Source organism: Myxocyprinus asiaticus, chromosome 2 (genome assembly GCF_019703515.2).
Source record: "Myxocyprinus asiaticus isolate MX2 ecotype Aquarium Trade chromosome 2, UBuf_Myxa_2, whole genome shotgun sequence".
Taxonomy (NCBI): domain Eukaryota; kingdom Metazoa; phylum Chordata; class Actinopteri; order Cypriniformes; family Catostomidae; genus Myxocyprinus; species Myxocyprinus asiaticus.
The window spans coordinates 63,904,856-64,118,047 of NC_059345.1; the positions used below are offsets into that span (position 1 = coordinate 63,904,856).

At 39.3% G+C, this 213,192-nt stretch overlaps 2 protein-coding genes across 6 annotated transcripts; one reads left to right on the forward strand and one right to left on the reverse strand.

The window, feature by feature from the left end:
* The first annotated feature begins 532 nt into the window (after positions 1-532).
* Positions 533-48,554, forward strand: LOC127456114 (equilibrative nucleoside transporter 2-like). Of its 2 annotated transcripts, XM_051724452.1 has the most exons (13): positions 533-680; positions 10,158-10,212; positions 11,694-11,775; positions 20,272-20,417; positions 20,767-20,906; positions 27,800-27,934; positions 28,098-28,195; positions 28,633-28,711; positions 35,598-35,776; positions 36,838-36,940; positions 42,201-42,286; positions 44,441-44,640; positions 45,822-48,554. In XM_051724452.1, exons 1-13 carry the CDS (start codon positions 671-673, stop codon positions 45,931-45,933), a joined length of 1,425 nt encoding a protein of 474 aa, XP_051580412.1. In that variant the 5' UTR covers positions 533-670; the 3' UTR covers positions 45,934-48,554. The 2 variants fall into 2 exon arrangements, with proteins under 2 accessions (XP_051580412.1, XP_051580421.1); XM_051724461.1 differs by lacking the exons at positions 35,598-35,776; positions 36,838-36,940.
* A 4,156-nt stretch (positions 48,555-52,710) lies between these two features.
* On the reverse strand, positions 52,711-191,766 carry LOC127455972 (multiple PDZ domain protein-like). 4 transcript variants are annotated; one of them, XM_051724205.1, is made up of 47 exons: positions 191,635-191,766; positions 175,462-175,533; positions 170,016-170,185; positions 156,064-156,174; positions 155,743-155,882; positions 152,383-152,596; positions 149,110-149,238; positions 146,614-146,802; positions 142,231-142,333; positions 138,640-138,728; positions 137,534-137,741; positions 135,539-135,625; positions 135,346-135,425; positions 133,843-133,989; positions 126,590-126,757; positions 124,511-124,684; positions 123,637-123,846; positions 113,772-113,927; positions 108,551-108,892; positions 108,061-108,172; positions 102,375-102,573; positions 99,990-100,031; positions 94,100-94,195; positions 93,118-93,213; positions 92,814-92,991; positions 91,603-91,713; positions 84,691-84,753; positions 78,068-78,236; positions 74,715-74,911; positions 74,541-74,632; positions 73,046-73,121; positions 72,636-72,689; positions 71,468-71,560; positions 70,737-70,811; positions 69,131-69,305; positions 68,881-69,026; positions 67,257-67,340; positions 66,957-67,150; positions 65,365-65,512; positions 61,284-61,370; positions 61,112-61,193; positions 60,987-61,024; positions 59,509-59,631; positions 59,283-59,384; positions 57,725-57,813; positions 53,897-54,020; positions 52,711-53,817 (listed from the first exon to the last, which is right to left on the reverse strand). In XM_051724205.1, exons 2-47 carry the CDS (start codon positions 175,475-175,477, stop codon positions 53,671-53,673), a joined length of 5,925 nt encoding a protein of 1,974 aa, XP_051580165.1. In that variant the 5' UTR covers positions 175,478-175,533; positions 191,635-191,766; the 3' UTR covers positions 52,711-53,670. The 4 variants fall into 4 exon arrangements, 3 of the variants coding, with proteins under 3 accessions (XP_051580165.1, XP_051580173.1, XP_051580181.1); XM_051724213.1 differs by lacking the exon at positions 99,990-100,031; XM_051724221.1 differs by lacking the exon at positions 84,691-84,753.
* Positions 191,767-213,192: the final 21,426 nt, after the last annotated feature.

Here is a 213,192-nt window from a genome sequence, read left to right on the forward strand (position 1 = left end):
AAAACTATGGCTTCTGCCAAAAAACATGGTTACTACAATATTACTATAGTAAAACCATGGTTAATTTTACCCAGATCAAACCATTATCTCAACCCTCTGACCTTCATTTTGACCAAATCTCAGTGAGGGAATCTTTAGTTTTATTTATTTATAATTATAAGTAGTATTCTAGAAAAATATTAAGAGTGGAGACAGGAAACAGGATGGGGAAAACTATTCAAAAGGTGGATTAGAACCCACGTCGTCCGCATGAAAAAAAGTACATCCACTCTCTCCTAATGCACTTGCTATGACACTTAATGAGCAGTTTATCTTTAATTTATTGGTTTCCACCAGACTATTTCAGTGTGTGGCAGATATTTACACCTAGTGCAAAAAGTCACTCTGTGATAGTAATAATAATGTAATATTATTTATATTATTGACGTTGTTAATGCTTTCCATCATTAATAGTTTGAGATACGAGCATCATGACAGAATGCGCATGCGCAAGAACCTGACAACAGGACCGTACTGGATACACTTTGAAATGCAGGAAGTGTGTGTACGCAGCATGGAAGGCACACATGCTAAGGTTTGCATGACATTAGGTGTGTTCGACTTGAACTTGCGTTTACAGAAAGGATGTGTTTAAATGGGGAGATGAAATGAGAAATTAACCACAAACTTCATGAAAACTGGTGAGTAAAAAGCTGAATTTCTGAATCTCCCTGTCTGTTTGCAATTTAATTAGCGTGTGTTTATTCTAGTGATTTAGACCAATTCTCTGACATTACCGCAATGAACAGAGCAGTTGTTGTCTGCGACGCGCCGCAGATGTATCCGTTACAGCAGCGCTCTAGTACATTTCACATTAGCATTATTTTTGTCTTCATTTTTCTTTTCTTTTTTTCTTTTTTATTTATTTATTTATTTATTTATTTATTTTTTTTTTTTTTTTACTGACATGACAAGTTTAGCAAGTTGTGGACATTTTGTTGTAACATGTTTTATTTAGATTCAATTCCAATGCATCCTCTGAAGCAATCGTTTTGGTATCCAAGGTCAGAAAATATTATTTCCTAGCAACATGTTCAGGTTCATTTTGTTCAGTTTAACCCTTGTGCGACCTTTTAGTTTTTTTCGATCATTTTGGCTATTAATGACAACGGCATACATTTTGCCAAAAGTGTGAATTTTGGGGGGAATGTTTATATTTCAACCTCAGTTCCTATAATACATCTATAATACACTGTGTTCACACAATAGTTACACTCAGGACCTTCAGGACAAAATGTCCCCATTTAAACCCATTAAAATATTTGATCCTAGTGCAATTAAAGCATAAAATCATGAATTCAATGATATTATACCTTCATTCCAGAGCCCTGGCTTCAAAATTTACATTTTAATATTTTCCACCAGATGGCGCCATTTTTCTCATGTTTAGCCTATGGAGCAAATACATGCTTTTTTCCTATTTTCTGTTTGCTGTATTATAGAGCACTGCAGGCTAATTGAATAAATGATGCAGCTAAAATTGTGTGGGTGTGTTGGTATGGATGTCTGAGTGTGTTTTGTATGTGTGTATTGAGAAATTTGTGTGTGTGTGTGTGTGTAAAAAGCAACATTATGGCATTATGTGGCATTATGTAAACAAACTGGCATTAAAGGGTTAAAATCCTGAACATGAATGAATATTTGGTAGTTATGATCAGGACTGATGTTGGTTAAAAAAATCTAAGTCAGTGAAAGTGGAAAATAATATTAATATATAATATTTTTATGGCAGTTTTTTTGACGCGGACATTTTTGTCCTCTAAGGACAGACTTTATGTATTGACGCACAAGGGTTAAACAAAGTATAGCTGAGAAATGTTTGTTCCAGTGACTTTTTAAAATTTATTGCAAAGACTTCTTGTAAATTGGATTATTTTTTTACACTGCATCTAATTTTCACAGCTCGTGTTTTCTGGAGTTTTTTGGTCTGATTTTTTTTTTTTCTTCTTTTTTTTTTTTTTTTTTTTTCAAAAGCCATTTACACAACAGCACAACCCATTGAAGATACTATCCCTTAGTCTTTACCTCAGAGCCGTGTTTTCATTCCTTTCAAAAGTAAAACATGAAAAATGTTTACTCCGAGTATCCTCATATAGTCCTTGAAGGTTTGAATGTTTTACTATGCAAATAGGTTATTCCCTACAGAGGCCTCTGAATGACTTGTGTTTAGGCACAGACTAATAAAGCTCAGCATTTATTCATCAGCTCTTTCTGAAGAAGGGGTGGACAGACCAGAGAGATGGACAGAGATGGTTGTTAAATCCAGTGAAAGAGTTTGCCATTCGTAGAGGGATTTATTTATGCTGGAACTGGATGGTGTGTGGGACAGAATATTAATATCTTCCATATGAAGTCTGGAGCACTCGTAGGGCTCATTTTTTAGGATGGCCCAATGGTCGTGTTTTAGGTAGTCTCAGCCTCAAACGGCACGCCCACAGTTTGTGTACTAACCGTTTGACAGACCAAATCTGATTGGCTGACTTCTACAGGATTTCTGAGAGCTCCAGTAACCCCGTCCCTAAACATCACGTAATGACAAACCCGGCTGTGACTGGTCGCTTTACATGTCAGTTAGATGGCTTTTCCTGCCTAAGTGGGCGGTTCTTGGCCAATGTTAGCTGCGATAGACCCCAGACTGTTGCCGTTTTAGTCAAAGGTCTGGCTACGCGAGACTATTTTTCAAGCAACTTGCTGAGATTGTTAAATTTGAGAAAGTAGGAGATTTAAGCTAGATCTCACTGCTGTTTAGAGACTTCATTTGTGTTTTTCTTTTTTTATGGGAGGATTATGTCACATTTTTCTGGAAATACCTGTGTGTAAATAAATACATCTGTAGCTGGAGTTCTTTTCACAAACTCTCCACCCAGAAAACTGATGCTTTATCAAACAAATGAGTAAAACATTGTGTTGGTTTAAAGATCGCATGAAATCAAAATGAACCCCATTTATTTTCTTAATCCACATTCTTGGTCTTATTGTACATGATGGTGCACGTAATATAAAAGAACATAAATTTGTCTTCATAATCTTTCATTAATATGTAATAATTTGTCACTGAAATGAGTTTCCTTATCGGCAGTCGTCACCAAACTTATTTTTCAACCCCTCCCCTCCACCAAACTTTCATATAAAGACCATTTTTTTACGATTGATTATGAATAAAATCGTGTCCCGCACATATATCACCTTTGAGGGACTGAACGTTAAAGGACTGTAATGCATCATCAAATCCATTTGCATGATCTGTCTCATAGAGGAGAATATATGAGTCATGTTCCCGTCATTGAACTTGAGTGTCAGGTTGCTCTGTGTGTGTGTGTGTGTGTGTGTGTGTGTGTGTGTGTGTGTGTGTGTGTGTGTGTGTATGTGTACCTTGGTTACAGTTTGACTAAAGCACTCAACCAAAACATTTTAGGCTAGTCAGTGAGTGACTCACTTCATTCATGTTTACATAGAAGTGATTCTGAGTAATCTAGAAATAATTTAGGTTTTTGTCTTTGTAAGTTAGTTAAAGGGGATATAACTTCATATCAGGTGTGCCACATTTGGTTTTTTGACTACTGAAAATGGGTGAAATGTTATAATTTTTAGATGGAGCCACATCGAGAGCCCCATACAGTTTGCATACCCTGGCAGAAATTGTGAAATTTTGGCATTGATTTTGAAAATATGACTGATCATGCAAAAAAACTGTCTTTTATTTAAGGATAGTGATCATATGAAGCCATTTATTATCACATAGTTGTTTGGCTCCTTTTTAAATCATAATGATAACGGAAATCACCCAAATGGCCCTGATCAAAAGTTTACATACCCTTGAATGTTTGGCCTTGTTACAGACACACAAGGTGACACACACAGGTTTAAATGGCAATTAAAGGTTAATTTCCCACACCTGTGGCTTTTTAAATTGCAATTAGTATCTGTGTATAAATAGTCAATGAGTTTGTTAGCTCTCACGTGGATGCACTGAGCAGGCTAGATACTGAGCCATGGGGAGCAGAAAAGAACTGTCAAAAGACCTGCGTAACAAGGTAATGGAACTTTATAAAGATGGAAAAGGATATAAAAAGATATCCAAAGCCTTGAAAATGCCAGTCAGTACTGTTCAATAACTTATTAAGAAGTGGAAAATTCAGAGATCTCTTGATACCAAGCCAAGGTCAGGTAGACCAAGAAAGATTTCAGCCACAACTGCCAGAAGAATTGTTCAGGATACAAAGAAAAACCCACAGGTTACCTGAGGAGAAATACAGGCTGCTCTGGAAAAAGATGGTGTGGTTGTTTCAAGGAGCACAATACGACGATACTTGAACAAAAATGAGCTGCATGGTCGAGTTGCCAGAAAGAAGCCTTTATTGCACCAATGCCACAAAAAAGCCCGGTTACATTATGCCCGACAACACCTTGACACGCCTCACAGCTTCTGGCACACTGTAATTTGGAGTGACGAGACCAAAATAGAGCTTTATGGCCACAACCATAAGCGCTATGTTTGGAGAGGGGTCAACAAGGCCTATAGTGAAAAGAATACCATCACCACTGTGAAGCATGTTTGTGTCTCGCTGATGTTTTGGGAGTGTGTGAGCTCTAAAGGCATGGGTAATCTTGTGAAAATTGATGGCAAGATGAATGCAGCATTTTATCAGAAAATACTGGCAGACAATTTGCATTCTTCTGCACGAAAGCTGCGCATGGGACGCTCTTGGACTTTCCAGCATGACAATGACTCTAAGCACAAGGCCAAGTTGACCCTCCAGTGGTTACAGCAGAAAAAGGTGAAGGTTCTGGAGTGGCCATCACAGTCTCCTGACCTTAATATCATTGAGCCACTCTGGGGAGATCTCAAACGTGCGGTTCATGCAAGACGACCAAAGACTTTGCATGACCTGGAGGCATTTTGCCAAGACGAATGGGCAGCTATACCACCTGCAAGAATTTGGGGCCTCATAGACAACTATTACAAAAGACTGCATGCTGTCATTGATGCTAAAGGGGGCAATACACAGTATTAAGAACTAAGGGTATGCAGACTTTTGAACAGGGGTCATTTCATTTTTTTCTTTGTTGCCATGTTTTGTTTTATGATTGTGCCATTCTGTTATAACCTACAGTTGAATATGAATCCCATAAGAAATAAAAGAAATGTGTTTTGCCTGCTCACTCATGTTTTCTTTAAAAATGGTACATATATTACCAATTCTCCAAGGGTATGCAAAATTTTGAGCACAACTGTATCTGTGGAATTTAACCATGTTGGGCCTTGAAAATTAAGATACAAAAAGGATTTTCTTTCCCCGAACCAGAATCTAAAAGGATATTAATACATCTTTAATTCTTCTGTATAAGGATGGATTATAACCGGGCCAATGGGGCCAGTGCCTCAGGGCCTCTGGCTGCCTGGGGCCTTGGGGCGCCTCAGGCTGAGAGGCCCCTTGGTGGCACGACAAATGCAAAATTGTTATAAACAGACAAAAAGTACTTGAATGTGTGACTGCCACGTTATCTCTCCCTGGGCCCATAATCAGAGGCCCTGATAAAAAATTATATAATACTATCATATACAAAAAAAATTATGTATTTTAGCATAAATGCACTCGGCTTCCTTACATTTATGACACTTTTGAATTTAAGGAAGCCAAGAGCAGATGTGCTAAAATATATGCATGTGTGTCTGTGTTGTTTCATCATGTATGATGACTGTGCTGTGTGATTATTTTAAATAAAAGTCCCCAAAAAAGCCTCCCTTAAATGTTCTGCACAATTCAAATGAGTAGTGGCCATTTGCTAAAGTTTAAATGCCATTTATTAGCTATCAGCTATCCCTTGCACAGAGTAAAACATATAGTTAGTATCATAAATGTATCACAAATGTTGTGATCTATTTATTACAGTATATCAAAAGGGGCAAATTGTTTTTTATTTAATTAAAAAAAAAAATTTCACCCAATTTGGAGTTCCCAATTCCCAATGCGCTTTTAAGTCCTTGTGGTCGAGTAGTGACTCGCCTCAGTCAAGGTGGCGGAGGACTAATCCCAGCTGCCTCCGCATCTGAGACAGTCAACCCGCGCATCTTATCACGTGGCTTGTTGAGCGCGTTGCCACAGAGACATAGTGCATGTGGAGGCTTCGCGGCATCCACGCTTAACTCATCACGCGCCCCACTGAGAACGAACCACATTATAGCAACCACGAGGAGGTTACCCCATGTGACTCTACCCTCCCTAGCAACCAGGCCAATTTGGTTGCATAGGAGACCTGGCTGGAGTCACTCAGCACGCCCTGGGATTCGAACAAGCGAACTCCAGGGGTGGTAGCCAGCGTATTTTACCACTGAGCTACCAGGGGCACTTTTTAACAAAAAGTTTCAGAAATAATTTTTTTTTAAAGAGAAAGTTGGATGCTAAAATCTTTTTTTGACATTTTGTGCAGATTGTGCTGTAGTTCATGTACAGTGTATACTGTGTGTACTTTCAGTTAGGGATGCACCGATCCGATACCTGGATCGATATCGGCTCTGATACTGAAGCATTTAGACAGATCGGGTATCGGTACGTTGAGCCCGATCCAAATCCGATACTGTGTGTTAGTCATGCTCGTTACTGTCAAGCTCCAAAAATGACATAAAAGAACCATTAAAACACCATTAAAGTAGTTCATATGTCTCGTGCATTTTATTCAAAGCCACTTGAAGGTGTGTGCAATAGCTCTGTGAATCACAAAAGGCTGTGTTTAATAAGTAAATATATAGTATGCCCAGCTCCAGCGCGTTAGTGAATGGTGCTGCTCTGTTGACACAAACTCACGCACAGGCTGGTGATGAACTCGCGGCTATTATAGCGAACTCGCGGCTATTTTAGCCTTCACAGCGGCGTGCAATATTTGAGCGCTACTCAAGAACAGCATCTCAGATGTAGATGCTCAATAGTTCGGGTTCACTTATAATATGCATTTAGAATGGCACCGAAGGTGCATTTTACCAGAATTTGAATAAGAAGCTAATTACACTATTGTGAACATGCCTACAAACAGACACATACAGGACTTCCTGGAGAGTTCAGAATGTCAAAATAAAAGCGTGAGGGTTTTAAAAGTGCACGATTTAAATATATTACTGTTGTATTTAAAATTAAAAATCAGTAATATTAATAACAATTTATTATTATTGTCATCATTATTATTTGTTTACAATTTATAACAATATTTAAGAAACAACAAAAAATAACTGAATGAAAAGTGGACTGATGTCTTACAACTAAATTGAACAAAAAAGAGATCTGAATCCTTTAAAGTCTAGATGCAAGTTGAAACATTTAAAAAAAAAAAAAAAGAAGAAAAAAAAAAGGCAAAAATAAAACACTGGGTTCTTTTCTACTGAATTACTGTTAATTTTGCTGCTACATTATCCAGTATACTAGTTAATAATAAAGTGTTTCTTAATAAGCTATACATTTATATTAAAATAATGTGTAGTTAGAGGTTTGTGTTTCTTTACATATTAAAGAGTACTCCCAATTAGTTCCACACAATAATGTAAAGATATTCTAAACTGATTATGCAAAAAAACAACACTGGTATCGGCTTGGGATCGGTATCGGCCGATACTGAGATTTCCGATATCGGATCGGAAGAGAAAAAGTGGTATCGGTGCATCCCTATTTTCAGTGTTGTTGGTTTTTCTAGTAGGGATGTCACGAGTATTTTGGCTGACGATTAATTAATTTTCACACAAATAATGAACGATTTGTCTGTATTAGGGCTTGTGAAATGTAGGAAAATATTGCACAGGGGTGGAATGACATGAAAAATTTGTGTTTTTTAATATTACAATATTCCAAATACTTAACGTTTCTTTTTTTTGATCAACTTTAGCCTTGGTCAGCTATAGGCCTACATTTACACTGTTGTTTTTGGAAACCAGCCAACTAAATATTATATTATGCAATAGAAATATCTGTCTGTCCTAAATTCTTCACTTTCGCTTATTATTTAGAAGCTCTCCGATTAGAACCACCAGTCCTTATTTTTCATGAAGGAAGACCTTTGAGATTCTCCTCATCATCAGGAGTGTCCTCATCTGTGTCATTGCATGCCTTTAACATTATGAGCACTGTATAAACCCATGAACAAGAACATTTGCCATTACACAAACGTTAAATTAAAGTTAAACCAGTCACTATCAAAATCCTCGCTCATATTTCTGCGTGAGTTTGGTGCGAACTTCCGCAGGCGGCACGCACATTGGAGCAGTTCAGACGCGGTCAATCTTCACGCGTTCTTCAGGAGCTGCTCTGAGTGTGGTCCACGGTGCGGCTCAGTGAGACAGTCGGAGTGTCACGTGATGCAATAACTCTGATAAATGCTACACAAAAACAAAGCAGTCATGGACTTTCTAGATTCGCTTAAAATTCCGTCCCATGTCAGTGCTTATGTTGAGGCAGTGGAGGAAGGGGGACCTCCAGGAAGCTGGTGCCCCAGGGTCTCGCATGATTATAATCCATCCCTGCTTCTGTTGTTATAGGCACTCCCAACTTTGGAAAAACAACACAAAAAAAGGTTCTTTCCATTTTTGGACTTGCACACAATGCAACAAAGGGTGCTAAAGTCAACTGATTTTAGTAATAGACCTAACAATCTCTGTGCCCAAATAAAATAATGATGCTGCCATCGAAATATTCATGAATTAAAACTGTTTACTTACTGTTTTGCATCGAGTCGTGACAATCAGACGTTGTGTTGAGCGATAGAGACTGTTTGAGGGATCCCGAACACTTTCAGCTCCACTCCCTTCAATATGCTCACTCGCGGTGTCAATCAAACATGCACGCTCTCCAGGTGCGCTCTATCTCATCAGTCAATAATCTCAGCGCTATTCCCAATTTAATTGAGGATCCCAATTTAAATTAGACTGATGTTGGTCGCAATGCCACTAATAACAGATATAACTGTTTAACCTTAAATAACGTCACCGCGTCTTCACGCATTTGCTTAATAATTGGTGATTTGTATTGCAACAAAACGCCAAAGGCGGTAAACAAATCATAAATACTACTGATTCCTCACAGGAGCTGTTTTGGAGCTAGTAATAGACAACTTTATTATTTTTGAAGGTATCTCTGCTGTGTGTGATGCTCTCATGGTTTTTACTGGTTGCCAGTATGTCACAATGACCTTTTGATTTTGACAACAGAACTATTTATAACTGTTTCAATACAAATAAATGTTAGCAATTCACAATTAATGTCATTTTACTGTGTTTGGCATAAACATAAATGCAGAATATAACTTGCAAAAGTGTGGCTAAGGGCACTTTTTAAAACAATTACCGGTATCAGCCGATCCTAGTGTTAAAAAAAGCGGTGATCGTTTTGACCTCAAATTTCCTGATCGGTGCACCACTCATTTTAACCCCTAGTGATGTAGGAAAGTTGCAGAAGTAGAGAACGAGGCGTTTTTGCGAATATTGAGAATATTGTCAGTAGGTTGACAGCAAAGAGATATAATTGTTTGGGCCATATTGTTCAACCCTATTGTATTTGTACTCATGGCATGTACGCATACAATTAGAACCGTCTCTGGCAGGAACGCCTCTCCTTTTTCTCTTCTCCAGTTCTCACACAGAAACGCCATGTTTGTCCACGTTATGTCACATGCTTTCATCATGAATGTGTTACTTGACCAAACTGTTTACTTTAGGTAATCCGTAGCTAATCCAGTCATGTCCAGAATGTCTATCTTTTGACTTTTCTGACCAGAGGGTTTGCAGTTTTATTGATCCGTTCAGGTTTTGGATGTGGAATAAATGAAGGTAAATGATTACACTAATTTATCTAGCACATTTATCTCTACTGAGCACAGTAGTGTTCAGATGGTCAAATGCTGTTTTTTTAGACCAATGTGTGGATCGTTTTGGAGAGAAGGACATTTGGTGTTGGAGGGGAATGTGGCTATTTAAAGAGCACTCAGCTCACCAACTTCGATAAACGTGTCAATGCAGGGCAGGAAATACTCAAAGCACTATGTGGTGAAACCATCGATGCAGTTCAGGGACAGGCAGTTTGTGATGGATTTAATTTAAAGCTTGAATTGTGTTTTTCATGATTTATGTTTTGTTACAGCTGCCTTCCGAACATCTAGAAACATGAGCACAAAAGAGGACGCCACTGCAGACCGGTATGTTTCTGTGAATTTCATTTTTTGCTTCTAACACATACAGTTCTTTGTCGAACTAAAGGATGTGAGAAATTATTTTGAACAAGCACAGTGAGAACAGCCTTATCGCTCTAAGAGCACTCAAGTGTGTCAACACAACGAATAGATACAGACACTAATCAGGCTTTTGCTCTCACAACTGACTGGAACCTACACATCTACACATTTGTTTAGTTTATTTTCCTCCTAAGTTAACATGTTAATCAAGAGAGTTTTTTGGTTCATAATTTAGAGCTTTGAATTGTTGGGCCAAAGACATTGCTTACGTTTTCACTGTAATCATTTCTACAAAGTTTTCCAAATTTTCTTCACTTTGACAGCACATAAAGGACATAGTCAGGCGACTGTTGTAAGCAAGTTGTAGCAGTAGTAGTTATAATAAAAATAATAATAAAAAATATATAACCGCAAGCGCAATTATCGGGGTCCAAGCACTTATGGAGAGATGACCAAAACAATCAGATTTGACAGAAAAGATCACGTGGATGCCGTCGACATAGTTGTTTTGGTGCTGGTTAGGGTTAGGTAACCCTTTTTTAACCCTAAAGGCCAAAGCATACTTCTCGCGTCTGTGTTGCGGATCGCTCCGCGCACAGTATGCGTGATGCAAATGTTGTCATAATCCAGTCCGCACAGCCTGATTTTTCTTGACTCGCAGACGCGGTCATCGTCTGTGCGCATTGTCGGCACATGCGCCGGCCATTGACACTACTAAAAGAGTATCACAAAGTAGTTGTAGTGGGCATGCGTCAAATGCGTTCGTATTCGCTCGCGGCTAGAAGAGCATATTCAAAAAGGCAACGTAGTCGACCAGGTGCAAGCCGATCCGGGACACACAAAAAGTATACCTGGGCCTTAATGCTAACTCTAACTCTAACCCTAACCCTAAACCCTGAGTATACTACGGTTGTCCGCATTGCTGATGGCTCTGTGCACAGTTTGCGTGTCTCAGCCATCATCTGTGCGCATCTTCGGTGCATACGCTGGGCATTAACTGTACGAGGATCACAAAGTAGTTGAAGTGGGCATGCATCGAACGCGTTCGTATTCGCTCACGTCAGAAAAGTATACTTTGAAAGGCAATGCAGTCCACTGGCCACGATCCAATCTGGAACGCAGAAAAACAAAGTATACCGGGGCCTTAATTTAAACTGTAACTGCCTTAACAGTGGCACAAAAAGGATTTTAAGTGTTAAAGTCTGTTGACATTCATGGGTGTATGACAAATAGTGCGGGATGATAGTTAGATAGAATTGGGTTAGGGGTTTTGGAAAGTCCCTAAACGAAGGTCAGACCGTCAGATTAATGGTGGGAATAATACATTTAACACACTCACACACATTTTGTTTAACTTGGGGAAATGTTTAATAATGAATGTTTATTTTGCAGTCATTTTTGGACTTCCTGTTGACTTTTCTTTGCTCTTTTTCTGCTCTGTCTAGCGGCTTTCTTGTTGGAATCATATTCTTCATCCTTGGCCTGGGAACGTTGTTACCATGGAACTTCTTTATGACTGCGTCTATGGTAATGTACTATGGAAAATATAAAAATGTGGAAAATAAATACAGCACCAATCACACAGAAAAAACACAAGTTTCTCAGAAAGCCAAGTTTGCTGGAGGCACAGTTATTTATTTCCATTCGAAAAGGCACTTAATTAGTCTGAGAGAAATTCCTGCATACGTAGCCCACCAACCATTGATCCTTTTCGATCTGAATTCTCTGACAGGTTAATTATATTTGGTTTATGGCCAGGGTTGAACAGATTAGCCAGATCACTGGTCTCTAGAGGGGCAGGAATGTTTTAGACCGTGTTTTTATCCCACGTTCCTGTGATCACCATAATCTGTGATTCTTTAGAAAAAGCCTGAATTTTTTACTGCGTGATTTAATAATGTTTTGTATTTTCAACTTGTGTGTGCATTTTTAAAGACTGTGTTTTATACATGCAACCGATGGGTTTGGAATTGATTTATTTGCTTAATCTTAATCTACTTCAATTCTAAATATCTACTTTAGTGTTCCACAGTTCTAACTGTGTGTTTTTGTTTTCTCCTGTAATTTTAGTTAAGTGAGTCTTAAAGGGATAATTTATCCCAAAATAAAAATATGTCGTCATTTACTGACCTTAATGTCATTCCAAACCTGTATGACTTACTTTCTTCTGCAGAACATAAAATGAGACAGTTTAATGATGATTTAATCCAGTCTTTTTGTTTGAATTCAATACAATAGCAGTACACAGTGAGCCATTTTAACACTTGAAGGAATATTCAGAGTTCAATACAAGTTAAGCTCAGTTGACATTATTTATGGCATAATGTTGATTACATCAAAAACTAATTTTGACTCTTTTCTCCTTTTCTTTCAAAAATCGAGGTTACAGTAAGACACTTGCAATGGAAGTGAATGGGGCCAATTATTGGAGAGTTTAAACACAGAAATGTGACGCTTATTGCATAAAAGCACTTACATTAATTCTTCTGTTAAAACATGTATTATTTGAGCTGTAAAGTTGTTTTTACGGTCGTTTTAGGATTTTCGTTTTTACGGCGTTACATCGTCATGGAAAATTGGATATAACTTTACACAGAAAAGGTTAGCATGCAATTTTATCACACTAAAACAATGTTAACACTTATACTTTTGAAGCAGTGAAATATTTTTAATTTAACCCAGATATATTTTTTATTTTTTTAAAGAAAAGGAGGGGCAAGTCAAAATTATTTTTAGTGGAAATCAACATTATGCCACAAATGCTGTTGATTGAGCTTATCTTGTATTGAACCCAGAATATTCCTTTAACAAAGTACCCAAAAACACCATAAAAGTAGTCTGTGCGTCATATTCCAAGTCTTCTGAAGAGCACTTTGTGTGATGAACAGACCATAATTTAAGTTGTTTTCCACTCTATAATCACATGAATTCATTGATAAACAATGTAAACCGTGCTGAATCCAACATGGTGGCGACATTGAAAACATCAATCCTTATTGGTACTTGTGCATCTTGTGGCCAAACATGATGTCGTCACGTTGTATGACGTTGTGACGTTTGGTCACGAGTAGGGATGAGACGATATATTGAATTCTTAATCGCGAACCAAAAAAATGATGACCCATATCGTGGCATAACTCGATATTTCAAAATTTGTAACATTGTTTCTGTCAGTGTGATCAAAAATTAAATGACCCATCAAACATCATAATCTCTCTGTCGCTTGATTTTACCCCTACTGCGCTTTTTTCTACACTGTTTACAGTCCTTGAAGTGCTTAAAGTGCCTGAATTTAGCTTTTAGAAATTTAAGAACTGGAATACCTGGAAAATTGCCTTGTTTTGATAAAAAGTGCTTGAGATTAAAGCAGATCGTTTTCTCTGTGTAATGTGTGTCTATCAAAGAAGAGGCATTTCATTGAATAATGTCTTAATATCCTTTCTGTTCTTTACAGTCAGATAAAAGAGTTAAAGGAAATAGTAATTTTAATCTCATGCAGCATGGATGCGCTAAAGAAACCGAGAGATTCTCGTTAATGTTCGCTGAACCAGAACACTATGAACCGCTTGTTGAAATCTTAAAGTGACGATAACCTTTTTAGCGATTCTTATACAAATGAATGTAAAATCAATGTTATTACTTTTACATTGTCCTAGGGTTGCTCCGATACCAAAATTTTGGTTTTGGTACGAAACCAGCCCTGGTACCTTTACTATCGATACTTAGGCAACAAATAAAAATGAAAAAACCTCAGAGTTTTGATGAAATTACTTTGCTAAAAGAACTGCATAACGCCTTATAGATATAAATTATGCATTTCCTTTTTTATTTTTTCTGGAGTCCATGTTAAATGTTTTAATTAAATGTTATGATCAAATTGTGTTTTATCAAATACATACTGTACAGCTTTAATCAAATTAAAATATAATAATTTTCTTCAAATATATATACTGTATATATATACAGGTGCATCTCAATAAATTAGAATATTGTGGAAAAGTTCATTTATTTCAGTAATTCAACTCAAATTGTGAAACTCGTATTAAATAAATTCAATGCACACAGACTGAAGTAGTTTAAGTCTTTGGTTCTTTTAATTGTGATGATTTTGGCTCACATTTAACAAAAACCCACCAATTCACTATCTCAAAAAATTAGAATACATCATAAGACCAATAAAAAAAACATTTTTAGTGAATTGTTGGCCTTCTGGAAAGTATGTTCATTTACTGTATATGTACTCAATACTATGGTAGGGGCTCCTTTTGCTTTAATTACTGCCTCAATTCAGCGTGGCATGGAGGTGATCAGTTTGTGGCACTGCTGAGGTGGTATGGAAGCCCAGGTTTCTTTGACAGTGGCCTTCAGCTCATCTGCATTTTTTGGTCTCTTGTTTCTCATTTTCCTCTTGACAATACCCCATAGATTCTCTATGGGGTTCAGGTCTGGTGAGTTTGCTGGCCAGTCAAGTACACCAACACCATGGTCATTTAACCAACTTTTGGTGCTTTTGGCAGTGTGGGCAAGTGCCAAATCCTGCTGGAAAATGAAATCAGCATCTTTAAAAAGCTGGTCAGCAGAAGGAAGCATGAAGTGCTCCAAAATGTCTTGGTAAACGGGTGCAGTGACTTTGGTTTTCAAAAAACACAATGGACCAACACTAGCAGATGACATTGCACCCCAAATCATCACAGACTGTGGAAACTTAACACTGGACTTCAAGCAACTTGGGCTATGAGCTTCTCCACCCTTCCTCCAGACTCTAGGACCTTGGTTTCCAAATGAAATACAAAACTTGCTCTCATCTGAAAAGAGGACTTTGGACCACTGGGCAACAGTCCAGTTCTTCTTCTCATTAGCCCAGGTAAGACGCCTCTGACGTTGTCTGTGGTTAAGGTGTGGCTTAACAAGAGGAATACGACAACTGTAGCCAAATTCCTTGACATGTCTGTGTGTGGTGGCTCTTGATGCCTTGACCCCAGCCTCAGTCCATTCCTTGTGAAGTTCACCCAAATTCTTGAATCGATTTTGCATGACAATCCTCATAATGCTGCGGTTCTCTCGGTTGGTTGTGCATCTTTTTCTTCCACACTTTTTCCTTCCACTCAACTTTCTGTTAACATGCTTGGATACAGCACTCTGTGAACAGCCAGCTTCTTTGGCAATGAATGTTTGTGGCTTACCCTCCTTGTGAAGGGTGTCAATGATTGTCTTCTGGACAACTGTCAGATCAGCAGTCTTCCCCATGATTGTGTAGCCTAGTGAACCAAACTGAGAGACCATTTTGAAGGCTCAGGAAACCTTTGCAGGTGTTTTGAGTTGATTAGCTGATTGGCACGTCACCATATTCTAATTTTTTGAGATAGTGAATTGGTGGGTTTTTGTTAAATGTGAGCCAAAATCATCACAATTAAAAGAACCAAAGACTTAAACTACTTCAGTCTGTGTGCATTGAATTTATTTAATACACGAGTTTCACAATTTGAGTTGAATTACTGAAATAAATGAACTTTTCCACGACATTCTAATTTATTGAGATGCACCTGTATATATATAATATACACTGGTGGCCAAAAGTTTGGAATAATGTACAGATTTTGCTGTTTCAGAAGGAAATTGGTACTTTAATTCACCAAAGTGGCATTCAGCTGATCACAAAGTATAGTCAGGACATTACTGATGTAAAAAACAGCACCATCACTATTTGAAAAAAGTCATTTTTGATCAAATCTAGACAGACCCCATTTCCAGCAGCCATCACTCCAACACCTTATCCTTGAGTAATCATGCTAAATTGCTAATTTGATACTAGAAAATCACTTGCCTTTATATCAAACACAGTTGAAAGCTATTTGGTTCATTAAATGAAGCTTAATATTGTCTTTGTGTTTGTTTTTGAGTTGCCACAGTATGCAACAGACTGGCATGTCTTAAGGTCAATATTAGGTCAAAAATGGCAAAAATGGCAAAAAAGAAACAGCTTTCTCTAGAAACTCATCAGTCAATCATTGTTTTGAAGAATGAAGACTATACAATGCTTGAAATTGCCAAAAAACTGAAGATTTCATACAAAGGTGTACACTACAGTCTTCAAAGACAAAGGACAACTGGCTCTAACAAGGACAGAAAGAGATGTGGAAGGCCAGATGTACAACTAAACAAGAGGATAAGTACATCAGAGTCTCTAGTTTGAGAAATAGACGCCTCACATGTCCTCAGCTGACAGCTTCATTGAATTCTACCCGCTCAACACCAGTTTCATGTACAACAGTAAAGAGAAGACTCAGGGGTGCAGGCCTTATGGGAAGAATTGCAAAGAAAAAGCCACTTTTGAAACAGAAAAACAAATGAAAAGGTTAGAGTGGGCAAAGAAACACACATTGGCAGGGTTGGGAGGGTTACTTCTGAAAAGTATTCCACTACAGATTACAGGAATACATGCTGTAAAATGTAATTTGTAATGTATTTCGTTAGATTACTCAAGGTCAGTAACGTATTCTAAATACTTTTGGATTACTTCTTCAGCACTGGTAGATTTTTTCACTTGACTATAAAAACTCTGCCAGTACAGTAAGACAAAATACACATGTTAAAAATACATTCTCTGAAAAACATAAATATCTTATGCAGTGTTGTTTCTAAAACAAGATCAATCAAACTGATCTTGTTTTAAGGATTTTTAGATATTTTTACAGAAAAATTATCAAGAATATGATTTTTGCCCTAATATCAAAGGTCTTACTAGAAAAATAGAAATTATAGAATAATGTGAATTTTCTTGATACATTTTTTTGCATGTAAAATGGCTAGCAATAGCATTTTAGCTTAGCATAAAGCTGACAATTTACACAAGGTTCATTTCTATTTCTTCTGCTCCAAACTTACTTCAAACTTACTTCTCTGTCTGCTCGTATGAATGTAACACATCATAAGAAAGTGTTTCACCGCTGTTCAAATGCACTTTGGATCACGTCATTTATATGTATAAATGTTTTCCATCTGAAAGGACTAAATATTAAATTAAACAAATGACAATAAAATGCAAAGTAATCTCTTCATTAATCAAAATACTTTTTTAATGTAACTGTATTCTAATTACCAATGATTTACATTGTAACTGTAGTGGAATACAGTTACTTATACTTTGTATTTTAAATACATATTCCCGTTACATGTATTCTGTTACTCCCCAACACTGGACATTGGACAACAGATGATTGGAAAAGAGTGTTATGGATCTTAACCCCTTTGAGTATCAATGAGTATCTGGACAGCTAGAATGTCAAGGATCTGCAAAGCTGTCATTGCTGCATGTGGAGGATTTTTTTGATGAGCACTTTGAAGTAGTTTAAGAAGTTCTGAACATTTCTTTCAAATTGTAATAGTAATTCTTCGCGTTATTAATGTCCTGACTATACATTGTGATCAGTTGAATGCCACTTTGGTGAATAAAAGTACCAATTTCTTTCCATAAGAGCAAAATCTGTACATTATTCCAAACTTTTGGCCACCAGTGTGTATGTATGTATATATATATATATATATGTGTGTGTGTGTGTGTGTGTGTGTGTGTGTGTGTGTGTGTGTGTAAAAAAAAAAAAAAAGATGAACAGCAGAGCTTTACAGTATTAATAACATTAAATGAAAACTATCTGATTTACCTGAGGCAAAAGGCTGCCATGGCTGAATCACAACATGCTGATATTCAGTACACTTGCTTTTGTGATATTGCTTGCAAATAATAATATAACCATTAATATTATATTATTGTTATTATGAGTATTATTGTGACTACTTTGAATATTACACTTTTTATACAGTAGTAATATTTTTCTGTCGTAATGTCTTCAATTTCACGCATCCGGTTGAATAGAGCTCTTATTTCGGCGGGACTTTTATTTTGAAAGACCTTTTGAATTTCTTCATGTTTTTGAAGGTTTCGTTATATCAGGCTACTTGCGAGCTGAAATCTCCGAGCTGCAATGGAGAAAGAGTTCATTTGAGAGTTCACAACTGATTATACACTAAACACACTGCTCTGCAGCTCTGCAGATGGATACTATTGGACACACTGCATGAAAATCAAGCATTAGTAGTATGTGTTGCATGTGTGTGTGTGTGTGTGTGTGTGTGTGTGAAGGAGATGACAGAGCAGGACGGCGCCTCTCATTCATTCCGCGACACGCATGTGACTGTAAATATTTCATTAAATGACATCCTTCTGCTTTTTAATGATCACACTTGGCCATATCGATAAATGTTTTATCATTATTTTCAAATGGTCTTTGATTTCATCTCAAAACTCTCACATTACATTACATTTTGCTAATAGCAGCATACTTTAATATGGTACAGAAATGGACAACAAGATGATATTGTACCATTTTAAATTTTTTGGTATCGCGATATTTCGTTAGTACCGGTATACCGCGCAACCCTAGATCACTGTGCCACTACTGATTCTACAACGCTGGTACTTTAAAAAAATTATTATTATTATTAATTTTTTTTAATAGGTCAGAGCAGATACTGATTCAAATTAGACTAACTTACTAAAGTGAATAATTGTAATTATCAATTCCGAAAGAAATTAACCAAAATAGTTGTGTTATGTAAAATGTTGTACTTGAGACTTACTTGTGACCCATGAGACTTAAATCAGTGTAGTTACTGACTGGTTGTTCATATGACAACGTTTAGCTAAAGATATTAGCTAAACATTGTTTTGTTGTTATAAGTGGCATTTTATGAAAATAAATGAAATATTTGTAACATTGTTTTCTGTACAAATGAATTATTTTTTTGGTTTATAAAATATGAGCCAATGTGTTTTTGGGTGTGAGTGGCCTATAAGGACTAACTGGCATGTTTCCTGTGAGTGCAAAATCCAAACTTAAAGGGATAGTTCACCCAAAAATTTTAATTCTCTCATCATTTACTCGCCCTCATACCATCCTAGATTTCTTCTGCTGAACACAAAGATTTTTAGAAGAATATCTCAGCTCTATAGGTCCATACAATGCAAGTGAATGGTGATCAGAACTCCAGAAGCTCCAAAAAGGAGATAAAGTCAGCATAAAAGTAATCAATTTGACTCAATGTCTTCTGAAGCGATCCATTTGGCTTTGAGTGAGAACAGGCCAAAATATAACTCCTTTTTCACTGAACATCTTGAAAGCAGTCTCCTTGTCGATCATGATTTCAAGCTCGATTACACTTCCTATAGCACCATCTAGCACTCTATGCATGTGTCAAGTGGAAGTGTAATCAAGCTTGAAATCATGATCGTGCCTAGAGAATGCAGTGGCAAGATGTACAGTGAAAAAGAAGTTACATTTTGGTCTGTTATCACCCAAAACCAACTGGATAACTTCAGAAGAAGTTGATTAAACCGCTGGAGTCGTATGGATTACTTTTATGTTGATTCTATCACCTTTTTGGAGTTTTTGGGGTTCTGGTCACCTTTCACTTGCATTGTATGGACCTACAGAGCTGAGATATTCTTCTAAAATTATTTGTGTTCAGCAGAAGAAAGAAAGTAAAACACATCTGGGATGGCATGAGGGTGAGTAAATGATCAGAGAATTTTCATATTTGGGTGAACTATCCCTTTAAAGCTTGGTACATATAGACAGCAGGACATCCTGCGGGCACTTGCTAAATGTCATTAAAATCTGATGCTACAGGGTGCTATAACTTAAGAAAATCCTAATTGTACAACTGTAATCAAAGAAGTTAAAATTTGACACCAAAACAACTGTGTTCGCAGCATCCACAAGATCTATTCTTTCTAATTTGGCTATTTTGGTTATTTCTGTTCTTGGACCCCGATAATCGCTACTTGTGGCTATATTTTACTTTTGTTTATCTTCATTTAGCTAATATAGCTAGTGTAGACGAGTACAGCTCGGTGTGATCAAAGATATAAAGATTTCAGTCAGACCATAATCCTTTTTTGTTTACATTAATGCAATGTTGTGTTGTTTAGTGTCTCTAAAATCTTATTTGATTTGGTTTTCACAGTATTTCAACAACAAATTGAACGCTTCGGAATGGAAGAACGGAACGCTAACAGTCAGGAAGGAATATTATTTCAATAACTGGATGACCCTGTTATCCCAGCTGCCTTTGCTTCTGTTCACTTTGCTCAACTCTATCCTCTATCAGCGGTGAGTTGTCATATATCTAAACTTGACAAAACTTGTGCACATGAACAGCAGGACATTCTGAGGGCACATGCAAGTGCAAGTACATTGCATAAATAATGGCACAGCTAATTATAGCTATGGCAAAGTAGAAATATTCAAAGAATTTACTTAAGTACTGTAATGAAGTATTTGTACTTTGCTAATAGTATACAGCTCTGATGACTTTCTATCTTCTGTGGAACACAAAAGGAGATGTTATGCAGATTTAATTGTATTTTATTGTTTTTATTTTGTTTTACAAATACCAAAAAACAAACAACAAAAAAAAAAAAACATACCATCATAATCAGATGGATCATTTTTCTTCCAGAATCTCGGAGAAGATGAGGATAGCAGGGAGTTTACTCTTCATCCTCCTTCTTTTCATCCTCACTGCTGTCCTGGTGAAGGTTCCTATGGAGGAGGACAGGTTCTTCTCTGTCACCATGGCAACCATCTGGTTTATCAACTGTGTGTGACGTTGAAACCTTAACACCTGATTGAATCTGTTTACCATGACTTATACTCAGTATAGCAGGGCTATAGATGGAATATTTACAATATTTAAATTTTTTTTTGTTGACAATAATAAATTTAAACGATATTGCAATTATTTTGACACATTTTTAAGTTAAAGACAGTGCCAGTTTAAGCCAGTTTCATGCCCGCTCCTTGAAGATTGGGCATGTGTGAGAGCGTTAAAAGAGGGATGCTTTAATAGCATCTCTAATTTAAATCATAGTAAAAAGTAAAATACAAACAGGGTTGGGAAGTTTGATTCATTTCCGCAAATCAGGTCTTTTTAATGGGTCATGAAATGCTCTTTTTTTTTTTTTTTTTAAATATAGTTTTATTATCTACCCTGAGGTCCACTGATAATGTTATTAAGGTTTTTTTTTTTTGCACCATGTAACAGAGTTCATAAAAGGAGAAAGCAGGAGCTGGTTGAACAGTCCACGTACCTCGTTGCTTTCCAGCGGCAACTTAAATCATGCTTTCCAGCCACCCACACACTATGTCTGCTTTTCAGCTTAACACTCTCAGATGTGTGCACACGCACACACGCATACATACATACATACATACATGCATACATACATACATAGTACAGGCGTGTCAGTCTCTCTCCCTCTTGTCCAGCGTTTGGCTTCCTTTTAAACTCTCCCACACCCTCACTAGAACAAGAAACAGGTATTAGACTCATCATAAACAGGTGACAATCCTTACTGTTCTCATCTCCCAATCTTGCTCTCCATTCACACACCAACACTCGACCACACCCCCTGCCACCACATACCCCATCACCCGACTCAGGCTGGTGCATCATTGCCATTTAGTTAGTAATTTTGAGCTCGATGTGGGTAGCAATACAAGGACTTATCTCTCAGTGCAAATTCCCATAGCCGAGCTTCCCTGTTATACAGCCGGGACTGACGTTCTTGCGCCTGTACCAAATTCTCCTGTTATAGTCGACCCAATGTGAGTTTTGCTCTCAGGTCAAGAACGTATTGAATTTCATTTTTGCTATGTGAAGGTCCCTCCTCCCAATTTTCCTTCATGATGTCTAACATTCCATGGGGCTTACGCCCATACAACAATTCAAACGGGGAAAACCCCGTGGAGGGTTGCAGGACCTCATATACTGCAAATAACAGGGTATGCGTTCGAGCCACTTATCCCAATTTCGAGCATCTTCATGCACAAACTTGCAAATCATATTTTTCAGGGTCTGATTAAACCGTTCGACCAAGTTGTCCGTTTGTGGGTGGTAGACGCTTGTCTGAATCGGTTTTCCCCCCAGTGATTCATACAGTTCATGTAGTGTACGGGACATAAAAGCGGTGCCTTGATCATTGAGGATTTCTTTCGGTATCCCCACTCGGGAGATGATTTTGAAGAGTGCCTCTGCAACACTATGTGCTGAGATGCTGCACAGAGGCACTGTTTTGGGATATTGTGTTGCGTTATCCACCAGGACCAACACAAAATTATGTCCATGTGACGTTCATTCTAATGGCCCGATGAGGTCCATACCAATTCAGGTAACCGGTAACAGGCGCAATGGCGCTTTTGGGGTGGCCGGCGGATTCACCAGCTGACAATTGCGGCATGTCGCACACCACCTGCGAACATCCCCGTGAATGCCTGGCCAACAGAAGCGGGCCATGAGACGACTTAGTGTTTTTCCCTGCCCCAAGTGTCCTGCCATTGGATTATGATGAGCCACCTGGAATAACATTTCCTGTCGGCTCTTCGGTACTAACAACTGGGTTGTATTTTCCTTTGTTTGAGTGTCATGCATCATTTGATACAACTGATCATTTATCACTGAAAAGTATGGATATGTGAGTGTGATGTCCGGCTGGAGTTGTTGACAACTACTTTCAAAAGCGTGCTTAAGGGGCTCATCTTGCGTCTTTTCCAGAGGGAAACCTTCTAAGGGTGAGAGAAGTCGGGACTTCCCCCTCCCTTGTGTCACTCCGACGCAGAGCTGACGTAGATGTCCACGGCATCACCTCCCCTGCCAGTGTATCACAAACAGGTTTTACAGATTAATCGGTGCCGATAGTTGCATTTTGGAACTACCTTTTATCAGCAAAAATCTATGCCGGTAGTTGCCAATATTTTTTTTCATAATTTCAAAATAAGAGTCCCCGGTGTGTTTCTGGCTTGTTTATACTTAAAAGTCCTGCTTTATGCACCAAATCTTAATTTGTTTCTGGTTATTAATGGGATTTTGGTTGAACAAAAAACTGCATCTGGGATTTTGGTCTCTTTGCCTTTTACCATGGTTAAAAAAAAAAAAAAGTTATGTTTTTGACATTATATAAATCGATTTTAAAAACTATTGGCCGATTAATCGGTTATTGGTCTTTCCCAACAACTTAGTTATCGGTATTGGCAAAATCCACTATCGGTCGACCTCTACTGATAAGGTTAGCAAGCGATTTAACCACACTAAAATCATGCTAACATGCATAATGTTTATCTTGTAGCTATACTTTTGAAACCATGTGCATTTTAACATTTATGGACTTAAGATCTGTGAAGATGATGTGTGCCGTGCCTTTCGGAAACAAAAGATAAGGAAAGCTTCAGGCCCAGATGGCATTTCACCTGCATGTCTTAGATCCTGTGCTAACCAGCTGGCCCCCATCTTCACACTGATTTTCAATAGATCACTGGAGCAGTGTGAAGTCCCATGCCACTTAAAATGCTCAATCATCATTCCTGTCCCAAAGAAACCTAAAATCACAGGACTTAATGACTACAGACCTGTCGCCCTGACATCTGTGGTCATGAAGTCATTTGAGAGACTGGTGTTGGCCCACCTGAAGGACATCACTGGACCCTTTCTAGATCCCCTTCAATTTGCTTATCGAGCAAACAGGTCTGTGGATTATGCAGTCAACTTGGGATTGCATCATATCCTGCAACATCTGGACAGACCAGGGACATATGCAAGGATCCTTTTTGTGGACTTCAGTTCGGCTTTCGACACCATCATCCCAGCTATTCTCTGGACTAAATTACACCAACTCTCTGTTCCCATGTCTATCTGTCAGTGGATTACTAGCTTTCTGACGGACAGGCAGCAGGTTGTGAGACAGGGGAAATTCACTTCCAGCACCTGTACAGTCAGCACTGGTGCCCCCCAGGGATGTGTGCTCTCCCCACTACCCTTCTCTCTCTACACCAACGACTGCATCGCCAAGGACCCCTCTGTCAAGCTCCTGAAGTTTGCAGATGACACCACTGTCATCGGCCTCATCCGAGATGACGATGAGTCTGCATACAGAAGGGAGGTTAAACAGCTGGCTGTCTGGTGCAGTCAAAACAACCTTGAGCTGAACACGTTCAAAACAGTGGAAATGATTGGACTTTAGGAGGAACACCCCAACGCTGTTCCCCCTCACCATTCTAAACAGCACTGTGGCAGCAGTGAAGTCATTCAGGTTCCTGGGCACTACCATCTCACAGGACCTGAAGTGGGAGACCCACATTGACTCCACTGTGAAAAAGGCCCAGCAGAGGTTGTACTTCCTTCGCCAGTTTAGGAAGTTCAACCTGCCACAGGCGCTGCTGATACAGTTCTACTCAGCAGTCATTGAGTCTGTCCTCTGCACTTCAATATCTGTCTGGTTTGGTTCAGCTACAAAATCGGATATCAGAAGACTTCAAAGGACAGTTCGGACTGCTGAGAGGATTACTGGTTGCCCCCTGCCCTCCCTTCAAGAACTATACACTTCCAGGATGAGGAAAAAGGCTGGAAAAATCACTCTGGACCCCACTCACCCAGCCCACTACCTTTTTGAATTGTTGCCTTCTAGCTGAGGCTTCAGAGCTCTGAGCACCAGAAACGTCAGGCACAGGAACAGTTTTTCCCTCGGGCTATCCTTCTCATGAACAGTTAAAACTGCCCCATTGAGCAGTAATTAATGTGCAATACACAGCTTAGTCTTTTTATATTATCCAACCTCTTCTGCCATTACATTCCCTTGCACTGTATATAACCGATTTGTATTTAGACTTGCACTACGTGTGTGTGTGTGTGTGTGTGTGTGTGTGTGTGTGTGTGTGTGTGTATATATATATATATATATATATATATATATATATATATATATATATATATATATATATACACACACACACACATGTATATACACAGACAGACTACCGGTCAAAAGTTTTGAAACACTCATTCTTTATTATAATTTTATTTCTTCACATTTTAGAATAATAGTAAATTCATCAAAACTATGGAATAACATAAATGGAACTATGGGAATCATGTTGTGACTAAACAAAATTAAAAATTACACAGTTTTGATTTATGTTTTAGCATCTTCAAAGTAGTCACCCTTTGCCTAGAAGTTGCAGACATGTAGTTTTGACATTTTCTCAACCAACTTCTTGACGTATCACCCTGGGATGATTTTTAAACAGTATTGAAGGAGTTTCCATCTATGTTGGGCACTTATTGACTGCTTTTCTTTATTATTAAGTCATCAATTTCAATTTTTTCTTTTAATTTTTTATTAAATTTTAGTTTTATAATGAAATAATTTATTATGTTGGCACAATTATATTTTTGTCTACAAAACTAATTTCAAACATTTAAGCATACGCCTTCAGATCAAAAGATTTTTAAGATCATGAGAAACATTTCAGTCAAGTGTTTCAAAACTTTTGACCAGTAGTGTGTGTGTGTGTGTGTGTATATGTGTATATATATATATATATATATATATATATATATATATATATATATATTCACACACAGTGCATCCGGAAAGTATTCACAGCACTTCACTTTTTCCACATTGTGTTATGTTACAGCCTTATTCCAAAATGGATTAAATTCATTATTTTCCTCAAAATTCTACAAACAATACCCCATAATGACAATGTGAAAGAAGTTTGTTTGAAATCTTTGCAAATTTATAAAAAATAAAAAAAAAGAAAAAAAAAAAATCACATGTACATAAGTATTCACAGCCTTTGCTCAATACTTTGTTGAAGCACCTTTGGCACCAGTTACAGCCTCAAGTCTTGTTGAGTATGATGCTACAAGCTTGGCACAGCTATTTTTGGGCAGTTTCTCCCATTCTTCTTTGCAGGACCTCTCAAGCTCCATCAGGTTGGATGGGGAGCGTTGGTGCACAGCCATTTTCAGATCTCTCCAGAGATGTTCAATCGGGTTCAAGTCTGGGCTCTGGCTGGGCCACTCAAGGACATTCACAGAGTTGTCCCGGAGCCACTCCTTTGTTATCTTGGCTGTGTGCTTAGGGTCGTTGTGCTGTTGGAAGATGAACCTTCACCCCAGTCTGAGGTCCAGAGCACTCTGGAGCAGGTTTTTATCAAGGATGTCTCTGTACATTGCTGCATTCATCTTTCCCTCGATCCTGACTAGTCTCCCAGTTCCTGCCGCTGAAAAACATCCCCACAGCATGATGCTGCCACCACCATGCTTCACTGTAGGGATGGTATTGGCCAGGTGATGAGCGGTGCCTGGTTTCCTCCAGACATGACGCTTGCCATTCAGGCCAAAGAGTTCAATCTTTGTTTCTCATGGTCTGGGAGTCCTTCAGGTGCCTTTTGGCAAACTCCAGGCGGGCTGTCATGTGCCTTTTACTGAGGAGTGGCTTCTGACTGGCCACTCCACCATACAGGCCTGATTGGTGGAGTGCTGCAGAGATGGTTGTTCTTCTGGAAGGTTCTCCTCTCTCCACAGAGAAATGCTGGAGCTCTGTCAGAGTGACCATCGGGTTCTTGGTCACCTCCCTGACTAAGGCCCTTCTCCCCCGATCACTCAGTTTGGCCAGGTGGCCAGCTCAAGGAAGATTCCTGGTGGTTCCAAACTTCTTCCATTTACGGATGATGGAGGCCACTGTGCTCATTGGGACCTTCAGTGCTGCAGACATTTTTCTGTACCCTTCCCCAGATCTGTGCCTCGATACAATCCTGTCTCGGAGGTCTACAGACAATTCCTTGGACTTCATGGCTTGGTTTGTGCTCTGACATGCACTGTTAACTGTGGGACCTTATATAGACAGGTGTGTGCCTTTCCAAATCATGTCCAATCAACTAAATTTACCACAGGTGGACTCCAATCAAGTTGTAGAAACTTCTCAAGGATGATCAGTGGAAACAGGATGCACCTGAGCTCAATTTTGAGTGTCATGGCAAAGGCTGTGAAAACTTATGTACATGTGATTTTTTTCGTTTTTTATTTTTAATAAATTTGCAAAGATTTCAAACAAACTTCTTTCAGATTGTCATTATGGGGTATTGTTTGTAGTAAATAATAAATTTAATCCATTTTGGAATAAGGCTGTAACATAACAAAATGTGGAAAAAGTGAAGCGCTGTGAATACTTTCTGGATGCACTGTATATCTATTGTTTATTCTATATATACTTCATTTTCTTTTCAATATTTATTTTTTTATTCAATTTTTAATTATTTTTTATTATTATCTATGTCTTGTTGTTGTTTTGTATTGTTGTGTACTGGAAGCTCCTGTCACTAAGACAAATTCCTTGTATGTGTAAGCATACTTGGCAATAAAGCTCATTCTGATTCTGACTGGCCCCATTCATTAACATTGTAAGTTCCCCACTGTAACACAGATTTTTCACACTTTTTTTTTTCTTTTTTTTTTATAAAAAAGGGATGAATCAAATAATTTTTTGATTTAGTGTAATTAACATTGTCACATGATGTAGATTGTGCATAAATTGTATTGAACACTTTAAAGCTTTGTGGCACAGTCCCTTATATGTTGTGCGCTTAAGTGTTTTTTGTTGGCTTTTGATAATTGTAACACTCTCTCTCTCTCTTTCTCTCTCTCTTGGCAGCATTCGTGGCTGTGTTACAGGGAAGTCTGTTTGGTTTGGTGGGTTTGTTGCCACAGAAGTACAGCGCTGTGTTTATGAGTGGACAGGGACTCGCAGGGACATTTGCTGCTTTTGCCATGATTTCCGCCTTAGCAAGTGAGCCACTAACATATTGCTAGTTGTGGTTATTTTGCAGGGATTTTGATCATTTTATATTGAACAAAGATTTACTGTTGCTAAATAAACTTACTGATCTGAGGAACATTTGCCACTTTTCTGTACTGATTTGCTCTGACTGGTGCGTGTGTGTGTGTAACAGGTGAAGCTGATAGTGAAACGGCAGCTCTCGGTTATTTCATCACTCCATGTGTCGTGACCCTTTTCACAATCATGTGTTACATGCTGCTACCCAAACTGGTGAGTTTGTGAGTGTTTGTGTATTTCCCTATAGAGGCTTTCCCCCTTTTTCATACAAAGTAAATTAATTAAAAAAGTTAGATACAGTACAATAATATTCACCTTCAAATTATGGAAGACTACCTCTAATGTTTTGGCATTGTCACTCCTATTTGACAGAGTATACAAGTTGTCAAAATTGCCCCCAGAAGTGAGTTAAGGGGCGTCCTCAAAACAATTCATATTTTTTTTTTTTTCAAAGTCTGAAAATACAAATAGTTTGAGTTAATATGGTCTTTAGTCTGTATAATTAGTTTTTTATAAAAACAATAGAAGTCTTTAGTATTTCATCATTTAGATTGCATAGTAAATGTGTGTGTGTGTTCAAATAATCTAGTCAGATCTGTGCAGTTCCACAGTAAGCTAATAATATGACTTTTCTTTGTGTGCGTGTGCAGGAGTTTGCTCGCTTTTACCTGGACAAGTGTAAAAGCAAGAGCTACGAGCTTGAGACATTCAGCCAGCTGCTGCCTACAGGTAAAACTCATTGACCCTTTCGTTCCTGTATACCTCCATCCATGTATATTTTTGCATGCTGTATATACGTATGTACAGTATATACATAAAAATGCAGTATTTAAAAGGCATAATGTGTACTGAGCCAGTCGTTACCACAAAATAAACTACAACAGCACAAGTTGATGCAGTTTTGCATTTTGTTTTTTTCATGAATTTTTAAGAAACGTCTGATGATACTAGCCCTAATGGTCTTATTATTTGGCAGTTGGAAATGATTGACCAATGGCATTCAGAACAGATGCATAAAAAATGACCGTTGTACCTTATTGAGGTCTTCTGCCAATTATCCAGTCTTTAAGAACCGTCATAGCCCATAATGGGCTCCTTTTTGTGTTACTTTTGTAGCTGACAACCTCTGTTTTAAGTATAGTCTCATTAAGCTCTTCATGTCGAAGTTGTTGGTTCTTCAGAGTTAGTTTTCATTTTTGAGTTCTACCTGGAGAGTTGTACGCTTCTATCCAATGCTGAAAAGTTTTCTGTTCCACATAAAGTCCTCCATTTTTAGTCGTGGTTAACCATTGCCAATTGGCTATTTTTGTGTGTTGTTGTGAGAAAGAAACAGCGGAGTGACACAGTGGCAAGAAAAAGTATGTGAACCCTTTGAAATTAGTTTTCTGCATTAATTGGTCTTAAAATCTCCTCTTCATCAAAGTCACAAGTATAAACAAACACAATGTACTTGGACTAACAACACACAAACAATTGTAATCTTTCATGTCTTTATTAGACATCCCATTAAATATTCACAGTGCTGTGGAAAAAGTAAACAAACCCTTTGATTTAATAACTGGTCAGTCCTCCTTTGGCAGCAGTAACCTCAGCCAAGTATTTCCGGTAGCTTTGGAAATTAGACCTGCACAACGTTCAGAAGGAATTTTGGACCATTCTTCCTTACAGGACTGCTTCAGCTCAGCCATATTCTTAGGATATTTGGTGTGAATGGCTCTCTTCAGGTCATTCCACAGCATCTCTACTGGGCTCAGGGCTCTGACTGGGCCACTCCAAAAGGTGGATTTTCTTTTTTGAAGCCATTCTGAAGTGGATTTACTTCAATGTTTAGGGTCATTGTCCTGCTGCGTCTCTCAACGTCTACTGAGCTTCAGCTGGCCACCCTGACATTATCCTGTTGGATATCTTGATTAATTTGGGAATTAATTTTTCCATCGATGATGGCAAGTGGTCCGGGCCCTAAGGTAGCAAAGCAGCCCTAAATCATTATGTTCCCTCCACCGTACTTCTCCGTTGGGATGATGTTTTCCTGTTGGTATGCAGTGCGCTTTTTATGCCATTCATAGTGCTGCATGTTCTTCCCAAACAATTCAACCTTAGTTTTATCAGTCCACAAAACATTTTCCCAGTAGTGTTGTGGAGTGTCAGGGTGGTCTTTGACAAACTTAAGGTGTGCAGCAACGTTTTGGTTGAAAAGCAGCGGCTTCCTTCGTGGTATCCTGCCATGGAAACCACGCCTGTTTAATGTTTTCAGTATAGTAGACTCATGAACAGAGATGTTAACCAGTTCCAATGATTCCTTCACACCAAGTTTATACATCCTCCGTAAGTGGAGCATGAGCTGTGCGTTTTTGTTTCGGCACCCATATTAACAAATTACACCATTTACACTGCAAGCGTGAGTCACAAGGTGACGCGTCCCAGACGCGGCAGTGAGCGGATAGTTTTGGCATTGAGCCTATTTTTTGCTGTGCGGCTCACGCTGAGCTCAGCAGCTCTGGGTGCAGTACAACACTAAAATAATCAGGAGATTATTGAAGAGACACAAAAGCAAATCAAAATTATTCAAAACTAACCCATAGTACACTACAATTTATATGTCTGCATGCAATTAAACTTAATAAAATAACTTAATAATGGAAAGAATAAATAAACTGCTGGACCTTTTACCATTCTGAATATATATGTGTACACTATATTAACCAATCACAACCAAGTGTGCTGATAAAGATGAAATGCACATGACTGCCCACTGTTGTCATTGAAGCAGCAATAACATCAGCTTATTTCGACCTTATTAAAGAAAATCCTTGGCGTAGTAGCCCATAGATAACTTTTTCTGCGCAGAGGCGCTGTTGTTTCTCGCGGAAGAGACGCGGCCAATGTGAACGTCCAGCGTGACCGCCACGCTCACACCACGCTCATGCCATGCTCACGGAGGATGTGTGTACCCGGCGTCAAGCCTTTAGCTGTCACACTAGGTTTTTTTTTTTCCTCATTGAGCACATTGAGCTGGATGGCCACTTCTAGGGAGAGTAGCCACAGTACTAGATTGTCTCCATTTATAGATAGTTTGACTAACTGTGGACGGAAGAATATCTAAGCTCTTCGAGATAACTTTGTAATTCTTTCCAGCTTTATGCAAATCAACAATACTTGATTGTAGGTCTACTGAGATCTCTTTTTTTTTTTTTTTTTTTGTTTGTTTGGGTGGCATGGTCCACGTCAGCACGTCAGCAAACTCTAATTAGCTTTTGTTGATGTCATTAGAATAGGGGTTTACATGCTTTTTCCAACTTACACTGTAAATGTTTGAAAGATGTATTCAGTATGTACCAGAACAATACAACAATTTGTGTGTTAATAAAACAGATCGTGCTTGTTCAGTATTTTAACTTTGAAGAAAATCGAATTTATACATAAATGCAGGTAATTCCAAAGGGTTCACATACATTTTCTTGCCACTGTACATGAAACATATAAGTAGCTCCAGTAAAGTAGTCCAAATAACCGGTGAAATATCACTTTATACCTGGATGTGCGGTTGTTATAGGACAAAATGAGTCTGGTTCTGTAATTAAAAATCCCATAAATTTTTCCCATTGGGGAATTTATTTTTAATGATAACTTCTAAAACTTTAAAGACAGACCTACTGTGAGTTACGAGGTTGTTCATCGATTGTGTATGGTTCTGTTGAAGCTATCAGTTTACGTTATATTTCACCTTCATTTACAAATTCTGGTGTAGAAATGCACTGTTTGATCCTGAAGGGAAACAATCCACCAATCAGAGAATCGTGCCAAAAAGGTTCTGCCCACTACCGGCCACTACCATGATGCAACTAAGTCGGTCTCCATACACTCTCAAACTACTTGTGTAATAATAAAAACTTGTAGTTTTAGGATTTTGAAAAATGTGAGGGTGCTTAGGATTTTACATTATGATGTAAAATGAAGACATATTGAAGATTTTGCACTATTTCTAGGTGACTAATCAACTGTAAGCAAAATTGTGACCATGTTAACTTCTTTGTACATAAGGTCAGATTTCCTTGCTCCCTTTTTTTCCAAAGTCAACTTTTTTTGCTTGCTTGGATATATACACCATTTAAAAAGTTGTTACACTACACTGCGTCAGCAAGTTCGCCCAACTCTGGTTAACATATAACATGCTGAACATGTCCAATGAACTAACAAACATCACTAAACTTTGTCTTTAATTTGCTATGGGCCATATGAGCACATGAGTAAGTGAAATTGAGTCAAGCAAAATTGTAATTCTGCATAAAAAAATAAAAAGAAGTTGAGAGAAAAAAGACCAGATAATGACCAGAATATAAATAGAGACTAGAACATAAAAGTTAAGATGACAGAGATGAAAAAATAATATTAATAACACTAAAAAACATACAAATAACAACCATAAATAAATAAAAGAATAGATGTAATAGGATTTTCAGATAAATGCTAATAAATATTATATTTTCTCATTTTCAGAATACACAGATGAGCCAAAACATTATGTACACTCACAGGTGAAGCTAATAATGTTGATCATCTCCTAAAAAGGCCACATGTAAAGTTCTAGGTAGATTATATTGGGTATATATGGGTAAACGAATGCAGGAGAAATGGGCAGGAGTAAAGACCTGAGCGACTTTGACAAGTCAAATTGTTGTGGCCAGACGACTGATTCAGAGCATCTCTGAAATGGCAAGTGGTGAGTACCTATCGACAGTGGTCCGAGGAGGGACAAACCACAAACTGGCGACAGTATGTAGGGCACCCAAGGCTCATCAGTGCGTGAGGGCAACCCGTCTGAAGGCTATCCCGTCTGGTCCGAACCGACAAGGTCTACTGTGGCACAAGTCACAGAAACTTTTAATGATGGTATGACTCCACGTCAGGGTTTGTGTGTGGAAATGAAGAAACGGGGAGCAGTGACGGTCAGATTTTTATTCTCCACTTCCTTTGGTGTACAGCTTTGGTGGCTTTTCACTCAGTCAATGATTCACTCCCAAAAAAATACTCAATGGATCAAACACTCAATATACACAGATGCCAATGCTGCACACTCGTTCTCTCTCTCTCCCTTTCCTGGCGTGTTCAGCTGTTTTAAGGAGTCTCTCCGCTATCACTGTAATCAGAAACAGCTGTTAGAAATCATGTCAACCAGCATAATGAGCCACACCACTCTCTCCTGCAGACAGACACACGACCACACCCCCATCAGCACAGAGGAATGTGTCACAACACACAGTGGTTCGCACTCTGCTGCGTATGGGGCTGCGTAGCTGCAGACTGGTCAGAGTGCCCATGATGGGAACGGGACCTTGGAGCAGTGGAAGAAGGTCACCTGGTCCGATGAGTCCCGTTTTCTTTTCAGTCACGTGGATGGCCGTGTACGTGTGCGCCGTTTACCTGGGGAAATGATGGCACCAGGATGCACTGTGGGAAGATGACAAGCTGGTGGAGGGAGTGTGATGCTCTGGGCAATGTTCTGCTGGGATACCCTGGGTCCTGCCATTCATTAGGATGTCAATTTGACACATGCCACCTACCTAATCATCATTGCAGACCAGGTACACCCCTTCATTCCCTGATGGCAGTGGCCTCTTTCAGCAGGATAATGTGTCCCGCCACGCTGAACACATTGTTCGGGAATGGTTTGAGGAACATGATGAAGTGTTCAAGGTGTTGCCATGGCCTCCAAATACCCCAGATCTCAATCCGAATGAGCATCTGTGGGATGTGCTGGACCAAGTCCGATCCACGGCGGCTCCACCTCGCAACTTACAGGACTTGATGAATCTGCTGCTAATGTCTTGGTGCCAGATACCACAGGACACCTGGGGTTTTGTAGAGCCCATGCCTCAGCAGGTCAGCACTGTTTTGGTGGCACGCGTTGGACCAACAGCATATAAGGCAGATGGTCGTAATATTTTGGCTCATTAGTGTATAGCCTAGTTTATATAGCCCAGTGGTTCTCAGCTGGTTTTGCTTTGGGTCCCAGATTTTACATTGGACATCTTGTGGCGACCCAACACAGTAAAAAATCTTAACCTGGATGTAAAGTAGCCTGGGTGTCATTTTTCTTTTTCTAGTTTTATAGTTTAAGTATAAGGGCTTGCATCAAGTGGCATTTACTTTTGTTATTGATGTCAACAACAAAAGATACAGGAAGTTTTCTCGACCCCTTTTAAAAGTTGATGTGCCATTATATTTATATGAGCCTATTATATTTATTATCCAGTTTAACTAAATATATTTTGCATACGAGGAAAACCTTTCCATAATTTTCCACAAGTCATCTAGGTCCAGACTTCGTGTACTTGCCCTTATATTTACTATGCAATGTCATACTGTGTAAGCACAGGTAAGACCATGGATGGATCCTCGTTACTGTGGTAAGGTCAATGTAGTTGGTCTTTATAAAAAAAATAAAGGTTTTTATGAAAAAATTGTAGCCTAAACACATTTAGAAACTTTTACTACAGCTGCCACAGTTGTAATAAAAATTAGGCCCAATAGATTCCACCTAAATAGGTTAATAACTACAAAATTAACTGTTACTGCTACTATTGTAAAAGCAAGATAAATTTAGTGAGGGTGATGATGTGTATGTAATTTTAAAAACCTTTATTGTGGTACATGCACAGTGTTGTCTCTTTTCCTTGTCTGTGCTGTTTATAATGTCAAGGCTGTCTAGCTGTTCATAGCACTTTAAGCTAGAAAATTCAAATACAGTAGTCAAGAGCAGATCATTGGTGCGATTGGTTCTGTGATGGCGCGCACCACACACTCTCGCAAAAACCAGGCTTCAATCGCATAAAATTTTCTGATGCGTATAAAGCGCAAGAAGAATGTCATTAAATTTGCTTTAGTGGCCCAAAATTTCACTTGGGACACAGAAAACCATGCCATTGTTCTTACCCTGCTGTCCACGACCCAGTCCAAACAGACCTGCAACCCGTTTTTGGGTCAGGACCTACCAGTTGAGAAACACTGGTTCGTAGTTCAGGTTTAGATTTAGTGTTTAAGTTTATATTGAAATAATAATTGCTAATTTTAAAATACTAATGTTACCATTCAATTTATTTGTGTGTTTGCTGAAATCTGCCAATGGAATTGATATGGAATTAGCTCTTATGACTTTGTTTTGTATTATATTTTAGCATTATACTGTTATTGTGGAGAGCCTGAGGGCTGGCATGAATAAAATTAGATTGATTAAAATAGGTTTGATCTATAGATTCATCCTGAATATTAATTGACTATAAAAGGATTAAACTTGTATTTTAAAGGAATGTTTTGGTTCAATATAAGTTAAGCCTAATTGGCATTTGTGGCATAATGTTGATTACCACAAAAAAAAATGATTTCTGCTTATCCTCGTTTCTAAAAAAAAAAAAAAAACCCGAGGTACTTACAGTGGAAGTGAATGGGGCCAGTGCATAAACATTTAAATACACACCGTCTCAAAAATATAGCTTAACTTGTACTGAACCTGGAACATTCACTCTAAGGTGTCCAGGGCATGTGAAGTGAGAAGGCCCAGAATTCCCATGCTAAACAGTGATGAAGGCCTTGTGTAAAGATCAGTATGTTCCTGCAGATGCTGTGAAAGGCTCTGGGCAAGCAAGCGACGGTTCGAATGGCCCTGTGGTGAATGTAAATCCTAACGGAGACATTAACTGTGTGAGTGAAGAGGAGGGCAGCAAACAGGCCTTCATCCCGCTGCAGCCAGAGAATGTGTCTGCACAGAAGAGCTCAGTCCTGGAGGTCTTTAAAAAGGTGCACTTCCACTTCACCCTTTAATCAAAGAATTTAAATGAACAGACTGTGTTATTTTGATGTTGTAGACCTTGATTTTTCATAATTGAAAACAAGGCTGTAAGGGTAAAAGCCCAAACATACTCTGCGCATGTACGTGAACGCAGATGCACCTTGCTACGCCAAGCTCAATTTCACACGTCGTTGCATTGTGAAATGTGTCAGCGCTCAATTCATAACACAATGCAAGTTCGCGCTGCATTCTCAGCTTTGCCGCAAGGGCTGCTAAAGCGGATTTTCTTCTTTCAATCAGCAACTGTCATGGCGGACTTGGGCAGCAATTTGAGTTGAATCTTTTCTAAAAATAAATGTCTCCAGTCCATTTAAACAAACTTGTTTTTTCTCCGTGTCTCTCTCTCCCCACTCCTCAACTATTGACTCATCTACCACATCCGGGCTGCATCTGAAAACGTAGACAGCTGATATACTGCCTAATCAGTTATTGGCTTAACTGACAGCTGTTTTGAATGAATGGAACTCTTAAGGAAACTGGTCTCCGAACTATTTGAAAAGCACCTTATTTTCATCCTGCCTCAGTATACAGTCTCCAAAGGGAGCATTTTCCTGGTTTCGGACACAGCACCGGTTTCGTGGTCACGCCTAAAAAAATCTATTGCCCTCTTGTCCTCTGAGGTTTCTTAACCGCTAGAGCAATGCAAGATCGCACGTAATGTATGTACAACGGGACCACGGGTTGACCAAGCATTCGCGTTTGCGTACTTGCGTGAAGTATGTTTCAGCCATAAGACGTAAAGTCTGTTCAGAGGGTTGCACTGTTAAATAGTTCAAGCTGACAAAACATTAAAAATATGTACAAATCCAGTGAACAAAAAACTCTGTAAATCATGGATTGTACAGTCTATTTGGGCATCTTAATGTCCAAAATCTCTTTTGTCTTTCCCACACAGCCTTGTTTTCAGTTGAGAATAATGGCATGTGTGCAGTTCTATTTGTGGCTAATAGTCTTCAGTTCTCAACCATTCCTTCTCTCTCTCTCTGTCTTTCTCTGTCTCTCTGTGTAGATCTGGGTTATGGCGTTTTGTGTTACATTTGTATTCACAGTAACACTGTCAGTTTTTCCTGCTGTTACTGTGGATGTGAAGACTGTTTATGAAGGCAAATGGGGTATGAACCACATGAACACAGTCACACACATCTAAATACGGATATACAGTATGGTAAACTTCAGGCTTGCTTGACACTAGCAACAACACAAGATGAGAATGTGTTCTTGCGTTTAAACATGGCTAGATGGAGCGCAGTTCCAAATGCAAGGGTCTTGAGACATGTTTTTCTAGGTTTCAAACTATGTTTAACTTGACACAGCAACCTAAAACGCTGTTTTTTGACTATGCAACCAGGGGTGGTTCTTGGGGGGTTCAGTGGCCCTGTGTCAATAGACCTGGCCAGTGGCCCCCCTAAATTGGAATGGTAGAATGCAAAGAGTGGTATTCTCATTTTCCATCCCAATGAAAGTTCAGTGACCCCACATCATAATAAATAGACCAAACAAATTATATTTAAACAAAACATCAATGCATTATGACTACATAATAATATGTAGCGGGAGAAGTTTAATTAAAGTTCAATATTTATTAAATATTCGCTTATGGTTCATAAGAGATCGTCTGAAAAGTCCACACATTGTGCTAAAACGTCACTGGTGGCCAAGTGTTCAATGCAGCTGCCTTGCATGTTCTGCCTTAAACACTTCTTAAAAAAAATAAAAATAAAATGACAGTTTGTATCTAAAGATTGAAAATTGTCTGCATAATTTACACTTGAACACCTCCGATGTTTTAGTGCTGTGGGTGGAATTTTTAATGAAAGCCGATTGGACCATTTTTAGGCATAATTCAGCTACAACAAGCGTTGACCATTTGAGTTCAGTGTTTTATGCCTGTATGATATAGTCATATATTCTTTAACCTAATTGTGCTAATGATATCGTTGTAAAATTGTCTGCGCCAGAGAGCGCGAGTAGGAGAAACCGAATGTCAAACGAATAACGAGCCAACAACTTCTGGAGATAAGGTAGAAGCTCAGCGTTAGGACCTGCCGGCTCCAGTTTCAGTTCTACTTAATGAGGATTATATGTGCTGGTGTAAATGTAAGCGTAATTTAAGTTACTTTTATAGCGCAATTTCCCACGTTATTATCACGAAACCTGATCTGGATCTGATTTTCTGCCTTATTGAATGCACCTGAGCCCAACTCGTTATAGATCTCTTATTTGGCAAGCATTCATTACAAAATACTTTTTGTATGTGTACAGTATCTGTCGGGTTTTCATTTCTGGAACAACATACAGTACACACTTATTAAAAATAACGAGGTATTTTTTACCACTGTCTTTAATTTAAAGTTTTGCACTGTACAATGCAGAAACGAGACGCATTGTGCAACAAATTTGGCAAAACAAACAATGAAGCACTCTGAAGAAACAGCAGTTAGTGTTATACAGGGGCACACTGCACCTGCAATGGCAAATGTATTATGAATACCCTTAAAAACATAAAATTGGAACCCTTATAAATCACCCCACTAAAGCCCAAATATAAATGACTTGCCTTTAGTGAGAAAGGCTCTTACCATACACTAAGCTCACCACATCAATGCACTTCAACCTAACAATATTTACAGATTAATATTAGTAGGCTACTGTTGGGTGCAGGCGCAAGAATAAAAAGCAAACATACAACTAACCGGGAGAGAGAGAACAAATCTGAAGAGTTGATCCTGCTGCATCTTTTGCAAAAGAAATGCAAGAGAAGCACGAAATAGCTTACAGGCAAGATTACAAACACTACGTCCTCTATATGAACACCATTTATCAATCAAATACTTAACGTGCGATGCACCAATCACATGGAAGAGGCACATGTGTGCTCAGTAACAGAGAATTGAGCTTAATATTAGCAACAGCATTCTCTAAGAAGAGGCGCACAACAAGCGCACTCAATTAGGAATTTGCATAGAAACTGACAGACATAATGATAAGAAAAAAAAACACATTAAAGGCATCTTATTGGTCACTTATAATTATGATGTATGCAACTTTTTTAAACTCATAGTAATTGAGATAGATACATGCATTAAAAATTCACTTGTTTCACTGGACCATTTAAAATGAAATTTAAAAATTGTTAAAGAATCTTAAAAGAAATAGTGACCATTTACAATATCTGTACATGCTGATTATAGCCTACTGATTAAATTCTAACCTAAAATCTTGATGTAGCCTATCATTCATTTTACAGTCATTCTAAAGAACAGCATGGCAGCATGGCTTAAAGTTTGTGGGTAAAACCAGAATGTTAGGGTGTATTGACTAATTGAAACATTTGTCATGAGCCTGTTTGTTTTTATATTTAAAAATAAAAGTTTTACAGTTTTTACTCAAATTTAGTGAATCTTTGGTTGTCTTTAAAAAAATTACATGTATGCAAATATTAAAACAGCAAAACACATTTTTATATGTGTACAGGGGACATTTAAGGTATAATACAGTTGCCCCCCTGCAAGCACACCCGGCCCCACCCTAGCCCCCCAGTCGAAATGGTCTAGAACCACCCCTGGATGCAACCAAAGTGAGATGCTTCAATTACGTGTACATTGATGCATCCTTAGAAAAGCCCTTATAATAAATCTATCTCTGACAGATTGATGGTGAACTGTAGGCCAATGATAGGCTTTTGTTCAATAATATGGAAATGATGCATCACCTTCTAAAGCAACTTTTTGAAAGGTCAAATCAATGAAATGTAATGCATTTTAATTATCTGAATTATTATATTTATAATTGTTTGTATGTTTGTATGTATGTATGTGTGTGTGTGTGTGTATATATCATTATTTAAATTTAAGTATTTATAATTATTTAATTATTGTTATTTGAGGGCATTTCTCAGCAAATGTTTATGTGATTAATTCTATTAATTAATTAGCGTATCATGTAAAAAAACAATTATCGATTGACCGCCCTAGTTAGTAGAAAAGGGTTCATCTTAGAGGAGAAAAGGTCTCTTGGTGATCAGCACATGCTATGCTGGGGTGCATTTCCTGTACAACTACATAACTCACTTCTTAAACACCATAGTATGATGCATCGTTGGAGATATTAACTAGCTAGTGACGACTGTTTCCAGAAACTATAGAAACTATGTCACACATCCATCGTTCGAACCATGTTGGTTCAACAGTATAAAGCTGTCGTTAATGACCTTACGCAGGGGGTGGAGTAATAACTTATGCGGATATCAAATATATACATAATAGCTCATTTACACGTAGTCCAGAAAGCTGTTTAATGCGTGAATGCTGCTGAAGACACGAAAGCTGCTTGCACTATGTAAATGCGACAGATACATTGGGCTGCAATAGTGTTTCCCTTTGTAAGTTTCCCTTTGCATCAGACTTTGGGGTTCCCCCGACGCAGTTAAGTATATGCGCACTCTTCAAAAACATTCCGTACAAGAACGGCACTTATGCGTTAACATGGGCACATAAGCCGTGTGTTAAAGCGCTTTCTCTTAACAGCCTTTAATCCCTTAAACAGCTGCATCCACATCTTAAATGACGTTTTAGAACGGTGCTTTCTGCCAAAAACTGGAATAAGCCATTTTTGTAAGTGCCATGTAAACATGGTCAAAGTTTTGTTCGATATAAAAATATATATGGAATAAAGATTTTGTCCTACTAATTTGCCTTTGCAAAGTGAAATGATGTCCAGACAGCAAACTAACAGGGAACTATGCTTCTAACCACACAACTTTGCGATGCTTTTTGCGAATGTTCGTTGGAACTACAGTTCGGGGAAACACCAAAATTCTGAACTATGTTGGGAACGATGCAGCTTGCCTACATATGTTGACTACAGTGCATCCGGAAAGTATTCACAGCGCTTCACTTTTTCCACATTTTGTTATGTTACAGCCTTATTCCAAAATGGATTAAATTTATTATTTACTACAAACAATACCCCATAATGACAATCTGAAAGAAGTTTGTTTGAAATCTTTGCAAATTTATTAAAAATAAAAAACGAAAAAATCACATGTACATAAGTTTTCACAGCCTTTGCCATGACACTCAAAATTGAGCTCAGGTGCATCCTGTTTCCACTGATCATCCTTGAGATGTTTCTACAACTTGATTGGAGTCCACCTGTGGTAAATTCAGTTGATTGGACATGATTTGGAAAGGCACACACCTGTCTATATAAGGTCCCACAGTTAACAGTGCATGTCAGAGCACAAACCAAGCCATGAAGTCCAAGGAATTGTCTGTAGACCTCCAAGTCAGGATTGTATTGAGGCACAATCAGGGGAAGGGTGCAGAAATATTTCTGCAGCATTGAAGGTCCCAATGAGCACAGTGGCCTCCATCATCTGTAAATGGAAGAAGTTTGGAACCACCAGGACTCTTCCTTGAGCTGGCCGCCCGGCCAAACTGAGCGATCGGGGGAGAAGGGCCTTAGTCAGGGAGGTGACCAAGAACCCGATGGTCACTCTGACAAAGCTCCAGCATTTCTCTGTGGAGAGAGGAGAACCTTCCAGAAGAACAACCATCTCTGCAGCACTCCACCAATCAGGCCTGTATGGTAGAGTGGCCAGTCGGAAGCCACTCCTCAGTAAAAGGCACATGACAGCCCGCCTGGAGTTTGCCAAAAGGCACCTGAAGGACTCTCAGACCATGAGAAACAAAGATTGAACTCTTTGGCCTGAATGGCAAGCGTCATGTCTGGAGGAAACCAGGCACCGCTCATCACCTGGCCAATACCATCCCTACAGTGAAGCATGGTGGTGGCAGCATCACAATGTGGAAAAAGTGAAGCGCTGTGAATACTTTCCGGATGCACTGTACATAATAATAATTAATTAAAATAAGTGAGATTAATGTTGACATAGGATATACAAGTTATTTATTAATAATCACCTGGGGCCTCATATAAAACTTGACATATATTTCATCCTAAAGTGTTTGCATGCACAAAAGACAGATTTTGCACATGCACAAAGGTTTTCAGACTTCTAAATCTTTACATGTGCCAGAACCTGCACATAGTTCACTTTATAAATCCCACTTAACGGAAGATTGTGGGTACAAGCCCATACTTTATTCCCCACCTCATCTTGTGCCGGAAATAACATATATGGAGCACACAACACCTGTTTTTACAATGCATAACCTTATCTGCATATCATTTCCATATGCATATTGCCATCCAGACACTGTACTACTGATATGTTTAATGGTTTGAGAAACTATTAAAAATGGGAGATAATACAGACTCTTGCTTAAATCTTGCATGTGCTTGTATGATTGACACTGTTGGACGTATGAACATATATCACAATATTTTCCCCCTCTTTCTGTCTCTCAGAAAGGTACTTTATCCCTGTTTGCTGTTTTCTCATCTTTAATTTTATGGATTGGATTGGCAGAACTGTTACATCACTAGTTCAGTGGGTGAGTGAATTGTGTAACTTTCTCTATTTTATCAATTCATTATTTCTTTAATTCATCCCTAAATGAGCGCACTGACAATTCAAAACAAAACTATTCAGTGCAAATATTTGTTTCAATGAAGTTTGCCTTTAATTGTACATACAGTATATACAGTACTGTGCAAAAGTCTTAAGATGTTTCACATAGGCATTTGGTTAAGATGGTTATTTATATCTGCTACTTTAGTGTGTCAATAGGAAATACAGGTGCATCTCAATAAATTAGAATGTCATGGAAAAGTTCATTTATTTCAGTAATTCAACTCAAATTGTGAAACTCGTGTATTAAATAAATTCAATACACACAGACTGAAGTAGTTTAAGTCTTTGGTTCTTTTAATTGTGATGATTTTGGCTCACATTTAACAAAAACCCACCAATTCACTATCTCAAAAAATTAGAATATGGTGACATGCCAATCCGCTAATCAACTCAAAACACCTGCAAAGGTTTCCTGAGCCTTCAAAATGGTCTCTCAGTTTGGTTCACTAGGCTACACAATCATGGGGAAGACTGCTGATCTGACAGTTGTCCAGAAGACAATCATTGACACCCTTCACAAGGAGGGTAAGCCACAAACATTCATTGCCAAAGAAGCTGGCTGTTCACAGAGTGCTGTATCCAAGCATGTTAACAGAAAGTTGAGTGGAAGGAAAAAGTGTTGAAGAAAAAGATGCACAACCAACCGAGAGAACTGCAGCCTTATGATTGTCCAGCAAAATCGATCAAGAATTTGGGTGAACTTCACAAGGAATGGACTGAGGCTGGGGTCAAGGCATCAAGAGCCACCACACACAGACATGTCAAGGAATTTGGCTACAGTTGTCGTATTCCTCTTTTTAAGCCACTCCTGAACCACAGACAACGTCAGAGGCGTCTTACCTGGGCTAAGGAGAAGAAGAACTGGACTGTTGCCCAGTGGTCCAAAGTCCTCTTTTCAGATGAGAGCAAGTTTTGTATTTCATTTGGAAACCAAGGTCCTAGAGTCTGGAGGAAGGGTGGAGAAGCTCATAGCCCAAGTTGCTTGAAGTCCAGTGTTAAGTTTCCACAGTCTGTGATGATTTGGGGTGCAATGTCATCTGCTGGTGTTGGTCCATTGTGTTTTTTGAAAACCAAAGTCACTGCACCCGTTTACCAAGAAATTTTGGAGCACTTCATACTTCCTTCTGGTGACCAGCTTTTTAAAGATGCTGATTTCATTTTCCAGCAGGATTTGGCACCTGCCCACACTGCCAAAAGCACCAAAAGTTGGTTAAATGACCATGGTGTTGGTGTGCTTGACTGGCCAGCAAACTCACCAGACCTGAACCCCATAGAGAATCTATGGGGTATTGTCAAGAGGAAAATGAGAAACACAAGAGACCAAAAAATGCAGATGAGCTGAAGGCCACTGTCAAAGAAACCTGGGCTTCCATACCACCTCAGCAGTGCCACAAACTGATCACCTCCATGCCACGCCGAATTGAGGCAGTAATTAAAGCAAAAGGAGCCCCTACCAAGTATTGAGTACATATACAGTAAATGAACATACTTTCCAGAAGGCCAACAATTCACTAAAAATGTTTTTTTTATTGGTCTTATGATGTAATCTAATTTTTTGAGATAGTAAATTGGTGGGTTTTTGTTACATGTGAGCCAAAATCATCACAATTAAAAGAACCAAAGACTTAAACTACTTCAGTCTGTGTGCACTGAATTTATTTAATACACGAGTTTCACAATTTGAGTTGAATTACTGAAATAAATGAACTTTTCCACGACATTCTTATTTATTGAGATGCACCTGTATATATTTTAGACTCCCAAACATTACTTTTGCAAATAGAATAGAATAGAAGAACAGGGAGCCCTGCAACAGATGTCATGGCCCCCACAGAGCCCCCCACTGAATATTGAATCAGTCTGAGATTACATAAAGAGACAGAAGCAAAACCTAAAACTAGTTAAAATAAAACTATATTTTATTTCATCTGGTTGTTGAAAATTTATGCACTATGGGCCTATATAGACAGTTTATATATATATACAGTATATATAATATATATGTCATTATTTCTGAGCAAACAAGTCTGTCTTTCATAATAATTCTTCTCTCATGTTCTCTGTCCTCCTGCAGCCCCCTAAAGACAGTCGCTTGTTCCCAGTGCTGGTCGTTTCTCGGTTAATCTTTGTTCCTTTGCTCATGATGTGTAACGTTCAGGAGAGGCACTTACTACCAGTGCTCTTCTCAAATGATCTGAGTTTTGCTGCCATTATGGTGTTCTTCTCTGTGTCCAGTGGATACTGTGCGTGTCTGTCCATGACCTATGCACCACAGTGAGTACACACACACACGGAGGGCATACATTAGACTCCTATTGTTTTTATATAAGCTAATCATAATTTACCAGAAAACGACTTTTGGGTGGGCCACAATTAGACGTATATATACTGTACATATATGATGCTTCTAGAGGAGTTGATTGACAGCGATGCAGCCAATTATATCACATTGCTATTTATATTATTTATTTATTTAATTTTCACGAATGTATTACGATTTGTTTGAGAACAGACATTTTGAATTTCCTTTTCCTTTATTTTTTTTGATACATTTTTTATTTTATAAATATAATGTTTAGATTTAAAAGGGAATAGTCTTTAAAGCTGCACTATGTGATTCACTATGGTAAGCCTATAATAATGATTTCTATTTTAGAGCCATCTGGATGGATTTTCCGAGAAATTGCATACTTCCATCATTCGTCCGTACGTGTTTACGTCATGTCCGTAAATAAAGAAAAGAAGGTCCGGCTACTTTAGCGTGTGTATTGTGTGGTAGTAGCTTGAAGCTGAAAGCTTGTAGCCAAAACAAATGAGCAACACTGACCATGGAACCTTTAAAAAATGCAAACCTCTGGGGATTCACCCGTTGTGAAAATATTGAGCCTGCTACCCACTTTGATACCTTCACAATGCATTCCTTCAAAGGCGATGGGAAGTTTGCTCGGAATTGCTGTCCGTTGACGAAACTTGAGGACAATTGCGTTTCAGACCGTACTTAGAACGGTGATTTTTGGCATGCGCAGCGAGGGGATTTATGCGTTTTTATATGTCTTAGTGTGGATGAGAAATGTTTGGAAAACGCTTGAAACCTTGTGGACGGAGAGCGTTTCGAAAACGCCGTTTTCAAATGTACCTGGATTAACCCGGATGTAGCCTGAGGGTGTTCTTACACTAGCGCTTTTGGGCCCTGATTTACATCACGTAACGTGACATCATGCATATCGGCATTATATCAGATATTGGTATCGGCCATTAAAAACCCATATCGCTCGATCACTAATTTGATTTGTTAATTGTTTTGTTTTTTTATTATTGAGCAAATTCCTAAAGAGAGGTTTTGTCAGATTTACATTACTAAAAATGTATAGCTGAACATGCACACACAGTCACACATGTATACAACGAGAATACACTGACTCAAATATAATTGATTTTCTCTTTCTCTCTGTGAGGCTGGTGGAATCGAAAGACGGGGAGACGGCCGGCGCGTTAATGACGTTTTTTCTGGCTCTGGGTTTGTCGCTGGGAGCTGGTTTCTCATTCCCTCTACGCTTCATGGTCTGACACCACGAAAACACACACAAAGACACATTCTCAAATATTCAAGCAGCTTTCAGTGCTGTCTGCTGAAAATCCATTCTCATGATGTTTACACAAATGAGCTGAATTCATAAAATGACAGAGCAGCTTTATTTGGCAGCTTAAAACCAAGCTTACAAAATCAGCTCTATTAAAGTGAATGCAACACCTGCAGTTTTTGGACATTACAGGTAAAGGGACAGCTGGTGAAATACAGTTTCTGTGTTTCCAGTAAATGTAGTAACTATAGTACTTTGGCCAAAACTGTTTTGTTTTTTTTGTTTTTTTTTTGCCTTTCCTCGCAATACCTTTATCCATCCCTTATGAAAACAAACCATGGTTTTACTACAGTAACCATAGATGAACTATGGTATTTGTTGTAAAACCATAACCAGAACATTTTACCATGATTTTACCACAGTAACCATATTTTAACCATGATATGTGGTAAAACTATAGTAATAATACAGGAAATCAAAAAACATGGTATTTAACCAATTATTCTGCCAAACTGTTTGTTTTACTATAGTAAAACCATGGTTGTTTTTTGTACGGGCATGTTTTTATGGGGGGTGGAAACCATGGTTTTAAAAACTAGACTTGGTACCACAAATTTACCATGATGTTACCATAGTAAACCTTAATAAATTCCCTACCTGTCCTCTAAGGGCCTCCATAATCTTGTAACGATCAGCCAAATCGGCCGAGTTACACACAAACAAGATTGGGAACTGATCTTAACTGAGTGAGACAAACCAAGGGACTAAACTGAAACACAATGTATTTACAACATAAATTATTTACACATAGAACAATATATACACAATGAAATACTCCCAGTCCAAGCAAATGAATAGAGTCTTTTAGAATCTTCGGTGCTGTCCATAGAGAGTATCCAGTACCCAGTGTGCCTACCCATGTATGTACAGTCCTATGTGCTCTTTGTCCAGTCCTGTTGTGTACATCTGTGAAACAATAATCCACATGAAAGGTGTACTCCACAATCAAGACAGTCTCCAAAGTTCAATGAACAAACAACAGGCCTCTCTCCAGTGCCATGCTGGCTCCCAATACACCTGATGGTAACTACTTCCTACTTCCTGTTAGGTGACAGGAGTTCCAACATTTCTTAAAGACATAGCATACATTTTTTTAGGGAGATAAAGGGACAAAGAGACAGTACATGTATTTGTCAAATGTACAAGTGTTAATGTTATTACATGTCTCATACGTGGTATTGCTACAACCTCAAGAACTGACAGTTACTATTTAAAATGAGACAGTTCAAAGGGATTAAAATGAGTACAAATGTTTCTTACACATTGAGATCCTGATATTTTAGTTTGATTTGGTTTTAGGATTGAGGCTTTTTTTTTTTTTTTTTTTTTTTTGTAGGCAAACCCAAGACTTTTATTAACAGTGGCAAGACAAAGTCACAAGTATAGACAAAACACAGTGTGCTTAAGCTAACAACACACAGACAATTTGAATTGTTCATGTCTTTATTGAACACATCCCAATAAACATTCACAGTGCTGTGGAAAAAGTGACCTACATCAGCACTCATTGGTGTAAAGCAATTGTGTTTACAGCATTTCAACTGCAGTCAAATCAACTGGTTTGACCGCATCAAAGAAGCTTGAAACCGCATGTTAAGTGTGATGCAATCTCCATAGAAATAGTATATAAGCCAAACTGGCCTGTAAACTCTCCTCTTGCTTTTGGTCATGTGTCCCACAACTTTCATTTCTACACCACTGCCTTAGTTTATAGTAAATTCAGCCTCATGACAGCAGATGAAATATGAAGCCATTTGATGTATGGAAAAGATACACTATATTGCCAAAAGTATTCGCTCATCTGCCTTTAGACGCATATGAACTTAAGTGACATCCCATTCTTAATCCATAGGGTTTAATATGATGTCGGCCCCACCCTTTGCAGCTATAACAGCTTCAACTCTTCTGGGAAGGCTTTCCACAAGGTTTAGGAGTGTGTTTATGGGAATTTTTGACCATTCTTCCAGAAGCGCATTTGTGAGGTCAGACACTAATGTTGGACGAGAAGGCCTGGCTCGCAGTCTTCGCTCTAATTCATCCCAAAGGTGCTCTATCGGGTTGAGGTCAGGACTCTGTGCAGGCCAGTCAAGTTCTTCCACACCAAACTCACTCATCCATGTCTTTATGGACCTTGCTTCGTGCACTGGTGCGCAGTCATGTTGGAACAGGAAGGGGCCATCCCCAAACTGTTCCCACAAAGTTGGGAGCAAGGAATTGTCCAAAATCTCTTGGTATGCTGAAGCATTCAGAGTTTCTTTCACTGGAACTAAGGGGCCAAGCCCAGCTCCTGAAAAACAACCCCACACCATAATCCCCCCTCCACCAAACATCACAGTTGGCACAATGCAGTCAGACAAGTACCCTTCTCCTGGCAACCGCCAAACCCAGACTCGTCCATCAGATTGCCAGATGGAGAAGCGTGATTCGTCACTCCAGAGAACGCGTCTGCACTGCTCTAGAGTCCAGTGGCGGCGTGCTTTACACCACTGCATCCGACGCTTTGCATTGCACTTGGTGATGTATGGCTTGGATGCAGCTGCTCGGCCATGGAAATCTGATGTGAGAAACGTGTGGGGGTTTTGTATGTTCAAGAAATGTTTAAGACGGGTGCCGTTTTGTGTGTGTTTGTGCGTGAAAGATGAAAGGTCGTTAATTTTTCTGAAACATTTTGTTCACAGGAACTAATTGAGGTTTTTCCTCAATAGTGTTTTTGTGTTTTATTTGGGCTTACTATTTGTCATTAGAATAAACAGTGTATCAGTTACAGTTTTTATAGGTCAGAGGGTGAATTGTAGTGTTTGACTTGATTTAAAGTGCAGCTTTTGATTAAATAAACCTTCTGTGTACAACATATTTCACCACATTTTCATTCTCTTCACAACAACAATCCAGATTTGTCCTTATTAATTTGTTTAAAGTGCATTCAAGATCTACATTTCTATCACTGTGTGTTCCCTGGGAATCAAACTCACGACCTTGCCGTTATGATGTTGTAGAAGCAGTTGAGCTACCAGAAGATGACATCAAAGCTGATGCAGTTTTTTGAATGTTAAAATACTTTTTCCTACCCAGTATTATTATGCAGGACAACTAAAAGCCATTTGTAGGTTGATTTCCCCAAAAAGGTTTGAAAACCTTACAAAAATGAAACATGATATTACTGTAGTAATATTGTAGTAACCAATGTTTGAGGAAGCTAATTAAACTGTTGCTTAAGTTGTGAGTAGCTTTGAAGCTAGTCAAGTCGCTCTTTTAAAAAAAGTAGTTACTATAGCTACACTACAAGTTACTAACTAAAAAGTAGGTGACTACATTAAAGCTACTTAAATAAGAACATATTTAAAAATATATTATCAAATAAGAAGTTCTGATTGCAGAATTAAATGATATCACCTGAAAGATAAAGGTTTATATTAAGAAACTTAAGATGCGGTCATTCACCTTCACACGGCGAAAACAGTCATCTCAATGGGAATACGCGCAATGGACTTCCGGTAGCAAAGAATTTCCCCTCGCTAATTTCACATGGAGTTCAAGTTTGATGAATTTTGACAGGCGAATTCGCCGCATTGACCAATGGGAAGATGCTTAATTTTGACTTCTTTGTGGTTGGTGCTTTATACACAGCTACACTGAATATTCACAATGGACTTTTTTTTTTTTTTACTTTAGTCTAACAGTGCAGCATTAAAAAAGAGGCTGGTTGACTATTCTATTTTTGCTGGTTTTACACGCGCTCAACATCCATCCACGCCTTCATCACCAGCAGAATTTCGCAGTGCAAAGGTATGTAAGACCATGCCTTACTTCTGAATATAAACAGGAAAACACCCTATATTGTTTAACTAAACAGCAGCAATGAACTAAACATTTTGCTTCAAAAAACGAAGGCAAAGTCCCTTTAAGGCTGAGCAGGGGTTCAAGTGAATCATTTATGTGAACTAGTTCATTCACAAGAACCATTCGAATGAACCGATTCACTAAAATGGATAAGAGATCCCGACGTTAAATACAACCCCAATTCTGACAAAGTTGGGGGACAGTATGAAAAATACTAATAAAAACAAAAAGGAGTGATTTGTATATTATATTCACCCTTTGCTAAATTGAAATCACTACAACTAAACATTATATGATGTATTTTTTTTAATGTTCAGTGATTTCAAATCAAATGATTGCAACATGCTCCAAAAAAGTTGAGATGGGCAATTTAAGACTAATAATAATTTTATGAGTTGAAATAAGGCGATGTGAAACAGGAGATGTTAAACAGGTGAGGCAATCATGTCATAGTATATAAGGAACCTCCAAAAACAGCCTAGTCCTTCAAGAGCAAGGATCATTCGAGACTTGTCAATTTGCCAACAGATGCTTCAGCAAATAATCCAGCACTTTGAGAACAATGTTCCCCAAAGACAAATTGGAAGGATTTTGGGCATTTCACCCTCTACAGTGCACAATATAGTTCAAAGATTCAAGGAATCTGGTCAAATCTCGGTGTGTAAAGGGGCAAGACGAAAACCACGTCTGAATGCGCGTGATCTCTGATCCCTCAGACATCACTGTCTTAAAAAACATCATTCATCTGTAATGGATATCATGAACATGGGCTTGGGATTACTATAGTAAACCTTTGTTAGTCAACACCACTTACCGCTGCATCCACAGATGCAAGTTAAGACTTTACTATGCAAAGCAGAAGCCATACATCAGCACTGTCCAGAAGCGCTGACGACTTCTCTGGGCTCAGTCTCATCTTAGATGGAAAGTAGAAGAGTGGAACCGTGTTTTTTGGTCCGATGACTCCACATTTCAAATAGTTTTTGAAAAACACAGCCATCATGTTCTCCGGGCCAAAGAGGAAAAGGACCATCCAAGCTGTTATTAGCATCAGGTCCAAAAGCAAGTGTCTGTACGGACCAGGGGTGTGTCAGTTGGGTAACTCGCACATCTGTGAGGGCACCATTAATGCAGACGGAAATGTACAAATTTTGGAGCAGCGTATACTGCCATCCAGAACCGTCTTTTCCAGGGACGCCCCTGCATTTTCCAGCAGGACAACTTCAAACCACATACTGACTGCATTATGCGTGCATGGCTGTGTAAGCAGAGAGTGCGGGTGCTAGATTGGCCTGCCTTCAGTCCTGACCATCTCCAATAAGAATGTGTGGTGCATTATGAAGCACTCAATACAGCAACAAAGACCCCGTACAATTGTGCTGCTAAAGACCTACATAATGGATGAATGGGGGAAAATTCCACTTTCTAAACTTAAGAAACGTGTGTCTTCATTGCCCAAATGCTTAAGTGTTATTAGACGAAATGGTGATGTTTCACAGTGGTAAACACTCGACTGTTCCAACTTTTTTGGAGCATGTTGCAATCATCTGATTTGAAATTACAGTACATAATAAAATAAATACAAATAAAAAAAAACAATGAAATTCACAGGGTAAAACATCATATAATGTGTAGTCGCTGTGCTTTCAATATAGCAAAGGGTGATTATTATTTACAAAATCACAAATTTTTGTTTTTATTAGCATTTTTCATATTGTCCCAACTTTTTCGGAATTGGGGTTGTATAAGTGAATCGTTTATTGTAACCAGTTTATTTACATGAACTGTCCGAAAGAACCAATTCACTTAAATTATTCGGATTTCCCCAGCACTACAAGTGTTTGTGACAGATTGTAATGCTACAGTGCTATTTGTTGGAAAATGTAGCTTGTTACTAGTTAATAGCATCTCTGATTTTAGTTAGTTACTTCAACACTGATAATAACCATGTTTTTTTTTTTTTTAAGTTTCTAACCATGGTTAAAAAAACCCAGCCAGGTGAATGCAAGTGTCTGTCTGTGTCCAGCTAGATGGCAAGAAACACCTACGTCACGACACTCCACTCCAATTAATGCCCCCCTTGGTTTATAAAGCGATTCTCTTGGCTAAAAGACCTATTACAGTCCTATACAATCACTGTATTGCTCATGTCGTCTTGCTCTTCCGAAAATCGAGAGTTCATGGCAAATTTGCCGCAAATTCGGCACTGCTAATTTTCACATGCAAATGAGCTTTGTGGCAAACTTTTGTTGCCAAATGTTTGCTGCAGGTTCACCACTACCGGCGAAGAGCTGTTAACTTCCGGCTAACATTTGCTGTGAATCAGAAGCTCGTTTGCTGCAATTCTTTTAAGGGTAACTGTGTAAATATAACAAAGAATACGTTTAAAAGTATATATATGTCACATATCATATTATTAAACTAAATGGTGAAATGTAACTTTGTTCTGTTTTCTCCAGTTAGCTCACAAGCTAGCTGGTTAGCCTATTAGCTTAGCATATCACTGGCTTCTCCTCTTCATTTTCATCACATTTCTCCTCACTGTCGCCACTTAGTGATACAGGGGTATGATTGTATTTAAGAGGACTTTTAAGTTGCGGTATATTTAATAATTGTACAAACTTTTTTTTACTGTTTAATCTTTGGGGTTAGGTTTAGGTGTAGGGTTGCTGCGGGTAAATACACGGTCATTTTTTTTTTTTTTTTTTACATATTTTGTATGTAACAACGTTTTTACATTTACCATTAAAAAACATTTGCAATCACAGAAGATGTTAGGTGATTTTTGTTTTGATCTTTTTTTGTGTCTTGAGTGGTTTCCTAAATGTTGTGTAGGGAAAAGGCTGAAATGAAACACAAGCAACAGTCTCAAGGTAACTTTTATTCATGAATGTATTTGTAGTGAAACCCAATACTGTATCAGAACTGAACTTAAAAACAAAACTTAAAACTGGACAAACAGTAGCGTGAGTTCTACATCCAGCAACATGACAACTAAAACTTGGATTAAAAAGGTCTTCATTCTCACAAAGGCAAAACTCCAACGTTTATGGTTGGAAAATACACAAACATCGGCACTTCAGTTTCAATGCTAACTCATACTATTTCTAGACACGGTGTCCCCTTCAAACAGTCTTCATGAAAGTTTATTTTAGGAAAAATAGTTACTCAAATATCATCAGGAGAAATTCAGTCTTCATGATAAAAATCCCTTTTTAGAGAGAGTACATGCACTCCCTAATGACACACATTCATGATTATCCTCATCTTACTGCAAGCCATCAGATGTATTTTAGAAGGTTTTTTTTAAGTATAGGACTAGGAATATTGCTTACATTTTTACATTTTTAAAGTTCTTACAATTGAGGAGTAAAATCATAAACAGCAAAGAGTCATGTCGAAGTCCTTTGTCTAGAATCCGTGTCATTTTTAATTGTGACTTCACAGTATGTGTGAGACATTTCAGAGACTCGGTGTGTGTTTTTAATCCAATGTTTAACAAAATATCTTAAAGGAAGTGTTTACTCAGAAATGACAATTCTGTCTTTACTCATCCTTAATATGTATTGTGAACAGCAGTATATATATAACACTGACTTAAATCTTCTGAATAGTATCATACAAAGCTATTGTATGTCTTCAGAAGACTACAAAGTAGTAATGACTACATTTAAGGTGCTTTTTTTTGTCCTTTATGGAGTGTTCGTTGTACTGATATTCGAATATTTTGTGTTCCACGGAAGAAAGATTAAAGAGGTGAGTAAATGACGAGAATTTTCCTTTTTGAGTAAACTATTCTTTTAAGCCAGTGCTGTGTGTGTTTTTATGACAGCACAGTGAGTGTTACGTTTCCTTTGGTTTTCTTCAGAATACCAACGGCCTCCTCGTGAGTGACGCCCTCTAAACTCTGACCATTAACAGCAACGATTTGATCTCCACGCTTCAGACGACCGTCCTCTGAAGCCGCACCCTACATAAAAACACACAAATAATGCATCTATGTCTGTTTAATACATTTATGCGCACTGTATATCGGGCCAGATAGATACCTTGCTGAAGACAGTTTTGACATAGATGGGCAGATCACCATGAGGGCTGCCAAATCCACCCACAATACTAAAGCCCAGTCCATCAGAACCTCTCTCCAAACTGATGTTCTTACACTGCGGAGGACTGTAGAACACACACAGATAAACAGTAAAACATTATAGAGTTTTCATTGAACTTGATTTTATTTCCATGATTAAAAGAGTTAATTTTGAACCCTTATCTTTTTGCCAGCCAATTGCAGGTTAAGAAAATATACATAACATAAATATTTCTTATGGCGCGTTCAAGTCCTCCTGGGAAGTTTGTACTTATGAGGTCGGAAATCGTAAATATGGTGTGATGTGCATTCAAGTGATTTTAGTCGGAAAGAGCGGACCCATTTTGCGATTTACTATTTCTTTCTTTTTCACTTACTAGTAAAGGCGGGAAGCTTTTTTATGACCAATGCAACAAAATGAAGAGCAAAACCACGTATTAGGTGTGTAATTAATGCTTTTTTTTTTTTCATTCTAGTGCTACCACATATAATGATGGGAAATGTAGTTTGGTTGCAAACTCTTGTCGCTGCATAAACCAACAAAATGAGTCTTATTTTCTGGCAAGTTATTCTTCATTAACAATACAAACTCAAGTAAAACTGAATTATTACCAATAACAATTTGCTTCCGCCATGATTCTTAAATTGACACACCCCCCAACTTGTTTCCCAGTTGTAATTATGACTTTGTGGTGGCACTCATGTGCGCTTAACTCATAAATACAAGCATTCCGACATGTCTTGAATGCACCATGTCCTCCCATAAAACTGAATTTTGCACTTTTTTTTATAATGAAGCAATATCTTTCGAGCAAGAGTGCTGTATGGCCTTATATCAGCACGGCTGTGATTCGGCCACAGGTAATCACAGCCGTGCTGATTTAGGGCCATACAGCACGATTGCGAGTGTGATATTGCTTTTATACAACAAAAAGTAAATAAATAAAAAAAATTGAAAAACTAAGGACTGTCACAAAAAACAAAACAAAAAAACACACACGTGTGCATGGAACTACATTCTTATGCCATGGATCAGGATCTGCCATTGCTAGTTGTGCACAAGCCTCTGTTACTAATTCAAAAACGTCACTTTAGAACTAGTAATGACAACTTAGGCTGTTTCTAACAAGTTATTGAAGAAACAAGGATATGTGTTTAAGGGAGAGAGAGAGCGACTGAGCTTGTGCAATTACCTGTGTCTGTTGTGATTCCCAAGCAGTAGTGTAGTGACAGTCAGTTGCTTAAGATAATGGGAATTCTGGTCAAATACAGTGGTGTGAAAAAGTGTTTGCCCCTTCCTGATTTCTTATTTTTTTGCATGTTTGTCACACTTAAATGTTTCAGATCATCAAACAAGTTTAAATATTAGTCAAAGATAACACAAGTAAACACAAAATGCAGTTTTTAAATGAAGGTTGTTATTATTAAGGGAAAACAAAATCCAAACGTACATGGCCCTGTGTGAAAAAGTGTTTGCCCCACCTGTTAAAACATAACTGTGGTTTATCACACCTGAGTTCAATTTCTCTAGCCACACCCAGGCCTGATTACTGCCACACCTGTTCTCAATCAAGAAATCACTTAAATAGGACCTGCCTGACAAAGTGAAGTAGACCAAAAGATCTTCAAAAGCTAGACATCATGCCGAGATCCAAAGAAATTCAGGAACAAATGAGAAAGAAAGTAATTGAGATCTATCAGTCTGGAAAAGGTTATAAAGCCATTTCTAAAGCTTTGGGACTCCAGAGAACCACTATCCACAAATGGCGAAAACATGGAACAGTGGTGAACCTTCCCAGGAGTGGCCGGCCGACCAAAATTACCCCAAGTGCGCAGCGACGACTCATCCAAGAGGTCACAAAAGACCCCACAACAACATCCAAAGAACTGCAGGCCTCACTTGCCTCAGTTAAGGTCAGTGTTCATGACTCCACCATAAGAAAGAGACTGGGCAAAAATGGCCTGCATGGCAGAGTTCCAAGACGAAAACCACTGCTGAGCAAAAAGAACATTAAGGCTAGTCTCATTTTTGCCAGAAAACATCTTGATGATCCCCAAGACTTTTGGGAAAATACTCTGTGGACTGACGAGACAAAAGTTGAACTTTTTGGAAGGTGTGTGTCCCATTACATCTGGCGTAAAAGTAACACCACATTTCAGAAAAAGAACATCATACCAACAGTAAAATATGGTGGTGGTAGTGTGATGGTCTGGGGCTGTTTTGCTGCTTCAGGACCTGGAAGACTTGCTGTGATAAATGGAACCATGAATTCTGCTGTCTACCAAAAAATCCTGAAGGAGAATGTCCGGCCATCTGTTCGTGACCTCAAGCTGAAGCGAACTTGGGTTCTGCAGCAGGACAATGATCCAAAACACACCAGCAAGTCCACCTCTGAATGGCTGAAGAAAAACAAAATGAAGACTTTGGAGTGGCCTAGTCAAAGTCCTGACCTGAATCCTATTGAGATGCTGTGGCATGACCTTAAAAAGGCAGTTCATGCTCGAAAACCCTCCAATGTGGCTGAATTACAACAATTCCGCAAAGTTGAGTAGGCCAAAATTCCTCCACAGCGCTGTAAAAGACTCATTGCAAGTTATCGCAAACGCTTGATTGCAGTTGTTGCTGCTAAGGGTGGCCCAACCAGTTATTAGGTTTAGGGGGCAATCACTTTTTCACACAGGGCCATGTAGGTTTGGATTTTGTTTTCTCTTAATAATAACAACCTTCATTTAAAAACTGCATTTTGTGTTTACTTGTGTTATCTCTTGTTTGATGATCTGAAACATTTAAGTGTGACAAACATGCAAAATAATAAGAAATCAGGAAGGGGCAAACACTTTTTCACACCACTGTACATCCTATTTTCTCTGTGTAAAAATTGTAGTCCGAGCGGGGCTCCTCCCGGAGTACTTTGCAGTAGTCGGTGCGCAAGAGTCATTCACTATAGAAACTGTCCTCTCCTATGCCATGTTGATTACATCTCACAATGTGGAAACTCCGGTTTTAGGTAAACGCCATGAGTATGTTTCTGAAACTCCAATCTGTTGTGTCTCTCGGCTGCGATAAACCTTAATGCTGATGCTGTTAGTATAACTATATTTCCCAGCTGTACTGTAGCAGTAGTAATCCGAGCAATCATGGAGTGAGACAATGCCGATGACTTCAAAGAAACCACTCGCTGACTGACAGCGCTGACTCAATGAACGTCAACTCTCACAACACATAAAAACTAAAATGTTTAATGTCACAGGAATAAATGAAAAGACACACATCTATCTCTTGTACACATCTGCGCTGCTCTTACACTTTAGTTTAGAACACCATGAACACAAGCTGAGTTTTTTACAATTAAGCAATTAAGTTTTTACTAATTTACAATTAGTGTGAGACATCAGTACTCATGGAACATCTCTTCCAATCTGATTTGAGAAGTGGAATTAACTGATGTATATATTTTTGTTGCTATGACAGTGGAATTATTTAGCTGTTCCTTGCATATTTGTGAGAAAAGTGCACGTCGTGTCCCTTGCAGCATCGTATAAAACATTTTGATGCAAAATTCCACAAGTGTGTTTCCACAAAGAGTTCTGGAGAAATACAAACTTTAGGCATCCTTGATAAATTTTCCACTGAGGTAACAGTTGTTTTTTTGAGGTAGAATTCTATTTTCTTAATTTTTTAAAAATGTTTTACTTGAAAGAAATTAACTTGGATTTGATGCTTGGCGAGGGTTCATTTTGAACCCTGGAATAGTTGTTTCTGTATGTGTGTGTGTGCATGTGTACAAACCCCAGGTCGTCATGGAAAATGCAGCTGGCTGTGAGTCCTGCTGTCTGCTCTGATGAAGGACCAGTTACTGTTGTATCACCAGCAACTACCTACAAACACAACAATTCTCACATTATTTCATAACTGCACAAAACAAACCACCTAAATTACAATGAGAAATATTCAGTTATAGGTGCTGTGTCCTAAAGCTTGTTTTTATGGGGTGTTGTTGTGTGTTATTTACACTGGCGGGTTTTATACTTCAGGTTTTTTTTTTTTTTTTTGGCAGTTTCAAGCATTGTATAGCCTTCAATCCTCAAAACAATGATTGTCTAATGAGTTTCTAGAGAAAGCTGTTTCTTTTTTGCCATTTTTGACCTAATAATGACCTTAAGACATGCCAGTCTATTGCATACTGTGGCAACTCAAAAACAAACACAAAGACAATGTTAAGCTTCATTTAATGAACCAAATAGCTTTCAACTGTGTTTGACATAATGGCAAGTGATTTTCTAGTATCAAATGATCAATTTAGCATGATTACTCAAGGATAAGGTGTTGGAGTGATGGCTGCTGGAAATGGGGTCTGTCTAGATTTGATCAAAAATGACTTTTTTCAAATAGTGATGGTGCTGTTTTTTACATCAGTAATGTCCTGACTATACTTTGTGATCAGTTGAATGCCAGTTTGGTGAATTAAAGTACCAATTTCCTTCCGAAACAGCAAGATCTGTATATTATTCCAAACTTTTGGCTGCCAGTGTACATGTAGTTATTTAAACTGTCGGTTGGGCAGATTTTTAAGCATTTTAATCAATTTAAATCCATGATCAATATTTGCCGAGGAAAAACCCAAATGGAGATAACTTAAAAGCATTACATTATGGCATGAACACTGCATTGTTTTAAGATGGCATGTCAAGTTATCAGTCTTGAGAGTCCTGTGTTCACTTTCATTCTGTTGCGTTCCGTCTAGCTTTTTTTAACGCAATAATTCACTGGTGTGAGCGGCCCTGCCAGCTCTCTCCAGCATCATGCATATCTTTTTGAGGGGGCACCTCCCCCCCCAAAAAAATGGTTTTTATTGCTGCAACAGGCAGCATTAATCATGTGAAACAGTATAAATGCACAGAAGTTTATTGTAGTATAGAGTGCAACAGTGCCTGCCCATTTTTTCAGCCATCTTGGTTTTCCCATTAATTTTTCCAAAGGCATTTCATAAAATCCTTAAAAAAAAATTGGTTTAAGCCAAGAACCAAAACAATTAGCACTGAGGTGAATCACGCAATTGCAAACTTTGATTTGAAGCAAAAAGGTGTTTGAAAAATCATACAAAAGTACAAAGGAACAGGATTAAAGTATGTACTTCTTTCCTTAAAAATGTATAGAAAAAATAAATAGGATTTTTAATTCTGGAACCCAACTATTGCGCTCTATTTCCGTCTTCGGGGCCATTTTTTTTCCTTCAACATTCCCCATGAGCGTGAGCTCCTGATTACCAATGTGGCACTCCTTTATAGCAGAACATGTAACTCGACTGGACCGACCAAATTCAGACATGTGACATGTTATTTTATACCTTTAGTTGTATGGTGCCTGTGTTCTTCAGCAGTGAAACAGCTTGATGGTGAGTCATTCCCTCTGTAGAGTTTCCACAGATAGACACAATTCTGTCTCCCATCTTGCACATACAAACACAAACACACATGAGGAAGGACTCTCTGGTTTATAAATACACAAGCAACAGCTTCAGTGCATCAGCCCTTCTGTTACTGGAACCAAACGTATTTTATTAAAGCACTTACCCGGAGTCTCTGCGTCTGTGCTGCGAGGCCGCTGGGGTTCATCATGGCAATAAAGATGGGCACATCCCCTAGAGGACTGCCCACCCCTCCAGCTATACTGACCCCCAGAGAGTCTGATGGGCCCTGGGACAAACACACACACATATACACACACGTCATCATTCACTCTGTCCTCAAATAAAACAAACCTTAAATTCTAAAACACAAACGTTCAATATCTTCCAGTTGAGTTTCAAACATTCAAGTCTGTATTCGAGGGGTTTCACTGGTTACCATTCGGAATTAGATGCATATTTCCTATGCAAACATGCTAGCCAATCATAACAGTGGGCGTTAACACTGCCAGAAACCCAGACAGGGAGATCAAGACCACTGAAAAGTTAAAGCTGTTGATTTTTGCAGCGCTAACTTTTATTGTAAGAATAAAAATAATAATTAACTTTGTCTTTGGTTTGTTAGATCTGGAGTTCTGCCCATTCTGAATCAGACACAGAGATAAAGCAGTGCGATAATATTACATTTATTTGAATGAATTAAATAAAAAGCAAAAAAAGAGTTTTTTGGTGAACACACACTCTGGAAAAACTGAACTGAAATGCACAATCCAGAAATGCAGTGTGTAGAAAAGGTTGTTACTCATGTCATTTTTTACAATAATCTGTAATACCCATTTCCACCTGGTATTACGATGCGTCTCGGGTGATCCGATCACATGTGGTCAGGTGAGACACATGGCTGTTTAAACCTGGCCGCTTAAATGCGTCACCTGTGACCACTTGTGTTCGGATTTGGAGGGGAGGGTCTCTGTTTCATGTCAACGTACATCAGTCACTATGTCAGTGTGGTACTGCATGATAATGAAGTGCAACAAAGTAAGTGCAAAAAAATGGCGTGCTGTTTCTCCCAGATGCGGTTGAAACTTAATCTAAGCACAAATGCAACATTTGTAAGAGGCTAGGTGTTTGTAAGAGGAAAGTGCAGGTGCGCTTCTAATTTTCTCTAGGTTGGACTCGGTAGTAAGGGGTGATGAACACTGGTGTCTTTTCTGTTTCTCCAGTAACACAATTGATTTTAAGAAAGTACTGTATGACTTGAAGTGTGCAGGTGTGATATGACGGTTAATGCCGGCTCTGAGACTAATCGGATTTCTATATCCACGTCCGTAGGTAGTTTTAACAGAGACATTTAACTCTTGCAATGTCTCAATACGGAGGACAGCAGAGTAGGTGCAGTAATATAGAAAAGTCATTAAATCAGACTGGAACTACCAGTGCATTGAACTGTTTTAATGCACGCATTCCATCCAATCAGAATCAAGTATTTGATTTGATCGTGGTATAAAATTGAAATATATAAAGTGAAACTATTTTCACAAGTGGACTTAGGCTTTTGGGGTATGAGTAGAATTGAACAAAAAGGAAAACCTTGTTATGCCATTGAATAACATTTATTGGAAAAAAAAAACCAAAACAGCTGACCTTCATGAATTCAACTGTCCTGATGTCTTGATCCAGCACTGCCAGAAAAGAGCAGAAGGTTGAAAATAAAAGACTGAAACAGTGCATCTGTGAAACTATGTAGGTGAACATCACTATTTTCTTACATTCATTGTTTTTTTCTGTGTCTCCCTGCTGAGCTGAAGGGCTGGAATACAGAGTGACTTTACCACTGCCTGCCCCGCTTATCTACAGAAATAAAACACAGACATTTCACAGATCTACGAACAGCTCAAACACATGACTGAAGGGTTTATTAGAGCAGGAAAAGTCTCTGACCTGACTGCTCTGAGACAGACGTCGCTCGGAGTGGAACGGCCCTGCCTTAAAACGACCAACCTCCATTTTGATTGGACCAGCATGACTCTGAGGAAGGAAAACAAGTTTCCTAGACAGTAAATTATATTTTGAAGATCTCCGGGGTTTTTTTATACTTAAAATATAATTGATAATTTCTATCTTTAAGTATTTGTTGTTGCATAAACATCCGGACAGCAGAGGTGGGTAGAGTAGCCAAAATCTTTACTCAAGTAAGAGTAAGAAAGTATCCAATTAAAAGAATACTCAAGTAGCGAGTAACTAGTTACTTACACGTATAACATAATGGACGTTTACTCTCCAATATTCCATAACATAATACACATCATTCTTATTATTAATGGAAATTATCTTACACCCTCGTGATGTTGACTGAGACTGTCAGTCCCTAACATTCTGTCTAACATCTTTTGGGTTCCACAATATACAGAAAGTCACACGGGTTTGGAACAACATGTGGGTGGGGAAATGATGACAGAACATTAATTTACGCTGAACTATCACTTTAAGGACACTTGTCAGATTCGTCCCACAGGTGCAATAATATATAATGCTGAATACAAAGAAGCAAGATCATGCTTTATTAATGCGTACTGTCGCAATTTCTAAAGTCCTGTTGCTTTTTAAAGTCCTATTTGGATCTTAGTTCAGTGTAGTTACAGTATTTTCAGTGTCAAAAGAATTTAGATAATTAGTTCTGTACACTAAGGGAAAACTGCAACTTATCTCTGTTTTTGAAAGCGTATTAAGCTTATTTAAGTTAGAGCTTGTTTTCTGATGTCCAAAAGAAAAATGTGCCGCATCTGTCAAACGCAGAAATGCTGTGCATGTGCAGACATACAGTCAGCTCCCTCTCCAGAAGTCAAACATGCAATCGGCAGAATAAAATACATTTACATAGGGCTGTTAGATTCCAGAAATTTGGGAATCTACTCCGATTCCTGGTTTTGGAATCGATAGAATCGATTCTAAGAGTCAATTACAGACTAATTGTTTCGATTCTGAAAAAAACGGAAGGTAAAGTTACATCTCATAATAAACAGCTCACTAAAAAGTGTTCTTTGCACTATTTATAATAGCATGAACAACATTTACTATTAATAGGTCCATTCTAAAATTAAATCAGGCCCTACTGTATATGCACATACCAAAGCACGATGCTTCAATCCTATGAGATAAATTTGAGGGAAGTTTGAGTAGATGCACCTGTATTTCAAAGAACTACCGCAAATCATCTTAAAAGCACCATTTAACCTATATTGAAATTGTCTGTTACCACTCATGAGTTCTTGTTTAGAAAGAGGTTTAATTTATAATGTACAGTAATTGTCCACTGCCTTTTGTACACTGAATAAAATGTCCAAACAATACACTTCAGTTTTATACAACAATAAAGGTTGTTGTTCAATTCATACAATATTAAAAAAATATCTATTTTATAACATGTATTAACAATTTTTGACTTTGAATTTGATTTCATAAAATAATTTTAATGTAAAATGGTGTAAAATGTAGGCTAGTTAATATACAGTATATATATACACACACACACACACACACACACACAATTGAAGTCAGAAGTTTACATACACCTTAGCCAAATACATTTAAACTCAGTTTTTCACAATTCCTGAACATTTAATCGTAGAAAACATTGAGAGTATTTTTTATTTCAGCTTTTATTTCTTTCATCACATTCCCAGTGGGTCAGAAGTTTACATACACTTTGTTAGTATTTGGTAGCATTACCTTTAAATTGTTTAACTTGGGTCAAATGTTTTGGGTAGCCTTCCACAAACTTCTTACAATAAGTTGCTGGAATTTTGGCCCATTCCTCCAGACAGAACTGGTGTAACTGAGTCAGGTTTGTAGGCCTCCTTGCTCACACATGCTTTTTTCAGTTCTGCCCACAAATTTTCTATTGGATTGACATCAGGGCTTTGTGATGGCCACTCCAATACTTTGACTTTGTTGTCCTTAAGCCATTTTGCCACAACTTTAGAGGTATGCTTGGGGTCACTGTCCATTTGGAAGACCCATTTGCGAAGCTTTAACATCCTGGCTGATGTCTTTAGATGTTGCTTCAATATATCCACATAATTATAACAATTGTCATTATGGCCAAACAGTTAAATTTTTGTTTCATTAGACCAGGGGACATTTCTCCAAAAAGTAAGATCTTTGTCCCCATGTCCACTTGCAGACTGTAGTCTGGCTTTTTTATGGCAGTTTTGGAGCAGTGGTTTCTTCCTTGCTGAGCAGCCTTTCAGGTTATGTCGATATAGGACTCGTTTTACTGTGGATATAGATACTTGTCTACCTGTTTCCTCTAGCATCTTCACAAGGTCTTTACTGTTGTTCTGGGATTGATTTGCACTTTTCGCACCAAATTACGTTCATCTCTAGGAGACAGAATGCGTCTCCTTCCTGAGAGGTATGATGGCTGCGTGGTCCCATAGTGTTTATACTTGCTTACTATTGTTTGTACAGATGATCGTGGTACCTACAGGCATTTGGAAATTGCTGCCAAGGATGAACCAGACTTGTGTAGGTCCACAATTTTTTTTCTGAGGTCTTGGCTGATTACATTTGATTTTCCCATGATGTCAAGCAAAAAGGCATTGAGTTTGAAGGTAGGCCTTAAAATACATCCACAGGTACACCTCCAGTTCAATACACCACCTATCAGAAGCTAACTAGCTAATTGCCTAAAGGCTTGACATCATTTTCTGGAATTTTTGAAGCTGCTTAAAGGCACAGTTAACTTAGTGTATGTAAACTTCTGACCCACTGGAATTGTGACATAGTCAATTAAAAGTGAAACAATCTGTCTGTAAACAACTATTGGAAAAATTACTTGTGTCATGCACAAAGTAGGTGTCCTAAACAACATGCCAAACTATAGTTTGCTAATATGAAGTCTTTGGAGTGGTTAAAAAAATGAGTTTTAATAACTTCGACCTAAGTGTATGTAAACTTCTGACTTCAACTCTATATATATGCAAAAGGTTTTAAAACATTGTAAAACTGTTGAGAACGAGTAGAGAAGCGTTAGATTCTCACTTTTATAAGTGCAGCACACTGATCATTTAAACTATAACATACCAATTTATTGATGTGAACTAGAACGCTAATTGAACTCTGCCATCTCATTTTTGTAGACTTGTTGTAACATCGGGGAAGTTGTTATTGTATACCAATTTACTGATGAACAGAGCAGATTTACAGATGCTGACGGATAATAACTTCTGAAATGTGTAGTAGTTCAGAGGTCGAGGAAATAAACAGTCTGAAAATATCAGCTGGTTTCCCGAAAGCAGTCTACTCCAGCTTTGGAGTGAATTCCAAAGTTTCGAGTCGATTCTCAATTCCCAACACCTTGGAATCAAGGAGTCGATTCTTTGTGGAATCGATTCCCAGCCCTACATTTACACTAAATGCTGATGTTTACATGGATTTATACAGTTGGAACTGATATATTGCAGCACTGATATAAAAATGTATAATTATAAATTGAGGTCATAAGAGCTCATAATTACAGAATCACCCTAAAAATGACCATGACACAGACAAGCCCACGGTATCATTATCGCCAACACTTACCATGCTGCAATTTAAATCTTGAAATATCCGCTTTTCGTGGTGTTAAATGAAGGCATTGCGTGACAAAAGAAAGTGCTGGTTTTGAGCACTTGCTTGACTCAGTGACAGTGCACAGCTGTAAAGTTCCGCTGTCCTAAAAGTCCCATTCAAAAATCTCTCAATAAATTACGCATTTATTATTAACACTTAAAATTACAATTAAATGAAAACAAGTAATATAACGACAGGAATATCACTCACTGTAATGAAGTAAAAAAAAAAAAAACAATTGAAATGTAATTGAGTAAGAGTGAAAATTACCCACCATTAAATACAGTATAGTACACTCATAAAAGTAATTTTTTTCCATAAAGATACTTAAGTAAATGTAACGGAGTAAATGTAGTGTGTTACTACCCACCTCTGCCGGACAGTGAGTGATTCATTTGTGGACATTCACCTTGAGCAGTGCGGCCACATACTCCTGCGTGGAAGAGCGAATGTCTTCCCCATTAACAGAAAGGATCTGGTCTCCCTGCATGAGACGTCCGTCACTCTCCACGACTCCACCCTTAACGATGTCTGACACAAAGACTCCCGTATCATTCCTGACATAGAGACAACTGACAGTCAGTCATCGTTAGCATTTTATATATCTATAATAGTCAAAGACTCCATGACATGTACATCTTATTTACACATAAAAGCATTGACAAAATTCTAGGGCTGTTGAATTTAAAGCATTTAGTGCGATGATTATATAACAAATAACGCGTTAAAATTAACGCAATTAATCATGCCCGCTGACGAATGCATAAATTTAATAATAAAAGTCCAGATTTTCCTACTATACAAGCTATTCTCTTGAAGTACTGTACATCTGTTTTTATGAGCCACGCCAATAGGTGGCAGCACCCCTCAATAAACCTCACATGCAGCGCAGCCACATAAGAACCGCTCATGGTGGAAGTACAACAGGTGGGTGAAGCACAACAGAATACAGGAATCTTGAGATGTAATTTTCAAAGTGACCTAAAAATGCTTCGTTTATGATGCTGAATACCAGTGAAATGCTCCAAAATGTCCGTCTGAGGCACGCCCATGTACAATAGCGCAGACGGAATGCAAGAATGTCAATTGATTAAAATTGTTATTTTCACATGCATCAGATGGACGCTTTTGGCATGCTCACTGTGATAGCATCATCTTCCACTTGTTTTCAGCATCTCTAGCAATTAATGCCACATTTTACGATAGTTGTGTCAAGTTATTGAGTCTAAAAACCCCTGCACTCATTTCCATCTGGTCTTTTATCAGCTGTGCATTGCCTGTGCAGCTGGAGCTGGAGCTGCGCTTACTGCCCCCTGCAGATTGAGACTCGCAATAACATGGAGGCACTCAGCACGCCCTGGATTCGAACTTGCGACTCCAGGTGTGGTAGTCAGCATCTTTACTTGCTGTGCTACCCAGTGTTGTGACACATTCCTCCCATAACCAACATTAACATTTTCTGTGACTTGTGGCACAGTAGACCTTCTGACCAGACGGGATAGCCTTTGTTGCCCTCATGCATCGATGAGCCTTGGTCGCCCAACACCCTGTCGCCAGTTTGTGGTTTGTCCCTCCTTGGGCCACTGTCGGTAAGTACTCACCACTGCTGATCGGGAGCACACCACAAGCCTTGCTGTTTCAGAGATACTCTGACCCAGTCATTTGGCCATAACTATTTGGCCCTGGTTAAAGTGGCTCAGGTCTTTACTCCTGCCCATTTCTCCTGCATTCAACACGTTGACAACGAGAACTGATTGTTCGCTTACCATCTAATCTACCCAGACCTTGACATGTGGCCTTGTTAGGAGATGATCAACATTATTCAGGTCACATGTGAGTGGTCATAATGTTTTGGGTCATCTGTGTACTTAATTTCACCAATATAAAAACTGACATGAACATGTTCCCCAACGATCATCCCCTTATAAGTTGTATTCAGTAATTTCTCTAATGCCCGTTTTGAGTTTATTTTCCATTTTTAAGATGATTGTGTTCTTGTACCTTCTCCCGATGATGCTGAGTCCGAGACCGTGGCCTGGTTCCTTCTGAAGCTCAATGGTCAGAGAATCCCACAGATCCTCTTCCTTATACTGACCCTCATCTCTGAAGACTGTCAGTCGAACATGCTGCGGAGTCTGACGCAAAACATTGATCGCCTCATCGTGGGTCGCTACACGCAGGTCTATACCATTTACCTTATTAGAGAGAATAAGGGGGGACTTTTGAAAAGAAGTTTGAGACAAAATCAAGCTAGTCAGAAGTGTATTCAAAAGGTCATGGGTGATGTAACAATGACTTTACTTCCAGAATCTGATCTCCTGCCCACAGCCGACCATCTTTAGAGGCAGCTCCCTCCTCATACACCTCGTGAATGATTATGCCACCCTGGACAAAGAAAAGGAATTCAAATTCAGCGTGTGTGTGTGAGAGAGCATAACATGTATGCAGGTCTTTATAGACATACGTATCTACATCTGTTCCTATAAGGACCATTTTACTGAATTGGTTCAAACTTTAAAATGTACCTAAAACTTTGTTCATACACACACACACATACACTGTAATACAAAATATTATATTTATCTTTAAGAATTTGTTTCCATCACCCCCTTTAAAGATTATTTTTTATGATTTTGTCTAGAATATTATCACAACCAAAATCAATTAAAATGAAAATTTTAACAAAGTTCAATTTATATGATTAATCAAAATCTAAATGCAAATCGTCTTCATAAAATGCATAAATTTGATCATACTGATTTGAGAGTTACTTATTTATGAAATGGAACATATATTTAATTGATCGTTATCATACAATTTTAGTTAACTCAATTTTATTTTATAAAATAAATAAAAAAACGCAGTTTAAACTAATTTGCTAGAAAGGCCCATCAATTTCCTACACACACACACGCACACACACACACACGCGTGCACACGTATGTCAATGGTATATTCACCAGTAAAGTGTCTTTGAATATTACACAGTGTTCCAAAATTGCCAGCTCTAATCTGTTTCTAGGTAACTTCCGAGAGACATGGAATTTTTCACGCTACTGGGGGCGGTGTTCGGAGGAGCATTTAAATATGAGACGCACAAGACTACATGTAAAACATTAACTAATGTAATATTAAAATGTGTTACCAATGACTTCATGCCTCATTCTAGGAATACAATTTAACTGAGATCAGTAAAGGAGGCTGTTTTAACCACTAAAGTGATATATATATATATATATAATGCAGTAGATAATGTGTAATTTGTTATGTTTACATTCTGTATTTATGGCGCTAATGCACTAACACACTAGAAGCGGCCATAATGTGCTCCAGTTAACCCTCTGTTATCGTATATTTATGATGGCACTGATACCACTACAAAGATGGGTTTATAAAAGAGGGTTAATGTGCAGAATACAGACAAATTAATGATGATTAAAGGCATATCTCACTTTGTCCAGATGTGTGAAAAGCTTTTGGCTGTGAATGGATCAGCAGAGTGAATGGGCACTAAAGAGTTTAGTAGATGTGGTTGCTTTTGTAGACTAAATAAAAAAAAAAAATTACTTGACATGTTCTTGGAAAATCTCTCTATGTGAACGATTGTACAGATGCACAGATGTGGTTAAGTTTGCACCAGCTGGTAAACTCTGCACTCCATGTTCATGTTGACTGATTTTGACTGAGTGAAGATATCAACCAGGAAAAGATTTTAGCGTCAAGTAGTTGGAGCATCAGGTCACACCCACTGATGACATTGACCAATAGCAGTAAGAAGGTGTTAACAGCCAAAAGAAGTTTGCTGGCAAGCTGTTTCAAACCACCCCAATGAACTCAAGAACACATTTTTGGTCAGATTTAGTTTGAAATTACAACACATCTATTAGTTCTTCAATTTCACTAGAAGTATCAGGGGTATATTCACCAGTAAAGTGTCACAGCCACCCACAATGCTGAGCCCCAGTCCTGTTCTTCCCTTATTGATCTCTATGGTGGTCTCACAGCCGGGGATGATGGGACAGGTCACTGGATCAGAAGCTAACGTTGCCGGTGTGGAAGATCTGCTCGAACCTGTAAGCACAATCACCACGGCAACAAAGATCAGGTTCTGATTGATTCATGAATAAAACGCTTTTGGATTTCTGCAGTAACACCCAGATCTCCCTTTATCTTACTCCCGAATGGCTCCATTTCTGATGATGTCAAACAGACCAAAGCCAGGCTAGTCTGAAGGGCTGTTCCCTGGTCTGATCCTGGGCCAATCTTATTAGATGATGAGGACAGGGAGGTGGGGTCAGTGCAGATGGTGAGTTTCACTGAGTTCTGGGCTTTCTTGAGTAGTGACATCACCTACAACACATTTTCACAACATTTTGCAATATTTCACATTAGTCCAAAAAATTAGGGCTGTCAATCAATTAAATGTTTTAATAGAATTAATTACATGATATACCAAATAATGAATCTGAATAATCACAATTAATTGCAAATGTCAATATTTGCTGAGAAAGGCTCCCAAATTGAAACATAAATCATTAGAAATATAAAATAAAAATTCTGATAATTATAATACAGTTGTCTAAATTATTGTTTTTCCATTTTACTGAACATAAGTTTATCATTGGCCTACAGTCCACAGCAATCCATTTTGCAATTTAATTTGTCAATCTGTCCAGGAAAGATTTATTAAAAGGGTTTTTCTAAGGACTCGTCAATGTACACATGCGTCAGACGGAAGCTTTTAAAGTGTCACACTTTGGTTGTGTTGCATCATAAACACAGTGTTTTTAGGACGCTGTGCCAAGAAACTTAGAAAAACCCCTGCATTCAGAGTTGTGCTCCGTCCAGCTATGTTTGAACACAAGAATGCGTCCTCATCTCGTGCTGTCGATAAGTGTGGTTTGTTGTTAGTTGTACAGCTGGATTTCCCCTTACTGCCCCCTGCTGACTGAGACTATAAAAAAACGTGAAGGTGGTACTTAAAGCTTGAATTCTACTGATGGTAGGACTACTCCTTATTGCGATCCGAGGGCTTGATTAATTGTGCAACTTTTTGTTCACGTTTTTATATAATTAATCACATTAAATTAACAAGTTAAAATGAAAGCCCTATTAAAAATGTATTCTTCTTTAAAAAGAAATAGCTGTAAATAATAAATACATACAAAATTAAAATAAATAAATAAATAATAAAAAAGAATGGTCTTGACCATGTTTATGGTACTTATATGGTGCTTTTTGTCATTTTTGGGGCTCAGAAGTTTGGAAGGAAAGAAGTTCAGAAGTAAGGAAGCTTGGAAGAATGGAAGCAAGCTCAATCGAAAGGAAGGAGGTTTGGAAGGTTGTCTGGAAGGAATTTTGAAAGGAAGGAAGAAAGCTCAAAGGAAGGAGGTTTGAAAGGAAGGAAGAAAGGAAGTTTGGAAAGTATGATGGAAGAAAGGAAGGAAGCTCAATCGAAAGGAAGGATGTTTGGAATTTATTTTGAAAGGAAGAAAAAAGAAAGAAAGAAGGATGGAAGGAAGGATGGATGGATGGATGGATGGAAGGAAGCTCAATCTAAAGGAAGGATGTTTGGAATGTATTTTAAAAGGAAGAAAGGAAGTTTGGAAGGAAAGAAATTTGGAAGGAAGCTCAATCTAAAGGAAGGATGTTTGGAATTTATTTTGAATGGAAGGAAGAAAAGTAGTAAGAAAGGAAATTTGGAAGGAAGTTTGAAAGGAATTTTAGAATGATGGTAGTAAGGAACTGTCTTTATGTAGAGACAGAGGGAATGTGTGTTACCTTTTCCACAGAGTGTGCAAGCACCATTTCATCATCTACTGCCAGCAGTCTGTGTCCCGCCTTAATCACACCATCCTGAAACACACACGCACTCCTATCATTACGAGGACGCTCCATAGACATAATGATTTTTATACTGTACAAACTATATATTCTATCCCCTAACCCTACCCCTAAACCTAACCCTCACAAAAAAACATTCTACATTTTTACATTTTCAAAAAAAACATTGTTTAGTATGTTTTTTTAAGCCGTTGGAATTGCAGGTACACTATGGGGTGTCCTAAAAATCCACATTTATAACATAATACCATCATAATTACTAGTGTGTAACCTAAAAAAATGTCCTCATAAACCATAAAAACCAACTCACACACACACACAGATAGTAAAACAATCATTTAAGAAAACAAAAGAAAAAAAAAAGTGTTTATGACTACCTGAATATGAATGTGGTTTGAGTGATTAGATTGGATAATTTGCTTGTTCGCCCGAAATGCATCTTAATACCAGATGTATGCGGGGTCATACACATAAAAACACAGACACTACTACACTTTCAGGGTCAGGATCAGAGTCAAGGTCCAAAATTAACTTTTTGCCACACCTGTCAATCGCATGTGAATTGTAAAGTCTTTTGATAAAAAGAACATTTTTCCTCGCATTTGATACCTGCCATGTTTTGTAATTTTGGCCCCTGACCGTTCATATAACTCAGTCACTATTCATACCCTTCCAGCCTGTCTGCTCTTGTCCACACTCTGAATGATCAATCCGTTCCCACTGTCATCCTCCGTCAGGACTACACCCACCCCTCCATCCTCCTGACATCCAATTGAGAAAGACATAAAGAAAGAAACTTTACCATCACCAGTACAGAGAGACAGAGAGAGACAAACACAGTCAACATACAACATACAATAACAACAAAATAAACACATTAACGCTGATGAGTGGGGCTTCAATTGAACATTGCTGTATTAGTGCACTATACCGACTCATCTGAGCAATTGTAATGGGATAAACAACACCATTAACTTACTTGTTTTTTTAGTAGGGCAAACAGTCAAATTATTATAGTTCACAAAGTATTTTCATTTAGATTTTTAGGAAGTGGGTATAATTAACCAATACCTACAGTATAAAGCAATGTCAGACATTCTTTTTTTTTTAATCCCATTTTCTCCCGAATTTGGAATGCCCAATTCCCACTACTTAGTAGGTCCTCGTGGTGGTGCGTTACTCACCTCAGTCCGGGTGGCGGAGGACAAGTCTCAGTTGCCTCTGCTTCTAAGACTGTCAATCCGCGCATTTTATCACGTGACTCGTTGTGCATGACACCGCGGAGACTCACAGCATGTGGAGACTCATGCTACTCTCCACGATCCACACACAATTTACCACGCGCCCCATTGAGAGCGAGAACCACTTATCGCGACCACGAGGAGGTTACCCCATGTGACTCTACCCTCCCTAACAACCGGGCCAATTTGGTTGCTTAGGAGACCTGGCTGGAGTCACTCAGCACACCCTGGATTAGAACTCGCGACTCCAGGGGTGGTAGTCAGCGTCAATACTCGCTGAGCTACTCAGGCCCCAAAAAAGTAATTCTTGCACTTTTTCAATTATAAAATGCAAATGTGAAATTAATTAATTGCACTGTTTGATCTCCATTTAAACATCAAAATGTAAAAATATTAAATAATAATAACAACATTAACAATGTTAATAATAGTAACAACTCACACTTTTTTCACACTTAAAGGGTAAAAAAATGTCCCTATGCGCCACCTGCTGTCGATTTTGTGACTTGCGTCTCATGGGTGACTTGAATTTACAGTTTTACCATTTTGGTCTGGTACCTACTGTATACAGTATGTGTGTGTGGGTGTATCTCACCACAGGTAGAGTTACGTGTTGAATAATGTCTAGTGTTGAGCTGGACATCTCTGTCTGAGAGGGAAACAACAGAGAGAACATTAAACATGGATGAACATATGTTTGAATGAATAAATCAACAAATAAATGAACAAATGCATAAATGAGCAAACAAATAAATGAATGAGTGAATAAATGAACGAATAATCTTTTAGCAAAATCGGACAAAACTTCCCTTTGGGGAACGTCCTCAAAGTAAATGATTCCTAAATAAAGTGTTTTTAAGATTTCTTTTAGGGTTAGGGCAGGGTTAAGCTTTGGGTTCGTCTATATTTATTATAAATAGCTTTATAAAACTAATAGAAGTCAGTGGTGCATGCCTATTTAGACAGCTAGGAAAACGTGTGTGTGTATCAAGCATGTGTGTTTACCTCTGTGTGTGTGTCCAGTGAGTCTCCAAACTCCTTCATTGGCCCTACAGCCATCTGACTCAAAGCATCTCTGTTCCTGAAACACACACAGACACACACACAAACTTGTTTTTATATCATTGTGGGGACTCTCCATAGACTTCCATGCATTTTATGGATTTTATACATTTCTATCCCCTAACCCTACCTCTAAACCTAACCCTCATAGAAACCTTTTTTATGTTTAGTATGTTTAATAAGCCATTTCCCTCATGGGGACAGCTGGCTGGACCCCACAATGTAGGTGATCTCAGGTTCTACTTTCCTTGTGGGGACATTTGGTCCTCACAATGTAGTATAAACATAGTACACACACACACACACTGACACACACACACACACACACACACACACAGAGATCAAACATATCTGCTGAGGAGCGTGCATCCGGCTTCAAAAAGGCTTCGGATCAAAGCCAATATCCATTGCTCCTTCTCCTTTTGACAAATACATTTTCACATTTCCATTGGAAAATGTCTAGATTTCTTGATATACATTTTTTAACATGACTGCACTCTCAATTGAGCACAATATTGCCTGCTCAACTTTTTCAACTTTTCCATTCCCTTTTCCCATTGGAATTTCATAAAATCCATAATAAAATATTTCTAAGATATGAACTGACCCAACCAGCTCTGAGGTGAATCACAACATTACAAACGTTTGAAGCAAAAAGGTATTTGAAAATCAGACAAAAAGAACAAGACTGTGTCCTTAACGTCTTTAATGATGGTTGAACTACAATATCAAGAAGCATTGTGAATGACCCAATCTAATTCAAAATTTAAAAAAGTAAAAAAATAAAACAAAATTGTTGATTACGCGTATAGAAATAATACACTTTACGTTTGTTACAAAATATTTCGATACATACAATATATGTAGTTTGAGAGTGTAGGAAGACTTGACTGCATCATTCACAGTGTGTCATGGGAGTGGCCGGTAACTGCAGAGCACTTTTGACGCAGTTTGTTGGCTGCAATTCTCTGATTGGTGGATCTCTCTTCGGAATTATGGGTAGTGTAGTTCTTAACCAGAAATACCATTAATAAACATGATTTTTTAAAATGAAGTTGAAATAATGTGTATTGATGGCTTAAGTAGAAGCACATAACATCACTTAACAGTCTCGGAGCTCATGGTAGTAGGTCTGTCTTTAAAAGGTTTTTAAGTTATCATTAAAAAATCAATTCATCAATGGAGAAAATGAATGGGATTTTTACTTCTGAAACCAGACGGTAGCACTCTGTTACAGCTGATAAAATAGTTCCGAGATGAGCATACACAGAAACATTTCTATTCACTGTAGAACTTTCCATTTTGAGGAAATTTCCCATTTTAACAAAATTCCCAATTTCCATTTTAAGGCCTGAAAATCACAATATTAGAATTCTCTGATATTTTCAGGTATTCCATGACAGTAGGTAACCTGAATCATCCTGAACTTTTGACCTACCGGATGAAGATGATCTTGACATTTGACGGGGTGCTTTTAATGATGGCAGAAGCGTTCTGATGACTGCGGCCGTACAGAACCTGACCGTTTATCTGATAAACAGATGTTCACATCTGTTAGGTTTCAATCCGCTGATGATCCAATGTTAAAGTACAGACACACAAACACACTCACCTCTAGCAGTTCGTCTCCTACGATGATGCGTCCGTCTTGGCCGGCGGCACCGCTGGGATCGATGCCCACAACAAAGACACTCATGCGCGAACGGTCCCGGTTACCTGCCAGACTCAAACCCAAACCCGTGCGACCCTTCTCCAGCTCGATCATGAGCAGCTGACCCGGTAAACGACCATACCGCTCCGTTACCACCTCTTCTCACACACACACAAACACACAATTAAAAAAAATTTTTTTATTAAATATTTAACTGAAAAATGTACATGAATTTAATAATTTCTAGGTACACATTGACTAAACATAATGATCCATGTTAACCCAGCATGATATGTTTATGTTCAAAAAAAGCATCTGTGCTTTAATGCAAGCAAGGAAATCTGACATGCTCAATGTCACAAATGTTCTTACATTTGATGAGTAACCTAGAAATAGTCTTTACTCATAACTATTTTTTTTTAATATATATCTGTTTTATGTCTTCCAATGTCCTAAAATGTTTCTTTTTTTTTCTCTCCATTATTTAAACAACAAAATCTCAGATTGTCAATGTGACCCCACTGAACATTAACACGTTAGAGTATCAGCCCTTTCGACATTTAATCATGTGCAGGACATGAATTATTGACATCAACTAATTTTCACTACTTAAAATGCCAATTCTTGGTATCAGCAAAGGAATTACTACTGGTGAAAATGCTCATTTTTACTATTAGTAAGAATGTTAATTCTTGGTATGACATCACTCATGGACTCAAAATACTGATATCTCACTGCATTTTCACTAGCAGAATTTCACAATAATCTGTCATTCACTTTAATGATATCTGTAATTGTGTTTTGAAATAATTCATTCCTTACTAGTTGAAATTCCAATTTCAGATATCAGCATTGTACTCCTTACTAGTAAAAATTATAATTTTTTATATTTATAATTGCATAGTTGTACAAATATCCATTCCTGGTATGAACAATTAAATAACATCTAGTGAAAATGATCATTTTTTATATCTGTAAATTTAATATATAAATTTAGATAGATATCAAATAAAAATTTCACTAGTTAAATGCACATTTTTTAGATAATTGAAAGTGGTCATTTTTGATACTCGCTGCAATGTTAATTCCAAATATCTGTAATGTGATTGTTAGTAGTAAGAAAGTCTTTTTGATATCTTTAATTATATATATATATATATATATATATATCACACACACACACAATGAAAATCTGTCATCATTTACTAAACCGCACGTTTTTCCAAACCTGTATGACTTTGTGTTGTGTGTGTGTGTATGTGTGTGTGGAACACAAAAGACATTTAGCAGTATGTCTAAGGTGCTCTCTTTCATACAATCGGACAATTACTTCTAAACAAAAAACAGCAGGCAAAAATAAAGTCCATATAACTTGTGCAATATACACAAAAAAAAATAGCTCTTTAGCTGAACTTGATTCAATCATGGACAATGGTTGCATGTGTTTGAAATGAGTTTTCTTAACTTAAAATAACTATGTAATCTCAACACAAATACTTTGTGTAGAAAGAACCTAACTGAACTGAGTAAACCCAACACAATTAGATGTGTCAATGTAACTCAAATAAATCTTGTTTATTTCTTTACGTACTGAAACTTTACGTAGTGAAAATTAATATTTGCATGCTAAATACATGCTAGTTGGAAGCACTACAGAGTTTCTGCTAAGACATTTTGGTGCCAGCCAACATATCCGGGAATGGTAATGATAAAAATTGGAAAAAATCCAGTCATTTCATGTCGGTGTTTATTTTACGCTGTAACACAATGGACTGTGATATAATAATGACACAAAACAGAAAACGTTTGTTCTATATAGCTTCTTTTCTATTTAAAAAAAAAAAAACAACTGTCATGGAATAAGTGTCTAATAAAAAAATTAAAAAAATAAATTCAAATAAAAAAAAAATCACCAGGGAGCAAAAGTGGGCGAAGCAAAAAATAAATAAATAAATAAATTTGCCGCAAAAAAATAAATAAAATAAAAATAAATAAATAAATTTGCCACATATCCTTTAGTTTACAAAAAAATATTAAAATAACAAAAATCGTTAGGTCATGTCTAGGGCTGTGCGATATGAATAATATGCTTCTATCGGACACACGCATCCGTGTTTCATGTGAGTGTCGCGTGCACTTTCTTTGGTGCACGCAAGTGCGGGCGAGTCCAGCAGGCTTCCCAAAATTTACAGAGCAGGATCACTCGCGCTACTTAATCACTTTTGACCCAGTGAAAACCCTGAAGAGAAAAAACATCTCCACAGAAAGGGATGACACCCAAATAAGTCAAGAAAATAAAGAGGAGCTTGCTATTAAAACAGGTGCGACATCTGGTGTGGGATCAATCTATTTTTTCTCTTCAAAATGAAGAACGCAAAAGAATATTATAAAGGCAAAAGATGCGCTCCACATTATTTCAGCCATTTATGTTTTTGCAAGAAGGATTTATAATTATTTGTCATTTATTTTCCGCAAGAAGTGTTTATTTTTTTATATATAGGCCTATATATATATACAATATATATTATATTGTAGCCTATTATTTTCTTTGTTCCATTGCTTTGGGAAGATCTTGAGGAAAGTTTTTAATAATAATAAGGTCAACAACACATCAGACTGAAATGTGGCATTATGGTAATGATTTAAAACCAAGTTGTGTTTTTTTACATTTTTTACTTTGTTAATTGTCAAGTTCCAAATTAAGAGAAAATTATATAAGAGGCAATATTTAATTCTCTGACTGGATTACCCAAAAATAGGCATTACAAAATGGTTATTTAATATATAAACCAATTTACTATAAAAACAATTACTATACTCTGTGATATTGTTATTGTGATATAAAATTACTCATATCGCGATGTAAGATTTTGGTCATATCGCTCACCCCTAGTTATGTTATATAAGTTCTCACCTTGGCTAATTTTCTTGACTCTTTATTTGTATTACTATTTTCCTCAGATTTTTCATAGCATAAAAGTTCCTCCAGAAGATGGCAATGCAAGGCAGTTTTAATGTAATTTTTCTGACATGAGAAGCTTCTCACTGCGGGCACGTGAGACGGGAATAACGCAGGCTGCTTTTTCCAGTGTGAGGTATAAAACCCGCTGCAGTCACGGATTAGAACTCTGCAAGCTTCAGGAAAGTTTAAACCTCCATTTTAAACCTCAGGTTTAAAAGAACATGAGGTTGAGTAAATCACAGTATTTTTGATTTGGGGCAAACTATTACTTTAAATATAGTTCCAGATGTGTACAGAGGGATCAATGCCATCCTGTGGCCACTGTGTGTTATAGCATTCAGGTGAGACTCACTCCAGCTGTATCCGTATTCATCCATCTCTTCCTCATCAGGGCCACTGTTGTTAAGAGTGAGCTGGTCGGTCTCTGTCATAGTATCTGTGTCTGTTTCCCCAACATGAGGGACAACCGGCAACATCAGGATGGGTGTTGTGGGGGAGATTTTTCCAGTCTCTCCATTCAGCTGCCACAGTGATCAAAGAACACATTAATAGTGCACTTTAAAATAATATATATATATATACACACACACACATACATACATATACACAGTTGTGCTCAAAAGTTTGCATACCCTGGCAGGAATTGAGAAATTTTGCCATTGATTTTGAAAATATGACTGATCATGCAAAAAAAGTATTTTATTTAAGAATAGTGATCATATGAAGCCATTTATTATCACATAGTTGTTTGGCTCCATTTTAAATCATAATGATAACAGAAATCACCCAAATGGCCCAGATCAAAAGTTTACATACCCTTGAATGTTTGGCCTTGTTACAGACAAACAAGGTGACACACACAGGTTTAAATGGAAATTAAAGTTTAATTTCCCACACCTGTGTCTTTTTAAATTGCAATTAGTGTCTGTGTATAAATATTCAATGAGTTTGTTAGCTCTCACGTGGATGCACTGAGCAGGCTAAATACTGAGCCATGGGGAGCAGAAAAGAACTGTCAAAAGACCTGCGTAACAAGGTAATGGAACTTTATAAAGATGGAAAAGGATATAAAAAGATATCCAAAGCCTTGAAAATGCCAGTCAGTACTGTTCAATCACTTATTAAGAAGTGGAAAATTCGGGGATCTCTTGATACCAAGCCAAGGTCAGATAGACCAAGAAAGATTTCAGCCACAACTGCCAGAAGAATTGTTCAGGATACAAAGAAAAACCCACAGTTAACCTCAGGAGAAATACAGGCTGCTCTGGAAAAAGACGGTGTGGTTGTTTAAAGGATCACAATACTTGTTGACCCCTCTCCAAACATAGCGCTTATGGTTGTGACCATAAAGCTCTATTTTGGTCTTGTCACTCCAAATTACAGTGTACTAGAAGCTGTGAGGTGTGTCAAGGTGTTGTCAGGCATATTGCAACCGGGCTTTTTTGTGGCATTGGTGCAGTAAAGGCTTCTTTCTGGCAACTCGACCATGCAGCTCGTTTTTGTTCAAGTATCGTCATATTGTGCTCCAATTTCAAGGCTTTGAATATCTTTTTATATCCTTTTCCATCTTTATGAAGTTCCATTACCTTGTTACGCAGGTCTTTTGACAGTTCTTTTCTGCTCCCCATGGCTCAGTATCTAGCCTGCTCAGTGCATCCACGTGAGAGCTAACAAACTCATTGACTATTTATACACAGACACTAACTGCAATTTAAAAAGCCACAGGTGTGGGAAATTAACCTTTAAGTGCCATTTAAACAATTAATTGTGTGTGTCACCTTGTGTGTCTGTAACAAGGCCAAACATTCAAGGGTATGTAAACTTTTGTTCAGGGCCATTTGGGTGATTTCTGTTATCATTATGATTTAAAAAGGAGCCAAACAACTATGTGATAATAAATGGCTTCATATGACCACTATCCTTAAATAAAAGACATGCATGATCAGTCATATTTTCAAAATCAACGCCAAAATTTTTTAGCACAACTATATACTATATATATATATATATATATATATATATATATATATATATATATATATATATATATATATATATATATAATCTACAGTTTATTCAATTAGCACTGCATCTGTCTGCTCACCCTACAGTAATGAATGCTAACTAATCCTCACAAACAGCCATCAACACATTTTATATATGAACCTTAAAAATCTAATCAAATCAAACATTTTAATCTGTTCTTCATTTCTCAAAATGAAGAACCACCAGCAAATCAAGACATGCTACAGTTCTTTTAAAAATATTTTTAATAATTAGTTAGCTCAGCTAAATTTATGTTTAATGATTGAAAATTAAACGAAAAAAATCTGATTATTCACCACCCAATAAACAGTATGTTACAAAGTCCAAAAATAAGCAAAAAATATAACAGCTTTAGACATTAGAATACAACACCAAAAATACATAAAGTGAGTAGTTCACACAAAAAATGAATGTTTCGTCATCATTCGCTCACCCTCATGTCATTAAAACAACAAATCGGGCTTTCTTCCATTGAACACAAAATAAGTTTAGCAGAATATCCAAGCTGCCCTTTTCCATACAGTGATTCACACCTTCAAGCCAAAAATGGACATAAAAGCACCATAAAAGTACCTTAAAAGTAGTCCATGCGACTCGTCTTCTGAAGCAATACGCTTTGTGTGGCAATATTGACTGATAATCTTGCTTTCTGCCGGATATAGCTATTCCAACTTTGTATGTGAAGATGTGTCGCATCAGGTGTGATGCAAATGATGCGAAATGCCATTGGTCCTCATGTACTGAATCACACTTGTACCAATCACAATGCGCTTCTGCATATTCAAACTTTGCACAATGAAATTTGAAAGCTAGGGTGGAGGGCAAGATTTTCAGTAAATAATGACTTAAATTTTGGTCTGTTTATTACACAAAGTTATCATATGGCTAGAAGACTGGAATATAGCGCACAAATCATATGGACTACATTTATTATAATGCTTGTTCTTTTCGGAGCCTGACAGATTCTAGTCACTGTATGCATTCATTGTATAAAAGAAACCAGTGTGAATATCTGCTGAACATCTTTCGTGTTCCATGTTAGTCAAAGTCATTCCCGTTTGGAACAACATAAGAGTAATAAAATATGAATGAAATAGACGAATAAATTAAAAAAAAAGTTCCGTTCAGCCTCAGAAGTTTTTTCTCCATGATCAACCAACAAAATGGAGAAATAGGGTTTAAGGGCAACATTTTTCATACATATATGCAAATGTTATTAAATAAAAATCCATAACAGCATGTACATGCGAGAGGAAACACACACAAACACACAAGACACAAACCTTAAACGGTGTAGGTGTAAAAGGATTAGTTGGACACAGATGGAGGAAAAGTCTACTGTGAGTGTCAATGTCCTACAGAAAATAGAATAACCAACGCCAGTGAGAGAGAGAGAGAGAGAGAGAGAGAGAGGAAAAAGAGTAAAGTAACAAAGGAGAGCGAGTGTGTACTTGTTCAGACTACAGCAGAGAACATTTAGAGAAACATAATCTAAACTATAAATTCAAGTCTGTGGTCAATCAAGAACAAACCCCACAAACACTTACTGTCATTGTTAGTCTAGTCTCAGGCTATCAACGGAATGGAATACTAGCTTACTACGTACTGAATACTGAATAGTATACATTGAATTCTGCCTACTTTTTTTTTTTTTTTTAACAGCAAGTGAAACAGTAGACAAAAACATCAAGCAATGTTTCGATGAAAACAGCGCTGCACACCACCATGGTGGTTAAAGGACTTGGATAGGAATAAGCTGGATCCTGACACGGTTAAGGAGCTGTGGCTCTCGCTACTGACTTGCCACATTGTGCAACTAAATTCACAGCACAGGTGATTGGCAGAAATATGGCCAGTTTAGTGTCTTTTGAAAGACATATGGCTGAATCTGATATCATAGATAAGGACAAGTCCTTCCTGTTGGATGCCCCGGTGTCCTAGAATTGTCTCTGCTGTGCTGTCACTGAAAAGTTCCAATCAGTTAAACAACAAACCCGGGCTGTACCTTCTGCTTCGCCTGTTCCAGTGCATTTTCAGGCTGATGGCTGCTGCAGTAACCATCACCCCTCTGGGGCTACCCCACATGAGACCACTTCAATGCTGGTTGAATGCCAGAGTTTCCCACTTCATGTAGCGGAGCCATATACATCTCCGAGCCATGCTCTTGGTGTGACAGCAGACCCCTTTCTTCGCAGAGGGGGGTGATGGTGGGTCAGGTGGTCCGAAGCAAAATTGCCAGAACTTTGTGACAGACATCCAACATTTGGTACATAAATTGCCAAGAGCTTTTGGTGGTCTACTTGACCTTTAAAGCTTTTCAATTAGATGTGCAGGGGTTTCACATGCTGATATGGGCAGAGAGCATCTCAGCAATAGCTTATCAGCATTCAGGGGGAGTGTGTTCTCACCCAATTTTGAATCCTCCCTCCCTCACTTCTCTGGGTGCATTGTCCCTTTCTTTCTATCCAAGCAGTGCATATTCTGGGTCACCTGAACTTTGGAGTAGACATGCTCACACGTCAGGAGATTGTACCCAGATAGTAGTGAATGTATCCTCAAAAGGGATGAACCTGCTCTCTCAATGTTTGACTTTAGAACGGCGTTGCTTCTGCCGAAACAACACATTGCCAGCTCTGGTTCTCCCTGGCAGCTTAGACTCCTGTTTGGGATCAATGCTCTGGCTAACAAGTGGCCAGATCACAATTATGCGTTCCCTCCATAAGGTTTTTGCACCAAGTGTTGTGCAAGGTGAGGGAAGACAATGAGACCAATTCTCTTGGTAGTGCTTATGTAGCACAACCAGTTGTAGTTTCAGGATCTGATTGCATTGTTGGACTGTCCTTATTGGAATATCACGCTCAGGAGGAACCTGCTCTCCCAGTGTTTGACTTTTAAATGGCTCCTTTAACGGACACATGAGACAGCTCTGAGTTCAATTTGCATTTGTTTACAACAGCGTGCACTTATGAGAACCCAGTTGGATGCTCAGTGTTATCTTGCAGTTCCTTCAGGAGCATCTGGATGCAGGTCTTACCCCATCCATGCTCAAGGTACATGTTGCAGCAATAGCCACTGGTCACACTGTCGTGGACAGTCTGTCTGTGGGCAGGCATCTAATTATTATTAGTGTTTATATTTATGAAAGGGGCACATGTTGGTGAACTGCAGGCTATGTCTGTGAAAAGTCCCTGTCTTGTGTTTGTCCCTGGTTTCTCCAAGGTATTGCTTCATCTGCAGATTAGTTATGTGCCTAGAGAGCAAGCTACCCCTTTTCAGTAACAAGTGACTGCCCTCTTCGAATTGACACAGATGAGAATGAACTTCTGCATTAGTTCTGCCCTGTTAGAAGGCTGCATATTTGTCTTGATTGCACAGCTCAAGACTGGTCAATGTTTTGTCTCATTTTGTGACCGTGCAAACATTTTAGCCTTCGCCAGGAAGAGGCTGTCCCACTGGGTTTCACGCGATCACTTGGGATGAGGCACTTGGTGTGCTACACTCATTTGGGATAAAAGCCCATTCTACTAGAAGGATGGCTTCTTCAGCTTGGTCTAAGGGTGTTTCTTTCGAGGACATTTCTGTGCTAGCTTCCCAGGTATTGGATGTAAAGGGGGTTGAAACTCCATAATTTACTGAGGTGCATTCATTACCCTATTGGCTAGTGATGAGAACCCTGCCTCAAGTACAACTTTGAATTCCACTTTGTTTGCATAGTTATTTCTGTGAAATGATCAGGAATTCTTTAGATCAATTAATAATTGGCAGACCCCCTGCAGTACTGTCACAAACTGTCTAGGGGGTGCATAATATTTCGAGAATTGAACAGAACAATGAGTTGTTAATGCAGACGTAATTAGAAGTGCAATTGAGATGTGCCGCAAACAATTAACAGAGATACAAGTGTGTGTGTTAACTCAGTCACTAATTTTGACAACAGACTGTCTCTCTCCACCATTGTCTAGGGGTACCCTGTATATTATGATCCCGAGAGAGCGTGCTGTATAAAAGAAGATGCTTAACAACCATAAACAAAATTACAGTATCTCTGTTGATGGCAGTTTACTAACAACTTGTGACCTAAGAATTATAGGGCTCTATGTGCCCCAGACCTGTTTTGAGATACAGGGTTTTAAAGTTTTGCAACTCTGACTAGCAGACCTCTTAAGTGTTGTAAGCGATGATAGCCATTCTACAACTTCTGTCGGACTTAACCACCAACTTAGAAATGTCCCCTCTTTCCAAGACCCCAACCTTCAAAGATACGGTTGTACCATTGAGACAGTCCCGAGCAGAATTTACGGTTGTCAAAATCAACAGTAGTAAAATAGTGCCTGTCATGATTTTGAATATTCTGCTTCAACTACTACACCACGCTGTTTACACACTCTAGGGCTGGCAAAGAGACCTGTTAGACAGGACACTTATTTTAGTGATATCTTTCAGGGAGTAAAACATTTTCTGCATACCATTCCATAAAACAAATGTCAAAGTAGTTCAACAAAGCCTTCTCTTAAGGTATTTTAATTTGACATTTTAAAAAGTGTCCTTGACTGATTAGGTGTGTGGTTACCTAATTTTCCACCAAAATCCCAGATACAACCTTATAATTCTAAAGTAATATTGCTTTGGTCAAAAATTGCCAACAGCAAACAAGTTGAACTGTTGCAATCTATTTTCCTTGATTACAGCTACAAGATGGTTGTATTCAACAGCCAAAGCTATTGTAATCACTATGTGAACCACCATGGATTCAGGAGTGACTCCTGTACACACACACCGAATGAATATTTTGAGGATTCATTTTGATATGTAAATGCAGTTGGCACTCAAAACTTTGCATTATGTACATGGCCATTGTGTTTAACACTTGCAGTGCCCTCTACTGGCACTGTTTAATTAAACTACAGTAAAATCACTTTGTGTACTCACCTTCTCATTGCTGTTTTCTGAACTGGGCACTGAACTGTCCTCCACTGCATCCAACGCAGATGTCTGCCATTAAAAATGAATGAACAACCTTCATAAAACACAGCTAAAGTTGAAGTCCAACAAAACCTCTACACGACCTAGTATTGTAATTAAACCTCTAATGTCATTAACACAGTGCTCTGTTTGTCTATACGATCCAAACTACAGTCTTCTACAGTAATGAATGTCTTTCTTTATGGCCACAGGCTGGCTGTGGGACCCCCCTCATGGTTTATATTTGTTGTTCTGTGCCATTGACACAAAGCTACTTTTAAGAGCCATTTGCAGCAAGACATCTGTTGGGCGGAAATGAGGCACGGCTCGTTACCATACATCTGGATGGAGAGTTTATGAATGTCTGATGAAGAGAGGAGGACAGAACACAAGGAGACAAACTTTAAAAGATGCCCTGATAAGAGGCCAGCAGGACATATGCCAGAGCTTGGACAAGTTTTTAATGAGCAGACGAGTCCATTATGGATACATATTAAAGTCAACATGACAGTGTTCACAGTGCATCTCCATATGACAGATGGTTGGATAGAAGGGGCTGAAAAACAAGAGGGTCTGGTGATGCCAGCCAGAAAGGAAAGTAATTTCAGAGGTGAATCAAGTCCTTATGTTTTAATGCAAGACATTTTTTTCTTTAGAATAATGTGCACTTTTTTCACAATAAGACCAGGAACATTTATTACAAAAGTAAATATGGTATATGTTGTTTTTATGTGGACTTTATATCCTGTTTTGTATGATTAATTCTGCACTTTTTTTTAATTCTTGTAATTTTTGCAAGTTCTGTTGTTCAATGACCAAAGCAAAGTCTTAAAGATCCCCTGAAACGATTTGATGACCCCAATTTTTTTTCCAATGTTGACATATTTTTTTTTTTTTTGTCAATAGCCTTTATAGTTTATGTCACAGCTGTGAATTTGCTAACTTGCTTTTGCTAGTCATTGCAGGTAGTGTATCATGTTGTCAGCAATATGTTCCCAGAAGAGAAAGACTATCTATTTTAACCCTTGTGCACAATTTTGGTCATTTTTGATCAGAAATTAATTTATTTTCTTTAATAAAAATGGTATACTTCCTCTGAGTGGCTTGTTACTTTTCCTACATTTACCATCTGAACACACACACACACACACACACACACACACACACAGGATTTGATGAGTTAAGGCCACTTAAAAAAAAAAAAAAAAACACTTGTTGTTTACGGTCAGATTTGAACGCCCATAGGGAATGAATGGGTGAGACTATAACACAGAGCAGTTTGTTTTGGAATTTGTCAAATAAAATCAATAATTCAGCCACAATGCAGAACACACAGACACATACAAATCTGTTTATCTTATTTTTAGTGGATCTTTGCACCAGATGGCAGCAAAATCCGTGTATCATTCGTTCATTTCATATTCAATTAGGAATTCAAAATTGGAAAAACAAAAAAAAAACGACTTATTTATTTATTTATTTACAAAACCAACATTAAAAACAATAAAGTTGCAATAAATGTGGAGATTTTGAGAATAAATGGTAAAGAATTTAATAGTAACTGAGATGAATTCATCTGAACAATTAAACAGAGAACTTTTATTCTGTCTCACAACACTGAGGAAGACAACGGTGCAGGTTGACCGATCATAAGGGGTGTTTCAGGTCCACCCATAAGTGCAAATCAAATATTCAAGCCATATATTAGTGAAATCAAATAATCAAAACGCACAGCGTCCCATGGCTATTTTTCCAATTTCCTATTTTTAACTTGAGCATTAAATTAAAATGATGAAAAACAAGTCATTATTTGTTTTTAATGTTGGTTTTGTAAATGAATAAAGAAATAAGTCATTTTTTGTTTTTCCAATTTTGAATTCCTTATTGAATATGAAATGAACAAATGATTCAGATTCCCATATTTTCATATGTTTCATCTTATAGTAGTGTAGGTTTTTACTGTAGTTAATGAACATAATTTTGCTTATTTGCATATGTAAGTTAATGGTGTAAATGAAAAATGTAAAGGTATATTAGATCTAAATATCACCCCCTTCCCTCCCCTCCCCTTCCCCAAATGCACAACTTTAGCGATTTAACTTAATTGGCGTGTTATTGCATTTCTTTCATAAAAAAAAAAAAAAGACATGTTTCCGTTTGACTGCAAACAATACAAGTGTGAGTCTAAAATGAACAGTGCACAAGGGTTAAATTTGTATTATTTTATATGTGTAATTTTGACAACCTTTAATAGTACACTAACATATCTGTGGCCTAACAGTTAACAAAACATGCACTAAAATTTCCCCTCATTACATGGGGTCTTTAATGCAACAATCATGCCCATCACTATGGAAAACCAAGTGTCCTGACGAGAAAACATGAAGGAAAAGGAAGAGTTTAAAAGGAAAATGTAGCATTTGATGACCGTAACACAAGGTGAAAGCACATCACACAGACAAACACACAGGAAGATTGACTCTAACCTGCAAGGGCCCGAGTGTAAAGCAGGATTCGGGATAAGGAAGAAATGGGGGTTCTGAACAGTTCAGCTGTAGGAAGGGAACAAGCGGCTTCTACAAGCACAACACAGGAAGTTAGTGAGCCAGTATCTACCTGTGCCAGTATATCAGCTTAAACACATTTAATCCCAAGAAAGCAAAAAAAAAAAAAATAAACTCCAAACAAGTCATAGACAAAACTAATTTTATAAAATCGATGTGAGGTTTGTTGAGGCGTGCTGACTGTCCCTTGCTGACGCAGCTCATAAACCACAAAGCTTCATGTACTTCAAGCTTGAATTGCTCCGTCAGTAGGAAAAAATACATACTTTTATTACGGAGTTGACCTACAGGTGGGAGGTATGATTAACTGGGTTAATTTTTTAAACACGTTATTTTTTTATATAATTAACCACACTAAATTCATGTGCATAATCGACAGCCCTAGTTATTATTATTAATAAATGTAACTATTTATTGAACATTGATGTCTTATCAAATTGCTGTTGTTGCGGTTATAAAAAAGGAATAAGCCACTTGAGTTATGATGCATTATACGGGTAATGCATTATACTGATTTTACCACAGTTAAGGTGGTTTAATGCACTCCACTTCACATCATGCTTAAGAACACTCATTACCGCATGGCCTATCATGGCTTACTGCTTTAGTAGGAAAAGTAGCATTATTGAAAAGAGAGGCCTCTGGGTAAATCAAATTTTGCAGAGGAAGTGGCTTGGGATCTTAACAGAAAAACAGCTGAGCTCGTAAAAGGTGCATTTCTTATTTGATTGCGGCCCCATTTAAACATGCTGCAAGTTGATTAACTGGCACATTTTAAGGCTAAGCAGAGGTAAATGAAGGATGCAGGTGGAAAGGAATTCTGGGAGGAGAGATAACACTGACAGCTGAAGGTGGAACACAAATTACCTGACGCTTCAGCATAGGAAAGCATTTTAAAGCTGCCCCGTATTTCTCTATGACCGGAGGTGAATCAAGATTATAGAAAGAGTCAGGCTGAGAGGGAGACAGAGGGAGATTTTGTGATGACAACAGTGGGTGAGGATGAAGAGCAGATCGAAACAGACAAACAGGCAGTAGGCGGATAGACCGACGCAAAGCACACAATGAACAGTGACGAAAGCAGTTAGTATTGACGCTGGTTGATATATTGAATTCAAACATGATTCATGATTCACTTGCATCATCGCTCAAAAATGTTGACAGAAGTCCCTGTGTTAACTGGCTAATGGCTGTTTGGCTGTTATGGTTCCTCTGATTTAAATAAATTATTACTATAAATTGTATTTAATTTAAACCAATAAATAAATGTACCCATTTATTTTGTAATATTCCATGAAAAAAACATTTGTTTACAATATTTCATAATATCCACTTTCAAAAACAAAACTACTACTGAAATTATATATATATATATATAAAACCACTCCACAGATTTAATATTAGCAAACTACAGTTTTGGCAAGTTGTTTAGGACATCTACTTTGTGTATGACACAAGTAATTTTTCCAACAATTGTTTACAGTCAGATTGTTTCACTTTTAATTGACTATATCACAATCCCAGTGGGTAAGAAATTTACATACAGTGTTAACTGTGCCTTTAAGCAGCTTGGAAAATTCTAGAAAATTATGTCAAGCCTTTAGACAATTAGCTTCTGATAGGAGGTGTATTGAACTGGAGGTGTACCTGTGGATGTATTTTAAGGCCTACCTTCAAACTCAGTGCCTTTTTGCTTGACATCATGGGGAAATTAAAAGAAATCAGCCAAGACCTCAGAAAAAACATTGTGGACCTCCACAAGTCTGGTTCATCCTTGGGAGCAATTTCTACATGCCTGAAGGTACCACGTTCATCTGTACAAACAATAGCACGCAAGTATAAACACCATGGGACCACGCAGCCAGCATACTGCTCAGGAAGGAGACGCATTCTGTTTCCTAGAAATTAATGTAGTTTGGTGCAAAAAGTGCAAATCAATCCAAGAACAACAGCAAAGACTTTGTGAAGATGCTGGAGGAAACAGGTAGACAAGTATCTATATCTACAGTAAAATGAGTCCTATATTGACATAACCTGAAAGGCTGTTCACCAAGGAAGAGGCCAATGCTCCAAAACTGCCATAAAAAAGCCAGACTACAGTTTGCAAGTGCACATGGGGACAAAGATAGTACTTTTTGGAGACATTTCCTCTGGTTTGATCAAACAAAAATGAAACATTTTGGCCATAATGACCATCGTTATGTTTGGAGGAATAGGGTGAGGCTTGCAAGCCGAAGAACACCATCCCAACCGCGAAGCATGGGGGTGGCAGAATCATGTTGTGGGGGTGCTTTGCTGCAGGAGGGACTGGTGCACTTCACAAAATAGATGGCATCATGAGGAAGGAAAATTATGTGGATATATTGAAGTAGCATCTCAAGATATCAGCCAGGAAGTTAAAGCTTGTCACAAATGGGTCTTCCAAATGGACAATGACCCCAAGCATACCTCCAAAGTTGTGGCAAAATGGCTAAAGGACAACAAAGCCCTGACCTCAATCTAATTTGTGGGCAGAACTGAAAAAACGTGCTAGCAAGGAGGCCTACAAACCTGACTCAGTTACACCAGTTCAGTCTGGAGGAATGGGATAAAATTCCAGCAACTTATTGTGAGAAGCTTGTGGAAGGCTACCCAAAACATTTGACCCAAGTTAAACAATTTAAAGGCAATGCTACCAAATACTAACAAAGTGTATGTAAACTTCTGACCCACTGGGAATGTGATGAAAGTAATAAAAGCTGAAATAAATTATTCTCTCTACTATTATTCAGACATTTCACATTCTTAAAATCAAGTAGTGATCCTAACTGACCTAAAACAGAGAATGTTTTCTACGATAAAATGTCAGGAATTGTGAAAAACTGAGTTTAAATGCATTTGGTTAAGGTGTATGTAAACTTCTGGCTTCAACTGTACTAGCAACACCTAACTACATGCAGGCAATACTTAAGATAAACTAAGTGCTAAAACATGCTAGCAACATGCTAATAACATATTAGCAATGCCAAACTTGCAAAACTTCTGACTTCAACTGTGTGTGTGTGTGTGTGTGTGTGTGTGTGTGTGTGTGTGTATATATATTGTGTGCTGCCAAAACAGCGCCGACCTGCCAAGTCATGGAATCTACAAGACCCCTGAAGGTGTCCTGTGGTATCTGTCACCAAGACATTAGCAGCAGATCCTTCAAGTCCTGTAAGTTGTGAGGTGGTGCCGCCGTGGATCGGACTTGTTGGTCCAGCACATCCCACAGATGCTCAATCGGATTGAGATCTGGGGAATTTGGAGGCCAGGGCAACATCTTGAACTCTTCATTATGTTCCTCAGACCATTCCCTAACAATGTGTGCAGTGTTGCAGGGAGCATTATCCTGCTGAAAGAGGCCACTGCCATCAGGGAATACCATTGTCATGAAGGGGTGTACCTGGTCTGCAACGATATTTAGGTAGGTGGCATGTGTCAAACTGAGATCCACATGAATGGCAGGACCCAGGGTTTCCCAGCAGAACATTGCCCAATGCATTACACACCCTCCACCGGCTTATCGTCTTCACATAGTGCATCCTGGTGCCATCACTTCCCCAGGTAAACGGCACACACGTACACGGCCATCCACGTGATTAAAAAGAAAACGGGACTCATCGGACCAGGCGACCTTCTTCCACTGCTCCAAGGTCCAGTTCCGACGCTTGTGTGCCCATTGTAGGTGCTTTCGATGGTGGACAGGGGCCAGCATGGGCACTCTGACCGGTCTGCTGCTATGCAGCCCCATATGCAGCAGGCTGCGATGCACCGTGTGCTGTGACACATTCCTCCCGTAACCATCATTAAAATTTTCTGTGACTTGTGCCACAGTAGACCTTCTGTCGGTTTGGACCAGACAGGATAGCCTTCGTTGCCCTTGCGCATCGATGAGCCTTGGGCGCTTGACATGTGGCCTTGTTAGGAGATGATCAGCGTTATTCGCTTCACCTGTGAGTGGTCATAATGTTTTGGCTCATCGGGTTACAAAATACAAATAAATAAATAAATAGTTTGTGTTTTCCCACTCTTGAAAAGCACCAGCTGCCAATGATATATATGGAGTTTTGTCAAAAGTCTAAAAATGCAGAGGTATATATGTATATATTATTATATATATATTGTTTTTTTGCTATATCGCCCTAGTTAGTATGCAAGTGTTATTAACATGTTATAAACACTCAACTGATGTCTTCATAGCCTAATATTTTCTATGATCAGTAGATACATTATTGTGTGTGTGTGTGTGTGTGTGTGTGTGTGTGTGTATGAGTGTGAGTATGTGTTTAATACTGACTCTGGCTCTGTGAATGATGCTATGGACCAGGAACACAACAGGGTTTCCAGCGTTACGGATGGCCTCCACTGCCTGCTCATGACTGGCATCATGTAAATCCACTCCACCCACCTGTCACACACATATAAAGCCTGAGTTCATGAGGTCATTCTTGAATTGTTTGAACATGTATGTAGGTGGGTGCCATGTGTGTCCCAGTAAATCAAAGCATGTCCTCATTAATCTCCACTATTTTATAATGGATTATACGGAATTCAAAATTGAAATTGAATTTGAAATGTAACTTTTATTGCACTCAGTACGTTTTTGTTCATGTCATCTTAGACTTATACTGACACCTAGTGGCCTGGATGCTGCATGATTCAAACACGATTGTTTTCAGTTACAGATGCCATTGCAGAAAATTACTATTTACAGCCAGCCATTATAAATTTAATCCATGAGTGAAAGTGTCTAATAACAGGGCGGTTACTGACATTAAGCGAGTAGTATTCGGCTGGACATGTGATCATAACATGGCAGCCCCCACGAGGGGACCCTCTCCATGAAGATTAAAACAGCTTTTAAAAGGTTACTGAGACAACTAGAGTCTTCATCTCATGTGTCATCATGACTATATATGTATATTTCAAAATTGCAATTCATTTCTTTAGGAGTACAACGTTTTTAATGAGGAAAAAATAACTGAGTGCACCTTTAAAATGTCATCCTTTCACTATGTAGTTTTAGAAAATGCAGAATTTGTCAGCATCCCTGCACTTTCCGTTTAACCCTGTTATGCAGTGACATTACCCCCTTAAAAAGATTTGATCTTTCTAGTATCACATTTGAGGGAATGACATAAAAAATATGAGGCTCTGCAGTAACCTTTTCACAGATAGAGAAAAAATAAATCTCCTGACACAAATGACACCACTTCCTGAGAATGATCCAGGCGCATGAGGATTTTGCCATTTAAGTAGGACATGTTCCTGGATCAGCATTTTTTATTTGTACTAGAATGATTTTCCTGTCAAAGAAACATTCTTAACCCTTACCTACGTTCACCTACAATTAGAGATAAATAATAGTAATGGTGTGCAAGACCCTAAGCCTAACCCTGAAATCTGATTGTTGATACAAATGTTGTTCCAGGACAAGGATGCTGATCCAAGCGGAATCATGGTCACCCGTATTTAACAAGGAAACTGGCACAAAATGTGTGTGTGTACCTCTACAATCCTGTCTCCTGTCTTTAGCGTGCCATTGCGTCCTGCAGGACTGTCCTCCAAGATGTGTTTAATAAAGATGCCCCGCATCACTTCTCCGTTGCTAAGGCGACTGCCCATGCCCCGCCCACCAACAATGCTGATGCCTAGAGATTTCCCAGCTTCCCTGTACAACTCCACTCTGAAAATACACACACACACACACACACACACATACACACACAGAGAAATGTCAATTAAAGATGATTAAAACTTTAATCTCTATTGATGCACTCAACATTTAAAAGTGTTTGTGTAATTTATGCACCTCCGCGGGAGATTCCAATTGATGGAAGCTGCTGTCTGTAGTTCACTCTCCTCACCTTCTCCATCTTCTCTCTCTGGGAGCTCAGAGACTGTCCGACTAAACACACACACAAAAAAACAAAAATAATTTTTATATTTGTATAAATACTTCCCTTTAATTTTCAGCATGTGCTAAATAAAACAAAGTAGATCATGTGAAGTTCACTTAACACAGGTACTTGACTGAAATAACAATGATTCCACTTGAAATGTCATGTTTGTAGTTACAGAAAAATTATATTATATTTGAGATTAAAAAAGTGCCAAACTACCAACTTTTCTATGCTTTATCAATATACAATGACATGTAAATCACATATGAAGTCAAGAGATCAGATACCCTCCCCTTGACGAATATGGAGTCAAAATGGTCTCAAAATTCACAAAATACGTTTAAAAAATATTTCACTTACAGAAAATAAAATTTACTTACATTTTCATAAAATGATTCACAAATGTGCAACCTTATTCACATTCACAAATTACAATTCACAAATGCATAACCAAATTCAAACGCGTAACAAAATATGAATCACAAATGCAAAACATGACTCAAAAATACACAGGTGTGTTCACAATTTTTTTATGTTTTTACTTTTACGAATTGTTGAATCTGCATTTGCAAATCATCAAACATCTGTTGATCACCTTGGATTTGTGTGTGGATATTATTTTAACTTTTCTGCCGGGTTTTGATTCACAAATTGTTTTTGTTTGTTTTTTTCAAAGGAAAGCCCTACTTAGCCAATCAGATGAGACATTTTCTACCCAGCCAAACAGCTAAACTCTATGACTCAAATAGTACTATGTTGCATCTCATCTGCGCAAAGGTTTTTAATGGCAAAGTTGTCTTGTTGAAATTATCTGAAATTATAGAGGAATAGTGTATAAATGCAATACTGTGTGTGTGTGTGTGTGTGTGTGTGTGTGTGTGTGATACGTACTGTCGAGTGTTGTTTTTGCCATCGGAGAGGACGTCACCCTTGACCTGTTTGCTTGCCCTGTATTCCTCTAAATATTCTGCAGATACATATGTGATTCTGCACAAACACACATACACAAACAATCAAATTACTCAAAAGCTTATGATATTATTTCGCAGGTCTTTTGCTTATTAGACCGGTCATCAACACTTCATTGAACAAAACATGATTAAAAACAAGACCCAACTAGTCCAAACTAGTCAGTTTGGGGCAGGAACAGTGTTTGGAGAGAGATCGTTCCCTCAGAAAATGTTCTTGTGTCCAAAAATAATTATACAAAGTGCAACTGATGGAATAAAATGGAACAGAATGTAGGGTTCTTTTCAAAAGTAAAACTATCTTTAACTTGACAACGTGTCTTTAAAATGCCACACACATGGTGCTAGACACTGCAAGGAGATACAACGACCAAAGACACTTGTCTGAAACATATGTTCTGCATATCAGGGTGGTGTTTCAATTTGAATTGAGAACGCCTTCGAAATTCCAGTTATGTTCCTAAATTTGAATTCAATTTGAACAGACAAACAGGATGCACAACTGCAAAATGTATAATTAAATTCAAAGAAATTCATATAACTTTTTAATAATACTTCTAATTTTCAGTATGAATTATCCATAAACAGGGTTGGGGAGTAACGGAATACATGTAATGGTGTTACGTGTTTGAAATACAAAATATGAGTAACTGTATTCACCTACAGTTACAATTTGAATGGTTGGTAATCAGAATAAATGTACTTTCAAAAAGTATTTTGGTAACTGAAGAGATTACTTTGCATTTTATTGGCATTTGTTTAATTTTATTTAGTCTGTTCAGTTGGAAAACATTTATGCTTTTAAATTAAGCGATTTGAGGAGTGTTGAACAACGGCTAAAGTGAAATGCTTTCCTTGTGATGCGTTACATTCATATGAGCAGGGCGCTCTTATACGGTTATGAGTAAAAAGGTGGATCTGATGCCATTGAGGATCTATAGCAACATCAAAAAAACAAAAAAAAAGAGTTAGAAACACTGACAGAAATATAAATCCAATAGGTTAAGGTTAGGGTATTTTGTACAAGAATAAAGGACGCTTAAATGAGAAATACTAACCAATGTAGCCAGTAGCATCATATAGAATGCTACAAATAATAGATTTTCTGCCTTACTCTATGAACAGAATCCACAAACGATCGGAAGATGTTGTTGTGTACACTTTGTGGGGTTTTGAAGTAGCTAAGTTTGGAGCATCAGAAATAGCTCCTTGTGTCAATTTCCATGTGAACATTTAGTTTTATGTCAAGGTATAATAGCATCGCTAGCCATTAGAAGCACCTGTTACCAGTCACAATTATATTTTATAAAGAAAATCCATATTAGATCTTTTTTTTTTCTTTAATATTAGTGCAAAAATGTACCGCAAAAATATTACTCTTAATAAGAATTTTGCATTTTTTTCCTGTCAAAGAAATCAAATAAATCCATAAATTAATTTGAGAAGCTACACTGCACAACATATTTAGGATTTTCCAAAGAATGTATTTTTTTTATATATAAGTGTATTTTGATGTACTGTACTGGCAGATTGTTTCCCATTTTTCGTCAAAAGTATTTAGATTACATTAGTGACAATGAGTAATCTAACCGAATACAATACAAATGACATTTTACAGCATGTATTCTGTAATCTGTAGTAGAATACATTTTAAAAGTAACCCTCCCAACCCTGCCCATAAATATATGTTATCATAAAACATATGGCGTATGTCCAGAAACATTTAATTTATTATATTTTTATGGTAAATATTCATTGTATTATATGCTAATGTATTTGTTGCTAGTCAACAAAAAGCTGCAAGGTTCAATAGAGTTATTTGAACAGATCAAAGTTAAGTTAGGTTAACTCAATTGATTTACTGTAGGTTTTGTTACACAAAGTATTTGAGTAGAGCCTACATTTTATTTTAATATCAAAGAAACAAATTCATTGTGTGGAACTTACAGTGAATTCAGAAAGTATTCAGACCCCTTCATTTTTTTCACATTTTTTTATGTTGCAACCTTTGCTAAAAATGCTTTAAATAAAAAAAAATTCGCATCAATCTACACCCCATACCCCAAATTGACAAAGCAAAAAAAAAAAAAAAAAAAAAAAAAAAACTTTGCACATTTATTAAAAATAAAAAAAAACTGAAATATCACATTGACATAAGTATTCAGACCCTTTGCTATGACACTTTAGCTCAGGTGCATCCCATTTCTCTGGATCATCTTTGAGATGTTTCTACACTTTGATTGGAGTCCACCTGTGGCAAATTCAATTGATTGGACATGATTTGGAAATGCACACACCTGTCTATATAAGGTCTCACAGCTGAAAATGCATATCAGAGCAAAAACCAAGCCATGAGGTCAAAGGAACTGCCTGCAGAGCTCAGAGACAGGATTGTGTCAAGGCACAGATCTGGGGAAGGCTACAAAAAAAATTTAGTTGAAATGGAAGTTAGAACAACCAGGACTCTTCCTAGAGCTGGCCGCCCGGCCAAACTGAGCAATCGGGGGAGAAGGGCCTTGGTAAGAGAGATGACCAAGAACCTGATGGTCACTCTGGTTGAGCTCCAGAGGTCATGTGTGGAGATGGGAGAAACTTACAGGACTCTCAGACTGTGAGAAACAAGATTCCTTGGTCTGATGAAATGAAGATTGAACTGTTTGGCCAAAATTCCAAGCATCATGTCTGGAGGAAACCAGGCACCGCTCATCACCTGCGCAATACCATCCCAGCGGTGAAGCATGGTGGTGGTAGCATCATGCTCTGGGGGTGTTTTTCAGTGGCAGGGACTGGGGGACTGGTCAGGGTTGAAGGAAAGCTGAACGCAGCAAAATAGAAATATCCTTAATGAAAACCTGGTCCGGAGCGCTCAGGACCTCAGACTGGGCCGAAGGTTCACCTTCCAACAGGAAAATGACCCTAAGCACACAGCCAAGACAATGCAAGAGTGGCTCAGAGACAACTCTGTGAATGTCCTTCAGTGGCCCAGCCAGAGCCCGTACATGAACCCAATCGAACATCTCTGGAGAGACCTGAAAATGGCTGTCCACTGACAGTCCCCATCCAACCTGACAGAGCTTGAGAGGATCTGCAGAGAAGAAATGGCAGAAAATCTCCATATACAGGTGGGTAAAACTTGTCACATCATACACAAAAAGACATGAGGCTGTAATCGCTGCCAAAGGTGCTTCAACTAAAGTACTGAGTTAAGGGTCTGAATACTTATGTCAATGTGATATTTCAATTTTTTATTTTTAATAAATTTGTAAAGTTATCAAAAATCTGGTTTTTGCTTGTCATTATGGGTTATGGAGTGTAGATGTGAAAAAAAAAATGTAAGCATTTTAGCATAAGGCTGCAAATAACAAAATGTGAAAAAAAAAAAAAAAAATGAAGGGGTCTGAATACTTTATGAATGCACTGTATGTCCACAACTGAATTAAGTTAAACCAACAAAAAAGTAAACAAAAACGCTGTAGTGTTTTATTTATTTTATATTATCTTGTGCTTTAGGTGAAAATAACATCCAATAGGTATTTTACCATTGGGGGGGCTTTTAGCCTCATTGTACCCATCATCAAAAATAATGTTAAGAAACTTGTTTACTAATATTGTAGTAACATTGTAATATGTTGTAGCCATGTTACCTGTTCAAAACTTAATGTACAAAAAACTATTTAAAACTGCATAACATCCAGAAAGTCCAAACGTGAAAGGCCACAACTGGTTCTTCCCATACGGGTCAAAATTGACCGGTTAAGGCAAATGGAAGAAACTATTTGTTTTAAATTGTTATTTCTCTTAAATAATAATAATAATAATAATAATAATAATAATTATTATTATTTTTTATGCAGTATTTGTAACTTATTCTTTACCTGTCCTGATTCAAACCCTGGACAACCCTGATGTATACAACCCTGATGTAGACTCACTGAGCACTTTATTAGGACCACAGTGTTCCCGACGTGGTCTTCTGCTGTTGTAGCCCATCTGCCTCAAGGTTCGACGTGTTGTGCATTCTGAGATGCTACTCTACTCACTACGTTTGTACAGAGTGGTTATCTGAGTTACTGTAGACTTTGTCAGCTCAAACCAGTCTGGCCATTCTCCGTTGATCTCTCTCATCAACAAGGCATTTCCATCTGCAGAACTGCCACTCACTGGATGTTTTTGGCACCGTTCTGAGTAAACTCTAGAGACTGTGATTGCTATATGATTGGCTGATTAAATAATCGGTACAGGTGTACAGGTGTTCCTAATAAAGTTCTCAGTGAGTGTGTACAGACCAACGATATAAAATACTGTTGAAAAACCTCTCTTCATTGCCTCCCATCCCACCCAGAATACACAAGTACTCGGCTCATTAATCTGACTGCGGAGTACTTGAGCTGTCAAAATGACCAAAATGCACATCCCTGGTCCAAACACTCAAACTCGTTATTTCTTATTCAATAATCAAACTCAAGGGCATATAATCAAACTCTACTCATTTGAGATCAAAATCTGGCAAGCTGGAATCAAAGTTTAAGTGCACATTTGCAACCTAATCTGTATTCTGCATCTTGGCTGTTTTCTGAAGTGAGGCATTGTGGGTAATGAGTTGTGTGAGATGTTTTCTGCCTATCTCTGCCCAAGGTGAAATTGCCAATAAAATCTTGCTTTGTGACTGTCAACAACAGCTGCTTTTTTTCTGTGTTAGTTAATGAATTGGCCAAACAGAAATGCAAATTGCTTCTTAGAATATATCCAAAACTTCAAACCACGACTCAACCAGCAAGCCTGACAAGCATTTATTTTGTTAGGACTCGGTTCAGGAGTCAAAACAGAGATTGATACTTTGCTTCGTCAGTTCATTGTAAGTAAAGATGACAGATCTAATAGGGGTAAATCAAATTGTTCAATGATGCTGTCTGAAAAAGCTTTAATGTTTTGATCAAACCACTGATATGAAAAAGAGATGTTAGTAAAACACGAACACCACAACAGACAAAATGTTAGCGAGGAAGTGATGGCTTTCAATAATGTTAATGAAAAACAGCCCACTTAAGAACAGGAATGCATGTTACCAAGGAAACAACGGCCTCCTCAAGCATAAGTATGCTTGTTACCGAGGCGACCGCAGCATCCTCAATTTTAGGAATGTGCGTTAGAATGTTTAAACATTAGTAAGGTCATTCCTACTATGCATTACAATTTCATGTCCCCAACATTTGTCTTGATATATTTGCTAAAATATTAAACTTACAAAACAATTTTCCGCCATGTTAGTCGCTGTTAATGTTCTTGCTATTGTGTAAATAATCAAGTTATAATTAATCAAGTTTCAATGCCTGAGCTTCACCAGAACATATTTCCAAAAGTCTGTAGCGATGCTTTATTAAAAATGACAAAATAAGCATTCTCATTTTTAAAAAGTTGCAAAAAAGGTACTGCATAACAGGAATGCCCCAGTAATGAAGTATTTGGAGGATTATCCAAATATGATCCATTTAAGTTCCTACACAGCATGGAACAAAGAAGTTGAGGATTTAAAAAGATTTGGAATGCTATTTGAACACTCAAGAAATGTTTTTAATTAGTTTTTTGTGATGTAAAATGTGTCTTACTCCTAAGACCAAGTGTGCTTGTGTTCTGCCGGTCTTTATGCTCTTGTGTGATTAAGACAGAACTGAAGGAGGGCTGCAGGCGGCCCCAATAATCTGATTATTTGGATAACCCTCTGTAGCGACAATCCAAAATGCAGGCCAGAGCGAACGCAAGCAGAGAGTGAGGACAGACAGTGTAAATCAAGCCTAGATAAAGGGCGTACTCACACAGAGAAGGGGTTTTGCTCTTCCCCCGCAGCAGCTGTGGATCTAGAAACGTGAAGAGCAGTTTACGAATGGCAGCTGACACAGACAGCGCTGTCAGCAGAAGGCAAAACAAAGTAAACTACTGCAGCTAGCCTCTCTTCTTGCATTTCACGAGCTTTCAGTTGCAAGAGGAGTTCTGGGTCACCGCTGGGCAGTGATAAGCTAATGCTGTTTTCTGACTGTAAATTTGAACGCTGATGGTATTGATGGCTCATTTACATTTAATTAACCATGATACATGACAAAGAGCGAGAAAAAGAGAGAAGACATTTAAAGGAATACAGTGGCAAGAAAAAGTATGTAAACCCTTTGCAAAAACTTGCATTTATGTATAAATGTGTCTTAAAATCTGGTTTAATCTTCATCTAAGTAACAATAATGTTTTAACTAATAACACAAATTATTTTATTGTTCTTGTACATATTGAATACATCATTCAAACATTCACAGTGTAGGTTGTGAACCCCTAGGCTAATGACATCAACAAAAGCTAAACAGAGTCTGGAGTTGGCAAACCTGACATCCAATTAATGAAATGAGATTGGAGATATGGGTTAGAGCTACTTCGACTAATAAAAAGCACTAAAACATTTTGGAGTTTACTATTCACAAGAAGCATCTGCTGACATGGACCATGCCTTGCAAAAAAGAGATCTCAGAAGACCTATGATCAAGAATGGTTGCTTTGCATAAAGCTGGAAAGAGTTACAAAGTTATCGTGAAGAGTTTAGATTATCGTTTGTCCACAGTTATACAAATTTTCTATAAATGGAGACAATTTAGTTCTATGGCTACTCTCCCTAGAAGTGTCCATCCAGCCAAGATGACTTAAAGGGCACACCGCAGAATGCTCAATGAGGTAAAAAATAATCCTAGAGTGACAGCTAAAGACTTGAAGGAATCATTGGAACTGGTTAACATCTCTGTTCATGAGTCTACTATACTGAAAACATTTAACAGGCATGGTGTCCATGGTAGGACACCATGAAGCAAGCTGCTGCTTTCCAACAAAAACATTGCTGCATGCCTGAAGTTTGCCAAAGACCACTTTGACACTCCACAACGCTACTGGGAAAATGTTTTGTGGACTGATAAAACTAAGGTTGACTAGTTTGGGAAGAACAGGCAGCACTAAGTAAGGTGTAAAAAGGGCACCGCATACCAACATGAAAACATCATCCCAACGGTGAAGTACGGTGGCGGGAGCATCATGACTTGGGACTGCTTTGCTGCTTTGGGGCCTGGACCGCTTGCCATCATTGAGTGAAAAATAAATTCCCAAGTTTATCAAGATATCCTATAGGATAAATGTCAAGGTGGCTGTGCACCAGCTGAAGCTCAGTATAAGTTAGTAGATGTAGCAGGATGAAGACCCTAAACAATGAAGTAAATCCACTACAGAATGGCTTTAAAAAAAGAAAATCCACCTTTTGGAGTATCCCAGTCAGAGCCCAAACCTTAACCCAATAGAGATGCTGTGGAATGATCTCAAGAGAGCCGATCACACCAGACATCCTAAGAATGTGGCAAAAATTCCTTCTGAACGTTGTTAAGGTCTAATCCACAGCTACTGGAAATGCTAGGTTGTGGTTATTGCTGCCAAAGGAGGACGGACCAGTTATTAAATCAAAGGGTTGACTTTTTCCACAGCACTGTGAATGTTTAATAGGATGCGTTCAATAAAGACATTAAATATTATAATTTTTTGTGTGTTATTATCTTAAGCACATTGTGTTGGTCTATACTTTTGACTTTGAGAATACATTTAATGATACATTAATGCAGAAAACCAGCTAGTTCCAAAGGGTTCACATATTTTTTCTTGCCACTGTAGTTCATGGAACACTAAAAGAGAAATTTAGTGCATTGTTCCAAAAGCTTTTTTCCATGCAATGAAAGTGAATGGGATCTGGGACTGTCGAGCTCTAAAAACTACAAAAAAATTACAATACAATTACCATTCGCTTAGGGCCCCCATTTGCTCAGAAACGGCCCTGGCCAGTGGGGAAGACTTTTAACAAATAACAGCTTCTATTTTTGAGTTTCTCACAAAAAACTATTAGTTTGGCATCAGAAGACTTGATACAATATAGCGCATAAGTCGTACAGTCTACTTTTATGGTGCTTTTTGTTCATTTTTGGAGCACAACAGCCCCAGTTCCCATTCACTTACACTGTGTGAAAAAAAGCATTCGGGACACTCTGCAAATCATCTCCTTTTGTGTTTCGTAGAAGACTGAAAATCGACATGAGGTTCCATTAATGACTGAATTTTCATTTTTAGGTGAACTATACCTTTAATAGATGCTGCCCCTAAAAAGCTAAACTGAATTACAACCGTATTACCCCATATCTGGTCCAGTCAGAGAGTGCCTGCGGAGCATGGCTCGCGCCTGGGCGTTGGTCAGTTTTCCTGTTGGTTCTCCATTAATGGCCAGAATAAGGTCACCGACCCCGAGACGCCCATCTCTGCTGATGGAGCCACCATGAATGATAGTACGAATCAGCATACCTGCACCATCCTTCACTGCACAAACAGTCATACCTGTAACACATGTGATGTGAGAATGTAACCATTAAAATCATAGTGCAAAATGACAGCTATTACAGTCAATCTGTGCAGAACCAGTAACCAAAACCAACTGCATACCAGCATCCTCTCAGCCACTGCCAGTTCTATGACAGTATATATGGTAAATATGTCACTATATGACTATATATCACTCATTAAATACCAGGTATACATCTACATCTAAGTTTTTTGTTTGTATGCTTATTGTTGTTAATGCGATTTATCCACTTTACAATATTGCCATTTAGTTGCTAAGGTGTTTTGCTAAGGTGTTCGGATTGTTTTTTTGTATGTTTTAAAGTCTAGTTGTTCAAATCCCTTCCTGAAACCAGTCACTGGCCAGTCAGATGGAATTGGGAGATCGCATTAGTGTCTGCAAGCGGGAGGTCATTAATGACATGACTCACTAAACTCACTGCAGAGTTAATGACTGCAGCAACTGAAAAAGCACTTTTGATGTATTTGACAAAATCGTTCAGTTGCTGAGGTGGGCACTTAAGGTCCTGTCAAGTGACCAGTGAACTTCTTTTCACACTGACAAGATGTCATGCTGTTATCTGAATGCTTTTCATAGCAAAGTAGTGGGCAGATAAGTAAAATTACTTACATTTGGAGGGTGGGGGGTGTTCATTTTTTACCCTGGAAATGCACTATGGCCACAATTAAACACATTCATAGGATAACTATGAATCACATCCTAATTTAGTCTATTGCAATTGTTTATAAGGCCAGGTATTGATAGAGGTTTCCCAAATCGATTCAGATTCACAAGCTCTTGATTAGATTCACATTCGATTCTGATTCATTTGGGTATATTTAAGTTATATCCATTTTGCTTAAATAAGAAAGAAACTCTCTCTCAGCTAATGCTGTTAATTATAGAGGACCTTTTAACTTCGTACATTATGAAAATATTAATTTGGGGGGGGGGGATTTTTTCCCCTTTTTCTCCCAGTTTGGAATGCCTAATTCGCTCTAAGTCCTCGTGGTCGCATAGTGATTCGCATCAGTCCGGGTGACGGAGGACGAATCCCAGTTGCCTCCGCGTCTGAGACATTCAACCCACGCATCTTATCACGTGGCTTGTTGAGCACGTTGCCACGGAGATATAGCACGTGTGGAGGCTTTACGCCATCCACCGCGGCAACCACGCTCAATTCACCATGCGCCCCACCGAGAACAAACCACATTATAGCGACCACGAGGAGGTTACCCCATGTGACTCTACCCTCCCTTGAAACCGGGCCAATTTGGTTGCTTAGGAGACCTGGCTGGAGTCACTCAGCACGCCCTGGGATTCGTACTAGCGAACTAGCGAACTCCAGGGGTGGTAGCCAGTGTATTTTACCACTGAGCTACCTAGGCCCCTATGAAAATATTAATTTAACAAATTTTATTTGATCACTTTTTTAAAGTGTACAAATGTATGATGTATTCCATCAATAAATATGATGTCTTGAAAACGCATATGTTATATGCATAAATATATATATATATATATACACACACACACACACACACACACACACACACACACATATATATATATATGTATATAATACACAATATTAAGCAGGTGGTTTTAATGTTGTGGCTGATCACAACATTAAAACCACCTGCTTAATATTTTGTAGGTCCCCCTTGTGACCACCTTTGCCTTTAAAACAGCCCCAATTCTCCTAGGTACACCTGGACACAGTTTTTCTTGGTTGTTGGCAGATAGGATGTTCCAAGCTTCTTGGAGAATTCGCCACAGTTCTTCTATCTATTTAGGCTGTCTCAACTGCTTCTGTCTCTTTATGTAATCTATATATATATACTTTGTTAAATGTTTATTTTTTACATACATAATTTGTATTATTTACAAGTATATACATTAATTTGTAGAACACATGCTAAATATGTACAGTCTTTTTAAGAATAGTGGCAGTTCAGCCAGCATCTCAAACTTGTTTTGGTTGAGCGTAGGACTGGGCGGTTAAACAATATCGATGTTTATCAGAAAAAATTAATTTTCGATATCGATGAAAAACTTGAGTAATTCTCGATATTTAGCCCATGTTCTAGATCTAGACGATCGGATCAGGTACATCTTTCTAAAAACCCAAGCAGTTTGGTAAAATTCTACATACAACTAGCTAACTGAATCACATTCATGAAATCAGCCTGTTAGGAAGTATTAGCAGGCTAGCGGCTACATAGCCCTGTCATCTTGGAAAGCGGTAGTGAGGCTCGGAAGCCGCTAGCTAGTTATCCGACTAATATGACAGTGCAATACAGCTATTGACTGAGCACAACAACAACTCTGACATCAGCACCATTGCGGTTTACTTATGTAATATTAGTCAAACTTTTTAGTTTTTTTTCATGATCCAAAGCGCTGTTACAGGCAAGAAAGTTTCTTCTTTGTGCGATGTTTATTGGCAGTTGGCAATCCAGCTTATGGTGCATTACTGCCACCTACTGAGCTGGAGTGTGTAGCATCACAAAGTCTTTCAGTGAAGTCAAACGACCTCAGGTCTAAAAAACATGTAGAATGCATTTTCTCCCCTTTTAATAGTATGAAATGTATATTGTGATAAATATATTGAACAATATATTTAAAAAAATATATAGGTGATAATATTTTTGGCCTTATCGCCCAGCCCTAGTTGAGTGCATATTAATGAGAAAAGAGTCTAATGGCTTCTTTACTACCTCTGTGCTATGCTTGATTAGAATTAAATATTTCTATTTTTGTTGCTTTTGGCCAACAAATGACTGTAAAGAACAGAAAGTGTATTAAAAGAGACATTTTTAATGACAAATTAATTGCTTGGATCTCGTCTTTGGACACACATTACAAGGAATGATAAACCAAACATTTACTCTCAACACACTGTTAAAGGATCTCAGTGCTTCTTCGCCACTATACTACTGAATCACTGGTGAGTGAAATCTGAAAATGAAAAAATAAAAAACATAACATTTGGTTGCATACGCGAGTGATTTACTCACATTGTAGAGGGTTCCACATACACCAATCAGCCACAACATTAAAACCACCTGCCTAATATTGTGTAGGTCCCCCTCGTGCCACCAAAACAACTCTGACCCATCAAGGCATGGACTCCACAAGACCTTTGAAGGTGTCCTGTGGTATCTGGCACCAAGACGTTAGCAGCAGATCCTTTAAGTTGCGAGGTGGGGCCTCGATGGACCAGACTTGTTGGTCCAGCACATCCCATAGATGCTCAATTGGATTGTGATCTGGGGAATTTGGAGGCCAAGTCAACACCCTGAACTCTTTGTCGTGTTCCTCAAACCATTCCTGAACAATTTTTGTAGTGGCAGGGCGCATTATCCTGCTGAAAGAGGCCACTGCCATCAGGGAATACCGTTGCTATGAAGGGGTGTACGTGGTCTGCAACAATCTTTAGGTAGGTGGTACATGTCAAAGTAATATCCACATGAATGCCAGGACCCAAGGTTTCCCAGCAGAACATTGCCCAGAGCATCACACTGCCTCTGCCGTCTTGCCATCTTCCCATGGTGCATCCTGCTGCCATCTCTTCCCCAGATAAACGATGCACATGCACCCGGCCGTCCACATGATCTAAAAGAAAATGTGATTCTTCAGACCAGGCCACCTTCTTCCATTGCTCCATGGTCCAGTTCTGACGCTCACTTGTCTATTGTAGGCACTTTCAGCGGTGGACAGGGGTCAGCATGGGCACTCTGACTGGTCTGCGGCTTCGCAGCCCCATATGCAGCAAGCTGTGATGCACTGTGTGTTCTGACACCTTTCTATCATGGCCAGCATTAAGTTTTTCAACAATTTGTGCTACAGTAGCTCTTCTGTGGGATCGGACCAGATGGGCTAGTCTTCACTCCCCATGTGCATCAATGCGCCCATCACCCTGTCGCCGGTAGGTACTAACCACTGCATACCAGGAACACCCCACAAGACCTGCCGTTTTGTTGATGCTCTGACACAGTCGTCTAGCATCACAATCTGGTCAAATTCGCTCAGATCCTTACGCTTGCCCATTTTTCCTGCTTGCAACACATGAAATTCAAGAACTGGCTGTTCACTTGCTGCCTAATATATCCCACCCCTTGACAGGTGCCATTGTAATGAGATAATAAATGTTATTCACTTCACCTATTAGTGGTTTTAATGTTGTGTCTGATTAGTGTAGAGTAAAAGAATGATCTTGGGGTTTAAGAATCGATATCGAAGGGGGCCTGGGTAGCTCAGCAAGTATTGACGCTGACTACAACCCCTGGAGTCGCGAGTGAAATCCAGGGTGAGCTGAGTGACTCCAGCCAGGTCTCCTAAGCAACCAAATTGGCCCAGTTGCTAGGGAGGGTAGAGTCACATGGGGTAACCGCCTCGTGGTCGCAATTAGTGGTTCTCGCTCTCAGTGGGGCACATGGTAAGTTGTGCATGGATCGCGGTGGGTAGCATGAGCCTCCAAATGCTGGGAGTCTCCGCGGTATCATGCACAACGAGCCACGTGATAAGATGCACGGATTGACAGTCTCACAAGTGGAGGCAACTGGGACTTGTCCTCCGCCACCCAGATTGAGGTAAGTAACCGTGCCACCACGAGGACCTACTAAGTAGTGGGAACTGGGCATACCAAATTGGGGAGAAAAGGGGATAAATAAAAAATGTATATCGAAGATCGCGATTCATCGGAAAATCAATATTTTTACCCACCCCTATTGTTTATGTTCACACAGTAGTCCTGTTGTTATTTAGGTAAGGGTTGTTATGTCTGTCAACTCTCCTCCAGTCTCAATCATTGAATGTGACAGACAGTGTCCATTTTGTGTTTTATGGAAAAAAAAAGTCAAATGGGTTGGGCACGACATATTTATGGGTAAAGGATGAAATAATTTTATTCTGATTCTTTTAGCAAGCACCACTACTCTTACAAAAATCTAGAGTTCTGGGCAACTAGCCACAAACTTGCCACATATTTGTCACTCATTTACACATGCAAATCAGCTTGTGATTCGCCAGAAATGTTCGCCAGAAATTTGCAGCTCTTTACCAGTATTGGTGAACATGCAGCTAATCTTTGGTAACAATGGACAATTTGCCGCAAGTTTTCTGCAAAGCTCATTTGCATGTGAAAATGATCAGTGGCGAATTTGCCGCAAGTTTGCCATGAACTCTCGATTTTTGTAAGGGTAAATATAAATAAAACTACAACTTTAGTAGTGGACGTGGGGTAGCTCATGCAAAAAGTCAGCATGATAAGAAATTACCTGCCAGGAACAAGCTTGGACCAACTAGAATCTATCTACCATATTCCAAAACACCGGTATCAGCTTAAGTTGGATTTTCCATCAGGGAACCAAAATGTAATTAAAACAGAGTCTTCCTATAACAGAGGCCATTAATACCTTTGACTGTAAAACACACTAAACCCAAACACAATATATCAGTATACATCCCCATTTACATACCCAGACTGGAGTTGCCCTTGACGACAGTGATGGTCCTCTCGAAACTGCTCCCCGCGGTGGTGTTTACCTGCTGGGACTCATCTGCGGTTATAGGTGGAAGGAAATCCTTTTCCTGGGAGGTGAAAGGTTAACATCCTCAACATCAAAAATGTCATCACATACCGTAGTGAGAGACACAATGTGATAAAAGTTAGGAGAGTACTCTAAATTTGTAAAGATCTAGCAGGTGGGGATGAAGGAAGGGTGTAGACTAGCAATGCCAGGTGAAATCAGCAATAAACGTATAAACTAGATTAAATGGAAATTAAGTGACTGTGGCGATATTTAGCAAAATGACATTATGTAATGAACCACTTATAAATGTAATGAACCACCTCTAGTGTTTATTTTACAAGGATACTGCTTGTACAATTAGGTAAGTGAAAACTTTGCAAAAATGTAGGTACAGTAACGTGTCCTCTGTTAACAAGTATTACTATAAACACTTTACCTGCTGGAAGTCTTGGTCTCCATGGGGACCACTCTTAACAACACCCTCTCCAAGGGTGCCCACCATTGGGTCCACCTTGGTGTAAAATGACTGTTCAAGCCCATCCTCTTTATGTATATGGGCGGGGCTAGCTTTTGATAACCCCGCCTCTGATGCCAGTGGCTCCACTTCTAGGTCCAGTTCACAGAATAAGTCAGATTGGGTGGGCCCCAGCCTAAAAGCCCCTCCCTCACGCATCCAAGGCACCGCCCTCTGTTCAGGAGTGAAGGGTTCTGTGTCATCTGCAATTTTGGACGTGCCCATGAAGGGATAATCCACGAAAGATTCCTGGTGAAAACTCCTCTGGGTAAAACACATCGGCAGGTTCATTTCACAATTCACAAGCAGATTTATATTTCACAATAACAGTCAAATCACAGGCAGATAATCTTGTGATAAATAGTGGCGGGTAGAGACCTGCTGAAGTGGTGTCTCAAACCATTGGGGGAAAGCAAGCAATAATCGTGCGAGGCAGGGGAACGTGTTTCTGAATGTAGCTGTGATTCATACAGCTGTAATTTAGTTCATTCACGCAGCGTGATTCAGGAGGGGTAGGATCACTCAGCTATGAATCTAAGCAGAGACCTTCCCAAGCAGGGGGCATAAAAATGCAAATAATACCACAATTGATGGGACTTGTAACAATACAGTCACAAATAACATGCAGAGAGCTGTTCCCTGCATGGAATGCAGGTCTGGAGGAGTTTTTTCTTTGAACAGCAGGAGTGAATGGGGGCTGTTTAGTGTATGACATGCAGAGGAGGTCTACTGGAGAAGGGCTGTGGATTTGAGACGGATATAGCTGCAGGTAGTGCCCCAAAAAGGAGTGGTAGCTCCTAACCACGTTTAAAGATATAGGGAGCCCCTTGCCTACAAGTAGGTATAGCTGCAGGCAGGAGACCTCCAAATAGGGGCGAAATCTCCCAAAGAGGGTGTGGTTACTCCAGAAGGGGGCGTGGTTATTCCAAAAAGGGGTTGAGTGAACTCCAAAAGGGGGCGTCACTTCCACTTACAGTTAAGATTAGGGGAAGGGTTAGTTAAGGGGCTCCCTATATCTTTAATGGCGGTTTGGAGCTTCCATCCCTTTTTGGAGCAATGCCTGCAGCTATGTCCTTCTCCTTACCTAACCCTTTCCCTAACCTTAACTGTGCATGGAAGTGATGTCCCCTTTTTGAAGTAACCCGGCCACTTCTGGAGTAACCCCACACTCTTTTGAAGATTCTGCCCCCATTTGGAGATCTCCAGCCTGCAGCTATATCTACTTGGTGGATTTGGGTAATGCTAGAGGAGCATAATAAATCTACAGGGTGTAGGTGGGATGGTGGATCATGAGAATTGGGAGAAATGGATGTTCAATGAAATAATCAACAAACTTAACAGATGCTTGTATTTTACATAACAGTCTTTCTGCTAACAATACTTCACAAGATAAGAAACACACTGATGTAGTCCATTCTGTGATTGTAATAATGAAGTAATAGTACTTGTATAGTTTATGTACTATAACATACTGTACATTAATCCATACAGCCTAAACTCTGTTCCAAAACCTAGCTGCCTTACAGTCTGCTGTCTACATGGGCAGGAAATGGAACCTCATAAGTGACTGATATGGAATACTGTATATACAGTGCATCCGGAAAGTATTCACAGCGCTTCACTTTTTCCACATTTTGTTATGTTACAGCCTTATTCCAAAATTGATTAAATTCATTATTTTCCTCAAAATTCTACAAACAATACCCTATAATGACAACGTGAAAGTAGTTTGTTTGAAATCTTTGCAAATTTATTAAAAATAAAAAACAAAACAAAAATCACGTACATAAGTATTCACAGCCTTTGCTCAATACTTTGTTGAAGCACCTTTGGCACCAATTACAGCCTCAAATCTTTTTGAGTATGATGCTACAAGCTTGGCACACCTATTTTTGGGCAGTTTCTCCCATTCTTCTTTGCAGGACCTCTCAAGCTCCATCAGGTTTGATGAGGAGCATCGGTGCACAGCCATTTTCAGATCTCTCCAGAGACGTTCAATCGGGTTCAAGTCTGGGCTCTGGCTAGGCCACTCAAGGACATTCACAGAGTTGTCCCGTAGCCACTCCTTTGTTATCTTGGCTGTGTGCATAGGGTCGTTGTCCTGTTGGAAGATAAACCTTTGCCCCAGTCTGAGGTCCAGAGCGCTCTTGAGCAGGTTTTAATCAAGGATGTCTCTGTACATTGCTGCATTCATCTTTCCCTGGATCCTGACTATTCTCCCAGTTCCTGCCGCTGAAAAACATCCCCACAGCATGATGCTGCCACCACCATGCTTCACTGTAGGGATGGTATTGGCCAGGTGATGAGCGGTGCCTGGTTTCCTCCAGACATGACACTTGCCATTCAGGCCAAAGAGTTCAATCTTTGTTTCTCATGGTCTGAGAGTCCTTCAGTGCCTTTTACTGAGGAGTGGCTTCCGTCTGGTCACTCTACCATACAGGCCTGATTGGTGGAGTGCTGCAGAGAGGGTTGTTCTTCTGGAAGGTTCTCCTCTCTCCACAAGTGAAACGCTGGAGCTCTGTCAGAGTGACCATCGGGTTCTTAGTCACCTCCCTGACTAAGGCCCTTCTCCCCCCATCGCTCAGTTTGGCCGGGCAGCCAGCTCTAGGAAGAGTCCTGGTGGTTCTAAACTTCTTCCATTTACAGATGATGGAGGCCACTGTGCTCATTGGGACCTTCAATGCTGCAGAAATTTTTCTGTACCCTTCCCCTGATCTGTGCCTCGATACAATCCTGTCTCGGAGGTCTACAAACAATTCCTTGGACTTCATGGCTTGGTTTGTGCTCTGACATGCACTGTTAACTGTGGGACCTTATATAGACAGGTGTGTGCCTTTCCAAATCATGTCCAATCAACTGAATTTACCACACGTGGACTCCAATCAAGTTGTAGAAACATCTCAAGGATGATCAGTGGAAACAGGATGCACCTGAGCTCAATTTTGAGTGTCATGGTAAAGGCTGTGAATACTTATGTACATGTGATTTTTTCGTTTTTTATTTGTAATAAATTTGCAAAGATTTCAAACAAACTTCTTTCACGTTGTCATTATGGGGTATTGTTTGTAGAATTTTGAGTAAAATAATGAATTTAATCCATTTTGGAATAAGGCTGTAACATAACAAAATGTGGAAAAAATGAAGCGCTGTGAATACTTTCTGGATGCACTGTATGCAGCAAATTGTGCTACACAAATAGTGCTCCGCACGTGAAATGCACAGGAGACTCAACTCACACCAGTTTGATGTTAGCGTTTTGCTAAACTAGCAACATGATTAATAAGCATAAAAAAATGCACAGAACACACAAACATTGGTTAAAATGCTACATTTTTTTATTATTTGAAACTATTTTATCAATACTTTTCAGTATTCTGAGTCAAATTTCTTTTCAGTAGACTTTCAGTGACTCTTGAGACAGTCAACTTTACCTGCCATTAGTCTTGCAAAACTGCAACAATTCCACTTTTAAATTAACCAGAGATCACTAGAACTGAATTAAAACACATATTTATCATTTCATTTGATTATCTCTTAATTTGATAAATATTATGACCCAAATTAAAAAGACCTCCTGTTCTCATTGGCCCCAACCTTTACTTCAGATTAAAATATATTTTCAAGGTGCACTCAGTAACTGTTTGTGTGATCTTGGAATTATATACTGATATTTAGCGGTGTGGATGTAGCATCATTCAAACTCAATAGTTTTCAGTTACAAAGGGCATTGTAGAAATTCACTGTTCACACACATGATTAATTAAATCCATGAGTGAAAGTGTCCAATAACAAGGCTTCTGAGATTAAGCTAGTATTCGACTGGTCATGTGATCCTAACATGGCCGCCCCTGTGAGGGGACCCTCTCCATGTTGAATAAAACAGCTTTCCCAATTTGCAATTGAGTTTGTCTATCTGTCCGAGATATATTTGTTATAGGGGTTATTTCTAAGGACGTGTCAATGTTCATATGCGTCAGACAGACACTTTTGGAACATCTCACTTTGGTTGTATTGCATCATAAACACAGCGTTTTTAGGTTACTTTGTCAAGTTAAACGTAGTTTGAAACTTAGAAAAACACATCTCGAGTTTCAACGCAAGGACACATTCTCATCATGCGCTGTTGCTAGTGTCGAGCAAGCCCGAGTGTGGTTTGTTCTCTGTACAGCTGGGTGTTGCCTAAACAGCTGGAGTTTTGCTTACTGCCCCCTGCTGAAAACAGATGGAACTTCAAGCTTGAATTGCTCCGATGGTAGGATTATTCCTTACTACAGTCTGTGGACAAAATTGTGTTAATTTTTTTTTTTATGTGCTATTTTTTAAAATATTAAACCACAATGAATTAACGCATTGAATTGACAGAGCTAGTTTCAAAATCACAATTAATTTCTTTGAGTAAAACTTTAATGAGAAAAAAACACTGAGTGCACCTTTAAACTTAAGAAAATACTGTACGTAAATATGTACATTTTAAAGAAATATTCATATATCCTGACAGAAGGAAGAGGTTATTTTAAAAATATACTTCTTTTATAAGGTTTCAAAGCAGTGTCCCTACTTTTTGTCAGCACTCTCAGTTATGTATGAAAACATGAAAAAAAATCAGGCAAAGTCGACCTTCATTCTAAAGGTCTTCTTTCCATATTTCACCTGCTATGAGGTCAACAAGGTCACAAATGGTCTGGTGAGTTTTAAGTAATTAAGTGTTTTTTTTTATTTTCTGTATCGAGTTTTTCTAATATATTTTCGGATTCTCATGATATGTCTCCTCTGTCGCATTTAAAATAGGTTCTGTTATCAACTAGTAACACCAGAAAAACAAAATGGCTAATGCATTTCATACAAATATGACCAAAAATATGGTAATTTGGTCAAGACAGTCAGTGTCAACTCAATTCGTCTATTCACTGAAGTGACTGCCAACATCAGCTCACTATGTTTTGGAACAGAACTTCAGTATACAATCCTGATGAAGCTATTAAAAATAATATCAAAGTTGTGTATGGGCAGGATTATCCACAGCTTTCCGGCCTTGTATATGGTTAACCAGCTTAAAGCCAGTCCACCTTATCAAGCCAAAATCTGATTTTATTGGACATTAATTGTGCCTGAATGGATCTGATTGGTTGCATAATCTGTATACCTTGGGTGTGGAGGACTGTCTGGTCATCTGATGATCAGTGTTGCAAATGCTGCCGTGTTGAGCGATCATCGACGCCTGCAACACCTCATCCTCATCTTCGACAAATTGACGCTCAAACGCCTTTTCGTCAGACAGGTCTAAATCACTGGAGTTGATCTGGAAGGGGTTTGTCAAGCAGATGACAATGATAATTTCAACAGAGACAGATAACAGAATGATTGTTAACTCTGGTCAAAAAACAACAATAATCATAATAATAATCATAATAATAATAATAATAATAAACAGATGGTTTGCTGGACTAGATTTAAGATGGTTTAGCAGATCTCTCAGCCTGGCCCAGCTGGTTTTAAGCTGGTCAGCAGACTGGTCTCCCAAACTGACCAGCTTCCCAAAACTACGGTGGCCCATGGCTGCACAGCTCAATTAAATAAAAAAATAAAAAAGATGAAAACACAGCATTAAACCACAGCACAACAATTAAGCCAAAACAAAACAGAAAAGTTGCATCACAATTACATAAAACCACAGCACAACAAAATTATGCCACAACACAACAGAAAAGCCATAGTACAATGAAACTAAACCACAACACAATGACATTAAGTTACAACACAATATAAAAGCCACAACATAAAATTAAGCCACAACATTATAGAAAAGCCACAGTAAAATAAAACGCAACACAACAAAATTAAGCCACAACATGACAAATTTAAATAGCCAACACAACAGAAAAGCCACAACACAATTAAATTAAAACACACTACAACTAACTTAACCACATCACATAAAAAACAATTAAGCCAAAACAAAACAGAAAAGCCAAAACACAATGAAATTAAACCACAGTACAACAAAATTAAAGCCAAAACAAAACAAAATTAAAAACACAACAAAACAGAAAAGACACAACACAACACAATTAAATCACAACACAATAAAATTAAATCACAACACAGATAAATTAAGCCAAAACAAAACAGAAAAGCAACAGCACAATCAAATTAAGCCACAGCACAATAAAAAAGCCACAACATAACAAAATGAAGCCACAACATGGCACACATGTGGTTTAATGAAATTAAACCACAGCACAACAGAACATCCACAACACAACAAAATTAAGCCAAAACATTAAAGAAAAGCCACAGCACAATACAATTAAACTACAGCACAACTAAAAATAAAGCCACAACACAACAGAACATCCACAACACAACAAAATTAAGCCAAAACATTAAAGAAAAGCCACAGCACAATACAATTAAACTACAGCACAACTAAAAATAAAGCCACAACACAACAGAACAGCCACAACACAAGAAAATCAAGCCAAAACAGAAAAGCCACAGTACAATGAAATTAAACCACAACACAATGAAATTAAGTTACAACACAACAAAATAAGCCACAACATAAAAAGCCATAGTGCAATTAAATAAAACCACAATGAAAAAGCCACAGCACAATATTATTAATCCACAACACAATGAAATAAACCTTTTCGTTTCTGATCATTTCGTTGTGTTTTCAGCTTTTATTTGCTTTGTTACTTTTGTTGGGTTGTGCACCCCTGGGCCACCGTATAAACCCCTCTAAAACCATCAAAACAGACCAACCTAACCAGTTTGGCCATGCTGGGAGGCAGACTAACATTTCATTTCAAATGGCTTGTTTGTATGACCCTCAAATGTCATGCATAATCGTCTTCTGAATATTTCTTCTGAACTTTAGTGATTTTTCAATGATTTCTCTTGCTAACCTTGGGCTAAAATGTTATTCATCCAATAACAATAACACATGGTGTCTGCCCTTCGTAAATGCTGAGATGTTGTTCCTACAACAGAACCTTGCACTAATAACACGCATGTTTTTGTATGTTTTTTGAGCACTGACCACTGCAGGCTCAGCATGGAACATAATTTTCTCTTCCTCATCATCCCCAAAACCTTCCGTCAGCACCAGAGCCAAGAAGATGGAGGAAGAGACATGGAAGTGTCACCTTTCTGAAATACCCATGCTCTGGTAACGTTTAGATCAGACTGAGACTAAATGGCTGAATTTGATTGGGTTAGAAATCAACATCCGATTTTGCATGTTAGTAGTGCAAGGCTGGTTAGCGAGCTGATTTGTTTATTTATTTTAAACATATTCCTAATTGCTGTTACAGCATTAAAAGGGTCATATCATATTTTTTTATTGCTTATATTGCAAGTTTTTCTTTTTTTGCACCAAAACAGTTGTAAGTTAGTTTTTCACAACCAGTTTCCACCCTCTCTCTGACCTATAGAATTAAAGACTAAATTAATTCCATACATCAAGCTCTTAAATCTGAAAATATCTAGGAAAATTTGACGCCTTGTGATATGACCCCTTTAATATTTATGATCAGATCTTGAATTTGAATAATTTTGATATGCACTGTTTTTCCAAAGCTAAACAGGAAGAAATGCTTTGGTCTCAATCTGGCTTCTGGAAGTGAGTCATTTGAACCGTATTAGGAGGTGATGGTACCCTATCGCACTTGTGAGAGCAGAACTAAAGGTTTCGACACATACTTAAAGCTGCACTCGAGATTAAATCTTTGGGGGAAAAAAGCCTGATCAGATGACCCACAATGCACTTGACAACCCACTGTACACGCTTATGTTCCAAACCTCAAGGTCTTGGGAGAGAAAGAAGGAAAGATGCCAAAATGTGCACACAATAACAGAATAATGGAGCCGAGATAACAGCCTTGGAAGAGTGGAGAGGTTAAGATGAACTACAGCCTCTGAGAGCTCTTCTCAAAGATACAGACGCACTGCTCTAAGGAGATTTCATTTTCTGAGGCCTTAAAATAATACTGATCCACAGCATGAAATATTCAAAGAACCGGCAAAGGAATCCAGTTCTTGTAGCCGCTAGTTTCTATAACAAAGAGAAACCTGAATGCACAAAGAGAAAGAGAGAAACTTCTCCAGAAAGAGCAACAATGACAGCCCACTTTATCAGTGGTATTTATGTATTTTCCCATTAAACACTAAAGACAAATGTAAAAGACTTAAATTCTTTAATGAGTGAATGAGCTACAGTGTACTTTTCCCACAGAGCACTGCGAATGAAGCAAACAAAAAAACAACAACGCAATATAAAATTGGCCTACAGTTTCTGAATAAGAGTATAAAAATGATTTTTTAATATGTTTATTGAAAAACATTTGACACTCTGATGAGCCAAAACATTATGACCACCTGCCTTATATGCTGTGGGTCCGCCAAAACAGCGCCGACCAGGCAAGACATGGACTCTACAAGACCCCTGAAGGTGTCCTGTGGTATCTAGCACCAAGACATTAGCAGCAGATCCTTCAAGTCCTGTAAGTTGCGAGGTGGAGCAACCATGGATCGGACTTGTTGGTCCAGCACATCCCACAGATGCACAATCGGATTGAGATCTGGGGAATTTGGAGGCCAGGGCAACACCTTGAACTCTTCATTATGTTCCTCAAAACATTCCCGAACAATGTGTGCAGTGTGACAGGGAGCATTATCCTGCTGAAAGAGGCCACTGCCATCAGGGAATACCATTGCCATGAAGGGGTGTACCTGGTCTGCTACTATGTTTAGGAAGTTGACACATGTCAAACTGACATCCACATGAATGGCCAGACCCAGATTTTCCCAGTAGAACATTGCCCAGAGCATCACACTCCCTCCGACTCATCGGACCGCCAAAACAGCGCCGACCAGGCAAGACATGGACTCTACAAGACCCCTGAAGGTGTCCTGTGGTATCTAGCACCAAGACATTAGCAGCAGATCCTTCAAGTCCTGTAAGTTGCGAGGTGGAGCAACCATGGATCGGACTTGTTGGTCCAGCACATCCCACAGATGCACAATCGGATTGAGATCTGGGGAATTTGGAGGCCAGGGCAACACCTTGAACTCTTCATTATGTTCCTCAAAACATTCCCGAACAATGTGTGCAGTGTGACAGGGAGCATTATCCTGCTGAAAGAGGCCACTGCCATCAGGGAATACCATTGCCATGAAGGGGTGTACCTGGTCTGCTACTATGTTTAGGAAGTTGACACATGTCAAACTGACATCCACATGAATGGCCAGACCCAGATTTTCCCAGTAGAACATTGCCCAGAGCATCACACTCCCTCCGACTCATCGGACCAGGCGACCTTCTTCCACTGCACCAAGCTCCAGTTCCGATGCTCGTATGCCCATTGTAGGCCCTTTTGATGGTGGACAGGGGTCATCATGGGCACTCTGACCGGTCTGCGTCTACGCAGCCCCATACGCAGCAGGGTGCGATGTACTGTGTGATGTGACATATTCCACCCGTATCCATCATTACAATTTTCTGTAACTTGTGACACAGTAGACCTTCCGTCAGTTTTGACCAGATGGGATAGCCACCGTTGCCCTCGCACATCGATGACCCTGTTGCCGGTTTGTGGTTTGTCCCTCCTCGGACCATTGTCGGTACCATCTAACCTTGACATGTGGCCTTGTAAGGAGATGATCAACGTTATTTGCTTCACCTGTGAGTGGTCATAATGTTTTGGCTAATTGGCATATATACAAAGTAGTAGTTTGAGAGTGTAGGGAGACTGATTAAATTACATTATACTTAATGCAATTTATATTCTGGGAGTGGGTGGTCGCTGCTGAGCTCTTTTGCAGGGATTTGGTAACAGCGACTTCTCTGATTGGTAGATCTTGTGCCTTAAGCCCTAGGTATACTTCCATTTTGACATGAACACTCAGTGTCTGTGTACAGTCGAATGCGAGCCTGTCAAAATATACTCCATATAACTGTGCGCACATTTACAGGCAGTTGGCGCATGCGAGCTACCACTGCTGTGAGACATCGGACTTTCTCTTCGGGAGTTTAGACCCATAAAGATGTCTTTATATTCCTTCAGACTTAAATTATACAAATGCAGGTATCTCCTGACCTCCTCACACATGCGCTCTTAACTTGAACATCTACTGTTGTTGTTTTTACCTTCATCTCCTGATGTTTAGCAGCGATTACACCTTCTAGCACTTTGTGACAGCAATGGCTCAAATGTGAGTGTTGCCACCATGTGGACCCGCTAATTAGTGCAAATAACCCTTTCAAAAATCGAGAGATCATGGCAAATTTGCTGGAAACTTCTGTCAATTTAATTCAGTGCGATTAATTATATAAAAAATAAAGTGTTAAGATTTATGCAATTAATCATGTTCCCAGAACGTAATGAGGAAGATTCCTGAGCAATTCAAGATTGAAGTACCACCTGTTCTCTCCAGGGGGCAGTAAGTGAAACTTCAGCTGTATAGGCAACACGCAGTTGTATGGAGAACCAACCAACCCTTCAGCAGACAGCACAACATGAGGACGCATTCTTGCATTCAAAACACAGCTTGGAGCGCAAATCCTAACGCAGGGATCTCAAGACATGTTTTTCTAAATATTAAACTATGTTTAACTTGACAAAGCGACCTAAAAGCAGTACGTTCATGATGCGATGCAATCAAAGTGAGAGGCTCCAAAAGCATCCGTCTGATGTAGATATACATTGACGCGTCCTTAGAGAAGCCATTATTATAACTCTTGGACTGATTGACAAATTAAATTGCAAAATGGATTGCTGTGAACTGTAGGCCAATGTTTGGCTTATGTTCAATAATATGCAATTAAAAGAAACATTGGATTCTAAAGTCACTTTTTGTATTGTTTTATCAATGCTTTATTCCTCTGCCACAATAATGTAATGTGTATATATATATATATATATACAGTGGTGTGAAAAAGTGTTTGTTTGCATGTTTGTCACACTTAAATGTTTCAGATCTTCAAACAAGTTTAAATATTAGTCAAAGATAACACAAGTAAACACAAAATGCAGTTTTTAAATGAAGGTTGTTATTATTAAGGGAAAACAAAATCCAAACCTACATGGCCCTGTGTGAAAAAGTGATTGCCCCCTAAACCTAATAACTGGTTGGGCAACCCTTAGCAGCAACAACTGCAATCAAGCGTTTGCGATAACTTGCAATGAGTCTTTTACAGCGCTGTGGAGGAATTTTGGCCCACTCATCTTTGCAGAATTGTTGTAATTCAGCCACATTGGAGGGTTTTCGAGCATGAACTGCCTTTTTAAGGTCATGCCACAGCATCTCAATAGGATTCAGGTCAGGACTTTGACTAGGCCACTCCAAAGTCTTCATTTTGTTTTTCTTCAGCCATTCAGAGGTGGACTTGCTGGTGTGTTTTGGATCATTGTCCTGCTGCAGAACCCAAGTTCGCTTCAGCTTGAGGTCACGAACAGATGGCCGGACATTCTCCTTCAGGATTTTTTGGTAGACAGCAGAATTCATGGTTCCATTTATCACAGCAAGTCTTCCAGGTCCTGAAGCAGCAAAACAGCCCCAGACCATCACACTACCACCACCATATTTTACTGTTGGTATGATGTTCTTTTTCTGAAATGCAGTGTTACTTTTACGCCAGATGTAATGGGACATACACCTTCCAAAAAGTTCAACTTTTGTCTCGTCAGTCCACAGAGTATTTTCCCAAAAGTCTTTGGGATCATCAAGATGTTTTCTGGCAAAAATGAGATGAGCCTTAATGTTCTTTTTGTTCAGCAGTGGTTTTCGTCTTGGAACTCTGCCATGCAGGCCATTTTTGCCCAGTCTCTTTCTTATGGTGGAGTCATGAACACTGACCTTAACTGAGGCAAGTGAGGCCTGCAGTTCTTTGGATGTTGTTGTGGGGTCTTTTGTGACCTCTTGGATGAGTCGTCGCTGCGCTCTTGGGGTAATTTTGGTCGGCTGGCCACTCCTGGGAAGGTTCACCACTGTTCCATGTTTTCGCCATTTGTGGATAATGGCTCTCACTGTGGTTCTCTGGAGTCCCAAAGCTTTAAAAATGGCTTTATAACCTTTTCCAAACAGATAGATCTCAATTACTTTCTTTCTCATTTGTTCCTGAATTTCTTTGGATCTCGGCATGATGTCTAGCTTTTGAAGATATTTTGGTCTACTTCTCTTTGTCAGGCAGGTCCTACAGGTGTGGCAGTAATCAGGCCTGGGTGTGGCTAGAGAAATTGAACTCAGGTGTGATAAACCACAGTTAAGTTATGTTTTAACAGGTGGGGCAAACACTTTTTCACACAGGGCCATGTAGGTTTGGATTTTGTTTTCCCTTAATAATAACAACCTTCATTTAAAAACTGTATTTTGTGTTTACTTGTGTTATCTTTGACTAATATTTAAACTTGTTTGATGATCTGAAACTTTTAAGTGTGACAAACATGCAAAAAAATAAGAAATCAGGAAGGGGGCAAACACTTTTTCACACCACTGTATATACAGGTGCATCTCAATAAATTAGAATGTCATGGAAAAGTTCATTTATTTCAGTAATTCAACTCAAATTGTGAAACTCGTGTATTAAATAAATTCAATGCACACAGACTGAAGTAGTTTAAGTCTTTGGTTCTTTTAATTGTGATGATTTTGCTCACATTTAACAAAAACCCACCAATTCACTATCTCAAAAAATTAGAATACATCATAAGACCAATAAAAAAAACATTTTTAGTGAATTGTTGGCCTTCAGGAAAGTATGTTAATTTACTGTATATGTACTCAATACTTGGTAGGGGCTCCTTTTGCTTTAATTACTGCCTCAATTCGGCGTGGCATGGAGGCGATCAGTTTGTGGCACTGCTGAGGTGGTATGGAAGCCCAGGTTTCTTTGACAGTGGCCTTCAGCTCATCTGCATTTGTTGGTCTCTTGTTTCTCATTTTCCTCTTGACAATACCCCATAGATTCTCTATGGGGTTCAGGTCTGGTGAGTTTGCTGGCCAGTCAAGTACACCAACACCATGGTCATTTAACCAACTTTTGGTGCTTTTGGCAGTGTGGGCAGGTGCCAAATTCTGCTGGAAAATGAAATCAGCATCTTTAAAAAGCTGGTCAGCAGAAGGAAGCATGAAGTGCTCCAAAATTTCTTGGTAAACGGATGCAGTGACTTTGGTTTTCAAAAAACACAATGGACCAATACCAGCAGATGACATTGCACCCAAATCATCACAGACTGTGGAAACTTAACACTGGACTTCAAGCAACTTGGGCTATGAGCTTCTCCACCCTTCCTCCAGACTCTAGGACCTTGGTTTCCAAATGAAATACAAAACTTGCTCTCATATGAAAAGAGGACTTTGGACCACTGGGCAACAGTCCAGTTCTTCTTCTCCTTAGCCCAGGTAAGACGCCTCTGACATTGTCTGTGTTTCAGGAGTGGCTTAACAAGAGGAATACGACAACTGTAGCCAAATTCCTTGACATGTCTGTGTGTGGTGGCTCTTATTGCCTTGACCCCAGCCTCAGTCCATTCATTGTGAAGTTCACCCAAATTTTTGAATCGATTTTGCTTGACAATCATAAGGCTGCGGTTCTCTTGGTTGGTTGTGCATCTTTTTCTTCCACACTTTTTCCTTCCACTCAACTTTCTGTTAGCATGCTCAGATACAGCACTCTGTGAACAGCCAGCTTCTTTGGCAATGAATGTTTGTGGCTTACCCCCCTTGTGAAGGGTGTCAATGATTGTCTTCTGGACAACTGTCAGATCAGCAGTCTTCCCCATGATTGTGTAGCCTAGTGAACCAAACTGAGAGACCATTTTGAAGGCTCAGGAAACCTTTGCAGGTGTTTTGAGTTGATTAGCTGATTGGCATGTCACCATATTCTAATTTTTTGAGATAGTGAATTGGTGGGTTTTTGTTAAATGTGAGCCAAAATCATCACAATTAAAAGAACCAAAGACTTAAACTACTTCAGTGTGTGTGCAATGAATTTATTTAATACACGAGTTTCACAATTTGAGTTGAATTACTGAAATAAATGAACTTTTCCACGACATTCTAATTTATTGAGATGCACCTGTATATATTATTTCAATATATGTATTTATAATTATTTCATAATTATATTTATATATACGATTAATTGTGATTAATTCAGTTAATTAATCGGCATACCATGTAATTAATTCGATTAAATTATAATCGATTGACAGCCCTAGTTATAATTAAAAAACAATTTCTGTATGGTGCACTGAAAACCCTTATAAATTGACTCAATTGATTGAGTAATGGCATCTCCAAAACTTGTGTAATTAAGTTCACTTAACTTGGTGTTCATATAGAATGAGATTAACTATTTAAGTTAAGGTAACTAGATGCACGTAGATTGAACTCTTGCTATTTAAATGTTGTTTTAACTTAATAATTTTAATTGAATGGACTCAAATTTATTTCATACAAAGCTTAAATAATGAAGATTATAACTTATTCTATGCCAATCCTTAAATAAATGTATTTCTCTACAGAAATGCCTAGACACATAGTTTAGTTGCACATGCACAAGGAGAACTGAGAGTGTTAAAAGAGTCACACTTGACCAAAGTGGACACAGATCACCGTAATTGTGACATCACACCAAACAACCATTAGCAACAAAACAACATAAATAATACTACAAAAGATTTAGACCTCTATAAATTCTTAATAACAACAATTTAAATGCCCCAGTATGTTTCCTTTGACCAAGGAAATAATTCAAGCACAAGGCATTGTGGGTATTCCCCATAGCCTCAATTTTGTATTCAATAGTTTAAATGAACACTTAAAGTCTTTGGATTTTTAAGAAAAATAAGTTTAAGAAACTTAGTCATTTGAGTTATGAGCTCAAAACTTGACATTTCAAGTAATGTTTATTGAAGACAACTTGATTTTTAAATAATGAAAATAAATGGGATTTTTCTACTTTCAAAACAGAGTTCAGTAGTGATAAGACTGTATTTTCTTACCGGCAGTGGTTTGGCCACCCCGATGCGGACAGTGCCCATATTTGCTCCCTTTAGTGCCTGTACTGCCTCTTCTAAACTGGCACTCTCCAGGTTGATGTTGTTGACATACATGAGACGGTCTCCTGGCAACAAGCGTCCATCTCGCTCTGCTTCGCCATCAGGAACTAACGACCTAATCACAATCACCGTCTTATCTGGGTCCATGGGGTCCTGTACACACGCGCGCGCACGCACACACACACACACGCCATTTAGATGTGTGTTTAAACCATCATGACGATTAAACCATACTAAACTTTATGCATATAGTTTTCTAATGTTGTCATCTCCTTAATAAATGCTTCATACGTGTCCACTTTACAATAAGGTACATTTTCATAGGTTACTATTGTTGAACAAGTGTTATAAATCATTTATAACATTAGGTAAAATGGCTAAGTATTTGGCAGGTATTGCATTAAAGTCACCCTTTTTATGCATGTTGTTATGATCACATATCAATGACTTATAATGCATTTGTAAATGAATTATTAGTAAATAATATAACTACTTTATAAACCCTTAACAAAGGGATCTCATTGTAAAGTGTTACCGAGAGTCACACATTTTGTGAGAAAATGCAAGAAGCTAAAGGTTGCACCAAAATGTAAATTAATATCTCTGAACATGTTTAAGATATTTATCCAAAAGTGCTAAAAGAATCATTAGTGGAATCATTAAGGAACTGCATTATTTAAGTGGAACTGGAATCAGAACCACAATCTTTACGATTTCCTGTCAAAGATCCTTCCTTTCTTACCTGAAGATCTACATTTTTGCAGACTTTCTTACCGGGCAGTCTCAAAGTTTTTACCCCTTCCTCTCACATTCTCACCTGGTAATCAAGAATGCTGAAGCCCAGCCCACTTTCCCCTTTTTCCAGTTCAATTTCCTGAATCTCTATTTCCCACATCGCTAGCGGCATTCCAGCAGACTCTTCATTCACATTATCTTTCATGTCGTCTTCGGATTTTCCAGCAACCAAGAAGTCCTCAAGCTCATCTTGCACCTTTGCAAACAAAATTACGACAGCCTTTGATTCTCAAAAATCACCATTAATTGTTCAGAAGAACAAAATATAATTCTCATCCACCTTGATGTAAAAGGCAGATGAGAACAGGGTTGCACCTGTTATTTGAAGGTAAAATATGTCATGCATTTGGACATGAAGAACATCTCATAGTTTTATCTTTCCTTTGAGAGCTATTCAAGACATGCAGAGATTATAATCTGTCCACTTGCACTACAATCTGATATAATTCTAATCTGGGAAAGTCTGACAAAACTACTCAGGATTTCATGAATAAAGTCAACTTGTGTAGAACTTTATTGACACAAAAACACTTAGACGTAGATGATACCGTTTGAAGACAAACTTTGAGGTTGGCTTGAAAAAGCCTTGTCTGAAATTTTAAACACATTTTACAAGTTTGAAGTTGCAGTAACCAGGTGTTTCCAGCATGTTGCTTGGCTTTGCTAGAATATTTATCAATTAGCTAGGCATCGCTAGCATGATAGCAACATGCTACAACATGTTTTAGCACTTAGTTAGGCACTGCTAACATGTTTAGCATGTTATTAGCATGTTGCTAGCATGTTTTAGCAATTAGCTAAGCATGGCTAACATATTGTGCATGTTGCTAACATGTTTAGCACTTAGCTATGCATTGCTAGAATGTTTTAGCAATTAGCAAGGCATGGCTAACATGTTTTGCATGTTGCTAACATGTTTAGCACTTATCTAGGCATTGCTAGCATGTTTTAGCATGTTGCTAGCCTGTTTAGCACTTAGCTAGGCATTGCTAACATGTTGCTATCATGTTTTAGCACTTAGTTAGGCACTGCTAACATGTTTTAGCACTTAGCCAAGTATTGCCTGCATGTAGTTAGGTGTTGCTAGTATGTCTAGCACAGATTTGTGCATGTGGCCTGAAAGCTTTAGCAGTAAGATCTTCTACTGAATCTACAGTGTGAAACACACAACGTGACCAGTATAGTCTGATTCCCAAACAAATTACACTTGTAAGTTGATTCTTTTAAATCTATAGCATGGGACATACAGTGGACCAATGTTGTCCTGAACAAATGACTCAAATAAGCAGGTTATTTTGAATCACAGCGGGAAAACCCAGCGCAACCAGTGCGTTTCGATTCCAGAATGACTGACTCTTGCAAGTCGATTCATTTGAATCCACAGTGTGAAACACAAAATCCGACCAGTGTACTTAGATTCCCGAACTAATTACATTTATGAGACTTTATTTTTTAATCTTTAACATGAAACATACAGTGCGACCAGTGTGGTCTGATTTCCGAAGTAATGACTAGTATTAGCTGCTTCTTTTGAATCCACAGTGTGAACCAAAAAGTGTGAAATTCTATAAAAACTAGTATACAAACTTTTGCATGATTTTATGGGGATTCTTTTCACAAAATTCATCATAAAATACAATAACAGGTTAAGCGGTGCATATAATGGTCACGTGTAGCGTGTTAGCATTAGCGCCATGAAAGCAGAATATAAACAATACAAATCTACTGCATATGTATTACTCTAAATCATCATCGAGTAATAGCTTCTTTTACTGATCTCATCTAGATTCTATTAATAGAATAAGACATGTAGTCACTGATAACACATAAAAGTTACATTTTAATGTCAGATTTGTTCATATTTTACATATAGTCTGTTGTCAGGTCAGCATGCATCTTATTTTCTTCTAAACACCGGAAACAGCAGTGTGGGCGGTGCCCAATTGTTTGGAAACAGTATACCGTTTTTCAGCTGTTTTGACTTTCTAGCTCTGAGCGAAGAACGAAAATGAAATTAGCCGTAAATGTATCGGAGCCTTACCTGTGACAAAATCACTTTAACACAAAGCCTCTCCAGGCGTATTGCTTTAATTTAATATACCTGAATTGTGGACTCTATGGCCACATCCCCTGCTTGTAGTTGATAAGTTTGGCTGTCAGTCATCAGAGGGGCGGGTCTACAGCAGACCATGGTAACACAGATAGGAAGTTCCTTCAGAATGTTGACAACCTCTTTATGAGTCTCTCCTCTGAGGGAGATGTTGTTCACCTAAACACACACACACAATATAAATAAACAGACAATAATGCAGCAATAAATTACTGAAGTTCAGGCATGAAACTCTACATAGTGCAAGCTGATAGGTTCTTTAAACTTGTTATATGTTAGCCAATCAGCTCGGTCTCATGTGATATGTTAAGCCAATCTGCTCGCATGCTGTAAGCCGATAGGTCCTTTGACAAGTAATAGGTTAGGCAATCAACTCAAACTCTGCAATGAGCTGTAAGAGTTTTTCTCTGAAAATTTTAATTGCTCAGGTGGTTGCTGTTTTTTTTATTTTATTTTTTTTATCTATAAGCTTGCACAGTAAGGTCAGCTTTTGGCCATGACACATAAGCATGTTTTTTTAACAAGGTAAGCTTTAGCCAAATCTGGCCGGGCACACATCACTATCTTAGATGATTATTTTAAATAAATCCACACATAGCTAGGCTAAGTCACTAGTTAAATGAGCTCTGGGCTTTCCAGGTCAAGGTACACTTTATGAATCAGGTCACTAGCCATTCGGCCAAGCTGGCCAAGGCACACTCAGCTAACATACACTTCGTACACATGGCTCTTCAGAGCAGCAGCAGTATACAAATTCTGATGGTAAATCTGCTTGGTTGGGGGCACTGTCTAATTTTGCAGCATTTCTTACATGCTCGATGAAGCATGTCTTGCGTTTCTCTAACTGTGCAGCAGCCGCAGGATGTCCACATGCCTAACTGAGTATGTCTATGTATGTTCTAGCTGTAGAAAGCAGCAGCAGCATAGCAGATCTAGTCCGCCAAGACCAAAATGCTATTAATGTGTCATACCCACAAAGAAAATGCTAAATCTTTCCAAGCGTTGTTATGACTGAAGTGCAGGCATTAAGCTCTACATACTGCAGGTTCTTTGAACTTGTCAACTGTTAGCCAATCGGATCGCTCACATCTGATATGTTAAGCCAATCGGCTTGCATGGTGTTAGCTGATAGATCCTTAAACCTTTAAATGGGTAGCCAATCAGTCATACCCACATTAGCATGCTAAATCTTTCAGAGAGTTGTCATGACTAAATTTCAGTTGTTGCAAAGGTGTGTGTGTGTTTGATACTCAATATTGGAGGAACCAAATGTAAACGTTTAAGAATCTGCCATTGAAAAAACAAAAAAATGACAATCCTTACATGCACATTATTTTGCAATTAAGGTCCATTTTCTATTAAAGCCTTTAAAGAGGTTTACATGGTCCACAACTATGGAAATATTCCTGTATACTGTACATGGTAATCAGCTTTTTCCAAATAAACTAAGACATGCACCTTTTTTCCCCCACTATTCTCTTGTTGCAATATTGGAGTCTTTACACCGTATTTATACATACCCATCTGTACATTAATTTATTTTAATGCTATATAAAAATAATCTGTTCCAAAAATGTTTTTCCTCAATTAAACACTTAATTTGCATGATTTTGTTTACAATTGTTTGTCTCATAGCACACTTAATTACTTTTGCTTGGACATGTGCAGGACTTTTTGGAATAACATGTTTACGTGACACATACATACAGTGGCAAGAAAATGTATATGAACCCTTTGGAATTACCTGCATTTATGTATAAATTTGTTGTTTGAATTTACAATAATGAACAAACAACCTGTTTTAACTAATAACACATATTATTGTTTTGTTCTTGTACATATTGAATATATAATTCAAACATTCACAGTGTAGGTTGGAAAAAGTATGTGATCCCATTGGCTAATGGCAACAAAAGCTAATTAGAGGCAGGAGTTGGCAAACCTTGCACATATTAATGAAACGAGATTAGGTGTGTGTTAGAGCTATTTTGACTTATGAAAAGCACTCAAACATTTTGAGTTTGCTATTCACAAGAAGCATCGGCTGACATGGACCATGCCTCGCAAAAAAAATGGATCTCAGAAGACTTACAATCAAGAATTGTTCCTGTGCATAAAGCTGGAAAGGGTTACAAAGTTATCTAGAAGAGCTCAGATGTTCTTCTGTCCACTGTTAGACAAATTGTCTATAAATGGAGATGACTGACTCAAGATGGCGCCGAGTATGGCTGCTGCGTTGCGAGCTCCAATACAACATGGTAGTGTTTTGTTTGTTTTGTTCACAATTCTTATGTTTTTTGTCTTGGATGTTGTCTGCCTTATTGTCTACGACAGACAAACACTTTTGGACATTGGTTCAGCAATTTCACACCGTAAACCGGACTTCAAATTCCTCAATGCTGACCCGCTGTTTATAAACACGCAAGCGGAGCCCTTTGTCTGGGATGTCCGGATGCGGAAACGCAGGAGGCAAGGGGGGAAACAGAGCCGGCGTTCTCATCAGAGTAAGACGCCGTGCAAATCGACCCCCGCTACCCACTATTCTACTGGCAAATGTTCAGTCTTTGGATAACAAGCTCTGCGAGCTGAAAGCGCGGATCTCTTTCCAACGAGAGACAAGGGACTGCTGCATTATCTGCCTTACGAAAACTTGGATGTCTGCGGAGATTCCAGACTCAGCCATTGAACCCACGGGGTTCTCCGTGCACCGAGCGGACAGAGCGAAAGACCTCTCAGGTTCAAGCAGAGGTGGTGGTGTGTGTTTTATGATCAACAAATCCTGGTGTGATCAGAGGAACGTACATTCTATCAAGTCTCTCTGCTCTCCTGATCTGGAATTTCTCATGCTTCTGTGTCGATTATTCTGGTTACCGAGGGAATTCACAGCGGTCATTATCACAGCTGTGTACATTCCCCCACAAGCTGACACAGACCGGGCACTCAAGGAACTGTATGGGAGTATAAGTGATCAGGAAACCACGCACCCTGAGGCCGCGTTCATTGTGACCGGGGACTTTAATAAAGCCAGTTTCAAATCAGTCGCACCAAAATACCACCAGCACATTAGTTTCAACACACGAGAGGACCGGGTTTTGGACCATTGCTACTCTCCCTTCCGGGATGGCTACAAATCCCTCCCCCGCCCACCATTTGGCAAATCGGACCACTCTTCCATTCTGCTTCTGCCCGCTTACAGGCAGAAACTGAAACAGGAAGCACCCACCCTCAGAACGATCCAGTGCTGGTCAGACCAATCAGACTCTATGCTACAGGACTGTTTTGATCACACGGACTGGGAGATGTTCCGGTCCGCCTCTGATGACGACATCGAGCTTTACGCCGATAACGTAATGTGTTTCATCAAAAAGTGCGTGGAGGATGTCGTTCCGACCAGAACAACGCGGATCTATCCGAACCAGAAGCCATGGATAAATAGCGATGTTCGCGCGGCATTTAATATGCGGACCTCCGCTTTCAATTCCGAGAATGCGGAGGAGCATAAACAAGCCAGTTATGCCCTCAGAACAGCAAAACGCCAGTACAGGAACAAGACTGAAGGACAGTTTAACACCACCAACTCTAGAAGCATGTGGCAGGGAATTAAAATCATCACGGACTTTAAAGGGAATAAAAACTCCGCCATGAACACCGCTGCCTCTCTCCCGGATGAGCTAAATACTTTTTATGCTCGTTTTGAGGGAAATAACACCGCCCTCGCGGAGAGAGCTCTCGCGGCCGAAGCTACAGAGGTTAGTTCACTCTCCGTCTCTGTAGCAGATGTAACCCGATCCTTCCGACGGGTGAATATCCACAAAGCCGCGGGCCCAGACGGCATTCCGGGCCGTGTCAGAGCGTGCGCGAACCAGCTGGCTGGTGTTTTTACAGGCATTTTCAACCTTTCCCTCTCTTTGTCTGTAGTCCCCACATGCTTTAAAACATCCACCATTGTGCCTGTTACAAAGCAATCAAAAATAACTTGCTTAAATGACTGCCGTCCTGTTGCTCTGACCCCCATCATCAGCAAATGCTTTGAGAGACTAATCAGAGATTACATCTGCTCTGTGCTGCCTCTCTCTCTTGACCCATTGCAGTTTGCTTACCGCAACAACCGCTCCACTGATGATGCCATTGCATCTACAATGCACACTGCTCTCTCCCACCTGGAAAAAAGAACACTTATGTGAGAATGCTTTTTGTAGACTACAGCTCAGCATTCAACACCATAGTGCCCTCCAAGCTAGATGAGAAACTCCGGGCTCTGGGCTTAAACAGCTCGCTGTGCAGCTGGATCCTGTCAAGCAGACGCCAGGTGGTTAGAATAGGCAGCAACATCTCCTCATCACTGACCCTCAACACTGGAGCCCCACAGGGCTGTGTTCTCAGCCCACTCTTGTATTCCTTGTACACACATGACTGTGTGGCAACACATAGCTCCAATGCCATCATTAAGTTTGGTGATGACATGACGGTGGTAGGTTTGATCACTGACAATGATGAAACAGCCTACAGAGAGGAGGTGCACACTCTGACACACTGGTGTCAGGAGCACAACCTCTCCCTCAACGTCAGTAAGACAAAGGAGCTTGTGGTGGACTTCAGAAGAAAAGACAGAGAACACAGTCCCATCACCATCAATGGAGCACCAGTGGAGAGAGTCAGCAGCTTCAAGTTCCTGGGTGTCCACATCACTGAAGAACTCACATGGTCCATCCACACTGAAGTCATTGTGAAGAAGGCTCATCAGCGCCTCTTCTGCCTGAGACGGCTGAGGAAGTTTGGAATGAAAACACATCCTTACACGGTTCTACACCTGCACTGTAGAGAGCATCCTGACTGGCTGCATCTCTGCCTGGTACGGCAATAGCACAGCCCACAACTGTAAAGCACTGCAAAGGGTGGTGCGAACTGCCAGACATATCATCGGAGGTGAGCTTCCCTCCCTCCAGGACATATATACCAGGCGGTGTGTGAAAAAAGCTCGGAAGATCATCAGAGACTCCAGCCACCCGAGCCATGGGCTGTTCTCACTGCTACCATCAGGCAGGCGGTATCGCAGCATCAGGACCCGCACCAGCCGACTCCATGATAGCTTCTTCCCCCAAGCAATCAGACTTTTGAACTCTTGATCTCCCACGATCAAAATACATCAGCACTGCACTTTATTACTCTTACTCTTATATCTCACACCGGACTGTCATAAATTATATTATTATTATATATATTCTCTCTTAACAACTTACTATCAACCGACAGCCTGAATGTCAATACAGTACAATACAACTGTAGAGCCGAGGAGGGCGAGGAGGGAAGCGACTTCCCTACCGCCTGGAGTGGTAGGGCCGCTGCCAGGGGCGGAGGAGTGTCCCCACGGGACGCCGGGAACGCAGAGGGGCGTTCTGTCCGCTGGGGGTCGGAGGTCTGACTCCGGTCCGCCCGGGGAGGAGCGGCTGCAGTCCGCCTGAGAGGGTGGAGTAGTGATCGAGGACCACGCGACAGCGCATCAGAGAACCGGTGAGTTTCTTTTTCTCTCTCTCTTCTCTCTCTCTCTGTCGCTCCATGTTGGCCTTTCCCTCGCCATTTTTTTTTTGTTGTTTTTCCCCTCCTGTCTCCTCCCAGGTCGAGGAAGGCAGGGATGACCTGCCGGCAGTTGGGGCGTAAGGCACGCCCCCCCCCCCCGGAGAGGAAGGGTGGGGGATGTACGTCATGCCGGGGGCTCCCCAGTCTGAGGCAACGCCGGGAGGAGTGTAGAGCCGAGGAGGGCGGGGCCGGGCTGGAATGAGACACACCCGGTCCCCAATCAGCCTGATGGGGCGCGCGAGGGATAAAGGCGGCCGGGGACGACAGTTCGAGAGAGAGAGAATTGCAGGCAGCTGTACTGTGTGGTTTTTGGTTGTGTGTTTGTTTAAGTTGTTTATTAAATTATTATTTATATTATTAAGCCGGTTCTCGCCGCCTCCTTTCCACTGAACCCCCTTACAACAACCTACTGTACATTCTATATATACTACTATGTATACTTTTGTCATTTTTTTTTTCATTGAATAATGTGTATCTATATTGTGTGTATTGTATACTGTACAGTGTATGTTATTATTTGTATATTGTGTTGTGTGTAATTATGTGTATATTATACTTTAAATTGTTCTGTGTTAATTTTATGTTATTGTAAACTGGTACTGTCTCATCACTGTCATGACTGCTATGTTGATCGGAACCGCACCCAAGAATTTCACACACCATTGCACTTGTGTATATGGCTGTGTGACAATAAAAGTGATTTGATTTGATTTTGATTTTGATGATTTAGTACTGTGGCTACCCTCCCTAGAAGTGGCTTTCTAGCCAAGAAAACTCAAAGGGCACACCGCAGAATGCTCAATGAGGTAAAAAAGAACCATAGAGAGACAGCTAAAGACTTAAAAGAATCATTGGAACTAGTTAACATCTCTGTTCATGAGTCTACTATACGGAAAATATTAAACAGGCATGGTGTCCATGCCAGGACACCACGTAGGAAGCCGCTGTTTTCCAACGAAAACATTGCTGCGTGCCTGAAGTTTGTTAAAGACCACCTTGACACTCCACAATGCTACTGGGAAAATGATTTGTGGACTGATAAAACTAAGGTTGAATTATTTGGGAAGAACACACAGCACTACATATGGCGTAAAAAAAAAGAAAAAAAAAGAGAACCGCATACCAACATGAAAGCATCATCTCAACGGTGACGTATGGTGGAGGGAGCATCATGATTTGGGGCTGCTTCGGGGCTTGGACCGCTTGCCATCATCGATGGAAAAATGAATTCCCAAGTTAATCAAGATATCCAACAGGATAATGTCAGGGTGGCCAGCTCATTAGAACTTTGGTGATGCAGCAGGATAATGACCCTAAACATCAAAGTAAATCCACTACAGAATGGTTTCAAAAAAATAAAATCCACCTTTTGAAGTGGCCCAGTCAGAGCCCAGACCTTAACACAATAGAGATGCTGTGGAATGACCTCAAGAGAGCCATTCACACCAAACATCCTAAGACTGTGGCTGAACTGAAGCAGTTCTGTAAGGAAGAATGGTCCAAAATTCCTTCTGAACATTGTGCAGGTCTAATCCACAGCTACCAGAAATGCTTGGTTGAGGTTATTGCTGCCAAAGGAGCATCAACCAGTTATTAAATCCAAGGGATCACTTACTTTTTCCACAGTAAATATGTACAGACCACTACTACATTTTGTGTACTTTTACCTCCAGCAGTTCGTCTCCATTGCAGATTTTTCCAGAACGTCCAACAGGACCCTCCGGAAGCACAGAGCACAGGAAGTGATGGCCGGCACACACATCTAGACTGATCCCTAAACCACTGTTCTCACTGAACTTCTCCACCTGAACGACCTGTACACACACAAAGATGACGTAAAACCATCATAAATGTCAGAATCCTCTTAAAAAACCATCACAAACCTAATTTTCTAAAGAGGGATTTTTCTCCTCCCTTTTTAAAAATTATAAGCTTTTTTATTTTGCTATCCTGACATAACCACAGAGAATTTCCACGGGCAAAATATAGTCATCTCAATGGGAATCTGTGCAGTCATGAATTTTGTGTGATGGACTTCCGGTGGTGAAGAATTTCTTAGGCAAATACTGGTGAATATTGGTTGACAGGCGACTTCGCTGCGACGACCAATAGGAAGATGATTGGTCTGGCAGTGACCTCTGTGTGGGCGGTGATTCGTACACAGCTACACTGAATATTCACAATGGCAAGATGTAATTTTAGCAGCGAGTACAAAATGCAGCATTAAAAAGAGGCTGCTTGGAAGTTCGTTTTTTCTGGTTTCACACACGCTAAATATCCGCCCATGCCCACGGAATTTCGCCGTGCAAAGGTAAATGTGACTGCACTTTAACAATTCATGATTATACCATGATTATACCATGCTGTCTGTAACCCTTTCAGAACAGACTCGCAACCCAATTTTGGGTCATGACCAGTGGAGGCTGGTGGTTTTAAGAGTGGGGGAAGCACACGATGCTCCAACAGACTCCAAGTGAAGCACAGCTTTCGGACAGGACCCAAAATTAATTGTTTAGAGCCTCTTGTCCAATGAACATTAATCTTGTATCTCCCATAGACTCCAATTGAAAAACAGCAATGGGCCTTTATAGGCCGTGTATTCATAGAATCTAATGCATAGAGAAGGACGGATCGATCCTAAAGTATTGATACTTACGAAACTGATGTTGCATTGATAGGATGAATACTCATATAAAAAAATATATATCAATACTAAAATTGGTATGCATGATTGTATTATTTAACGTTATTGCGATAATTATTGCGTTTCATAAAATTATAAGTGTCAAAAAAATTAACTTTATAAGTCATAGTTGCATTTGAATTAATTTATTTCTCCTTCCACTCATCTTAATGCGCAGAAATGTTGTAAGATGCAAGCAGTCGCAGACAGGGGGGATGTTTGCAATGCTCAGGTTACAATATGATTCAATATTAAATCTCAAACTTTTAGTATGAGTTGTCAAACAGCCACAAAAATTAGAATATAAAACTCACCAATAGGGAAAATTACCTTATTCGGAAAGGCGCAAATAATGACTTCAAAACCAAAAACGAATCAAGGCATCTCACATGGACTTTAAAGATCTTTAAAGCTTTGCTTGCTTTCATGGTATCATTATAAAGTGCAGCGTTTTACTCCTGCTCTTGAATATAAATGTGTTACTCACAATGACCTCGCTGCACATGCCGACTTCCTTCTGCCATTTCTGCAGGATTTTGAGTTCCTCCTCAGAGCTTAGCTTCATTCCTACAAAACCCGGTAGAGAAATGACAACATTACCTGCTGAGATCATCTTAGATCATCTCTGCCTGTAGATTCTTTATGAGGTAAAATGATAAACTTGCGTCTCTCTCCCTCACCGTCTCGCCTTTCTGGAGTTCTGATGGGTGGAACTGTGACAGGCGGGGGTTTGGAGGTTTCAGCTGGACTGAGATACAACCTCTCATCTACAAACACACATCCAGCAGAAAACACAAGGGCGTCAAACTGTGACCCTGTCTCTCGCTCTGTGACTCTGTTGGTTTAAACTCTCTTTATATAATAACAGGCTTCTGGAGAATATGATGAAAGGATGAGTGAAGATTTTGGCTGTGACTCTAAATATGGTGCAGAGGATCTACCAAACTTTCTCAAAAATATACAAAAAAAAAGTTAGATCTCCACTCTGAATTTATATTTTGGTTTAGCCAACTTTAATTATTTCTCTGTTTAATCCGAATTAACTGTGTAGCATTTAAAGACCCCATGAAATCCAAACTTAATTTTTGTGGGTTTTAGAACATGCTTGTTAGCTTTGAGGTCATCTTTATGCTACTGTCCTCCTAAAAGTTGGAATCTGTGAAAGATTAACTTTTTGAGATATGCATTTAAAATTTAAAGTCTGTCTCTTCTGGGAAAATAATGGACCTCAGATATTGATGACCTGATAATCCTGCACAAGTTGAGTAAAATGCTTTCTCGAATGATCATTTCCCACCCTCTAATAAAATGCAACAGTCCGCTTCCAAAAGTAAAAATTCCACATATAAAGTGTTTCTGTAGAAGCCACAAATGTATTGTTTATACAGTTGTAATCAGTGATTATAAGGTTAGTGTTGGTTAGTAATGGATTACATGTAATCTGTAGAATGTAATCAGGTTACAAAAATACTAATTGCACTACATTGCCATTTAAAATGTGCATAATCAGTATACATTTTTTTAATCATAATGTAAAATGGAAGGAGTGTTAATTGGTGTTAATACATTTAAAATGAATGATTAGATTTATCAAAATCCAAAACTGAATACAAAAGTAATCAGATTAGCTAAAGAGTATAATATAAAAGATCACATTACGGATTACAATTTTTGTAGTCTAATTTGTAATCCATATCTAATTACATCTCAGAAATACTGTAGTCTACCCAACACTGGTAGTAGTTTGATATTGTACCATCAATTTTTCTTTGATTATGTCATTCCCAATGCTTTGTGGGATGAATAGGTTGTCTTTTAATCGATTTTAAATACTTTGATTTTATTCAAATATTGTAATGTAGTAATTCTTCTCAGAGCTGGTTAGTTTGGTTCATGACTTAGATATCTGTACTTTAGAAGTTTTTAAATTCTTATAGAGAAAATAATTGGGAAAAATACTTCTCGAACCAAGATGAGAAAACAAACAGTGGGCAGTCAGTGTCGCATTCTGTACAATCTGCCACCAGCTAGCAATAGCGAGTAGCACAAAAAAGTTATTTAAACTTAAGGCTATTTCCTTTTTTTTTTTTTAATGAATAGTCATTTGATATGTACCACCCCAACTTCCTGTTTCAATAGGAAATACATCAACAAAGGAAAGAAAATAGAGGTCTATAAAGGTGCACTCAGGAACTTTTGTCTTTGTGTCATCTTGGACTTACACTGACACCTAGTGGCCTGGATGCAGCATCATTTAAAATAATTAGTTTTCAGTTTCAGATGCCATTGTAAGTCGAAATAAATTGTGGAAATCAACATTATGCCACAGTTGCTGTCGATTAAGCTTAACTTGTATTGAACCCGGAATATTCCTTTAAGTGAGTAGTATTCGGCTGGTCATGTGATTCTAACACGGCAGCCCCCATGTGCGGACCCTCTCCATGTAGAATAAAACAGCTTTTATAAGGTTATGATATGACTGGAGTCTTCATTTTAAAGTGAGTGCTCATGATTTTCTACATAATTACAATTCTTTATGAGTTAAATTTTTCAAATGAGGAAAACATTACTGAGTGCAAATGGACATTAGTGATGCATGTGAACAGCTTCATTGGAACACTCTTATTTAGAAATGGTAACAGTCTGATTATTGTGCATGTAACAGTAATAGTTACCATGTTTGCCGTTTGTGCGCTCCATCGTTGAGTTTCTGGACGCACTAGGGGCAGGTCTGGTCTCCACGGTGATGGGTATGATTGGTGGGCATGCATCCTCTGGTTTAAAGCCACGTCGGACCAGTTTTAGGTGAACAGTCTGACCAGTATGTTTCAGAACTTCAACTGCCTGCTGGTTAGTATAGCCCTGGATATTCATACCGTCTACCTGCACACACACACACACACACACACTGCAGTTTAGCCCTGAATACTTCTCATAGTATATTTTACAGGCCTGACCAGCTAATGCACATGCATGTTCTAGAGGAAACAAACTCTATCAAAAAGGCATTTGCCACTTTTATCCGACAGACTTACATTCTAACATCCGCCATTTGTCCCATTCATTTTTCTCCTCCACCTCCTATTCTGTCTCTGATGGTGTAAAAAAGTAGTGATTCTGCTATTTTATTTCCATTTATTTTGCAATTTATTCCATGGTAGACATGTATCAGTGGGCCAGACTGATTTACTATTTACATGTGAGAGCAACAAAGAAATATGGGAGAATGTGAAACGTGTTAAAAGAACTGGTTATTAATAGAAAAAAAAAAAGAAAAAAAATTCTGCCATGTGGACATGCTTTGTATCTTTTCAAATCTGACATGGAGCAGAAAACTACCCTGCAAAATCCCACACTGTCATTCCTGGAGGACTAACCACTTACTATCAAACTTGTAATCTTCTGGTTTGCGTCCATCAAGTTGTAAATGTAAAAATGTAGTTTCTAAACTAATTTTTAAGTTGATTTTCCTGATGGGATGGACGGATGAAGTTACCTTACTTTGAAACCGTTCTTGGTATCATTCTTTTGTGGGTTGGAGTACTTGACTACAAAATTACTCGAAAATGCCCATCCCTGACAGATGGATGGTCGGACAGATAGATAGATACTCATACCGTATATACTGTATATAATGTATATATACTGTACACTCATACACAAACATATATTCACTCATACACTCACACAAAAAAAACTGTATAGTATAAAAGAAAACCTTCACTTTTGAGCATGAAAAACTTTGTTGAAAAGCAGTTTAATTCTTTGTGAAATAACTTACAGCTATGATCTGGTCACCGACATGGATTCGGCCATCTTGTTCCACGGCACTCTCCATTGAAATGCTCTTCACGAATATGCCGGAGGGCTCTACAAGAGGAAATTGCATGCAGCAAAGGTGAAACGCTGCTAACATGAAACAGGTCTGAATATTTGAAATGAAGTATAAATAAAGTCCTATTACATGCAGGCTTTACTTTGTCAACTCTAAAAGCTCATTTTACTACAGCAGTTTCCTGTTCGGTAAAAACAAAGCCAAAAAATTATTATCACTTTTGAAACACATTTTATATACTGATTTTGTCAGATTCAGATTATGAATAGAATCAAACTTAAATAAACACACATAACAGACTTTAATAAACAATAACTACATTTTGTATATTTTCTTAGAAGAATACAAGTGATGCTAGGGTGTTGTGTCTGGGTGTCAGGGCATTGCTATGCAGTTGCTAAGATGTTTTCGGTGCTTGATAGGGTGTCGTTAGGTAGTTGCTATTGCACTACTATTCTGTTTTTAAGGTGTTCTGGTTGGTTTTTTTTATGTGTTGCTATGCAGTCGATAGGGTTGCTAAATGGTTGCTAGGGGGTTGCTCACAAGTCCAAGCCTAAGAGCCCACCGTCTATGATATTCTGGTCTGTAGATATGACTCATGTCACTTCTTTAATGCAAATCTACATCATATTTTCACTCATTTTATCATCCTCCAAGCAAAAATCATCTGATTACTTAGAAAAGCAACAGCCAGTGTTGGGTAGATTACTTCAAAAATGTAATCTGATTACAAATTACATGACTAAACTTTTTTCAAATTACACTTTATAGTCAATCTAATTACTTTTAGATTATTTTCAGATAGGTAATTTAATACATGTAATCATGTAATCCATAAAAAAGTAACTGTAATCTGATTATGCACATTTTAAAATGTACTGTTATACAACTATAAGTACTTGTTTTTTGTAAATCCAATTACGTAATCCAGATTACATGTAATCTGTTACTATCCAACACTTCCAGCAGTACATCTCTCCTATAAAAGCTGTATATTTCGATATATCTTTCATATCCATAGATCAAAGGGTGGACGGGACGAGTTACACGTCCACAGTAAATAATTAAAGTACTTATCCACTAACAATTAAGTTCTTCTGTATTCTTTGTTCAGAGATTGAAAAAAGGTTGTATCAGTTGAGAAATGGTATCCTGTTTCGGACACCGCTTGTGCTGTTGGGGCCAAAAATATAAGATGCATACTGTCTACAGACAACATGTAAAATATAAACCAATCTGATCAATTACTACATGCTTTATTCTATTAACAGAATCCACATGCGATCAAAAAAAGCAGCTGTTTTAAGCACTCGATGATTAAAAGAGATATATACAGGTGCATCTCAATAAATTAGAATGTCGTGGAAAAGTACATTTATTTCAGTAATTCAAGTCAAATTGTGAAACTCGTGTATTAAATAAATTCAATGCACACAGACTGAAGTAGTTTAAGTCTTTGGTTCTTTTAATTGTGATGATTTTGGCTCACATTTAACAAAAACCCACCAATTCACTATCTCAAAAAATTAGAATATGGTGACATGCCAATCAGATAATTAACTCAAAACACCTGCAAAGGTTTCCTGAGCCTTCAAAATGGTCTCTCAGTTTGGTTCACTAGGCTACACAATCATGGGGAAGACTGCTGATCTGACAGTTGTCCAGAAGACAATCATTGACACCCTTCACAAGGGGGGTAAGCCACAAACATTCATTGCCAAAGAAGCTGGCTGTTCACAGAGTGCTGTATCCAAGCATGTTAACAGAAAGTTGAGTGGAAGGAAAAAGTGTGGAAGAAAAAGATGCACAACCAACCGAGAGAACCGCAGCCTTATGAGGATTGTCAAGCAAAATCGATTCAAGAATTTGGGTGAACTTCACAAGGAATGGACTGAGGCTGGGGTCAAGGAATCAAGAGCCATCACACACAGACGTGTCAAGGAATTTGGCTACAGTTGTCGTATTCCTCTTGTTAAGCCACTCCTGAACCACAGACAATGTCAGAGGCGTCTTACCTGGGCTAAGGAGAAGAAGAACTGGACTGTTGCCCAGTGGTCCAAAGTCCTCTTTTCAGATGAGAGCAAGTTTTGTATTTCATTTGGAAACCAAGGTCCTAGAGTCTGGAGGAAGGGTGGAGAAGCTCATAGCCCAAGTTGCTTGAAGTCCAGTGTTAAGTTTCCAGTCTGTGATGATTTGGGGTGCAATGTCATCTGCTGGTGTTGGTCCATTGTGTTTTTTGAAAACCAAAGTCACTGCACCCGTTTACCAAGAAATTTTGGAGCACTTCATGCTTCCTTCTGCTGACCAGCTTTTTAAAGATGCTGATTTCATTTTCCAGCAGGATTGGGCACCTGCCCACACTGCCAAAAGCACCAAAAGTTGGTTCAATGACCATGGTGTTGGTGTGCTTGACTGGCCAGCAAACTCACCAGACCTGAACCCCATAGAGAATCTATGGGGTATTGTCAAGAGGAAAATGAGAAACAAGAGACCAAAAAATGCAGATGAGCTGAAGGCCACTGTCAAAGAAACCTGGGCTTCCATACCACCTCAGCAGTGCCACAAACTGATCACCTCCATGCCACGCCGAATTGAGGCAGTAATTAAAGCAAAAGGAGCCCCTACCAAGTATTGAGTACATATACAGTAAATGAACATACTTTCCAGAAGGCCAACAATTCACTAAAAATGTTTTTTTTATTTGGTCTTATAATGTATTCTAATTTGTTGAGATAGTGAATTGGTGGGTTTTTGTTAAGAAAGACATTCCTACTGCAAAGATTGGTGTAAACTCATAAGTGTGTCACGCTTTGAGTAGACACACTTGATTTAAAAATCAAGAGTTCACTGCAAATTTGCAGCAAATTCGCCACTGATCATTTTCACATGCAAATGAGCTTTGCGGCAATCTTGCGGAAAATTGTCCATCGTTGCCAAAGGTTTGCTGCAGGTTCACCACTAGTGGTGAAGAGCTGCATAATTCTGGCAAACATTTACAGCGAATCACGAGCTCATTTGCATGTGAAAATAATTAGTGGCATAATTGTGGCATGTTTGTGGCTATTTTCAATTTCTTGTAAGGGTTACAGGCTGCATGAATGACGCTGCATATACAACAGAGTGAATAGGAACTTAATGGGCTCTTAAGAGTTAAGTAGATTTGGTTCCTTCTGTCAGACTAATCCAAATAAATAAATAAATAAATAAATAAATAAATGCCAGTAATAAGGTGTTAATAGCAGGTACGAAGTGTTCATGAAAGTATGCGCTGGCAAACTGTTTCGAGCGACCGCAACAAACACCTTTTTGGCTAGACATTTTTTGATATGACCTCACATCCTTTTTTTCTTCAAAAGGGGTTTGTTCGAATCTGTAAACCTAAGTACGAACCTTAAAAAGCACCACCAATAAAACTCCCTCTGTAAATCCAATTTCAGGTGTTGTGTGTGCTCAATATTTTGTAATATTCCTTCATTAGTTCAGTTTGCTAATCAGTGATATTTATTATTCTAATTATTTGCATGCTTCAAAGCTCACCTGAGGTTTTGTCCCCCACATATCCAGCAATGGTGATGCCCAGCCCCTGAGCGTTCTTCATCAAACTCACATCAAAAGCGTCCTGCTCTTCTTCCTCAAAACCCTGACACCACACGACACAGAGACAGAAAAAGACAGAAGGAAAATGAGACAGAAAGGACGAGAGATAGCGAAGGAAAAGGAGAGAAGATTTTCTGAAAACCTGATAGAGAGACCCAAGTGACCTTGAGAGAGGAGCTGCTGTGTTTAAGGTGAAGTGTGTAACTTGATGATGAAATAATTTCCTGTATCCCAGTTTAACTTGCTGGGTCAGCTTTAAGTAAGCCATTGGTTTGTTGACTTCCTAAAGAGTGTAAAACAAAGTTGGTGAGGCCCGTCTCAAGAAGCCTGTTTTAGTCGCCATCCGGTTAAATTTGAGCAAACTTTTTCGCTGTCAAGAAAGTGGGTTTGCAGGGGCCTGGGTAGCTCAGCAAGTGAAGACGCTGACTACCACCCCTGGAGTCACAAGTTCGAATCCAGGGTGTGCCGAGTGACTCCAGTCTGGCTTCCTAAGCAACCAATTGGCCTGGTTGCTAGGGTGGGTAGAGTCACGTTGGGTTACCCTACCCGTGGTCGCTACAACGTGGTTCTCGCACTCAGTGGGGCATGTGGTGAGATGTGTGTGGATGCCGTGGAGAATAGCGTGAAGCCTCCACACGCGCTAGGTCTCTGTGGTAATGCACTCAACAAGCCACGTGATAAAATGCGCGGATTGACCATCTCAGACGCAGAGGCAACTGAGATTCGTCACTACACCACCACGAGGACTTAGAGTGCATTGGGAATTGGGCATGTCAAATTGGGGAGAAAAGTGGGTTTGCAAGTCCATTGCAACAAATCCATTCCTTTCCACTAATGTCAATAAGTTCTTGCAGTGTTACAGGGGTTTAGGAAGGTACTGTGATAGTCATTTCTGCCATTTAATGTTTTAGGAGAAAATTATATTCAACAGGTCTTTTAACATTGTGGGGTACCCCATCATATAAACTTATTTACATATTACCTGTTTAAAACTGTAAAAAAAAAAATAAAAAATAAAAAAAAAAATAAAAAAAAACCTTGTGTGTGTTTGTGTGTTTTGACGTGCATGTGTGCAAAAACCCCCATTTGAGAGGAAAGTACGCAATTTGTGGGAAAGATGCAATACCCAGTGGAGGGGAGCAGTATGGGGCTAGGAGCTAACTTTGAGAAAATGTGAAATATTTTTAGGTAAAATATGATTAAAAGATGTACAAAAAAACTATTTCAAGTTGTATAACATTCAGATAGCCCGTAGGAGAAAGGTCACAGTTAGTTAATCGCATATGGGTCAAAATTGACCCGTTAAGACAATGGAAGATACTGTTTGTTTTAAATTGTTATTTGTCTTAAACAATTAAACTAACATACTTTTTTTCTTTTTTTTTTTTGATGGTCTTGACAAAGTCACAACATTTGGTTCCAGTACCAAAAACTATTCTGCATTTATAACGTATTCTTTACCTGTCCTGGGTCAAAAATTACCCTAAGACAAAAGGGTTAATCACAACACAAAAAAATAATACCCCTAACCCTCCTCTTTTCATGGACCACCAGCTGGCAGAAATACCATGAGAATACAGTATTTCACTTTAAGTTCAATAAAAGCACAATGGTACACCAAATATTTCTATGCTTGTCATGTTGCTAAAAAGGGCAAATACACTCACAAAAACCTTTATTATGTACACCTGTAAACTTACTTATTCATGCGATTATCTAATTAACCAATTGTGTGGCAGCAGTGCAATGCATAAAATCATGCAGATACAGGTCAGGAGCTTCAGTTAATGTTAACATCAACCATCAGAATGGGGAAAAAATGTGATCTCAGTGATTTCGACCGTGGCATGATTGTTGGTGCCAGACCGGCTGATTTGAGTATTTCTGTAACTGTTGATCTCCCGAGATTTTCACGTACAACAGTCTCTAGAGTGTTAAGTGAATGGTGCAAAAAAAAAAAAAATCCAGTGAGGCATTTTTGTGGGCAGAAATGTCTTGTTGATGAGAGAGGTCAACATAGAATGGCCAGACTGGTTCGAGCTGACAGAAAGGCTACGGTAACTCAGATAACCACTCTGTACAATTGTAGTGAGCAGAATAGCATCTCAGAATGCACAACACGTCGAACCTTGAGGCGGATGGGCTACAACAGCAGAAGACCACGTTGGGTCCACTTCTGTCAGCCAAGAACAGAAAGCTGAGGCTGCAGTGGACACAGGCTCAATAAAACTGGACAGTTGAAGACTGGAAAAATGTAGACTTGTCTGCTGAATATCGATTTCTGCTGAGGCCCACAGATGGTAGGGTCAGAATTTGGCACCAACAACATGAATCCATGAACCCAACCTGCCTGTAATTGTGTGGGGAATGTTTTCTTGGCACACTTTGGGCCCGTTAATACCAATCAATCAATCAATCAATAATCGCTTGAATGCAACAGCCTATTTGAGTATTGTTGTTGACCATGTGCATCCCTTAATGGCCACAATTTACCCATCTTCTAATGGCTACTTCCAACATGATAATGCATCATGTCACAAAAGTGGTCTCAAACTGGTTACATGAACAGGTTTCATGAAATGATTCACCTTTTGGATGTGGTAGAATGGGAGATTTACAGCTGACAAATCTGCAGAATTGCGTGATGCAATCAAATCAAAATGGACCAGAATCTCAAAAGAATGTTTACAACATCTTTTGGAATCCATGCCATGAAGAATGTAGGCTTTTGTTGAGCAAAGGGAGGCCCTACCCAGTTTCAGTGTAATGTTCCTAATTAAGTGCTCAATGAGTATATTTCATATGTATACCATCTTCTCATATTCCGAGAGCTTACTTTGAATTATTTTTTAATTCGTTTAACTGGTCCCTCTTTATATTAGGTGTCTTGAACTATGTGCTAACATTAAAATACATATTATACAATGTATTTATTGTGTAACTACATGTTGTTCTGCAAAATTCTCACAAGATTTACATTTGCTGCTACTGAGGTTAAGGTATGGGTAGGATTTAGGGGTTAGGGTAAGGGTTGGGGTAAGGTTAAGGGTAAGGTTAACAGTGTAAATACAGATGTAACTAAATGCAAGTACTTTAAACGTGCAATGCAACAACACGTATGTACATAAGTACATTGTAGCAAATGCTTAAGTACATAGTAGTTAAAGACACCTAACATAAAGTGGGTCCATTTAATTCCTTTAATTAACAATTTTAGTCTGTTTCCACCTGTCACGGCCCTCTCGGCCATATTGTTTGTGTGCATGAAGTATGTGGTGTGTGTGTGTGTGTTGTCTTTCTCTCTCTCTCTCTCTCTTTTTATTGCTCTTAGGTGTGCTGTGGCCAATGGAGCTGATTATTGATGGTGCGCACCTGCGCACAGTGTGTTCCATCCTATATAAATCGAGTAATCCATGGCTGAGGTGTGCGATGGGAGACGGATATGCAAGAGCTATAGCCACCTTGTTCATGGGCACTCAGGCAGAGTTTGTTGTCTTTTTACATACTGAGCTGTCAGTAAATGTGCCTGTTTTTGCTTCTCTCGTGTCCCTCCATCTTTGTTACATTCTATTTTTAAGGTGTAACACCACCTTAACAAATAATATTACATTACGGTAGGGTTTAGGGTTAATCAAGAACTCAGGATCAAACTCCACGTTGACAGAGATGGTTTACAGCGAGCATCGTGATACCATTGAACCCGATCTGAAACGGTTTTGATCTGTCTGGTTTTGTCAACCTGAAACTTACTCTAAAATTCTGAGTTTGTTCAACTCACTCTGTGAGACAGGCCTCAGAAGCATGAATAAGTAACCCTGAGTAAAACTAATACATGAGCTGTGAAAGAGTTTTCTTTAGTATTGATGGAGTTTTAAATTATTTTCTGCACAGACAATCATGATGCCATTAAAATGGACGACAGCTCAGTACGCTGCGAGTCCCACTGCCTGTTTGATGATGAATGAGCCAAATTAAAAATAAGTTTATGCCTGCGCAATGGAAAGCAAAATAACAAATGAGATCTCTTTAATATGTATAATGTTGTTTCATCTAGACAGCAATGAGATTAAATGTAGCACACAATGGAGACTTTCGCATATGTCTGCTGTCTCAGATGTTTCTCCTGAAAAAAAAGACCCCAGTAATCTCTCAAAGTGTCTCCTCTAGAGTTTCAGAGATCTCAACAATGCAAAAGTCAGAGACTGCAATATGAATCTGAAAATTTCTAATCAAACTGTTTCAAAGAGAAAATTATCTGAGCTGTGCGGTCCAAAGAACAACCTCTGGGTGGCGGTCTGTTTATGAATGTGCATGTGTAGCAACCTGTTGCTCAGTAACGGTTGGCAGGTGGGCAGTAACGGGCGGAGTGTCGTCCACCGTTGCGTGGCTGATGAGCAGTCGGACTCTGTTGCCACACTGTTTCAGGACCTGAGCAACCTGCTCACTGCTCAGACCAAACAGATTCGTATCCCCGATCTGCAGGATGTGATCCCCACTATGTAAACGACCATCCTGGAACCAGGGAGAGAGAATTGTTTTTTTATTGATATTTATTGTTCTTAAAATGCATTTTGTCTTGCTCCATCAGATTTTTTTCAGTTGGTGTAAACATAAATTCAACCCTTTAAGCTCGGATTGGCCCGCTGGTATTAATTAAAATATTAATAACTACAGGTTTTAAAGCTTAGAAACTGTGGATTACAATTAATGTAGGCACTATGACCAAAACTGAACAAGTGTTTGAAATTTGCAGACAAATCGCAAGTATTCGTTTTTGATCATTTATTACTAATTTAGCAAATTACCTAATGTTTTTCGGCAAACTCAAGGGTCCTCTGAGAAATCTAATCCCATCGGAATGTGAATGTCAGTGATTACTGATATGGAATTTTCACAACGCTTTACTTCATGTATTTTGACCTAAATGAACCACCGTTAAGATCGTACTTGTATGCACAGAGCACGCCAGTCTTCTGCCTGTTGTGTGACTTTCAATTTGGATGAATGTTTTTTTGCCATCCAATGAAAATATAAGAAATTTAAATCAACAAGGAGAGCCAAATTGCAGAAACTGCTAAGATTGGCCACTGTAACATCAGCGTCTGGTAAGATACTCACCTTAATTTCTCCACTTAGTTACGTAATGTTATAAATATATTTATTATTTAATTTGGTTTATTCTAAGCAGCCACTTCTATAAATTCTAATTTACAATGTATAACTGATAAATTACAATTAAATCAATAAATTAAATAATTGTTTAAAATACATTTTTAAAATTGTAAGTAATTTTAAATTTAAACTGATTAAGTTTAAAAAAAAAAAAAAAACGTTAATTTTATCACCTAAATTATGTGTTTAAACTTCTGTAACGCCCAAATCTAGAAAACAGACACTCCCACCTCTGTAATAAACATGGAGATCTTTAGTCCTGTCCGAAGCAGTACATCAAATCTCAGATGTCAGGTGATAATATCTGTAACTCAAACGTCCAAACAGGGCTAAAGAGTAGAATTCAACAAGCCTATATATTCTACTCACATAGCGAAGTAAGTCTTTGACATACATGTACCATGTAAACAGGTGTTGATAAGCCGTGTTTTCGCTTATAACTAAACAAATATAACAGAACAAAAAATATCATATCCCATTACTTAGAGGAGGGGATTCCATTCAAATGAGTCCACACACACAATAATTGGATGCATAGATCATTAGATAATCAACACGAAGCACAATGTGCACACAGCACATATTGTGTTATCTGGCTAAAAACACGTTAGCTTTCCTGGATCAGATGACTTCATCAGAAATGATACAGTAAGTTGTCCAGCTTCATGGAATGCTAAACCAATCGTATTAGGATTCAGATCGCTGCAACCAGAGGTGGAAGTCATCCAAATATGGGCAGAGAGGATTGTTTACTCTAATTACATATGGCCACCATGAGATGGCACCAAGTACCTGACACAGACTCAATGATGACTCAAATGACACAGAATGAGAATCCTCATGCCTCCATGCTTTGGAGAGAGAGCATACCTTTAGTCATTGTTGTATTTGTATGTGTAATTAGTTTTTAAGTACAATTATTATGCTTTATTGGTTTGGAGAAGCTTTTGAACACTAAGATAAATTATTTTTGTAATGTTATAACTTTTGATTACTTTGTCATATCAACACAAACTTTTACTCAGTTACAGGTGACCTGATTGGGAACAAAACAAAATCAATTTTTCGAAGCTACCTTATTTACACCCTGAGTTATATAAAGTCTAATCAGAAAAATAAGAAAAAAGTTTCTGGTACAAGTCTTTTGTGATTTTTCAGCAGTTTCTTAGGCTGAGAGTCTCATAAGTTATCATTATCTATTTATGATTAAACAAATTGAAAGGTTTTTGTTAAAATGATACCAAACATTTTTATTTTTATTTTTTTAAAGAGTTTTGTAAGCCTTTAATTTTGGGCATGCCACTGCAACAGGAAATCTTTAAAAACACCTTCAGAGCTTAAAAGGTTAATATTGAATGGTGTTCTTTGAAGTAACTTGGAGTACCATCTTAAATACGGTAATCATTTACAGATTATAAAGTATTGAATGCCATTAGCATTTAGCTTATCATCTCCTGGATCAGCAAGTAAACTGGATAACAACCCCAAATTGCCAACACGCTTAAAGCCAGACAGCATATGCAGTCATGTTTTCATCAATGGACAGGTGACCTTCAGGTCAGGGGATTGCACTGCTGCATAAAAAGGGACGATTGGGTCCATAAAGGGTCAAATGTGTTTGATGTAAATTCTACTAAGCAAGCACACCTGATCAGCGATGCCTCCAGGTAAGATGGTTTTGACAATGACTCCAGTGGTTTTACCGCCAACAATCCCGAAACCCAAACCAGTTCCATCGTTCACCAGCTCGATCGTCTCCATGTGAGTCCAGTGGGTCTAGAAAGACAAAAGCACACACATACACATGAAGAGCCAATTGGCAAACATGATTGTCCAAGATGATAAAAATAAAAGTCACTGCAAAAAAAAATTCTTGAGTATTTTTGTCTTATTTCCTTTAAACAACAACAACAACAACAAAAAAATTACTTGAGAGGCAAAATGACAACATATTAAGTCTTGATTTTTAGAGAAATCAAACAAAATTTACTAACGTTTGTGCTTATAACATGAAAACGATTTGCCAATGGGGTAAGAACAAAACATTTATTCAAGTGGAAAACAATTTCATTTTTCTTGTTTTAAGCATAAACTACACCAAATTTTGCTAGATTTCTCAAAAAAAAATAAAAAAAATATCTTTTGTCATTTTGCTTCAAGTAATTTTAGTTTTAAGAATGTAAAGATATTTTAACTGGAAAACAAGACAGAAATACTTTTCATTTTTTGTTTTGTTTTCTTATAAATGCAATGTTTGTATTCATGTTGGTTTCATAAATAAAAAAAAAAAATTAAAAACATTTATACCATTTTCAACTGTAACGAGGCAGACGTGGAATGAGGATCTAAATGCAGCTTTTAATGGAAACCAAAAATAAACAAAAGTAACTCAGAATAGAGTGAAACAAAAACACAGGAAACCAAGCACAGAACATGACAACACATGTGAAGACTGACAAACCAGGGGAAACAAGGGCTTAAATACACATAGGCAAAACAAGGAAACGAGGAACACCTGGGGAAAACAATCAGGGAAAAATCAATCATAAAATGAAACTACAAAAAGGACTACAAACTAACAGGAAACAGGAACTAAAGAATTTCAACATAAGTAAATACAAAAACAGGAAAAATGTGACAGAGCCCCCTTTAAAGGGAGCGGATTCCAGATGCTCCAAAAAACTAATTGTCCATGGTGTGTGGGGGAAAACAGGTAGTTCAGGGGGGCACAATGGGTAAACAGGCAGTTCAAGGGGGCACAAGGGGAGCAGAGGAACAAGGCAACATCAGGGAGGTTTGAAACCAAGGTGGAGCTGGAGGGATGAAGATCCAGAGCGACGCTGCAGGCTTGGAGGACCAAGTAGACCAGAGCAGATCAGGCGGGCGGCCAGGAGACCAGGGCAGATCAGGCGGGCAGCCAGGAGACCAGGGCAGATCAGGCGGGCAGCCAGGAGACCAGGGCAGATCAGGCGGGCAGCCAGGAGACCAATTAGACAACCTCAAGGTGAGGACTGGGTCAGGAGTTCTGGGAGGCAGCCGCATGGCCGAGACAGGGACAGGAGGCCTGGGAGGTGGCCACAGGACAGGGACTGGGTCAGGAGGCAGAGCCGCTGTATTAGGAGTCTCTGGAGGAGCGGGTGGAGACATGGAAGACTCTGGGGGTAGAGCCGTGAAAGGCGGAGCCGTGACAGGCTTGAGGGGCAAAGCCATGGAATGTGGAGCCATGGCAGGCTCAAAACAAAGAGTCCTGGATGAATGGGAAACGACCTCCATGGTCGCGGGCATGGGAGGAGACTCGGGAACGACCTCCGTGGTCATGGGCATGGGCAGAGACTAGGGAACGACCTCCGTGGTCGTGGGCATGGGCGGAGACTCGGGAACGACCTCCGTGGTCGTGGGCATGGGCGGAGACTCGGGAACGACCTCCGTGGTCGTGGGCGGAGACTCGGGAACGACCTCCGTGGGCGTGAGCGGAGACTCGGGAACGACCTCCGTGGTCGTGAGTGGAGACTCGGGAACGACCTCCGTGGTCGTGAGCGGAGACTCGGGAATGACCTCTGTGGTCGTGAGAGGAGACTCGGGAACGACCTCCGTGGTCGTGAGAGGAGACTCGGGAACGACCTCTGTGGTCGTGAGCGGAGACTCGGAAACGACCTCCGCGGTCGTGAGCGGAGACTCGGGAATGACCTCCGTGGTCGTGGGCAAGGGCGGAGACTCGGGAACAGAAACTTTTCTTCTCCTTCTCCTCCTCCGGATGGCCGAAGTTAACAACGCCGGCTCTGGGACGGCCGAGGCTGGCAACATGGGCTCTGGGATGGCCGAGGCTTCTAGCTCGTAGGCCGTGGCAGGCGTGGGCTCGTTGGCTCTTTGGCCGTGGCAGGCGTGAGTACTGGCAAGCTGTGAAGAAGGGTCTTCTCTCGTGGGAGGCTGGGTCGTGGTATGGCATGGAGTAGACTTAAACTTGGTGGTGACATGGCGTGGAGCAGATTTAGGCATAGCTGTGGCATGGCGTGGAGCAGGCTGAGGTTTGACTGTGACATGGTATGGAGCAGGCTAAGGCATTGCTGTGACATGACGCAGGCTGAGGTGTGGAAGACTCGGAAACCGGAACCGGGGTTGAGAGGGGAGGTTCCTCTGAAGCGAATGTCTCTAAAATTAACTCATATTCCTCCCATGTGTAATCACAGGTCTCCGGCAATTCCTTCCAATTGAGAGCTAGGAGGCCGATCTGATACAAGGACTTCAAGTGGGAATCGGTAAATCCCGTGTATCAAATGAAATTGTATGAATTACTGATTTTAGTCTGATCAGTGGTGTATGATTTGTGATGATATTGACACCATCTTAGAAAATGAATCTGTTAAGAGAACTTGTCACTGGTGTTACAACCCTTGCTTCATTCATGAAACAAAATTAAATAATTAAATAAAGAACAACAGTTGAGTCGTCCTTTATGAAGAAAAATAATGTCAAGATGCTATAAAATAATGTACCCTCAGCTTTTATGGGCAAAAAACTGACTGAATTGAAAATTTCAATATTTTGAAAGTCAAAAAAAATTATGAATGACCCAGGTTGTTTTCAAGTCAACGTATGTATGAAATGCATTTAAAAATTTTACTGAATAAATTAATAGGTCTGAAAAAAAAAATTCATAATTGCCCCATGAGAGGATTTTCACATACAACAAATGTATACATCAAACAGGCCATTTATAAACAGTGTGTACTTGTGGGACAAATTCCTGAAAATATCCTTAAAATATAGTAAAACCAACTTTTGAGGACTGTCTACAAAAAAAAAAATTTATTAGAATCTAAAAATGTTTCTGCAAGGGGTAGGGTGTATAAATAATAAACAGCTTAATTTAACAGTAGACTTTTGTAGTGTACAAGTTTGTGTGTTTGTATTGTCTCTCACCGTACTGGAGTGTGCTGAAAGGGTGCTTGCAGCACTGGGAGTTCTGGACACCACCGGGCTGGACAGCTGTGGTATGGGCCCACGGGCGACAGTGATGTCCATGTGGTCCGATGCTCTCTGCAGTAGTGCAATGGCCTGCTGGTGACTGACCCTCTGATCCAGCAGCTGACCATTAATCGCCAAGATCTGATCTCCCTCTTTCAGTTTACCATCACTAGAATGCAGATCATACTGTTCAGAGATCAGATCAGAGCTGAGATATTCTTCTAAAAAAAAAAAAAAAAAACTACAAACATTTGTGTTCAGCAGAAGAAAGAAAGTCATACACATTGTATGGCATGAGGGTGAGTAAATGATAGACCACAGTGCGGGTCGACCAATCTGAAGAAAGGGGCGTTTCAGGTCCATACACATGTGCAAATCAAGTATTCAAGCTGTAAAAAAATTTTTTTTTCTTCCCATTGTAACGTTGCTGGCAGTGGCAATGATGATGACGTGAAGATGAAGAACCCAAGTGCAGTTTATTTATAAAGTGAGAACCAATAACCCTGACTACAAAACAAAACATGAACATGGACATGGACATGGACTAGACTTGAATAGACTACAAAGTTACATTCAATACTTTACAAAGACACAATGGAAAACATGAGGCTTAAATACATGGACATGGGGGAACATAAACCAATGAACAAACAGAACTGATAACAAGATAATTAAACAAAAAACCAATGAAAACATGAAATCACATGGCAAGGGAACAGGAACTAAACTTTTCAAAATAAAAGACATGAATCAACAAAAAACACAACATATCCCCCCACTAAGGGACAGCTCCTGACACCCCAACACAAACAAAACACGTAAAACATGACATAAATTCAAAGTTCTGTAGGGAGCTGGGGGGGTGTGTCTTGAGGTGTGGGGCGTGTGACCAGGGCAGAGTCCGTGGGGGGTGGAGCCATGAGAGGCTGGAGGGGTGGAGCCATGGAAGGCGGAGCCGTGAGAGGCTCGAGGGGCAGAGCCATGGAACTTGGTGCCCGGAGAGTAGCCGAAGACTCGAAGGGCCAGGGTGGAGCCGATGGCAGGGAGGACCAAGGCGGTGATGGCGGCTCGGAGGAGCAAGGCAGAGCTGGGGGATCGGAAGACTGAGGTGGAGCCAGTGGGACTGAGGACCAAGGTGGAGCCGTAGGGAAGGAGGTCCCCGGTGGAGCTGACAGATCGGAGGGATGAGGCGCAGCCGGAGGATCGGAGAGCCAAAGTGGAGCCAGGTGACCAACAGACCAAGGAGGAGCCGGAGGGACGAGGGACCCCGGCAAAGCCAACAGGCTGAAGGACCACAGTGGAGCCAAGGGAACGCAGAGCTGAGGCAATGTCGAGGGACCGACAGGCCAAGGCAAAGTCCAGGGCTCGGAGGGCCGAAAGTTCCCCTTGCCTGCTCAGGAGAACTAAGGGTGGGTATAAGGGTGGGAACCATCTCCAGGTCCAACTGCTCAGGTGTGGCTGTGACGTGGCATGGAGCAGGCTGAGGCATTGCTGTGACGTGGCATGGAGCAGGCTGAGGCGTTGCTGTGACGTGGCATGGAGCAGGCTGAGGCGTTGCTGTGACGTGGCATGGAGCAGGCTGAGGCATGCTGTGATGTGGCATGGAGCAGGCTGAGGCGTTGCTGTGACGTGGCATGGAGCAAAAGATGGCGCTAGCTCAGCGACCATGACTAGGAACTCTGGTTTGGCGGCGGCCATGTCGTGGAACTCTGGCTCGGCGGCGGCCATGTCGTGGAACTCTGGCTCGGCGGCGGCCATGTCGTGGAACTCTGGCTCGGGATCCGCCTCCCTCACAGTGAACGTGGAACCAATGATCTGTAGGGCGAGTTCGATATATTGAGCCAGGCTGAGGGAACTGCGACCACCAGGCATTAAGGAGGAGATTGGCTCACTTAACCCCACCCTAAAAATGTCCTTGAGGGCGACCACATTAAAATCCACCTGGCTGGCCAGAGCGCAAAAGTCCTCTACGTACTCCTCCAGGGGACGATTCCCCCGATGTAGCCGTATGAGTCGAACTGCTGGGTTCATAGTTCTGTCAAGTATTTTGTAACGTTGCTGGCAGTGGCAATGATGATGATGATGACGTGAAGATGAAAAACCCAAGTGCAGTTTATTTACAATGCGAGAACAATAACCCTGACTACAAAACAAAACATGGACATGGACTAGACTAGGCTTGACTAGACTACAAAGTTACATTCAATACTTGACAAAGACACAATGGAAAACATGAGGCTTAAATACATGGACATGGGGAACATAAACCAATGAACAAACAGAACTGTTAACAAGTTAATTAAACAATAAACCAATGAAAACATGACATGTGAACATGGAGGGAAAACATGAAATCACATGACAAGGGAACAGGAACAAAACTTTTCAAAATAAAAGACATGAATCAACAAAATACACATGACACCCATTTCCCTTTATTTATTTTTTCATTGAAAATCAAACAATCAAAATGTACATGGATCCCAACATATGGCCATTTTTCTTATTTCCTACTTTTAACTTGAGCATAAAATCAAAAGAACGAAAAATACGTCGCTATTTTATTTTATATTGGATTTGTAAAGGAATAATGGCATAAGTTGATTTTTGCTTTTGGATTCTTTTTTTTCTTCTTTTTTTGGATTTCTTCCCCTTTTTCTCCCAATTTGGAATGCCCAATTCCCAATGTGCTTTTAAGTCCTAATGGTCACGTGGTGATTTGCCTCAATCTGGGTGGTGGAGGACGAATCCCAGCTGCCTCCATGTCTGAGACCGTCAACCCGCACATCTTATCATGTGGCTTGTTGAGCATGTTGCCACGGAGACATAGCACGTGTGGAGGCTTCACGCCATCCATTGCAGCATCCATGCTAAACTCACCACATGTCCCACCGAGAACAAACCACATTATAGTGACCATGAGGAGGTTACCCCATGTGACTCTACCCTCCCTAGCAACCGGGACAATTTGGTTGCTCAGGAGACCTGGAGACCTGGAGAAATAATTTTGTATTTCGAACTAGTGAACTAGTGAACTCCAGGGGTGGTAACCAGCGTCTTTACCACTGAGCTATGCAGGCCCCCTTTGCTTTTGGATTCTTAATTTAATATGAAAAGACCGACTGATACATGGATTTACAAAGACCAATAATTTTATATTTTCTTAAAAAGCACACCATTTACTTTTAGAGGTAGGGTTACAGCTTGCGTTAATCTATAACATGTATAATTAGTTTCCTAAAAAACAATAGAAGTCTATGGTATGTCCTAATTTAACAAAGTAAACGTGTGTGTGTGTATGTTTCCACTTCTGACCTGTCCGCCACACTCCCAGCCTGAATCTCCTGAATGAAGATGCCGAGTTCTCCACGGTCCTCACTGCACAATCCAACAACACTAAAGCCCAAACCACCGGATGCCGGCTTTGGCAGGTTAATATGTGTCATGTACCGACCCTGCACATACAAAACGCTGGATGAGCTTTTTGAAAGCAAAATTTTTTTTTACCATGTTTAAAGTAAGTAAATATGAGGTCTGTATTCCTGCAGATCCTCTTGTTGCAGTAAGGGATTACATTTCCGAGTTCTGACTGATTGATTGCTTGCTTGTTTAATTGACTGATTGATTGTGTGTTACCTGAGCCATTGAGCGGATGATATGTTCATACTCTTCAGATGATGGCTGTCCATTGAGCTGTGCTGAGAACCCGTCATGGCCGCCCTTCAGATCTGAGTCAATATATGGAGTCTGCGGGAGAAACAGAGAAGATAGTGGAAGTGTAAATTACACTCCTCGCTTTGTGTGTTCCAAGTATTTAGCCACACTTCTTTCCTTCAGCAACTGAAGATTATAAATAGTCCTGAGATAGTGTGGAAAACTCATTTGTTTTGATCATTTCTGGTGATAATTTGTCCTCCCAGCCATCTGTGCACACATGTTTGTCATTAAATTCAGGAGCTGCTTAATTAATGTTTAATTTCCCTCCCCAGCTCGATAACCTGATAATGGATATGCAGAACCAATGTTTTTTCTGCTTTTTGCCACATTAATAAATAATCATGATGAGACCACAGCAATAAAAACATAGCATGCTTCAAGAATAATTTAAAAGCAACTATTTTATTATTATTATTATTATTAATGCAATTATAGTTATTCAAAGATCTTTTGCAATCTTAATGGGCCCACATTTATTTTTTGTGTTCAGCGCTGTTTGGCTGTAAAGCCTAAAATGCAATTGCTTGAGAATGAATGGCTGTTATGTAAAAAGTTGAGCAATTCATACAAAAGAATACATTAGTCACTTATTTAATATAAAGTAAATACTTTTGTTTCCTGTTGAACATACTGTGTAGTGATGTAATGGCCTTTTTTGGTGCTATTCCGAGATCCACCACTTAACAGTAGATTAAATCTTTAAAAGATATTCAGTCTTTTTGTTTAAACGAGATATTTGCATGTTTTTTCAGACAATATATGATAGAAGTTTCCAGGTGGCAGAGGACAAATCTCAGTTGCCTCCACATCTGAGACTGTCAATCCATGCATCTTATCACGTGGCTTGTTGAGCATGTTACTGCAGAGACAGTGCGCATGGAGGCTTCATGCTATTCTCCACGGCATCCACACACAACACACCACACCACGTGCCCCACTGAGAGCGAGAACCACATTATAGTGACCACAAGGAGGTTACCCCATGTGACTCTACCCTCCCTAGCAACCGGGCCAATTTGGTTGCTTAGGAGACCTGGCTGGAATCACTCAGCACGCCCTGGGATTTGAACTTGCGACTCCAGTAGTGGTAGCCAGCGTCTTTACTCACTGAGCTACCCAGGCCCCTAGTAGGAACATTTTCTGCATACCATTACTTAAAAAAATAATAAACACAAACAGCACCTTTAAATCACCAAGACAATACTTTCAGGCCCCTCCCCATCCAATGCACTCAACAATGCACTTTTACAAGAGTGAGAATTATGAGGCTAGTTTATGTTGCAATGATGATTTCTTTGCATTTTTTTATCGTGTTATTATAAAGAAGTGTGCGATTTCTGCACCACTAGCGTCACCTAACAAAAGTGCAAAAATAAACTTTCAGGGCTCAATGGTAAGGATTTATTCAGCTTGCCTGTTTGGGCCAATAGTTTTGTTATTGCCCTGCCAACATTTCCACTGGCCACACTGACACCATGGTGATCAGTTTAAATCAGCAGAATTCACAACAACATTTGCAACATGTTTAAGACATGTTTGCAATGTTGGGGTTTGCTTATAGTTGTAGTTTTTACTATAAATTCTCCTTCCTGCCCAGAAGGTGGCGATATGCACTAAGAAGTGAATCAGAAAAAACAAAAGAAGAAGAATATAAATGTGATAGTAGAGCTTGATAGTAAAAAAGGACTTAAATATTGATCTGTTTATTACCCACACTTATCGCTTCTGAAGATATGGATTCTAACCACTGGAGTCTTATGGATTACTTTTATGCTGCCTTTTTATGAGCTACATAGTTTTGGTAACCATTCACTTGCATTGGACCTACAATGCTGAGATATTCTTCTAAAAATCTTTGTTTGTGTTCTGCAGAAGCAAGAAAGTCATACACATCTTGGATGGTATGAGGGTGAGTAAATAATGAGAGAATTTTAACTTTTGGGTGAACTAACCCTTTAATATAACTTATTTAAAATAATTTTGAATTAATCCTGAGGCCCCCTTGCTGGCCCCGGCCCCCCCGGTTGAGAATCACTGGTATGGACAATAGAAAAAGTGGCTTTAGAAGTCAATATATTGTTTGGTTTATTTCCATATCATTGAACGTGAGCCTATCGCAGGCCTACAGTCCATAGCAATCTGTTCGAGATAGACTTGAGCTGTTTTCAAAGGACGCGTTCTTGCCTTCCATCTTTATATGTGTCAGACAGATGCTTTTGTAGATTCTCACTGTTTTTTAGCATCTCTGGCCATAAAAGCTGCATTTTTTGGATGCTGATTCAAGTTAACCTAGTCTCATAGAATGAACGTTACTATAACTAAATTTTTGCAAACTGAGTTTTACATGCCGCGTTGTACATTTTGCTGCAGTTTTCTGGTGAAATTAACACTGGAGATGCTACAACAACTGTGCGTTTTATTCACTTCCACTAAAATCTTGAGTACAATGGCTAATTAAGAATTTATAAACATGTATTTTTTGCTCTATTACTCACACACTGCTATGTTATGATATCAAAACACTTTTAATCTAACGCATCATTTGAAAAATTATAAATTTTAACGCTTGTATTACAGACCCACCTACATTTACACACTTATTCCAATGTGATTAGCTTGCGCAGTAGCTCACCTGATAAAGTGCTGGACTTTGGACTCTGAGGACCGAGGCTCGAGCCCAGCCAAGCACACAAGCTGATACATGAGACAAAAGCATCATATAAGCGACACGAAAAGACATGGTTGCTGCAGAAAATTTGCTTTTCATGTCGCATTTACTTTTAGGACACCATCGGTTAGGCTTAGGTAAAAGTTTTAGGTTAGAGAGGTACGTTTTACCCATTAAAGCCTAACACTTGCATACATCTTAAAAATGTTTTTAACCTTTTTTCTGATTATGACACCATTTTACTCACTTTTGGCGCCTCTCGCTGGACATTTCACTGGGAAACTGCAGCAAAACATGTAATGAAGCAAGTAATTTCGTTTTGCAAAAATGTTGCCCTGGTCATGTAATTTTCAAAAGATCAGGCTGCAAGTTAAATACAGCTTGAACTTTAAAAGCATTCCGAGATGCCTACACTCTGCTCTGTCCAGCTGTCTTTCAAAAGCTGTCAGTTTGTTGTCTGTACCAGATCATGTGTACCAGATCATGTGATAATTCCACCTGAGCGGAGAGCGCCTTTTTGAAGATTCCACTCCACTCGCTCAGGCCGCTCAGTGCCGCTCGCTTAACCCAGAATGCGTTTTGTGATATGCTGGTTTGGGAATGTGCTAAATAAGCAATAGGCCTGAGGTTATGGAGCTCTAACACTGTTTTAGTGAAGTTGCAAACCGTATAACCTAAATAAATGCAAAGTATTAATCAAAGCTAAGAATGAAGAAATCGAAAGGGAGTGTGGAGAGACCGTGAGAATTAGCAAATATTCCTATTGGAATCGTACGCGTTACATTGCCAGAGAGCACGAGGATGTGCTACGCGATGTAGTGCAGCAAAAGGTGAGCTAGTAGACTACACTACTATTCGATAATAAATTAATAGATAAGTAATGTATCTTGTTGTTTTGCCATCATGTCAGTGCAGCTGTCAGCTAGACGCAAGCCCGGTTCTGCAGGGTTGTGATAGAGCACCATCAATTGAATATGTAAGTTTAATAATACTGTATATTGGCAAAGCATTTTTCCTTGAATCCCAGCGAACACACAAAACAATCCCTGCATCAAAACCAATAAACATGTATGATCTTGCAGATCAGTGTGTCCTAATTTGCAGGCGGAGCATTCTGCTTTCATGCCTCTCTTGTACAATTGATCATTTGATTGGAGAAGATTTCTGCTCTCGCATAGAGAATTTAGTGTAGTGGAATTATCTCACTTAATCGACCAGCTTTCGATTTCTGCTTCGGGATAAAGTGGCTCATAACTGCTGGTCAGTTTCCCAAAGCCAAATCCACACCTTAACAATAAGTGAAACGTAAAAAAAAAAATGATTCTAGATTAGTGGTTGCAGATAACATCTTCGACATCTTCGACTTTTCTTAAACGAAGGCAGTGTAATTTGTGAATTAAATAATTTGTATTTGTTTTAGGATCATTAAACATGATTTCATCTAATATATATATTGGACAAAATCTCACTTTATGCAGGACAAATATTTTTTATATTTTATATTTATATTGTTTTTCTGGGTCGGTTGTATCACTCGGGTCCAATTTAACCTGAAAAGCGCAAATTTGCGCGTATGCGAGTTTCTGTGCCAACGCACATGTTTTATCACTTGTAGAGGCATGTTTGATGACTTGTTTAAAGTAAATAAAGGCAATTATGAACTGAAAACAAATGTTATGTCATTATTTGAAGATCTTCAATGACATGTGCTAACAGAGAAATATTTGACAGATTACAAATGATAAGGAAGGTCTGGTTGACCCGATTATCTAACAGCTGTTGTAAACCAGTCCAAAATAAACTGCGAGATTTTATATACTCAAACACAACAATGTGCACATTACTAATCATTTGATAATTTAATAAATGTCGGCCTATAGTCTATATTTCACCCAGAGGGGAAACCTCCGTGTGGTCAAAGGGGCAGTTGCTTGGGCCACTGTAGCTACCCCCTGTGTGCGTGTTTGGAACCAAGTATACTACAGAGAAATTTCATGTCAGAGCGGGATTTGAGTGAACGCTTTTTTACTGGTGAGTGTGAGCGGTACTTGAGCGGAGCGTCCGCTTGGGGTGTGAGCGTCTGAGCGGAGCGCATGTGCAGGGAGCGGGTTATTGATGGAGTGTCACACCTCTCCGCTTCGCTCACATGCTCTGGTCAGTACAACTGGAGCTGCGCTGACTGCCAACTTTGGACTGAAACTCACAAAAAGGATTAAGGTGGTACTTCTACCCTGAGTGCACCATAGGTAGGAAAATTCCTTATTACGGAATTTTACATACATTCAGGAGGCAGGATTGTACAGAGCCCCTTAGAGGGAGACAAGGCGGGAATTTTCTTTTCAAAAATAGTTTTGCTTTCCCTTGCAATAAGTTTTGCATTCCCTCGAAATAGTTTTCCGTTCCCTCGCAATAAGTTTTGCATGCCCTCGCAATAGTTTCCCTTAAAATCATACATATACAAGTCAGGAGCTTCAGTTAATGTTCACATCAACCATCAAAATGGGGAAAAAATGTGATCTCAGTGTTTTGGAGCGTAGCATGATTGTTGGTGCCAGATGGGCTGGTTTGAGTATTTCTGTAACTGTTGATTTCCTGGGATTTTCACACACAACGGTCTCTAGAATTTACTCAGAATGGTGCCAAAAACAAAAAACATCCAGTGAGAGGCAGTTCTGTGGACAGAAATGCCTTGTTGATGAGAAAGGTCAACAGAGAATGGCCAGACTGGTTTGAACTGACAAAGTCTACAGTAACTCAGATAACCGCTCTGTACAATTGTGGTGAGAAGAATATAATCTCAGAATGCTGAGATGCGTGTTGGCGCTGTTTTGGCGGCACGAGGGGGACCTACACAATATTAGGCAGGTGGTTATAATGTTGAGGCTGATCGGTGTATATTAGCCATGATATTCGTAGTGAAACCATAGTAAAAGTACAGGAAAATGAAAACTATGTATAAAATCATAATTTTGTAGTTATGGTTTTACTATACAAATACCATAGTTTAACAATGGTTTTACTATAGTAATATTGTAGGCTGTAGTAACCATAGTTTTTGGCATAAATCATGTTTTTACAATAGTGATATTTTATTAACTACACTGCCTGGCCAAAAAAAGCCTATGATACTTAAGAGCCTTTGATTGGATCATTATTGCAGTGATTAATATGTCAACATTTAACAAATTAATCAACAATTGTTTTAAACCTTTCTTAAACAACCATGTCAGAAGAGGTATCCCATGGTCGTGGATGTTTCTGTGCTTCAGAAGGGGCAAATTATTGGCCTACATCAAGCAAAAAAAGCAACTAAGGAGATTACTGAAATCACTGGAATTGGGTTAAGAACTGTCCAACGCATTATTAAAACCTGGAAGGATAGTGGTGAACCGTCAACTTCGCGGAAGAAATGTGGTCAGAAAAAAAAATCTTGAATGATTGTGATCGGAGATCACTAAAACACTTGGTGAAGTCACATCGTAAAAAATAAACTCACGGCTATGTTTAATAGTGATAGTAAGAGCATTTCCACATGCACAATGCGATGAGAACTTACAGGATTGGGACTAAACAGCTGTGTGGCTGCAAGAAATCCACTTGTTAGGGAGGCTTATCAGAAAAAAATTATTTAGTTTGCTAGGAAGCATAAAGATTGGACTGTGGAGCAATGGAAAAAGGTCATGTGATCTGATGAGTCCAGATTTATCCTATTCCTAACCGATGGGCGCATCAGGGTAAGAAGAGAAGCGCATGAAGCAATGCACCCGTCATGCATAGTGCCCACTGTACAAGCCTCTGGAGGCAGTGTTATGATCTGGGGTTGCTTCAATTGGTCAGGTCTAGGCTTAGCAATGTTATGTGGCAATAAAATGAAGTCAGCTGACTACCTGAATGTATTCAAATCAATCAAATCAAATCACATTTATTGTCACACAGCCATATACAAAAGTGCAAATTTGTGTATGTGGTGTGTGAAATTCTTGGGTGCAGTTCCGATCAATATAGCAGTCGTGACAGTGATGAGACATATACCAATTTACAAAAACATCAAATTAACACAACACAATTTAAAGTCTAGTATACACATAATTACACACAACACAATATACAAATAATAACATACACTGTACAGTATACAATACGCACTATATAGATACACATTATGCAATAAAATTAAAAAAGTATATATAGTAGTATACATAGAATGTACAGTAGGCTGTATTGTACTGTATTGACATTCAGGCTGTCAGATGATAGTAAGTTGTTAAGAGAGAATATATATAATAATAATATAATTTATGACAGTCCGGTGTGAGATATAAGAGTAAGAGTAGTACTAATAATAAAGTGCAGTGCTGATGTATTTTGATCGTGGGAGATCAAGAGTTCAAAAGTCTGATTGCTTGGGGGAAGAAGCTATCATGGAGTCGGCTGGTGTGGGTCCTGATGCTGCGATACCGCCTGCCTGATGGTAGCAGTGAGAACAGCCCATGGCTCAGGTGGCTGGAGTCTCTGATGATCCTCCGAGCTTTTTTCACACACCGCCTGGTATATATGTCCTGGAGGGAGGGAAGCTCACCTCCGATGATGTGTCTGGCAGTTCGCACCACCCTTTGCAGTGCTTTGCGGTTGTGGGCTGTGCTATTGCCGTACGAGGCGGAGACGCAGCCAGTCAGGATGCTCTCTACAGCGCAGGTGTAGAACCGTGTGAGGATGTGGCGGTTCATTCCAAACTTCCTCAGCCGTCTCAAGAAGAAGAGGCGCTGATGAGCCTTCTTCACAATGACTTCAGTGTGGATGGACCATGTGAGTTCCTCAGTGATGTGGACACACAGGAACTTGAAGCTGCTGACTCTCTCCACTGGTGCTCCATTGATGGTGATGGGACTGTGTTCTCTGTCTTTTCTTCTGAAGTCCACCACAAGCTCCTTTGTCTTACTGACGTTGAGGGAGAGGTTGTGCTCCTGACACCAGTGTGTCAGAGTGTGCACCTCCTCTCTGTAGGCTGTTTCATCATTGTCAGTGATCAGACCTACGACCGTCGTGTCATCAGCAAACTTAATGATGGCATTGGAGCTGTGTGTTGCCACACAGTCATGTGTGTACAGGGAATACAGGAGTGGGCTGAGAACACAGCCCTGTGGGGCTCCAGTGTTGAGGGTCAGTGATGAGGAGATGTTGCTGCCTATTCTAACCACCTGGCGTCTGCTTGAAAGCACTATGGTGTTGAATGCTGAGCTGTAGTCTACAAACAGCATTCTCACATAAGTGTTCTTTTTTTCCAGGTGGGAGAGAGCAGTGTGTATTGTAGATGCAATGGCATCATCAGTGGAGCAGTTGTTGCGGTAAGCAAACTGCAATGGGTCAAGAGAGAGAGGCAGCACAGAGCAGATGTAATCTCTGATTAGTCTCTCAAAGCGTTTGCTGATGATGTGGGTCAGAGCAACAGGACGGCAGTCATTTAAGCAAGTTATTTTTGATTGCTTTGGAGCAGGCACAATGGTGGATGTTTTAAAGCATGTGGGGACTACAGACAAAGAGAGGGAAAGGTTAAAAATGTCCGTGAAAAACACCAGCCAGCTGGTTCGCGCACGCTCTGATGACACGGCCCGGAATGCCGTCTGGGCCTGCGGTTTTGCAGATATTCACCCGTCGGAAGGATCGGGTTACATCCGCTACAGAGACGGAGAGTGAACTAACCTCTGTAGCTTCGGCGGCGAGAGCTCTCTCCGCGAGGGTGGTGTTATTTCCCTCAAAACGAGCATAAAAAGTATTTAGCTCATCCAGGAGAGAGGCAGCGGTGTTCATGGCGGAGTTTTTATTCCCTTTAAAGTCCGTGATGATTTTAATTCCCTGCCACATGCTTCTAGAGTTGGTGGTGTTAAACTGTCCTTCAATCTTGTTCCTGTACTGGCGTTTTGCTGTTCTGATAGTTTTTCGGAGGGCATAACTGGCTTGTTTATGCTCCTCCGCATTCCCGGAATTGAAAGCGGTGGTCCGCACATTAAGTGCCGCGCGAACATCGCTATTTATCCATGGCTTCTGGTTCGAATAGATCCATATTATTCTGGTCGGAACTACGTCCTCCATGCACTTTTTGATGAAACACATTACGCTATCAGCGTAAACCTCGATGTCGTCATCAGAGGCAGACCGGAACATCTCCCAGTCCGTGTGATCAAAACAGTCTTGTAGCATAGAGTCTGATTGGTCTGACCAGCACTGGATCGTTCTGAGGGTGGGTGCTTCCTGTTTCAGTTTCTGCCTGTAAGCGGGCAGAAGCAGAATGGAAGAGTGGTCCGATTTGCCAAATGGTGGGCGGGGGAGGGATTTGAAGCCATCCCGGAAGGGAGAGTAGCAATGGTCCAAAACCTGGCCCCCTCGTGTGTTGAAACTAATGTGCTGGTGGTATTTTGGTGCGACTGATTTGAAACTGGCTTTATTAAAGTCCCCAGTCACAATGAACACGGCCTCAGGGTGCGCGGTTTCCTGCTCACTTATACTCCCATACAGTTCCTTGAGTGCCCGGTCTGTGTCGGCTTGTGGGGGGATGTACACAGCTGTGATAATGACCGCTGTGAATTCCCTCGGTAGCCAGAATGGTCGACACAGAAGCATGAGAAATTCCAGATCAGGAGAGCAGAAAGACTTGATAGAATGTACGTTCCTCTGATCACACCAGGATTTGCTGATCATAAAACATACACCACCACCTCTGCTTTTACCTGAGAGGTCTTTCGCTCTGTCTGCTCGGTGCACAGAGAACCCCACAGGTTCAATGGCTGAGTCTGGAATCTCCGCAGACATCCAAGTTTCTGTTAGGCAGATAATGCAGCAGTCCCTCGTCTCTCGTTGGAAAGAGATCCGTGCTTTCAGCTTGTTATCCAGAGACTGAACATTTGCCAGTAGAATAATGGGTAGCGGGGGACAATTTACAGGGCGTCTTACTCTGATGAGAACACCGGCTCTGTTTCCCCTTTTCCTCCTGCGTTTCCGAGTCCGGAATGCCCAGACAAAGGGCTCCGCTTGCATGTTTGTAAACAGCGGCTCGGCGTTGAGGAATTTGAAGTCCGGTTTACGGTATGTAATTGCAGAACCAATGTCCAAAAGTGTTTGTTTGTCGTAGACAATAAGGCAGACAACATCCAAGACAAAAAACATAAGAATTGTGAACAAGACAAACAAAACACTGACATGTTGTGTCAGAGCTCGCAACGCAGCAGCCATACTCGGCGCCATCTTGAGTCCAAAATGACCAGGTTGACCATAATCAATGGATTTTTTCTTCCCTGATGGCACGGGCATATTTCAGGATGACAATGCCAAGATTCATCGGGCTCAAATTGTGAAAGAGTGGTTCAGGGAGCATGAGGAATCATTTTCACACATGAATTGGCCACCAGAGAGTCTTGACCTTAACCCCATTTTAAGTCTTTGGGATGTGCTGGAGAAGATTTCTGTCATCAATACAAGATCTCGGCCAAAAATTAATGCAACTCTGAATGGAAATAAATGTTGGAACATTGCATAAGGTTGTCGATACAATGCCACGATGAATGCACACCGTAATCAAAGCTAAAGGCAGTCCAGTGAAATATTATGGGTATGCAACTTTTTTTTTTGGCCAGGCAGTGTATAAAAAGCAAGCTAAGTAACCATGTTTTTTTTTTCCGCAAAACCATGGTTTTAATAAAGTAAACGGTATCCATACAGTAGGATACATTTATAGGTTTTCAAAAGAAAATCAGTCAACACAGGAATAAAAACTACACTTATCAAAATACTTTTAAGGGGCTTTAAACCAGTGTTTCTCTGGCTAGATTTTACAGATCCGTACAGTCGCAGTTCCACAGCTCTGTCCTTGCTATTATCTTGATGTTTGTGCTTTTTTCTACATTAACAGGCTACTGACGTGTTACAAAAACAACCATAACATGCTTATTTCTCATTTACTGCTTATTTATTAACAAACATCTGCTGTGTCGGTAAAGTCATGGCGACACAGACTCTTTCTGCAGTTTCATATGGCCCTCCCACGGATTAATGGACCTGTTTCAATCTGCTGCCGTAAACATTAATGTTCATAAACGTCTCCCATAGGCCCTTGAGATTAAGAGCCGTTTACTCTCTGCTCGGTTGCTAAGCATGCACGAGCTTTGAACATGCACTAAGCTAAGTGCGCTCTGTGAGAGCGTGTATTTGTTTGTCTGCCTGTGTAAGAGGATTAGGCCGTCAGTTTGGTTCCTCAACATTTCAGAAATTACTTCTGCTCCACTTCACACATGCACTCTCTACATGTCTCTCTCTCTCTCTCTCTCTCTCTGTGTCTGTCTGTCTTTCCAGCATTCTAGTAACCATAGTAACAAAGACAAAGCCAGACCCACCAGTTGGCATAATCAGCCATGCACTTTAGTGTGGAGAGGCATCAAGAGACGAAAACTCTTTATAGGTTTTTAGTGGTGCTTGCTAAGGCAAGCATCACTATTATAATTTATCATACTTAGGGTTCGGGATTTGAATAAACACCAAATTATTATTGAAGATTGGGCTTCTTTAATTTTCCATCAGGATCTAGTGTTGGTAGATTTGAACAATGAGCAATTGCACAAACTCCAATCATAAACAGCTGTTTTTAATTCCCAAAGTGCAATCGCTGTGACAGATATGAGGTCAAATACGATCTAACTACGATCTTATACCACCATGTAAGACCAAACGGGATGAAATGGACCCCATCTCCACCACCACAGAGCACAGGCTACTGTTTGTGAGAGGATATGCAAAATTATTGCAACAATATTTAAAAATGTATGATTTTGCATTTATTTTGAATTTAGTTAGTAACTTGCTCAGTCAAAACTGGCTATTATTAAGATGGAATATTTAATATGATGATATTGAAGTCAAATATTATGTATCTACTGTATGTGGACCAATCATTTTAGCAGTAAAGACCCATACTTCATGTGTGAACAGCATAAAAGTAATCCACACTGAAGTCGATCAATGAATGTCTACTGAAGTGAATTGATACATCTGTGTAAAAAATACATAGATCATTAAAACGTTATTAACTTTTAAAAAGCGCTTCCTGCCAGCAGCTGACATGAGCGCATTGGCGAGTTCACGCGAGAATTCGGAAGCAGAATAACAGAATAACGAACATCATGCAAGAGTTCGACCATTTCAAACTGCATCAGAGCCCTGGATGGAAGCACCGATTTAAAGTTAAAAACATTTTAATTATCAACTTGTTTCTTACATAAACCTGTCGATTCGCTTCAGAAGACATTCATTGATCGACTGGAGTCGCATGGATAACTTTTATGCTGCCTAAATGTGACTTTTGGACCGTCAAAGTGCTGGCACCCGTGTACTTCCATTATAAGGACCTGACAGAGCTCTATCTTCTAAAAATCTTAATTTGTGTTCTGCTGAAGAAAGACAGTCATACACAACTGGGATGGCATCAGGGTAAGTGAATAATGGGAGAATTTTCATTTTTGGCTGAACTATTCCTTAAACTGTGGTGCATTTTTAGGCTGCCACCTGCAATCTTTCACACTCAAAGTTAAAAGCTCACCTTTCACTCATACTGTGGACTAATTGCAACAAAGAAAACTGGTCTAATTTTTTAGAAAACCCCCCAAATTAAATAAAGAAAGACTCAAAAGATTATTTGTGAATAATACTGTATATATTTACAAAAAGCCATCAAGTGGACCGATCGCATATCAAACAACGAGGTCCTTGCCCGGGCATTATGCATCAGCCTCTACACAATTCTCCAGCATCGGCGAATATGCTGGCTAGCCCATGTGCATCATATGCAGGATGGAAGGATCCCAAAAGACCTGCTGTACGGGGAGCTAGCCACAGGAAAGTGTGCGATAGGACGACCTCACCTCCGTTTCAGAGATGTGTGCAAGCATGACTTTAAAACGCTTGGCCTGAACGCTGATAGATGGGAGGAGCTTGCCAGCGACAGAGACCTGTGGAGGCAGGAACAAGACAGAGCCCTCCACAGGGGAGAAACTAAGTTGAGGCAGGCAGCTGAAGAAAGGCGACAACGCCGGAAAAACAAGATGACCACTCCAGCAGACACAGCCTTGCGATGCAGTTGTTGCGGTAGAGTCTGACTCTCCCGAGTGGGACTATACAGCCACAGAAGACGCTGCACTCAAGAAACCCATGGTGCAGAACTTTAGTCTCTCGAGACAGACAGGAGCCATTGATTGATTATGAACAGAGAGTTTCAAAAACTTTTTGTTGTTGTTGTTGTCCTAACTTTGTAAGCATGTAAGTCTGGTTCAGGTGTGTTATTACTTCTCTAAATGATCAGACTCACAATTTTTGATGAAGAATATAATAGTTTGAAAAACCCTGTAGACTTGCATTGACCCGAGCCATATTACGAGACCAGAATATCATTGAGACTTAGGAATGGGCTCTTTTGACTTGGACCAGTAAGCAATCACCAATAACACACTAGCAACCAGCCAAAACACCCTAGCAACTATAGCAACATGCTAAAAAACACACAGAAGACACTCACAACAGCATAGAATGACTCACGTTTTTTTCCAAAAATGTAACATTTAGTTATCTCCAAGGTTATATAACAGCCTCTGACTTTAGACTGGTGTTAGACGGTTCCCTTAATCCACACAGGCTGTTAACAATGTTACGCTCTGTGGTTCATAAGTATGTGCGAGAGAGGGAGAGAAAGAAATCCCCTGGTGGGGATTTGATTAATATAAATGTGCATATCAATGAAAATTATTAGATCTCATTCTCCCTTGTGTTCTTGTTGGGTTTTTTTTATCACTTTTGAGCCATTTCAGAGCAAATACATAATTATCAAGATATATATCGAATATCGTCAGTAGGCTGAAAAATATTGAGATTTCTTTTCTTTTTTTTTTTTGCTATATCGCCCAGCCCTACTATACATGCTGGGCAAAGTCGAGCAACAATCGCATTATTTAGGTCTGTTAGTCTAACTAAGCATGACATTTTAAATAGACAAATTATTGTTTTAGTCCAGTTGAAATCAAACTTTTAAAGTGCATGTAAATCTCACCAAATGTAAATGCCAAAATATTGATTATTTCATTGTTTCAAACAGGTTTCCCAAACACTCTCGCCATCAACACCTTGGCATTATCTGAAATATAGTTTCAACATTGTGCTTTTTTCTTACATGCTCCTTCGGATGTTGCACTGATTTCTGCAGGGCAAGAATCTGGTGGAAGAGAGGACTCTGCAGGACCGTTTTCAGAAGATTCAGCTTCTCCTCAGCTGGAACATCTGCACCCTTTTCCTTCAGGCGAGACTGTAACCTATCCACCGCCTGCAGACAATGCTGAGTATCTGCCACATACACACACATACAAACACAACAAACATCTGTGACAAAACATTAAATAATGCAAAAATTACTGGAACAACTTCTAAACAAATATTCCAGGTTTGAAATTTTCATTTATTCACTTAATTCCTAAAATAGTGTCAGGAATGATGACATATCCACCAGTGTTCTGCTATAATGATTTGTTCCGAACTCAATTTTAGCAGTTTATTTCAATTTTATTTGAATTTTATCATCAAAATTGGGTTTAAATTAATTAATTAATTAAAACTTTAATCCAATGAAAGTATAACAATAAATTTTCAACATGAAATTGTATTATTTTTATCAAATGAAGTTTTATACAGAACCTCACAATCACAATTCTAAATACAACATTGGAGTTATTTTTGTCAAATAAAGTGCTGCATAATAGAGCATCACAGATGTGAGATATTGCTTAAATATAATACAGTTACTATTGATTTATTATTAGTAGTAGTAATAGTAGTATAACAGTGAATATTACATAACTATACAGTAGTGATCTATTTCTGTCATACTTTTTTCATTTAAACTGAGCTTTTATTTTGAAGTGTTTCTGTGTTGTTAGACCAAGGAGCTCTGACGTAATGACAGCAGATTCCCAATCCGGAAAAGCCGGTCGTTACGTGAATCACAGTGATTATTAAACCGCAAAAGGCTGCTATTTAATTAAATAAATATGTAGTCTGTATATGACTCGTGCTAAAAAGTGAATTAGCGCTCTGCCTGCTGTCATCTGCTACAAACAAAGCATGCAATGCTCATAAATGTTTTCCATGTATGAGCCAAGGATCTCTAAAGCTCTACACATTCACAAGCACTCACATTTAAAATGCTGCATGTGCAAACTATCTATTTATTTCATTAAATCGCAGCTTTTGCTGTTAAATAATCTCACGAGGACATGACGTGATTTTAATCTGTGCACTGAATGTTTACGTAATGACATTTGTACATCAGATGGTATTGGTTTTTGGTATCGGAGCATTTTTCTAAGTACGACAACTATAAGTACACGAACATGGGATCGGACCCGATTCCGATACCAGTATCGGTATCGTTGCATCCCAAATATATATATATATATATATATATATATATATATATATATATATATATATATATATATACACTATATTGCCAAAAGTATTCGCTCATCTGCCTTTAGACGCATATGAACTTAAGTGACATCCCATTCTTAATCCATAGGGTTTAATATGACGTCGGCCCACCCTTTGCAGCTATAACAGCTTCAACTCTTCTGGGAAGGCTTTCCACAAGGTTTAGGAGTGTGTTTATGGGAATTTTTGACCATTCTTCCAGAAGCGCATTTGTGAGGTCAGACACTGATGTTGGACGAGAAGGCCTGGCTCACAGTCTTCGCTCTAATTCATCCCAAAGGTGCTCTATCGGGTTGAGGTCAGGACTCTGTGCAGGCCAGTCAAGTTCTTCCACACCAAACTCGCTCATCCATGTCTTTATGGACCTTGCTTTGTGCACTGGTGCGCAGTCATTTTGGAACAGGAAGGGGCCATCCCCAAACTGTTCCCACAAAGTTGGGAGCATGGAATTGTCCAAAATCTCTTGGTATGCTGAAGCATTCAGAGTTCCTTTCACTGGAACTAAGGGGCCAAGCCCAGCTCCTGAAAAACAACCCCACACCTTAATCCCCCCTCCACCAAACTTCACAGTTGGCACAATGCAGTCAGACAACTACCGTTCTCCTGGCAACCGCCAAAACCAGACTCGTCCATCAGATTGCCAGATGGAGAAGCGTGATTCGTCACTCCAGAGAACACGTCTCCACTGCTCTAGAGTCCAGTGGTGGCGTGCTTTACACCACTGCATCCGACGCTTTGCATTGCACTTTGTGATGTATGGCTTGGATGCAGCTGCTCGGCCATGGAAACCCATTCCACGAAGCTCTCTACGCACTGTTCTTGAGCTAATCTGAAGGCCACATGAACTTTGGAGGTCTGTAGCGATTGACTCTGCAGAAAGTTGGCGACCTCTGCGCACTATGCGCCTCAGCATCCGCTGACCCCGCTCTATCATTTTACGTGGCCTACCACTTCATGGCTGAGTTGCTGTCATTCCCAATCGCTTCCACTTTGTTATAATACCACTGACAGTTGACTGTGGAATATTTAGTAGCGAGGAAATTTCACGACTGGACTTGTTGCACAGGTGGCATCCTATCACAGTACCACGCTGGAATTCACTGAGCTCCTGAGAGCGGCCCATTCTTTCACAAATGTTTGTAGAAGCAGTCTGCATGCCAAGGTGCTTCATTTTATACACCTATGGCCATGGAAGTGATTGGAAAACATGAATTCAATTATTTGGATGGGTGAGCGAATACTTTTGGCAATATAGTGTATATATATATATATATATATATATATATATACCGATGTGCTCAAAAGTTTGCATACCCTGGCAGAAATTGTGAAATTTTGGCACTGATTTTGAAAATATCTTTTATTTAAGGATAGTGATCATATGAAGCCATTTACTATCACATAGTTGTTTGGCTCCTTTTTAAATCATAATGATAACAGAAATCACCCAAATGGCCCTGATCAAAAGTTTACATACCCTTGAATGTTTGGCCTTCTTACAGACACACAAGGTGACACACAATTAATTGTTTAAATGGCAATTAAAGGTTAATTTCCCACACCTGTGGCTTTTTAAATTGCAATTATTGTCTGTGTATAAATAGTCAATGAGTTTTTTAGCTCTCACGTGGATGCGCTGAGCAGGCTAGATACTGAGCCATGGGGAGCAGAAAAGAACTGTCAAAAGACCTGCGTAACAAGGTAATGGAACTTTATAAAGATGGAAAAGGATATAAAAAGATATCCAAAGCCTTGAAAATGCCAGTCAGTACTGTTCAATCACTTATAAAGAAGTGGAAAATTTGGGGATCTCTTGATCTCTTGTTGTACATGAAACTGGTGTTGAGCGGGTAGAATTCAATGAAGCTGTCAGCTGAGGACATGTGAGGTGTCTATTTCTCAAACTAGAGACTCTGATGTACTTATCCTCTTGTTTAGTTGTACATCCGGCCTTCCACATCTCTTTCTGTCCTTGTTAGAGCCAGTTGTCCTTTGTCTTTGAAGACTGTAGTGTACATCTTTGTATGAAATCTCTTTTAAGCATTGTATAGCCTTCATTCCTCAAAACAATGATTGACTGACGAGTTTCTAGAGAAAGCTGTTTCTTTTTTGCCATTTTTGAACTAATATTGACCTTAAAACATGCCAGTCTATTGCATACTGTGGCAACTCAAAAACAAACACAAAGACAATGTTAAGCTTCATTTAACGAACCGAATAGCTTTCAACTGTGTTTGATGTAATGGCAAGTGATTTTCTAGTACCAAATGATCAATTTAGCATGATTACTCAAGGATAATGAGTGATGGCTGCTGGAAATGGGGTCTGTCTAGATTTGATCAAAAATGACTTTTTTCAAATAGTGATGGTGCTGTTTTTTTTACATCAGTAATGTCCTGACTATACTTTGTGATCAGCTGAATGCCATTTTGGTGAATGAAAGTACCAATTTCTTTCCGAAACAGCAAAATCTGTACATTATTCCAAACTTTTGGCTGCCAGTATGTGTATGTGTATATATATATATATATATATATATATATATATATATATATATATATATATATATATGTTTGATAATTTTTTTCTTACATTTTTCTTATTTTGGTAACAGGGTAGAATGGTAAGCTGGAAGAAAATAGTCAAAACTACAATTTGTGTAAGAAAATTAAAAAAGGAATGAGATTATTCTCGCCATGCCATTTTGTCTTCCTGAGTGTCACAAATTTAAGGAATGTTTTTTTGTTTTTTTTTATAAATGGGGAAAAGTCATACCTTCTTTCATTGCTATGATAATTTTATATTAGATAATAGACACCAAAGTGTACCCCCACGAAGCGTCAGGGAGTGAGTTGTTGTTTGCGTGAGAGTACGTTTAGCCGGCACAGAGAGGTTCTGGTTTGTCCTGTCTTGCCTTGCTAATACCTGGTTAAGCCCCAGAATCCTGCGAGTGGGACCCAGGCGATGTGCTCCTGCCGAGGGCAATAGAGACCTATTCTGCCCTCCAAAATGGTCTGGAGCAGTGTAGGTAATTTCCATACTCACAGACTGCGACTAATCCAGTGTGTGCCAATTCCACAACAACCAACAACTTGCACACACAGTGCAACATCCTTTCTTTCTTTAGATTTTTTCCTGGTGGCGGACAGTGAGGTAAGATCTGCGCATGTGACAATAAAGGGCACATCATATAGAGCTAAACATTTATAAAGTTGTTTGAAGTGTGGCAAATTTCTTCAGAAAATCTGAAAGCCTAAACCTAACCGTACCCCAACCCTTACCCTAAACCCTTATCCTAACCCTACGACTAAACCTACCCATACATCAACCTCAATATGGATATCTGTAAGAAAATGCTAATAATGTCCAGTGAAATAACACTATGCAATGGTATACTATGCCATCTGGTTCCATCACTTTACCATGGCACTGTCACAGTACAGTTTTTTGGAACATATTGTGCTCATATTATAAAGCTGTGGCTCTCAATCAGGGGGCTGGGGCCCATTTGGGGCCCGTAGCAAACTTCTAAGGGGGCCACAATATGACTTAATTTTTTTAAAATAAGTTATAATCTAACTTAATAAATGCTAAAAACCAAGTTCAAGTTCTTGAAACTTCTGGAATCTCAAAATTAAATGTGATAAATTATTTTTTAGCTATGGACTCTCCTTGTTTCTGCTAATAAAAAAGTTTGAAAACAAGCTGCTTTGCCATCATTACTGAAGTACCAAAGAAAATTTATTTTGGGCCTTTAAATATTTCTTTTGACAATAGGGGGGCCTTGAAGTGAAAAAGGATGAGAACCACTGATATCAAGCGTTATATATACACAACTTTTTACTCTGAGCTTGCCATGTAATTACTGAGTTTACTGCACCTTTCATACATGTCTTTTTGTGTAAACCTATTAAATGTTCTGTACTTTACATGAAAATACATCTGCAATTACATGGATACATTTATTAAGGAGTTTGAGAGATGCATGCAGAGACTGTTCTTGTCCCTGCGGTCGGCCTCCTGTCCTCATTCTTCAGTTCTGTCCCACAAAGCAATACAAACACCCTCCTGTTCATAACCCATTACCAACAATCGCTGACAAAAACGCTTTGAGCAAAAATAAATGAACTTACCCATTGTTTCGATCATCTTGTATTTCCTTCCTGTCTCTTGTCTTCCCTCATTACCAGGGCTTCACGTCACTCCTGAAAACAAAAAAATACTGTTTAAATAAATTCATTAATAAAAACATTAATCAAATGACAACAGAATAATACATTTTTAACATAATAACATATCATTTTTTATAAAATTAAGTGCTTTTATACAGAACCTCACAGCACAATCCAAAATACAACATTGGAGTTATATTTGTCAAAAAAAGTGCTGCATGACAGAGCATCACAGATGTGAGATATTGCTTAAATATAATAAACTATTATTGATTTATTATTAGTAGTAGTAGCTGTATTAATATCACAGTGAATATTACATAAATATATAGATTTCTGTTGTACTTTTTCAATTTAAATAGAGCTTTTATTTTGGCAGAAACTTTTATTTTGAAGCCCTTTCTGTTTCTGTGTGTTTTGACGGTTGCTTCTAACTTCCAGAAAAGCAGGTTGCTACGTGACCCAATATAATTATTAAACCGCAAAAGGCTGCTATTTAATTAAATATGTATGTAGTCTGTATGTGCCTCGCGCTACAAAGTGAATTAGCGTTCTGCTCGTTGCCATCTGCTATAAACAAGGTGGGCAATGATCATTATGGTGTTTTCCATGTATGAGTCAATGAGCTCTAAAAGGCGTGAGCTCTTTATGTCTTTATGTCAGCACAATACCGGCTCCACACATTCACAAGCACTCACATTTGAAGTGCACAGCACATGCAAACTATACAGTACATTTATCTCATTAAATTGCAGCCTTTGCGGTTAAATATGTTAACAGACTGACATTCGTATCTCAGATGGTATCGGTTTTTGGTATCTGAGCATTTTTACGAGCTTGAGTACAAGTACGTGAGTGCTGTATCGGACCCAATTCTGATACCAGTATCAGTATCGAGACATCTCCACTACTAACTGTTAATTTTTCTGTCAACCACAAAAGGAGGAATTTTGAACCATTGGAATTTAGCACTCTTTTTTGTGTTGAACAGACAGAAATTTTAATTTAAGCTCTCAACTGTAATTCGCCTTTCTGTATATTTGAACTTGCACACAGTGTTCAGTAACAACATACATGAGAACCAATGGTGAATGAGATTTCGGAGCTTCTACGTAGGGGAACATTATCAGTATCACTTAACATCGACTTAAATTTTTGTCTCTTCCTCACAAAAAAAATCGCTTGTCATAGACTCGGAATATAGCATACAAGTAATTTTATGATACTTTAATGGTGCATAAAATGATGAATTTTACACACACACTGGTGTATTGTTACAAAAAATGGAATGTGTCATTGGCACCATGCCCTGAATATACAGTAGCTGAAAAGTTTGGGGACCAAAAGCTATAACAAAATATATCAAATGCTCAGATTTTTTATTAATTTGGCCTATTGTCATGACTGGTCACGTTAGATTTCTTGGGTCATGCCGAGTACAAAACCTTTTTTCGAACTCCTCCTACAGCGTGCATAGGATCTTCCCCACATTTGGGTCAGATCATCTTCAGACCATACTGGCAATCATTTACTAAAAGCTTTTTGATAGACCAAAACTTTCTGGTGTAATGCATCATTAAATTTGAGAGCTGTGTTCACTATGAACTGGCATTTTATGGAAAAGAGCAGAGGGAAAATTCTGCTTTTGTGTTCCACAGAAGAAGAAAAAAAAGGATATGGGTCAAGGATGACAGAAATTTCATTTATGTTTGCCATCTTGTCTTAACCCTCATGTTGTGTTCCGGCCATTTTGACCCAAAAAGGATTTTCTTTTGCCTGAAAATGCTAGTTAATGTTATTGTATTGGACTAAAACTTATATCTGATAATTGTTTGAATATTTTGGTGGGGTTTTTTTCCACCTTATTACACTTTTGGTGTTCCCGGTCAAATATGACCGGCCTATAAAAATAGCTTATAAAGCTCTCATTATGCTATATTATCATCAAATATTTTCTTTCAATTAGCACAGGTTTTGAATTTCTTTTTGGAACTTACTGATCGTAGGTGTCATTGACCTGAGCTTATGCAAAAGCATTATTTGTGGATCATTTTGGCAATATTAAGTAAAATATGAAAACATTCTATACTATTTATCACAATAGTGTGCTTTAATGTTTAACCAGGAAGTTTGTTTTGAAATGCTTTTATTTTTTACAAAATGGCACAAAGTCACACTCGTAGTGTTTCCGGTCAAAAATGACCGGCCATTGAAAATGAATGGGGGAGATCTAAAATAAGAGAAAAATTTAGTGTTCAGGAGCATGTTCATCATGTTCACATATGTACATGTGTGGTTGCAAACATAAAGGCCTCTGACCTGTGCACGCACACATACACACATACCCATACACACACAAACACACACATGCTCACATACACTCACAAACTCTTTGAGTATTACATGTTTTCTTACATGTTTGTGTTCACATATGTGCATGTGTGCTTGCAAACATAAAGGCCTCGGATCAGTGCACGTGCATATACACACATGTGCACTAAAACACATGAACACACACACACATGCATGCCATGCACACATGAACACACATATACTCACGCACAAACTCTTTTGAGTATTACATGCTTTCTTTTTCACAGAGATGAACATCATCCTACCCTGAACTGCATCTAACATCCATTCATCCATCCAAAATTACCACACACACTCACAAACATGCACGTACACACACACACACCAGAACTGTCTTTGCCCCACAGTGACCCCTTTCCAATCGAATCAATAGAATTGTGGTGTTCCCGGTCAAAGATGACTGGCCATTGAAAATGAATGGGGAAGATCACAAAAAACATGACTTTTAGTTTGAAATATAGTAACCCTTGTGGTGTTCCCTGTCAAATCGGACCATTGTGACAAAGAAATCTGGCCTAAGCCCATTTACACATTAACACTGTCATATAAAGAACATATCATGGAACAAAAATACCAAAACTGTTCATATTTCTCTTATATTTACTAATCAACAACAAACCAAAGCAACGAACACCTGGTGGTTTTGTGTCCTCATGCACATGACTGGCAATAGCTTTTTGCATGTGTCTTGCAAATGTGTACTCTGCATTTGAAACACAATCCTTGATGAAAGAAAGATCCTCAAAGAAAGATTCTACTGGAGAGGGGTCACTGTAGGGCAAAGACAGTTCTGGTGTATGTGTTTGTGTGTGTGTGTGGTAATGCTGGATGGATGAATGGATGTTGGATGCAGTTCAGGGTAGGATAAAGTTCATCTCTGTGAAAAAGAAAGCATGTAATATTCAAAAGAGTTTGTGAGTGCACGTGAGCATGTGTGTGTTTTGTGTATACATGCGCATGTGTGTTAGTACACGTGTGTGTATGTGCGCGTGCACAGGTCAGAGCCTTTATGTTTGCAAGCACACATGCACGTATGTGAACATGAACATGATGAACATGCTCCTGAACACTCAATTTTTCTCTTTTTTTGATCTCCCCAATTAATTTTCATTGGCTGGTCATTTTTGACCGGGAACACCACAAGTGTGACTTTGTGCCATTTTGTACAAAATAAAAGCATTTCAAAACATTAAACATTAAAGCACACAAGTGTGATAAATAGTACAGAATGGTTTCATATTTTATTTAATATTGCCAAAATTATCCACAAATAATGGTTTTTTCACTCAAAAATGGAGGGGCATAAGCTCAGGTCAATGAGGCCTACAATCAATTAGCTCCAAATAGAAATACAAAACATGTGCTAATTGAAAGAAAACAAGTTGGCAAAAAGATCTAATCCAATATTTGGTGATAATATAGCATAACGAGAGATTTATAAGAAATGTTTAATAGGCCGGTCATTTCTGACCGGGAACACAAAATTAGGTAAAGGATTTCAACACAGCACAAGGGTTAAGTTGCTTCAAAAGAAAATAGTAAGTATGAGGTCCACTTCTCAAGAGCATCGAATCATATTGAGATATACTGGTTTGCCCGCCCCACCCCTCTTAAAATAAATCGAGGATTGCCACTGTTTGTGGATTATTTCACTTGACTCTGTAGATTTATCAAAACTACAAGGTCACAGAGCAACTAAATACAAAGATCTTCAAACAATCTTGATCAGTACTGGTTTGAGCTGCAGGAGTGTTAAGGTACTCTAAGGAGCTGCATACTACATAACTCATCTCAAATCACAAAGAGGTCTGGCGACTTGTGGGCAGACAAGCCTTCCTCCCAACACCCCAGTGGTTCCCATGGTGACAGGACACAGAGGCTGGGGGAAACAGTGTGCACCTGGTTTTCTTAGAGATAGCTGTATGCAACAGGTCAAGGTGAATAGCTGCCATTGTGGGTCTAAGCAGACAATAATGTGAGTTATTGTCCTCATTGAATGTGTTTACATGCACTTTAAACGTTCGATTTCAGTTGGACCAGTCCATGTTTTGCGAAATTGAACTAACGGACATTGACATAGCTAGGCTTTGTCCAGCATGTATACATGTTAATTGGACCACAACTGACCTCGGCATTATGCGCATGCTCTGAAATACAAAGGTGCTCCGCAACGTGTATTTAAACCGAAAGTTGAACGAAACACAAAGCAGAGAAGGATAGCACCAACAACACAGAGGTATCATGGCGAACGCAATAAATTTTCATTTTTGGATGGATCAGCAGTTTGTAAGCCATTCACACCTGTGACACATTGATGTGCCACTAATTATTATGCTTTTGTTTCTATTCTGCCCATTGACTAATCCTATTATCTGTCTGCCATCCCTTACAAAAAATCTAAACTGGCCGCAAATTTCCCACTCATTATTTTCACATGCAAATGAGCTTGTTATTTGCCGCAAATGTTTGCCAGAAATTGGAAGTTCTGTTCTTCCTGTAGTGGTGATCCTGCAGCAAACCTTTGGCAGCAATGGACAATTTGCAACGAGTTTGCCGCAAAGCTCATTTGCATATGAAAATTATGAGTGGTGAATTTGTTGTAATGTTTTGTAAGGGCTAGGTTAACATGCTAACATTAGCAGTAGCGCCATGAATACTGAATGTAAACATTACAAGTTACAAATTATCTAATGCATATATCTTACTTCCAACGTACATCTGATCTGGACCAAAATCAATGAGTAAAGAATGTAAGAAATGCATGTGGCTGTAAAGTTTTTCATGTTGTTGTGCCTGTTGTTTGCGTCTCGCTGTTGAGAAGCTAGTTAGCTCACTTCTTCGATGTGCTAATATGACGCAAAAGGACAACCGGAAACAGTCTAAATCACATCCTCAGCTGACATCCTTCCTTCAGCTATAGCTCGATTATAACTGCCCATGTAAACGTACTCATTGACTACTATGGACGTTAAAATGGATTTACTAAAGATAAGTTAAAACTGTCCAGTGGACAATATCTACCATCAGCTGGTCTTAAAGACCCCATGAAATTGATTTACGAGCACAGTTTTCTTTACTGTTTTGATGTACATCATATCAAAACAGGAAGTAGGGGTGGGAAATATTGAAGGGCTCATCTCTTTTTTAAACAGCCTATACCATTTAGGTCACACCATCAGAACCATGATTTGCTATTTCCTTTTGTTGCAGGTATTTTTATTTTATTGGTCAAAAATTTGGATAGGCCCATGTGTGCAAGAAGAGTCATAATTCTTTTTTTTCTCAACAAACTATAAATTTGAAATGTGTATATCAGCCAAACGTTTATTTTGTAAAAGTTTGAAATACACTACCACTCAAAGCTAAAGGCCGTGACACACCAAACCGACATCAAAGAACTAGCGGCGACAAAAGCCGACTGTGGTGTCGCCTCACATCACCTGTGTCTGGGCCAAAAAGTTACTCTTGAACACGCTGCAAAGACTACACAAAACGGCCAACTAGCACGTACATTCTGTGCCTGCGTGAGAGGAAATAACTCTCCATACCAGCAGGTGGCAGTAGTCTGTATTCGTCATTCAAAAAGGGAAACCGGAAGAGCTAGGGCTGCGGATAAACAAACTGTAAATAAAGCAGTGCTTGCTTACCATTTTCACACCAATCTCGCTCACCACAGACGAATGCTCAGATGAGATGAAGATGAAAAATGAAAAGAGCCTTCTGTGTGTGCCCTCTTGACTTCATCGTTTGCTTGCTTTCGTCACTTCCATTTTTCTTCTCTGCACTGGTTCGCTAAGCTGAACAGCCAGTCAGACTGATCTGTCTCACTGACGTGCTCCGCCGCCGATTCAACATGCTCGGTCTGCCGAAAAGCCTCCGACGGGGGTCCGACCATCGGCTTGTTGTGTCACGGCCTTAACAGACATGGACTAAAAGCCACAAAACTAAGATTTTGAATTCAACTTTAAGTGGTTGTCCAGAAAAAAAAAATTGTCCTGGGATACAACATCAACAATCATGGACAATGTCTGTAATAGCCCTTTTCCACAGAAATGGCTTTGGTTCGCATGCCTGTGTTCTGCCGGTTCACGGGGCAATCTGGAGCCTTTCGTAAGCCGGCCGCACTTTTCCACTGACTTCTGAACCGAACAGTGACGTAATGGGTTATGCAACTACTTTCCCTGCCCATAAACAAACATGGCATGTCACAACAGTGTTTGTGTACAGCTTTTCCTCTTGTTTTTGAGGGCATACAGTATTTAAATATATGAAGTAATGCAATCCAACGTTATTACATTGCTTAACTAGATTGTTAGAGACGTCATCTACACTAAAGACGACAGGTAATGTAATTACATTATTTTGTATGAACTTATGGCTTAACTTGCTAAATTCTGTAAACTGTAACAGTTGAATCATTATTAACATTGGTGTAGCAGATGGTTATATTTGGAGTTTTGCCATAACATATAATGTCTTGATTGAGAATCCCTAAGTTTACTTAACAGATAGCCACAATCTTCCGAAGTTAGTGAGTAGCTAGTCAAAAATCCCATTACTAAACAAAACAATGCACAAAATAAGAGGACAACAGTGTAAGGAAAGCTAACAAAATTGGCAAATATAATAACTTACTGAGATCAGCAGCAGAGGACACCGGCGATTCTGTTTATCTGTGTATAAGTGTTTTTCAATTTGTTTATGATTTGTTCAATTGTCTGATTGAAGCCGGCATGCATCTTTTCATGCTGAATCTTCTTGTAGACAATTTTTTCCCTTTTGTGATCTCTATAGTTAATCTCGGATCTCAGTAAAGACCATATCGCAAGTAGAGTGCGTTACCTGAACACTTTTGATGTCTGATCATTTTGTGGGTTTTTTATTGTTTTTATAGAGTGAAGAAGTACTCTTTGCTGCAGACGGTAGCTACTGTTGTTGTGTGGGAAAAATTTGGTGACAAAACATTATCCCGCCCACCGCCTCCTGACGTAATCGGTTCCTGCATGGAGACCAGCAAGCTTTTGGGGCTGGTGTCAAACCAGGTTTTTGGCCCCAGAACGGCCTTCTCTGTGGTGGAAATGCATGGAAAACCATAAATCTGAACCAGCCCAGGAACCCGCCCCCGAACCATGTCGGTGGAAAAGGGCTATAAGTGTCTGTTTTGACATGTAGTATCTAAATGGTTGGCTGTCTCATATATGATAGCAGAGAATGTGGGATGGCTTATCTCAGCTCTGCATCACTAAAAAGAAACCTGGGGTCACAAGACATCTAGGATAAATCTAGGACCAGCTCTGAAAACTGAGATCTGTGTGGTCAGTGGCTGCATTAACACAGTGGTTCTCAGTTGCTGGGCATGATTCAAAACTTGTAAAAATGTAAATACTTGTAAACAGAACAAGTATGCACAATAGTGCATGTAATAGTTATGGATTTAAACAATAAATATGCAACAAAACATACTTGCAATATAACATGCAATTTCAAGACTTCATATTTATTAAAAGAATACATGGAATTTTTACATTTTAGAAAGCTCAAATCTGATGAAAAGGTAATGATAAAACAGAATTTGTAAAATTAATATTTTCGTAATGTAATGTATATTTAACAACATTATCTGAGAGAGAATTTCTTTCATATGTATGCAAAATGAAGATTACAACTGAAATATACCCAATCAATGAATCAAATCGAAACTGGAATTGAATCAAGAGCTTATGAATCAGAATAGAAACAAATTGGAAAATCAGTAACAGTACCTAGCCCTAACATACAACAAAAATAAACATGGTTTGTGCCGACCACAATGTGTTTTGTGCAGTGAGTTATTGGCTGCCGAAATCATAAACCCATTGAAATTGTTTGGTCAGTGTTGATGAATTTTTTGAATTTCTTTTGAACATTTTTTTTTTGTGTAGTGCTGGGTCACAACTTGATGTCTAATGTAAAATCTGGATCCTGAAGTAAAAACAGTTGAAAACCACCACTTTGCCATATCAAAAACAAAGCTGTAAATGGTGACCAATATAATGACTTCTTGGCTCACAGCCCTCTATTTAGCCTTGATGTTGTCTTCATATGGGATAATACTCTTACTTCAGGATTAACATCTTCTTGTGGTCACCCCCCAACACACTCCCCCACACTAGTTTAATTAACAGTGACATCTACAACAAGAAGCAGATAAAGTATTTTCCCTCTGTCCTGTGACACAGTTTTAACCAGAGTGAGACCAGGACATGCAGCCTGGAATGAGACAAATAGCTGTTTCAATCCAATGCATATGTTCTGTTCTACAACAGCCATTTCTGCAAAGATGGAAAGTTGGATGTTTGTAAAAGTGTTCCATACACTCTGTGTAACTACAGAAAGATAAAGTAATGAATGAAATAACTACATCACAATCTGAAGTTACACAGATGTAGCTGACATGTTATCTGCATAATAAATGCATTGTTTTCCCACTAAAGCTGTTGGAAACATTTGGGTTTAACAGTCTGATATAGAGAGCGATACTGGCCGCCAGATTGTTTCAAAAATCCATAATTCATTTGCGTAATTACAGATTATAAATGAATTATAATCTGAAGTTATTCCAGAATGACTGGGTCTACTGATAAAGACTGAAGCAGAAAATAAAATCTTCACTAAAGGCCAGAGAATGTGTTTACGTGTAAAACGTTTCAGGTTTCTTCAACTATGGGCACTATTGGCCCAGTGGACTTTTAAAAAAATAAACTCCCCTAAAACACACCTTTCATACTCTCGTTAGTTTATTTAATTTCTCTGCTAACAATATGCAACAGTGGATATACAGGTGCATCTCAATAAATTAGAATGAGGTGGAAAAGTTCATTTATTTCAGTAATTCAACTCAAATTGTGAAACTCGTGTATTAAATAAATTCAATGCACACAGACTGAAGTAGTTTAAGTCTTTGGTTCTTTTAATTGTGATGATTTTGGCTCACATTTAACAAAAACCCACCAATTCACTATCTCAAAAAATTAGAATATGTTGACATGCCAATCAGCTAATCAACTCAAAACACCTGCAAAGGTTTCCTGGTCCTTCAAAATGGTATCTCAGTTTGGTTCACTAGGCTACACAATCATGGGGAAGACTGCTGATCTGACAGTTGTCCAGAAGACAATCACTGACACCCTTCACAAGGAGGGTAAGCCACAAACATTCATTGCCAAAGAAGCTGGCTGTTCACAGAGTGCTGTATCCAAGCATGTTAACAGAAAGTTGAGTGGAAGGAAAAAGTGTGGAAGAAAAAGATGCACAACCAACCGAGAGAACCGCAGCCTTATGAGGATTGTCAAGCAAAATCGATTCAAGAATTTGGGTGAACTTCACAAGGAATGGACTGAGGCTGGGGTCAAGGCATCAAGAGCCACCACACACAGACGTGTCAAGGAATTTGGCTACAGTTGTCGTATTCCTCTTGTTAAGCCACTCCTGAACCACAGACAACATCAGAGGCGTCTTACCTGGGCTAAGGAGAAGAAGAACTGGACTGTTGCCCAGTGGTCCAAAGTCCTCTTTTCAGATGAGAGCAAGTTTTGTATTTCATTTGGAAACCAAGGTCCTAGAGTCTGGAGGAAGGGTGGAGAAGCTCATAGCCCAAGTTGCTTGAAGTCCAGTGTTAAGTTTCCACAGTCTGTGATGATTTGGGGTGCAATGTCATCTGCTGGTGTTGGTCCATTTGTGTTTTTTGAAAACCAAAGTCACTGCACCCATTTACCAAGAAATTTTGGAGCACTTCATGCTTCCTTCTGCTGAAAGATGCTGATTTCATTTTCCAGCAGGATTTGGCACCTGCCCACACTGCCAAAAGCACCAAAAGTTGGTTAAATGACCATGGTGTTGGTGTGCTTGACTGGCCAGCAAACTCACCAGACCTGAACCCCATAGAGAATCTATGGGGTATTGTCAAGAGGAAAATGAGAAACAAGAGACCAAAAAATGCAGATGAGCTGAAGGCCACTGTCAAAGAAACCTGGGCTTCCATACCACCTCAGCAGTGCCACAAACTGATCACCTCCATGCCATGCCGAATTGAGGCAGTAATTAAAGCAAAAGGAGCCCCTACCAAGTATTGAGTACATATACAGTAAATGAACATAGTTTCCAGAAGGCCAACAATTCACTAAAAATGTTTTTTTTTATTGGTCTTATGATGTATTCTAATTTTTTGAGATAGTGAATTGGTGGGTTTTTGTTAAATGTGAGCCAAAATCATCACGATTAAAAGAACCAAAGACTTAAACTACTTCAGTCTGTGTGCATTGAATTTATTTAATACACGAGTTTCACAATTTGAGTTGAATTACTGAAATAAATGAACTTTTCCACAACATTCTAATTTAGTGAGATGCACCAGTACATGTATCACAAAATAATTTTCAATTGTGTGAACCAAGCAACATAAAAAAAATTTTTCATCACATCAAACAAGTGTATTTGTCTGCATCCCGAAAGACACCCACTACACCACAACCTCACTCCAAGTAACAACCCACTAAGGTCATAAAGTGATTCTACTGGCTAAAATAACTTTTAAAATCCTACACAATCACTGTATGATTCATGTTGTCTTAAATGTGTAAACCTGACAAAGAATAACTTTTAAAATAAATTATGTCACATATCATATTATTTAAACCGAAGATATAAATGGTGACATTCAAAATTTCTCTGTTCTGTTTTCTCCAGTTTGCTGACAAGCTAACTGGTTAGCCTATTAGCTTAGCATATGCAAGCTTCTTCTCCTCTTTATTTTCATCACATTTCTCCTTACTGTCGCCACCTACTGATACGGCGGTATGACTGTATTCAATAGAACTTTTAAGTTGCTGTATATTTAATAATTTTACAAACTCTTCATTTTTTAATCTTTGTGGTTAAGGTTAGGTTTAGGGGTAGGGATAGGTATAGGGTTGCTGTGTAACTCAAATAAACATGAATTGTCATTTTTAATAACTGAAAATGTTAATACTGGCTATCAGGATATCAGTTGTACATATACAAATGGAATACACACATAAACACAAAACAAATGACATTCAAAACAAAATGGCATACACACACAAATGCTACGACCAGGTACTTGGTACTTGTATCGGTCTTCAAAACTGGTATAGATGCACCCGTATGTGACGCTGCTGTTCTACCCGCTCCAAACGGAACTCGAACCGGCGTCTCCAGCATGGGAGGTGGGTGCGCTAACAAGGAGGTTAAAGGCTACAGCCTCTAACTTCAGTCGCTAGTGCACCTCTTGAGGTCAGGAGAGTGAGGTTTATACACATTGCACAGCTATCTGTCAGCTGGCCACCATTACAAGTACAAACAACTCATGCCGCATTCTTCTTCGACAGCTCTGTGTGAGGAACAGAGTTAAACTAAAGGTTTTAATTGCTGAAAATGTTCCTCTCCATGATGGCAATCACATCTCATTCAAAAGACATCCAAACTTTGATGGTGACGAAAAGACTGGCGTGAACAGTAAAACCAACCTGTAGTTAGCTGACCCAACAGTCCTCAAAAAGTTAGCTGTAACTTTTAAATTGTCTGGTTAAGCTTAATGAAATGTTGTTTCATGTCGCTGTTGGCTATCAAAATCGCAATGGCAAAAACCAAGGGCTTTACTTTAATCTCATTTCGTCAACAGAGCTGACTGAACTGGAGATCACTGCAAACTCAAGTATGTTCTCAAGATGGCACCGAGTATGGCTGCTGCGTTGCGAGCTCCGACACAACATTGCAGTTTTTTGTTTGTTTTGTTTACCGTTCTTATATTTTTTGTCTTGGATGTTGTCTGCCTTATTGTCTACGACAGACAAACACTTTTGGACATTGGTTCTGCAATTGCAAACTATAAACCAGACTTCAAATTCCACAATGCCGACCCGCTGTTTACAAACACGGCAGCGGAGCCCTTTGTCTGGGTAGCCCGGCCGCGGAAAGCAGAAGGAAAAAGTGGAAGGAGAGCCGGCGTTCTCATCAGAGTAAGATGTCGCACAAATCGACCCCCGCTACCCAGTATTTTACTGGCAAATGTTCAGTCTCTGGACAACAAGCTCTGCGAGCTGAGAGCGCGGATCTCTTTCCAACGAGAGATGAGGGATTGCTGCATTATCTGCCTAACAGAAACTTGGATGTCTGCTGAGATTCCAGATTCAGCCATCGAACCCGCGGGGTTCTCTGTGCACCGAGGATCATCAGAGGCTCCAGCCACCCGAGCCATGGGCTGCTCTCAATGCTACCATCAGGCAGGCGGTATTGCAGCATCAGGACCCGCACCAGCCGACTTCATGACAGCTTCTTCCCCCAAGCAATCAGACTTTTGAACTCTTTATCTCTCACGATCAATATACATCAGCACTGCACTTTATTAATCTTATTATCTCACACTGGACTGTCATAAATTATATTCTCTCTTAACAACACACTGGCAACTGACTATCAACCGACAGCCTGAATGTCAATACAGTACAATACAACCTACTGTACATTTAATATATACTATATATACTATTTTTATTGTATAATGTGTATTCTATATTGTGTGTATGTGTATTCTATATTGTGTGTATTGTATACTGTACATTGTATATTGTGTTGTGTGTAATTATGTGTATATTAGATATGTAAATTGTGATGTGTAAATCTGTTTATTGTAAATTGGTATATGTCTCATCACTGTCATGACTGCTATGTTGCTCGGAACTGCACCCAAGACTTTCACCCACTATTGCACTTGTGTATATGGTTGAGTGACAATAAAAGTGATTTGATTTGTTATTACTCATATCATTATAATACTAGTGTAGCTAAGATATTTGTATATTTATGATGACTTTGTGTCGTTCTTTCGTTTAATCGATGATTATAACTAGCTGTGTTACTAGCAATAGTGTTCCCAAACCTAGCTAGCCTTGAACCTGTCCTGAAGGCTAATTTTATTTTATATTATATTTTAGAGATATCTGGAAGAGCTAGCTAGCGCTAGCTGTCTAATATGTCAAATCTAACACAACAGTTTTCCGGCTTTCTGCCACCACTTAGTGCGCATCCCCTACAATGTTTGTAAACAATGGAATTGGTCTATTGATGCCAAAGGTTTTTTATTGAAAGCAGTGGGCTTACCAGCCAGGTCGCAATTCAGGCATTATTGGGTGATTTTGGCATGTACATAGTGATACGCAGGCACACTTGCACAAGCGGAAGTACTTGACGCCTTGGAAGTGAGAACCTGTTACAACTGCAGACTACATGTACGCCTTACTATAACGATGAAAATTAAAAAAGCCATGCAAAAGTTAAAAACATTTGATAGAAAGTGTTGTAATAGATAACTTGAGATTCATGTGTATATTTCTTTTTGCATGTAATTATGACATAATGACATTTCAGCTAACCCTTACAAAAAATCTTTTTTAGTTTTGGCAAACTAGCCGCAAACTTGCCACTCATTATTTTCACATGCAAATGAGCTTGTGATTTGCTGCAAATGTTTGCCAAAAGTTTGCAGCTCACCCCTACAGTGGTAAACCTGCAGCAAACCTTTGGCAACAAAATTTGCCGCATGTTTGCCGCAAAGCTAATTTGCATGTGAAAATAATCAGAACTCTCCATTTTTTTTTTTAAGGGCAAAGCTCGCAACAACTTCAAATTCAGACAATTCAAGGAGAGCACATGCACTAAACATTTGATTTTGTCAACCAACTTTGTGAATTTGCTGCCCCAAAAAATTGTTCTTTAAAATATATTTGAAAACCCAGACGATAATTACAGATGCAATACAGGCCTACTTTACAGAACACTTGACATTCTCATGCATAAGCTCTGTGATCATTTCTCAGTCAATCGAATGCGTGTTCTTCAGTAAGTTCACCCGGTGTAACAGCACAACCGAGTCTAAAAATGTGCCAGACCACCAGTGTTGATATTCTTCTCAATGAGATCATAATTTTCAACACTATGATTAACCACGGACAGTCCAAAAATGACAAGCTGTCACTTTTCGAACAAAAAAATGTCAGTGAATCTGAATAAGGTTTAGATAGATTGTAATTACTGCGCCACTAGAGCCACTGAACGGAATTGCAAAAATAAACATCTGCTGCAGCCAAATATCAATACTTTCCTATTATATAGTATGCCAAAAACAGTATGCCAATGGAGTAGTATGTCCGAAACAGTGAGCAAGAAATACCCAGGTGACCTACTATTTTCTGTGAGATTCTGAAGTGTGGATCGACTGGACAATTTACGATCCGATAATCCCTCAGGACCTAATGAGACATCACGTTCAAAATGCTGGATTTAAAAGAACAGTGGTGAACTTGACAGATGTCTATTTTAAAAGTTGTTCCTTGTGCTTTAATGGTGCTTGTTTAACAAAACCAGAGTAGATTATTTTTGCGGATGTTTTTATTATGTCATATATTCATATATTTATAAATAAAAATACATTAAAAAAAAAAGCTCAAAGTTTCATTAAATGCTGAAATTCTCTACAAAAAGAAATGTTGGTAGGAGTAGGGCATAATAATCTTTTATTTGTGATTCTTGGAGAGAGAAAAAAGTAGTAATATATATATATATATATATATATATATATATATATATATATATATATATATATATATATATTTTTTTTTTTTGTTTTTTTTTTGTTTTTTTTTTTTTTTAAATGTTATGATTAATCTATGAAAAACTATTGTCCACAAAATGAAAGTCATTTTGTTTTTAATGGGACCCCTTTAGACCCTCATGACTGTTTGTGAAGTTTAAAATATATACACAATATTTTATCATATCATAAAATGTTAATATTTTGACATTTTTATGAAAAGGCACATTTTGTTCAGGTCATAGAGTAACCCTGAGAAAGCGTCTTGATAATTTTGCCAAAAAAATTATGACATTAGTTTAAAAAAACAACAAAAAAAAAAATTATCTTTGGCTCATTCTTGTTTTAAAAATGTAGTGGGCCTATTTCATATTTTTATGATGAATTTTCATATATTAAGACTGAAAGTCTGGGCCTGTGGAAAGATATATAGAATCTGCAGCAAGCAAAAAAAAAAAAAAAAAAATTAAAAAAAAAAAAATGATGAATGCACCTTAGAAATCTTACAATGTGACGTTATACTACAAAACAAAGTGTTCATTTCAATACACATCAGCTCCTTGGACATACAAGTGCCCATAGTTGAAGAAACACAGGATGCAAACACCGTTTATATGCACAGGGACGTTCAGCATTATCCTGAGAAGATCATTAATGTTTTGCCCATTATTTCAGCCCTATGTTGATATAAATATTAGTTGGTAAACTCATGTTTAAGGGCCTACGTCCTATAAACCGCGTCCCGTTACTCGCAGATCGCGCTGATCTCTCCGTGTTTATTGGCTGTTTTGTCCTCAATCCTTCTGCTGCAGCTGGGAATAAAATCCGTTTTCCCCTCCCAGCTCCGATGAAGCAACAGGACGCAGGCGTGGCGAACGGCAAGAAAAGTTTACAAACGGAACACATAATGGGAAACGGTTATTAAAACAACGACACCCGGGCGATGTTTATCAAAGCAGCGATGATGCGCGCGCCGTCGCTCACGTCGATGCATTGTTTAATTCCAACAAATGCGCGTGAGTTACAAGGTATCCAACCCAAAGCACGTCAAACACAGCCGCGCTATTCATGCCCGTTTGAGGAGAATAAAGATAGTTTTATAGAGATTCACTTACATGAGCGGCGGTATATGGCTACGGGACGGAGTCTGTCCGGTACTGTTGTGGTAAATATGGGCGCTGTGTTTGAAACCGGAGCAGCCCCGTAACACACACACACACGCATCACACACTGCTGCGCCTCTCCGTGGCTGCCGTGACCACTGACCTCCTGAAGGCTCCCGCCCCCCAAACATCTGAACAATAAGAACATGCCAGTCTATATATTGTTATCCTTACAAATGCAAATAAAAGCAAACCAATAAATAAATAAGAACATGCCAGTGCATAGATAAGAGATAGACATACAACAATGGCAACAGTATTTGACAGCCTAAAATGATCACCAGAGATGGTATAATGTGTAGAATAACTTAATACATAAATAAAACTTCTTATACATTTTTACCAATAAGTGGCACTGTCACCAAATTTATATGGGATTGACAGGTCATGGTCGTTATTAAACATGCATAGTTTCATGTCATTAGCATTAGCATTGCATTAGCACAGCCTGTGGGGGGATGGGGGGAGGTAACCTCCTAATAATCAAAAAAGTCACAACCCCCAACATTTATACCATGATCAATGAATATTTATACCATGATCAATGGAAACATGTAAATGCTTCACCTTTCAAACAATTTTTGGTTGATCAAGGCCATGATCAGATCTTTATTTAATGTGATACATTTTTACCATTGGTGAGACCTTTCAGATTTTCAAGATTTCAAATGGTCAAAAGTCCCCTAACCCCATAGGCTATATTCCTGCATCAAGCACATATACTGAAAGCAAATGTAAGCTGCACCCAAAATGCAAGACAGCAGGACCATTAATCTAAGACTTTACAGGTCAACCGGTTCATGTTTTTTAACAAATGTTAGTGTCAGGATGACTAATTGGGGCATAGAAGAAAAATATCAGAACTAATTACAGTAGGTGCACTCATTTTCTCTCTCTTTCCCAGAAAATATGTTGTAAATACTTTATCAAATAAGACTGACTGCATGAATGGCCACACTTCATGCTATCAGACAAGACTTCATCCTGTTCAGAATATTGTTTGGCTATTTGCAGAATGGAATAGCTTGCTGCATACTGCACAGACAACACTGTATACTGCTTTGGCTACTATTAAATAAAAGTTATTGTTATTTGTATTGCGCTTTTCACAGTAAACTTCGTTTCCAAAAATAGATAAGATTGTATCCTGTAACACAGCTGACAAACAGGAGGGAAGGAGAACACAGGGAAGCAGGTTTTTCCAGGCTCAGGTAGGACTTTTAATCGGCCACTTCAATGCTTTACAACTTCACAAACTCGTCAGCTTCACAGGCACGTAGTAACATAACACATCAGCTTCACAAACATAACAGATTAAACGTAGCAGCTTCAGGAGCACCGTGGCCTTCCTTGTGCCAGACTCTCTCTCCCTCTCTGCTGGTGGTGTGGCTGCTTATATGCCGCTCTGCCCATGCTCACTGGAATTAGAAACAGGTGTTAAACATAATCTAGCTCAGGATGCCAGACTCCACGCCCCTGCTGCCATATAACCCCACCGCCCGACTCAGGCCAGGGCGACATCCGGCCGGGGCGACATCCGGCCTGTCTACCACCCCCCCCCCCCTCCCATTTCTGGAAAGGAAGTCGGCGACAGCCATCTGCGCTCCCGGTTTGTGGACCACCTTGAACTTAAATGGCTGAAGAGCCAAATACCAACGGGTGATCCGCATGTTGGTATCCTTCATGCGGTGGAGCCATTGGAGTTGGGCGTGATCCGAGTAGAGGGTGAAGGCCCGCCCCAACATGTAGTACCGGAGAGTGAGGACCGTCCACTTGATGGCGAGACACTCCTTTTCTACAGTGCTGTATTTAGTCTCCCTCAGCGAGAGCTTGTGGCTAATGTACAGCACTGGGCGCTCCTCCCCCTCCACCACCTGCGAGAGCACGGCCCCCAGCCCTCTGTCTGAAGCGTCCGTCTGCAAGACAAAAGGGAGAGAGAAATCGGGTGAATGTAAAAGCGGCCCCTCGTAAAGTGCGGCTTGAACTTGCATGAATGCCTTTTGACACTGCTCTGTCCACTGGACCAGGTCTGGAGCTCCCTTTTTAGTGAGATCAGTCAGTGGGCTGGTGACATCTGAATAATTAGGCACGAATCTCCTATAATAGCCAGCCAGCCCCAGGAACTGTATCACCCCCTTTTTGGTCTTGGGCCTCGGGCAGGTCGCAATCGCCGCAGTCTTGTCAATTTGGGGACGCACCTGCCCGTGGCCCAAGTGGAACCCCAGATACCGTACCTCCACCCGCCCAAACGTGCACTTTTGGGGTTTGCTGTGAGTCCCGTTCGTCTCAGCGATCTCAGAACCGCCCTTAGATGCTGCATGTGCCGCTGCCAATCATTGCTGTAAATGATGATGTCATCTAAGTAGGCAGCGGCGTAAGCTGAATGCAATCTGAGGATTCGGTCCATGAGACGCTGAAATGTAGCCGGTGCTCCAAACAAACCAAACGGAAGCGTCACGAATTGGTGTAATCCAAATAGCGTGAAGGCTGTTTTTTCACTGGAAATTGGTGTCAAGGGGATCTGCCAATAACCCTTTGTCAAATCCAGTGTCGAATAAAATCGAGCAGTGCCCAACCGATCGAGAAACTCATTAACACAAGGCATTGGGTATGCGTCAAATTTAGACACCACATTGACTTTTCCATAATCCACACAGAAATGTACAGACCTGTCGCTCTTAGGAACTAGAACAACCGGGCTGGTCCAATCGCTGTGGGATTCCTCTGTGTAAGGGGGTTTAGTGGAAAGGAGGAGGCGAGAACCGGCTTGACAACTTAAATAATAATTTAATAAACAATTTAAACAAAACACACAACTCTGTCCCCCGTCGGACGGCAGTGGCGCTCCCCTGGGTGGACGGCATTGTCGAGGACTCTGCGACGGGAATCCCTCCTCCTTCCTGGGTTTCGGCACCAGTGTAAGGGGGTTTAGTGGAAAGGAGGAGGCAAGAACCGGCTTGACAACTTAAATAATAATTTAATAAACAATTTAAACAAAACACACAACCAAAAACACACAGTACAGCTGCCTGTAATTCTCTCTCTCTCGAACTGTCGTCCCCGGCCGCCTTTATCCCTCACGCGCCCCATCAGGCTGATTGGGGACAAGGTGTGTCTCATTCCAGCCCGGCCCCGCCCCGCCCTCCTCGGCTCTACACTCTGTTATCCCCATATCAAGCATTGCATCTAATTCTTCCCGGACAATTTTCTTTTTGTGCTCGGGCAATCGGTAGGGACGGCTACGTACCACCACCCCCGGCTCAGTATCGATGTGGTGCTGGATGAGATTCGTATGGCCCAATAGAGAGGAAAACATGTCTGCAAACTCCTTTTGCAATTTGGCAACCTCTGTGAGTTGATACAGTGAGAGGTGGTCTCCGCAAGTGACTGGGATGAAATTATTGTGTTTTGTATTCACCTCCAGCTCAAGCTCCGCCCTCTCTGGGACTACTGTAGCCAATGTCACAGGGACCGCCTCCCTCCACAATTTCAGGAGGTTGAGGTGATATATTTGACGTGCGCCCACTCTATCAGTTCGCTTTACCTCATAATCGAGATCCCCCACTCGTCGTGTGACCTCAAAGAGTCCTTGCCACTTGGCGAGTAATTTGGAGCTCGATGTGGGAAGTAATATGAGTACCTTATCTCCCGGTGCAAATTCCCACAGCCAAGTTCCCCTGTCATACAATTGGCTCTGTCGTTCTTGAGCTTGGAGCAAATTCTCCTGTGTTAGTTGCCCCAAAGTGTGGAGTTTTGCTCTAAGATCATGGATGTATTGAATTTCATTCAATATTGTATGTAGGTCCATCTTCCCAAGAAAGGCTGTCAGAGCTGGGATTCGAACTTGGGTCTCTGGCACAAGAGTCTTAATTTCCACCACTGAGACACAGAAGGGAGTTGAACCCAATAGTCAGACGTGTTCTTAAATGAACTCAGAAGAGTTTATTAACAAAAAGGGTACAAAAAGCAATTTCTTACTGACAACCACAAAACAGAAAAATCTTTAGTCCAAAAAGGATCCAAAAGGAGGAAAAAAATAATCTCCAAAGAACTCAGGAAAAAGACACCAAAAAACAGCAAAAATAAACACAGGGAAAAAACAATCCAAAAGGCTTTCAAAGTTTAGTACTTAGAACTAGAGCAGACTTACGGCAGCAACTGGCAAGGAACATCAATAACCAAGCAAAGAAACAAAAGGAAGTGATCAGCTTAAATACACAGCCCAGAACGAGGCACATGTGAAAACAATGGCACTGATTACAAGAGGCACAAGATAGACATGAGTACCATAGGGACCTCTAGTGGCCAAAATATAATATTAAAGCAAAAACTCTGACAGGCAACACCCAGCTGGAGTTGTTGACCATCGATCACTCTCACTTGGTCAAAGGCGTGCTTGAGGGTTTCGTCTCACGACTGCTCCAAAGAGAAATACCCTTCTGGAAATCCCCTGAGGACAGGAGGGGCTGCAGCCTCCCCCCCACTTCATCCTGATGTGGAGCAGATGAAGACGGCCCTGGCTCCGCCTCCCCTGCCAGAGTATCGCACATTTCACATCTCATCACTTTAGTGCAGCACCCATTCGCGCATATTCCCTTTAATACATTTCTAAATTCAGGCCAATTAGTCCCGAAAATCCTCTTCTCGGGGAGCCGGTTTCTATCTCCTGGTTTGCATGCACTGGCAAGCTCGCAGATCCAGGAGCAGAGCGGGGAGTGTCCGGCAGAGTAAGATGCGTGCCGGACCCGCACCCCCCAGCGCAAATTATATGTGATGCTGGGGGACTGGAGCACGTATAGCGGCCAATGGGCATGGATGCCAGGCGCCTTCCCCTCACACTCGCCGTGGCTCTAGGCAAGACAGACCACCAACAGAGCTACCACCCCTCACGCCACGGACCATGGAGGGAAGCGTGTGCGGCTGCCGGACCCCAGCCATGTCCAGGATCCTCCTCTGGACACTCCCCATCCTACATGATGCCCCTTTTCACCGCTAGGATGCCAGACTCCCCTTTAATTTGGACACTTTCCCCCTTGGACACTTTATTCCCCTTTTTGGACATTTGATGTTTATTATTATTTCTAATAAACGCCTCTCTGAGGCTTGACACCACACCTGTCTCTTGCTCACCCCGCCATAGTATGCTTAATTTTTTTGACCACCAGATGGCAATAAATTGAAAAGTGGACAAAAGCTTCGAGTAATGAACCCAATTACAATACAAGTGTAATGAGAGCCTCAATGCTTCAGAAAGCTTCAGTTTTCCCATCACTACCTGGAGATGCACGCCTTCACTGCTGCTGTTCCCTTGAAGGCACTAGCCCTCGCTGGAATCCCTCTTGGGGCACCCTCCAGTCAAGGACGACCCTGTTGCAGTTTCCCCAGAGGCACTCTCCTTCTTTGCAGCTCTCCTGGTGGTATTCGCCATCGCAGTAACTTCCTCTGTCTCGCCAGTCCCTTTTCTGGAGCCACCCAACACTCTTACCACTCCAGGTTGCCCTCTTCCTGTTCTGGAGTTTCCTCTTTCTTCTCGCTTTCCAGAGCTGCCTGACCCGATCCCCACTCTGGAGCATCCTGACCCTCTTCTTGTTTTGGAACCACTCTACCTTTTTCCCCCTCTGGAGCTGCCCCTTTCTGATCCTTTTCCAGAGCTGCCTAACCTGATACCCACTCTGGAGCTACACTACCTTGTCTATGTTCCCTACTTCCCCGACCTTATGCCCGATAGTGAACCACCTGACCCTGCTCCTCCAGAGCCACCAGATCCCATCCCTCCCCCTGAGCTGCCATACCCAACTATTTTGAAGCCACCTGACCCCACTCACCCTTGGATGGAGCCATTGGAGTGAACCCTACCCTGAACCACCTTGGTCTTCACCACCCGCCCCTCCTTTGTTGAAGCCGCCAGAGCTCTCCCCGGACACTGAGCTGGTCCCTTGGTGCCCCTCTCCCACCTTCCCTTGGCCTGTTCTCTATCCTTCTGCTCCTCCTGAACTCCCTTGGTCTGTTCTGCCAGCCATGCCCTAGTGTGTCCTGCCAGCACTGCATTGGACTTTCCCGCCTGTCCTTCTCTGTTGTTTTTGTGTTAGTCAGGTTGGGAACTAGGTGGTGTCCCTTAGAGAGGGAGTAGTGTCAGGATCCTGCTCTCTCTATCGAGACTTGTTTTTCACTTTATAGGCAGGATCCTCACAATTCCGTTGTTTTGTGTTGCCTTTCTCTGTTGTCTTGTCAGTCACGTCTATCATGTTCTCTACCCTGCTTGTTTCTGTCTTTTTCATTCCCTGGCCCCGCCACCTCATTTCTTTCATGATCTCTTCACTTGCCAGACCTGCCCTCCTTGTTTGCCTCTTGATTTCTCCCTCTTTATATTACCCTTGTATTCTTTGTCCTCTGTTGGATCATTCCTTGTGGTCTCCTGCTGTCTGAGTTTTTTTATATATATATATATATATATATGGGCCTGGTTATGTTATTTTGTCAGTATCTGTTTTGCTTTTTGTTTTGTTACTCTCTCATAGTTTTGTTTGTTTTTCCCTTGACCTTTTGCATTTGTAGTTTTTTTTTTTCTTTATAAAGCAGCTTTTTGATAATGAAACTGTCTACATTTGGGTTCTTTAGCATCAAAACCTGACAGATTGTCAGTGAAGCTATCTTTAGTGGTTAAAGTATTTGTTCAACCAGGTCAATAACATAAGTGCACAAAGAGGAAGTGCAACATGCAAAAGACAAGGCATTTATCTGAGATATTCACACTCTGTGGCAGACATCAACATCAACTCCATGTAACAGAATTAAATCTAACGTATGATTATAAAAAAAAAAAAAAAGTATTCTAACTAAGCTAACAAAAACACAAAAACATTTCTTGAACTTCTACAAACACGTCATTTTACAGTATTAATAATTGATAATATATGTAGTAAAATATAAAAAATAATGTATGAAATGCCACACAGATTTTGTAATTATTATTTTTTTTAATCAAGAACCACGTGGAAAGAACAGTCTAATTTACTCAGTATATTACACAATCAATAGATTCAAAAATATTATTTAAATGTTTATGAATTTTTCTAAAAGCAAACCGTCATTTTGTGTTATTTTAGAGAAACTGTATATTATGTCTAATATGAAGTCAAAAAATGTAATTCTGCTTATTGTGGAAGAAATAGGCATAATGCAATATTAATGTTATTATTGTTGTGTTGACTCAATGATCTTGTGATATATGACTGTTTAATTTCATTGAATTGGGGCGTGGCCAATTAAATTAAAATCAAATTCCAACTCACGAATTCAAAGGAAGCCAATTCTGAAATTCTGAATTTGGCCCAAACCTGTTGAAGAGAGCTATTTGTTTTCAATCCCATCCATCTCTATATCAGTTGGAAGTACATGACCTACATACTGCCCTCTTTTCTACTGGGCTCTCAGTTCTTGGCACACAGATGTAATTTAGCTTTTTTTCCCCCTAATTTTGTGTATCTCTTGGCATTCCAATCAAAAAATGAATCAATAAGGAGATATTAACTGTACATTGAAGTTTTGCATGTTTTCTGTCTCTCTACTTCCGTCACTCGAAAACATACAAGGCATGTCCTTAAAATACCAAACCAGCATTGTGGTTCAGAATGTTTATTAATGTACAAAATATACCCTATATCACACATACACAAACACTGACAGCTGTGGTTCTGAGACACCTTGAAGAGGGCAGTTTGAGGACTCAGAGATGGAGATATCCATTGTTTTACAGGATTAGCATTTCCTCTCTGGACCAGATGTGCCACTTCCATCAAATCAAATTAAGCGACAGCTCCGGTGATGCAGCTCAAAGTTAAATGAATCACTGTGGTGAAGGGACAACAAGTCCTTTAGGGCCTATTAAAAGCAATTCTTTCTTTCTTTATTTGACTCATAGTTACACACACACCTCTGCTGTAAGTTTCCTGTGCCCCCTATGAAAGGCACACACACACACACAGGATTTGCAGGATCTTTACTCTGTCTTCTCCTCAAGTGTGCTGAAAACAGTGGCTGCAGACTAAAAAATTCAGTCTGAATCCTCACCTTACCAGTTGTAAAAAGGCTTAGGCAGCATAGGCATTCAGTACTCTTACTTACTCTTATTAGGCGCACTCCAACTCCATGGCTCATCTGTGTCACGCAATTAAACATTTCTGGTAAATAATAATTCTGGGTATTTGCTAATGAGTTCATTTTATTGATATGTGTTTTATGTATTCTGATATTACCTCTTACTAACCTGGATGTAGCTCCAAGGCTTGTGGTGATTCATGAGCAACACTAGAGCATGCCAGCTACTGTTATATTATCTGTTAAAGTTGGAGAATCAAGGTGATCAAGATTCAAGTGAGTCCCACTGACTGGGTTTCCTGACAGTTGCGGTGCTTTTGTGTGTGACACAGTATGAAAGTGGTGTGCGATACGATAATTCACTTAGCAGAGGTGGGACCAAGTCATTGTTTTGCAAGTAACCCTCTGGGGTCTGAGGGTGTTTTGGGCCCTGGAGAAATTTTGACATGCCTTGACATTTGTGCTTTTTTCAGTTGCTTAAAAACATATTAATGGCTAAAGTCTGATAACACTGTATTCAGCACAAACTGGGCTACAATAATATGTGAGCAACATGTATGTACATATTTGTATTTTTGAGAAAATAAAGTTTATGCATGGTTTTTGAAAAAAACAAAAATTGTAAGTCACTGAAATAAGGCCATATAACACATACTAAACATTTGTTCACGAGACTTTTGAGAACTGGATCTTGTAGCCTGGAGTTTTTGCTACAAAAATGATTTGAAAACCATCCTGATCACTCATTCATACAAAACAATATAGTCATTTAACTTTTGTAAGACACTTTTAGTGTTAGAAAGGCCATATGCGAGGAGGCGTGGATGATCATGAATATTGATGTGGTTCACACCTGAGGAGACAAAGACCCCTCCCCTGAGAGAGAATGAATGTGAGGAGACTTAATCATTGAATGTACTGTTTGTAGCTTATTCACAAAATCAAGTTTAATTTAAAAGAAGTAATCTGACTATACATTTTCTTTACATAAAGACTTAAAAACTTTAGACCTACACTACCATTTAAAAGTTTTAGATCGGTAAGATTTTTTAATGTTTTTAAAAGAAGTCTCTTCTGCTCACCAAGGCTGCATTTATTTGATCCAAAATACAGCAAAAACAGTGATATTGTGAAATATGTTTAAAATTTAAAATAACTGTTTTCTATTTGAATATATTGTAAAATGTAATTTATTTCTGTGATCAAAGCTGAATTTTCAGCATCATTACTGCAGTCTTCAGTGTCACATGATCCTTCAGAAATCATTCTAATATGCTGATTTTCTAATATGGGCATATTTACAGCACATTTTACACATTTACACCCGAACAGATATTTGCAAGCACAAGCTTCGTTGATGATAATGAGGCAGCATAAACACTGGTTAAAATATAATCCAAACATTCATATTATTTTAATATCATATTACATATCATATTTATATCATACAGCATACAATTTAAATACCTGCTTTAGCCGAAACAACATTTAAATGTAACTAAAACTTGCCTATTAGGACATAATGATTAGTACTTTGAATATTGGCTGGCAAGTCTGGAAATAGTCCAACTAGTAAAATACTGTATGTACATGTTTATATAAAATAGCATGTCAACTAATGTAAGTAAAGACTACTCATCCGAAATTGTATCCTCGGCTGGATCAAGTCGCTTTTCAAACATTCATCGTCAGAGTCCCGCTCTTCTGAGGAAAATGTGAACTCTTCATCACTATCCAGGAGCTTCCTCACCTGTGTAGCGTGCCATCTTCCAAACGTGCAGAAAAGTGAATGAACTTGATGCTTTTTTAAGGCATTGTTGGGGGCGTTTACCATTTGCATTGATCGCCTCAGCACATTACCATATGAATAGTGCGCTCTGCTGGTGGGTGTGATCACATTAGGGATAATTAGCTGAGCCAGGAGAAACTGCACATCACTTTGTTTCATACAGATTAGATTGCAGGAGAATATTTGCTTTAAATTTGAATTGTTTTATTTAAAATTAGACATGTTTGTCTGATAAGTATTCACAGAATTTCAGTTCATTTTTGTGACGTGCTTCAGAAAGATGCTCGCGGAGACAGAGACGGCTGAAAGTGCACACTTTGTATTTTCTTTATTTTACAAAAGCACAATGTTTTGTTGTTATTGTGAGTGTACACAAATAAAAGTAGACCCTTTATAGTCTCTAATGATGTCTTACACTTATATGTATGCCCAAAAATGATGGAGTATTTTAAGTTGTTTCCACTGTTATGAGGAAAAAATCCAGCAGGATGCGCCGGTGTAAGTCCAAGACAAGTCCCAAGTCAAGACGGGCAAGTCCAAGTCAAGTCCCATGTCCTCAACTTTAAGTGTCAAGTCTTAAACAAGTCATTAATGCTCTTTGCTCATATTAGTGTCCGAGTATTAATTACTATAATTATTATACCATCCACAGTATTAGCACCTTTTAGCACAATGTGTGGACTTTTCAGATGGTCCCTTACCTACCAAAACTTCCTACTTAATGTTAAATTAACGATCTGGAACGATTTCACCATGACACCATCTGACCAGCTTAAATATGAGACAAATCATGTATTTTATGGGATGGTTGGCAAGCCTACCTTCGTTGGTCCACAGTGCATCTTTAGCTGGTTTCAGCAATTAAGCAGGGCCGTTTCTAGGCATAGGCGAACTAGGCAGTCACCTAGGGTGCCACTTGCTGGGGGAGCGCCAAAGAGGAGGCCACCGCAATGTAATTTTTTAACCAGTTTCTACATGTTGCATTCCTTTTGTTGCCTTTGATATTGTATTCTTTATATCCAAATGAAATTACCTTTGGTATAATTTTTGCTGTGTCGTCCTTGAATGAGCAATCTTCTAACTCGGTCATACTCTCATTGAAGTTTATTGGTTAGTTGTCTGATTGGTTGAATGTGGAGCGTGGAAATGCAGATTTGAAAATCAAATGAATTGCTTATTGGGAAAATGAATCATTGATTTTCTGCACATTTTAAAATGTACAACTCTGATCTTTGGTTTTAGAAGGTATAAAGTCTTTGTAAGTCTGAGGGCTCGAGTCCAAGTCAAGTCGCAAGTCATTGTTGTCAAAGTCTAAGTCGAGTCGCAAGTCTTCTTTGATTATGTCGAGTCGACATCAAATTTGTGATTCGAGTCCAAGTCAAGTCCAAGTCATGCGACTCGAGTCCACAACCCTGTCAATTAGCATATATATTTTAGTACACATTGTGTTTCGTAAGGTGTGGGGCTTGAGGGTAATGTGGGCTGGTCTGTTTCTCTTCCTGTTTTTTGCAGGGGTCATGTCATCAGGAATCCAATTTTAGTTGTCATTCCAATATAAAAACTTACTGTTAGTTTCAGAACTCAAAACCTCCTCTCCAGTCCAAAAAGAGCATTTTTTTTTCCACTCTGCAAAAATGACTAGTTTTTTAAATCGGCCACATAGTGACGTTAAGATGTGGTGTTCATTTGAATAGCTAAGCCTCCACACAGGGGCAGCCTGTGGAATTGGCGACAGGGTTGCCGCACAAGAGGATTTGTATTTTTTTTTTTTTTTTGTCAGAAGTGCCCTCTCATGACAACTGTAAGCAACTCTACCCATGTGTTGAGCGAAATGTGCCACTAACATCCTTTCAGTACTGATAAATGGTTACAATAACATCATCAACGAAAAGGACTTTCAATAAAAATAAACATGCTGCGCTCCCTGACCTGACAGTTACAAGTTGACAACATGCTGAAATAAACTCTGCGCCCCCTGACCTAACAGTCACGAGTTGACAACATGTTGAAATAAACACTGTCTGCTATCATGACGTGATACATCATGATGCATTAGTTATTTTTGCCACAACCATATGCACTATCATTATATGTAGAGTCACTGCAAGCTGATAAGTTCCACCATCATGAGTGAAAAAAGAACATATTTATCAGGCACACAAGGTAGGAACTGTTGCAAAGAAGAGGAGCAGAAGAAAAAACAATATAGAGGTAAGAATCACAATGACTATTCATATCAGTTATTAATGTTTATTAAAATTTGAGAAGCTTATTCAGAACCTCTTAACTAGGGTGACCAAACATCCTCTTTCCTAAGACCTGAAAAAAGTGTCCGGCCGGGATTTCAAAACTGGCTGGATTTGGCTTTGTCTTTATATTCATGTAGTCTCTACATTTAGGACTATCATACACGATGTGTATTTTGATACTGTGCATCAGTTTTCATGCTTTCACATTTACATGTTCTTATGTGATTATTCTGGCTGAGAGCGGCAGAGTGTGCACTCTTTCAAAGTACTTTTTTTAACACTCTCGCTCGCTCTGCTCGCCCGCTCTTTCTTTGCACAAGTTGTACGTGTGTGCGTGGAAGAGATCGCCAGATGTGCTCTGCTGCTCTCATCCAGAAACATCAATAACTTAAGTACTAGTGCTGTCAGTCGAATACATTTTGTAATCGCGATTATTCGTATATTTTTTATTATAGTTAATCGCGATTAATCACAGATTTTGAAAGTGCTGAAATTTGACTGTATATACTTCTTTTCTTGTCAAAATGCATTTATTTCCTGTTTAGGAAATAAAGTAAAACAATATGTAACAATATAATACTTTTTTAACATTTTCCAAATGGAAAAGCATTCAACAGTATAAAGATAGAAATGCACCAATTCAAGTAACATTAAACGTTTCCCAAAGTCTAAGTGGGAGTTTGACTAATTGAAAGAACTATTCCCCCCATATGTTGCATATTCATTTCAATGGGCATTAATCTCTTAAACTCTCATCCTCCACAATATTAATCACCCTGCAGACTGTGGCTACTGTATCTGCTCTGCTACAGCAATCATGAAGCCGCATTCATGATTTGCGTCAGGGCGTCAATGCCGCTTTGATTTCCACATGAAAAGCACTTGCACACAAAAACATCTCATTCTGCATTTTCGTGATAGTTAAGACTTGACCTGCTTTTGTGGTCCTTACAGAGGCAGCAAAGTACTTGATTTCTGTCACAAGTCCCATCTGGGCTGGTTTTGTACATACAAATGGCAATAAGAGGTTCTTTCCCATTGCTGTTGTGTGTGTGTTGTGGTGTGTGCATCAGTGTAATGACTCCGGGTGGACAAATCGCAAAGGTTCCGCCCTAGTCCAACCAGTGTTTTTGCTGGTTTATGCTTTATTAATGCTAAATGCGCTAATCGCGGTTAAGAAAAACTAACGTGTTAAAATTGTATTAATCGCATGCGTTAACGCATTAATTTTGACAGCTCTAGTAAGTACACCTTTAAAAGTACATTCCCTATCTCGCATTGTCATTTAACTGGAAATGTTGACTAGATCTATACAACATTAAATGTACTACACATCAGGGAAATGAATACTAATATGACGGATAAAAATAGACAATGATACACATTTTACAACTCGCATCCTCTCTGTGTGACCTGTAAAGCTGTCACTTGCGAGTCAGTGGCAAAAAAGTCAGTAAATATAATGAACAAGAGTACAGGTCCGGCCATGTGAGGGGACAAACGAGCCCTGCATCTCTACTTACATGCACAATATTATCTAAAATCTCACCTGGGGCATCAACAGATTCTGGGCCACCAGCCCTGCTTCCGCAACATACGTAATTGTCACGGTGAACTGATAGAGAGAGGCTGAAGTCCTCCAACACTGAAAGTGGTACTATTGTAAATTTGCTTTTAACCAATTAAGATTAAGATTGAGAGTAAGTTGAGTAAATTCTTCAGACGTTGTTGTGTTCCTGGTTGTGGATAAACTGCATCTCTGCATAGCCTTCTGAAGGATCCCAACATTAGGAATTATAGCCTAAATTTATTTAAACAAAGTTCTCGAATGTGTCAATGTGGGATTATGTTTGTTTTGCACATTTCTCAATGGATTTATTCAAGGACCAATTTGATACAGGGGGGCAAAGATGTTAGCCAGTCATAACAGTGGGCCTGCATACTGAAGTCTTACAGGGGACATAGCACAGAAACTATGCGTTTCTGTTTATTGTATCACCAGGATGTTTTAAATTAAACTGCAGGTGTATTGGTAATGGGATAATGGTGGTTGAAGCACAAACTGGAAAATTCTGAGATGACGATACTGCTAACAGGATGATTGTTTAGTTCCATCAGAGACCTGTGCTCTTCTAGTCCCCTCCACACAGACAAGCAGACATATCGATTTGGCCAGTCCCAGACATTATTTCAGCCTGAGAAGAGGATGATGTATGGCTTCTAAAATAGGAGAAAAAAAGAGGTCTTTCCATCCACAGTTCCACTCTGTTTGCTTTGCCACTAAGCATGTCTGTCACAAAGAAATTGTCTGTACTAGTCTGACAAATCCTTCTCTTCTAACTCCAGACTCTCACACCTCCATATGGGCTCCCAGTGTGTCACTTTCACACTTTGTTGTGGGTGAATAGAGTCAGACTGCTGCATCTCTCTGAGCTGTTGAGTCCTTTACCTAGTTGGAGACCAGCATATGCTGTGTTTTGGATGCTAGTGTCCCTACCAGGTCTCTCAACCAGAAAGCCTCACTTGGTCAGCCAGCTACATTAGAAAGACCATGCTGGTTGACCAATCTTTTTGGTGAACAACATGGCTATGCTGGTCTAAGCTGGTCTTTGCAACAGGATAAAACTCACAGGTCCACTCCTGCAGCTCGCTCCCACAACACAGCATTGTGAGGAGATAGTCAAGATGCTGTTCACACATGTTCATCATCATTTAGTCACCCTCATGTCATTAAAAACCTGTATGATATTCTTCTGTGAAAGAAGAATTGTTAATGAAAACATTCGATTTGAAAAGTCAAAAGTTTAAATCATTGCATCTGTTGCAGATGTTGGGTTATTTTGTTAATTTCACCCAAAATGTATCCCCTTTTCTATGGTTGTATATTATTTTATATTGTTTTGAAATTATTATTTTAGTATATAAATTATTTCCCCTTCTATTATTTATTTTTCACTATTGCACATATAATACACTGTTGTCAGGGGTTAAATTTGTCTGGAACAGTCTACTGCCATACTACTTTTACTATTTCTGCCATAAATTGACACAGCATTGTGAACCCTTTAAACACACATCACGGTTGTCATAAGTAAGTCTGGCCAATCGCAAATAAGCTGTGTCGTCATCAGAGCTTGTGCAGCCGCTTTGGAGCAACTGCGCCGACTGTGCCAGGCGGCTTGTCTTGAATCGCTCTCGCGGTACTTTGCAAGCTTTCATTTTGTGTGGCATTTGTGTAATGGTAGCCAGCTGGTTGTCACAGTCTGTCTCCCTCATGTTTATCCTAGGACTCTTATTTTGAAGTTTTCTCCTGGACTACATCTCCCATAGTGCACTGCCCTCATCACTTCCAGCTGTTCCTCATCATCCTCACCTGTCTTCCATCCCCTCATTAGTTCCTTTGTGTATATATACCCTCCAGTTTTGTTCATTGATTGTCAGTCCTTGAAGTGTTTTGTTGTGTAATGTTAGCCTGTTTAGCTTTAGTGGTTGTTCCATTCCAGCCTTTGTTATTAAAGGATTTGAAGTATTTACTCCTGTGTCTTCCACTCAACGTTACACTGGTAGGTAGCTGTGCAGTTTGTAAACTTCTCTCCCCTGACCTCAAGAAGCACACTAGCGACAGACGCTAGGAGCTGTAGCCTTTAGTCTCTTTGTTAGCACGCCTGCCTCCTATGCCGGAAATGCCGATTCGAATCCTGCTCGGAGCAGGTTGAGCAGGATGGGTTACATTTGCACAACCTGGAACACGTGTGGCTATGCCACTGCTCATTCTACAAAGCTTAAATAGTATTGTTTTTTTTTTTTGTTGTTTTTACATTTTTAAAATCTCACCCAACTCAAACAAGCATACACATGAAGACAAATTTTACAGCTGAGGATTGATTAATTGGTTTTTGCATAAACTGTAATATCACACCACAACATTCATAATTAAACAACAGTACTGATACAATAACACTATTTAATCATTATTTGTGTCATTGTTAACTGTCACTTTTTGCTTTTTCTGAATAATAAAGGCTTTTCAAATAAAAAAAAAGAGAATAAAGTTTTCATTTTAAAATCATAAAGTATTAAGTATTCATCCATTATTAGGGCTCTCACAGTTCTGTTCGGCAGAGCCTTGCTTCTGCACATGACATCTTTTTGAAACGGGATGCTTTTATTTTTTTAACCTAAATAACAGTTATATTGAAAGTGAAAATTATTGTATTTATATGTACTCACTGATTATCTAATCAGCCAATCTGGTGGCAGCAGTGCGATGCATACAATCATGCAGATACAGGTCAGGAGCTTCATTTAATGCTCACATCAACCATAAGAATGGGGAATAACATTGATGGATACTTTCAAATCTGTCTGACATTTTGACAGATAAAAAAAAAAAAAAAAAACATGCTTATGTGCTACCCTCTCTATCACTCCTGCGCATGATAATAAAATGCAAAAAATAAAATAAAATTACACCCCAGGTCTCCCAACTATCATATTTGAAGTTAATGTAAGCACAAAGGCAACATTTCAAGCAGAATTCTCGGTTATTTTAATAGTGTAGGGCATCGGGAACAATCGCATTTGAATTCGGACTGCAGCAAACTTGCCCAGTACATGCTTCTCATCTGTGTCGCTGCATGGTGATATCAGACTCACTGAAAAAGTTCCATCAAGTTCTTGTGCATGTGTGTATGCACGTTCTTACATTTTCCGATTGGACAGTTATTTACTTTAAAAGCAGCAGTACTCCAATTATGTATTGCTGGGTCAAAAAATCTATATCCACTGTCATGTAAATGCTGTATTACTGCGTCCAATTTATTGTTTGTAATTTCCTGTCATATGCAGACATACACTGCCCGGCCAAAAAAAAAAAAGTTGCTGTTTGGATTTAAATAAGCAGATACTTAAGATCATTATTGCACTGATTAATGTGTTTCAGCTGGCAACAATTCTTTTAACCCTAACTGATGCAGTGTGTAGCTTCTCATTTCTTAAACAATCATGTCGGAAGACATATCCCATGGTCGTGGAAAAGATGTTACTGTGTTTCAGAACTGGCAAATTATTGGCTTGCATCAAGCAATGAAAGCAACTTAAGGAGATTGCTGAAATCACTGGAATTGGGTTAAGAACTGTCCAATGCAAAAGTAAAACCTGGAAGGATAGTGGTGAACTATCAGCTCTGTGGAAGAAATGTGATCGGGAAAGAATCTTGAATGATCGTGATCACTAAAACGCTTGATTTAAAAATCAACAGTAGAACTCACTTTTTAATAGTGAAAGTAAGAGCATTTCCACATGCACAATGTGACGAGAACTTACAGGATTGGGACTAAACAGCTGTGTGGCCACAAGAATGCCACTTGTTAGTGAGGCTAATCGGAAAAAGGTCACATGGTCTGATGAATTCAGATTTTCCCTATTCCAAAGCGATGGGCGCGTTAGTGTAAGAAGGGAAGCGCATGAAGCGATGCACACTTCACGCATGGTGCCCACTGTACAAGCCTCTGGAGGCAGTGTTATGATCTGGAGTTGCTTCAGTTGGTCAGGTCTAGGCTCAGCAACGTTATGCGGCAATAAAATGAATTCAGCTGACTACCTGAATGTACTGAATGACCAAGATATCCCATCAATGGGTTTTTTCTTCCCTGGCAGCACGGGCATATTCCAGGACGACAATGCCAAGATTCATCGGGCTCAAATTGTGAAAGAGTGGTTCAGGGAGCATGAGGAATCATTTTCACACACAAATTGGCCACCACAGTGTCCTGACCTTAACCCCATTGAAAGTCTTTGGGATGTGCTAAAGAAGACTTAACGGAGTGGTTCGACTCTCCCGTCATATTTTTTTTTTTTTTTGGCCAGGCAGTGTACACTGATGAGCCAAAACATTATGCCTAATATGCTGATTGTCCTCTGCCTGCCGCCAAAACAGCACCGACCCACAGAGGCATGGACTCAAAAAGACCCCTGAAGGTGTCCTGTGGTATCTGGCACCAAGACATTAGCAGCAGATCCTTCAAGTCCTGTAAGTTGCGAGGTGGAGCCACCATGGTTCTGACTTGTTGGTCCAGCACATCCCATAAATGCTTAATTGGATTGAGATCTGGGGAATTTGGAGGCCAGCACAACACCTTGAACTCTTCATCATGTTCCTCAGACCATTACTGAACAATGTGTGAAGTGTGGCAGTGCACATTATCCTGCTGAAAGAGGCCACTGCCATCAGGGAATACCATTGCCATGAAGGGGTGTACCTGGTCTGCAACAATGTTTAGGTAGGTGGCACCTGTCAAATTGACGTCCACATGAATGGCTGGACCCAGTGTTTCCCAGAAGAACATTGCCCAGAGCATTACACACCCTCCACCAGCTTGTCCTCTTCCCACAGTGCATCCTGGTACCATCACTTCCTCAGGTAAACGGCACACAGGTACACTTTCGTCCACGTGATGTAAAAGAAAACGGGACTCATCAGAAGTGGTCAAGTCATTTTTCTTTGTATAGTGGTTTTCACAACACACATCGTTTCAAAGCAGATTTACAGAAAATCATGCATTAACAGAAAATAAAACTGTAATATCTATAAAGTCTTAAGAGTCATCATTGTGTAGTTTTATTAAATATGATTAATTAAATAATTAATAATAATTGTATTTAGAACCCCAGTGAGCAAGCCGAAGGTGACTCTGGCAAGGAACACAAAACTCCATAAGATGTTGGTTAATGTAGAAAAATAACCTTGGGAGAAACCAGGCTCACTGTGGAGGCCAGTTCCCCTCTGGCTAAACAGCATGAATATAATGCCAATATTAGTTATTTATGTGCAGTGCAGGTCATGGTTTAAAATGAGTAAACTAAGTAAGTGTTAAGGGCCAGTTTTTATACAAATATTTTGCATGAACTATAAGATTAATGTCTAATGTCTTTGAAGTTCAAATTGATGCATTGTCTTTTGTTAGTTGGCCGATGAAGGCTTTTGTGGGCAAATAATTGAAAGTCTATGTATTCCATTTTAAGAGTGTAGTCCATCATTAGACCAAGGTGATGCAGGCAGAGATCAGTGAGGTGCATCTCAGTTAAACCAGTAGATCATTTCGGTGAGGTCTATCCTAAATCTAAGGTTCAGGCAGTGGCATATGAAGTTTTCCATGCCTTATGGTTGGAGTTGGCATCAGTTAATTTCCAGAAGTCCATTGTAATAGACTGAAGTGATGTCTGGTTGGCACCGGCTGCATTTAGTCGTCATCACTCAGAAACCGAGGTGCTTTCAACAGTGGACAGAGGTCATCATGGGCACTGCGGCTACACAGCCACATACACAGCAGGACGCAATGCACTGTGCACTGGGACACATTCCTCCCGTAACAATCAGCAAAATTTTCTGTGACTTTTGCCAGTGTAGACCTTCTGTCGTTTTGGACCAGACAGGATAGCATTTGTTGCCTTTGCATATCGATGAGCCTTGGGCATCCGACACCATCGGACCATTGTCGGTAGGTACTCACCTCTGCTGACCGGAAGCACCCCACAAACCTTGCCATTTCAGAGATGCTCTGACCCAGTTGTCTGGTCATAACAATCTGGCCCTTGTCAAAGTCGATCAGGTCTTTACTCCTGCCAATTTCTCCTGCATTCAACATGTTGACTACGAGAACTGATTGTTCACTTACCATCTAATCTACCCAGACCTTGACATGTGGCCTTGTTAGGAGATGATCAACGTTATTCGCGTCACCTGTGAGTGGTCATAATGTTTTGGCTCATCATTGTAGATCACCTTGTGTCATATGTCTTCTTGAATGTATGTTAAATGTTGCACTGTAGTTGACTGAGGGAAATATCTTGTATAATGTATAAGAAACTCAGTCCGTCATAGTGATGGATAAAGATCTTTTCTAAACCAACCTCATGTGAAACAATCTTGTCATACCTGATCTTCTGTAAAAGCAAACTCGATTTTTGCTGCTTTGTTTTTTTAAAGAAAAGGAGGAACAAGACTTATTTTATGTGGTAAATATATTATGCCAGAACTGCTTCCAATTGAGCCTGAAATATTCCTCTATAGTAGTTCTCAAATATATACAGTAGTATAATTGAGAAAATGTATAATTACTGGGGGAAAAATAAATAATATAACCTCTCTCCTTGATAAGTTTTGTACTGTGTGTTTCCTATCATTTAAGTAACAGTTCACACATTTTACTCTTTTTAAAATAAAAGTTAACAGGAAAGTATGTATCAGATGAGTCATCCGCACTTTTTAGGAAATGTAATGGATTCTAAAAGGTTGTCAAAACCTCTAATTCCGTTTTTGACTTTCTCTAACATTGTGTAATGGCATAGTGGTTTTTAAGCAAGGTGAGAGAGAGAGAGAGAGAGAGAGAAAAAACATTGCAATATCTACAAAACTGCATTTAGCAGAAAGGTTGACAACATATTCAACAGCCCATTTCCTGAAATCTCCCCATGTGCCCTGGCTATGGCAAACAAATCTACAAAGGCACACAAGCAAGCATTTGCTGAAATACTAAAGAACAGGTAATGACAGAAGAGAATGTGCCAAAAAAGTATGTGCTAACACACACAGAAGAAACAGATTAGAGCAAAAAGAAAGTCAGTGCCATATCAAGTACGAATCTACGGAGCCCCTTAGAGGACACAGAGCTAATTTATTTTCTGAAATAGTTTTGCATTTTCTTGCAATGGTTTTGCGTTCCCTCACAAAAAGTTTTGTGCTCCCATGCAGTAGTTTATGTTCCTTCGCATTATCTTTTGCACTCCCTCTCAATTAGTTTGGGTTCCCTCGCAATACCTTTATCCGTTCCTTGAACTGACAATTGACAAATGTTGTTACACATAGCAAGTAAATAAGGTTCTATGCTGCATTTCAATTCAACTTGGAAAGTTGGAATTTTCAACTTCCTGCTTGGAAAAGTGCAATGAAACGCCACTAGAAATCGGACTTCCGACTTAAGAAAATTGCAGCAATTCTCCAAAGTGCTAATCACTTTGGGATTAGTATCAGAACTGCCAGTCTAATTGACTTCTGCAAGAAGTCCATCTATTCCTGAGGTGTGGTTTGCAAAGGGCTGCCGTAATACTGCTGTCAGTATCTAAAGGGTTCAGTCTCTAGAGCATGACACTGGGGTTATGCAGGGTAAATCCTGTAGCGGTTCAGCAGTGCTTTGGAAGTCTGATTTTCTCCGTTGCATACAAATGGAGCAGAAGTCCACAGCAAGTTTGCTTTATTGGGCAAGTTGCCTAACGGCCACGATTACTCTTCAGTACATTTGCTTTTCCTGACCAACTTAATTCTCTAAATTAAAGAGCAATGCTGTTGGGCCATCCAAGTCTCCTAAGGAAATGAAA

What these genes read in the sequence shown, in the direction of transcription:
- LOC127456114 (XM_051724452.1), top strand. An exon ending in AACCATCTGGTTTATCAACT is followed by an intron (nt 20,907 to 27,799) that starts GTGTGTGACGTT and finishes CTCTCTTGGCAG; the next exon opens with CATTCGTGGCTGTGTTACAG. An exon ending in TCCATGACCTATGCACCACA is followed by an intron (nt 44,641 to 45,821) that starts GTGAGTACACAC and finishes TCTCTCTGTGAG; the next exon opens with GCTGGTGGAATCGAAAGACG.
- LOC127455972 (XM_051724205.1), bottom strand. An exon ending in GCATGTGCAGCGAGGTCATT is followed by an intron (nt 133,990 to 135,345) that starts GTGAGTAACACA and finishes GTGTGTGTACAG; the next exon opens with GTCGTTCAGGTGGAGAAGTT. An exon ending in CAGGAGATCAGATTCTGGAA is followed by an intron (nt 67,151 to 67,256) that starts GTAAAGTCATTG and finishes CTCTCTAATAAG; the next exon opens with GTAAATGGTATAGACCTGCG.